This window comes from Sciurus vulgaris, assembly GCF_902686455.1.
Source record: "Sciurus vulgaris genome assembly, chromosome: 6".
Lineage (NCBI taxonomy): Eukaryota > Metazoa > Chordata > Mammalia > Rodentia > Sciuridae > Sciurus > Sciurus vulgaris.
The window spans coordinates 9203333-9491690 of record NC_136466.1 but is presented as its reverse complement, the minus strand read 5'-3'; the positions used below and the strand labels follow the sequence as shown (position 1 = coordinate 9491690).

At 49.7% G+C, this 288358-nt stretch overlaps 1 protein-coding gene and 1 long non-coding RNA gene across 7 annotated transcripts; one reads left to right on the top strand and one right to left on the bottom strand.

The window, feature by feature from the left end:
* Positions 1-161529: 161529 nt before the first annotated feature.
* Positions 161530-277566, bottom strand: FBXW11 (F-box and WD repeat domain containing 11). Of its 6 annotated transcripts, none has more exons than XM_079145409.1 (14): positions 277383-277566; positions 237916-238017; positions 203241-203303; positions 199660-199885; positions 191284-191470; positions 190458-190548; positions 182652-182789; positions 179850-179968; positions 178006-178255; positions 175414-175532; positions 173463-173573; positions 172282-172360; positions 170667-170853; positions 161530-163932 (listed from the first exon to the last, which is right to left on the bottom strand). In XM_079145409.1, the coding sequence occupies exons 1-13, from the start codon at positions 277425-277427 to the stop codon at positions 170692-170694; spliced, it is 1692 nt and encodes a 563-aa protein (XP_079001535.1). In that variant the 5' UTR covers positions 277428-277566; the 3' UTR covers positions 161530-163932; positions 170667-170691. The 6 variants fall into 6 exon arrangements, with proteins under 6 accessions (XP_079001535.1, XP_079001533.1, XP_079001531.1 ...); XM_079145407.1 differs by lacking the exon at positions 237916-238017 and adding an exon at positions 268306-268467 and having other exon boundaries at positions 277383-277531; XM_079145405.1 differs by lacking the exon at positions 203241-203303.
* Positions 277567-282107: 4541 nt separating this feature from the next.
* On the top strand, positions 282108-283795 carry LOC306664836. The gene is made up of 2 exons (XR_013764809.1): positions 282108-282238; positions 282994-283795. It is a non-coding gene; the product is annotated as an uncharacterized lncRNA (long non-coding RNA).
* The last annotated feature ends 4563 nt before the right edge of the window (positions 283796-288358 follow it).

The window sequence follows — 288358 nt, the reverse complement described above, 5'->3', positions numbered from 1 at the left end:
AATGAGGCTCTTAAAAGTGACTAGTTTTTTTGTTTGTTTGTTTGTTTGTTTTTGATTCTCCTTTTTAATCCTAACTTGACAACCGTGGTCTTCTAATGGAAGGACTTAGCTCATTGCCCTGCAGTGGGATCCCCAGGCCTTCCTCCTGTAATCTGTTTTCCATGAGTCCCAGTCCTCCATGTTCTTCTTTCTGGCCTTCTTCACAGTGAATAGTTTGTCTATTGTCGACGTGTTATCTTGCAAGTTTACCTTTTTGTGCTGTTGCTTTAAGAATTGTCTTTGCAGGGCTGGGTTGTGGCTCAGTGGCAGAGCACTTCCCAGCATGTGTGAGGCACCGGGTTCCACCCTCAGCACCACGTAAAAGTAAATGAAATAAAGGTCTAAAGACAAATAAAGAGCTGTCTTTGCATCTCCAACGGGCACCCCAGCTCATTAAGGCCTAGCAGGGGTCAAGGTCACCCCCACTTATGGGTGATAGAACCAAGCCCGTTAAGCTGTTTCGGTGAGACCTGATTACGGTAGCCTCTTTGAACGTATATGCTGTTGCTCTCAAACACGGTGACGCTTTGCGTGACTCTGCGCACATCTGCGGCCCGCACGATGTGACCACTGCCACTGTGCAGGAGGCAGGCTTCGCCGCCCTCACCCACGTTTCTGCCCTCCCTGCTTCTCCAGCCTTCCCGCCCCTCCTTGTATCTTTCTGGGTGAGATTTGTTTTCTCTGAAGAGGTTCCTTTAGGGTTGATTGTAGGACAAGTCTTCTGACAGCAAATTCTCTGTGTGCTTGGTTGTCCCTGGGCCTTATTTCTGAAGGACATTCTCCCTGGTTATAAACTCTCACTTTCTCTTGAGCCACTTTTCCTTTTTCTTCTGGTTTGCCTCATTTCAGTTTCTGAGTCCTAGTCTGCTTCTTGGAGGGTAAAGCATCATCTTCAGTCTGGCTGATTTTTTGGTGCGGGAGAGAGGAGGCCGTGGTACTAGGGACTGAACCCAGAGTCTCATGCTTACTAGACGAGCCCTCTACATCCCGAGCCCCAGTCTGGCTACTTTTAAATCTCCTCCTCGTCCAGGTGCGATAGTACACACCTGTAATCCCAGTGGCTTTGGAAGCTGAGGCAGGAGGATCACAAGTTGAAAGCCAGCCTCAGCAACTTAGTGAAGCCCGAAGCAATTTAGCAAGAACTTGTCTTAAAATTAAAAAAAAAAAATTTTTTTTTTTTTTTTAAAGCTGGGGATGTGGCTCAGTGGGTAAGCACATTAGTGGTTCAATCTCAGGTACCAAAAGCAAAACAAAACTGGGGGATCCATTAGATAAGCACAGGCACATGACTCGGCACGCTTAATAGCACCAAACTGGGCACCGAGCCTTTGACATATGGATCTTTTGGGGACATTGCAGATCCAGACTCTAGTAAGGAGTTTTGCACAGGGCAAATTAGGAGAGCTGTCTAGCGCCAGCCAGAACTCTGGGTGCCCAACTCCTCCACCAGTCGTTAGCATGAGTGGCTTTCCACCGAATCCCAGGGCTCCCGGGAGAGCCACCATGGCTGCCGTGGGGATCCAAGTGCTGGACTGTAACTGAGCCTCGTTAGGGTCTTTTCCCCATCCTCTTTGGGGGACTAGACCGTCTCTTGGGACTGAGTTTCTCCATCCCCAGTAGGATGGCTCATGACTCCTGATCAGGGTGGACAGGCACCAAGGGCAGTGTGGTCTTCGTGTGACCGGAAGTGGTGTTCCGGGCAATGGAGCGCATGATGCTTCTGCCTCCGGAAGACTCAGGCCTCCAACCTCTTCGGGAACGGGAAAACTGCCGGGGCAGGGTGCTGGGCGTGGAGTGGGATTCGGTCACTGTCCTACCCTGAGCCATTCCTTGCGTCTGCGTTTGAAGGTTGACAGCTTACACACGCATCTGGCCCTGGCCAGGGCGAGCGGGGCTGCGCCCTGCTCCTTGGAGGGCGTCTTCCGCGTATATTGGAAACAGGCAGAGCCAAGGCACTGTGCAGTGTTTAACACGTGGGAGGTTAGTGCGATGCGCGCGGGCCCTGTGATGTATTAAATACCAAGGACTTGAACGTAATAGAACTGTAAACCTCAAATCAGAGCTAATCACACTAATTTGCTGAACTCCGAAACCAAACCGAAACGTTCATTTCTTCTTAAATTGAACCACAAATCCAAGTTGTTTTGATCTACAAATCTATCTAACAAAAGATTTGAGGTGGCTTACAAGAAATACATGCAATAAAGCAAAAATCTAACTAGATAAAAACCAGGATCGGGGGGAAAATCAAAACCAGAGAGAACATTACAACATCGATATGCAAGACCTACGCGGTAATTTAAGTTGAACCAGTGAGTTCCTGAGCCCCCTGGCAGCCAAAGCAATATGGAAGACACATTGCTCACATGACATACGTTATCCATAAAGAGAAAGAATGGTTAAACAGAAGTTAACCAGCTTGAAACCAAACTCAATCTCTTCTGATGGTGAGGGGAAAAAGTAACAAAATCTCCTCCAAATCACTTTCGAGTACTTCATTTGGTTCAAGGTCCTGTTCCTACATGTAATGGTTTCCAAACACCAATTTCTTTATCATTCCATTTTCATTTTCTACTGACTCTCAAATCCTGCTCAAGCATTGTACTTTCCACAAACCCAGTGGGTCCAGATTTTCCTTTTTTTTTTTTTTTGCATTCTTGTCTAAACTATTTTGAGCGCTTGCTGCACTGGCTTTGTGCACGACCTCTTGTTTTAGCAATTAAGGAATAAAACTGGTGCTCAGGTCTCCGGGGAACGGAGAGCTCAAGAGGTTAAGTGCTGGCCTTGTGCGGCAGCGTGGTTCCTAATCCCCAGAGAGCTCCCTAAATTGTTTGGATAAACTGAGGAAATGTCAGGGGGAGTTCTGACGCTGAGCATGACATTAATCTTCCTAACCATTCCTCCAGATGTGCACCGACGTTCTGAGGATTCCGAACGTCCAAGTTCCAGTCCGGGGTGGTCAGACGAGGGGGGAGGGTGGGCGGCCAGTTTCGTTCTCTTTCCTAAGTATTTTCCCATCTTAAGACCCGTGAGCTTATGCTCCCAAGGGACAATCAGCTCGGCCTCTTGAAATAACATTAAAAACCACGAGGAAACGTTCAGTACCTAGTGTCACATGCAGAAGCAACTTAGGAAATAATGCACATGTACAGATACGGCAGGTACAGCGGTGCCTAGAGACATTGGGTGTGTACACTCAAATGGTAACAATATTTGGAAATGTTTATTTAAAATAACACCTGTTCTCCTGGGTGGAGGGGGAATTTTTATTGTGCACACTCTTCCAAGTTTTTTATAACAAACGCGTACCGTTTCACAATGTCCAAGAAGTCTACAGTGGTTCCTCTTTTGCACTTTAAACGTCATTGTAGAATATTCAGAGAATCTCACGTTTATTTGTGGCAGGAAACTCTTAGTCTATCCATGACATAACTAGTGACCATAATGAGGCTGTGGCCCATATCCACTTGGGAACATATGCGTGCAGGCAAGGCCTGCTTTAAAGATCTTTGGGGAGCCTTGTCCTTAGGGAGCTGGGAATTGGTTCTTGGATTGTACCTTTTCTCTTATTGTTTCTTGGGGGCTCCGGTCAGTTTGTAAATATTGCTGAACTTTGAAAGGAGTTTCAATACCCACTGCAGTGTGAACTCACCGCCACTGTCCACTGCAGAAACAAACCAGCTTCTCTCCGTGTGGCTCTGTCCCTGCCCCGCTGTCTCCCCCTCCTGGGGCCTCAGCAGCAGCCCCCTTCCAGGGGTCCAAGACTGGGAAGAGCCGAGTACAAAAGAGAATTTTCTTGCCAAGACACTAAGCAGCACGGGCAGCAGGTGTGTGCATCCGTGTGCGTGTCTGTGTGCTCATCCACAGGTGTCTGAAAGGGTCTGAGTGTGGACATTCATGTAGGGAGCCAACACCCACTTCTGCAGCTCAAGGTACAGAACGGAGTCCCCTTTCTCTTAGTGGCCATTCCCCGTGTCTCCTGTTTATTATGAGAAAGTCCTTCCTTGAGTGGCCTTTTGCTATGGTTTGGACAAATGTCCCCCAGGATCCCTGTGTTGCAAGCTTGCTGCTCAGGGTGGGAGGTGGTGGAATCTTCAGGAGGTAGAGTCTTGTGGGACGTCCTTAGGCCATGGTGGCGTGCCCTCACAAAGGATTATGAGACCCCTTCCTCTTGGGCTTTGCCTCCTGGCTCATGAGGTGAGCAGTCAGCACCTGCTGTGACGCGCTGCCTTGTCAGAGACCAAAAGCAGCCAAGTTGCTTGACCTTAGACTGGAATCTCCAAGACCGAGAGCCCCCACCCCCTTTTCTCTTTTTAAGTGAACTGCGTTGGGTATTTTGTTACACACCTTTCTGTGAAGGTCAGGTGGTCGGGTGAGGCCTGCCTGGGTCAGGAGATGAGCCCTGCTTACTACCTTCTGGAAGATCCTTACTACCTTCTGGGAGATCCGACCACAGCTTCAGTGGGGGCTGTCACTATGTGGTGTTTCTGCAGAGAACAGAGCCCAGTGGCCTTTACTCCGCTCAGCATGGAAGAGCGGCAGCCCGCCTGGGACAGCAAGCAGCAGGTGGGCTGCCTGCTGTGCTCAGGCCCTCAGCCTCAGCCGTCAGGTCAGCACCTCTCGGGGTGGGATACAGAAGGCCCGGCCCCTCTAGTGTTGCGCTCAGCTACGGGTCTTCTTCCCAAGGGGTGAAGTCAGGGTGGCTGGACCAGGGGGCTGTGCCCAGAAACGGCACAGGGCCACCCCGCTTGCCCACAGTGTGGAGCCAGGGACTCTGGGCCAGACCCCCTCCTAGATGGAAAGCTCCCGACCATCAGGAGTCTTCTCGGAACTTTGAACCACAAAAGGAGAGTGAGGCGCCTCCATGCCCTGTCTTACCCAAGTCCCTGGAGCTCCCTGCAGGTGACCTTCCGGCCCAGGGGATGTGAGGAAGGGAAGCGGCTGAGAAGCTAGTCCACGGAACAGCAAGGGCTGACGCCGGGCCTGCAGCACCAGAGAGACAGCTCAGGCGCTTTTGACTCAGACGCAAAAGCCCTCTTTTTTTTTTTTTTTTTTTTTCCTAAGAACAGAAACACCTGACGGTTTTGAGATGAATGTTTTAGCTTTTAAAAAGTAATAGAATAAAACAATAAAGAACAACCCTGCTTTGGTGCTGACCCAGCACAGCTGTCCACGAGCAGGCGTGATTCCCCTCTCGCAATAGGGCGCGGCAGACGCAGCGGGCCTTTGCCAAGCACTTCGTAAGCAGAGCATTCCTTAATTACCCAGACATCCCCGCCAGTTGAACACTGTTCTGAGTCTGGTGTTGCAAATGATGAAACAGAGGCATAATGAGGTTAAGACAATTTGCCCAAGGTCAAGGTCGCATAGTCCAAAGATGTTTTAAAGTCAAAATGCAAACCCAAGTTATCGGACTTCGAAGTCCTCATCGTGTGTGAGGGTTGCTTTTTAAATTAAAAGAATTCATTTAATTAATAACCTTTATTTTTAGAATAGTTATAAATTTACAGAAAAAGTGAACCAAGAGCACAGAACCCTCCTGTGCCAGCCCCACGCCAGCCTGCACACTTCCCCCTGCGGACATCTCTCATTACTCTGGTTCTTTGGCTATAGTTAGTGACCGCGCCGCTGCCACCTTGTCCAAGTCTGGAGCTCAGCCAGATTCACTTGGGTTTTACCAAGTGGCCTTTTCTGTTCCAGGGTCCTACCTGGACATCACGCAGTGCTTGGTGCTGGTGTTTACTTAGGCTCCTCGTGTCTGTGACAGCTTCTGAGGCTTCCTTGGGTTTGGGTGGCCTTCGGCAGTTTGGTGACTCTCTGGTCTGGCATTGATAGAATGCCTCTCTACTGGAATTTGTCTGACATTTTCCTCCTGGTGAGACTGGAGTTGTGGGGTTCTGGGAGACCCATCGGGTGAAGGGCTGTTTCCACCACATCCTATCAGAAGTTCATACCATCTACATAATTTGCAACTAACAATTTGCGTGGTGCCTTGGTGTGAAATTCAGGTTGGAAGAACTCAGGCCTCGGGGGTGGGTGGACTGGTTTTTGCTCAGGATCCTACAAAGCCTCTGGCCAGCCTCGGGTTGGACCTCTCCTACACCCCCTGTGCCACAGGCTACGACACTACTGCGTCTCCACAGCCCCAGGCAGCGGGCAGGTCCCCTATTTCCATACTGGATTTAGGATTGTCCCCACTCATCCCAGGTGTCCCTTTTGATTTTTTTCTTCCTCAATTACCAGGGACATGCCAGGCTAGACACTCAAGGTTCAAGCAGGCAGCGAGGAGGGCTTCAGCTATGATAGTCCATTGTCTGGACGACCACAGTTCATTAATTCATTCGCCGATTAAAGAGCATCTTGGCTGCTTCCAAATCCAGGCAATGATGCATGAAACTGCTGGAAACGTTCCTGGGTAGGTTTTTGTGGGGGTGGTGCTTTGACTTCATTTGGGTGAACACCAAGCATGATGACTAGGTCGTACGGCAAAGGTATGTTTAATTTTGTAAAATATTGGCAAACTATCTTCCAGAGCAGCTACTGGTTAGCATTTCCACCAGCAGTGAATGAGAGCGTTCCTGCTGCTCCACAGCCTCGCCAGCGCTGGGTGTCGGTAGCACATTCTGGATCTGCAGCGTTCTGACAGGTTTGGATATGAGCAGATACAACAAGATTCGTTGGGAGGTAACTGAGGTCTGAGGCAGTTCTTCATAATAACACTCACGTGCTGTTCATTAGTTCCTCCAGAAAAATGCATTTAGGCCCCGCGGGGTCAGGCCTGCGGCAGGGGCTGTATTGTGTGCTGCCAAGAGCAGGCAGCTGAAGCTCTTTGCTGAGGGTGTCCACTCTGGAGCAGGTCCCTCTTCCCTCTCTGGAGCTCCACTTCTCCCTCTAAAATCAGGGGACAAGCCCAGATGATCCAAGGACCCTTTCTTTCTAACAACTAAGGCAGATCCCTATGGGTAGAGTTCATTGGAAACCAAATCCTACCAAGTGTTCAATTTCCCCATCTGTGAAATGGGTTTCTCACTGACAGCATGGACTTCACTGGGTCCTTGTGATAATTAAATAAAGAATGTGTGCAAATCGCGAGTCCTCTCCTGGTACCGCCAGTGCTCATTATTCAATAGCCTCGTCCTCATTTCTACTGTTACTCTGACACCTGCCATGAACGCTTCTCGTGCCAGACTGAACCAGACATCCTGGAAAGAAGCATAAGAGGCCATTGAGGCTCCAACCTCCACTGGGGCACAGTGGGGTGGGCGGAGGGAAGGAATCCCACCCCAGAGTGGGAGAGTGAGCCTGGAGGCCTGCCCGACCCGCAGGGAGAGAGGAGGAGGGACGCACCTGGCGGCGGGGCGGGGCTGTGCGCTTCCCTCCCAGCCGCAAGGTGGCTGTGCCTAAGTCCTTCCAGCTGCGGCCAGGCAATCCCCGGCCTTGGTGCAGGAGAGATGATCCCCAGGAGCGCCAGGCCTGGTCCCGCTCAGGATGCTCGCTCTGGGAAAGCGCTCAGCGGCCCTCGCCTTCCGAGTGCCCCGGTCCAGCATGAATCACTCCTTTTTGAACTTGTCTAAATGTGTTTATAAAATAAAGCTGCGGCCCAGGGCTGCTCGGCCGAGCGGGAAGGTAATATGTTTTTAATTGGAGAGACGGGGGAAGGAGGCAGCGGTCCAGGGTGAGCTCACCCCGCATGCATGCGGCCAGGGAGGGAACAATGCACATTCAAATTCCTTGATTACCACGCGGCCAGGCCGCAGGACCAGCTCGGGGCCATCCCCGCTCCTGCGCCCGCTCGGAGGGCAGTGGAGGGTAGCAGAGGGTCCTGGGAGTGGGCCGGAAACCTCAATCCGCAGAGCAGAGTAGGTCAGAGCAGGGCCCAAACCCAAGTGCACCCAGGAGCCAGGCAGGACCTGGAACCTGGCACACTAGGGTAGACCTGGTGGAGGGAGGTGCGCAAAGGGGACAGTCACCACTAAGTTCCACCCACCCCGTCATCAATTTCAAGAGACCCCAGAAGTCAGAGTCCTGATGTGAATTCTTCAGATTTTAAAAGTTGGCTCTATTTGATTTTGTCCTATTTTCTTCCTTTTTTTGGGTATTTGGTTCAAGTAAAGCCCACATGCAGACCACATTTGGCCCATCTTTATTCCCTCTTTTAGACCCCTGCGGACCTCACTTGGTCATTCAAGGCAAGTGTCTTCGCTTCCAGGAGCTTTGTCCTCAGCTAAAAATCTGGAAGCTCAATGCTACTTTTCCTGACTTTTGAGTGGTGTACAGGGTGAGGATAGAGAGCCCCAGAAGTCATTGCCATAGTCACCCAGCTGCTGCCGGGCTCCAGCTCCAGCACTTAGAGTACATGTTTTTGTTCTTTGTTTTGTCAATCATGATGATTGACAAGATTCTGGAAGCTAGATGTCATTCTCATTTTACAGACAGGAAACAGAGGCTGAAACTAGAACAAGCTTCCTGAACTTGAGGAAGTTGAAAGAATCCTCTGAATTTAAGGAACACCCATTGGTCAGAAGTGTGGGGGGAGGGGTCGGTCAAGAGAAAGTGATGACTCCCATTTGCAGCCCGTGCCTGGGAAAGATGCTCTGTGTCTTGGGTCCTAAGTCAGTAATAGCACATGCAACCACTCAATGAGCAATTGCTTTTGTTTATTTGTTTTTGCAAAGTAAAATAGGCAGAGTTGTCAATGGCGTGGTGAAGTGGGCCCCCTCCGTCTCCACCCTTTCCAGGATAATGCGGCAAGACGTATTAAAATCTTTACAACCTCTAAAAGATTCATACTCTCCCACCCAGTAGCTCTTCTTGAAGGAATCAATCCTAAAATAATAAGGGGGCTGTGGGCAAAGATTTTCAAAAAAGAATTTGCAAAAAGTCCAATGTTCACCATAAAGGAAATAGTTAAAACAAGTTACATAATATCCATACCAAGACTATTACGTAGCCTTGAAAGAACGCACAGTAACCGGAGGAAATACTTATGATATAATTTTAAGACAAGAAAGCAAAGTACAAAATTAGGTAAAAAAATAGATCTCATACTTACAGAAATACAGAGAAAGACAGGAAGCAAAGTCACCCCAATATTAATTCCCTGCATGGTGGGATTTTAATTTAATTTTAATTTGGTTTTCTTCATTCTTCTGTTGACATTTGATTTCCTCTCGTGAGCATATTACATTTTATAATCAGAAGCGTGTATATTTGCTTGATGTGATGGACCTCATCATCTGAGAAGCGGACAGGTCTGGAGCCAGCTAGCACATTTTGCTTTCTTTTAAGAACCAAAACCCTAAGAGAAAATAGAGGAGAAAATACCACAATGTGAAGTGGTTATTATTGACTGATAGGATCAGGGTGAGTTTTTGTGCTACTTCTTTATACTTTTATGGGTTTTTCAGACTTTTAAAATAGAGATTTCTTTTAAATTGGCAAACGAACAGACAAACCTTAAAACACTCTCTGTACTGACCGCCATCCCAGGTGGGGAATGTCTGCATGGGTTCTTCTCACTCACGGCTCTGTCTGCATTCTGGCCTTTGTATCTGTCCACCCTCGGTCACCTTGACGACAGATGCTGAAGATTGTTCATACTTAATCAGTTGGCCCCTTCAGAAACATGAAATCAGGATTCTTTCGTAGCTTATAGAACGACTGGGCTCAGTCCGTTAAGACCTGTTTTCTACCACGATGCCAAGTTAAAACTGCCTGTCGTCGGTTACGTTCAGTTGAGGCAAACACGTCTGAGACCAGAGCGTGGCTGAGTTAGCAGGAGCTCCCAACAGTTCTCCCTGGTCTGAGCTGGCCTGTCACTTCCCATGCCTACCGACCCTTTTGCGGCTCACCCTGCTGACTTAGAAGATGTCTCTGAGCATCCTTGCCAAGAGAGAGGACCCTCTCGTCCTCCAAGTAGAGCTACCTGGGTCCCCGCCTCGCCAGTCCTCCGAGACCCCTCCCCCAGCGTGTGGACGAGAAGACTTGCACCTGCAGCCTCTTGAACTCGAGCTCGTTGCTGCCTTCCCTCAGCTGTCCTTCCCTCACCCATAGAAGGGGACTGGAATGCCAACTGGACCCAGTTGCTGGGAGGATGCAGAAAGACAGCTTGTGCGCCACCTTGAGCACAGCTGGATGGTCTTGGCCCTTCTCCACCGGCACCTTCGTCGTTGCTGACTCAGGAGCTTTTTCTCGTCTGCTTCCCACATGCACTTTGGCCAATGTGAGCATGTCCCCAAATGCACATGGGGCTGCCACTCCTTGGTAGCTTCAGGATGGGGGCTGGTCTCCAGAAAGCCGACGGCAGGATTGGCCCCGCTGCTGACCTCTGGGGAAGAGAGGAAGACTGTAGGCGTGGGGTCAGACATGCCTTTGAGATGGCCTTCGTGAAGTCCCAGAAGGAGAGCTGAGCAGGGCCCTGGAGGGCGTGTGCACGCTCCGGCCCCTTCTCCTCTACCTCCCTTTCCGCTCCTCTGCACCTGCAGCCTCTGTAATATCCTTTATGATCAACCAGAAAACACAAGCATTTGCCTGAGACTTGTGAGCTCGAGCAAATTAAGGGAACTTGAAGAGGAGGATGGGGAATGCTGATTTGCAGCTGGTCGGTCAGAAGCACAGGGAAGGTCACCTGGGGCTTGCAACTGGCCTCTGAAGTGGGGGGCAGTCTTGGCGACCTAACCTCAGCCCATGGGATCTGGCACCATCTCCAGACTCTGCGGCAGAGCTGAAGTGCCACAGGGGACAGCAGCTGGTGTCCTCAGCAGGACTGCTTGCTGGCTTGCTTGGTGCGTGGAGAAAGCCACCCCCACATCTGGTGTCAGAAATGTGCTGTGAGGGGCAGGAGCCGTGCTGAGTTTGGGTTTTTCCTCTATCCCAGAAGGGGTCCAAATCATTAACCCCAATTTACAGGAAGCTGAGGCACAGGGAGGCGATGTGTCTGGCCGGGTTTTCAGACCTCGTTTCTGCTCAGTCCTCCTTCACTCATGAGTCCTCCAAGTTCACAGAAACGAAGATCATCCTTGACTTTTCTCTCGTGCTTTTCTCTCCCCCGACTCACTCTCTCTACCCTCCTGGCTTTCACACTTGCTTGCGTGCACCCTTTCTCGTTCCTTTCTTCTCCTCTCATTTTCTCTCTTACCCTGCAGGGAGACACTCTGCTTGCTTAATAAACTCCCTTATGTGATTTCCCGTGTCCGGCGTGGTTTTCGTGGGGTCCCCTACATTGGTGCCGTGACTTGGGATGGGATCTTCCACTGTCTCTTAAGCTAGTGGAACCCCATCTGAGCCCCAGGACCCCCCCGGACACAGCCCTACCTTCCATTCGCCAGGACGCTCTGCTCTGCATCCATCACCGGACTTCAGGTTGGTGAGTCCTCTAGGCTGGTTCCCCTAGGCCGATTTATCCGGGACCCTCGAGGCGGCTGAGGGGTGGGGGTACCCCAGTCACAACTTTTATAGTTATGGCTGGCCCCTATCTTATCTGCCGGGTGGATTCCTGATTTTATGGTGGAGATTCTCTCTCAGGGTTGAGGCTCATCTCGCGCTTGCGCACTCGTCCGCGAAAACCCTGATATCAGGTCCTCAACCCTTCCCGTCTTTTGCCTGGCCCCACATTGATGTTTGTGTGACAACACCATCTATGTGCTGCCTTGTCGTCTCCAGTCGACTACTCTGGCCTCGGGACGCCGGGGCACAGACTCGGCTGTATCAGTCTCCACCATGGGATCTGGGTCCTCCATTCTGGCAGATTCAACCCTGGGAACCCCTCACCTGACTCCCGGCTGATATTTGGCCACAGTGCCCTTTAGATAATCAATCCAAAATGGCCACGTACGTCCTGGTCACAGACTCGGCTGTATCAGTCCCCACCATGGGACCTGGGTCCTCCAATCTGGCAGATTCAACCCTGGGAACCCCTTGCCTGACTCCCGGCTTAAAGCCATCGAAATTTCTTTGTGTAATGACACACAGCTTCCGTGAGCAAGCAGGCAGATGGGAAGGGATTCCTTATCTTCAAGTCTCTTCTTTCTTACTTCTTGGCTCTTCCCGCAGGCTCAGGCGCCTCTGACCCCTGCTTCTCCATCTCCCCCTGCTTCTCCATCTGCTTTACCCCGTTCTGTTTCTGCTTCCATTCCCCTGCCCAGCCCACCTAGTCCTCCGGCCACGAGGTCCCACATATGCCAGTGTGGAGGGAGTAACCAGCCCAACCATCAGTGGCATGTCCCACGAAGGAGTATGATAGAGCAGCCCCATTCCCCACAAGTAGTGGGAGATACTGTTTCACAATTTTCTGCGTCCAAACCTGAACTGATTACTAACCAGGAAAAAGGGTTAAAATGCCCTAGGGGTCAAGTTTCTGCTAGAACCTGTTAGCTCCTTTCAGATCCAGATCTCAGTCAAGGCTTACATTGAAATATAAATGGAGGAAGCCAGAATGCTTGGTGAGAGACCAGTTTTAAACCCAAGGAAAAAAGTGTCCATTTTAAATTTCTCCTGGGCTGCAACTCAAAATACTTTTTCTCTCTTCTTTCACCTCTTTCACCTCTTCTCTCTTTCTCATTTTCTCATGCTATAATTAATGACCATTATCATTTTTCTTCTAGGACTTTTGTTTTTCTTAAATGCTATATTTTTGAGCTCACAATTTGATCCTACATACCTAGATTAATGATTTTCGATCAGTTCTTTTTATCCAACTCAAGAGTTATTTTTGAACATCTGTTACATTGCAATGGAGATAAGCATTACAAGGCCTTTGCTTTTGTGTTAAATATAAGCACACATAAAAATTAAAATTTTAAAAATGGATCCAAATATTTTAATTCACGTGATTTAAAAAGGTTCAATTTAAATTGGGTAAACTAATAGAAGTAAAATGTCTTTCAAATTAACTCACAAGTCTCTAGGTGGTCAAACTAATAAAATGTTGATGTTTATAAAATGTCTAACATCAATTTTTCTAGGACTTTTCTTCAACAGGAAAGAGATGGCAAATACTGTTTACACTTGTCTGACATCTTGTTTTTTTTTTTTACACTTGTCTGATACCTTGGTTTTTTTACAATAAGATGAGTGAATTAATTTACAAAGTTATTCCATGGGGTAACGTACTTAAACATTATTATTTGTATATTAAATGTGTTCATCTTTTCCAGGTATACAAGCCTTTAAAGCAGAAAATTTATCAAGCTGCTATTCTTCAAATTAAACTGGTCAGTAATGGTAAACCTATCATTTAATGTTCTATATAGGACCTGTCATCAATAGGGTATATGTAAAATTTGTTAAATGTATTTCTAAAAGTTATTGAGAGCCTGATTTGTTTAACTCATTTAAAATTGTGTTCAGAAGTTTGACATTTGTTGTAAAGATTACTGTGATCTCAAACAGGGGATATAATGAATAACTCAGCCAAAATTCAAGATAGCTATTGCACAAACTGAATGTTTTACTGTTGGTGATTCCATTTTGTATTTTCCTTGTAAACTCTAATTGTTGCCTGGATCAATATTTTGCAGAAGAACTGCTTCAAGAGCGAACACCATAAATTAACTTGGAATAGTAAGCCATCACCTATAGGACAGATAATGTAAACCCCAATTAGATAAAAGGGGTAAATAACTGTAAAGTTATAGACATTGAAGCTAAAGCCCAGTACTCTTACTTTATGACTGGGAGACTGACTTGCTTGATGGTTTAGATCAAACTTAGAGATTAAATACAGACGTCAAGAAAAGTCCATATTTGGGTCTTGCCCTCAAAGTCAGCCTGAACCCAGGGAACAAGAGGACTTCTCTAAGGAGGTTTGCCACTCTGGGTCACACAACCTCCTGATCAAGGAGATTGATGAGGCCACTAGAGGAAAAGCCACTCAGTGCACCTGCTGCAGAGGAGGGTCAAGGAAAAAGGGAGACATCCCTGGTGCTTTCAAAGGAAGCCACCTCATCGAGGAGACCCTGCCTAACCAATGGCACTAATGGAGCTAAGAAGCTGCTCTCAAGTTCTGTAAGAGTGACCCTGTGGGAACTCAGCTGACTCTTTAACACACAGAAACAGGTCACTTTGACCAGCTTGATCTTAAACACCTAGCAAAACAGTTAAAACCAAAATATAGCCATTCTTGGGCATTTAAAAGAAATAATACTTAAATGTAACTTAAGATGTACACTTGTGTTAGCACACTAGAATAAAGACTAAAAGCTACAAAAGAGAGATTCTTAGGCAAATGTGCCTGATAACTGTCAAGAGAAACTGCCAGAGTCTGAAGTTTTAGTCAGTTTAAGGCCTACAGACACAGGTAGGCTTAATCTATGTTTGCTAGTAACAGAAGTATAGAGATCTCTACTAAATGTTGTGTTTACATTCCTGATAACCTGGACAATGTTAAAGTTCCCAAATAAAGGCCTTGTCCTCTCCAGCCTTTGCTAGGCCTTGTTATGGGAACAATTTCTCAGTTCTTCACCCCCTGCTGAGGAGTTATTGACTTCTGTCATCTTTATGATATTCATTGGCATGTTCCAGATTCTGCAACATTTATATTGTATCAATCTCATTTCAGTACTCATGTCTTTTTGTTCTTCTCTCATAGAAGCACCCATCCCCAGATGTCTTCATGACCTGCTCTTCCCAACCAGACTTCTACCATGGACCCCTCGATTAACCCGATTTCTAAAAAGGGAACTCCAAACTGCTTGCCCCACGCTGCCCCCTTCCAGCTCGAAGAAGCCAGATTGGTAATCACCCCCTTTCCCTACAGCAGTGAATGAGTTCCTAGAATTAGAGGGTGAATGAAGTCAGGATTGGGGACAGGCAGTTAGTGTAGAAACGGGATCAGTCAAATCGCGGAAATGAAGTCCATGAAAACCATCTGCCTTTGGAAGTCTGGAAGGAGAATGGACTTTTTACATCTCACCTGCAAAACCAGCCCCAGTCACTTAGGCAGGAAGGAGAGAGAAGGCAGGAAAGAACTGGAGAGCAAACGATTTTCTTATAAAAACAGAAATGGGGGAATGTCATGTACAAAGCTGCTCTCCCCGCCCTTTCCGGTGCAGCCATTTCCCCGCCTCCCAACTACTGTCCGTCTGTGAACATCCTAGCCAGCTATTGGTTCATCGGTCAGCTTGCAAGTATCCTTCTCCATTATTGGTCCCTGTTAGCCCTGCGGGATTCTTAAAGATGGCTTCACCGCCATCCTCTCTCTTGCTTTCTCTCCCCCGACTCACTTTCTTTCTCCTCCTGGCTTTCCACTCTCTCCAGCATGCGCCCTTTCTCTTCCTTTCTCTTTCCTCTCGTTTTCTCTCTTACCCTGCAGGGAGACACTGTTTGCTTAATAAACTCCCTTACGTGAAAAAAAAGAAATCGTCCTTGAACAGGGAGGCGGACACACGAGGGCCCATCCTGGCCGCTCTCGCTTCCCTGGGCTCACGTGCTCCTGATTGGGCTCCAGAGCCGGCCCTGGAAGAGTCGCCCAGGCGCCTTTCATGTTTCCAAGGCAACGATGGTTGGTGGCCCATGGCATGGGGTGAGGGTCTTTTGGGGGTAGAGCCTCTTTAGTACCTTCTACTTTGGAGACTCAAACATTTCAACATCGCTTAAAAAAAAAAGGCAAATTTGGGTAAGATCGTTCATTCTGCCCTTCAATTTCAAGAAAACAAGCACATGTCTGGTTGGTGACTAGAAGGAAAGGTCCTGAGTAACCATAGGAAGTGGGGCTCGGGATGAAAAAACTAACGCACCCCACGTGTGACCTTGGGCATTACTTCAGCCTCAGTCTTCCTCATCTGTAAAATAGGGGCCTTAATTTCCGTCTCCTAGGATGCTTGATGGTTAACTGCTCTGACACAATTTCAGCAAAGCAGAGGACGCTAGTCCATGCCGAGTGTTTGAGTATGTGCAGCAACAATAATGTCTCTAATTAGGGGCAGAGGTCCCAACCTCGTGTGCGCTTCAGTCACTTACTCTGCCTTTGCTTTGGGCTGGGCTGGGCTGGACGGGGAAGGGGAACTTGGAAGTGTGAACGAGGCCCTCTTCTCACAAGCTCTAAACCTGCTGTGAGACCCTTCCGCACTGAAATGCATTCCAGATGCACCCAAGAACTGAATATTTTAAAAAACCAAACCATGCAGGGGAAAAGACTTGAATATTTATCAGACCTCTGGGGAGGAAAGGTTGGTCAAACTTAGACGCATCAGAAAAGATCACAAAGAAAGAGATGGATAGAGTTGACGGCAGAAAAATTCAGCACATCTGCACATTAAGAAGACAGGGAAATGTATGCGGCCTAAAGAGAGGCAAAGGCATGAAGTGTTGTCTTCATTGTGTGCCCTGCATGTCTGAGCGGGGGTCACAGACACCTGACGAGGTTTCCTGCCCTCCTCGATAAACCAACAGGTACTCAGACGGACAGTTTGCAAATGAGCACATGCCTTTGAGGAGCGAGGAGAAAAAGCATCTCATTAGCAATCGAAGGGATGAATCGCCACCTTCCTACCCCTGAGTAGCACTGGTTTTAAAAATAATAATGCATCGCCTTCAGGAGAGGGAAATGGAAGGATTCCTCTGCAGTAGGAAGGGACGTTGTTTTAACCCTTTTGAAAAAGAATTCAAACATTGGGTGTCATGAAAAAACTTATCAAGTATCTGGTTTGGGGACAAATAGAACTAGATCCCCACTCCTGTAAAGGTGGACCCCAGGGGATCCAGCGCCTAAATGTGAAGGGAAAACGGAAACTCGGTGCAGAGAACCAAGCAGTGCTTCGCTCTGACGCTCTGGGCTGTGACGCTCTGGGCAGGACAGCCACCTCCAAGCCTTGGTGTTCTCATCTGTAAAATGGGAAACGTGAAGCTCACTTCTCCAGCTCGTGTATATAAAGCACCCGGTGTAGGCGGATGTCTTTGACAGCGAGGGTGGTGATTCCCGGGTACGTGGCTAGGCCCCCTGTCCTGCCTCCCCTATGTTGGTGTGGCCCTGCTAGTGAGTCCCGCCCACTGGGGAGGGAGTTAGGTGGTCTCCACACTTTCAGGGCCAACCCCACGGGCTTCCCACGTGTAGGCCCATGCTCTCTTCCCTGGTCACTGGTTGATGGAGATGACAGGGGTTTTATAGGAACGTGGTGTATCCGGATGGAGGGAGTCTTGGTCCCTGAATCCCCACCTGGAGAGCTCCTAATTGGACTTTATGGGATAAGATAGAAACTTATTGATTAAGCCACTGTGATTTGGAGACTGTTGTAGCAGCGAGTAATCCCTACCCTAACTAACACAGTGCCCGGGAATTATTATGTAGTTTGGCCAACAATTTCCACTTGTGGGAATCATGGAGTACGGTACTGGTTGTAGCCCCTGGTGGGTGGCAGAGAGTTTCTCCATCCAGTCACTAAGCAGAACCGCACATTGGAAGATTTCCAGAGAAGTGGCTTGATTGATAGAAAAACAGATTCTGTTGGTTGACTTAAGGCTTCGCTCTAAATGGGTAATGTCGGGTCTCGCACTTCTGAGGTTGGGACCGGGAGGGTTTTGACTAGACCACACTACACTAGGACTCGAAACAGTATTCAGGGATAAGCCAGGATAAAAGCAGAGAGGGAGGAATATGGAAGTAATCAGATTGTCCACATCAGCTGATAATGGTCTGTCCCTGGGCACACAGCCAGAGACTGATAACCCTGCCGCTGCGGCATGCACGCCGGGTGATCTGCAAAACCAGAAAACTGCACGGCTAGCCTAGGGGTCACAGGGCACGGCTTACAGGGCCATAGGACAGAGGTCCTTCCTCTGACCACACAGAAGAACACTCTGCAGGGCAGTATGAGACCTGAGAAGCAACTCCAGCCCTGTGACAGAAACTGGCTGTCTTGGGATGGATATTACTTTCTTGTGGGATGTTTAGCCACACCCCTGACCTCTGTCCACTAGAATCCAGTAGCATCTGCCTGTTGTGACAATAAAACATGCCCCTAGATATTGCCAGTGTCCTGGGGGCAGAGGCAGGATCACCCTTGATGGAGAAATCCTGTTCTAACTGGAGAATTTTGCATTTAAAATATCAAATCACTGGTGGCCCATGCCTGTAATCCCAGTGGCTTGGGAGGCTGAGGCAGGAGGATCACAAGTTCAAAACCAGCCTCAGCAATTTAGTGAGGCCCTAAGCAACTCAGTAAGACCCTATCTCTAAATAAAATATTAAGGGATGGCTGGGGATGTGGCTCAGTGGTTAAGTACCTCTGGTTTCAATTCCCAGTACCAAAAAAATAATCTAAAAAAATCTAGATTTCCAGCCTCTCTGGAAAACTCTGCAGATTAGTAAAAATGAGCCAGTGTTTCCACCTGGCCATACTTGGTCATTGCAGGGTGCCAGCTGCCCCCGTTGTAGGTACATTGGTTATCCACCGCTGCATAACAAGTCGCCCCCGAACCCGATGGCTTAGCACAACGCTTTCATCTCCCAGTTCCTGCGGCTCAGGGATCTGGGCACAGATCAGCAGGACTTTCTGGCTTCCGGTCTCTGCAGGCGTCAGGTGGGAGCTGGCCGTGGTCCTCAGAGGCTTGCTGGGGAGGGCTCTGCTTCCAAGATCATCCCAGTGTTCCGTGGTCATCAGATGGAGGGCCTCAGCACCCACGGGCTGCTGGGAAGGCCACCCTCAGTTCCTTATCACGGGCCTCTCCTGGGACAGCTCAGAATGTGGCAACTTGCTTCCTCAGCGCAATCAAGAAAAAAGCAAGAGGATAAGAGAGAGAGGGCGCCAGGATTGGTCTTTCAGAGCCTGATCTTGGAAGTGACCTCTGTCCCTTTGCTGTATTCTGTTCCTGAGCAGCAGGTCTTTGGGTCCAGCCACACGAGAGGGTGTGTGTGTGAACCCGGGCTCCCAGGGGTGGGGTCGTCCTGGTCGTGAGCGGCCGTGGAAGCTGCCGATTGTTTCCCGGGGCCGGTGGCCTAGGAGAGCCGGGTACCACCTCGTGGTTCTGGAGGCCGGGATTCTGAAATCGAGGCCGAGTTCTCTCCGGAGGCTCCAGGGAAGAGTCCTTCCTACACCTCCAGCGATGGGTGGCTGCCGGCAGTCCTGGTGCGGAGCGCCACCACTCCAGTCTCGGCCTCCGTTGCTGCACAGTGTTTTCCCTGTGTGTCTGTGTCCAGGTGTCTTCCATCTCCCAGGGACACTGGTGACTGAATTGGGGGGCACTCGAATCCAGGATGGCTGTGCCTTATCCTGATCACATCTGTGAAGACCTGTTTCCACCCAGGGCCGCAGTCATAGGCCCAGGGGCCAGGACTTCAGCCTCTCGTTTTAGGGAACACTGTACCCAGAGCACGGCCTCCCAGAGACGGGCGTGTGCGTCTCTGCTGAAGGACGCCACTGCACCACGGGACGGGCTCCCGCCAGCTTGGCAATGGCGCCCTTTCAATGCAATTTCAAGGGCTCCTTGAGAGAGGACTGTCCTTCTGCCTGAGGACAAAGCCTGACCAAAGGAGCCTGTGCTCCATCCCGAGTGCCCGGCCTTCCCGGCACCCGCTCTCCTTCCTGGGCCTCCCTCGGCTGTGGCTTTTAGACCTCTGCTCTCGGGGTCTGTGCCTTGCACTCTTCTGAGCCCTGAGAAGTCGGGGACCTCACCAGCTACTGAAGCAAGTGCCTCGGGGCTCCTGCCACGTGGAGCCCGCGCTGCCTCCTGTTGGCCCGTCCTTGATCTGCTGTGTAGACGCCGTGGGTCAGGATCAGCCGGAAGACACCTGGTCATGTCATCTTGGCTCATGGCGAAGAGCTGGTGCCTCCACTGACCTGGTTAAAATGGGCATCATGAGCCCTGGGGGTGAGTCCGCGAGGTGGCACCCCCCTCTCCATCTGTTCTGCTCTGGAGGGAGGGCAGGGGCAGAGGGGACTGCGGCCAGCTGGGGAGGACGCGGGCGAGTGACGCCTTGACCCCGCCACCAGCAGAGAAGCCACGGAGAACCGCTGGCTCCCAGGGAAGCAGCGCCTCAGGGTCCTCGGTGGACAGTGGAGGGCGGGCCGCCCCGCACCTGTCACCTCAGGGAGGGGGACTGAGGCCCACGGGTGAGAGCGGCGTGCCCAGGGACGCCTGGAGCCCAGGCCTGCCTCGGCCCTGCGGGTGCCCAGCGCCTGACAGCCTGCCTCCCTTCACGCGGAGGTGCTCGACTGGTGGAAGGGCTGTCAGGAGAGACCCGCCGCCCGTGACGTCGCCGTGACACGCTTGCTCTGGTCTCACAGGAGCCACAGTGTCGGGGGTAGTCAGGAGCCAGCCCAGCACCAAGGGAGGAAGGCGGCCACGGGCCGGGCGGGACAGGAGTCGGCGCTGATGGCGCTGATGGCCCTGCTGGCCCTGCGATGGCGCACGGCCTGGCTTTCCCCGCGGGCTCTCGGGAGCCGTGTGGGCGGAGCGTCCCCACGCACCGCAGGTGTGACCTGAGTGTGTCCCAGGAGCCTCGCTAGGAGCGCCACTTTGCTCTTACGAGAAGGACGCTCTGCACTGGTGCCCCGTGCGCCCCACACACTCCCCGTGCGCCGCCGGCAGGAGCCCTGGGTGCGCGGGACCTTCCCTCTGCAGGAAGCGGAGCCTGGTCCCATCCCGCCCGGCCACGTCCTGGCCCTGCAGCTGGCAAGCGCGGGCCCCAGGGGCGGCCCAGGGGCAACCAGGCTCGAAGGCAGGCAGCCGGCGCTCCGCACTGCACCACAGCGTCCTGGGCCGTGGCGCAGGGTCTCCTTGTTCTGGAGGCCATGCTCCTGCCACAGCCTGGGGCCAGGACAGCAGGGCTTGGAGTCCCTCGCAGATCCATGCTGATCTTTGGGTAGAGCAGTCGCCATTTGTCAGCACTGATCTGAGCACCTAAACTGGATCACCTCATTTTTCTTCAAAAAACCTCATTTTGGAGATGAGGAAGCTCTGGTTCTGAGAGGGTAAGTAACCGGACTAGAGACAAACAGCTTGGAAAGTGGGGAGCCAGGTCGCAACTGAAGTCCAACTGTCCCAGCATCCGAGCTCCTAGCCACGCGCGTCCCGCATGAAGGGCCCCAGGCCTGAGTCTGGAGGGAGCCCGGAGGCTGCCCAGGCCTTAGGGAAGGAGCCGCCCTCTCTGGCCTCCTCTGCCCGCACTCCCAGCTGCTCCCACCCTGGGGAGCACGGGCCTCAGGGGCAGGTGGAAGGAGCTGACTGTTCCCTCCACGCTCCAGCTCCTTCCAGCCCGGCTCCAGCGTCCCAGTGTCCGGGAATAGCGTTGCCGCCCTTCGCGGGAACTGTGGCTGTGGTGTGAGAACGTCCCCACGGTGGACGCCGCCCAGGCCTCCCGGGCAGGGCTGACTGCTCCAGAACAGCAGGCAGCGGACACCTGCTGCCGTTCTCACGTGCCAGGGCAGGCCAGGCCCTGGCCGTGACCTCGCTCTTTCTTTATAAAGCGCGTTCAGGACGTGGAATCTCCAGCAGGAAGGGGGTGCCACTCAGCCAAGGCTACGCAGGCGGCAGGGGCAGACCCAGATCGGGGTCCAATCCACTTCAAAGCCCGTGACTTCAATGCCAGTTTGAAGCTGCCAAGGCGACAGAGTTCGAGAAGCCTCGGGCCTCGCTCGCGGGGGGCTGGGAGTCACGCGAGAGAGATGTGTGAATGAGCAAACTCAGCTGCACAGGATTACAGGACATAAGGAGCCACCAGGTCCTGAGGTCACGCAGAGGAGGGGCGTATCAACTTGGTGGTGTGTCTTCATGACGCTCCACACAAGTGACAGAGTCTGACCTGAATTGGTCAAAGAGGAAATGTGGCAGAGATTGCTTGGCTCATGTTTCTGAAAAGTTCAGGGAATGGGTTTCAAGTGTGGCTCGATCCAGGAACTCAAGACTTCCCCCAGCCTCGACCAGTACTTTCAGTCACTCTGACTTTAATCGTTAAGAATCCCCTCTCTGAGGGTCCGTATCGACCAGAGGCACCTGGTCGGCACCCAGAAGATCACATGGTAAGCAAATCCTGAAAGGTAGGTCCCTTTTTACTTCTAATCTGTCCAATTCCCAGGACACCATTGTTGGATTTGCTCAGATCCCTCCCTCAATCGATCACAGTGGTCTCCCGAGACGGAGCATTGCTTGGCTACCCGCCAGGTCTCGGTCATCAGCTCGCTCCTGAAATGGGCGGAGGGAGCCAGCCCCCTGCACACAGGAGAAGGGAATGCTGAGCAGGCAAGGAGACGGGCCCCCAGGTGAGGAGGCTCCCCAGGAGAGGGGCCGGCGCCTGCCCCGAAGGACCCACTGACGAGGGCCAGGCAGAGCTGGGTGAGGAGCAGGCGGTCCTGCCGGAGGAACCGCCCGTGCCAGGCATGGAAGCTGAACTCATAGTTGGCCTCGCTGGAGGCCAGAGTGTGGGAGGAGGAGCGAGACGCAGCCAGGGGGACAGGCGAGGGCCTGCAGGCCGGGCTCTCAGGCACTGGCGCTCCTCCCGGGGTGGGGAGCCAGGCGGCCAGGGCCCCAGCTCCACCCAGCCACTGAGTCCCAGCCTCCCATCTGGGACACAGAGGAGGTGTGGGGACCTTGAGGGACGTCCCCAGGGAGGACCAAGGCCCCATGCAAACACCCCCTGGGCTCTCAGAGCACCTGGGGAGGGCGGCAGGGCGGGGCCGGGAAGGTGGGAAGAGGCGGGGTTGGTTCAGGTCGGGGAGATGGGGAAGCCCTGGCGGGACGGCGAGAGAAAATTCCAAGGCACTTGGCAAGGGATGGGATGTGGGCAGAGGGAAGAATCCAGAAAGAAAATAAGCAGGAAGACGAAACTCTCCCCGTACCCTTGGAGCCCTTCGCGCGTCACTTTTGAACAAACAAATTTTCTCCAAAAGGAAAAAATATTCAGCCCGTTTCCCCCGGTGTTTTCCCTCCCCCTCTCCGAAGTCCTCAAAATCGTCCCCCGACCGTTGATTCCCAGCGTGGAGATCTGTGTCTTCTGTTTCGTTTTGTGTTCTCTGTTTAGCCTGAGCACAGCGCAGGGACACGCTCTGAATGTCCAGCTCCTTGACCTTCCTGGGGTCCTGTGCCTCGCCCGCAGGTTCCTCCCGTTCCCTGGGCCTTCCGGGCTTCGATGTCTCTAGAGGCAATGTCACTGGCTAGGATGTGCCAAGGACGCCCTCAGGACTCCACTCGTCCTTCCAGAAACAGAAGAGGGAAGGGAGGAAAGAGAGCGCCCATCCCGAAGTCGAAAGAAAACGACATTTTGACCAGAAAACCCACTCAGTACCTAAAAAAAATATCTCACAAGAGCTACTTGATGTCTTCAGTATAAATAGTAATGATTCGGAGACTCTGGACAGAACTTTGTCATTTCAAAGCCATTTTTACCGTCATGAGTCAATCAGCAAATGGATCAGAGACATGGACGTGTTTCACCGGAGTCCCATGATCCCAAGTGCAAGGAAGAGCCCGCCAGGGCCGCCAGCAGCGAGGGCGCCGTCTAGGTTTTCGTTTGGTTCCGCCTGGAGCCGGGTAACCGGATGGAATGACGTGGGACTAAGAGAGGCAGGCGGCTCCGTGCGGAGTGAGGATGTCGGCCTCCGCCTCCGTGACCTCCGCCTCCCTGGAGGCAGCGCCAGAGACGCGGGAGGCGCCCGCCGTGGACCCACCTGTCCCTGTGCGGAATAAAGTCCGGGGAGAACTTTCCCTAGGGAACCAGCCGCGGGCGACACCCAGGCTCAGCCAGCGGACGCGGCCCTTCGGGAAGAAGGACGGAGAGGCTCCCGGGCGTCTGTGCGTCGCTCCCTGCTGGTGGCACGGTGGCGATTTCCCAGACACCCTTGTTAAGGATGACCGCTGGCGCTGTCACCGTGTGACCCTTGGACGGTCACGGTGTGCCTGCCACTGTCCCAGGAGCTGGCCGCTCGTGAGCTGGCTCGGCCAGACGCTGCCCCCGGGCTACCGGCCCTGCACGCGGAGTTTGGGAGGCGGAGATCCAGCAGCGCCTGAGCCGCCCGGTCTGCGGTGGCCTGGCTGAGAGGACCTGCGGCCGGCAGCTGGCTCCCGCGCGCTGGACGGCCGCCCGGCTCCTTGCCCCTCACCGCCAGCACAGGTGTCCCTGTCGTTACAGTTTGTTGAATGAAAATCAAGTGGAAAGAAATCCGTGAGCTCATTGCGGGATTCCAGGCCAGCGGCCATCGGGGACCAGGCAGGACGGCCGAGCGGGCTGGCGAGGGAGCAGATCTGCTCTGCGCGGAAACAGAAAGAGGCGGCTTCCCGGCCGGGCTGGTCCCCAGAAGCCATCGCCCCGGCCCGCGCCCTGCCCGCGCCTGCTGGCTGCTCAGACTCTCTGAAGGAGCTGCGTCCTCCACATCCTGACCTCGTGGGCCACTGGCAAGTCCCCTGGAGGGCACGGCTGCTTCCTGCTCCCGGTCGGTTTCTGGAAGACCCGGAGCGTCAAGGCCTTTCCCTGTTCGTCAAGGCAAAGCCGCCTCCTCTACCCACGTGTGCCTCTGGGGTTCCCAGGCCAGCGGGCACACGGTGGGCCGCAGCACTGACCCCCAGCTCGGGGGTGCAGGCAGGGCCCCAGGAGCCGAGAGCCGCTTCTCTGCTCTCGCGTCAGAGCCAAGAGGAAAAATTTAATTTTCGAAAACATGAGCAGCCAGACCACAGGTGGAAAGTGGGAAGCCCCTCTAAGCTCCTCTGTTCTACCTCAGCCCTCCAAGTGCAGAGCACGGCGCAGCTCCCTCCGAGGGGCACTGTCCCAGCTGAGGAAGTGACAGTCAGGTCCCCGCCTGGGCGGCGACCCTTGACCTCTGCCCAGCTTGGAACGCTCCAGCTCTGTGGATTCTTGGCCTCTTGGAACCTCAGTTTCCTCCTCTGCTAAGAAGGAGTGTTAAGGCAACGTTTCTTAGAGGTGTGGGGAGCGGGGACCACGGGGCCACCCCGGAGCCTTGGGGTCTGTCGTGTGTCAGGTGGAATGGGAAACAGTCTGCACGGCTCTCGGTTATGAGCTGAGTCAAGTCTTTTTATTTAGAGGAGCAAACGTTACATCATCAGCAACAATAGCCACCCCTGCCTTTGCTTCCTCCCCTCTCCAGCCAGGTCAGTGGAGACCTTGAGAAGAGTGGGCAACTGTGTGACCTTTAGAAAGTCACTGAACCTCTCTGGACTTGACTTTATTCATCTGTAAAAATAGAAGCAGTAGGTCCCAACCTTGGGCTGCAGATTCAGGCAAGGGAGGGAGTTACCGTTTATCATCTGCAGATGCTCAAGTTCCTTATATAAACAGCACAGTATTTGCATACAACCTTCATGCATCCCCCATATATTTCAGACCCTCTAGATGATGCATAGTACCTAATACAACGTGAGAGCTGAGCATGGGGCCCTGGGCAGTGCACAGGTTGGACACCCGTGAAGCTACCCTGTCTCACTTCAGCCTCAGAAGATGTATTAGCTTTCTGTCACTATAATAAAACAACAGAGATAATCAGCTTATAAAGAGGAAAGGTTTATTTTGGCGTACAGTCCATGATTGATTGGCTTCTTCATTTTACACCTTGACAAAGTGGCACGTCATGGCAGGTGAGGGTGGTGGAGCAAAACCTGTCATCTCATGGCCAGGAATTGAAAGAGAAGAAGAGTCTCACATGCAAGCATGTGTCCCTAATGACATAAAGACCTGTCACCAGGTCCCACCTCCCAACAGTGCCAAGACGGGGACCAAACCTACGACCACGGGCCTTCAGGGGATACTTGTCCAGACCCTGGCAGGAGACCATGATGGCACCGTGCCCAGACAGACCCCAGGGGAGTGCTTCCATCTGAGCAGCCCCTGCACTCCAGACACCCTGGGACCTTGACGCCTGAGGAAGATCCATCTGTGTCAGGTTCCCAGAATTCTTGACGAGCTGAGAGAAAGAGCCACCTCCCACCCCCATCCCTAAAGGACTGAGGCCGAATGTGCTGGCCAGGTTCAACATGACCCAGACAAAGGGAGCAACGTGACCATCCTCAAGCCTGAGCACCAGGCGGCAAAGGCCTTTGGACGTTCAGTCCCTGTGTGCTGGTCGGTTTTCCCTCACTGTAACAACGTACCTGAGGTAGGAACTTCAAAGATGGAAGGTTCATTTTGGCTCAGTTTCAGACATGTCAGTCCATGACAGCCCCTTACTCTGGGTCTGGGGCAAGGTGGTATGTCATGGCAGGAGAACATGGCAGAGGAAACTGCCACCTCAGGGTGGCCAGGAAGCAAAGAGGGACAGGAAGGGATCAGGGTGCCCACATCCCTTCAAGGGCATGTCCCCCGACCCAACTCCCTCCCACTAGGCTCCCTGCTGAAGGTTTGCACCTCTGATTGCACCAAGGCAGGGACCATGCCTTTAACAGGTGGACTTGGGGACACTCCTCTGAGCCCAAGCCGCCTATGGCTCCCTACTCCTCAGGACGGCCCGCGGCCCTGAGCATGGTGGTCTTTCCAAGATGCCTGGCAGCCTCTTGGGTCTCGAGCCTCACCAGCTGCTCCAAGGCATGCCTGGCCTGGCTCTGTCACCATCCAGGTGCTCTGGCAGCCGGAATCAGGGCATTGGGCTCAGGCGTGGAAGTACCAGGCTGGAAGGCAGCACGAGGCCCTCCGGGCTCAGAGTCAGACCGCAGGAGGGACTGCCCCAGGACGAGCTCCTTCAGGAAATACAGGGATGCAGGGAGGCCAGGGACGTGGCAGGGATGGGAAGATGGCGCTACCTCCACCCGACATGACCAACTTGAAAAGAAGACCGTCACAGCAGGCGTGATGGCGGTAGCAATGTCCAGCGCCTGGACACAGGGTGGTCACTTTTCCCTTCCTCTAAGTCTGGCTCTTAGAGGACGGGTTCAGCTCTTTTGGGCTGGGGTGGGGCAGCGACTCTCTGCTGGTGGCCTCCATCTGCCTGGTGTCCCCTGGCCACAGAACTGTCACGGGCCTTCCACGTTGGCTCCTTGGCTCTGCCTGGGGTGTGGCCTCAGAGCTGCTGCCGTCAGCCATGCCCGGAGGAGGGGCAGCAGGGAGCTGGTCAGGGTTCTCCAGGGGGGCAGACCGCAGCGTGTCTGTGTCACACGTGTGCCACATGGGGAGTCCCGTCCCCACTTTCGAGGCCTTGACCTGGGTTTTTGATTGTGGCTGGGATTCCGGGGGCATTAAGTGCACGTCTGTCTTGCCGTGGTTTATGGGGGTCCAGCCCACAGTTCATCAAAGAGCCTGAGCGTGTGCGTGTGTCAACAGGCAGATTGGAAGGCATGGCTCAAAGCCTGGCAAGGCCCAGGCCTGCAGGCGGCCCGCAGGCCGGAGATCCGGGAGCCGGTACCACGGTGGAGCCTGACGGCGTCTGGGGCAGGATCTGCCTCTGCCGGGGAGGCCCATCTCTCTATTCCACGTCCTATCGGGACTTCACCTGATAGGACAAGGCTCACCACAGCAGGGAGGGGCTGCTTCTCTCACAGCCCATCCATTCAAAAGCTATTCTCATCCAAAAATGCCCTCACAGAAGCATCTAGAATAACGTTTGGCCAAGGATCTGGGCCTGGTGACCCGGCGAGTTGATGCATATAACCAACCCCCACGTGAGGTACGCTGACCTGGCAGGCGACAGGGCTCAGGCCTGACTCAGGAGGCCAAGCCGCAGGGCACTGGCCATCCTGCAGCCTCTCTCCAGCCGTGCCCGGATGGGCGAGCTGGCCGTCCCTGCTGAGAGGTTCATATTTGTTGGGGAGAGTAATGCATGCAGCTTGCCAACCTCATGGATTCTGGACGCCATTTCCCAGGAAGAGGCTCAAGAGAACAAATGAATCTATTTTATGATTTTAAAGCAAGATATGAAGCGAAGATCTCGCTTGTACCATGTGACATTGCCATTGTTACAGGCGACAATGATCAAATGCCAAGTCCGCGTGTCTCGAGCTGTGGGAGTTCAGTTTCTCATCTCCGCCTCCTGTTCAACGCACCAGGAGCCGCTCTCCAACGTCTCCTCCCAGCCACCACCATGAGCCCAGACTCTAGGGTTCAGGTCCAAGGTCCGGGGCCACCGTACACTCGGTGGCAAGCTGGAATTCATCCACGTGGGGACCAGGATGAAAGTGCCGGCAGGCTGGCGGAGCACAGCAACAGGCTGTCTTGTGATCGGCAGCCATGACCATCAGAGAGGCCATAGGCTTGGCAAAGACTCAGACCTAGAATCCAGTACCAGTACTGTGTGACCTGGCTGGAGTGTCTTAACATCTCTGTGTCTCCTTTCTCTCCATGAGTACAACAGGGATTTGAAATCAGGAAAAAAACAGTCTGCCTCATGAACTTCTAGACTAAACCAGGCACATATCCACTTTCCCTTTCTGGCTCAGTCAATTAGAGAGCACAGAGCTCACACTCCAGTTTACGTCCACAGAGTCCATTACACCTCACGCTGCCTTGGTCCCCCTCCACGCTCCACTACTGGGGACGCGCACCCTTCACCTGCGTCCCGTGGCCCCAGGGCCTGACCTGCAGCAAGCCCGTTGATTCAGAGCCACGTTCCCGTTCTAGCTGGCGCTGTGCTGGCTGCCTCACTCAGGTGGCGCCCGCAACCAGGAGCTAGTGGGGAGCACGGCCGTCCCCGCATTTCACAGATGACGTCAGGTGATTTCTGTGGTCCAGGAGCGCGTAAGGGGTGCACGGAGGACGGATCCTGCCTCCCCGCCCCACCCTGCTGCAGGACTTGTCCTCGGGCCTCGGGATCCAGCTGGCTCCTCCTCCCCAGCCGCCCTCATCTTTGCTCCGCCCTCATCTTTGCTCCGCATTCCGGCATCTGTCACTCAAATGCTCCCGCTGAGTGTCAAATCCTCTGGGCGAGTTGATGGAGCATGGCCGCCAGCCTTGCCTGGTCCCAGCCTGGCTTGCCTGGCGCCAAAGCCCTTGCTTAGAACTTAGAACCCCCTGCTGCTGGGGGGGCTGCGTCCCATTTCACACGTTTGAAAACGGAGGCTCTGAGAGGAGAAGTCACTCCGTCAAAGTCGTTCACGTATTGACCCCAGGTCTGGGTGACCCCAGAGGCAAACAAGCAGAAGACAGGGTGCATCTTCTGCAGCAGTGAGTTAAAGCAGGAAAAGACCTGGACCTTTCCACCTCAGGGGATGTGCGGTTCTGACATCGACCCTACAAGGTGGGACGATTCCTTCCTCCTCTGGCCTCAGCTTCTCCATCTGTAAAATGGGAAGCATTAACTCCACCATGTGCAAGAGCGTGTCCCCCATTGTCCGACTCCCCACTCCAAATCCCAGCACCGTTGCCCGCAGGACATTGGCTTATCCAACCTGTCTGCGCCCCCATCTCCTCCTCTTGGAGTTGTGGAGTTAGGTGAGATGAAAGCTGTCCTCCCAGGGCCTGGCGCACAGTAGGCATTGAGCAAATGTCAGATGCTCTTGCGAAAGTGAAATATTGGCTGAGATCTTGTCCAGCTATAGCGCAAGAACCAGCGGGCTGTGCCCAGCCCCCGCAGCCTTGGGCAGAAGCCCAGGGGAGCCCGTGCTCCTGGCCCTCTCGGCTCCAGAGCCAGCCAGACGCCCAGAGCGATCCCTGGCATGATGGAGCTGCCCATCATCTGGCTGGGGCAAAGCCCGTGTGGCCAACAAGGGCCCTGCCCAGGGGCAGCCTAGGCAGGTTCCAACAGCAGGAGGCCTGAAGCTGCCTGAGACAAGCAGGCAGCAGATCAGCCTTCCAGCAAGTGGGGCTGGAGCCCAACAATTTGAGGGCCCCCTAAGCAAGTACCCAGCTCAGGGGAGCCCATCTCCCCCGCACCAGGAAAGGAGAAATGCAGATCGAATCAGGTCAGAATCAATGAGTGAGTCTGCTTTCTCATCAGGCTGGTTGGCCAGGGATCAGACTGCACTGCACACTTGAGGTTCCCGAGGTGATTGGCCTTGAGCCTGAATTACCAAGTGCTCCAGGCCTAGAGGTGAGACAGACCTTGGAAGGTGCATCACTGCTCTTATGATTTGGGGAGCACAGGAATTGGAGCAGCAAAAGGCAGGAAAAATCAGGGAAGGCTCTCAGAGGAGGTGACCCCTGAGCCGGTCTTAAGGTAGAGGAGGAGGTCAGGCAGTTTGGTGGAAGCAAAGGCAGGCATTAAATAGCACCGATCTTCCCAGTATCCACAGGTACCAGACAGTAAAGGGCACAGCAGGTAAGAGATGGGCGACCAGGCTGGCAAGGTGGTTGGGGACCACAGAGCTGTTGTTTTCTGGAAGATTTCTAGGAAATACAGGTGTCATCTCATTTCCTGTGCCCTTTTCAGATGAGCAAGCTGAGTCTTGGGAAGGTAAAGCTGTTGTTCTGAGGTCAATTAATAGTAATGCATCCGGGAATGGAACCAGCCCACCAGCTCCAGAGCCGAAGGTCTTAACTGCCTGCTCCACCAACCCTGGGCATCTTGAAAGCCAAGTAGGGATTTGGGGCTTCCCCCAAGGAGAACTGGGGGTCTCTAGAGGATTTAAGCAGAAGAAGATGGCAACATTCACAACTAACAGACTTACCACCAGGCAGAGCAGAGAATGAGCAAGGATTTAGAAAACAGTGAGGTCAGAAAACCATGCAAGGCTGGTGACACAAGCCCCGGCGTCGACCCTGCCCCGAGGGTCACAGTCCCCACCTCGAGGCCCTCGCTGTCTGTCCTGCCCCTTCATCTCCAGATGCTCCAAGCACACAAAACCACTCCCTGCATGCCAGCTCCTCGTGCTTGGCTGTACCTCGGCCTCAGCGTTCTCTCTGCTGCGGGTCACCTCCTGTCCAGTCCACCTTCCGGCTCCAGCTTAAAGTGGTTTCCTTCAGAAAGCGTTCCGGGCCCCCTTCCCTCTCTCCGCAGGGCCTGACGGCTGTGGCCCACGTCTCCCAGTTCCCCTTGAAGCTCCTTCACTGGCTTCCCACCTTAAAAAGGGCAGATCCTGTCCCCCAGGCCACCCTGACCACCCGGGGCCCAACACACAGAGCCGTCCCCGGCACCCAGGTGAAGGGGGCCCTGAGGTGCAAGGCCTCCGTGCAGGACCCTCTCACAGTCCCCTCCCTCGAAGGCACCCTCACCCTGGACTTCCCGCCCACCCTGGTCACAGCGCCGCTCCTGCCTTGGAGACTTGTGTTGTGAACCAGGCACCGTTCCCCATCCCTGGGCCCAGGCGCTGGCGTCACCTGGAGACCTGGGCGCACGTGCCAGCTCAGGGGTCTCCTAGTCTGAGGAGACGGCAGGTCCCCTCCCACCCCGCTCAGCTAGGCTGCTCCAGCTCCTGAGGGTCCCTTTGGGGTGCGTGCCTCTCTCCCACTAGGTGGATCCCCTAGAGCTCTGTGTCCACAGCCCACGTGACACAGCTGGCGCGAGGGCGAAAGGGCGACGCGTGACCGAATGACCTAGTAAGCCCAGGACTCTGCAGCCACGCCCTGTGCTTGCCCAGGGTCAGAGCCACACATAAGAGCCACGTGTCCCTCTGCTCAGGAACAGGGAGGGCGATGCCTGTGGATGGCAGAGACGCGCTTGGTACAAAGCTGGGCCCTCGCCTCCTGGGGTCCCCCACTGGTCACTTCTATCCCCGATTCCCGCCCTCCCCCTGGGAAGTGAGGGAGCCGGACGCCAGCGCTGCCCGTTCCTGGAGACGCTGGGGGCGGGCCGGGCAGGACGGGCTCTCCGGGTCTCCACATCAGGACGGAGATGGGGCTCTTGGACGCCCCCCTGTGCTGCGCACTTTGCCCCTTGTCCCCGAGCCCGCGGGCGCCACAGGAATGGCTTTGCACGTGTGGTGCTCAGATGCCCAGGTGCATCAGGGACGAGGAGCTCAGGCTGCAGGGCAGAGGGGCGGCGCTGCCAGGCTGGCGGGGAGCTGGGCGGGCCCTCCGCTGCTGGACCTCCACGTCCAGTGCTCCGACCCTCTCCTGTCACTGACCCGCCCTGCGCTCACCCCACTGGGTGCTATGGCGGCCGGTGCTCGGAATGGATCTGCCCCGGCTCTCCGCAGCAACCTCACGGGGGCTTTTATTGGAAAGCCCCCGGGTTCCAGGGCGCAGTGAGGCGGGACTGTGCCACGCCAGAGCAGAACCGTCCCCCGGGAGCAAGCAGGACTCTGACCCGCCCTCCTCCCCCACCTCTTCTTCTTCAGATCCTGGCCTCACGGGGGACGGGCCTTCCTGACCCTGAGGGACAGACCCTGGGCCAGAGCAGTTGCTGGGCTTTGGTAAACTAAGGAAGCAAGAAGTGCCAGGAGCCATCTGCCCTCCTGAGACCACAGTCGTCTCAGGGAGAAGCCACCTGCGGCCCTGCCCTTGCCCTGCCTACATGTGGTGGCCTTGGCCTTTCCAGAACGTGACATAAGTGACCTGTACAACCAGCTTGGTTCCAACTGATGGCCGGAGATGAGAGGAACTAACTGGAAACATGCACACTCGAGAACAATCTCTGCAGAAATCACACACAACTGGCACACAGCTCTGTCCCCAGCAGCCCTGTAAGGGGATGAGGAGCAGCACCCAGGCCCCACCTGGGACCCTGCACTCCAGACGCAGTACGTGTGTGTTTGCGTGAGTGCAGTCGTGCGTGCACGTGCAGGTGGCGGACGAGAGTGTGCCCTGGGGTGTGCGCCTGGTCCGGGTGTGTGAGTGTGTCTGTGTGTGTCTGTGCGAGGCCGGCAGGACACAGCCCTGCAAATGTCGCCTCCGGGCCTCCCTTGTTTCTGCACAGGACTGGGGCACCTGGGCCATCGGAGACGCTAGGACCAAGTCAGGGGGACAACAGGAGAGCACCAAGGAAGGGGAAAGAGGGGCCTCGGCGTGGACGGCCGGAAGCCGGCTCTGAACGCGTCAGTCCTGCAGTGGCCTCCTCCCCCCATGTCCTGACAGCGAGGACTTGGGCAAGTGGCTCTCTCCAGGCTCCCGGTCCCCGACCTGGAGACGGGCTGAGGGAGCTTCCCCCATTTGTGGAAGGACTCGAGCGGGCACAAGAGCAGGGCCACCGTGCCCGCTGCCCCGGGCAGTCTGAGCTCTTCCTGCCGTTGGAACCTTCTGCGTGGCTGGACCCCGGGAGGAGAGCATCATGTTCCCACCGTGTTCCCACACCAGAGGTGAGCGAAAGGGGCCAGCGGTCTCAGGACCACAGAGCGAGAGAGTCGGCCAGACTCCAGAGCTTCAAAGCCACCACGTCACCTCTTCTGCTGCGGCTCTGGCTTCCAAGGATGGAGCTGGGCCTGGGCCAGCCCTGGGTGGCCGAGCAGTGCTTTCTGGTGGGACGACACCGTGGCTGCGGACACGAAGACGGGAAGTAGCCTCCAGTGAAGGTCTGCTGTTTCCTGGGAGCAAGGAGAGTAAGTCCCCCGTCTGCGAGGGCCAGGAAATGCCTGTGGGCTGAGGCGGCCCCGACGCAGCCTGGACGTGTGACACCCCGTTCCCTCCCGTATGGCCCTCCTGACCTGTGACCCATGACCACTCAATGGCAGCTCTGGGTCCCTTCCCAGGGAGAGAGGCTCTGGCACAGCACCAGGAGTCTCTGCCCCCTCCAGGCCCTCGGGAGGTGCAGAGGGCCCTCGCCTGCTGGGAGCTGCTCTCTGCCTCTCTGGGCCGTTTATCCAGCTTTCTCCATTTGTTTTAGCTGTGCACAAAGTTTGGTGGCCGCAGTGTGAGCTCTCTAAGCAGGTGTATTGAACATTTGGTATTTATTATTCTTTTTTAAAAAAAATGTCTTTAAGAAGCCATTTGGGTCGTTTCTACAAGGACTAGGCTTGGGCCTGCCTTTCCTCCAGAGCACGGCTTCTCGGAGTCAGCGCTGGTGACCAGGTTGTGGGGACTGTCCGACATTGCGTGCATCCCTGACCCCTGTTCACAGGATGCTCATGATGCTCCTTCTCCCACGGTGACAAGCAAGTCACCTCCAGAAAGTGCCAGTGCCGTCTGAGGGACAAGATGGTCCCAGTTGAGGACAGCTCTTCTAAAGGGTTCTCTCTACTTCCGTGAGGCCCCCAGGTGGGAGAAAGGTGTGTGGAGGAACTGCAGGCTCCCTACACCCGAACCACTCGGATCCGGGATGCTACCAAAGTAACCACGTGGAAAATAAGGTACGGCGAGGACCGCAGTGCCCTGGGCCCCCAGCCCGGTGCTGCTGGAGAGGAGGGCCTGGTGGTCAGGCACAGAGAACCACACCGGGCTGTGAGGAGCCAGGTAAACCCCAGCTGGTCCATGGACCCACGTTGGCGTCCAGTAGCACACTTCCCTTCCTGTCTCCAGCTCAGGGGCCACTTCTGACTCTGGGACCCACTGCTGCAAGTCAGCAGCCTCACTGCCTGGCTTCACGGTTCAGGTGGCAAGGTGACAGATGGTGTCCCCTTGGAACTCCAGCAGAGAAGCCTGAGTCTCCGAGTCGGGGACCTCCTGGGTCTGGAACAAATGCATGGCCCTTCCTGGCTGCCCACCTTGCATCCTGCTCACAGGTCAGTTCTCAGGTGAGTGCGAGGCAGGGAGAGGGAGAGAGCCCAGCGTCCCAAGCAGACGCTGGAAGCAGAGAGTCAGCTGCAGAGCCTCTGAGCCCCAGCTAGCGTGTGATCCGGCAAACGTCTGGTGCCATTTGCGTTCACTTAGAACAGCTCTTGGCGGGGTCCTGGGGAACCTGGTGAGCCGTGATTTGGGGTTTCATTAGTCACCCGTCGCTAGACACGCAGGCAGGGCGCACGCGGAGCACCGTGGTCCGGGAGCAGCTGAAAACCTCAAGCGCAAGAGGACTCTGCCTGCCAAATTTTAGGGCAGGGGAAAAAGTAGAAATCTGGAATGTGTTTCTACTTACTGTCCATTCCAGTAAAATGAAACCGTCGCTCCTCCAAACATGTGTTACTGCTTAGGCCAGAAACTGTATATATTGGTCTAAATCCAGAATGGTCTCTGTGACATATTACTCTGTGTGACAAAATTGCTACAACCTGCATTCTCTGTAGAAGCGCCTGTTGCAACAGGACAGGATGATAATTTGTTGTACAACAAAAGTACATAATGGCTTCATGTCAGCGTGGGCCAGGCCTTGGGATTTTCAAAAGAAAACGTGCCAGGCATGTGGCCCGTGCCCCAGCTGGCCGCTCCACCCCACCCCCACCCGTCTGGTGTGCGATCGGCATGGGAGGAAGATGGCTTTGTTTGTAACGGTGCATATTCCACTGGAAAGTGACGAGGACACACACGCACACACACTCACACTCACACACACACTCAAACAACTAAAAGTGAAGCACATGGAAATCTGGTGTTCTCATGCACCAGTGGCCAGAGCGGGCTCACCTACCCACAGGAAGATTAGAAGCCAAAAGACAGGAATGTTCGTCTTTCAGCACCAAGCGGAGCCGCGTGCGTGCCTCAGGCCCCCAAACCGCAGCCCCCCCTTGGCCTTGCCTGGGCTAAGGTTTCAGGCGAAGCCCGGGCCGGCGTCCAGCCCCTCTGCTGTCCCTCTGAGCGGCTCCCACAGATCACTCCACGGCGCGCAGATTCTCCTTGGGATCACGCCTTGGAGAGGAGCGACCCTAAACCTGACCCAGTCCAAGCGTGGTGATGGTGGAGGTGGAGCGTCTCTGGATGACGCCCTTCTCCCCGCAAGGTCGCGAGCCGGGGAACAGGCCCAGGAAGACCAAAGGCAGGGCCGAGGCGGCCGGACCGCCAGGCCACCTTGGGTGCTAGGAAAGCTCGGGCCAGGCCTCTTCCCGCCTTTGGTTGCTTCGTTCTTTCTCCCTTTTCCTCCCTGAACTCTTTGCTTCTTTTCTGTCCCACGGATAGTTTCCAAGGTGGGAAGAAGGGTTTCCCTGGGGAACTTTATCCCCAGAGGCGAGGACAACCGAACACCACTGACCCCCCGAATCTCATCTTCCAAACTTCAAATCCACCGTCTAGAAGAGGAGCGGGGCTCTCCTCAGACGCACTTAAAATGTCCCTGTAAAGGAAAAGGCCCCCGAGCCCTTAGGTCCCAACTGCCCTGAGATCCAACTTCACTCGTGCCAGCTCTCAAGAACAGGGCTGGCGTGGCTGTGACCTGGGGACCCCAGGCCCCCCGCGGTCTCTCTGGGCAGCTGGACCTGTGTTCTGGGTTCAGTGACCATCAAAATCTGTCCTCTTGGAGATTTTTTGGTTCGGTAAAATCTGAAACGTCTAGCCTGGCATTTCCCCTCAGGATTTTTAAGCCGTGTGTACTTTACGGCAAATGGGCTCCATATGTCCCTGATTCATTGATACCCGAGCCATGAGGATGCTGTTTTGTAAGAGGACTTTGATGTCCTGGCCGTCCAGCCGTTTGTAAGGCTGTTTTCTCTTCACAAACAGGAAGTTTTCCCTTCGCAAGGAGCACAGAGCAGCGGCCAGCACCCCCAGGCTGGCTCGCCTGTCAGGATGCGTTTGTCCTGCTGGGCCACAGGGCCCGACCCTGCCCTGGTGGGGTGGGAGGGTCTCGTGTGGGGAGCCCGGAGCCGCTGGCCCTGGCGCCGGGGACCTTCATGTCCTGCCGCACCCTGGAGACTCAGACCCTCGCCCAGAGCTGGACATGCCAGGGGTGTCATTCTTTTTGTGGGACATTAAAATAACAAGGGACAAAACAAAGAGCAGATCCGTGGCTGGGAAGAGGGGTGGGGATGTCATCTGTCCTTCTCTCTTCAAGCTGCCGCAGGGACTTTCTCCAGCGAGGGACCAGCCCTGGCAGACGCCATTCCCAGGGGCATCTGAAGGCTGCGGTTTGAGTACAGTGACTCAAGTCCAGGGACCAGTCTGTGCCTTCCGAGGCCCAGGTGGACCCCCCCCCCCCCGGGAAGGGCAGGACAGGGCCTGGCTCGGACACGGGCAGTCCTGGCTCAGAACCCGGCTCTGCCACCACTGGAGATGAGTTTCCTCTCTGGAGCAGACAGACCGGACCCACAGGACAGCTGCAGGGACGCACCAGAAGCACCCCCTCATCCCGACCCGCACGCCACCCGTGACCAGCACTGCCACCTCTCTGGCCTTCCAGCATCCCGCTGGGCTCCCGTCTGCCCACTTTGTCCTGGGTGTTCCTGGGTGGGAGGTGTGGGCTCCTCTCCTCTCCCAAGAGGCCAGCCCTGGACCGAGGCCAAGGCAGGCCCACCACAGGTGGTCTTGATCATGCACCTGAGCCCGGAGAGTGGCAGGGGACCATGCAGGGCAGCAGCAGGGGCACTGGGGGCCAGCTGGCTTCTGCCCTGTGTTCCTGCCTCCCTGATTCTGGGACAACCTTGGCGCCCATTCACGGTCCAGTCCTCAGTCTCCAGCCTCTATCAGTTCTGGGAGTGACCAGAAGACCCTTCTAATGAGAATCTGTTTGCTTGGGACAAAGGACATTTTTGTTCTTGCAGCCAAAAACTCTGGGTCCACAGCCTCAAGCCCTGCCCTACAGAGGCTCCGGCACCTGCTCCCAGGAGTCTCCTGCTCCACACAAGTTCCTCCTCTGAACCACACTCGGCCAGCCTCTGTTCCCAGCTCCTGACACACACCTTACCTGCTCCCCACCCTTCTCCTATGCCCTCCTCCTCCGAGACTCTGTGCACCTGATCGTCTGGGTCTCAAATAAAGCTGACTCCGGGTGAGGTCAGACAGCCCAGACCTGGGCAATGAAAGAATCTCGTTCTAGAACATGGAAATGAGTTCGGGACTAGACATGTGATCTGAGTTAGTCTAATACGAAAGCAGAGCCCAGAAATAAAAATGCTGTCTCAATGACATTGTCTGAATGCCTGGATCCAGCCACGCCTGAAACCATCACAACCCTGCACTTGCTGGATGTGTAAGCCAATCGGCTCAGATGAAAAGAGATCTGATTCATTTGCCATTTTAAACCAGATTATCGCAAACATGAACCAATCTTTACGGACATACGTAGGCCCCTGGGTTCTGCTGTCCAGCTCCTGCCGCTTAGCAAACCCTCTACCTAGCGCGCCACAAGGACAGACCTCCCAGGCTGCAGAGAGCGGCAGACACACCGGTATCCCTTACACCCTGTCATCTCCAAACTCGGTCCAGCCCTCTCGGGGTCCCCTGCTGAGCTTCCTTGAGGTAGCTCCCGAGCATCCAGCTCCTCCTTTAAACCCCCAGCCTTGACAGTGCGCTCCTGCCCTCAGCCAGTGTCCCCACTTCCTGCCTCTATGAGAAAAGCAGCGCCCCTCAGCCTCGGCCCCTCTGCCTGCCCTCCCCACTGTGCCCGTCCATACACTGAGGTCCTCGTCAGAAGCAGGCCCCTCCCGCCCAAGGCTGAATCTTCCCTCCCCTTTCGACTTTGGAATCGGACGGAGCTGAGCTCATCCTTAGTCCTGATGCAAAACCAGCCTGTGTGGTCCGGTCACCACCAGCCCTGTGTGGCCACGGTCACCGTGACGTGGTTCCCTGGGATAAGGTCCAGGGCTTGGGGCGTGGCAGAGGACGGCCTCTGATTGTTCATAAGCAACGCCAGTCGTTATTATCCGCCCCGTAGACCGTGCAGAAACGCGGGCCGCGGGAACGGGAATCGAGGACGCCTGCATCCGATTCTTATGACGACACAAAGTGCCGGCGTTCCTAGGGAATGGGCTCGTTTTAGTCGGCTTTGCCTTGCTGTGACCAAAAGACCAGAAGAGAACAACTTAGAGGAGGAAAAGTATTTTGGCTCATGTTTCAGGGGTTCGGTCCTCAGTTGGCCGACGCATGGCTCTGGGCCTGAGGGGAAGCAGAGCATCATGGGGGAAGAGCCTGCGAAGGAAAGCAGCCCAGGACCTGGCTCACAGGAAGCAGAGACGGCTCTGCTCCCCAGGGACGAAACATACCCCAAAGGCAGACCCTCAGGGGCCCACTTCCTCCAGCCGCATCCTGCCTACAGTTACCACCCTGTTAATCCACATCAGTGGATTAATCCACTGATGAGGTTACACCTCTCCTAATCTAATCTTTTCATCTCTGAAAAGTCTTACATTGTCTCACACGTGAGCCAATGGGGACGCCTTGTGTGTAAAGCATAGCAGGCCGGGAGCAGGACGGGGAGCAAGGGCCTGACAGGTACCCACTGCAGCTTCCCACCCCGGAGCAGCACGCGGCAACACCTGCCAGGTGCAGACTGCCCCCACCCCAGGGCCCCCGCTGGAGCTGGGCCAGACCTGAGTGGGCCCTGCCCTCACCCACCGAGCACTGCGCTCACTGCAGGGGCGACACCAGGGAGCCGTGTGTGCCTGAGCATCTGTCCTGGAGCCAGGGTCCCCAGCCCTCAAATGCAACCTCAAAGGGAGATCTCACTGCGAGACCCTGCGGGCCTTCTGCCTCGGTTGCGTCTTCTGCAGGAGGACGTTCCTGCAACCCGCCCCCTGGGGCTGCCAGGGGAGACACGCAGGCGGCCATCAGCCGTGTTCAGGGCTCACTGTGGCTCACCTGTGCCCCTGCCCCCGGAGGTGCAGCCCCTCTGTCCTATTAAGTCCTCCTCCTCGTCCCATAAATCCATCCTACCTTCTCACCTCTTCACTCACGGAAACAAAACCTCTCTGCACCCCACCCACTGCCACTCCCCTGCCAGTTCTCCCGGCCTGAAGCCATGTTCCTGGACGGTTCCTAACCGTGGAGACCACTCAGACCTGAAGCCCACGGGTTTCACGTCCACCCAATCCAGCAGGTGCTCCTCGGGTTTACAAAGGGCCCTGGCCAGGCCTTCAGTATGTCCCTTAAGAGCAAGAAAAGAAGGTGGCAGGAGGCACGGTCGCCTTGGGACCATGGAAGAGTCCCGGAAGTGCTCTCTCGGGGGAGCGTGAGGCCCAGCACCTCCCTGGCCCTACCTTGGCCCTGGCCCTGCTTCTCAAAAGAACCCCAAGTTTGGTTTACGCCCAATCCCAAAAGGGTGGGACAGTCCCTTGTAGTGTAGAAAGCCACCGTCACTGAAAGGAGAGAGGTGGCTTGCTTCCTGCGGTTCTGAGGCGGCTGCCCCCGCTGTTGCCATGGCCACAGAGGCCCAGGGCTGCGGTCCTGGCCAACGCCTCAAGATAAGTGGGAAACGTGTCTCTGCGCGAAGCACGAGACCCTGGAAACTGCTCAGAAGGTAGATCTTAAGCATTTTCCCTTACAAAGTGATAAGAATGTGAGATGACGATGTCACTCGCCCTGCCTTAGTCTTTGCAGGACGCATGCAGATACTGAAATGTCCTGAGGTGCGCCATGCACACACACAGGTGACCCTCAATTTCTTGTGACCTGCCTAGTCATAGTTTGACTTCGTAGTGCAAAAGCTTCCACACCAGCACCGGCTCCTCCTGGTAAGTGCGGTGCTCAGGGAACGACAGGAGACCTTCAGCACTTCTTCGTGAACTAGGCTGCGTGCCCCACGACTCTGCCCACCTGTGGGCTGATGTCAGCTTCCTGAGCACCCGTGACGCACACTCAGGGGGGCGCTGCTCTCAGTAGGCGAGTCGCAGCAAACACATTTTAATTTACAGCATTTTCAACTTACGGTGGGCTGATCGCAATGGAAGCCCGTACCAAGTAGCATTGGTAGAATTTTTATTTACAAATTCAAATAGAATTTTTTAAGAAACTAAAAAGAGAGAGAAGATTCATCGCTTTAAGTCAAACGTTGACATTGAAGTCAGATTGCAAACCAAACACTGCCGTTTAAAACACAGAATTAAGCCAGACCCGCCCTGCGCGCCAGCTAAAGAGAGCAGTCAGGCCAGGCAGTGTAGGTGTGCGTCAGGGCTGCAGGGAGGAGCAAGGGGGCCCGGAGGAGGCAAGGGACAGCTCTGGGTCAGGGGACTGAGACCCAGCCTCGCCCCACAGTAGTGACCTAAGGGTTGGCAGGACCCCAGAGGAGACTGTGTGGTGTGACCCTACATCGTGGGGTTCCCGCTCTGCATGGAGCTGAGGAGACCTTGCTGCCGGACAACCGGGTGAACTGGGGCGACGGATGAGCAGAAGAGGCTCCCTGGCATAACCGGGGGTGGGGGAGCCCTGAAAGGCCACAGTGGTTTCCTGCCAGGAAGGAGCTTTCAGGACGGGACCTCAGAAGACTCAAAGGTGGGCAAAAGAAAATCAGGGACGGTGACTTCTTACCCCTGAGGTCCACGCCTCCTGTGCCCCCAGTTCTGCCAACAGTTAGCCTTTGAGGAACCCTTGTTTTCAGAGCTGTGCCCAGTCTTCAGAACGCCGTTCCCACGTCTGATCTCCCCACTGGCTCCGCGGAGCCTGGCCCCGCACCGTCCAATGGAAACAGAACCCAGCCAGCCACATAGGAAACGCTGAATTTCTTAGCGGCCACATTTAAAGAGTAAAAATAAACAAATAAAATTAATTTTAATAACATGTCTTATTTAACCCAGTACATCAAAAGGAAGTCATTACAACATGTGATCAGCATAAAAATTAATGAGATATTTCACATTCTTCGGTCTGTGCCGTCTCCCAAGTCCATAGTGGGTCTTAGACAACGCAGAGGTCCCGCGTGGGCCCCCACGCTGCAGGGGCTCGGCCTCGCACAGGCCTGGGGCCATGGGAGCGTCCTGTCAACACACAACTTGGGGGCCAGGAAGTGGCTGAAGCTCACGCAGCCTCCGGGCCTCACCAGGGACGGCAGGCTAGCCTGAGGGTCACAAGGAGTATTGAAGTCCCAGGTCCTCAGGAGATGCGGGCACAAAGTGAGCTCCCCGCGGGCTCCCAGTGCTGGTGAGCAGCAGGCACCATGTGCGCACAAACATCAGTGATGGTGCCGTTAGGCGGGGCCGCAGCCGCCACGCTGAAACACTTCCCCTGCGGCAGACCTGTTGCAGATCTGGTCAACACTGTGCACCCTCCTCCCCACAAAAATTATCCAGACTCAAAATATTGGGATAAAATTTCACATTTATAGAGTCTCCATAAACCATCCACAGACTTCCTGGTATATGGACCCAAGTAACAAATTTGTGGTTTAAAAAATTATTTCTAGTTCCATCAAGTGCTTATCAAGTTTATTTTTCTTTTTTGTAGATTATTCTTTAAGATGGGAAAAGAGTTAATATCCTTTCCAGTGGAGTGAGGTGGGATGGTCTTGCCAATGAGGAGAAGATCAGGTCAGTTCCTGAAAAATGTACTTTTGCCATTGAACTTGATTTTTTTTCTCTTTTCTTTTTCTGAAGCATCCAAATCCTATATCTGCATTTTATCACCAAACATGAATTTGGTGACCACAAACCACCAAAATTTATTGCCTGACTTATTCGAGTAACATATACTCATTAAAAGAAAATACGATGAACTCAGCACCATGGCACATGCCTGCAATCCCAGCAACTGGGGAGGCTGAGGCAGGAGGATCACAAGTTTGAGGCCAGCCCCAATAACTTAGTGAGGCCCTAAGCAACTTAGTGAGACCTTCTCTCAAAATAAAAAATCAAAAGAACTGAGGATGTGGCTCAGGAGTTAAGCACCCATGAGTTCAATTTTCAGCACCAAAAAGAAAGAAAACTTGTTGAATAGAAGAGAAAAAAAAAAAAAAAAGGAAAAAATACAACTGATGGTGCTTACCACTCAGACATCTGCTCACACTTGAATGCATTTCTCCAGTGTCTCTTTCTGTGTATGGCTTCCTGGTAATAAATATGTTTACTTATTGGGGTGTGTGTGTGTGTGTGTGTGTGTGTGTGTGTGTGTGTGTGCACATGTAGCATGAGAGATCGAGCCCAGAGGGGCTCTGCCACTGAGCCATGTCCTGAGTTCTTTCTATTTTTTATGAGACAGTCTCATTAAGATCCCAAGGCTGGCCTTGAACTTGGACTCCTTCTGCCTCAGCCTCCTGAATTTTTTCTTTTATGTATTTGTCTTTTGTATTCACTCATGTTTGCCTGTCCTGTGTCTATTCTATGCCTCTTCAATCATGGATTTATCTTACGCATTGGTGGACCTCTGTGGAGGTACCTGACCTCATGCATGTTCACACACGCAGGTAGACATTTCCACAGACACACACACATATTCAGCCTGCCATTTCTTAGGCGTTCCCTGGCTCCTCTTCAGCGCTCGGAGGCACCACTGACTGACTGTACACCACGCCGACGCCGTTCCTCTACCATAGAATCCTAGTTGTTTCCCATCTGTTGTTGTCACAGTTGCGCCAAAATGAAGATCTTTCCATACACAGGTTCCGCCTCGTTGGGGTGAAGGGTCTGGACATCTGAACTACTCGACACTTTCCAGTTCTTACTCTTTGCCCGGTTAGATTCCTGAGAACAGGAGCGCCACCAGGCCCGCTCCACCTGGCCCTCGAGGCCCTGGCCAGCACGGTGAGTGTGGAGGGGGCCTAGCCTGCGCTGCTCTGGCTGGTTTGCACTTCTGACCGACCCCTGGGCAACCAGGCACCCTGGGGGCCGTGACAAGCATCTCGCAGGTGGCCCTGGGAGCCCAGGGGAGGGAAGCAGCACCACACAGCTAGGACACCTCTTCCCTTGGGGCAGATGTGTGCTGCACAGCTCCAGGAGCTGGTCGGAGGACAGAGTGACACGGACACGCCTGCCAACTGGAGACAGTATGAGAGAGGCGAGTGTGAACCAGAGGAGTCACAGAAACACACAGCCACGCACACTGCGGGCAGTGAGGGGCATGCACAGACCCAGAGGCCCAGCGGCCCCTCTGGGGTCTCAGGCCGAGGTCCTGGTGCACCCACGTGGAGAGGAGCCGTCGGGAGCTGCCAGGTCATCGACACACCAGGCTTGCTTGCAATCCGTTCACAGGCTGCCCCACCGCCCTCAGGGGCAGTTCACTGATTACGTGTGGGTCACCTAGTGGTCAGACACTGGGCAAACACAGGCTCCTCATTCCAATCTTAATGTCTAATGCCTGTAACGCTCCAGCCGCACGTACTTCACACAGTGACATAAACAGGTCACCAAGAGACTAAGGAAGGGTTGGAGCCGCCTCGGGGTCACAGGACGCTGTGCCAGGGACACAGGCACAGGGAGACGCAGAGTCAGGTCACTGGAGGGTCTGATAGGATTTTAACAGACCAGTTCTGCAGAGTCGTCACAGCAGCGGCTCCGGACAGAGACGGCAGCGTCAGTGATAGAGTCAGCCCAGGTGTCCGCCTGCAGCAGGCCGCGCCTGGTCATCACAGGCAGGAGAAGCCACGCTTGGTCGAAGCCCTGTGGGGACAGAAAATCAGGGGCTTGTTGCTGTGGCAAATTTCCTGGGCAAGGCCTGTGATGAGTGACCAGGTGACAGGTCAAGGTGCCACTGTGGTCTGACCAGGGGTTGGGGAATCCTCTTCTTATGGGGCTCGAGGGAGGGTTGCCCACCTCGTGGGGTTGATGAGCTCCTGTGTCTGGGGTTCCTGATGTGATCTGGGGCGTCCCTGCTTCCAGGTGCTCCTTGATTTAGTTTGGTGAGTTATCATGTGAAAGTTCTTCCTCAGTCTGTGCCTGGTGGTGGCACTGGGCAGACGGTGGCGGCACAGCCTGAAGCTGCTCTTCTCCACCGTGAAGAGTGACTCAGAGCAGGGCAGGGCCTGCTCGCCATGGAGCTCAGACCGGAGAGGGCAGCAGGGCAGGGCCCCGGGCTGGACTCGGCCCAGGAACAAGGAGAACCAGTGGCTTTGTGCACAGCATGGTTTGACTCTGAGATACTCGCTTCGGCCAGGCTGCCTGCCTGTGGCAAATGCTTTGGTGCAGACCAGACAGAGGCCCAGGGCACCCTTGGGAGCCTCGGGGTCAAAAGACGGTCGACTCTGAGGTGCCGGCTACTGTCTACAGGCAGGAGTTTTTCTTCAAGAAAACCTCAGTTCTGCTCTTAGAGTCTTTCAACTGATCGATTCAGGCCCACCCTGAAAGTCAACTGATTATGGACATTAATTGCTTCCAGGAGACACTCTCAGAGTGGCACTGTTGATAACAGACTTGTAGCCTAGCTGCGTGGACACATCACGAGACCCTCCGAGACATTAAATGACATCTTTGCTTCAAAACGGAGAGACAACAGAGAGAAACCAAAAGAGATGAGCTTCGGACTCGGGGAGAACTAGATCACTTCTGCTGTTTCTAGCCGAGACCCCAGTGTGACCCAGACGGTCTGGTCTTCAGCAAAGCCACCTCCTCTTCCCGCACCAGCGGGACTGCACCCCTGCTCCTCGCAGTCCGACCGGCCACGGGACCGCGGCCCATTTTTCTCTCACGTGAGCCCAACCAGGTGGACTTCTGCTCCATGGGGCCAGATCCAGTCCCTCCTCTCCTACTCTGGGATCCTTGAGGAACGGCTCTGCCCACGGGGGCCAGGGTGGTCACCCTGTTGGCCTCGGCCTGCCTGTCGGAGGAAAGCCCACACCTCCTGCGGAAGGAGGTACTGAAGCTGCGCGAGCGGCCCGGGAACCCGACTGTGGTCCAGCCCAGCCACGGGAGGGCTGGAGTGCTGCCTTTGCTCTGGACAGTGACGTGCTCCACCTAAAATCAGGGTTCGGATCCTGCAAGAAAGAAGGGAGAGTGGAGAGAAGACTCGCGCGGGCGCCACACATAAACGCGTCTGGCACAAGGCCTGGCGGGCAGAAGGCCGGGCAAACGCCTGATGGCTGCCAGCGCCCGGGCCCCGCGGTCTCTGAGGCGCCTCCTGTTTCCTCCCGACACCCGGTTACCGTAACCTCCAGACTGGACAGAAGCCTGGTCCCCGGTTCCCACACAGATGCTTGGTGGGCTCCACTGACAGCCGAGCCCCCAGCGGGCTGGGCCCCAGCTGGGTGATCGCCGCACAACGGAGCCCAGCTGTCAGCCACGTGGAGCCTGGCGGTCTGCGGCTGGCCCTGGGGCATCTGTGACTCCCAGAGACCCATGTCGGAGAGATGACAGTTACCCCAGAACCGCTACCCGCCAGAGCGAGCCGGCCCGGGTGCGGAGGGCCGGTCCCTGCCTGGCTCTGCCGCGCAGACTGAGCCAGGCAGTGTGCTCGCCTCTGGAGGGCGACAGGCCAGGCTCCGTGCCGACGCGCCTGTGTCCTCACGTCAAGGACCTGGCGGCACCCAGAGCTGCCAAATGGCCCATCCCGATGCTGGGGTTGGGGTACGAGTCCCCCAAACGTCCCTGAGTTAAAGGCCCGGTCAGCAGGTGGCGCTACTGGGAGGCGGTGGACCCTCCAGGAGATGGGGCCCAGAGGGAGGCCCCAGGTCACCCTGCCCCACCCTAAGGGGACTGGGCCCCGCGGGTCCTGGTCCCTTTGCTTCTTTCCTCTTTGTTGGTCGATCACCTCGGGCGTCTGGCTCCAGGGCCAGCCAGCTACCACGTCTGCTTTCTGAGACATCCCGAGTGGGAGTCTGGAGCAAGGGCGGGGGCTTCTGTCCTGGGTGTCCCCAGCCCCGGCGGCCTTTTCTTTTGCGCATACATGGGAGGGGAGGACCCAGTTCACGGCCCACGTGGTCCAGGCCTGGCTCCGCACCCACCCAGGAAGGAGGCCCAGCCAGGCTGAGCTAGCGGCCACCTCGATGGGTTAGGAGTTGGTTTGTGACCCAGCTGGGGGGACCCTGGCTGTGAAGGTGACTCTGAGGAAAGCTACTGAGGCTGGGCGGCCAGCAGGAGCAGCCCAAAGGACGGAGGCCTGTGTGTGAGCGACACGGAAAGGCGGGGGACGGAGATTCTGGGACAGTGGTGTCCCCTCAGGACTCAGCCCCTGCCCAAGCCGGGACCAGTGGGCTCAAGGACGCGAGCTCAAGGTCGCACCTCAATGGTGTGGCCAAGGTGGGACCAGAAGCCACTCTGGAGACTTTCCCACATTTTGGAAGCAAGGGCAGATATGGCCACCCACCACCCGCGAGTGTGGGCCCGCTGTCCTGACCCGGCGCCTCCATCCCCAGCCTCACCTGCAGGCCCGCAGTCCAGCCTATTCCCGTCTGGCCCTGTGATCGGGCCAAGCACGAAATCCCTTCAAATGTTCACAGCAAAGCACACAAGAAGGGGGAGACAGGCCCTGCCTAGCCGGGCACCCGCAGGACCTGTGGGCTCACCCGGGGACGCTGGGGCACAGGAGGCCAGCACAGGACTCGATTCCCCCAGCTCTGCTCTGCCCACAGCGGCTGTGAGGTGCAGAGGAAGCAGGGAAGGTCTTCCCGACCTGGGCTGAGCAAAGGCGTCTCAGAACAGAGCGTGAGCCTTGAGAGACCCCAGGGAGCACCCAAGGCCGCCCCAGGCCAGGAGGGGTGTGCTCCACGTGGCTACCCGGCCCAGGGCTTCACCAGAACCTCAGAGGAGTCCTGTGACTCCACGGAAGACAGAGGACTCAGGTGCACTCCACGGAAAAGACCTGGCCCCTCAGGAGTGTGCAGGGTCTCCACCCAGCCCCGGGGGGACGCGCAGCTCGCTGGTGTCAGGCAGATACAGAGCAAGCCACCGGAGATGCCCCCTCACGCCTGCCAGAACAGCGGAGCCCAAAAACCCAAGCAAGGCCGGTGCTGGGAGGCTGCAGGGCGACCCACCCACTCAGCCCCACTGACAGGGAGAAAGGAAGGCTGGCTCGGGACGGGGCCTCCTGGCAGGGCCTCCTGACAAGGCCACCCCACCGCCACTTTAAAAACCAAGCCTATGATCAGATTGGTCTGCTCCTGGGCATTCATCCGAGAGAAATGGAACCGTGTCCTCAGAGGGCGTCCACAGGGGTTCAGAAGAGCTCGGTCCCCACACCCCCACCCTAAGACAAGCCAAGCAGCACCCAGAGGAAGGGAGAGGGCAACTGCGGACAGTCCCACCTCTGGAAGAAAGAGGCCGCCACAGTTGGAGGCTGGGAGCTCGGAACCCAGAGAGGAGCATGAAGCCAGACGCAGGCGAGTGTCTCCAGGGACCCTGTTTCACCTCCCCCAACAGGCAAAGGTGACTTCTCGGGTGGCGGAGGTCGGAGCGGTGTCCTGGGGGTGGGTCAAGACCCCTGGCCGAGCCCAGGCTGCCACATGAGGCCCAGCTCGCTGAGGCTCCCCCGCGGTTATCCCAGGACACGGGGCACAACGCGGGCATCCTCTCAGAGGTCCCGTCTCCCCGGCCCATCAGGAGCCCCTGAACCTGCTGCCACCTCTGCAGCCCTGAAGAGACCCTGGCTGGGGATCACGGCTGTGCCGCTGCTGGAGACGAGGGCCACTCCCTCTGCTCCGCCCCCACAGCCACCCATCAAGCCCGTGGACGCCTCCCCTCCATGTCCACTTCTGTCCCAGGCGCCCTCAGATGCGGCTCCTTCCTACCCTCGCCACCTCCTGTCTTGCTCTCGGTCCACAGCTTCTAATTCTCTGCCACCCCTCTGACTGAAGTAGCTCACTGCGTACTCCTTGGGGAAAACAGCCCTCGATTTTGTAGGATCAGGAGTGGATTCAACTGAGAAAATACACTTCCAACCCCTTTCAGATATGGGTCCATGGTACGGAGTCACTGGGAAGGGCTTCCAGGAAAGCACATTTCTAAAGGGATTGTCTCAGCCGGGAGGCTTTTTAATACCTCCTCCGTGTGCATTCTTCTTTCTTCCTGATTGGAATGCTCATGTGATGGCTGGAGCGGCAGGAGTCATCTAGGGCCATGAAGAGATTTTGAGCTTGAAACATACTCAGGATGCTTAGAACTGGAAGGTGGAAAAGGTATGGGAGGCTCAGGCCATGTTGGCTATCAGTTAACTTGTGAATTGCTCGCCTCTGGGTGCTTTTGTGAGAAAAACAAATCTGGCCTAAGTCAGGGTTATTGGTATCTCTTGCTGGGGGCTGAAAGTAATTCCTACCTGTCAGAGTCTGTGCTGTCCCCACGTGAAGTCTGGGATTCCTTAACTCAGCTTACAAGCTCTGTATGCTACGGACTGCCACATTTCCAGGGGTGAACAGTGGTGGGCTCATGGATCTTAGGTGACACGGCCAGGGAGTGGGTACACCTTCCCTACCAGGGGAGGAGCAGCTGTCCCAGACTCCTTGGAGGTACCTGTGGCCCCGTAGACAGGGGCTCTCCCCTGTGTGTCAACCCCAGGCAGCATCCTGACCCTACCGTCCATCACACCTGGAGAAGCCCATCCTGAGCTCCCAGGTGCTCTGCAAACTGTGGACTCGGGTAGATGAAGGGAGAGTCTGAGAAGCCGTTTGGAAAGGAGCGAATGCTCCTGGGTCTGAGTTCAAAGCCAGCCTCAGCAAAAGCGAGGTGCTAAGCAACTCGGTGAGACCCAGTCTCCAAATAAAATACAGAATAGGGCTAGGGAGGTGGCTCGGTGGTTGAGTGCTCCTGAGTTCAATTCCTGGCACCCCTCAGGCCCCCCAAAAATAGAAATGATAAAAGTAAAGGTAGAAACCACGATAATGACCCGCAGGCATCTCGTGATGGGTAGAGCGGAGCACTCCGGACTTTGGGCTCTCTCCCCAAACCAGGGAGACACTTTGGGATCCCCACTCAGAGAAAGGGATCGGATGAACCCCCACCCACCGCCCAGTAGATTTCAGAAATCAAACTCCCGTCTCCAAGCCGCCGCCTCACTCGGAGCCGTCTACGGAGAGCGCTCCGCTCTGCGCCTTGTGACTGTCACTTCAGAGCAGGCACCGCCCTCGCTGTCCCGACGGCCACCAGGCCCTGCAGGAAATCTGGGACGCCTTCCTCGCTCGTCTGACCGCGCAGTTTCCAAGGTGCAGACGCGCTGAGCTCGCAGCGCACACAAACGCCGCGGCTCCCGTGCGACAGTGGACGCTCCTTCTTCTTCTTTTTTTTTTTTTCTTTTTTTCCGGGCTCTTGTTGAGGAAGGAGCCGTCCTCCAGGCACTGCGGGCTGACTTATCGGATCGCTGGGAAAAACTCAGAAAGCTCAAGGCGGCCGGCCGACGCGGGCGGGGTGCGCAGGGCCAGCCTCCTCCTGAGGCCACCGGGGCGAGGAGCGTGGCTTTGGGACGGTTACACTTGACCTTGAAATCGGCCCGTCTCGCGGCCCTCGCGTGCGCGCGCACCTTTCCCGGGCAGCCGGAGGGGCGGGGAGCGGGAGGGACGCGGTGCCCTAGCCAGCCAGGGGCAGTGGTGAGGGGCAGCCGGGTGGCGTCCCGCCCCGTAGGAGGAACAGGCGTCGGGGGCGGGGCCGAGGGCGGGGCCGAGCGCAGGCACCTCCCCTCCCCACCCTCCCCATCTTCCCACTTCCTCATCCTCCCACCTCCCACCCCCCCCACTCTCTCCACTCTCGCCATCTTCCCACCCTCTCCATCCCCCACCCTCTCCACCCTCCCCACCCTCCCCATCTTCCCACCCTCCCCCCTTCCACCTCTCCGCCTCCCCATCTTCCCACTTCCCCACCCTCCACCCTCCCGCCGGCTGGCCCAGGGCTGGCCCTGGCTCCTCCAGGCCCCGGGGGCCACTCCACCGGAGACTCCACGCCGGGAGAACGGTCCAGATGAGCGCTGCTCCCCTGCACCCAGGCAGCCTCTGGGGCCAGGAAAACCCGACCATGGGTGGGTGGGGGACCACACGCTTCGGGAAGAGGTCTGGAGAGGGTCGCCCGCAGGCAGCAGACAACGTTTCCAGTTCGGGTGTGACTCTTCAGCACCCAATGTCATCTGACCTCAGACTGTCACGGCCGAGGTTAGGGCTTGTTTTCCAAAACCAGCGGGAGGAGCCCTCCTGACTTGCTGCGGCCCAGAAACCCACGCTGGGAAAGGCACCGGCCAGGGCCTACTGGGTGCCAAGAGGCACCTTCGGCCTTTGCCACCCTGGGGGAGACGCCCTAGGCGACTTGAGGCCCAGAGGCCGGGTGGGCAGTGGGTGGAGTTAGGTCCCCACCAGGCACCTGCGGACCACCGTCCTGCCCCAGCGCTGGGTCCTCCGCGGCTACAAGTCTGTTCCCTCCCTCTGACGTCCCGGGACCGTTCCACTTCCAGGTTCCTTAGGGCGACTGCTGCCTCCTCCCCCACAGGCTGCCGGCTCCTGAAGTCAGAGCTCACATCCGATCTGACCAGCGTTTATGGAAGTCACCCCAGGCCGATGCCCGCGGGTCCTCTCGTGCCCAGTCCTTGCCCATGCGGTCAGATTCTGTTCTGGCTTCAGCCTCTCCTCGGAGTGAGCCCAGGAGTCCTCCTAGTCTAGCCACCAGCCTGGTCGACTGGGAAGACCGACTGAGGGACAGTTTCCCCAACGAAATAGGAAGATGGAAGCCAGCAGAGGAACCCGGGAAAGCTGCTCTGCTGTTAAAAGCAGAATCTTTTAACAGGAGACCTCCGCTGTCATCACCAGTTCTGCGCGGGACCCTGGACTGCAGTTACCGACCAGAGACAGAAAAGCTGGCCGTGGAGAACAGCTGTCAGGAGCGAGGGAGGGAGGGAAAGACCATCAGGAAGAAGTGAGAGCAGAGTGACATTTGTGTATTCATCCTGCTGTTTTTTATTGAATGACTAAATATTGGGCAACGGGAACGTGAGAGTGACCGGAATCTAGAGAGTCCCTGCGCGTGGGCTCTCCCTCCCAAGGAAGGCAGCCACTGCAACAGACGGATTGATGTGAGATGGCAGGAGAGGTATTAGTTATTACTTCAAATAATTAATTACTAGTCACTACTTAAATTAGTAATTACCCAGTAATTCCAAACTTCCAGTAGTGATAAAGTAACTCATAGTGTAACGGCCCTCCTAGAAGTGACAGTGAGCCCTCAGGACTGAACAACTTTGAAGGCAGTGGTCACCTTGCTAACCACACCAGACAAACTGGGGAGAAGTTGACAGTTTTTCCCCTTAGCGCACCCCACTCTCTGTGGGCCCCAGAGGGGCTGGACCTTAAACCAAAAGCCTCCATGATACTGGCTTGCAGAGCCAGCGGATGGAGCTCAAGGCTGCCAGAAGAATAGAACGTGAATGGAAAATGCTGGAAAAGAAGGGCTCACAGATGTGCAGCCTCAAAAATCTGCATAAAAATTGCTTCGGATTCTTGTTGACTCTTAAACCACGCACACTGATGGAAGATTCCAAAGTTCTCAGCAAAAAGCAACAACTTAGTAAGTTGGATGAATTGAGTGGTTCCGTTGTTATCAACCACAGGGGAAATTGACTCTGGAATTTGAATTCAACCCAATTAACTGCTCACTGGAACAAGACAACTGAGTCCAAAGGCTCTACATATTTCAAAACCGTGCATATACAATAAAATATTACCAGGTGTGAAAATATATAGAAATGCTCCTATTGGAGAGCACTCGCCTAGCAAGCACAGGGTCAGCAGTTCGAATCCCTGGCACCTCAGAGGAAGGGAAAAATAACTCTTTGGAGCTGAAGGAAAATAAATAGAAAAGTGTGACCCTTAGTCAAGAAAAAATAAGTCATTAGAAACCAGCCCTGAGGCAATCTGAAAGTTTGAACTCACAGAAAAGCATTTCAAAACATGTATTACAAATATTTTCAAGGATTTAAAGGAAAATATTACCACAATGATGGAACAGATGAGGAATCTCAGGCAGGAAACTGAAACTATGTTTTTAAAAAGCAAATTGAAATTCAAGAACTAATAAATAAAATATATGAAATGAAAAATTCACTGGATGGCTTTAACAGAAGATTGGAGATGAAAATATAAAGGATCAGTGAACTTGAAAATACATAACAGATATCATCTAATCTGTAGATTAGAGATGAAAAAGCTGAGAAAATGAACAGAATTTCAATGACCTGTAAAAACATATCTAGTGGTGTAACATACATTTACCTACCAATTTAGTGAAGAATAAAACAAAAAGCTCCTCAAGATCCATAGATGGATTGGAAGTAAGATCCAGCTATATGCTGTCAACAAGAACTCTTTGAAGACCAGATATCTTGAAAGAAAAAGAATAGAAATAGATACACCTGCAAAAAGTGGGTCAAGAAAGCTGGGCTCGCTAGGTTGCTCACAGGCACTCTAAACTTCAGGAGGAGGAGAATTACCAGAGAAAAGCATTTATAACGCTACCAGAGTCGACTCATCAGGAAGACAAAGAACCACAAATGTGTATCAGCCTATTAGAGTTAACAGTGTTTCAAAACACATGAAACAAATGTCACAGAACTAATGGGTGAAATAAGTAAATTCAAAATTATGTGGGACATTTTAACATTCCTTTCTCAGTAACCGATAGGACTAGACATAAAACATAAGAATACAGGAGACCTAAACAAGAGTATCAGCCACACTGATCTAAGAGAGATTCATAGAACACTGTATCCAACTACTGTAGACTAAGTGCAGAACCATGAAACACATCCGGCTGATTCAGAAGACTGAACTTCTACTTGGCATGTAGAATTAATCTAGAGTTAAGCTAGATATCAAGAACATTAATATAGTCAGGAAAACTCCAAGTAATTAAACAACATATTTATAACACATTATATTTAAAGAAGAAATCATAAGTCAAATCAAATGATACATTGAACTGAGTAAAAATAGAACTACAATATATCAAAATCTATAAGAGTTAGCCACCAGGAAAAAGAAGAGATTTATATGCTTATATGGAAAAAGAGGAAAGTTTACAGTTGATTATCAATGTTTTCTACCTTAAAATGCTAAAGAAAGACAAGCTAATTAAATAAAAATCAAATGGAAGGTAAAATATAAGCAAATTTCAATGAAATAACAAAGTAACAGAACCAACAACTGGTTCTTTGAACAGATTAAATAAACTGATTAACTCCTAATAACTTTCACTAAAAGAGTGAATACAAATTGCCAATATCAGCAAGAAAAGAACGTATTACTATAAACCTAAACTGCATTAAAAGGTTAATACAATAATATTTTAAAACTATATTAAATTAATTCCACAGCTGAGATGAAATGGACAAAATCCTTAGAAAAACTCAAGTCCCCAAACTTTTTCCAGGATAAAATAGACTTTCTTGAAAAACACATATATATGCATATATATATTATTTAATATCTCAATATATTCAAGATATTCTATTTTCTAAATATAGTATTTGAAAAATGTTAATCATTAATCATTATCAAAACCCTTCCCAAAAGGAAAACTTGAATTACAGATGGTTTCACTGGTATGTTAGCATCATTAAAGGAAAAGTAATATTAATCTTTTATAAATTCTTATTTGATAAAGCCTGTAGAACCCTGATACCAAAATCCAACAAAAATATTAAAAGAAAAGAATATTATATAGATCAATATCTCTCATGAACAAAGACAAAAAATATTTATAAAAATATTAACAAATTGAATTCAGCAATAAAGAGGATATTACATAATAACTAACTGAGAACTATCCTGGAAATATAAGATTGGTTTAACATTCCAAAGTCAATGAACATAATTAACTATATTAACAGAATGGAGAAAATTATGCAATTGATGAAGAAAAACACATTGGCAGAACAAAACACCCATCCATTGTAAAAGTTCTCTGTAATTTAGGAATAGAAAAAAATGTCCTCATTTAATGAAAGTTATGAAAAATTTGCAAGTAACATTATGGTTAATAGTGAAATATTACACATTTTCTCCTTAAGATCAGAAACAAGGCAAAAAGTCTCTCTAAGATTTATATTTACTGTTGTTATTAGACATTTTCACCAGTGCCATTAAGGCAGCAAAAAGACACAAAGATGGTAAGGAAACAAAGTAATTCCTATTCAGAGACACATAATCATTTATTTTAAAAACCCTAAAAAAATACATAAATGACTATGAGAACTTTACATGAATTTAGTAAGATCAGAGGATACAAAAACTCAAAAATCAATTGTATTCTTTTCATTATTGGCCCACATCAGAAAACAAAATTTTTTTAAAAAATTTTAAATACTTAGACAAAGTGAGTAGAGTATGTATTAGACCTTTTCACTGAAGACAGCAAAACATGACTGAGAGAAACATTCTTTAAATAAATAATGGAGAGATATACCATGTTCATGGATGGAAAACTCAGGATTATTAAGATATCCATTCAGGATGCATTGATTTAATGTAATCTAAATCATAATTTCATCAGGTCTCTTTTCATATTGCATTAGTTCACTTGTTGCCAAAAAGCTATCTATAAACACAATAAAGGCATAAAAGTTTACTATAATTTTTTGATCTTTTTATTTGGCAATAATTCCAATTTTAGCAAAAATAGTCATGTATGCTTTACATATATGCACCCCCTTTTACCTATCATTTCTTCTCTCTCTCCAGTATGCACAAGCATGCGCGCACACATGCGTGCGCGCGCGCACACACACACACACACACACACTTTCCCCCTGAACCATTTAAGGATAGATTGCACACGTGCATACATCACAGCTCTTTATCTCTAAATATTTCAGTGTGTATTTCCTAAATAACTCGGTTCTCAATTTTGGTACATTTAAATTGACATAGTAGTTTTTAATTTGATTTTTATCTACTTTAACATTGATCTAAAACTTTTTTTGACCGTGGGTTTGCAGTGGACTCACTCAGGTGCTCTGAAGCATCCTTTGCTCTCCACTTTGGAGCCTGCCTGGGGTCAGGGATGGTGTTGCGTTTCCTCATCTCTGGTTTCTTTAAGCGTGGAATGTGTCCACAGGCTTTCGTCTGCTGTGACTTTGATGTTTTAAAATGATTCGGTTCCTTCTTTCCAGAAGCTCAGTGCACGTTGCCATCTTTCTCCAGCACCCCTCCTACTCAGCTTCCGGCTGCCTCTTCCGGCTCAGGGTCACTGCTTCGGAAGGCAAACATGGCCTGCCAGCCCCAGCGTGCCATTCCTTTGATCAGAGACAGTGCCACCCCAGTTCTCAACTGTACGATCTACTGGTTTTGCTTCCAATTAATGCTCAAATTTATTTGCGTGTGTGTGTGTTTTAATTTGGTGCTGAGGATTGAACCCAGGGCCTCACCCGTGCTAGGTAAGCCCTCTACTACTAAGCCACAACCCCAGCCCCAGGAGATATTTTTGAAACAGACATTAGCATTATATAATATAATCCCAAAATCCAAATACAGCAATTCTATTTCCCCTGTGAGACACAGCAACAGACCCAGAACTAGTGATGGTACAATATCAACAAGTCTATGCTCAGTATAATCCATGTGTCTGTCACTTTCCTGGTCCTATTGATCAGGACCCTGGTAAAAACCTTTTAGGTTAAAAAAAAAAAAAAAAAAAAAGACAGAAAACCCAATTTAGAATGGGCCACACAAAATTATATGCACTTGAGTAGTTCAGGATAAGATGGCTTCAGGTACAACTTGATTCAGCACCATAAACAAGGAATACGCTCTCCGTCTCTGCGTTCCTTCCTGCTCCTGTGGGTCGACAGCTCCTCGCCATGGCGAGATGGCTGAGATGGCTGCCGTAGTTCTGCATGCCTCTTGCCTAGAGCCAAAACGCAGCAGGAGGGAGTGAGGGCCTCCCAGGACGGCTTGAGTAACAGCCTAAGGTTGTCTTCACTCCAGTTCTGCTCGGTTGGAAGCCATTCCAGAACCAAGAAATCTGATTAGGAACATAATATGCACTGACCAGCTTGGGCCAAAATTAAGTGTGCTCAGGGCTGCTAGGGACCCACACCAAGTCTAAGGGGTGACCATTGTTCAGGTAAAACTGGAACTGCCTAAAGAGTAGACCACGCAGGACGTGGTGATGTCGTCCTGCCCTGGCAACTGTGGCTGGAAGGAGCACACCTCTGTCAGCTGGGCCTTCCCTACTCCTCTTGCAGACACAGCCAAACCCCAGTCCACTGAGCCCCTGAGCCAAGGGGAGCTGGTCGACAGCCTGGCTGAGAGCCAATCAGATTCTTTCTGGGACTGAGTCATGGCACCAGTGACCCTGATTCTCCAATTCCTTCGCCAGGGGGCTCTGGTTCTCAGACTGGGGCGCGAGAGGGCTGAGTGCTTCCACTTCTTCTCTCTCCTGCTTCCCTGCTCCTCTGAGGAAAGGGCTGAACCAGCCCCATGGGAGAGTGATGTACATAGAGTAGCACCGAGCCAGCCCACGTGCCCCAGATGAGGTCAAGGCACGAGAGAGCCATGATGCAGGATGCCAACCAGTGAACCCAAAGCTGACCTCAGACACACACGCAAGTTCTGCCAGTCTCAACTCAGCCCAGCTAACTGTCTAGCAACCCATGGACGAGTGTGCAGAAGTAACTATCACTGTGTGTCACTGTGGGTTAGGTTTGTTATGCAGCATTATCGTACTGATTGATAACTGAACATTCTCCCCGCAAAATTAGTGTCTCAGCAAACGTGAGGGATGGCACTAAACTTGTTCAGTCTTATGGAGATGGGGTTAGAAGTTGCGCAAAATCTTGGTCCAGCCAGAATTGTGGAGAAATCCCATGGAGGCAGGGAGTTTGGCTCACTGTCTCTCAGAGAGGTGCCAGATAGTCCCCCAGAGGGAGAGGCGGGAAGCCTGGCTTCCAGCTGCCTCTAGTTCTCGGGCAGACCTTACTCCGTCCGACCTTTTCAAGAGAGCTCCCTCTCTGAATCCCCAATTAACCCCCCTTTTCCCTGAGCTGCTGTGAGTGAGTTTCTGTGCTTTGCAGTCATTCTCTGTGACAGGTCTCAATACGCACATCACATTTTTTTTAAATAGTGCAATTTCACACAAATACAGCCCAGAGCACAGCGCCGGGGCCGGAAATACCAGGGTACAGCCCCAGGACCACACCACCTCCTGATCAAGGTCACTGGGTGCTCTGCATAGGCACCATCCTTGTCCTGCCCCTGCAGGTCCTCTGAACACTCAGCTACACGTAAGGTTCAGGCCTCTGACCACCAGCCCTGTCCCCAGGCCTGCGCAGCAGGGGCAGGTGGTTGCTGTGCATCTGGATTTCTGCATTTCCGTTGACAAGAGAACACATGATTTGGTCTCTTTCTCCTGTAGTCTCAACTATCAATTTATCCAGATGTCTTTTCACTTCATTAAAATGTATAATCCTGAGGAGCCACTGGGGGGGGCAGGGGGTGGGGATCCAACCAGCCAGGCCTCTCAGAGACCCTGAAATCTTGGATTGGAGGAATTCCCAAGTTTCCCCCAGGAAACTGAAGGCAGAAGAACGGCTTCCTCTTACGCAGCTCCAACTTCTTCCAACACCGGCACCCTGACAAGAGAAGAGCTCCAAGACGCAAGAGCAATGCTGAGGACTTCTTCCTCCCTCTCCTACCTGGAGCTCACGGACCAGGCCTTACCAAGGGCCAAGGGACGAAGGGAGAGATGGGGGCTTCCTTCCCAACTCACGGAAAGGGTTAAAGCCATTCCCTGCAGGTGCCCCCTCTGGGGCAAGTGAACTCAGCTTTTCCATGTTTAGACCGAACGCCTCGAATTCCTTCCTGGCAGGTGTTCATGAACGTGAGCGAATGAGACTTTCAAAGTATTTTCTGCCGCACTTCCCAGGAGGCAGTGCAGGCTGCGTGTCAGTCCCAGGCTAGGCAACACCCCCTTTCTGAGGCGCTGCGACCCCGAACAGATGAAAGGAGGAGAAGAAAGCGTGGCGTTCAGAATCGGAAGGCCCCGGGTTCGAGTCCGGCGCTCCCTTGGCTGCAGGCCACAGTGGGCACACTACCACCGCTGCCTGAACCTCCGCATCCTCATTTAGAAAGTAGGTAACAACAACACTCGCCTCACCAGGGTGTCTGGCGGTCCAACAAGATGTCACATGTCAAGTGTCTGGCTCCTTCTCAGGGTCTAATAAGTGGCTGTGTGTTAGTCAGGGTTCTTGATTGCAAGCTGTGTGGTAATCAAATGGAATTTACTGGAAGGCCATCAGGGGCTCGTGGAATTGGCAGACATCAGCAATGAATCCTGGAAAATGGCCAGAAACCGGGGGATTGCTGGAGGGCTCAGCAGCACGGGCCTCCACAAGGTCATGGGATTGGGTGGCCGGCAGCCACTGCTGCCGCTGGCTTGGAGAGCCTCCAGCCCGTCCTCCAGGGCCCACGCCGCTCACCCCAGGTTCCAGATCTGAGAGGGAACATCTGGTGGCCTGGCCTGGACCGTACACCCACCCTCTGGTGGCACCTGGAGCCGAGAGGAAAACCACTCCCCATGGCCAGCACGACGGCAGAGGGGGGTCCCCGGGGAGCAGTGAGGTGCAGTTAAGAGGCCGTGCTGGCTGCCGAGTCCCCACCCACACATGCCGGCTGCAGATGTTACTGTTTAAATCCAGGAGAGAAGACAGATGCTTCTTGATTAGCTGGGGCAGTTACATGGCACAGAGGAAAAGGGTGGGCTTGGGTGTCTGGAAAGCTCCCTCTGCAGAGGTCTGATCAGCCAAGGTGCGCAAGGCTGGGAAGGGCAGTGCCCAGGCCCCCGCTCACCCTGGCTGGCGACCTCAGCAGGCGGCCCACCTCTCTCAGCTTCGATTCCAGTGAGGACGCACCTAGGATACACCTGGGGCCAGAACGGCTCTTGCAGAAGCCAGGAGAGTCGGCACTGGCCGTGGCAGTGTCCTCTGCACTAGAGGAGGCTTCTTCTGCAGTAGCCTGGGACCCCGAAGCAAGGTGCAGAGCGAGGGACAGAGGGGTGGCCTGACGTGGCCGGAGAAGCCAGTGGTTTCTGAGAGGCTCAGCGTCTGGTGGGGGGCCGCCTCCGGGCTCCTCGGGGCTGCCAGCAATAACGCCCTGCGGTGTGTCCCTCTCCTAACCGAGGACGATGCCGCCCGACATCCTCCCCCACCACAGCTCCGTCCTCCGAGGCTCTCCAGGGGTCGAGCCGCCTGCCTCCTCGCAGCCCAGCGCTCCCAGCTCGCCGGCCGTGCTGCTGAACCGTCAGGGCGCTCCAGCCCCGCTTCCCGGAGCCCGAGCTGCCAAGGGCGCCCCCGCCGAAGGAGGGTGCGCTTCAGGAAGGACGTTGGAGACCAGGGCCCGGCCCAAGGCGCTTTGTCTTTCTTCTGGAAGACGATTTTCCACAGTGAGCCGCAAGACCCATTTTCCAAATGAGAAAATAATGGCTGGTACACAGCAGTCGGGAAGCAGAGCGTCTATCATTTACTACTGCACAGCATTTATTAGGCACCTAGTCCACAGGGGCGCCGGGTTACCTGCCTTGCAGGGATGACGGGGAACCGGGCAGATGGGGTCGGGCCTGCCTGCACTCGCCCGGCTATGGGTTTCCCACCTCCTCGGCTCCTTCCAGGGGACACGGTGCTGACCGTCACACCCTCGCTCCTTTGAAACCTTTATTGACTTTCCGTTACTTCTGGAGCCTCTGTGCCACACACAATGGCTTGCAGGCCTGGCTCTGCAGCCCTGCCAGCCTCCTTCTCCCCACCCAGCCTCCTTCTCCCTACCCCAGCCTCCTTCCCATCCCAGCCTCCTTCTCCCCACCCCAGCCTCCTCCCCATCCCAGCCTCCTCCCCCGACCCCAGCCTCCTCCCCCCACCCAGCCTCCTTCTTCCGTCCTGCAGACCTCCTTCCCTCCAGGCAACAGAGTCCATCCCCGGTGGACATTCACTTGTCCACTCCCACGTGCATCTTGGGCGCCACTCCAAATCAGACACGGTGACGGCCGCTGGGGGTGCAGCAAGTGGCTCTAGGGCAGGGGGTCCCCACCCCTGAGAGGACCTTCCAAGGGGTGCAGATAACAGAGGAAGGAAGACCTAGGAGTCTGCGCAGAGCTCCTCAGGGGAAATGGGTCAGGCGATGGGGTGGACGACCCAGGGAGGGGCCGGGCATCTTTACCTGGGGGTCAGGGGGTGAGGACACACCAAATGGCCTGCTCTTCTTCAGTGACCTGCAGCTGGGTCTACCCTCTGTGCACAGGCCCTGAAGTGCCGCTCCACCCCCGACCCCTCCACTCTTCACCTGCCCGTGAGCCTGACCTAGTGTCCCCTCCACAAGGGAGCCACTACTGGGCTGCAAGGGCAGCTGGCACACCGTCTCTGTGCTCCCCAGAGGTCAGAGGTTTTCCCTAGCTGAACCCATACCCCACACCTCCCCATCGGGAGAGGGGGCCCGGAGGTCGCCCCTGCTTCCTGGGAAGAAACAGGGAAGGAGGGAAAAGCTTCAGGGGACTGGGGGACCCAGTGGGGTCTGAGCTTACAGAACAGCATCAGTTTTTCCAGCATTTTTTTGTTTGATTAAATCCCAAAGGACGTTTTCCCTCCGACTTCTTTCCTTCAGCTTCTTAAGCCATATGGTTCTGATTCCTTTAGACTTGACTAATTACAACACTGGTTTTGTAAGAGCTATTTGATGTCCGTGAGTCTTCTGAGCCCTTTCATACAATTTTCTAACCCTTTTTACTGTGAAACCCAAAGCGGTCTTTTGCCAGCTGTAAACAGCGTCCAGAGCCAAGAGGTTACGGTTTGGTCTTGGTTTGGTCACCCAGACCAGGCCTTGTGGTTACAAGGCCTCCCAGTTTGGCCAAGTGTGTTTCTTGACTCCGGGTGATGTTCTTAAAAGGTTCTCAGAAGAGGAAAGAGAGGAAGATGCGTAAATACGTCAAAAAGCCTCAAAAAGCAGGGCCTCCCCGGGGGGCTGCCCTGTGGCCTTGGTTCTCCAGCCATCCCCAGGAGCTGCGGCCGGAGTGTGGAGTGCTGCAGCTCGTTCACTCCGCATCCAGCCCCGTCTCTGGGGACCTCAGAAAGTGGCATTTTTGTAAACAGGTACACTTTATGGGGATGCCCGTGTTCCAGCCAACTTGGCAGGAAGCGGTTCTGTTTTTGTTACAGGAGATGAAAGGAACGAAGACCAGCCCAGGGTCTGAGGCGTGCCAGGCCGTCCACAGGGCCAGGGTGCACAGAGGAGCAAACGCCATCCTGGCTCCCAGGGGCTCGGGGTCCAGGTTCCGATAATGAGCACCTGGAACGTCTTTCACAGACACTTAGAATGCCAGGATCCACACCCAGTCCTCCCGGGACATCGCAGGGGTTGGCTCGGGGTCTCTCACGGTGTGAGGAAAGGGTGTCTCGGGGGCCCAGCGCCGTCAATAAGCAGAAGGGGTGGGAAGCCTGTCAGTCAAGCCTGCTGGGGCCGGCTTTGCGGTTTGAGGTTGTGTCTGAAGCTTGGTCCCCAGAGCAATGGTGCCTTGAAGAGGTGGGGCCTGGGACGTGTCGTGCTGGGGCCTGGGTCCCAGGAGGGAGTCACGCTGCCTCCCACAGTGGGGCGTTCTCCTGAGAGCAGGGCGCGCGCTCTTTTCTGCAAGTGGGATTGTGAGCTCAACCTCTTTTCTTTACTAAGTACCCAACCTCAGTATCTCTCATGGTAGCACGAAATAGAAGGAGACAAACCCCAAAGAACATGGCCAAGGAGCTGGGAAAGAAGCTTATGAGGAGGCCCCAGATGGCAGAGGCACATGCTGGAATTGAGCAGAGGCCGTGTAACGGGACAAGGAGACAATAGGGATTGCCACAGTTGTGTGTTATGCAGTAATAAGAAGCTGCATTTGGTATTTGCCTGGACTTGTAAAACTAAAATCATAAAGGCGCCTGGTGACAAACTTGCTGTGAGGCAGGATGACACTCCTGAACAATGCCGTATGAGCCTTTATCTATGATTTGAGTGGGGGCTCCTGGTCTAGTCGTGTTCTGGGCTTTATCAGTGAAGACCAGCGCATGGCTGGGCTGAAAATCTCTACTTAAAGTTTGCTCCTGGACACTAGGAGCAAACTGTCAGCAGCACCATGACAAGAGGACTCCACATTGCTCTGTCTCTTGACTGCCCCGGCTGCTGTCCACTCCATCGCTGATTGCTGATCGACCGTTGTCACCGAGGCCAGATGACTGACCACCTGTCCTGTGACTGACTGCCACCCAGCCTCCGGCTTATCAGACACCCGAGGACATCCGAAGACAGGGAGGAGCTGAGAGAGCGATGGCTGAGAGGCGTCCCCTGAGTCTTGCTGACTGGCTTCCTGGATGGGACACTAGGTGAACAAGGGAGTGAGTCTTCAGACTTGCTGTCATCAGGAATGTCGAGCTGCGTGTGCGTTGCATGAGTGAAATCCACTTGTTGGGACCAAACTTGATTCCTCTCTTACTCACTGCTTGCCACCTGTCGTCAGAGGTCGAAGAGCAAGGCCGGGGGTGGGGGGAAGAGAAGGCCTCACAGGCAGAATCACAACTAGTATTCCCGAACACCTACTATGTGCCGTGCACCAACAGCCCATGAGAACAGCCCTGTTCATCTCTCCATCTTGTAGATGGGTGAGGGCACACGCCCATGGCCTGACTGCCAGGACAGAGCCACTTGAGGGTCTGACCCTGCTCTGTGTGGCCCCAGGGTTCTCTCCAGTGTAGCCCAAGAGGTACCATCTTCTGCCCCAGGGGAGGACAGTAAGATCGTGGACCCCCTCGTTCAGGGACAAGCTGAGTGCAGGGGAGCGGTCCAGATGGAGCGGGTGCGGCCTGTGGGGACAGTGGGTCAGTGCTGAGCAGAGGGGTCGAGGTACTCAAAATGCCTTCTCCCGTTTTCGTCCTGCCTCTGAGTCAGCCTCTTAGGCGGGCTTTCCCACGCTGAGGGCCCAGCAGCCCGACTCATCTTTCCCAGTTCTACAGAAGTCCCAGAATGGTGGCTCACTAGACACCTAGAGCTTTTGACCTTGAACTTCAGCCAGATGGAAGGAACACTCTGGTCAATACCAGAGCAGGCAGGAAATGAGGGCAGAGGGGCGAGTCCATCTCCCCAGCTCGTGGACTAAGAGTGGAGTTGAGGTCATTCCCCTAAACAAAAAGTGAGGTGCTGTCACCAAAAGGGGGTGGACACAGCAGGCAGACTGCAGGTGTCCCCATGCGGAATACAACCCACTTGGGACAGAGGCCACTGACCGTCTCCTCTGGAAAGGAGGCTCCTAGCAACTTGCCTGGCACAAAGTTTCCTGGGCGGGTCCCCAGGTTGCAGCTTTGCCACGGGGCGTGTTTATCTGAGGGACAGAGCTCCTTGGGAAAGCGTCAGGAGGACGGAGTGGCTTCCGAAGAAGGCGACATCTGGGCTGGACCTTCTGGCCTCTACTCCAGCTGACTGGGTGGCTGCAGCAAGTCCTCTCCCCTCTCTGAGCCCAAGTCTCCTGCTCTGTGAGAGGTCGGGAATGCAGCCTACCGCGCAGGCGTGCCCAGGGTTCAGGGAGGACCCAGGACAGCTGCCTGGAGGACCCAGGACACACTCCAGAGGAGGCGACGGTGATCGCGGTGGACGGGAGGAAGATGGGGGAGGAAAGGGGTGCTGCCGCCAGCAGATCCAGCCTCTGGAACCAGGAAGTCCCTTGGCCAACGCCTGTGAGCCACACGGAGACCCCCAGGGCTAGGACTTGACTTTGCCCAAGTTGGGGAACCTGAGGCTCAGGAGGAAGAGCCAGCTGAAGGTCTCAGCAAAGGGAGGTAACAGGGACGGGCGTGAACCCCAAACCAGGCAGCTGAAGCCTGAGTCTTCTCAGCTGCCACCCAGGACACTGATGACCCCACGTCCAGCAACCCGCACCTCGGGACTCCTAGCAAGCGCGTCCGTGACTCCTGACCTTGCACCTGTGCACAGGGGGACGTTGCTCCAGAGGACCCGCACCTCTTCTCTGGACTCTCTTTCTCCCCTCAGTGAGTGCCAGACGCAAGAAAATCTTCTACTTAAAAAGGAAAAAAGAACGGAGACGCTACAGCCCGCCCCCCACCTCCCAAAACAACCTCACATCTGCACTGAAACGCCTCCCGTTGCAAACATCCAGATAAGAACAAAGCTCTGCACAGAGAGCAGGCCGGCTGCCTGCCCCCCAGACGGCACAGAGCAGCCACGCGTCCGTCACGCGCGTCCGCTGGAGGCTTGGCCATCCGACGCTCATTAGTGCTGGCCCACAAGCTGTTTAAAGCAGCGTCTTCTTACCATGAAAAGAAGAAAGTCAAAGTGAAAACATCTTTGGATACATTTTCGAAGAGCTGAAAGGAACCAAGTAGAGCTAGAATCAAGGCCAGCACATGCCTGGTTCTCGGGGAAACTCGGCACACAGACGTGGGGCTCATGCAGAACACGAGACGCTACCAAGTTCAGCCCCTAGGACAGTGTGTTTGTGCACGGATGATTTCTGAACGTCTGTGAGCACAACCGCACTGAGCAGCCCTTAAGCAACAACGAAGGGCACTGTCTAGAGGTGACCCCATGCCTCCACTTTCTCCTTTCTGGTGACATCCCTATCCAATAATAGAAGTTGAAGACAGCAGATACTTTCAGATTCCCATGCATATATGGTTCTGACTGATAAACAATCTCTAACAGATTTCTCAATAAAAGTCATCCATGCAGGAGAAAAGGCCTTTAGTTCCTGGTTTGGATAGTATCCTATGAAGACAGGATGGCTGGAGCTGATGCAGCTATTTTGCAACCACAAAGTGACAAACCTAAAGACAGAAAGCAACAGTCTAAGGATGACTGAGCTGCAGGATAGAAAGACCCTGGCTGCTCAATGACACGATTAAGCCAGGAGAACCCATCCAGCCCACTTACTTCCAGGTTTCTCATCATATAAGAGAATAAAAGAATTTGCTAGTGACACCACTATTACTTGAGTATTCTGCTACTTACACCTGAGAATACCCTGAATAACACACCCAAGAGGCCATTCTGTGTAGACAGGAACTGAGACACAGAGAGGCGAGTCCAGCCATGTCCCCCTGACTGCCTTGATGGACAGCCCCATCCACTGCCACAGGCCCTGGCAGCTACATCGGTACCCCATGACCTTACCTGCTGGCCACAGCTATGGGACCAACAATGGACTTCTCGTGTACTCTGGGTCCACTGAGATTCTCTTCTGGGAGCTGGACTGGGGTTCAGATGGCATGGGCGTGTAAATCTGCAGGAGGATGTGTGGGAAGCACAGGGGGCAGACTCGGTGGCTCTGGCAAAGGAGGGCCAGGCGGGGCGAGAGGTTGCCTGGTGAACCGGCCTTCCATTTCCTGTTCAGGCTCTTGAAATTTTCCACCTTTGTTGGTTTCGCCCTTGGACCCAACTTCATAGATGAAACGAGATCTGCTGTGTCGCACCGTCTTGCCAAGACCCCAGTGTGCTGGTGGCCAAGCAGGGGTCAACTCACCTCCCGGGCTTGTGTTGCCCAGGCTCTGCTGTCTGCAAACGCCATTGCTGATGCTCGGCCTGTGCTCCTCCCATAACCATCCTACGAAGCGGTCCTATTCAGAACCCCGTTTTCCAGAAGAGGAAATGGAGGCTCAGAGATTTAAGCAACTGCTTAAAACCACACAGCTGGCGTGTCGCTGAGCCAGAAGCTTAACTCCATGGCTCACTTTGCTCGATGTCTCCCCCTGCCCTGCCTCTCGCTCCTTATCACCAGGAGGATGACCACGTATTCGGGGAGGACATTTGAACAGTATGTCTCGCTCTGGCCCTAGAACGTCTCGTGTGCACCCAGGAGCCCGAAGCTTCCGGGGCAGACTCCCGCTGTGACAAAGTGCCAGAGGCCAGGTGGCTAACAAACAACAGAAGCTCATCCTCAGAGTCAAGGGGGCTGGGGATTCCAAGGTCGAGGTCCTGCAGAGTGTGGGTCTCATGAGGACCCACTTCCAGGCTCACAGATGGCCATTTTCCCACCGTCTTCAGACAGCAGAGCAGCCCGGGAGCCCCTGGAGTCTCTCATGAGGACACGAGGCCCATTCACGAGGGCTCTGCTGCCGCACCCAGATTGCCTCCCAAGCACAACCCCACCGGGCCTTAGGGTTCACGCACAGGGGTGTGTGGGCAGCACAAAGGCTGGGCTGGGCGCAGTGTCTGTCAGAGCCCGTGGTCGCGAGGAAAGCATCCGCTGAAGGTGCTGGGAGCTCAGATGCCTGCGGGGGGCTGCGGAACGCTTCCCACAAGGCAGCCCAGCGCTGCCACAGAGCCAGGCCAGGGAGGACAGCAAGGACACCTTGGCTCCCACCCCAGCCCCAGAGGGGTCTCTCCAGGTCCCCACTGCTCTGCTTCAGCGACTGCCAACCTCAGGGCCAGGCCCAGGGCACCTGATTGTCAGGGTCTGGGACCTGCCTCGCCCTGGTCACAGGGAGGCTGGGAAGTGGGCCTCTGAGCTGCACTAGGGAAGGGGTTCTGTACCCCGGGGCTCCTCACCAGGGCAGTCAGATGCCACATGCCCAGTGCAGGGGCATTTAAGGCAGAGGGGACAGAGCTGCAAAGGCACAGGAGGCAGGTGCTCCTCCCGGGTCTGTACCGCACCGTTCCGTGTTCCCAGAGTGTGACATGGCACCTTGGCAGCTCACCTGGGCACTGGGGCATCTCCTGTCTACAAGGGCAGACGCTGCTCCTGACGGCCCCGGGCGGGCTGGCGGGTGCCAGGCTTCCAGAAAGACTCACTGCTGTGGAGGAGGAGAGCGATCAGGTGTCTGGGCAGCCATGTGGACCAGAGGAGGTAGGGGACTGCCCACGCCTAAAGCCGTCCTCCGTCCACCTCCAGCCCAAGTCCTGGCCGGGGCCACGCGGCAGCCTCTCCAGGCCCATCCCCCCAGGGGACCTGGCCTTCACGGAGTCATCCTCCAGCTGCAAACCAGCAAGTCTGCTGAGAAGGGTCCTTACAGGACCAGCAGCCAGTGTGTCCTCCACTAGCATGAAGACCAGGAGTGGCAACATCTTTCCCAGCTCCCTGGCCCACCCCCATGGAGACCGAGGACCTTCGAATCCTGGCTGGACACCCAACTCCGGCTGGGGACTTGGAGCTGAGCTGAACTCGCATCAGACAGAAGCAAAGGCCAGGCCAGCCAGGGACAGAGGCGCAGGTGCTCTGGCCAGGAAGGCGACCCGGCTGTCTTCACTCACGCTCCCTGGCCGGGAAAAGGGCAGCCGTGGGAGCCGGTCCTCAGAGATGCAGAGGGGACAGAGTTCAGGCAGGCCTGGAGGGCAGGAGCTTCAGGACAGAGACCTGCACTTGGATGCACCTTCCCCTTCCTCTCACCCAGCCAAGCCACGCTGTGCGGTGCCCCTGCCCATCCCACACAGGGCCCAGCCGCGCACCCATGCTGCCCTGGGGGCTCCTGCGCCCTCTGCCTGTACCCAAACCCGCAGACCCGCCACCCTCCCTCGGCCACCAGCCCTCTGTGCACACCCTGCAGGCCCAGGGCCGCCTGCCCTCAGGCGTCCCTAGAATGTCACCCTGGGTCCGCATGGCAGCGACCATGTTTCTGTGGTCCGAGCAGGACGCTCTTGCCCAAGACAGGTCCAGGGTGCCCCTTGGCCACCTTGAGGCTGTGGCTCTCAACCTGGGGCTATTGGACAGTCCCAGAGGACACATGGAAGCATCTGCAGAGTCCTTCGGTGGTCACAGGAAGGTGCTGCTGGCACGGAGAGTGTGGCGGGCCGGCTGCTGCTGAGAGGCCCCGGGCCCGGGAAGCACCACCATCGAGACTCATGCCCAGGAGCCAGCAGTGCCCAGGGTGAGAGACACTGCTGGATGCATCCTAGAGGCCCCCCGCAGGCCTCCCCACCTTCATCGAGGTCCCTGCAGTGTGTCCCCCTGGGCTGTCACCACCTCCTAGGCCTGGGCAGCCCCTGGAGGCTGAGCAGAATCACCCCAGCCGCAGGCCCACGTCCTGCACCCATGGTCTGCCTGAAAGACCCTCCGCCCCTCTGCCCCTCCGGCAGCTGGTCTTCCTCCAAAGAGCCTGGAAAGCCACCCGGCTGGTGCTGAGAGATGACCAGCAAGGCCACGCCCTGGCAGTCACCCCGCTTCAGCAACCAGGCCAGTTGTCCCCTCGGTCCCCAAGGCCCAAGGTCACGCTCACAACCTGGGAGCTGCCAAGGCTGGGCCTCAGTGGCTGGGGTTGAGTGCAAGGCCCAGGACACACTGACCCGGCTCTTCTGGCCGTCCCCACCTCTGCCCACCCAGTGGGCACCTGGTCCGCCTCCTGCCTCCCTGGCCCTGCTCAGCTGGCCTCCCCTTGGAGGAGCGTCCCCCGCTCCACACCCAGGCCCAGCCTATGGGTGCTGTCGGGACGCCCTTCAACCCGTTAGAAGGCGACACAGTGCACATCTCAGGAGAAGAGAGACAGATGGCCGACCAACACAGGAGAAAAGGGACGTCGCCACCAGCAAGGAGGGAACCTCTGCAGGCCCACACGGAGGTCGCACCTCACACGGTCTGAACGGCGGTCACCCAGAGCACAAAGAGGACGTGGGCTGGGGGTCAGCAGCAGGCTCTCGGAAGACCAGGCGAGGCACCTCCACGCGGCCCAGCACCCCGCGGCCCGCACGCCCCTGTCTACAGCAGCACGGTCCACAGAAGCCGGAGCATCAGCCAGCCCGGCTGTCCACCCGTGCACCGGGGACAGAGGACCGTGCTGTGAACACAGTGGAGCTTTGTCAGCCATAAAGAAGGAAAATGAACTTGAGAACGTCGTGTTTAGCCAAGTGAGTCAAACTCAGAAGGTCAAGGGTCACGTGTCCTCTCCCCTGTGGAAGCCAGAGCGGGAAAAGGAAGAGGGGGTCTCACAGAACCGAAGGGAGAGCAGTGGAATGGAGGAGCGGGAGCAGGGGAGGACGGGGGACGGGCTGTCCTGGCATCACGGTGGCCAGGCTGCATCGTTAGGCGTGGCCACCCCAACGAGGAACCCCGTCGCGCACGACGAGATGCGCAGAGGAAGACGGGTAGCGGCCTTTCGAGGGCACATTTCCCTGTTGGTTTCCAGTCATGGACGTTCACTGGACATGCTGCCTAATGACAGTGACTTTCCAGGGTGGGGAGTTGTCCCCTTCCACTGGCAGCCCTCAGGGCCTCAGGCGGTGGACGGCGGGGACACGGACCTCCTGCCTCCTCTAGGCCTCCCCCTGCCTGGACACTCCCACTCCCTCCGCCATGGCCATGGCCCCTGGCCCCACACGGGTTCGCAGGGTTCTTCCCGGGGAGGCCTCCCAACACCCTGCCTGCCGGTGACCCGGTGACAACGGTGCTTCTCCCTCACAGCCCCTGCTGGCCAGCTCCGGGGACCAGGAAGCTCCCCGTGCCTCCCCTATGAAACACGCCCTGCGTCCAGGGCGCGGGATGCAGGCCACAGCCTTCACGCGGCTGCCTGCCTCGCACGGGGCAGACCCACACGCCTGTGCAGAGGATTCTGGGCACAGACTGCGCGACCTGCCCAGGAGGGCCTGAGAAATGGCTGAGGGCCGAGCCGGGGACCGAGCCTGGACAGCGAGTCCTGAGGAGAAGGGACTGGGGGCTGCCGGGAAGGCGGTCCCCTCTTTCTCCTCTGCTGGGTGCCGGCGTGTCTGCATGGGGCTCCTGTTTAAGGGGGAGCCACTTTGCACCCCGAGGGGAGACAGCCCTGATGCTCCCAGGATGGCGGAGGAAACCTTTGGACAACACGTGGCCGGAAGGGGCCGGGCTGAGGCTCACAGCTTTCCTGTCCCCGGACGGCCTCCTGTGGGTGAGAAGAGCCATCTTCCCGTTTAAGCCCGTGCTGCCCACCTCCGGGGGTGCACCCCACTCACGGGGCACGAGGCCACATCGGCAGGTCCCCGCCGGCACGTGGAGAATAGCATAGAAAGGCTGGGCTGGAAGCCACCAGGCCGCCTGTACAGAGCCCGCAGGTGCTCTGCCAAAGCAGTTCCAGTTCATGCTGCGCCGTGCGCCCTGCGCCTGAGCTGACCAGGGACATGCATGTCTTAGGAGCACGGAGCGCTCTGGGGAGGGCTGGAGAGTTCATTTGCGTGACAGAGGGTTACTTGTGGCCACGGGCTTTGGATCCCATGCGACCAGCCATTAGCTGCCCATAAGCTGCTCTGCCACAGGGGGTCCCAGCCAAGAGACCACTGCACGTGCTGTCCCAGTTGTTCACAGCCTGGGTACTCGGAATCATGACCACACAGCTGAATGAAATACCATGCAGATGGTTGATACGCGAGCCTTAGAGGGAAATTTCTGTTTCTAAGTTGACGGCTTCAGAAACACTCCAGAAATGTGAGTCCCAGAAACACATCACCTAGTGGATGGAGGTAAAGAGAAGGCTCCAACTAGTGAGGCAGCCCATGAAATTCTGGAAGAATTAGGCAGTTGCACTAGTTCATAAATATCTTGTGTGCCATGTAAGAAAAACATATGCAAAAATTCACTCCACAAACTCAGACCCCAAGAAATACTTTCTTACATCAAAATATTGATGAGTTGGTGCAAATGTGAATGTTTGGCGTTAATATGTTTCAGGTGTATAAGTATCATTACCACCGTTTTTTATTGTAACCAAGTACTTTTTAAAAAAATTTTTACATACTGCATTTTGATTCATTGTACAGAAATGGGGTACATCCTTTCATTTCTATGGTTGTGCACGATGTAGATTCACACCATTCGTGTGATCATACATGCACACAGGGTAATGATGTCTGTCTCACTCCACCATCTTTCATACCTGCCTCCCTCTCATTTCCCTCTACGTAATCTAAAGTGCCTCCATTCTTCTCTCACCCCCAACCTCCCCACCCCCATTATATATCATCCTCCATTTCCATCCAGGGAAAACGTTCGTCCTTTGGTTTTTTTGGGCTTGGCCTATTTCACTTAGCATGATATTCTCCAACTCCATCCATTTACCTGCAAATGCCATAATTTTATTCTTCTTTATGACTAATATTCCATTGTTTATATACAACATCATCAGTTGAAGGGCATCTCGGTTGGTTCCACAATTGGAATTGAATACCAAGTACCTTTTTAATTGGGTGCCTCCGATTCCTTGTCACAGTATCTAGGGAGCTTGGAGCATAACAGTTTGATATCTGTAACCTGCAGTTGAAGGTCAATACCATGGGCGCTGTAAACGTTGCTCACCACTATATCCTTCTGTGAGAAGCAGGTGCACGGGGGTATTTAATAGACCGCTGGTGCAGAGATTGCTGAAGCAGTGGACAAGCAGTGGACAAGCAGTGGACAAGCTGACAGTATTATGTCAGCTTTTCCTCACGAAAGCCTTGTAGGAGGGACGGGGCTTTCATATTTCTATCCTGATATTGGAAATGAATGAATCGGGGTTCAGGAAAACACACTGACTGGTCAGCTGGGGCCCTCAGCACCTGAGGCTTAGCACGGGGGTCTCAGCACTCCCCATAGACTCCTCATGTGTCCTCACTTCTGGTGCCCCGTTCTGGGGTCTGTTTGGAATGCCGCAGAGAACTCAGACCTGTGTGTCCTGTTAACATGTTGAGGGTTACTGATGAGGTTTTAGCAGGAAATTGTGCTTTTCAAGTGTGAGCCAACAGCCAGGGGCCCAGATCTGTTCTCCCAGACAGAAGGCGTTCCCGGTTTTATAACAGGAGCTGACGGGCAGAGATCAGTGACAGAAGTCACCTGAGAGTGGACTGTTGGGTCACATTCTCTTCAACTGCGTGAGTTTCCCAACCCTGGATCCTTGGTCAGTCCAGAGCTCAAAGCCCACTGGCGCCAGGCAGGCATGTCCCCTGTCCTCTCCTTCAGCCCCCCCGTTTCATGATTCTGAACCATTAATGGCCCCTTGTAAAAGAAAATATATGACAGAAATGTAAAGTCCTTTTATTCATGTTATTCATGTGTATGTTCAAAGAAAGTGTCAGGAAGGGGGCGTGAGGAGTCTTCCAGGGTGTGGGACAAGTTCTGTGTCTTGATCTGATCCGCGGTTAGCCAACACGTGCAAGCAAAAGGCCACGAGTCACCTCCACCCTGTTCCTTCGTGGTACGGGAGACATACCTAAATAAAAAGGTTTTTGAACCTACGTCTGGCTTTAATCTCACAGAGGACCAGGACTTGGGAACAGAGCTAGCACACGCTAGAGTGAAGGCCTCCACCTGCGGACACTGATCAGGTGCTTTGTGCCTGCCAAGCACCGTGCTAGACCCTGTAGTGATTATACGAAGTTGTCCTGCACACAGATGGACCCTCAGGAGATGCTTGTGGAATAAGTGAATGAGTCCATCAATCAACAGCACAGCTGGAGACGCTGGGATCCTTTCTAAAGAGGAGCAGAGAGGCACTGTCCCCTGGTACTGGGAAAGGAGGAGAAAGACGTGAAGTAGGCTGGCCATTCCCTTGGGTCCCAGGACACGACAAACCCCACATGACTGGTCTCATCTCTGACACGTCAGCATGTCGTCATCTGTGTGAAGGTCATCTCGAGACTGCCCCGTCACAGATCCAGTCTGACGGTGCGGGCGGCAGACAGCGAGCCCCGCGTGCAGGGCGGTGGCTGCAGAGGGCAGGACCCCAGGGGGCAGCGAGGAAGCCATGGATGGCCTGGGGCCAGCAGGGACCGGAGGCAGAGGGTGAGCAGGAAGCGGGCCGGTCAGGCCGGACGACGCTGTCCCTGTGTTGAACTTGTGCGTGAGCAGCGGAGGCGAAGGCTGGACAGCGCCAAGAGCGTGGGCTAACCAAGGGCCACGTCATGAGGTCCCTGCTCCACAGGAGGCTGGCCAGCAGGGACAGCGGGGAAGGAAGAGAAGGGCTGAGGGCGCCACTGCAGCAAGAGCTAGGGGGGTCTGCCTGGCCACAGGCTGTGGAGGGCCGCCCCGGCGGGAAGGCGCGGAGCGCTCGAGGGGCCCGGCCACGAGGGCCTGACCTCCTCAGGGGACTGACCTACTGAGAGCCCAGTGGACTCCTGGAGGTGGGGAGACTGGACAGCAGAAGAGAGGTCACTGGGGTGAGCCCAGAGGGATGTCTGCCCTGGCTGCTGCCTTCCTCCTCCTCCTCCTCCTCCTCCTCCTCCTCCTCCTCCTCCTCTTCTCCTCCTCCTGCTCCTCTTACGCTTCTTCTTCTCCCTCCCCCCCTCTCCCTCTCCCTCTCTCCTCTCTCCCTCCTCCCTCTCCTTCCTCTCTCCCTCCCTCCTCTCTCCCTCTCTCCCCCTCCCTCCCTCTCTCCCCTCCCCCCTCCCTCTCCCCCTCTCCCCCTCCCTCCCTCTCTCCCTCCCCCCCTCCCTCTCCCTCTCTCCCCCTCCTTCTTCCTCTCCCTCCTCCTCCGTCCCCCCTCTCCCTCCCTCCCTCCTAGCTGCCACGGAGTAAGCAGCCTCCCTGCACCACGTCCACCACCATGACGCTCTGCCTTGCCTCTGTCCCAAAGCAATGACCCAGCTGATCATGGACTGACATCTCTGAAACTTTGAGACAAGATGAATCTTTCCTCCAAGTTCATTTTCTCAGGCATTTGTCGCAGTGACCCAAAGCTGACCACCACGGCGCTGGGTTGAAAGGAAGAAGGAGCCTTTCTCCACGGCTCATACCGCCTCTCACCAGGTGATTCCGCCCATCCTGACTGGCCTCCCCACGGCCACTCCTCTCCCCGCAGTCCATGCTTCCCAAGCAGTCGCGGCAATTCTTCCTGAAATGCAAATCTAATCATGTCACATTTCTGCTTTAAAAACGCAGACACTGAATCAACCCATGTCATATGAAACCAAAATTCCTTGCCATCAACTTCAGAGTCTGGTTAGCTGGCCCCAGGCCTCCTTCCCCAGCCTCCTCTCTCTCCATCTTCTCTTCCACTCACGCTGGCCTGACCTCGGTTTCTGAAATGGGCCACCGTCCCTCCTGTTCAGGGCCCATGTGAAACAGCTGTTGCACTGAATGTAAGTGGACTAGAAGAAGCACGTCTGCAATAAGGAAGTAAGGACCTCCAAAGATCATCTACTCTGGGAACAAGAACACCGGCGCAAATCATCAAGACCAATTGTATGTGGACCTTCGAAGTCAACCAGAGGCTTGGTGACGTTGGAAGAGAGCATGTGGAAAGCAGCAAGAAACAAGAGGCTCCTCCCGCACAAGGGAGCCTGGACAGGCCCGCTGGTTGGTTTTTCTTTGGAATGCATACGCTCGGAAGCCACGAGAGACTGGGTGACACAGTTAAAGTGCCGAAACTCAGAATCACCAACTAGAACGTCTCCACACAGCCAACTGTCCTGCAACGTGAAGGACAAAAACCAAAGCTCCCCAGGTAAAGAAAGGTGGAGGGACTTCCTAACCCAACACACTGTCCTACAAAGGGCTGGGAGGACGCTGAAGTGAAGGACGCCGGGCAGGGGCTCGCAGTTCCGTGAAGAAGACGAGGTCTCACTGAGGGGGCACCCTTGCTCTGGAGGTCCGGGAGCACCAGCTTCTGGTGACAGCTGTGGCAGATGGCACCTCGTGGCCAGAGCGCTGGTGCACAAGAAGGTCACCCGGTGAGAGAGGAAGCAAGAGGCCCAAATCTTCTCTGCAAAAACCCCTTCTTGGGGAAACTCACCCAGCCGGCGAGACCTGACACGCTCTGGAGAGAAGGGCATCGATCCTTTCCGAGCGCAGCGGCCCCAGGACCTGATGACCGGCCGCGGGCCCACCTCCCGTGGCTCCGCCCCCTCGCAGCACCACCCTACTGCGGAGCAGCTGCGCCCGTGAGCCCCGGGGCCAGCCTCATCCACACCACGCAACGAGGGCCAGGGGACTTTTTTGACAAAGGGGCCAAGTTCATTCAAAGGGAAAAGACTGCTGTCGACAAACGTGTGGAGTCAAATGAATGCTCACGTTGGGAAGAATGAACCTGGGCCTCTTCCTCAGTGATATGCAACGTTAACTCAAGATGAACCAGAGACCTAACTGTGAGACTAGGATCATAAAACTCTTCAAAGGGAGCATGGGGGTCAACCTCCGTGAACTTGGACTTGAGGTAAATTCTGATAAATGTGAAACAGAAGGAAAAAACAGATAAATTGGACTTTGTTAAAATTTAAAGCATTTGAGTATCAAAGGACATTACAAAGAAGCGGAAGATGATCTACAGAAAGAGGCAAGGTGATTGCAAATTATATGTCTAAAAAGGATTTAATAATATCCAAAATACATGAAGAATCCATACAACTCAACCACAACGATCAAACAATCCAACTTACACATAGGCAGAGGACCTAAGAGACATCTCTCCATGGAAGACAAGATGCTCAAGATCTCTACTCACCCGAGAAGCCATCACAGGATGGCCTTTCACACCTACCACCTACTAGCATGGCCATCACCAATTTTAAAAAACACCATAGCGAGGCTGTGAAGAGACTAGAACCCTCGCATGGTACGGCCGCTGCGGAGAATGGCCTGACAGTTTCCCACAAAGCTAACTGCAGACGTGTTTCTATTTGACTCAGCAATCCCACACCTCAGTATCTACACAATAGAACTGAGAATGGAGACTCAAACAGACACTTGAGCATCCTCTTCTCAACAGCCAAAAGGTGGAAACAACCCAAATGTTTATCATCAGCTGAGCAGGCAGATAAAACATGGAAAGCACCTAATCTGGAATATTATTCAGCCATGAAAAAGAATGAAGTCTGGGACAGGCGGCAGCATGGAGGAACCCTGAAAACACACACCAAGTGAAAGAAATCACACGCCAAAGGACAAGTATTGCATGATTCGACTTGTATGGGATTTGTAGGATTCAAAATCTCCTAGAGACAGAAAGTAGAAAACGGAGGCTTACCCCGCATGGGTACGTTCTGGGGTGATGGAAATGAATCATGGTGATGTGTGTAGCACACCTGAATGTGATCATCAGTGCTGAACTTCACACTTAAGAAGGTCACAATGGCAAGTGTATGTCCTAGATTTTTGACACAATAAAAAATACTTGAGAATATGTGTGTTCACACACACGTTTATTGGGTGTAGGACCCACACACACCCACTCACACACGCACACCAGGTCTCAGCTAGCGTTGCCTCTCAGGAGCTCAGTGTCTCTGCCTCCTTCCGCGTCCAGGGCTGTCTTCCCGCCATTGCTGCCCTATGGCCAGGTGCAGACACCATTCCTCACCGCCCATGTTCCGGCAGCTTCCTGACTAAAGGCCTCTCCTTCCTCTCCTTCCTCCACGTGCCAAGAAGATGAAACTTCTGCACTTTAATTGTGGCTTGTTGTACTCGAGCATCTTTGAGAATGCTTCCTGAAGGTCCGGAAGCCGGCACCCGGCCTCTGCTCCGGAGGGCCCACCTATCCTTCCAGCCTCGAGTTTGATTGTCTCTACGTGAATCTTAACGTACTTCTTTGAACTGGAAGAAAATTCGGTTGAGACGAGATGATTTCTTATTTGTGCCCTGCTGCTTTTGCTTTATTCAAGCTATTTCGTCAACTAGAGGCTGAGGCCTCTGCTAACCTCACCTACAGGCATACTGAACCCACAAACACCCATCTCTAAAAACTTATCTGCCAAGAAACCTCCCCAGAATTAGCCTTCCTCCCTTAAAGTGTACAACTAATCCTGTTTCCTCTCTGATGTTTTTATGTGCTCCTTGAGAGTTCATCTCTTTTTTTTTTTTCCAAAATCTTTATAATTCTAAGATTTCCTGATAAACAATTCCTGAGATACTTGTCTCAGAACAAATTAATAAATTTTTATTGCTGGACAATTAAATATACCTGGATCCTTTGAGACAGGACAGTGACAACTGGAATGTGGCTAAACAAGAGGGGTCACTAGCAGAGTTTAAGACAGTGACATACTGCATACTTGGCAACTTCAGAATTTACATAAGTACATAAGACCTTTGGTTTTAGCTCTCCAAAACTGTGAGCTAAATGAACCTATTTTCTCCATAAAGTGCCCAGCTTGGGGTATTTTGTTATAGGAATAGAATAAAAAACTAATAAAGAGGATAGCTGTAGATTGTGCCTGTCTATCATCTATTCCCCTTTTTTCTCAAAAAATAACACCTTCATCTTTTCTATGGAGAAACACTCCTCCTTCTTCCTCACAGAAGGATCCTATGAGGTTGATCCCACTCAGACTCTATGATGGACAGCAGACCAGGCCTTTAAAAAATTATCATATTTTATTCTCCTGCCACTGTGATTGGGTCATGGTGGGCTTATGATTCAGACCAGGCCAATGAGAGCCTTTCCTTGGGTTTTTGTTGAATCTATTGAGAGGAAGCCTTTCTCTCTCTGCCAAGATGGCTAATCTGCTACAGTATAAGCCTGATGCTGCTAGAGCTCTTCCTTGCAAGATCAAGGGCAAGGCTGTATGAGAAGGAAGTCTGTGGAGAGCGAGGCAGATCTCAGAAAGAGAACACCTGGATGTAGTTGATCCTGTCCTTTCTGATGCTGTCAATCAGATGCTTCTGTTTCCGGGCACACGGGGTAGACTGCAGCAGATGGGAGCTCCCTCCGAGAACCACTGGAAAGCTGCTCAGGCTACCAGAACCAGCGGGACACCTCTCAGCAGGAGTGGTGGAGAGGGGAGTTGGCATTCTGAAGCCACTTTTTCCTCAGGGACTTTGCTAATTCCAAGTGCAAGAAAAGAGGATGAAAATCCAGACGTTTCCTGGGCAGTGTTCACTAGTGAGGACCAGAGAAACCAACAGAACTGCCAAACTCTGAGGCTAAACAGAAAGCCTTTTGAGAGCAGAGTGGCATCTTCAGCAATTTCACAGTGCTAGGGAGACGAGGAGTGGTGTGGCAGGCCCTGACGGGGGAGGGGTCACACTGAGTGCGCCAGTCTCCCAGCTGGACGTCATGGAGCACCAAGAGCCAGGCAGAGCAGCTCAAGTCAGCAGGTGTGTGAGGCTAAGGGGACAGCCCCCACACTAGCCAGCTGCCCGACACAGGAAAAGACTAATGAGCTCTCTCTGGAAGAAGATCCCATCATCTGGAGAGGCTATAGTTTTTATATGCAATGTCTCATATTTAATCAAGAATTACTAGGCATGCCAAGAAATAAGACCATATGACTAAAAACCAAGTGAAATAATAAGCAAGAGAAACAGTCGTGTGAGGAATAAGTTCCTCCTCTTTGGCTCAAGTCTTCTGAAGGTGGGTTTCTATCACTCATGATAGAAAGGTTCCTAACTAATACACTCAGAACTGTCACATACACCACAGCAGGACCTGGACCACGGCTTCCCCTCACACTTCACCCAGGTTTGAACCAATCGTGTGCTAACTGTTGACCAAGGTACTACTGAGTCTCTCTAACAAAGGTGCCACAGAACTGCCTTCCCTGTGGTCTCAGCCATTTGGGCTGTTATTGCAAATGCCTGAGACGAGGCAGCTTACGAACAGTAGGAGGTCCAAGATCAAGGCATCTGGAGACCCCAGGTCTGGTGAGGGCTGCTCTCTGCCTCACAGGCTGCATCCCCACATAGGAGAAGGACAAATAAGAGCCCTCCAGCCTCTTTTATAAGGGCACTGAGCCCCTTTGCTCTGCCCTTATGACCTAGCCACCCCCCAAAGTCTCCATCCCTTAATACCAGTACATGGAGGAGTGAGTTTTGAAGGGACACTCAGACCTAGAACATGGTTCCTGTCTTTCAGCAGCAATAGCAATGACAGCTGGCAACTGTATGGAACTTGGTGAGCTGATTCACACAGGTTACCAACGGCCAAAGTCCTATGGAAGTCTTGGGGTACATCAGTATCTCACATCACACATGAGTAGATCTGTGTGTGATGTGTCTTGACACAGGTGAAGAAGCTGAGCATCGAAAGCAGGCCGTGTGCACTAAGCGACTGCCCAAGCAAGCGCAGAGGAGGCAGCGTGGGGTCTGGAACCCAGGCTTCCGGTCCCGAGTTCTGGAGCTGGTGCCTACATTCGCTGGCTCTGGAGCCCTGAGACAGTCACTTCAGCTCTCATGCCCCACAGTATTCATCTGCCCTCCAGGTCTGGGCTTATTGCCCGTGACCCTTCTTGACTTCCTTCAAAATGTATCCAGGCTATATGTTCCAAGCCTTCAGAGCCAGTGTCTCGACAGGTGGCGTCCGGATTCCCATTTCTGTGGATCCACGCACACTGGATTGACGTAAACTTCATGTCAGTGAAGTCATCAGCACACAGTCACACGGGTTCTGTGACCCCCCAAGTTTAAGAGTCCTGCCTTGGAGCCAGGCTAGCGCAGCAGCTACTCTGACCTGCCTCGGCAGGCTTCCTTTTGGTAGGATTTGCATTTGAACGTGAACCTTCAATGCCTAACCCGAGGCAGAGACAAGTGCCAGAAATTTCAGACAGCAAGGCTGGGCCAATGCAGAGGACAGCTTGAAAGGCAAAGTTTTTGCTTCCTTTAATAAAATAATATCAGTCCTGATAAAGCCTGGAGCTTTTATAACCAACGATTCCCCACTGCACGGTCCTGACAGGTGAAGCCTCGTTTGGGTTCTGCAGTCAGTGCCTGGTCCCTTCTCTCTCTCCGAGGCGGAGCCAAGACTTCAAGCTGGGAGTCCACGTGCATCTGCTCTTCCTCCTGGGGGAGGAGTCAGTGCGGTGAGGGCGGGGCCGCGTCCTGGCCACACCCCTTTCTTCTTCCCACCACTGTCTTTCAGAGCCTGCGCCCCACCTGCAGACCCCGGAGGGCCGCTCCCGAGACTCCGTCCTGAGACACGGGAGGGTGGCAGGGTGGCAGAGAGCACAGCTGGGTGCTGACAAGCCCCACCTCCTGCTCTGGCCACCCCGCGGGCACATGCGCGGAGCTCACTAATCAAGTGCAGCTGGCCAGAGCGGCCCGCCAGGACACACGCGTGCGCACACACCTTCGCACACATCCCCGTGTTTGCAGGACGCCTGCTGCCAATTTCTTGCCTGGCCAGCCAGAAACATTTTAGTGGTTTATAAATACGGCCCCAGTTCGTCCCGGGACGCTGCTCAGCTCCAAGCCCCCGTCAGGTGCTCCCAGGGCTGTGGGTCCACACCCGCTCCCCCCGGGCCAGCCTCCGGCGCCCCAGGATGCACGCAGAGCCTCGGCCCCAAACATCTGAGCTGGGCAGCCCCACAGGCTGCGTCAGTCATGTCTTGATCTGTCCTTTTTTCTCTCGTGTTATTGAAATGTTATTTTTTCCACTCCTACACCACCGCCCCTCGCCCCTCCCAAATCAGCCTGTTGGAAAAGATGTTTATTTTGCTCTTTCTTGGCAACGCTTAATATCAGACAAGTGCATCCTTGAAGCAGACAGTGTATTCTTGGGGCATACATTTGAGATCCTGGTTGATTAGAATCACAAATTTGTCACGCAGTCCTGGCCAACTTGGAATTTGGCACCCTGACATCATGTCCTGGCCTTGCCAGCGGCTGCTAGGATCTTCGAAGGATGGGGGCTTTTTTCAGCAATAAGTTAGGATTTCATAAATAGTTGGCCCTGCCTTCAAAGGCGCCTGCTCTTTAACATGAGATAATGTATGTTTTCTTTCTACTTATTTGGAGTAGGTCACATTGGGAACCACCCAAGCTCCCTTTTAAATCATTTCTCCGCATGCCAGACGTGGCTTTTGAAGTCGTCCGCACCAACCCGCAAGGAAGTCAGCGCCCCGGTCCCTGCCCGTGGCCCCACTGTGTGCCCGCCGCCCATAACAGGAAGCGTGGCGGGGCCGGGTGGGCGCGGGCGGGTGGGGCAGGACCACGAGCCCGCCGGGCGGAAAATCATCTGACGCGTCCTCGGTGGGCGTGACTGGAGCAACGGCAGGTCAGATGTCACCCTGGCCTCCAAGTCTCAACACGCCTTTCTGGTCTGCCCCGTCGGCCTTCAGACGCCGCACATGGCCTAGCAGCAGGCTCCTTCAAAGTGCAGGCCACAGGAAATCACAGTTGAAGTGCCTGGCACCCGGGGTATTTTTATACCGTTCACTTTTTCCCTTTTCTTTTCATCTGTTTTCTGCATTTTTTCAGTTTGCTTTTTCTTCTTGATTTATTGTTGTATTATTCTATTTTTAAAACAAGACATACTTTCCCATCAGACTCTTTAATATAACTCATATGAAAATTAGGGATGGGTGGACCTCAGCTGGGGCAGGGGCTGGATGCAGTAGGAATCGGCTTCCCGAGGCACAGATGCAGCTGAGTCTGCACCAGAAGCTGCAGCCCAGAGGCAGAGCAAGGAGAGGTCGCCCCTCCTGCCCCCCCTCACAGTGGGGGCCCCGGCCACACTACTGAACTTCCCTGCCCCTCTGGCGTCTGGGAGGCCACTGTCAGTCTGGGTGCACAAGTTCTCCAGTAAAGATCCTGGGGTGCCCAAGACAGGAAGGAGGAAAATCTGGCCCAGCCCAACTTGCCTGCCTGGTTCCTGGTCCCGTCTGAGCCAGATTTCCAAGCAGGACAGGCTGAGGAGCCGGGCCCGTGGGCTCTCTCTGCAGCTCTTCTGTATTTCAGGGAGGCCAGCTTGACTTTGAAGCCAGAAAGGCTTTAGCTAAAATCCCTGGTGACCCTGTGACCTGGGTGAGCCTCTTTCATTCCCTGTGCCTCAGGTTTCTGTGAAATCTGAATGAGAGTCAGTCCACCCACTATCTGCAGGTTCCACCAACCTGGGATCAAAACGATTCAGGAAAAAAAAAAATTGTATCTGTGCCAATCAAATACAGACTTTTTCTCCTGGTCGTGATTCCCCATGTCATACAGTATGACAGCTGTTGACACAGCATTTATCCTGCATTAGGCATTGTAAGCCATCTACAGATGACCTCAGGTCTACAGATTCCCTGCAGACACAAGGTCATTTCAATAGAAGGGACTTGAGCATCGGTGGATTTCTGGTATGTGTCCAGGTTCTGGACTCAACCTTCCCTGGATCCCAAGGGATGACTACTTTTGTTCTAGAGTTGAAAAACTTCAAGACACAGGCCTGACTGTGTTCAGTGGCGGAGCACTTACTTGGCTTGTGCGAGGCTCTGGGGTTTTGTCTCCAAAACCAAAACAAAACAATCCAGAAGGTTAGGGAAGTTATTTGCGTAGTAAAGTGGTAGCTAATCACGCAGTCCCAAGAGTCAGCCTCGTTCCTCCTTTCCATCTGCGTTTATCTCCTCTTCCCCCAGCTTTCGGCCGAGGACTTACCGCAGTCTCCCTTCCTTTCCTTTTTATTGTGTGCCTGTGTCTGCGTGCTGCCCAAGTTGGGGAAATCACAAAGGCTCTGCCACATGACCTGGCAGCTGAAATCCCAGACTCTGGAGACCAAGATCTGATCTCATCTACCCTTTGCACAAAGCACTGAGGCCCCTCGCTGCTAGAGGGTCTGCAGAGAGTGGGACCCACGTGGCTCCTGCAGCAGGTCCTTCTGCCCTCGGTTCAGCCCCGGGTGGGAGGCATGTCCACGCCATCTCACACACATCTCAAGCTTACAGGATCCACCTACCAGGTACATGGTGCTTCCTACCCCAAGAGACTGTCTGACCTCAGAAGAGCCTGTATGCAGAGTAGAGGTGTGGAGCTCACCCCAGGGGCTCCCCTCCACCAGCAGGGGCAGGGGGCAGGAAAGACGCTTGGACAACCCTCCAGCCGCCTGTCCTTCATGTAGACAAACAAGGGGACTCACAGCAGTCCCTCTTAACCTGTCTTGCCCTCCAAAGTTTCAATCACCCCAGGTCAACAGTAGAAATATTAAATGGAAAACTGCAGAAATAATCAGTACGTAAGTTTTCCATTGTGCATCTTTCTGAGCAGCTGGATGAAGCCTGGCACCTCCTCACCAAGGGCACAGCACATCCTTTGTTCTGCATGCCCATCAGGGGTGTTCAACTGAAGAACTGTAACTATATTTTTAAAACCTGATTTGTTGCTTTTAATGGATGGTGGGGATCCAGTTTATTTGCCCAGTTTGCAAGGCAGGAGAAATAAAAGTAAAGATCAAGCATGTATTATGTCTTTCCTAAAGATACTTACATATAAGGAATCAGAGAGCAGGTTAGGGCAAGCCTGTCCCTGAGAATCTCTCCAGCCGGCACCTGGGACAGCATGGGGGCACTTGGCCATCACCATTTTTCCAGTCCCCAGTGAGTCCACAGATTGGGCGGTAAGCAGCAATCGCTGCCAACGTCACAAAAATGTTAAAAACCCAAAATGAAATACTGTGCGTCCTGATGAGAGGCAGACAGTCCCGGCTCCGTCCTGCCAAAGGGATTGGACTTGAATCTGATCAAGCCTCTGACAGCTGCCAATTCGCAGGAAATGTAAGGAAGAGAGGCGCGTGTTACACCGTGCCAAGAGAGCACAAGGGAAATCCGAGTGTGGCAGAAGAGACGGGTCAACTGATACAGGTCCCTGTACACTAAATTATACGACAAAGAAAAAGAGGATGGGAAGCCCCTGCAGATTAAAAGAGACCTAGATATCAAGGAGCTGGAGGTGCGGCTCAGTGGTGGAGCGCTTGCCTACCATGCGTGAGGCACTGGGTTCGATTCTCAGCACCATGTATAAATAAAAGAATTAAAATAAAGGCCTAGCAACATCTAAAAAATATTTTTTTTAAAAAAATCATAAAAGAAATATCAAGTTTTTAATGAACGAAACCAAACTAGAGCATCTAGCTAGCTTAGTCTATTTTCTGTTGCTCTAACACACCACCTGAGGCAGGCTCATTTATAAAGAATAGAAGTTGACGGGGCTCACAGTTCTGGACTCAGAAACACGGTGCAGGCATCTGCTAGGCGTCTGCTGGGCCTTGTGCTATGTCCTATCACGCCAGAGGCAGTGCATGGTGAGGCAGAGCCAGCAGGCTCCGGGGGCAGGAGGAGGCAGGTGGCAGGACCTCTGCGGGCTGGAAGAGTACGGTGTATGCCTGGGAGGGGTTTGCCAGGGCGTCCACGTAACATCCCTCACTAGCGCATACCTTTGTTCTGTGCCTGTGTGTGCATGCGCGGGTGCCTTTTTCCATTCCATTTTGCAACTAAAAGTTTTTTAAAGAAAATGTTAAGCAAGTGTCTGGGGGCAGAGCAGTACTCAAATGTGGACCTTGTTGGCTGAAAGGATGACCAACGGACCCATCCAGTACCTGGAATGAAAGTCAGTTTCTCAATCAAAGACCTGCTCTGTGTTCATGCACCTTGATTCTGCAGCATGAGTCAGGCTTGGCCTGTAGTAGTTGCTCAGTAAAAATGAGCTGAAGAGACAGGCAAAGCCCCCTATGATTGGGAAAACCTTGGGCAGCTCCTGGCACATGGTGGTTACTTGGAAAAAGATTTGTAGGAGGAAACAGAGGGAGGGAAGGAGGAGAGGCATTATGGGTGAAGATGGATGCTGAGCAGCCTGGCTTCTTAGTATTATTCATGAAGTTTTCAAGGAACACCGAGATGAGCAGCTCGGGGTGACAGATATGATTTACCTTCCTTTTCCACGGAGCCAACTGTCTATTCCAACCTCATCTATTTATTTCAGAAGCTGAAAAATCAAACTTGCTTATCCTGAAGTGAAAACGTATGCAAAAATGCCCTTCTTTCATACACACACACGTGCACACACAAAACACACACATATGTGCACACACTCACATACGCACACACGCACACTCTTCTCCCCTTCGGTTGTATAGACTCTGACTTTCAGAAAAATAGGCATTCCTTTCTGCTTGGAAGACTGCATCATCTATTCAGGGAATACTAGCCCTTTCCTTGGACTCCAAAAAGTATTTTATCCATTAAAATCTAACCAGGGTGTAGTAACCATAAAACCCAGCCACTCCGTTAGGAAGACGGATATCCTCAAAGATTTATGTCTGGCGGTCTCAAAGAAAATGTGTAAGATAGAGTTTTCTCAGAGACTTCCTGGCTGCGCTCCACCCCGCACAGAATTTCTGTTTGTACAAACCTCAGATCAGAATTGAGGAAGGGTTAAGGGAAGCCTTTCTGAACCGCGGGTTGTCTGCTCACCACCGTTTGTCTGGACCGTTTGGACTGAATTAACCAGTCCCTCACCGGCCCACAGCCATCCTCGCGGGAACGAGCCCACCTCTCTGCAAAGGAGCCAACCTTTCAGGGTCTCGGTTCCATCCAGACAGGGGCGAGGGTTTAGGTGAGAAATGACATTCCAGGTCATTTGCCTGTCCCCATAAACGTGGCGCTTGGTGATAACACACCACGTCTCCAGGATATGGTGGAGACCGTTGGAAACATCAGACTTCGGGAAGGGGTGGAGAAGGAGGTGCGACTGTTTTGAATGAACCTGAAAGAAAATACTTCCCGAACCTTCCTTCAGAAGATTTCGGTTCCAATTTTTCTTAAGGTTGGAAAAAGTTAAGCAAACGAGAACTATAGACACTTGTTTATAGAAGGTTTTTCCCTTTAATTACTGTTTTTGTTTCATGAAAGAAAAATCTCATAAAATAAGAGCTCATGTGGGATCCAATGAGGAGGGACGCCTGAGAGTCGCACGGAGGCCTGGCCAGCCCGGGAGCCCCGCAGGCGCGCGGCTGTTTCCACGGCAGGGGCTGCGCCTTTCCCACCCTCCGCCCTGACGGCCTGCACTCGCTGGAGACGGCTTGAAACATCTGCACTTGGGACCTTCTGGGGCTGGCGAGCATTCCAGACAAGTGGTTTTCTAGGAAGCCAACTTCTGGTCTGAGTCTTTGATTGGAAAAGTATCTATTTCACGCCCGGCGATAGGCCCTGGATGCATTCTCACCCGAAAGCCATAAGCCCATGCTTCAAATGCCAGCCGCGAGCAGGGAATTCTTTTGGTTTGCCTTCAAGGACTCAAAACATCGCAAAGGTCTTCTCTTTGGCAGAGAGCGGCCTGGCTGGAGAGTTGGCCCAGGGCGTGTGTGGGAAGAGGCAGACTTAGGAACCGAGGGACCTGGGTTCGAATCCTGGCTCTGCGATCAGCAAGCTAGCCCTGACCTCAGGGAGGCCACTTCTCCTAGGTGTCACTTCCCATTTCTGGAATGGGGGTCTTGGCCTCAGCTCCCCTGCCTAGCACACAGCAAGGGCTTACTCAGCAATAGTTCCAATCCACCACCCCACCAGGATCTTGGTGTGACGGAGACGCAACCTCTCTGAGGTCACACGATCCCTTCCCAGACCCCTTTTTGGGACTGTCTGGTCAGCAGAATATTATGGGCCCTGGAACCCACACAGCCCCAGACAGAAGGGATCAGAAAGATGTAGAAGGCCTTTCCCTTGCACAGGAGGGGTGCCCTGTGGGGACAGACCCAAAACTGCACGGGCAGTGCCCACTAGTATCCAAGGCATGACGGCCAGGGAACTAAAGAGGGAGCAGGATCCAAGGGTAGGGATCACGAGCCAGAGGCCTCCAAGGCCAGGCAGGTGGCATGCCACGGCCTGTGACCCGCAGGACCAGGACCCATCAAAGAAAGAAGGTGTACTCAGCAGCCAGCAGGCCACACGAGCACATCCATGCAGCCAGGTACTCGTCCTTCGGGAAAGCCAGGAAGCTGGATTTGAGTGGAAAGCTCCGGTCTTAAAATATTTATAACTTAAAAAAATACACACGCGTGCACACACACACCTGCGTGTACACGCACGAACACACACATGCACACGTGCACACCTCGCTGTGGTCCAAATGGGTATGGAGGGATCCCGCGGCTGGAGGACTAAGCCAAGGAGGAGGGGCCCCTGCCAGGCCAGAATTCCATTCTGGCTGGTGGAATTCAGAGTGACCCAGTGTGTGTTCACCATGTGTGTGCGTTTCCCAGGGGACGGGGTGGCTCTGTAGTCAGGGACTTGGTGACTGATTCCTCTTCTGCTAAGCAGAAAGAAGACTGGCATCTGCCCAGAGGGTAAGGACTGAGATGACCACGCGTGGGAGACGTGGTGCCGTGGGGAGTTTGTCAACTGCTGTCATCTGACCGTCGTGGCCGCTGCCATTAGTATTGGTATGGAGAGCAGAGACCAATGGCATGCGTGGCTCTAGTGCCCTCTTCTCCAAGTCACCGGCCTTTGACACGGTGCTTGTGGTGTGGATAATAACACTGTTATGCCTATTTTACAGATGGGGAAACCGAGGCAGCACAGAACCACGAGAGAACCAACAAGGGTCACACAAAGAATCCAACAGCACTGGGACCCAGGAGTCCTCGGCTACGCAGCCACCGTCCACTGTCCAGGGCGGGCAAGGCGCCTGGGCTTCAGGCATCCAGCCCTGGAGGCTCCTCCCACACAGGCCAGGGCCGCCACCCTTCCCCACAATGCCCGTCCCACAATTCCCTCAAGGGCTCCTTTGAATTTGGTCACAAGGCTCATCCCCAAAGCCCAGGAAACACCGTGGCCACAGGAGAGGGTTCCACGCGTCCCTTCTGAACCCCAACCCGACACACAGCTGCTGTGTTGATGATCACTAGTTCCCAATTGCCAGGAACCCACAACAGCTTCAAACAAAGAGAACCTGGCCACAGCCCCTGGGAGCCGAGATCCAGGCTGCATCCACACACCCACTGCGTCTTTATGAACCTGGCCGCAGCTTCTGACCCCGGGTCTGGGGCAGGGGTTCCACATGCAGACCCAGGTGTCCTCCTCCTCGGGGAAGAAGACCCAGGGTGTGGTCCAGGTGCAGAAGTCAGAACCGGGGCAGCACTGAGCCCACAAACATCCCAGACGAGGACATTTTGATCTGTCTTGAAGCCATTTCAGCCCCAGAGCCCTAGAGGCCAGGCGGGATTGACAGATGCCCTGAGCGCTCAGGCTCTGCTGGGAATGCCCAGGATAGTGTCTGTGGCCCTGACAGGGCCTGCCCATCCATGGGTCCTGGGCCGTCTGTACTCAGATTCACACGTGCACACCTGGAGAGGGACAGAACCCTCTGGAACACAGAAGCAGTGCAGCTCCCCCAGCACCAACGAGCGTGTGGTCCCCTCCTCCTGGGCTCTGCTGTCAGACGTCCCTCCTGGCGTGGGCATCTCATGCTTCCGAGGGAAACTACCGTTTAAAGGATCTGTTTTGTCCAATATGTTCCTGTTACAACTGGACCTCGTGCCCAGTGGGAGACACAGCCGTCTGGCGGGGCCCAGGAAGGGAGCGGGCTGGGCTGGTCAGGAGACATCCCTCCCCGCGCCCAGACACCAAGCGGTTCCCTGGAGGGGCGGTCTGCACGGCAGGCAGGGGTGGAGGACTCAGGGCTGGGGTCTCGGGTGAAGCCCTCCACCCCTCAGCCCCAGCCTCCCATCTGGACGCGGGGAGTCTGAGTTTCCACCTCACCAGGTGCCGTGGCTGGGATGGAGGCAGGCCGCTCTGTGCGTCCTCACCTAGTGGAGGAGGACACCAGGGCCTGGCTGGGTACCGTGTGCAGTCCCAGCGCACAGCACAGCAGGGACGCCCACCACAGGGAGCCTGGGCCGTGGCCAGCCTGGCTCCGAGCACACGTTGCTTGGCGACTGCTTTGAACTCCTCTCCTCCAACGCCTGGAGTTCACCAGGGCTTCCAGGACAGCGAAGTCACCACCAGGCTCTCACCACCAGGACGCTGCACAAAGGAACCCCGCCCTTCAGGCCTCCGAAGGCCACTTCTGTGCCGTCGGCAGCCCGACGCTCCTGGCACCCTGCAGCTCCGGAGAGCAGGGCGTCTGGCAGACGTCTGAGCCCCATTCCTAGGCGGACTTTCCACGAAAAGTCTTGGATTCGGGATCAAGTGGCCTCAGGCATTCAACAAGCCCCTGGGATTTGTCCCTCACCCTTCAACCCAAGAGCTGAGTTAACAGGCTCAACTCATTGAAGGCCCGCTCGCCGACGCCTCCATCTTTTCCACTTCTGCTCCGGCAGGTGGAGGCTGAAGTCATGCGCTGCAGGACCCAGGTGTCTGAGGCCTTCTCGGCCCGGCAGTTGATTCATTTGCCTGCAGACATTCTGGACTCCATGTCTCCAAGACAGGCCAGGACAGAGTGCACGAGGAGGTGAGCCTGCCGGCTTCTCCCTCCAGCTGGCCCCCCCGCCCCCTTTTTTTTTCCTTCTTGGCCTCGAGACCCAAAGTGTTCTGGACATATTTTTCATTTTTCCAAATATCAATTGCTCTTTTCTTCTCTCTCTGAAACAGTGAGTAATAAGAGTTGTGTCTGCTCCTGAAATTCCGACTGAAATAAATGAGCCCGATGACCAACAGGAGGTGCCTAGAACAATAACGGCGGAATATTTGGCATGTTACAAAAGAGTCCCTGGATGTGGAAGTACAGTAAGTCGAGAAGCACTTACGCAGCCACATTGCCAGACCCGGGGTGCAATGAGCCATCCAGGCAGCAGAACGCCTCATAAATTAATCCCGCTTTCCCCGCTTTGGTCCACCGTTCACAGTCCTTTCAGCCTTCTGATTAATGGGGCATGCAGAAGGGTATTTTTGGTGTGGCCTGTGTCCCCAGCAGGCAGGCATATGCCAAGGCTGGGTGTCGATGTATACATTTGTCCCTGGCATCCCAGGACCTGCTTGCTGTAGGGCCAGGCAGAGAAAACAGACCTGGAAGGCAGCAAAATGTGAACACGTGTTGAGCACCTACTAAGTGCCAGGCATTTTACTAAGCTCCTCAGGACGAGAGGGAGATGCTTCCTGACCTTGTAGAGCCAAAGCTGAGGTGTCCCCCTGCCTCTCAAAGCTGTCTCTGTGCAGATGGGAGGAGGGGCAGCGAGCCAGGGTCTGCTCAGCACCCAGTCCCTCTCTCCCTGGACATACCCACCCGTTGCCTGGGCCTGGGTGGGCAGCACTGCCCTGCCTCACTGTGCAGAAGCAGCTGAAGCCCCACCTTCTGCTGCACCTCCTGGCCTCAAGGGGGTAGGTCTGTGACTGGTTCGGCCGAGAGGCTGTGCATCTGTAATGACTACCCCAACTCACAGTGGTAGGCTGGGAAAGGTCCCCAGAGGTGCCCACGTCCTACTCCCTGGAACCTGTAAATATTATCTTCTATTGCAAAATCAGACTTTAGAGATGTCATTGAATTAAAAACGGTGAGATGTGGCAGTTTTCCTGGATTATCTGGTGGGCCCAGTGACGGGGAGATCTCACATGCACAGGGCGTGACCCCAGAGCCACGTGGCCAGAAGCCCAGGATTGCCAGGAGCCACCCGAAGCTGGAAGGGCTGGGGAGGAAGGATCTTCCCCTAGAACCTCCGCAGGGGATGCACTGGCTGACTCCAGGGATACCGACCCCGAACTTGTGGTCTGCAGAACCAGAAGAAAATCAATCCTTTGTTGTTTTAAGCCATTTGGTTTATGGGAATTTGTTCCAGAAACCATAGGCAACTAATACAGATGCCATGAGAGTTTAGAATTGTTGTGTGCTGTGGGACTCTGACCACCTACTGTATACACTTGCCCCAGTGTGCACTTCTGGGCTTCAGCGGTGCCCAGGAAGTGCCCTCACCAGTGCTGGGGGCAGCCACTCCTCCCCGGGCCTCAGGCTCCCCGGCAGTTCCTGCAGAATTCACCTTTTGGGGCCTGCTGAGGACAGTGACGCCCCGGCAGGGCTACCTGGGCCAGCACGGGGCGGTCACTTGGCAGATGGTGACGCATGGGCCTTCACATCCCACCAGCATTTAGTCCATAGCGTGCTTCCCTAAAGTTGGATTGCTTTGCCCACCTGTATGGGGTCAGGAGACTTCACACCACAGGCTGAATCTCTAACTTCTCTTGATAAACGCAGATGCAGCGATACGGAACCCCCATTCCCATGGCGACCATTGGCTGCTGTCCCCAACACTTGTGCTGCGACCCGCCACGGTCCCGGCCAGGCTGGCTTGTTCCCACAGTCTGATCCTCATCTTACTGACTGCTCCATACCTGCGTGCACCTGAGCTTGCAATCCCTGTTCACCATGACTTTCTTGGGCTGGAGACTTAGCTCAGTGGTACCGCACTTGCCCAGCATGCATGAAGCCCCGGGTCCCATCTCCAGTACTGCGAAAGAAAACAGAAAGGTCTTCATCCCACAGATTAACAGGGGGCCTCAGACCAGCCAAGACTGGCTTCTGCCCACGCCGCAGGTTGTGAGGTCTCAGGCCCCCATGCAGACATCCACAGATCCTCCTCCTCCATCCAAATAACTCCTCCCTGTGAAGCCTGGACCCTCTGTCCACAGCCTGTCGGGCACACTCACTCCTGGCCAGGCTGGCCAGTTACCCCACCTATCAGCAGTAGGGACAGACTTTGTGCAAAGTCCTTGCATTCTTATACTTCTTAGGAGGATTAGGTTGAATTGACACAGGAGCAGCCAGCCAATAAATATTTGGAAAAATGAGGAGGATGGAAGGGGAAGAGAATGGGGAGAGAGGAAGGCTGGAAGGCGCCGGACAGGAGAGGACCAAGAGGGACTCTCCAGTCGCTTCCTCCCAGTTAGCCATCCCAGTAACCCAAAGTCATGCCTGATCACTGGCCTCATTTTTCAGATAATGGAGATTCAGAGACATGGTGTCACTTTCCCAAGTGGCATATGACAGGGCCACCAGGATTTGAGCCAGGCGTGTTTGGGAGACAGGACTCAGGCACGGAGCGCTACTTGGTCTCCCCTTGCTGAGAACAGGGCCGATTTCTCCCTCGACAGAGTTCTGAAGCTGACTTCTTCGCCGGGATCCCTTTGTGCATCCTCACATCTTCCTCTCTGTCTTCTCCCCACTTGGCTCAGAAGGCCGCCTGCCCCCAGCTCCCCCAGTTCCCAGCTCCCAGCCCCTCCCTCCTTTCCCACCCCTCCCTCTTCCTTGACCAGGAAGTGGGAGGAGCCCTGCGCAGCGCCAACCGCATCAGCCCTCCACTCCACCAGCTGTGGGCACAGCTTCCTCCCTCTCCTCCCTGTCCTGAGGCCAAGTCCCCAGGAAGTGACCCTCAAAGCAAATCCCGGAAGCTCTGCTCTTCAGGGGGGTTTTCTGAAAGAACTCATTAGGTTTCCCAGGAAACGTTTCAGGTGGTCTTTCTGTGACTAAGCACGACCTTCAGTGAGCTCTTATTGACTTAATGGCAGTCCTTGCATATGGGCATCTGACATTGGAAACTTCTTTAGGGCATAAAGGCCAGCAGCTGTGTGTGCATGGTCATCAAAATTATGCAAATGGCCTCTCCAAGGGCCCCTGGGTGGGAGGCAGGAGACTTGAATTAGGTCCCTCTCCTCCTACAGGCTTGGTCTCATTCTTCTTCTGGACTTGGGTTTTCCCCAGGAAGGAGCAATATAGGCAGGATGCTGTGATCAGATTGGTGGAGTTTAGATCTCAGCCCGCCTCTCATGAGTTGTATAATCTCAAAAAGGTGACTTCATCTTCCAAGCCTCAGTGTCCCCATCTGTAAAATGGGGATAATATCATTTATCATCTAGAGCCACCACATAGTAAGCACTTTTCACATTACTGAGTACTTAGAAACTTCTTGAACTATCTCAGTTGCAGATGATGATAATAGTAACACACAGGAGGAGGAAGGAGTGGAGAGTGTGTAAAATACCTGGGGCCAAGCTGAAGTAGGCACAGGATTGGGGGAAGGAGGAAACATGATGACATTTGACACTTTAAAAGGCATAATGGAAATCTCCCATCTACTTACCCACCATCAAGTCACAAAGGATGACAAGAATGGCAACTCTCTTTGATTTTAGCTGAAATTACATTAATAACTTGTGGTAAACAAAAAGACTTTGGAATTAAGTAGAACTGTACTCAAGAAGGGTGTGTGACTTTGAGGAAGGATAGTAATGCTGCCAACAGGAAGACCAGTAGCACCAGCTTTTCAGGGGAGCTACAGAGATTAAACAAGATATGTAGGAAAGAACTTGAGTTTAGCACATAGTAGGTACTCAGTACATGACATACTTCCTTGGCCTCCCTAGGCCTCAGCTTTTTCCCTGGCCAAATAAAAATCATACCACCCACTTTTCTCATTCATTCCACAAATATTTACTGAGCCAAGTACTGTGAATACAAAAATGTACTCACCAGACATGGTCAGGGCCTCTCAAAGTTACACTTGAAGACTATTCATTATTCATTCTTTCAACAAATATTTTACCATTCACTGCATAACAGGCTGCATATGGACATTAGAGATACAATGGTTAGTAAAATAGATTCCATCCCCAACCACCTACTCAGAAGCTCTGTATGTGTAACTTTGGAAAATTAATTCATAAAAATTATGGAAATTAATGATTTCTTAACATTTTAAATATGAGGGAAATCCAAAGAAAATTAAATATCTAGTTATAGACTTAAAAAATACATATGAGATCTATATGCCGAAGATTATAAAATGCTGGTAAACAGAAAAAAAAAAAACTCTATATAAATGGAAAGGCATACCATGTTCATGGACTAAAGACACACCACAGTAAATTCTTCCCTGGGAAATCTATAGGTTAATGCAATTCCTATCACAATTCTAGCCAGTAAAATGTTTTTGAAGAGAAAGATAAGCTTATTCTAAAGTTTACATGCTAGTCATAGGCCTTAGAAGACCTGAAGCAATTTTGGAAAAGAAAAAAGGTAGGAACACCCCTATACTGGATATGAAGCCTTACCATATAGCTATTGCAATCAAGACCATGTGGTACTAGTGCAGGGTTAGCAGCACAGATCAATGAAAGGGAATAGAGCATATAACTCATACCACACAAATATGCTCAACTGACTTTTTAAAAATGTACAAAAATGATTCAAAGAGGAAGGAGACCTTTTTGACAAATGGTACTGGAGCAACTGGGCAGCCATAGACAACAACAGAAGTGGAGCTTGATCTAACCTTACACCTTACACCAAAGTTAATGCCTGGATTAGAACGTAAGGCATAGCACTATGAAAAAATTTTAATAGGAGAAAATCTTTGGGAGCTGGGGCTCCATAGAGACCTTAACATAAAAGAAATGATAACGTGAACCTCATCAAAAGTTCAAACTTTTTCTCTGCAAAAGTCTACAGGAAAGGGATAAAAACACAAGCTACAGACCAGGAGAAAATACTAGCAAACCCTATTTCCAAAGAAGGACAGGTAGCTATAATATACAAGGAACTCTCAATGCTCGACTGTGGAGAAACCAATCAGATTAGAAAAAGGGTAAAGGTCATGAATAGATACTTCATGGAAGAGGACACAGAGATGGCAAATATGCACAAATCATTAGTTAGCAGGGAAATGCACATTCAGACCTCAATGAGCTCTCACTATCCACCTGTCATCGTGGCTAAAGTGAAACAGTCTAAACAATAAACATTGGTGAAGACGAGGAGAAACGGAGTCCTGCCTCCATTGCCGACGGCAAGGTACTGTGGCACAGCCTTCCAAGAACCAGCTTGGCAGTTTTCTAATAAAACTCTCGTGCAATTACTACATGACCCATTTATCGTACTCAGGCGTTTACCCCAGAAAAAACATACATCCACACAAAAACCTAAGAAAATTGTCCATATCAACTTTATCCATAGGCGTTCAAAACTGGAAACAGTCAGGTATTGGACAAGTCTTGTTAAAACACGTCCTTCTGTGAGCAAATACTGAAACAAGGTGGGTGCACAGTATCACGAGATACTATTTACCAGTAAAAAGGAATAAACCACTATGTGTGGAACAACCTGGAAGGCTCTCCTGGGGATTACGTGGCTTTGCCCTGCATATACACAGGTTCTGTGGATCAAAACCAACCATGAGTGTTGGAAAACAACTTTGTCTGTACTGAACAGGTGCACACTCTACCTAGTCAATCCCTAAAGAATACAGTGTAACCACTATTTGCTCAGCAACTACATTGTTAGGAATGGCATGTCACTGGGGCTGGTTTGAAATGTAGAGAGGATGCACACGGGTTCTGCAGCACTGTGCACCTTATCTATCAGGCTTGAGCATTCTGGGTTGTGGTACCTCCTGGGGCACTGGGACCAACCTGCTGTGAATACTGAGAAGTGACTGTATGTGGCCATGGTGGGGAGGGGGGCAATCCCCAAAGATTACATGCTGCTTGGTTGCATTTACGTGATATTTTGAAATGACAAGTTGTTAGAGATGGAGAATGTGTTTGTGGTTTTCAGGAGTTAGGGACACGGGTTGGGCTGTGAGGGCAGAAGGCATTGAAGGGCACTGAAGGGAAATCAGAGCTCCTTGTGCCTTTGGAATTCTGCTGCATCTTGATGGTTATGGGCATGAGAACTTGCACCCATGACGCACTGTCCAAAGTTGTTACACACACACACACACACACACACACACAAGTACAAGTAAAGCTGGGCTGGTCTGAAAAGACTGGTAGAGTACATCGACGTCCTGGCTGGGATATCATTCCCAGGTGATGCAAGTCCTCCCTCCTGGGGAAACTGGGTTAAGGGTGCACAGACATCTCTGCTATTTCTTAGAACTTCAGGTGACTCAACAATGATCTCCACATAATTTTCAATTAAAAATAGCTTTTACTAGGTTTGCATTTTAAAATTTGCATTTTAATAAAACTTGCAAATACAGAAGAAAATAGACCAGGAAAAAAAAATCATATTGAAATGTAATGCATTTCTTTCTGGTCTTTGTTTTCTGCATTCGTGTGGATAAGAAAAAAGGCAAGGAAAGGGGCTAAAGCTCAGGGTGGTGGCAGGGGGGGGCTTGGCTGTCCCCTACCTTCTGTGACATCAGAACTCATGCCTGAGAGATGCCTGGTGACCAGAGGTGGGGGAGGGGCACCCACCTGCCTGTCCTGGGTCCATCCAGACAAGCCTGAGCTGGGGACATGGCAACCCAACAGATGGGGAGCAGGGGGCAGGTGGCTGCCGAGCTGCTGGAAGGGAGAAGGGGCAGCCACAGTGAGGACAAGAAGCAGGTGAGGCAGGCCAGGGTGTGCGGTGGCCTCCTGCCCAGCACCCTCTGCCGGACGGCAGGGCCCCAAGAAGGAAGGTCTTGGCCACCTCGCCCTCCCACACCCAGGAGCCCACAGAGGGGCTGAGGCGCTTCTTCCCCAGGCTCCGCTCTTCCTTAATCCTCAGCAAGAGCAGCCGGAGGCACGAATGTTCCGGGAGGGCGGGCTTCCTGTCCCGTTTCCTAGAAGGTTCCATAGTTCCTAGAAAGGCACTGCTGCGTCTTGATCGAGCCATGGCGCTAAGAGAGTAGCCCACTGCTGTCCAGCGGCTCCTGGACGCTGCTCTCAGGGCAGAAACCAAACTCCTGGGGGGTCGTGTCAGAATGGAGGGCCGCCTGCTGTGCGCAGCCTGGTGCTCCTCCCCCTCTGCATCCCAAGACCTCGACACTCCGGAGAGGTGCAGCCACCAGGCTCAGTCGGTGGGTAAACTGCGGTTCGGCAAGGCCCAAAGGCCACACGGCTGGGATGCATCAGCGCTTGCAACCAGGTCCCTCTGATTCCAGAGCCCTGGGCAAGAGGGGCCCTGCCTGCACTGCCTCCTGGGGGGGATGGGGCCGGGGTGCGGCACTCGAGGTCAGCTGGGGTTGCGTGGTGGGAGCTGGGTCTGCCTGGGGCAGTAAGAGGCCCCTGAGAGGCTCTGCGCAGAGCAGCGAACCACTGCCCTACAAGCTGTCAGAAGACCTGTTCCTCAGCCACTCACTGCACGTGCACCAAATGCCTCCCGCGCGCTGCCCCTGAAGCCCCTGCTGGACACTGGCTGGCTCCCAGCACGCGACGGCTTCTCCTAGAGGGTCCCTAAGTTCCAGGCCCCAGGAAGTTCCTTTTAGGAGAGTCACAGGCACTTCTGCGGCAGGGGACCGCTGTGTCCCCTCCTCCCTTCTGGGAGGTTTTCATGGCCATTCCCGTTGGGAAGACCCTGAGAAGTCCCACAGTGAAGAAATCCACTAAATGCTGTTTCCCTGTCCACTTTCCAAGTCGATTCCCCCCTACCAGGGGCCCTCTTTTCTAATAGGAAGACCATGAGCAGATTTATATTTCAAAATCCAGTTTTACGGATGAAGTAACAGGCTTAAAGAGAAGAAATGTTTCAGCTCGTTCCCCAAGACAGCACAAGGAAAATGACCTCAGACAAATTCCGGGCCATATGGGCTCCTGCTTTTCCCTCCTGTTAGCACCGAATAGAACCTAGCAGAAGCAAAGCATGCTGGGAAAGAAATTGACCCGGAAAGCGCTTTGACAGAGGAGGGTGGGACGGGGAGAGAGCACCCAGACCGCAGAACCACAGAAGTGTTGCACAGGATGGGACAGGACCGCTGCAGGCGTCTTCTGTGCAGACTCCGAGGAGAGGAAAATCACCCTCACCCTCAGTGCAGGGGCTCAGCTTCTGTGCTGAGCGCACATACCAGGCCACCGCCATCCAAGTCAGGCTGCGGGACTTTCCCAGCACCCCCAAGGCACCCTCAGTCTCCCTCACACCCACACCAGGATTCTAACTTCTGCCATCATAGGCGAGTTGTGTATAGTCTCATTTTCATGCAGATGATTCCAGAACAGGTGCGTCTTTGTACCTGGCTTCTTTTCTTCAATGGGACAGAGGTCCTGAAACCAGTGCCCCATGGACGCTAGGGAACCGCTGTACCTAAAAGGGCTAATGCCTCCTGAGCAAGTGGAGTTGACTGAAGGAAGTCAAGGTTGGTTCGATATTCAGACGTCAAGTGATGCAATTTACTGCGGTAAGGGAATAGTTACATAATGTCTCAATATGTTTTGACTATCCTACATCCTTTGGATGGTTGAATGCTTTTAGAGTAGGTAAGAAACATTTTTCTAACACAGTGCTTGTTCAAGTTCCCAGAGGACTAGGAAGGGAAGGGATCTCCTCCCCGATCCAAGACGCAATGGGGAACCAACAGCACACTTGATGGTGAAGACTTGCACTTGTCTTCCTCCTCTCCTCGTTCCTCCATAGGGAACAAGATGAAGATGTTGAGCTTCACCACTTCTACTTAATATTTTATTGGTGGTTCTAGTCAAGGGGAGGGGAGGTTGGCAACCCTTTTAAGGCTAGAAAAGGAAACTTGCTTCATAGATAACTCAATTTTCCATCTGCAAAATACTAAACTCTACAAGAAAAGAACTATTTGAAGTAAGTCACAAGTTACAAACTCAATTTCTGTAGACCAACAACTGGAAAGTTAACTTTTTAAGAATTCATTTGTAAGACCATCCAAAACCATGCAATACTTTGGAAAGGTGTACAAGACCACTACACTTGAAGGTAACAAAACACAGTTCGGAGAAATTGAAGAAAATCTGGGAGGATGGGAGCTCCTAGCAGAGGAGGGGAACCATTTTCAGCACTCTGCTGGTGACCATCAATCACATCACGCTCATGGAATTCTGTGTCTAAAAGTCCCTTCAGTGTTGGTGACAACCAAGCAAGTTCTGCCACAGGTTTTTGGGAACAGAATAAGTTGTGTTGCACATCGGCCAATAGAGAAGTTGAAATCAGAACTTTTCTACTTGGAAATGACCTTTGGTCTGGACAGTTGGTGAATGCTCAGTGATGAAGAAAAAATATGTACTAGCAGTGCTTTCCCCCCTAACATCATAATAACTGGCTGCTGGGTCTGCTTCTCAGTGATTCTTTTATGTCTGGCTGTACTTGTTAAAAGACCTGAAGCTCCAAGTTTAGGTGTAAAGATGGAGTGGAGTGCTTACAAGAAAGACGATGTGGCAACCCTGTGAGTGTCGGCAAGCAGCACCCTGGGGAGGACCAGTCATCAGTGCTTGGAAAGGTGATCATGGGAAGGCTTCACATGGACATTCCTGCATTTGTGTCATCCGGTCACCGAGGATTAAGAACCACACACATTTTTTGTTATCCTGAGTTGGCCTAGAGTGCCATGGTTGCAAAGCAGTGTCCACAGGGGAACGCAGGCCCATGGCTTCTCACCTGCATCCGGCTCTGTGCTCGGAGGCCACCACCGGATCAGGGTCACACCAAGTAGGGCTATTACCATGTGCATCCTTGGTGTGGAAGCCTCTGGGGTAGAACTGGAAATGTCACTATTTGGCCCATCAGCAAAAGAACTCCGTCCTGCTTGCACACATCGATCGCTTTGTACTGTATTCAAGCCTTTCCAGCCCATGGCTGAAAACCCAGCTTTTCAGCCTGGGGATCCCAGAGACCCACAGGCACCCTTTTGCAGTCTTGGGTGTGGAGAGCTGAACCAAAAAGTGCATTTCCACCTTGTGGCTGGTGTGTATTTACACAAATTTAATCTTAACTTTGAAAATGCTATCTTTAGTTTACATTGCTTGCTGGTGAACAGAATTTTTACCCTTATGGAAATGATAATTCCATACTTGTGGAGTGGTTACTAATATTTATTTTAAAGGTACTAGATTCAATTTTGTTAGAAAATTGAAATGTTAGCACAGCACTGATTCTTTTACTTTTCAACAATCTGTACTTAATGTGATATAACTAATGAAGGACACTGTAACTATTTGACCAAAGGATTTTGTTGGTAACCTTATAACACTGAACCATTAAAATGTTCATTATACTTTGGCCTGGGGTTGTAGCTCAGTGGTAGAGCACTTGCCTAGCATGTATGAGGCACTGAGTTCAATTTTCAGCGCCACATATAAATAAATGAATAAAAGGAAGGTCTATCAACATCTAAAATATATTTTTTTAAATGTGCATTATTCTGGGCTGTCAATTAAAATTAAAACAAAAACCCAAAAAAAAAAAAAAAAAACTTATGGCAATATATACCATGTTCATGGATTACAAGATTAAATATTTTTAAGACATCTGTGTTTACCAAATCTATAGATTCAATGTAGTATCAATCAAAATCCCAGAAGTTTTTTTAAAATAGAAATTGTAAAAGATGACTCTAAAATGTGTACAACAATGCAAAGGATGTAGGTTAGCCAAAAATTGTTTAAAAAAATAACAAAGTCAAAAAACTAACAGTGTCTGATTTCAAATCATACTATAAATCAATAGTAATCTAGATTGTGTGTATTATATAAGACAAGATATAAGTCAATGGAACAAAATAGTGATAATGCAGTCATTACGGACAGAACTGTGTCCCCAAAATTCATATGTTGAAGCCCTGACTTCAAAGTGTTTATATTTGTAGAAGGACTTTTAAGGATTAATTAAGGAAGGGAACCTAATCCCATAGGACTGGCATCATTATAAGAAGACATTTTTACCATTATTACCCAGAGGAGGAAATCCTGTGAATATACAATGAGAAGGGACAGCAAGAAAGTCAAGGAGAGGGGACTCCCGACCCTGCCGACACCTTGACCTTGGACTTGCAGCCTCCGGAACTGTGATAAAATGCACTTCCAGTCATCTCAGCCATCCCCTGTGTGGTATTCTCTTAAGGCATCACCACCAGATGCAGACTTATGCTGATTTAGCTCTAACATCAAGCACTGTTGACCAGTGAAACAGAACAGAAGTGGGAAGTGGATGCACATAATATGTGGATAGGTTTTTGACAAAGATGCCAATGTAATGCAAGGAGCAAAAATTAGTCTCTCCAAAGAAATAGTTCTAGGACAACTTGGTATCTATATGAAAAAAACCTCAATCCCCATTTCACATTACATACCAAAATTAATTCAAATGGATCAGATGCCTAAGTGAAAAACTAAAACAATAAAAGTGTCTAGAAGAAAACAGGGGGAAATCATGACCTTGAAGTAGGCAAAGTATTTGACTTCACACTAAAAGCATACCCACAAAAGGAAAACATTTGATGACTTGGACTTCATCAAAACTGAAACCTTTTGATCTAAAAAAGACACTGGTAAGAAAATAAAAAGACAAACCACAGACTTGGAAAAAATATTCACAAGACAAATACCTATCAAATGACTAATATCCAAAATACATAAAAAGACTATTGCAGGAACACAAATAGTCCAATAAAATAAATGGGCTGGAGACTTTACTAGACACATTGCAAAGAGGTAGATAAATTAAGAATCAACCAATATAGAAAATAGATTGAGATGTTTCTATACAGCAACAGAAAGCCTAAAATTATGATTGACAATAGCAAGGGTTGATGTGGATATGGAGCAACTAGAACTCTCATGAATTGCTGGAAGGAATATAAAAATGGAAGAAACTCCTACAAAACAGTTTAGTGGGTTCTTATAAAATTAAGTATAAATGTACCACAATACCCTTTATTTCCCTGTCTGGATATTAACCCAAGATAAATGAGAACATGCCCACACAAAGATGTGTACCCGAATGTTCATAGCATTTTATTTATGATAGACCCACACCAGAAGCAACCAATAGCCCATCAAGCAGTGGAGAGATTACTTGTGCTATATTCATATAATAAAATTATTCATCAATAAAACTGAATACATGAAAACATGGAAGCTCCTCAGAAACATGTCGAGCAAAAGAAACTAAACACAAAGCCATATGCCTTGCGATTCCACTTCTATGAAATTCAGAACAGACAAAATGACTCTTCGATGGGAGGGAACACGTTAGTGACTCCCTCCAGCAGAGCCAGGGAGGGAGGGAGCTGTCTTCAAGGGAGCAGAGGGACCTTTCTAGGGTGATGGACAGGTTTCAGATCTTTGGGGTGATATTTGTCAAAACTCATCTAACTGTACATTGAAAATAAATATATATAAGTATATAAATGATACTGCAATAAAGTTAATTCCTTTTTATTTTTTCCTTTGTGGTACTAGGGACTGAAACCAGGGGTGCTCTGCTATTGAGTTACATCCCCAGACTTTTTTTTTTTAAATTTTGAGGGAGGGTCTCACTAAATTGCCAAGGTCGGCCACAAACTCACAATCCTCCTGCCTCAGCTCTCGAGTGGCTGGGATTACAGCAGTCAGCTAAAGTAGATTTCTTTTAAGGCTCAATTAGGGTAAATAAGTCAACTCTGACTCGAGGAGAGAGAGCAGAGGCGGCCCTCCCTCTCAGCGACTTCAGTTCTAAACCCCGTCTCATGGTGAATCCCGTGCCTGGCCCTCTGCCTGCAGGAATTCACCGTCCTGTTCGCCTGTCTCCTCTTCTCTTTGCCCCCAGACGCTGTTGGCATTGCTGGTCTTGGTGCTGTACCTGACCACGGGCATCTCGGGTGAGTGCGTCTGGAACCGGAGGAAGAGGGGCTAGAGGGATTTCTGGAGACGCATGTCTGCCCTGGGGCGGCCTCTGCTTCTTCCTACCTTCCCTTCCCCTGGGAAGAATAATCGTCTTTACTTCAACCACCACTTATTTGCCCTTATTAAGAGGTGGCATTTGCGCCGGTTACAGGAAGAAGCTGGGAGGTGCCCAGAAGGATCAGGGAATGTCACTACCCGCAGAATCCCGTGGCTCCCCAGGTAACATCTTCAGGAACGTACGAAGGGACCGTGAGGTGCCGGGAAGCCAGGGAGGCTTCCAGGGGGAGGTGTCATGGGCAAGCTGGGTGGGGAAGGGGACAACAGCACTGGCCAGTGGAGCAGGTCGGGAGGGGGCACGTGCAGGGCCCAGGGACTGGGTGAAATCAGAAACCCGCGGGGGGATCTCAGGATGCAAACCCGGTCCTTCCAGGGGTTCGAGCATCACAGGAGCGACCCTGCTGAGGAGCCGGTAAGGGTGCTCAGGAACTGGGTGAAGAAGAACCTGCGCGTCTTCCTGGAGAAGCTGGAGGACGAAGTGCGGGAGCTGGAGCAGCTGGTGCGGGACGTGGAGTCCTGGCTGGACGTGGTCCTGGGGGAGCCGCAGCCGCACCCCGAGGAACCCTGCTCCACCCACAAGGCTCACCTGTGAGGGCCAGGCCCAGCCGGGCGCCACCCACAAGGCTCACCTGTGAGGGCCAGGCCCAGGAGAAGCGGGGATGGGGCTGGACTCTGACTCAGGATCACGGGGCACGAAAATAAAGTGGTTGGGAAGCCAGGCCCGCTGCTGCATGCTCGCCCACGCGGATGGAAGCCGCCCGGGGGGACAGCAGGGCTCGCCGGGGGTCTTCCCTGGCACCAGGACTGTGGCCCCCTGGAACCAACTTGGGCTTCAGAGCCAGGCATGGGTCCAAGACACCCCCACTTCCTTGAGAGGATGGATGAACCTCTTAACCTCCCTGAGACTCGGTTTCCTTATTTGCAAACTGTTGCCGGGAAGGTGGCAGAGGACATCCAGGGTGCGCAGAGGGCAGGCCTGGAGCCTGCTCACCATGCCTCTCGTCCCTTCGCTTCCCCCGGAAACGTAGCAGGAGGACTCTGTTCTGGGCACACAGATGTCCCTGGTGCTCCAACCTCTGACTCTGCTGGAAAACACTGGAAGGGCCAGAACCGCAGTGCGGGGCAGCCGGTGATGCTCTCGAGCTTCCTCCTGCCCAGCTTCAGGGAAAGTGCCCCACGACTCTTGCACAGGTGTGAGTTTCATGTGTACGAGATTCGGTTTTTGTTTTGTTTGGGGTTGTGTTTTGTTTTGTTTTTTTTAGGTACCTGGGATTGAACCCAGGGGCACTTAACCTGTGAGCCACATCGCGGCCCTTTTTGTATTTTATGTAGAGAGGGCCTCTCGCCGAGTTGCTTAGGGCCTTGCTAAGTTGCTGAGGCTGGCTTCAAACTCACGATCCTCTGGGCCGCCGCACCTGGCTGTATAAGCTCATTCACTCAAACTTGGTTTACAATTGCCTTAAAATAATGGAAGCAACCCAAATGATCTCAGTAGGGTGCTGGGTAAAGCAATTAGAATAAACCAGACCATGAGGTCTCAGGAGGAGCACAAGGCAGCTTCCTGCCATGTCCCAGTGCTGGTGTTCCCCAAAAATGCACCAATGTGATGTGACTCAGAGGGGGGCCTTCAGGAGGTGATCAGGTCTCGCCTGAGAGAGCCTGGTTGTTCCTGCAGCCAAGCAAGGAACACATGGGAGGCCATCAGCTGGCCCTCAGCAGACCCTGAATCTGCCAGTGCCCGGATCTTGGACATCCCAGCCTCCAGAAGTGTTGGCGATACATTCTCACAGTCTGAAATACCAGGACTGTAGTGCTTTATCCCAGCAGCCCAAGCAAGCTGCGCCTCCAGCTACCGATCTGGAAAGCCTGCAAGTTATGTTATTAAATCAAACACAGTGCAAAAAGCAGGTCGCAGTGGGGGTACAGCACTACTGCTGGGGACAATGATGATGTCTCAGAAGATGCACAGAAACCCCAGGAGGACACACAACGGACACAACATGGCTATTTTGCCTACAGATGAGGACCAGAATGGAGAGCGCACAGCAAAAACAACAGGCTGGCAATGAGGAAATCATGAGTGACAGTGCTTTTAAATAGGCCCAGGAGCAAAGGCCTGCCTCTCAATGACCGCGTGTGGCTGAACAGCCATCCTTCCTGTCCGGCTCTTCCTTTGTTCCCGTCGCCTCCAGGAAACTTAAGGGTTGGTTGTTCCTCATGGGAATTATGTCGCTTCACTGTTCAGGTTGTTTACTGTCCCCTTTCTGTGACTGTTTTGTTTCCTGTTTTAGTGGAGCTATTATGCATGTGCCAATTATTAACTACTGAACTCTTTGGAAAACCACGAGGGTTCCAATTAAACTAATCTCAGAAGGTATCTGCCTTGCAGGGAATGGCGCAGAGACTTCTCTGCCCAGACGAATTAATCAATTGCCATTTGGGGTGGAAAAAGTCATGCAAATCATGATCACAATTTTTCCACTTGGAGTATTTGGCAGGGATGGGACCAGAATCTGTGTTTTCTCATTTGCACCTCTTTAGTAAGCGCTCTGGGAAGATATTGATATTCATGTGCATTTATAATCACATTCTCCCACACAGGGTCGTGATGGGGACACGGTATCAAAACCATGAGTGTAGGTTCCATAGGTACTTGGAAGGTTCTCAGGGAAAATTCTGACTACTCATAAGTTTTTTTTTTTTTTTTTTGAACCAGGGATTGAATCCAGGTGCTTAACCACTGAGCCATATCTCCAGCGTTTTCTATTTTTTATTTTGAAACAGGGTCTCTCTAAGTTGCTCAGGACCTTGCTAAGTTTTGCTGAGGCTGGCTTCAAACTGGATCCTCCTGCTTCACCCTTCTGAGTCACTGGGATTACAGGCAGGCGCCTCTACTCGAGATGACTAGTCACAATTTTACCCAGACTTTAGACATTAGCCCCCATCTAAATCTGTATAAAATTACCTCCAGGCTACATGCATTAGCTCTCACGTGTGCAACAATGTTCACAGGTTAAGTGATTAGGCAGGTAGGGTATGGCTGGAGGAGGTAGGTCACTGGGGCTGTGCCTTTGGGCTTTACACTTTGTCCTTGGTGAGTGGATCTCTGTTTCCTGGTTGCCATGTCCTGAGCTTCTTTCCTCCACCATGTCCTTCCTTCACGATGTCCTGCCTCACCTCTGACCAGGAGCAATGGAGTCAGCTGACTATGGACTGAATCTCTGAAGCCGTGAGCCAAAATAAACTTTTCCTCCTCTACATTATTCATGGTCAGGTATATTGGTCACAATGATGCAAAAGCCGAATGAGTCAATCCCTAAGATAGCTCATTATGAAATATTTGAAAATCCAAAAAAATCCAAAATCCCAAACACTTCTGGTCCCAAGCATTTCAGGTAATGGATACTCAATCTATGCATAAAATATTTATCATAATATTTATCATATGTGTATATATAATATATAAATAATATACATACATATTTTATATATATAAAATAATTAGGCATGCTTTTTTTTTTTTTTAAGGCAAGAGAGCCAAGATTCTTGAGGCGCTGAAGTCCCACTGTGAACACAGAGCCCATGAGCAGAGGCGCTAACGTCTCAGAACTGACCCAGGCACCCCTACACACACAGGGCCCAATAGGGCAGCCTTGCTGGCATGGGCCCCAGTGGATACTTCTGTCATGTTGGCTGTGAGCCCCTACACAATGGCAAGCCACTTATGGTGTCTCAGGCAGTGAGGGAGTAATACAATCAGAAAGGATCAGAACCCCTGACATCCAGGAAGATGCCGTGCCCTGTGGTCATACAGCTTGGGACACGAGGGTTTTCGAGAATTCAAGATGGCACCAGGCTCCAGCTGCAGGAGCTCTGAGGACTTCCCTCCAGCACACCTCCTCCCTGACATGGCCACTCTCTAGTGCCAGCTGCCCTGTGGCTTCAGTCCCATCTCAGGCTTTCAAACTTCTGTCTGCTCCTCTGCTTCCTCGTAACCCTGATGTGGCTTATGGCCCCATGCAGCCCCTCCTCTTTAGTCAGCTTTTTTATTGTTATGACCAAAATTCCTGATAAGACCAACTTAAAGGAGGAAAAGTTTATTTGGGGCTCGTGGTTTCAGAAATCTCAGTCCATAGACAGATGACTCCTTTGCTTTGGGCCTGAGGTGAGACCGCACATCATGGGGAAAGGGCCCAGCAGAGGGAAGCTGCTCCTCCCCATTTGGCAGCAAAGAAGGAGAGAGGAGGCAGGGGAGAAGGAGAAGCACTGCAGGAACAACAATCCTTCCAGGGCACGCTCCCAGTGACCTCCATCCTCTGTCCACCAGCCTACAGTTAACACCCAGTCATTCTAGTGAGGATGGGCCAACTAGGTTACAGCTCTCAGAATCTAATCATTTACCTCTGAATATTCTTTCATTAACAGGAGCTTTGGGGATACACCTCATACCCAAATCATAACATTCTGTTTCTGGTTCCCAAAAGCTCATGTCTATCTCACAATACAAAATGCATTTAGTTCCCTTCCAAGAGTCAATAGTCTTAAGAGTTTTAGCATTGTCCAAAAGGCCAGTCAAGTTCAAAGTCTCCTCTGAGACTCAAGGCAAACACGAGACTATGAGCCCCTGTAAAAATCAAAAGCAAGGTACGTATATCTGGCACACAATGGCACAGAGTAAACATCCCCATTCCAAAAGGAAGGAATGGGGCACAGAAAGAAGGAATGGGATCAAAGCAAACTTGAAACTCAGATGGGCAAACAGTTCTGGTAACTTCACATACAGCATCCAGGACACGTGGAAAGAGATTTCCAGAGAACTCGGGCAGCGCTGCAGCTTGCACGGCCTCTCTTTGAGCTCTCTCCACAGCCAGTAGCTTTCTTGGCAGGCAGTCCACGTTACTGGCATCTCTTAGTTTCTGGAGTCTTCCTTCCATTTTTGGTTTTGCCTTCACGGGTGCATGTGTCACTTTCTCAGAAGCAACCCACAGTGCCTCTGATGATGCTATACCTTGTCTGGCTTCCCAGGCCTTCCTTTGAAATCTTGGTGGACAACTCCATGACCCTTAACTTTAGTATCCTGAATTTCTGCAGGACCAATGCCACATGAATGATACCTAGGTCTGCTGCCAGCTCACACAATAGCTAAGCTCCCAGAGATCATGGTTGCAGTGGCCTCTGAGTGTACCTGTGTATCTCAGCATAGTGAAACAACTTCCTTACCCCCTATTCAAGCAGGGTCCCCCCCACATGACTCAAAGGAATTTTTACTTTTACACCCTTAAGCTTGTGGTAAGCGTGGTCTTGCCATCTACTGAGATGCCCTCAAGCCATCTTTACTATTGTCTTTATGTAAAGTACTTAGCATCTCTTTAGTGACTGTAATCTCTTCAACAACCACCCCTTCCTTGGCTCCAGTTTTACATGCACTTTTCGGGCCAAACTGCAAGTTTTTAAAAATCTTTCTACTCCTGATTATCACAGTAAAGTTGGCTAAAACCTGCCAGTAATATCTATGCTACCTCCTGAATGCTGTGCTGCCTTAAAATTTCTCCCACCAGACTGAAGAGTTCATTGCCTTTAAATACAGCCTCACTGAAAGTCTCAGGACATGGGCACAATGTAGACAAATTTCTTTGCCATAATATAACATGAGTGGCCTCTAGATCATCTCCTAATAGAGTCAATTTCCTCTGAAACTTCATGAGCACAGTCTGTTTTCCTGTTGGCATTCTGATCTTCTGAATACCCACTAGAATCACCCACTAAGCTCTAATTACAATATTCTAAATACTTTTCAAAATTCTTCCTGCCAACCAGCTCCAAAGGCTTCCAAACCACACGATCAGGTTAATCCAAATGACAACCCCACTCTCAATACCAATTTCTGTTTTAGTTAGCTTTCCCGTCACTGTGATCAATACACCCAACGAGAACAACTCTGAAGAGGAAAGGTTCATTTGGGGTTCACAGTTTCAGAGAACTCAGTCCATAGACAGAAGACTCCATTGCTCTGGGCCTGAGTGGCGGACACAGAACATCAAGGAAGAAAGGGGCCCAGCAGGGGGAAGCCGCTCCCCCCACAGCAGTAAAGAAGCAGAAGGGGGTGGACGTGGGAAGGGGTTGCAGGCAAAGCAGTCCTCCGGAACACACCCCAGTGGCCCTCTTCCTCCAGCCTCGTCCCCCACCTAAAGTTACTTCATTCAAACTAGGACGCGCTTGTTAGTTGGCAGCTCTCCTATCTAGTCATCTCACCTCTGAATATTCTTTCATTTCCGGTAAACCTCACGTCCAGGCCATAACGACTCCCTTTCTCTCACCTTCCAGTTCCTACTTACAGAGTGATTCTATCTATGTCCCCAAGGTCAAATTGCAGGGGGACTGGGCAGGACAGGACTGACTCATCTCCTTGACAGGAGCTCCCTGTGCCACGCCAGGTCTACCCTGGCATGACTTTGGGGTGGCCTTGGAGTGACCACCCTCCATCTGTTCAGCTGTGGCAGGAGGAAGAGGCCCTCCACATGCAGGGAACCGTGGTCCAGGGAGAAAGATGTTCAGGAAAATAAACTGCCTCTTTACTGAACACGTGTAGACTTTTTGATCATCGTTATCCCCTGAACGAGACGGCGTGGCGTGATACCTGGTGGCGTGCACTTGCTTTGTCATAGGTGTTATGACCACCTGGAGACGATCAAGAGCAGATGGAGATGTGTGGGCTGCACACAGACACTGTGCCACTTCATATGGGACTTGAGCAGCCTCTCTCTGGTCGGGGGTCTCCATCCAGACTCTCCTGTGGTTCTGAGGGAGGACTGCACTCCAGAAAAGAGCTACGTCAGAGGGCAGCAGCGGGCCGTTTCCCTTCCCGGAGCCCTGGATGGTGCTCGTCCGCCTGACCTCTGTTACCTGAGGCAGGCGTGGACTTTAGCCCCTGGAGTCACTGCCTGGGTACCCGACTTGCATGAGCCACTTTCAGAGGAAGGTGGGAGCCCGGGAGATTCCAGACCACAGAGGAGGAAGACAGCCGGGGGCACCTGGGGAGGGCGAGGCGGAGGGCGCTGGACCACCAGGGCCATCCAGGCGAGGGGACTGGCCTGCCTCAGACATCCTCAGTTAGCCCCGTAACAATCGGGACATTTCGCCCTCTGCCTGCCAACCCTAGGCGTGCAGAATATCCACTGCACACGCGAGAAGCACAGGACGACCTCCTACAGCAGCAAATCTGCTGCGGGGTGAGGGTCGCCAAAGTCACCCGGGAGACCTGTCAAGGAACTCGGCTTCCTAGGGACCCCGCCAGTGTGCCTTAGGGCAAAGGGAAGGGGCTTTTCTGTGGAAGTCACCACCACATCGCCTTCCATCCGCCTGGAAGGCCGGGGGCCGTGCCGGAGCCAGCCACGGGCAAACAAGAAGGTTGCAGGCTAGCGACAGATGCTTGGAGCGGAAAGGCCGAGAGCAGGCATTTCAGAGTCCAGCGAAACTGGAAGGCCACTGAGCCCTGCTCTGCAGCGTCCAGCTGAGCAGCAGAGGCTGGAGGCCGGGTGAAGAGAAGCAGAGTTTGCAAGCGTGGTCACCAGGACGTGCTGAGAGGGACGGAGGGAGACGGGCCAGACAGCTCTTCCCCGGCCTCCGTACTTCCCCTCTTTCCAGCAGGGAAGAAACTGAGCCATGATTTCTGGTCCTGACCAGGGTACCACAGGGAACCTCAGGGGACAGGGGAAGGGGCCGGCTCTGTCTTGTGGAGGCGAAAGCTGTCAGCAGGAAATGGTATCACCACTCAGTTATCCGCGCCTCCGTTCTTTGTTCCAGGAAACAATTCACTTTAATTGCTGGCCTTCTCCTCTATCTTTCTTTCCCCCATAGATCCATGAGGCAGCCCTCCTGCCAGCCCCTCGGGCCCTTCCCCTCGGTCCCTGGTTCATTCAGGTTTTTCTTTTGTTTGTTTTCTTGGTTTGGGTCAGTTTCCTTTTTATTCCTTGGACTTGTGTGATGAGGGGAAAACACAATCATTTAGATAACTCACACTTTAAAAAAAAAAATCTGACATTCTAAACAAAAACTGAGTGAGGTAGTGCATTTATGGATGAGCACCTGCATTTCTCAAGAACGTAAGGTTTCAGGGAAGAATGACACACTGCGGTAGCTGAGGGGACATTCCTGTGTACCACTGCTGATACAGGTAGCCGGGTGTTATTGCCAACTCCAGCTTAAGAGGCAGAAACTGAACCACAACTACATCACTGTTAACCTTTTCTTCTCAAGTGGGATGCCAAAGCCAGGAGGTGACACATGCCTGTAATCCCAGCAACTCGGGAGGCTGAGGCAGGAGGATCACATATTTGAGGCCAGCCTGGGCAACTTAGTGAGACCCTATTTCAAAATAAAATAAAAAGGGCTGGAGATGTGGCTTAGAGGTAGGGTGCTTGCCTAGCATGCACAAGGCCCTGGGTTTTGTCCCCTATACTGCTAAATAAACAAATGCCCTCACTTGATCAGTGTTCTTCATGGCCTCCCTTCCATTAAGCCCAGGTAAGATCATCTCTTTTCTCTCTTAAAAATTTCTCACTTTATTGTAAACTGATCATAAGTCAGTTAAACTTAGAAGAACATCAATTTTCATCACAGGCTACTACATGTAGGACACATATATAGAGGAGCAGAGGTCACACCACCTGCCCACTAATAGCTTGTCTCTGCAAGAAAGCCAAAAAACAAACATGAGGGAAATACAAATATCTACCCTGATTAATAAGCCACCAGATGCAGTGCCAAGGGGACCTGATTAGTTATCAACTAGCTATATCAACACTCCTTGGCCTAAGAGTTCACAGAAGGGCTGAGGCCTGCAGTGGCACGAGAGACCACATTCATGGGTCCAGCTACAGAACCTGGCCAGCTGAGAGCCACCGGGAACTTGGGGACCCAGAGAAGGGGATGACAGATGGGTGTAGAGAGGGGCCACTTTCAGGTACCAATGCTGAGGCTCAGCCGACCTGAGGCCACATCGTGGGTCTCAGGAAAGATCTGGAGTCAGGCTTCCGGGGTCAGAATGCCCCTGGGGGAATCTGGGAAACAGGATTCGGGAAGCCCTGGCTCCTCCCGGCCCAGGGAGGCCCGTTTCCAGGCCACGTGGCGTGTGGCTGAAGATGCCAAATAAAATGTGGATTTAATTTGTTCCCTTAATCCACAAATTTGTTCAACAAAATTGTGAAATGCACTAAATCCAATTTGGTTCCAATCCGGCTGTCAGGAAGACAATTGAGGGTGATGAAGGTCGGAGCCCAAGAAGATGCCTTCCTGGGCGCTGGAAGCCCTTCTGTGGGGACGTTTCCATGAGGAGACAGCCTCCGCCTGAAGGCGGGGAGGACGGGAGGCAGGAGCCTGGTCCAGACGCAGAGGCTGGCTGAGCAGCGCGGCTGTGTCCTGGGCACTGCAGGGCCTGGGTCGCCGTGTGCTCTGACCTCGGAGTCCCAGTTCCTCTGTCGTGTGGGCTCCTGTGTCCCTCCTGCCGCTGGGGTGAAAAGAGGACATGATGTCTGAAACCCAGCAGCTGCCTTCACTGTCCTCGTCCCTGTGGTCGTAGAGGGCACGCCTGCTCAGGACGGCAGCCAGGGAAGGGTTGACGGGGGTCCAGGTGTGTGTGCGGGCTGGTGCTCCAGCCGACTCGGGACCCGCACGCTGCTCAGCCTGTGTCCACCACCGGGCGACAGGCGACTGCTCTGTTAAGGTGTCCACGGTAAGTACTCTGACCTGTCCTGCAGGTCCTGGCAGGGTATAAAGTGCTCCCTCCGCGACACTACCCGACCTGGACCAGAGCTTGACTGGACAAGCGACCTGGCCGTGCCCGGGAGCACGGCCATGGACAGAGAGCCTCTCCTCTGAGAGCGGCAGAGTGCCAGGGAGGGGGCACCGGGACCGGAAGGACAGGGTTTGGGGCTAAGCCAGCCTGGCCCCAGCCCTGCTGTCCCGCTCCTCCACCAGGCGTCCTCAGGCAGGCCAGCTTCCCTCTGAGCCGCCGGCTGCCCACAGAGCAGGGTACGTCCACACACCTCCCGGGCTCACCCAGCGGAGCGAGGACCGAGAGCCCACTTCTATGGGGGTTCACTGTGCTCCGGGTCCCCTCTGAGTGCCTCACGGGGTCGCCCGAGGTCATCACCCAGCAAAGCCACGCCCCGCTGCGATCAGGGCCTCCATTGCCCCGTGCAGAACGTGGGCTCGGCCTCCACCGTCCAGGGCGCCCAGCTAGCCAGCGGGAGCCGCGCACGCGCACGGGCCAAGGCCGGGGCCACGCGCCTGACCCCCGCCCCGCGCCCCTTCCGGATGGATGAGGTCCTGGGCATGCGAGAGCCGTGCAAGCGTCACACGCCACATAAATGTCACCGGCATTACTTCGCTCCTCCCGCCCCGTCACTAAAGCCCCCAGAGTCCTAATGAGTCTCCCGTTCAGACGTTTTCCTGGGGCCCTAGACGGGTCGGAGCCCGCCCTTCCTCCTCGTCCGCCTCGCACTCGGCCGACGCCCGCGCCCTCCGACCCTCCCTGCTCCGGGCTGGCTGCGCGCGCGACCCAGGAGCTCCGCCGGGACTGGTGGCCCGGATCGCCGGCTGCGGGGACTTCCGTGAGACGTCCCTCCGTGTCCTGGTTTCCACTTTATTTTATATCGAAATATGTGCTCCTTAGCAAAATCCAAAAGGAAATACAGTCCGCATACTTCAAATCTCTTCATTATATACAAATCACACCTCGATAACATTAAGAACAGTAAAATTACAGGCCGACTCTATCATCCGAAAACTTCACTCCTATTTACCCAAGAAAAAAGCATCGCCTCCCCCAACAGACCTTGTATAAAAATAGCCTTTGAAACTTTATTCATAAGAACCAAAGGGACTAAATAATTCAAACAGAAAGCTTATTGATTCAGATTTTTTAAAAAATGTTTGTTGCTTACAACAGAATACCCAGAAAAGTTGAAAGTGGGAAAAAATAAATATAAAAACATTAAAAATAAATAGAAATAGAAGATGATGATAGATATTTTTAAAAGCAGGGATAGCGCTCCTAATACCAGATCAAATAGACATTAAAACAGAAGTATTAATATAGAGAATCACATTCATAATTATATAGGGATCAATTCAATAGGAATATGTAACGATCCTAAATTAAAATGATCTTAATAGTGTGACCCCAATCCCAGTAAGAGCTCGTGTGACATCCACGGTCAAATGGAATGTTTTGAAACAGGTCTTGTGGTATCTGAGAACACAAATATATATGACCAAGGACGGAAAGGTCTAGATGGAATGAGGGGCAAACGCGATCAGCTCCAGACCTGCACCACCCCACCCTGTACGGGCCAAAGTCACAGGACAGGTCAGCAGGGAAAGAACGGAGCTGTCCATTACTGATGAGAGGCCAATTCTGCCACCGAATCAGACTGATTTCCACTACAGAATACCTTCTCATCAAAGGGCACCTCCGCGAGAGTAAGAAGGCAAACGGAACAGGAGGAGATGGTGGTGACTGGGGCATCCAACAAGGAGCTGGCCCAGTAAACGTAAAGAACTCCTGTCAATCAGTAGGAAAGAAAGACATCCCCTGCAAAACCTGCCAAAATCGGAACAGGTGGATCATAAAAGGGCATGAGGAACCGGCAGTCACTTGCTCAGGAAAGGCTGATTAAATGTACACGCTGCCACCTGGAAGGAAGGCGTCTGTCTTTCTAAACCAACAGCAGCTTCTGCAGGGGCGCAGACTCCCGCAGCTCCCCCACACCGTGTGGGCACGCAAGTTGGGATGGTGACCCAGCGGAGCTGGACAGACACACTGTATGACCTTCAGACTTCACTCCCAACGTCTCCTCCCAGAAATGCAGAAGCAGTAAGCCTTCTGCTCCATTAGTTCCACATTTCTGAATTCAACCAACTATGGATGGAAAATATCATATTCATGATGGATGTTGCCAATGTACTTTTGGGTGAAATTATACGACTTCCCGCCAGCAGTACGTAAGAACTTGGTCCCGACCAACCCTCCAGCACGCGGAGCCCGATCCTTTCGGAGACGTTCTCTGGCTTTATCTTCGCTTGATTCCATGCAATCAGCCAGCTACAAGGGATTCAGACCAAACTCTTTCTGCTTGCTGCCTCCCTGCTCCCAGGCAGTGAAGGAGGACCACTGCGCAGCGCTGTGCTGGGGAGAGCCAGGAGCCGCAGTGGGGAGCACGCCTAGTGCTCCTGAAAGCTACGGGGGGGCCCAGCGACACGTGGCCTGGGGCAGGGGTCTTAGCCCAGCCCCACCAACTCCTCACAGTGACCCTGGGCAAGTCCTTTCTCCTCTCTGGGCATCTGTTTCCTGCAAAGTGACATGGTTGATTAGTAGGTCTCCAAGCTGTTTTCAGTGTGAACTGGCTCTGCTCACCTCTGAGACAGGACCCTCTTGTGGGAGAAGAGAAGCAACTTTGCTTATGTCTTCAGAGAGGGGAGGAGGTGGAGGAAGAAGTCGAGAGGGAGCCCCGGGTTGCAGAAGGTGGGAGGCTATAACACGACAGTTTCGTGTGCTCACCAATCATCAGTGAGGTCCTGCAACTGGGGGCAAGCATGGGGACAGATTTTCTTGGGGGAGCTGGCAAAGGGGCCAAGCCTCCTGCCCAGCTGTGAGCCTGGCCCAGGGCGCCTCCTGAGAACACAGGGAAGGCGCCCACCCAGCACCTGGGAGGATGGACAGCACTCGATGTCCTCACCAGGGCACAGGAGAGCCGGAGGTGACAAAGCCATCAGGTTTGCTCTGCTGCCCACTGCCCTCCCTCGACCCCAGGGAATAAACTTCCGGAGCAAAGCCCGTCCCTTCCTCCCACCTAGCTGGGACCCTCCATGGCTCTCTGTCTGAGGCACCCTCGCTCCAGGGAGGCTGGTAGAGGGTGCTTGGTGAACACTTCAGAGTCCAATGTGGCCTTCCCCACCCATCCCCCAGGCTTTGCACCCTGGAAACCACTTCCCCTCCCTTGATTGAAAACAAAGTTGAATTCATAATTTCGCCATTTTTTAAAACTACCTAACTCCAAGTCTGGGAAAAGGAGCTTTTGGTAACCCCTGTTCAGTAGCCAAGAATTAGCAAGGAAAACACTGCGCCCCGCTCTCTAATTGACGCCTCTGCCAGGGGCTCCAGGTATGTCGGATCCTGCGTGCATCCTTGGGGAATTAGCCTCAGCAAACACATCCTCCTAGGCCACGTGTGCTCCCTGAAACCAGCAGGGCCCCGCCACCCTCTCCACGCTAATTTTCTTAGCACAAACCCATCCCTTCTTTTGAAATGAAAAATGACTTGCTAAGCTCCTCCTTGGTTGCGTTTTCTTTTTCTCCCAGAGAAACACATTAAAGTAAACAAACCTGAGATGTAAAATGAAAACAGGGACCTCGGCAGCACCTGCAGGGCTTCACCAGCTCACATTACAAAGCCCCATCTGAAGTGGCCGAGAACTGTTTCCATTACAAATAGCCAGTTCTCCTGAAAGTCAAGGCAAAAGCCAAATTAGTCAGATTACATCAGGATAGTTTTCCTGTAGCATAAGGTCTTTGGAAACACCTGCCTGACGTACTCAGACATGTGCCCAGGCGAGCCGGCCCTCTGTGGTTTCCAGGACTCGTCAAAGTCTCAACAAAAACGGTGTTTGGGTTTTACTGACTCAGAGCGCGTGGGACGCCTGCGTGGAATTTGAGTTGCTGCAGACTGACTTTCTGGCACCTCTTAGTTGACGAGGTTTAACCAGCTCTCGTCTTGGTGCCAAGAGGGCCCTGTGACTCGGGCAACCTGCAACCCAACCTCCCCGCATGGCAGGGGAGAGAGGCACTGAGGCCCTGTGGTCTGCGGTCTCCAAGGGCCCAGCTGGAAGTGTTAAAGTCAGGGAGGCCAGCAGGGTGGACATCCAGGAGGGCAGGAGACCAACACCTTGATGGGGCGGACACTGTGGCAGGTGCTGCTGCGGAGAAAGCGCGGGGACACCCCATGGCCTCCTTTCCTGGAGCCTACTTAACGCTCTGTCCTTGATGGCCTTCCCTGGTTTCGACGTTAGTACTTATTTTATTAGACTCGATAAGCATGGGTAATTTGCTGTTTCAAATGATCTGTGTGACTGAGAAAGTGCCCGGCTGAGGGGATTAAATAGATGGTGGCGGATCCATTCTCCAGAATGCTGTGTGACCAGACGGCCAGTGGAGAGAACAGTCCCTCAAGCAGGGTGACTTCCAAGATCTACTGAGTGGAAGAACATTGAATTGCAGAGCAGTACAGATGAGGGGGTCCCGGTCAGTAAAAGGGGAGAGGGGAGCCAGCATGGGCACGGACGAGGGGCACGCGGGTCAGAAAGCGCACAGAAAACAGGCTGGAGAAGGTGGCAAACCAGCAGAGTGACGACATGGGGGTGGCCGGCAGGAGCGGCTTCGGGTCCTCATTGGAGCTTGAAGCATTCACGATACAGGTGGAGTCCTGCAGACGGGGGTCGCCCGCCCCTGGGGGCAGTGCATGCTGGGAGACGGCTGTTCTGGGTTGGGATCCTCTGTTCTGAAGCCGCAGAATCCCCGGCTCTGAGCACATGGCCTGGGACCTGGCCAGGCTGAGTCGCTGGACTGTCCTGCACCCTGATTGCTCCAGAGGACAGCCCACCGTGCACAGTGGTGAGAGCGAGGGCATGGAGGGCTTCCACCAGCAAGGCTGCTGGTATTGGCGAGGCTGGTGGAGCGGCGGAAAGGACAAGCCGAAGGCCGCGCCACCTGGATCCAGAGCCCAGCTCACGAGCGGCAATGCCTTCCGTGGCCCCTCGGAGCCGTCAAGAGAAGCTGATGAGGTGGTGGTGACGGTCCAAATAGTCCAATCAAGTGACAGCACCTGGCACAGAGCCTGGCATGAGGCGAGGCTCGTCACCACACGGGACACAGGGAAAGTGTTCCCATCTTACACTCGTACGTTCTAACAGGACCTGGTAGGGTCCAGTTCACTGGGTGTCACAGATGACCATTTCTCCCTCAATCAGGACACGTTTGGTCCACTGGCAGAACGGAAGCACACCGACAGCCCACGTGTGGGTGGAGCAGGACTAGGTTCTACCACAGGGAGGCCCAAGTGCACACAAGACTCCAGCCCTCAGCAGAAGGTCCCCAGAGGCCACCAGCAGACAGCCAAGCCAGAGGGAGGTGCGGACTCAGCTCCAAGGCCCAGGGAGCAGGGCACCTGCAGCCAGGCCAGAGGCCTCCGCGTTCGCAGGCAGGAGGCGGGAGGCAGGGCTGCTGGGCCAGCTGCAGGCCTCGCAGGGCACACCAGCTGTATAACAGGCCAGGGCTGCAGCACTCAGCCAGGCTGCGTCAGCACAGGAAATGAGTGACCCGGGGAGCGACCCCAGAGGATCCTCAGACGCAGCGCCTGGCCTGCCTGCCTGGCGGCAGGGCGACTGCGCACACGCCCGGGCCGACTCCGTGGTCTCGCACACCAGGGCCAGGACGTCAGCACGGTGCCCCGTGGGGGTTTTACGACTGGTGATGTAAGAAGGCAGAGAAAACACAGCTGGTCTGCGCGCCGTCTACCAAGAGGCGCTGGAGAACATGTGCCTGTCCCCAGCCACCAGCCCTTTACGGCCGCTCCGCTGCTCCCGGGGCTGAAGTCCCCGTCACTTGCAGGGAAGGAAACACATGGTGCAGAGCAGCGAGACGTTTCTTTAATAAAAACAAGCCAAACGTAGACGGTTTTTAAGCAGCGAGGTGCTTGGGGTCCTCCTTCCCGCCCCCACCCTGGCCAACCTCAGGGATTAGCCAGCCGCAAATCCAAGGCTTCCACGTCCTCAGACTCAACCAATCCCGGACTGGAATGTTCCGGGAAAGAACTCTGTGCTCATTGAGCATGTGCAGGTTTTTTCCTGGCGACCCAGGGTGGCGACTGTTTGTGCGACAGTTCCCTTGTCTTAGGTCAAGAGTCACCTAGAAAGGACTTAGGGTGGACGGGAGGCTGCCTGCCAGCCCTGTGCAGAGGCTACGCCGCTTTATGACAGGACTTGAAGGTCCTCGGATCTCGGTCCCCATGGTCCTGCAGGGGTGCTGAGGGGCACTGCCTGACCTCCTCAGATGCACCCCCTTCTCCTCCCCGGGGTCACGGGGGCTGGGTCCACTACCTCCCACAAGCATTCTGTGACGACCTCTGACCTTCTGCCTTCCGTCTTGGCTCCTCCCAGCCAGCCCCAGAGGGATAGTCAAATCCACGGCTCTCCTGTGAGAACCCTGGAAGGTCCCTGGGACCCCGGGTGCGGTCAATCCCCCGCCCCGCCCGTTCCCCACCGTGGTCGCGTCCTACACAGTCAGCCCCCCAGCACTGGCTTGAGGAGCCAGCCCATGGCTTCCAGGGGAAACGGGTGTGTCCTGCAAGCCCCTGGTCACAGAGCTTCCTTTCTTTCCTCTTATTTTTCAACTGATGCATGGGAACGCAGCGATCGCACCGTCCCTGGGGCACCCTGTGATGTCGCGATTCCTCTGTACGCTCTGTAATGCTTAAATCAGGTTGAAAGCATCTGTCTCTAGACATTTCTTAATGGTGAGAACCCCAGACCCTTTCCTGTCGCTTGGTGAAGTGTACGTACGCGGTGGTGCCACGGTCTGCCTGCTGTGGGCAGCACGCCAGGCTCTTGCTCTGTCCACCTGTGATTAGTTCCCACTGGTCACAGCCCCACCCCCACACTCCCGCCCCAGGAGCCAGTCGGACCCTTTTGGGACGACGGCTCTGGAGGGCACATCTCAGTGAGTCCTGTGGTCCTTGTCCCCCTGGGCCAGGCTTGTTCCCTGCAAATGGGGAGCTTGCGTTCCATCCCCGCTGCTGTGAGTCACAGGATTCATTCTGAGCGTGGCTGAGTGACCCTCCATCGTGTGTGAGTGGCACTGTCTTCATCCCCACTTGATGGACATGTAGGCCATTCCAGGCTCACCGCTGTGAGCAGTGCGTGGCCCCAACAGGTCCCACCGACAGACGCGCAGCCTTGTCTGCTCCTGTTCAGATGTGACGCGGACGTTCAGCAGCTGTGGCCGGCTCACCAGCACTGGACCTCGGGGGCCGTGGCTTGTGCCAGGATGAAGCTCTTCCAACGGGCGCGTTTTCTCCATGAGGCTGGCACACCCTCCTGCCCTCGGCGTCTGAGATGGCGTCCAGCAAACAGTGAAATCGCCAACAAAGGGCAACGCTGCGACTCCCAAGTAAGCCTGGAGAAGAGGCTATGTTCTGGGGTGGAGGAGAGGGCAGAGCTCCCTCGCTGACCTCAGTGGAGGGGCCGTGCACCACCAGCTCGGGTGACTCCACGCTCCCTGCCTCTGGAGGCTGCGGATGACCTTAGAAGCACTGCGCCAACTCCAACAGGTAAACACTAGAGTCTGTGAATCCACACAAGGGTCAGCAAATACTGAGGGTCGACCACGCGTGTCCTCTGATACCCACGCGGGATGGGCCCAGGGCCCCTGAAGGAACCAAAGCCCAAGTCACTCACGGAACATGGTGCAGGATTTTCCTGAGTCTGCCACATCTGCCCGTTGCCTTTAAATCAGTTCCAGGGGACACCAGACGACTCACACTACCTTACACCACATGGATGCTGTGTAAACCGCCATTGTGTTGTCCTAGGACTCAGGACTGGAGAGCGGGCTGTGTGCTCAGCACAGGTGTGACCACCATGCATGTACCACCACGGCCCACCCAGTGCCTTTCTCCAGTCCCCCCAGGAGCAGAATGAACATAGGACTCAGAGTCAGTCCAGATGTCCCCTCCCCTCGACTGCAGGGACGGGTCCAGAGACTGTCCCCACACAGTCCACGGGAGGCCTCTCAGGACTTCCCACCAGGAACTAGGAGAAGAGTCTAAGGTCAGGGGGAGACACTGGGGACGAGGTGGCCCTGCTCCTGGCCACTCTGGCCCCCTGCAATGGGGAAGCATGCCCCAGGTAGGGGAAGAGTGAGCTGGACAGGGACCAGACACTGCACCCTTTCCCCCACTCTCCAGCTCCCCTGGGGTCTCTCAGCAGAGCCCCGTTGCCTAGCCTTCCTCCGTGCCTCTCACAATCAAAAGTCCAGCTGCCAAGGCTGGGACATCCCCAGACCCTGCCGGAACTCCTGGCGGGGTTTAATTCCCGGCAGGAGGGTATTGAGAGCCGGCAGGACAGTGGAGAGGTCTTAAGAGGAACGGCCGCTTTCTCCAGGGAGCAAGTCCATCCTGGGGCAGCCCTGCGGAGCCAGCCGGGCCTGGTGCTCCGCCTCCCCTCTGCTGTGAGTCCAGTGTCACAAAGTCCTCACCAGGTATGGCCACCCAATCTTGGACTCTCCAACCTCCAAAACCACGAGCCAAGAAAAACCTCCGTTCTTTCTAAATTGCCCAGCCTCGGGTATTCTGCTGGGGCAACCGGAAACAGCCCAAGAGACAACTACCACTGCCCCAGCCTCGTGCTCTGCCCCAGCCACCGACCTTCTACCACGGCACCCGGCACCCAGGGCTCCTCGCACACGCCGCAGCTCTGGCTTCCACCTCTGCTCAGCCCGTGCTGCTTCTGACACCTGCCTCCTTCGCTCCTCAGGGCCCCGGGCTGGGCTCTCTGCCTCTGCCGTGCAGCTTCTGAGGCATCCAGGCCAGAAGTGCTCAAGCCACGGCCCGATGTTGACCTTAGAGTCCCTGGGGGCCTTACGGGCAGAACCAGTTCACAGGCCTTGCGGTGGGGGCTGCAGCACTGGGGCCACCCCTTGGCAGGACCTGCAGGACCAGGCCCCACAGAAACACTTTGCACCTGGACGAGGTCTCGCGGCTTGAAACACACCTCCTGCTGAGGTCCCCGAGAGTCCCATGGTGACATCTCACTGTCTCCCTTTGAGGAAACCGAGTCTCACAGAAGTAAAGTGCTCCTGTCCCAGTCATGTGACTCGGTGCCAGCTTCGAGGCCAGCGGCTCTGGACTGGATGAGAAGCGAGGCTTCTTAGCCTGTTCCTGAAGCTCGGGAGCCCATGGACTTCCCTGCCCCCATGTGGGGAGTGGCCAGTCCCGTGCCTCAGGAGCTCGGGGTCCTGTTGTCCTGGCCTGGCCAGCGGTCGCAGGCTTGTCCGAGGGCATCCCACTGAACCTCAGTGACATGCTCCCGTGTCTCGACCTCCCAGGCCCCCTTCACTCGACCCTTGCAACCAGGCAACCACCATCCTCCCGGGAACGTCTCAGTTCTGAGGCCGAGAGCCTCACACCCCAGGAGCCCCCACCCAGGCCAACAGGACAGCTGGCCCCCACACCTGGCAGCACTGGTGAGGCAGGCATAAGGAGGGCTGACCCCAAAGCTCACACAAGCAACTGGTGGCCAGGCCAAGCACAGTGTCCCTCTGACTCGAGAGTCCTAAGGCTCCTCAACAAAGTCCCTGCTGTCACCACACCATCTGTTGGCCATGCAGGAGGCTCAGCAAGTTGAGGCCTCTTGCAGGGACAGTGTCAGGCCACTGGCATGGCCCGGTCCTGGGGACACGTCCAGCCCTGCTGTTCACAGGGCCTGTTTCTCATCAGGCCTTAGCCACGGCTGTGCCTGCCCGGGCTTCTGATCAGCCAGTGGAGCAACACGCCCACCCCTGTCCTTCCCACGACTGGCCAGTGCCCCAACTGTAGCGGAGTCCATGGCCGGTGCTGAAGCGACAGGCCAGGTCACCCAGTTCCACTAGCCGCTGCTGTGGCCAGAGATAAACAGCCCGCCATCTGGGAGTGCTGACCAGCTGAGCGCTGACCCCAGTGGGGCACTCACTGCTGGGCAGTAAACTCAGTCCCTGGTAGTCCAGGCTAAAGTGGCCAAGTGGCCTGTCACCTCGTGGGCCAGGGCTAGATGTGGCCCCGCCTCCAAAAAACTAAATCGAATTAAGGCAGGACCTGCGTCGTCCACGTCTCCTGACAGTAGTCCTGCTAAGTGCCGGCTGGGAATCATTATTTCCAAGGCCTCTGAGCTGCGTTATGTAAGAGGCGCTGGTCAGGCCTTAGGAGCAGACAGGGCAAAAATGACATTTAGGGATTGCACAAGTTGTAAAACTAGTGAGTCTACAAATAAACAGCGATTTTTAAAAGAAAGGGGAAAAAAGAATTTATAAACCCAATAAAGATGTGACAGGGCTGAGCAAGATGAAAGAAGTTGTTTAAAGCTGCAGCCAGCCTCCTCCTGGAGCCCCAGAGCATCTCCGCACGCAGGGCAGGGCAGATCCCCAAAATCAACCACCAGCAACCCGCTCGCCTGCCCTACCCGCCTCCACCACTGAATTGTGCAGGTTCACTGTGGGAGGAGGAGGCAGCCAGCAGGTGGGTCTGCCCCTGCTCTGCTGGACTGATGGACAGCCCGGGGGCCTAGGGGCCTGCAGCTCCCCTGGGAATGGAGGCGGGCAGACCACACCAACTAGCCCTGCACAACAGCCAAGGGCGGGTTGTATTCATTAAGCACTTACTGTATGCTAACCTGGTTAACCACCTCGTGCAGCCCTCTGTATCTGCAGGGCCCGCATCGCTGAGTCCATCAACCGTGAATCAAAAATATCCAAGAAAAAGAAATTGTGTCTGTACTGAGCAGGTACAGGTTTATCCTTGTCATATTCCCTAAACAATAGAATCTGACAATTGAGTACATTTACACTGCATTAGGAAGAAGCCCCCAGAGATGATTTAAAGCAACAGAAGAATCGCAGAGCTTATAGGAACATGCATGCATTACCTCACTTAGTCCTCAAAAGCTTTGTGATAGATGCTATGGCCAAACCCAGTTTAAACCGAAGGCCCAGGAAAGTGAACCGCCTTGCCCTGCCCCCAGAAGGACCTCGTCCCCCCCGCCCCAAGGACCCCGGAAGGACCGGAAGGACGCTGGAACCAAGACCGATGGGCCCTGTTCTCAACCCGGGAACTCGCCAGCCACTGATGCTCACTCTGCTTCTCCCTAACAGCCTCGGGCTCTCCGTGTTTGTGGGGAACCCTAAGCTAAGCCTGAGCTGAGGCTCGATGTGCGAGGGGGTCCCGGGAAGATCGCCGAGGGCCTGGCCTAGGGAGAGCAGGGGTGTTTGCCAGTAGCAAAGAACCAAGTCTTGAGAATATGCATCTGAATCCTTTGGGGAGAGGAGCTAAAGGCAGAAGAGCTAACTAGGGTCCGAACCCTTCAACTAACCGTGGAAAGAGCACCTGCCCCAATGTGGCTAGAGAGGGCCAGCGTGTCTGTTCAGAGAGCGAGTCTTGTGGGCGATGGTGGGGACACTTCAGAATTTATCCATCTGGGGCCTCAGTCACGTCATGAAGAATCTGGGGAGCTTTCTGTCTTCCCACCCCTTGTCCAGTGTCCGCTTCACCTGAGGCAGCAGGTTGGCCATCCACAGTAACTGCAGCCCTTGTGTCCTGGCTCCCCCAAAGCATGGGAAAGCTGCCGTTGGCAGCAGGCGCCTCCCAACCTGCCCGGAACCATCCGGGGCCCTGCACAGGTTGCTCTGGGACACTGGACAGTGATGGACCTGAGGCCACCTGCGAGACCAAGGACTGGCTCCCGGCACCTGACAACGGGTCGCGGCTGAGACCTGTCCTAGAAGCTGCTCTTGCAAAGACTCCCTCCTTGAACAAGCTCCAGGCGCCTCTGAGCCCTCTTCTGGCGCATCAGCTGGGACCTGCCCTCCGTCCTTGCCAGGAATCCAGGTTAGCGAGGATTCCTGCACCTCCAGTAGCGGGTCGCCTTGACGTCCCCTCAGCTCTTCATCTCACACCTTTGACTTCTAAGTCCTTGGCCTCTTCTGCAAGAATCCTCTTAAGCCAGCTGAGCAAGCGTCCCGAACCCTCTCATTCCCTCTCACCAATTTCCCCTCCACCCGCCCTTCCCTGGCTCTTTGGCTGTGCAAATCCACACCTGTCCTCGCCGTATTAGAGCCAAGGCTGATCCTCTCTCCCCTGGTGCAGTAGTCCGCCATAAGGTCTTTCTCAAAAACAACCAGCAACTCCGTCTCCATCGGCCCCACCCGGCTGCCAGCGCTGACAAGTCAAGAGGAGGGAGCATGAGGCGTTTCAGTCGGCTGTTTTGCTGCCACGACTAAAAGACAAGAACAATTTTAGAGGAGGAAAAGTTTACTGGGGGCTCACGGTTTCAGAGTCTCAGTCCATAGACAGCAGGCTCCATTCCCCGGGCTTTGAGGTGAGGCCGAACATCATGGAGGAAGAGCGAGGCAGAAGGAAGCAGCTCCCGTGATGATCAGGAAGCAGAGACTCCGCTCGCCAGGTACAGAATACATACCCCAATGCCGCGCCCTGGGGCCCCCCTCCTCCAGCCACACCCAGCTGCCTTCAGTCACCACTCAGATCCGGGGATTCATTCAGTGAGAGGCAAAGCTCTCACGACCCAGGAGTTTCTCTGCAAACCTTCTTGCCTTGCTCACACATGAGCTCTTGGGGGACGTCTCGCATCCAAACCACACCACGAGGTGAAGGGACTAGTTCTATACGAGGGGCCCACTGTGCTGACCCCCATTCCAAGAAGCAATTTCCCTGCAGCCCTGCCTGGCCTAAGTGGACAGGATATGTCACTTTCCTCAGCAACTACCTTTATCTGCAGGAGAATTACAGGCCCCCAATAATGACCATAGGAGGAACCCAAGTTACCCTGTAAGAAGGTGTGGTTAAGAATCCAATTAGAACTGGCCAGTATGGGCCCAGGTGAGCTGGAGTTGCCCTGACAGTGGGGACTTGAAAGTCTGATGTCACCCTGCCATCAGTCAAAAGTCCAGAGGTGGACCTGGGTGGGACTCTCTGGAAACTTCTCTGGGATTTCCAGTAAAATGGGAGTGCAGGTGAGGCAGGCTGTCCCTCTCCTCTCTGAGAGGACCCTCTCTCTCCCTTAAGAGAGTCCCTCACCTTTCCTATCCCTTCAGTAAACTCATTCCTATTACTCTGAGTGACTTCTCAGACTGGATCACAAGAATCAGGGTTTGAGGGGGCCTTCACGCTGCCTCGGTTTCCTGGCAGGCCCCAGCCCTGTAACATCATGGGGTCCTCTGCTCACTCTTTCCTTTCATTGTTGTCTGTGGACTTCATTCTTCAGATTTGTGAGAAAAGAACCCAGAGGGAATCGGCAAGGCCGCAGCCTGCACAGAAACCCCTGCCAGCAGAAGCAGGGAATCTGATTTCATCTCCAAACTCCAGTTCCATTAACAACGACTGACGTCATTTTCCCTTTACCCCTCAGAGAAAGGATGCTGCCTGATCCCAGCCAGGGTCTCCCACAGCAGCCCGCATCCAACGGCTGGCCAGGGAAACAGAGGACACCTCTACATCTCGATTCAGGACGTCTCCACGGGGCCATGTCCACTGAGCTCTCAAAAGGCTGGAGGGAACTCGCCAAGGTGAGCCTCCCCTCCTCCCAGGCTTGCGTCCCCTCTTTGTGCCGCCGACTGGCCTGCAGAGCTGCCTCAGGGCCTCTTCCCTGGGACCCAGCCAGAGGAGACGGGGCAGCAGCAGACTCCAAGCCGGCACTTTAGGGTTGGAGTCCTGCTGGCCGGTGGGCCGTGGGCAGTCCCTTAGCTGTGGTGGGTGGGGTGTGGCAGCCACGTGTGAAGCATGCAGCTTGGTGTGGCTGGCATGTGGGCACGCTGCGTGCCTGGGCTTCGGAGAGGGTTGGGGACAATGGAGCAGGTGGCCGTTGCTGGGAACTGCCCGTACCTTGAGAACAGCAAAAGCTACCGCATCTCCTTGGCAGAGAGCAGAAACTCTCATTCCTGCAGGGGGTCAGAAGCTGAGGACTGGGTCAGGACCACCCGCGGAGCAGAACTCCAGAACAGGCAGCTGCACCGGGCAGGGGCGTAGGGCCTGCAGCCGGGGGATGCAGATGCTATGGGTCGATGTGGTTAAAATCCTGACACCCCAGGCCCCCTGACATCTCGGGGCCTGCAGGAGTGGCCACGTGTCCCCATGAGAGGCTGCCTGAGCACAGGTCCTCACCGCCCTTCTGGCCACTAGACCAATAGCTAGGACTGAGATACAACATGATCCTCCTGAGGCCAGGAAGAGGCTCAGCCCTGGAGGACAGGGCGCTGTGCTGCACCGAGGAGCAGATATGAAAGAAACAGGCGCGTCTCGACGTGAGCACTCTACGACACGACGGTTAACCTCCAGCAAGGGCCCTCAGACACCGAGCAGCGTGCTCCCGGGCGCTTTTAGAATGGCCGGCACTAAGTGAGGCAGACACGTCTGAGCCCCTGTCACAGATGATTGAGCCAAAGGGACCAAAGGGCTCAGAGACACAAGCGTGCTCGAGGAGATGTGCTTCCAGCTGTGTCCCCCAACTCTGCTGTGCAGGAGGACCCAGAGCACGTGGAGAGGGACCCAGGTGCCACTCAGGTTCAGGGTGGCTGCTCTCCTGAGCCAAGGCTGTTGGAAGGAGACGCTGTTACAGGAACAGCCTCCAAGAGAGATGCCAGGTCTCAGAGTAATCGCAGAAGGTGGGACTGCGTGACGGCCCGAAGCCAGCAGCCGCCAGTGACAGGATGGAGCTCTGCAGGAATGGGGAGGGACACAGCGCCCCAGGGGTAAGGCTGAGGGATGCCCCCTACAGGGCTGTCAGACTACACAGTGAAAGGAATTTGGAGGATGGTTGGGGGGAGGGGGGAGACTACCTGGTGAGCAGCCATGATCCCTGGAAGCTGCCAGCTGAGAAGGACCTGGAGCGCCACAGTGAGGACACCCAGCGACGGTTCCTCCATCAGCCCCAGAGGAATCAGGAGCCCCTAACACACCCCACTGTCCAGGACTGCTGGGCGCCGTATCCGAGTGACAGCACCGTTCCCCGTAGGAGCCAGGAGCTAATGGAGGCCTGGCCCCTGTGGGGCTCACCATGGACACCCGTGGTCATCTCCCGGTGCTCAGTGTGCATGTGGAAGGAATGCCCAACGTGCTTAGGTGGCTGGTCCCCTTCGGCCTGGATAGTAGATCCAAAACAGATCAAGCCGCAGGGAGAAAGACGGAGACCGGCGCCACCTTCAAAGACACAGGCGGGGGTCCTCTCACAGCCCATGCAGTGCCCCCTCCCGGCCCTGCCAGGCCTGGCAGATTCCAGAGGGTGAGCAGAGATCTCCATGAGACCCCCAGAGATGCCTGCTGAGGGCGAGAGTAGCAGAGGAGGGCAACGGCCGCTGGGGCAGGAACCCTCCAGGCTGGCTGCACGAAGCTGTCCTCCAGCGCTGGCCTATCTGGTCCCAAAGCGCAAGAGGCTGCGTGGAGGATGAGCCAGCAGAACCGACCTCAGGACCTCAGGACACTCACTGCCAGGTGCTGAGAGTGTCCCCTGCTGGTGGCCCGCAGCTGAGTCCCCTCCCCACAGCATCCTGCCACCGAGTCCTCCTGGGTGCTCAAAGACCCAGCCTCCCTGCCTCAATTCAGGACGGTCCTGAAGGGCCACCAGCTCTGGAGCTCCAGGACAGACCCACCGAGGGACAGGCCCTCTGCTGTGACGCACAAAGGCAGCTCAGCTTGTCGCCGTCCAGCCTGCCACCCTCTCCCTCTCAGGTGCCCTTTCCGAGCGAACCGCAGCACCCATCCCCGGCAGGCCCCTCCCAGCGCACACCTGCGTCCCACCAAAACCAGCCTGAGGCAGGGCCTCCTGGGGAGCCCGAGCTCACCTGGGGCGGAGACGGGCGGATGGACACTCCTGGAACAGAGACGCATCCCTGGGACTCTGCATGACGCAGGAGAAACGAGAACCGGCCGTGTTGAGCACCACCGCGGCCAGACCTGGCACGAGAGGAGTCGCCTGATTTAAAAGGCACCATTTGCATCTTGCCACCCCCTCTCCTGGTCCAGCGAGGTAGCTGTCCTTATGCTATTTCACAGAAGGGGAAACTGAGGCTCGGAGAAATTAAGTCTCACCGAGGGAGGCGACGGCAGAGCCAGTGTTCAAGCCCACAGACGTCAGCTTCAGGCTGGACGCGCCGTCTACTCCGTCACCCATGCAGAACATCCCTGAGGCCCAAGGCAGGGGGCAACGGCCAAGGCCCAGGGAGCAGAACCCACCGGAGCCTGGACGAGGGAGGGCTGAGCAGGGCTCCTTGGTCCACGCCAGCTCGGGCACCACGCAAGACCAAGATGGAGCCTCAGGCACCGAGCTGTCAACCCAGGACAAGACGAATGGTGCTGCAGAGCGATTTGTGGAGGATCACAGTCACCCCAGCACACACGATGAACGAGATGTCAGGGTTTCTGTGACTCCTCGTCCTGACCCGGCCCACACCTCAGTGCACACCTGAGCAGAGAGCAGAGAAGCCACTGCGCTCACAGCCCGAGGTCGGCGATCCTTCCATTGCTGAGATAATGTCACAGGAGGCAGAGCAGGTGAGCAACGCCGAGGTGAGTCGGGAGAGGCCGGGCCAGGGTGAGCAAGGACGAGGTGACTCGGGAGAGGCCGGGCCAGGGTGAGCAAGGACGAGGTGACTCGGGAGAGACCGGGCCAGGGTGAGCAAGGACGAGGTGACTCGGGAGAGACCGGGCCAGGGTGAGCAAGGACGAGGTGACTCGGGAGAGACCGGGCCAGGGTGAGCAAGGATGAGGTGACTCGGGAGAGGCCAGATCAGGGTGAGCAAGGACGAGGTGACTCGGGAGAGGCCGGACCAGGGTGAGCAAGGACGAGGTGACTTGGGAGAGGCCGGACCAGGGTGAGCAAGGACGAGGTGACTCGGGAGAGACCCGGCCAGGGTGAGCAAGGATGAGGTGACTCGGGAGAGATCCAGCTGGGATTCGAACCGCAGTTCCAGGATAACGGATGGTGTGGCCTTAGGAGCGTCTCTTCACCCTTCCGAGACGGGTCACCATGCCTGTGTCACTGGAGTGACGCTGCAGGCTGGGTGGCCCTTACCCGAGCTGCTGGGGACCAGAGCTGCTTCACATTGTTTCTGGACTTCTCGATGTTTGCATTTACCTAAGAGGAAGCCTCGGGCAGGGACCTGAGAGCAGGCTGCCATTTCTGCCCCACACACAGCCTGATCACAGAGTCCAAGGTGACCTCTCACGGTGCTTTCAGTGCACCTGGGTCTTGACTTGGACCCATCGCAAGGCAGGTGTCAAACAAGTGTTGGATTTTGGAGCATTTCCGGTTTTGAATTTCAGATTAGGGGTGCCCACCCTGCACTCCCCTCTCAGGGTCGTCCTGGGATCTGGCCTGTGGTCTTGGGGTCTCCAGCAAGGAAATCAAGGCAGCATTTTATTAAAAGGAAAGTAAGGTCACGATGGACAGAGCGGCCACCGGGAGGCGTGGGCGGCAGTGTTGGAATCCCACCCCCTCAGTCCCCTCCTCCTTCCTAAGTCCCTGCAGATGTCTTCTCCACAAATTCTGCCCAGGGACCATGGTGGATGCTCAGTCAACATCCAGGCTGCCTTGAAGGAAAGAGGGCCTCCTGGGGGACGTGTACACTCGTCAGGAGAGCCCAGGAGGTCAGACTGCGGGGCTCTTGTCCTGGATTTCTGGTCTGCGGTGTGCACATGCCCCATCCCCCCAGAACACCTGGCCCTGAGGGCTCTCGCCCCGCCACCCTGAGTCCTGCTCAGTGGCCACTGAGACAGCAGACGTCCCTCCGTGGTATACTTCCAGCATTACCCAGCAAGCTCTCTGGCACCAGCTCATGCTCTTCCAGGTTTCATTGGGGACAGAGGCTGAAAATCGGCCTCTCGAAGTTCCCTTGGCTGAACTGAGTCATTTCAAGAAGAAAAAAACAGAAAGTGGAGTAACAGCTCCAAAAAGTCCCCTGCTGGGCTGCGGTGGTAGCCCTCGTTGACCCTCTCTGGAGCAGGGTGACCCTCTCCACAGCAAGGGCACTCCACCTGGCGTCACAGCATGCAGCATGTCCCAAGCCCACCCCTGTATGGCCGCCAGCTATCCACGCAGTCTCTCGGACCTCGGTCTCCACATCTGCAAAAGGGGTCCTGAGTGACCCCTCCTGAGTAACCCCTCAGTGGTCCCGGGAGCACACGAGTGGGGTGCTTGCTTCCACAGCCGAGACCGTCAGGGCTGGCAAGAGCCAGAGGGAGTGTCTTCCAGCTTTCAGTCCAGTCCTCAGTGCAGCTGCCTGATGGCTGACCTCACCCAAAACCAGAGCGAGGACTCGAGAAGGGAACCAGGGCGACATTCTATGAAAAAGAAAAATAGCAGAAGGTATTCCCCACCTTGCCGTCATCTGGCTGCTGGGCTGGCCTGATATATGGACCATGACAGGGGAGCAGAGGGGAGGCTGGTCCTTGGCGGTTACGCAGGAATCCGTGACCTCCTCGCATGTCCCCGAGCCCAGCGCAGGGGTATAACCAGGGACCGCCTCTGGAAGATGGGCTGGACGTGCTTCCAAAGAGAACACGGCAGAGGGAATCGTTCTCTAAATCACTGAGGAACAGCCCGTCCCAGTAACAGGAGCTGGTGAATTACGAGAGCTTGTTTGGCTTCTGCAACTGAGTGGCCCAGAGGAGAGTCGGTTCCAGCAAAGCTTCGTGGCGTCTCAGCAAAGTCTCTCAGCGAAGTCTCTCTAAATAAAGTCTCTCAGTGAAGCCTCTCTAAATGAAGTTTCTCAGTGAAGTCTCTAAGAACCTTTTCTTTCCATTTTTCCATTCTACCTTCTGCCCAAGTCTGCCTCTCCTCTTGGCTACAAAATGGCTGCCAGTAGCAAGGAGGGCTCCCTAGTCCAGTGGGAAAAGAGAGTTCCCACAACTTAGCTTCTACAAAGGAACAAAAACAAACAAAACAAAAACCCCCACCTTCCCTCTCAGAAGTTCCCAGAAAATACTTCCCTGGGAGCTTGCCAATCCCTGAGGCCAGGGAATGAAGCCGTAAACTCAAGCGCAAGCTCAGTTGGCCAGCTCTGCCTCCTGGAGCCAGGGTGTGGACGGGTTTCCTCCTGAGGCACCAGGGCTGCGGCAGAGGCTCTGGGATGAGGACGGGGTGCGGGCGCCCAGTCACGGGAGGGTGGATGCCGGGCCTGGCGGCAGCACAGCATCAACACCTCACCATCCAAGACGGGAACAGACACGATCCCTGCTCTGCACCCGCTGCTGGCTGTCCCCACGAAGGCAGGCGCCCGAGCAGCCATCAGTCACTGGCCAGCTCGCCGCTCTCCAGGGTAGCCAGCCCTCGACTGGCTCATCAGTCCGTGGCCGAGACCCAGGGATGCCCAACTCCATGAGCTCACTGGTTCCCAAACTTTGTCCAACAAGAATTCTCCCAGGGAGTGGTCTCGGGCGCTGGGGTGCGGCAGGAAGTGGGTGCTTGGGGACAGAGAAGGCTGGGCAGGTGGGTCTCTGTGTGCCCGCCAGCTTGACACAGGAGCCTCAGGCCCGCCTGCAGCCTCGGCCCTGGGTTGTGACCCGGCTTGCATCGTCCAGCACCAAATCCTGGCAGCCTGCACGGACCATGCCCTCCAGGGAGTGACCGTGGGCCGCGGGCCACTGCCCCAGGGGTAGCTTCCTGGGTGCCCAGGGCTGACCCTCGGCTTCTGCAGCACGGGGCATGGGTGGCAGTATCACTGGGCCAACCTGCAACTTGCCTGCCCAGGCCCCTTCCCACCTGGGTGACCCTGGGGACAGCACTTCGCCTCTCCGCCTGTTTTCTTCTGTGCTGAATTGCAAGAAGCCACAGTGAGATCGACAGAAACGCGGCCTGGTGGCTCTGAGCCACTGGTTCACTGTCAGGTTCGCAGAATTTCTCTTTTTATTACCCGTCGTGGCTGGGTCTGCTCTGACCTGTTGGGCATTGACAAAATGTTTTGAAAATTAAAAATAAAGGGGCAGGGTCTGTGGCTCGGTGGTGGAGCACCTGCCTAGTACATGCGAGGCGCTGCGTTCTGTCCTCGGCACCACAGCTACAACTAAAAAAAGATTTAAATGTTTTTAAAAAATTAAAAACGAAGTTCTCTATAAAGGGAACCCGAGACCCCTGAGATAGTGCTTGTGCCGAGTGGGTTGCGGGTGGCCTGAAGCTGGCTCCCCAGAGTCCCGTGGCTTTCTAGAACCTCTGCAGATGCAACGCCCAGAGCTCAGCCGCCACGCCAAAGCTGCGTCTGCCTTACAAAGGGCTAGCGGCCCCTCGGAGGTGTCCCATCTCTGCTGGGGGGCCGTGCAGGTCCAGCCTGGTGCCGCTGCTGAGCCTGTGGAGGACCTGTGCCCACCAGCCCCTCCCGCTCACTCTCCTGGAACGCGCTGGAAGCTCCTCTGCAGCCCGTGGCCTGCCTGAGGTCCAGGGGGCAGGGGCTGTGCCAGGTGTCACCACCCACGTGGCCCAGGGGTGCCTGAACCCCACCTTTAACCCTGCACCGCCTTCCCCACACTAGGACAGCGGCAAAGCAAGGAGAGAGGCACCCTGGTCCAAGGTCAAGGTCAAAGCCAGGCTGCAGGCTGTCTGCCAGATCTTAATGTTCCATGCTGAGAACAAGGGCAAGAGACGGGGACAGCAAGGGGGACGATGCTCAGGAGAAAGAACCACGCTCCAAGAGGGCCCCGTTCACCCACAACATGGAGGAAAAAGAAGACAAACGAGAACGTGCCCCCGACCTGTGAGTCAGTCCTTGATTAGACAGGGACGGTGGCAGCGTTTACCAGACGGATGAGACAAGAAAGGACATTCTAGGGCCATGGCTGACGTGTGTGAGGTAGGGAGTGTGAAAGATGGTGGCCTGCCCAGCATCGTGGTGCACGCCTGTGATCCCAGCAGCTGGGCAGGCTGAGGCAGGAGGATCCCGAGTTCAAAGCCGGCCTCAGCAACTTAGCAAGACGCTGTCTCTGAATAAAATATATTAGATAAAAGGGCTGGGGATGTAACTCAGTGGTTAAGCACCCCTGGATTCAATCCCCAGTACCACAAAAAAGAAAGGAAGATAATGGCGTAGCCAGGGGACACAGGTGGTCATGTGTGGTCACAGCAGAGGGGCTGGAAAGAAGGAAGGGAGGGCAGGTAGGTCTGCGGGCAGGATGCACAGGCCGCATCAGGCACCCCACCTTTGCCAGGGCGGCAGAGGACACATTCCCGTCCCTGAGCTGGGCACAGCTGCCGGCCTGGAACTCAGGGGTGCCAGCCGACATGGACAGTAAAGGCTGGACCCGCCTCTTGCACGCCTGTGCCCACCCATGAGGACAGCTCGCATCAGCAATCCCTGGTCCAGGAGGAACAGAGCCCCGGGCAGGGACTGGGCACGTCCCCGCCAACCCACATGGCACGGGACAGGCCAGACGGCGGTGCTGACCGGGGTGTGCACGGATGGCCGAGGTCATCACAGAGCAAATGCTAACCGATTCTGCCCAGAGTTTCCCGGGAGACGGCTGGCCCATCCCAGGAGGGAAGACGATGGTCTAACAGTGTCACACGCACGGCGCCCTGGGGACCCTCCCTGCTAAAATCGAGGGTATGAACGTCCCTCTCGCTCAGGCCCGGAGAGGGAGCAGGACCTGCGGAAGATGCCCAGCCCTCGCTGGGCTGACAGTCCCCTGCCTGAGCCCGAGCTGCTCTGTCCTCGGGAAAGCCCCACCTCGGCCGCCTCCCGTGCATGGCACCGGGCTCAGAACCGGAACCTGGGACGCTGGGCGCCATCAGAACTCGGCCTGGGGGCAGAGGCTCTGCTCCTCCTCTTCTGGGTGTGAGCCCCTGAGCGCCGGGCATGTCCCTCTTCTCCTGTCCCCAGCGTCCTAGGACCCCTGGCATGGAGGAGGTGCCAGTGAGCGTCTGCCGGGGAACAGGCAGGCGTAGCCCTACAGCTCAGCCATGGCCGTGCAGACAAGGCCCTGCGCTGCCCTCAGGCGCTAGGGGCATCCTCCCCATCCCGGTGGACAAGAGCGTGGCCCTGTGAGTGGCCCTCGGGCCAGCATGTGTCCTAACGAATCTCGCTCCTGGCCTCTTTCCTCTCCCACTTAGAGTCACCAACTCTCCCAGCGCGGCTCAGCCTCCGCCCGGTGACCTCTTTATTCCACTTTAATAACACCTGGACTATGGACAGAGAGACATAAAGGAAACCCGTGAGTCGAACATCTGTAGGAAAAATACAGGTGACCTGCGGCGCGCCTGACCAGCCTTCCTGAAGACGCCACACTTGGGCCTTAAAAATCCCAGTGCCTGTCCCCTGTCCCCCGGGCCGGCCTCGCGGCGGCGAGCTGCCCCTCATGGCTCCTTGATGCAGCGGATTCACAGAATCCCCACATCAATCCTGGTGTAGAAAGGCAGGCGACGTCACTCAGTGAGACAGTGTCCTCTGTAGAGTCGCCTGGATGGAGCCCCGCCCGCCTGTCTGCGCAGGGCGGTGGGGATCCGAGACCAGCGCTGGCTGTGCTGTGAAACTCACCCAGGGCCATCGCCCTTCCAGGAACCGGTCCCCAGAAACCAGTGGGAGAGGCACAGGGACCCGAGCTCATGGCGGGTTCCTGGAGCATCTCTAGGAAAGGAGGAAATCAGGCACCCCCTTCACATGGCCACGAGCTGGTGGCCAAGCTAGCTGTCCTCCCGAGACCCGGCGTTTTGCAGCTATTAGAAGCAATCCTTCCATTTGTTCCCTTCCCAACAAATTCTAGTCAGACCCTCGTGCGCTGGAGGCCACCCCACGAATGGAGGTGGGAAGCAGCGGACATGAGCAGTGGCTGGTTACCTGCAGGAGCACTGAGACAAAGCGGGGCAGCTCTTCTGGGTTTCTAGCGTCTGGGAATGCTTCAACCGCGAAGGCAGGCAGCTGGAAGTCCGCGTGGAGTCCCGGAGACAGAGGACTAGACCAGGAGTGCTGCAGTGCACATCTGGAGTGTCCCCAGTGTCTCACGGGTTAAGTGCTGGGTCACCAGTCAGTGGCACTGCTGCGAGGAGATGGCCCAGCGGGAGGAAGTGAGATCCGAGGGGCACGTCCTCAAAGGGGACATCGGGAGCCTGGCTCCTTCCTCCCTGTCTCCGCCACATGCTGCCTCGCCACACAACGGAGCCAGTTGACTGTGGCCTGAGACCGGGAGCCAAAATCAACCTTTCCCTCCATAAGTTGTTTATTCAGGCATTTGGTCACAGCGACAGGAAGCTGCCTCAGAGAGAGAGATGGCAGGACGAAGCGGGCCGAGTGCAGACGTGCTCCCCACCTCTGATCGCGGACAGCGCCTGGGAGCACGAGGGCTCCTAACGAGGAGCACCTCAAGGAGTAGCTCTTGGCTTCCAAGTTCCACTCCCTGCGACGGAACCAGAAGTTCCTGGAGAGGGGGCTGCTGGAAGAAGCAAACTATGGGGCCAAGCATGCCTCTACCTTCTTGCTTAGTGTGCCAGGGATAGAAGGGTCTGACCTTCTCTCCTTCCTGTCTCAGGTTGCAGGGAGCAACTCTGCGGAATGAGGACTGTCTCCTTGCAGGGGGAAGAGCAGGCTTGCTCAGGGTCTGCCACCAGAGCAGTGGGTCCCCCGAGCCCAGCTCTTCAGCTCTCGGCTAACACTGCCCGCACAGGGTCCATCCGGGTCACACCAGCGTGCTCCCGCTGGGTGGGGCGGGGGCAGGAAAACCAATGAATTAATGCTCAATGTTATGTCCTACGTTGGAAAAGAAAGTCTTTTGTCTCTGACCCAGGAGTCTTGTATCTTCTGCCAACATCTATGGAAAGTAACTGTCTCTTAATCAGCTTGTAGGTAGGGTAAAATCAAACACCAGAACCAGGGTGACTGATTCCAGGCTTGGGCCAGGAAATGTATGAGATAAATATTTTTATCACAAAATAAGTGCTCAGAGAAAGATAGGAACATATCAAAAGGGTACCAAATGCTGCTTGAAGGGGCTCTGACTGTCCAAATCTGGGACAAATCAATCATCAAAAGAAAGTTGACAGTAACAAGATTATAACCTAAAGAATACGACCAGAACCCAAGACTTCATACTGATAGAAACGAAAACATCCAATCAACCAGTGATTCTTCTTGTGCTAAGAAAAGAAAATGTTCAGAAGAGGTTTTAGAAGACCTGCACAAAGCAATCCAAGGACGGAAGACAGGAACTCTTCTTGATTCATTTGTTCATTAGAATTCATTCCCCACTTGCCGATTCTCATTCCGATTCCCCCCTCCCCTCTCGGGCTCTGAGCTCTGGATGGAAGTCTCTGTCTCAGGTGTGGAACATAGGACCCAGGCCTGGCCCGGCCAGGTAGGACAAGCTTTTGGCCACAGGAACTGTTGGGGGCTGGAGACTTGACCTAGCTTGTCCAACCAGAGTGGCTCCCAGAGTTTTGTAGAGGAAAAACCCTCTTACTCTTTTTCTTCAGGCTTAAGCTTGAGAGGATATGAGGATGGAGTTACTCAGCCACCTGCTCACCTGGGAAAGAGCCTGGGACTCTGGGGACCCCAGGCAGAACATGCAGATGCAGCTCGTGTGACTGCTGACCATCTCTGACATGGGCATGGAATCTCTGCTGTGCACCCGTCTTTCCTAAGGTAGAACTGTCCCCATTGCACAAAGCCACAAGCCCGTATCCCAGGTGGCACCGCACCTGGGTACTCAGGCAGACTTTGAAGACAAAGTAAGCCAGACAGGGAAAGAGGCCTGGGAAGGACTGTGCTGGACCCAGGCTGCGGCTGAGGTGGCAGCAGAGATGCCTGGTTCTCAGGGGCTGGGGGTCACTGAGGAGTCCAGTGGTTGGCACAGAAACGGCATTGGTGCTGGCAGGGTGACTTGCACTGAAGTTGAGAACCTGATTCTTCTACAATTCTATATTACCCAATATCCTTTTAATTAATCTCCTTATTAATCCCTTTATTAAGCCAGAGTCCCTTTCCACTGCATACAACTAAAAGTCCTCTCTGATTTTTAAAAAAAAAAATTAAATATTGGTACCAGAAATCAGGGTAATGAAAGTAACAGAAACTAAAATATGGAGGAAAAAAAAAAAGATCTGATCGTTACTGACTGAGTCTGATGATCCTTTTTATGCGATGGCAAATACTTGGTCAAATTACTGTTCTGCCTTAAAACTTCATGCCTGTTGAAGTTATGGCATCCAGAGAAATTACTAGAAAATTCCATACTATTTAATCCACACTGGCCACCTCTGGTCATTTTTAACACATCTTACAGGACAGCGATGATCCCAGACGAGAGCAGGGGTCTGCAGGCCAAGGGAAGCCCTGCGCAGGAGGCGCTGACGGCAGCCTCTGCTCTAACTTCGCTCAGAATCCCATCATCTGAAGTCTCATGTGTGGAAAAGGCTCAGATACCAGAACAAGCAAGGACGATAAACCTGCAGGGTTGGCAGGAAATTAGACCAGTGCCCAGGTGTCTCAATCCTTCCCTTAAGATCCTGGAGCACCAACACGCAGAGATCAAACGGGAAGTGGGAAGAGGGAGGAGAGATCCAGCAACCTGAAGGAACTGTCTCTCCACGCAGGGCAACTCTGCTGCATTGCCCCCAAAGAATCAGTCAGCGAACCAAGGGCTAGAGGGTGGGCAGAGTCCAGAGGAAGACAGTGAGTTAAAAAAACGATACTATTGGCCAGGTACAGTGGTGCACGCCTGTGATTCCAGAGACTCAGGAGGCTGAGACAGGAGGATCACAGAGGTCAAAGCCAGCCTCAGGCTAAGCAACTTGATGAGACCCCGTCTCTAAATATAATACAAAATAGGGCTATAGGGCTGAGGATGTGGCTCAGTGGTCAAGTGCCCCGAGTTCAATTCCTGGTACCCAAAAAAAAAATACTATTCACCAGGTGTGGTGGCACACACCTGTAATCCAGCAACTCAGGAGGCTGAGGCAGGAGGATTGCAAGTTCAAAACCAGCCTCAGAGACTTAGGGAGGCCCTAAGCAACTTAGCAAGACCCTGTCTTTAAATAAGATATAAAAAGGGCCGGGAATGTGGCTCAATGGTTAAGTGCCCCTGGGTTCAATCCCCAGTACCAAAAACAAAACAAAACAAAAAGATACTATTCCATGGGATGCAGTGGCACCACGCAATCCCAGCTACTCTGGGGGCTGAGGAGGGAGGATGGTGAGTGTGAGGCCAGGCTGGGCGATTTAGTGAAACTGTGCATCAAAAACAAAGTCACAAAGGAGAGAGAGAGAGAGAGAGAGAGAGAGAGAGAGAGAAACAACTCGGGCTTACCTGCTGTATCAAGATGAACAGTGTACTGTGGCTACTGACATGAAAGTCTCTGCCATCAAAGATCGGATCTCAATTACTTTTGAGGGACATAGATTTCCAGAACAACCCAAGCCTGGCCTATGACAACCAATGACTGTTAAACTCTAAAAATAATCCTGGGGGGGTCAACCTTGTAACAAGAAGAAATGGGCCAGGCTCTGTGGTACACGCCTGCCATCCCAGCAACTCAGGAGGGCTTGGGGGGCTGAGGGAGGAGGATCACAACTTTAAGGCCAGCCTCAGCAACTTGGCAAGGCCCAAACAATTTAGCGAGACCCTGTCTTAAAATAAAAAATTAAAAAGGACTGGGGATGGAGCTCAGTGGCCAGGTGCCCCTGGAGGAGGAGAAATGGGCTTCTGAAGCGTGCAGCCCCCAGAGAAGGTCCCATGCCAGCATCTTTTGAATGTCCCTGAAAGTGAGCTGCAGCAGCATCCTCCCACCTCTGCACCCAAGGGTGAACTGCACATCCCCACTAAGGGCCCAGGCCTCAGGAGGTCGTGGTGACTGCCTTTGACCTGTGAGCCACATGGAAGCATGTGCGCAGGAGACTTTTCTAGTCGACCACCAAAAACCCACTTGCCTCCCAGAGTCCTCTGCAGCCGAGGGTGGCCAGGAGACCCAGCTCTGTCCAGTACAGTGTAAGGGACATCACTACGTGGGCTTCCAGGAGAGACAGGCTCAGCTGACACGTGTAAGGTAATGTATCGGTCAGTCTGCTTCATCCCCAGAATCCCCTCCCAGGCCAGCACCCCTGACCTATTGTGCTCCCAGGAAGCCCACTCCTAAAGGTTCCAGCACCTTCCCACCAGCACCCTGCAGGCCAAGTTCCAGTGTGGGGACCTTGGTGGCAAACCACATCCACACACAGCAGGCAAGCAACTTGTGATGTTTAAAATATTCAGTGCAGAGCTAAAGTCTCCCTTCCACTCTATCTTCTTAACTCCCCTCCTCTGTGGTCAGCTTGGTATGTGCCCTTTCCAGAACTTTCCTAGGCATCTGAATACACACACACACACACACACACACAATGTGTAATGCGGGGTTAGTTAAGTGATACCTGACTGAAGGTATCATTCTGCATCCTGGTTTTCTTGTTGGCTGTACGTGATGACCGCCTTGGCTCTTTACTGGCTACACGTCTTGGACGCCCGCATCTGGCTGGCCATCTTTAATAGGAGGACAGACGCTCCTACCATGTGCCATTTCCATTTACTCCAGGAAAAGTACAGCAGCGAAAACCTCCGCACAGCTCCTCCAGCACGCAGGCGAGGATTTCTCTAGGGTGGACATGCGACCGTGTGATTTTGGGGTCACGGGCAATGAACGTTATTTCATTTTTATGGCCTTTTAAAATTTTTAATAGATCCTGCCATATTTCCCTCCAAAGTGGCAGTTCGAGTTTATAGCCTCTCCGCAGCGCGTGACAGTTCCCCGCGCGCTCACCAACTGAAATCTCGTTTTCTGACCTGATGGGTCAGCCATGCCTTCTTGGGTTCATTCGCGATCTCCTGACGTGCCACGAGGCAGCCTTGTTCTTCTGCCCACTCCTCAGTGGGGCCGTCTGGGGCCTAGAAACCCAGCGGGTTTCAGTCGGGGATCGTCACCACAGACTGGGCGGCTCTCCAGAGTGGGCACCACTGGAGTTGGGTCCCCGTCGCTCTGCAGTGAGCCAGGACGTTAACAAGAGTGCCATGAGGACTGAATGAGACAGAGCAGAGGAGGGGTTCATCCAGGGCCTGGCAGCAAACTACCCACCAATGCCCGCTATCCCCACCACCTTCTCCACCTCCCCGATGTGCAACGGCGGCTGCCCACGTGCTTTCCAGTCATCCCTGCCCTCTGGTATCTGTGTCCCTTTGTCACCCCTCCCCTGGAGTATGGGCTGGACCACGTGGCTTGTTTCTTATGAATAGAACTTAACAGAAGTGATGAGATGTCACCCCACAGTCAGCTTACGGAGGACAGTGTCTTCCATCTTGCTCACATACACCTGTACCTCTTCCTTTGTCAGCAGGCAATCATGTTGAGATGCCCCCTGGCAAGGAACTGCGGGTAACCCTCCAGCCATCAGCCAACAAGGAACTGAACCCTGCCAACAGCTGTGCGATTGAGCACAGAAGGTCCCTCCCAGGCCAGCCTTCTGATGATGGCAGCCCAGGATGACACTTCAATGTGCCCTGTGAGGGACCCTGATACTAGAAGACCTGACTAAGCCCACCAGATTCCTCACCTGCAGACACTGTGAAATAATGAATGCTATCTCGAGACACTGGGTTTGGGGTGACTTGTTACACAGCACCAGCTGACTAACACATGACATAAGTTTCCCCCAAACTTATGGCAGGAAGACTCTTCCCCCAAAACATGGCAGGAAGTATATTTTACTGAAAATAAAACTGTTGAGTAGTTTCCAATGACAGGAGGATGTTGTGAATTCGTGGAAGAAAAGTGCTTCTGGCTACTTTCGTAACCCTTTGCTCAATTTATCACCCATGCTTATCAAGGGAGAGGCACAATCACGTGGTAGCTGAGCAGCGGTCAGATGGCCAGACGGACTTGACGTCCACATTTGACTCTGCTGCTTCCTAGCTGTGCCATCTTGGCCTGTCTCTTCTCCCTGAGCCTCTAGCTTTGAAAACATCACAAGAGGATTTAAAAAGAAAATGACCTCATGATTTTCCTGTGGGGACGAAGAGATAACCTGCATCTTCAAACGCTGACCCCGTGGCACGCACAGAAATCTGACTTGCCTGTTCCAAAACTGTTTTGGCCTTGCACTTTCTGTCCTTTGGGGTTTTCTGTATATAAGATCACATTCTCTGTGAATGGGAACAACTTGACGTCCTCCTTCCAATCTGGACGCCCCCTCTCTCTTCCTCTTGCCTGACGACTGTGGCTAGGACTTCCAGGGCTGTGCTAAATGGAAGTGGACCTCCCATCTTCTGAACCTGAGGGCTTTCCTCTTCAGAATCCTGTTAGCTGTGGGTTTGTTACATATGGCATTTATTACATTGAAAACTATTCCTGCCACACACACACACACACACACACACACACACACACATATATAAATTAGTAGTAGTTTTGATCATTAAGAGATGTTGGATTCTACCAAATGCTTTTTCTGCCTCTGTCAAAAGGACCACGTGGTTCTGTCCATTCGGTTAATGGGCGACAGGTTATTGGTATGCTCACGTTGAATCGCTGTCCCATCCCTGGAAGGCATCCATCGTGGTGGGTGATCTTTAAACAGACACAGCACATCATACGCCATAAGTCTGCACAATTATGTCCCCATTAAAAATATAATAGCAAGGAATTGCTGGCCCCCCATAACCAGGTGGACACGGGACACCACGCCTCTGAAATGGTAGGGCAGTACCAGTGTGCTGGCTTGGGAGGAGAGGGGAGGCCCAGGCCTCCTCAAGGGGCCAGAGTGCGGGCAGGTGCGGGCAGGACCCCCAGGAATGGTGGCCCGCAGCAGACATTGGGAATCGTGCTGAACAGGGGACCCTCTTGGTCCCAGGAGGAGCGAGTCGGAGGGCAGATTGATTGATTTGGCGCTCTCCCAGAAGGACGAGGGCTGGTTTTCCTTTCGGTTTCTTGAGTCATCTTTTCAGTCACCTTCTCAGCAATTACGGGCTGAAGGGGGAAGGTCTGCTGACTTTGGAGGGACCTTATCTGGGGCACTCCTCCCCCTGGCTTCCAAAAGAAATACTCCCTCTAAACCACAGGCCTGCACCTGTTTCCCTTGATTTAAAGTGATGTTTTCAATTAGTAGATGTCTTTCTTTTCTGAAACCGACCTCAAGACAAAGTTTCATGGCTGACATTAATTTTCTGTCCCTGTCCTCCCGCACAGAGGGGAGACAGAGGCAGCGGCGACCCGAGCGTTGGTTACATTTTCTGCTGTGGAAAGTCAAGCTTCTCCTTCGGCAGCAGCGTGACGCCTTTGAAATTGGGCAAGGGGGACCCCAGGTCGGCTCTGGCTGCAGCCCAGCAGGCCGGCTGCTCTGAGAATGCTCGGGCACTTGGGTTTCCGCGCTGGCCGGAGCCGCGCCTGCCCTCCTCCCCGCGCAGGCCGGGCCCCGTCTAGACAGTCAGCCCCGGGTTTATTTCCTCTCCGCTCGCTCCTCACTTCACCTGCTCCGGAGCGGAGAGCCCTCTTCGCCGAGGAGATCTGGAACCTCTGTCTCCGGGGCGACTGGCACAGGCGTGGGGAGGTTTCTTTGGTGTTGTAGGCAGTGGGCACAGGAACAGCCGCGACCATGTGGTCACTTCCAGGTCCCGCCCCAGGGGCCCTTCTGGGGTGAAGGCAGCCTTAACAACCTATCAGGCAGGTGACTTTTTAAAAAAGTGGGGGGCTGGTTAAGCCACTGCAGTTGGCGCAGACAGTCCCCGACTTGGGGTTCGACGAGACTCTTTTTCAACTTTACGATGGTACTAAAACAATATGCGTTCAACAGAAACCAAGCTTGGATCTGGAGTTTGGCTCCTTCTGGGACAATGACATGTGGTGCTGTGGTTTGGATCCTGAGTGTCCCCAAAGATCCAGGTGCCAAAGGCTTGTTCCCCAGCATAGTGCTGTTGGGAGGTGGTGGAAGCTTCAGGAGGTAGGGTCTCCTGAGAGGTTGTGGGTCATGGGGGTTATGCCCTTGAAGGGGACACTGGGACCCCAGCCCCTCCCCTTCCTCTCTCTCCTTGCTTCCTGCCTGCCATGAGTGAGTCACACCCTGCCATGGTGTGCTGCCTCGCCACATCCCAAAAGCAAGGGACCAACCAACCATGGCCAGAAACCTCAAAAACTGTGAGCAAAACAAACCTTTCATCTTTAAGCTTATTATCTCAGGTATTTTGTTACAGTAACAGAGAACTGACGAATACCTGTGGTATGATTCTCCCTCCCAATACTGGTCAGTCTCAGCAAGCTGGGACGGGGAAACAGTGCTGAGCTGAGAAGTTCAGAAGGGCAGGTGGGCTTAATGCAGCTTTAACTTACGATACTTACCACTTATGATGGGGACATAGCCCCATCTTAAGTCCAGGAACATCTGTATTTGGTTTTTTCCCTGTTTCGCCTGCAAACAATGGTATCGTCCAAATGTCCATGATTGGCGTTCTAACCACAGAAGTGGAGGAACAGAAATTCCTCCCACCAACCATGAAACCACTTCTCAGGTGGACACGGGCAGCCCTGCTCACCCTTCTACAGAGTCCCAGCCATGCAGAGAAAGGGGGTCTTAGTGCGATTTGGTGCTGCTGTCCCAATGCCAGCTGCACTTCATTTGCTTGGAGGCCAGGTGGCAGGGGCAGAAGTGGCTTCTGTACGACATTCCCCTCCAGTGAAGGTCCCCTGGCTCAGCCGAGAGTCCATTGAGCCTCTTGGTTCAGCAGGAGTCAAGCAGGGAGCCAGGCGGCCAGGCACAGCCCTTGCCACACACAAAGGGCCTCGACCTTTGAGGTGTCCTCTGAAGGCCCCTCCACAACCAGCCCAGGGTCCAAGATGGCTGTTGTCGCTACAGCAAGGACATCAAGACACAGATGCACCAAGAGGAGAGCATGCAAGGACGCTGGAAGCCACATCCACCTGTCAGCCAAGGAGGCAGCCCAGGAAGACACCAGCCCACGGCCACCGAGCCCTCCCTCCTGGACTCCAGCCTCCACAGCAGTGGGAAATTGAGTTCTGTGGAGTCAGCCACCCGCAGCCCAAGGAGACCCATACAGCTTCCTCCTCAGGTGGGCTGCTCCCACATCGGGCCGCGTGGTGGCCTCCTTTTCCCCAGCAGGTCTGGCAAAAATCTCAGAACGGAGACTCGTTAGCTGCTTCGGGTCACATGCACACTGCCCAGCCAATGCCTGCCAGTGGGGCCAGACAGGAGCCCTCAGATCTAGGGTGGGGTCCGCACTGTCAAACCACAGGACCAGGGAGCGCGGAGGGCTCGTGCCCCAGGAAGGTCGGGGAAGGGGGTCACGGCGCCAAAGGTGAAAGTGGCAGATGTCCACTCTCCTGTCCAACCTACGCCACCTGGCGCCCATCCTCCACTGAGCTGCCCGAGGCCTTCGTTTAAAATGCCGGTCTCACCCGACTCTCTGCAGTCCAGTCTCGCCCTGACTGTCCCCTCCAGGCGCCCCGCCCCGCGCACTGGGTGGCGTCTCCGTGTGTCCTGCTGCTGTGAGGACTGGGTCAGGAACGGCAGAGGTCTCTGTGCTCACGTTTCCAGAGGCAGGAAGCAAGGGCCAGGGCCTTCGCACTGGATGGGGCACGGCCAAGGGCAACTAGCACCCAGGAGAGAGGAAAGCAGGCCTGGTTCCTCCCTCTGTCAGAGCAGGAGCCGCTGCCCAGACGGCGCGCCCGCCCTGACAGCGGCCCAGCCGTGAGGGCTCAGCGCTCAGCACCCGCATTTTGCTCCCGTTTCAACAGCACAACGTGGGTCTGGGAGGGGACGCTGAGACCTTAGCAGCACGTACAGACGCCCGGTTACTAGGACCTCTTGCTGATGCTTCCTCTGCCTCACAATCCTGGCTCCCGCATCCTCCAGGCCGGATCCTGCCTTTCTGGGAAGCCTTTCCGTCTGAGGCCAACCCACCACTTCCTTTCCAAAGTGCACTGGGCAGCAGGGTGGTAAAGCGCTGGACAGACACCTGGGTGCTGTGTGACCTTGGGTAAGGTCCTCACACCTCTGGGCCTCCATGTCCCCAGTGCCTAGTTCCCACCGACAGTCTGGTATGTGGAAAATCCCAGCAAGTGTTGCCCGTCGTCACCTGGTGCTGTCTGAATGCGCCCCAAGTGCGAATCACCTCCTGGCCTCCGGGAGTCTGGGTCTCCCTGAAGGAGGCATCTGAACCTTCTGGGCTGCTGTAGCTAAGCACCATCGACTGGGTGGCATACGCACATTTCCTTCTCAGAGTCCCAGAGACGGAAGTCCAGGTCAGGGAGCACGGGGGCTCGGGTGTCCCCCCATGGCAGAGTGAGGGCAGGGAGCGCTCTGGGTCCCTCCTCTCAGGCGCTCGACTGGTCTCCCGGGCCAGGACTCCACTCCCAGGCCTGGTGGCCTTGCAGAGACCCCTCTCCACGTACCATGGCTTTGTCATGGGGGACATGGGCCTCCAGGCCTGCAGAGGGGGTGCCTGCTCATCCTCTGGGGCTCCGCGGCTGTGTGCTGTCCCCCGTCTCGGGAAGATGCTCAGGACCTCGAGCTGTGCCGCCAGCTGAGTGACCGCAGAGAACTGGAGGAGGCAGAGGAGGAGGAGGCTGGCGGGCGGAGGCCAGGCCCACCCTTGCCCCTTGGAGCCCTCTCCCTCCTTTCTCCTCCTCCTCCCTCACTCAGCCCGAGTTCAAGTGCAAACCACCAGGAAAACCCAAAGAATGTTCATGGGATAAATCACGCGATTACTCATCGGCCCTTCGTCCACCATCAAAACCACTGTTTCCCCTGTGAAATGGAAACTCGCCTCCTCCGGCACCGGCAGCCAGGGCCTCACCCAGGAAGGGTGCGTCCTGGGCAGCCCAGGAGCGACAGCAGGACAGTACACAGTCTGTGACTCAGTGGTCGTGGCTGTGGAGAGCCAAATGTCCAGCCTCGAGCACCTGCCCCTCCCCCGGTCCCTTCTGAGATGGGGGGACACCTGCCCAGACACCTGCCAGGCCGACTTGGGCCCCCGGGAAGCCTGTCAGATCCGCCTCCTCTGGCCGGCCTGGCTGGAGGAGCCCGGAGCCTGGGACCCCATGAGGGGACGGAAGGGCGCCCGGGCGGCGCGTGGGACCCTGGGCGCACAGGCCCCAGCCCGGGCGGCCCTCTGGCTCGGGCTTCCGGCAGCCTGGGCAAAAGGGACACAGGTCAGTCGGCTGCCCGGCTTTCTCTTCTCCAACAACAGCATGTTCGGATCTCGGCAGGGACATGGGTGTTGGAACCAGGCTCGGGGAGGCAGGCACAGGCTGCAGGATGACAGGCACGGTGACGTGGGGACGCTTCCTGCAGCCACAGCTTCACCTGCCCTCTCGCTGCTCACTCAGCAAACCGCTGCTGGTCCCGAGACGGTGGCCGTCCCGGGCAGGGGCCGGGGCCCAGAGCAGGCAGGACTCCGTCCCTACCACCCAAGGCTGCCAGCACCCCCGTCCCCACTCTCAGGGTGACACTCCCGCCCATCAGTGACACCACAGCAGGGCCGCCCGACTCTGGGTCACGCCTGCTTCTAGAACAGAACTGTTTGGGGAGGAAGCAGGGTCCCTCCCCCAGGTAGCCAGACTCCTGCTTCCTCTTTGCTGACGGAACCCCAGTCATGGCTGGTGTGCCCAGTGCCAGGGGGCTCACCACTGATCTAAGACAGTCGGGCATTTGCATGCTCCTTTGTTGGATGTGCCCTTCCCCTTCCCTGTCACTATAGTGGGCTGAGGATTCAGCCAGCACTGGCCACAGAGATGTCTGCAAAGTTCCCTGGGAAAGACCTTTCCTTGATAAAGGGAAAGCCTCTACTTTCTGCCTTGAACACAGTGACTGAAGATGTGATCTCCTGAGCTGTGGCAACCATCTTAGGACTATGAGGTGGTAAATCTGGATTTTTAAAAGAAACACATTAAAGATGGCAGAGTCACTGGACCAACCTGGGACTGTGGGCCATGGACACCACATTGTTGATGTCCTGATGGATCATGCTACTGCTGGTTACTGTGCCAATCGGCTTCGGGAACTCACAGGAGGAAAGGTTTGTGTTGGACATGTCTCAGAGGTTTGAGTCCACGGTGGGCTGGCTCCACTGCTCTAGGCTGGGGGAGAGGCTGCGCACCATGGTGGGGAGCATGTAGGGAGCAGAGCTGCCCACCCCATGCCAGCCAGGAAGCAGGGAGACAACAAGGACGGACAGGGACCGGGGACAAGACACAGTCCCCAGGGCACACCCGGGGACCTTTCTCCAACTAGGCCCCACCTCCCGAGTTTCTTCCACCTTCTAGTCGCCCATGGGGCTAGAAACCCACAGGTGGATTAATCCACTGATGAGGTCAGAGTCCTCATGACCCAACCAGCCCCCACTACCCCACCTCTGGCCACGGCAGCACTGGGGACCAAGCCTCCAGCACATGGGCTTCTGGGTCCCTCGGGATCCACACCATGACAGCTGTCCTGTCCGCAGCCCCTGCACCCTGCCAGACACTAGGGTACACACGGCAGGAGGACCTGGGTGGAGAGCAGGCTTCAGAGGAAACCACTCTGGCCTTCGCTGCGGCTCCCGAGGTTGCATGTTCTTGGAAACCCGAGTTTACCGTCGACGCCCTTGTCACCAGCTCAGAGGGAGAGGGGCAGAGGCACAGGATGTGGAAGTGCTGTCCACACCACCTGGCCGCCCGTGTTGTTCACCACTGTCCCCAGCATCTTCGGCACGGTGAACGCTGATGCTTTGGGGAACAAAAGACCACCTTCCTTTCCTTCCCCACCCGTGAGGAAACAAGAGCTGGCAGAGGTCAACTGGCTGGCCCAAGGTTGCTGGCTGATGGGAGGTGGCCCCAGGGGACATGTGGTCAGGGGTGACTGATGCGGGGCCCTGGCCTCTCACTGTGCCTGCTGGGTGGGGCGGGGGGAGGTGATGCCCAAGGTGGCCTGGACAGTGGCACGAGCCACACCCCCGCTGGAGCCTCTCGCCCACCTCTGCGTCCTCAGGGCCCCGCGGGCCAGAGGGACTGGCGGAGCGCACTGCTCAGTGAACAGCGGCACCCACCCGGCCCAACCCCGAGCCACGGGGGGGAGGGAGCGTCCCTGGGCCCGCAACTCCCAGCCAGCAAAGGGACCTGGGCGGAGGCCGGCGGGGGCAGTGCGGGGAGAGGAAGGCGCCATGGTCACGGGTGTCCGGCGGGGGATTCAGCTCACATGTGGACCTTCCCCACCCCGGGGAAACAGGAAGCCCACTTCCCTCCTGTCTTTGGTCCAAACAGAGAAGCAGCCCGCACCTGGGCTGCCGTCCGCAATCTCCTTGCCCCAGGAAGGGGAAAGTCCACTTACTGCCCAGGGAAGACTAGCTCGCCTTTGGTGGAGAAATAATGACATCCAGTGGACATCAGTGTCATCCCCAGACTCCAGGATGGCTTCTCCAGCCACAGCTTTCTAGGGCTGGGACCACAGAGCACAGTGGATGGAGCCTGGGAAAGCTGGGTTCAAATCCTGACTTTGCCTCTCAGCTGTGTGACCTTGGGTAAGTCACTGTCCCTCCCTGGGCCTCTGCTGCCTCCGCTGACATGGACAGACCCTAAAGTGTTTTCCTATGGACTGTGCGTGGGTTTCCTGCGAAGCCCACAGAGTGTGAAGGAGAGGAGGCAAGCAGCGGATCAGACAGACACGGGTCAGACAGACACGGGTCCAGCGCTGCCCGCCCGGCTGAGCATGAAGCCTGCCTGCGACCTTCACCCCAAGCAGGCAGCCTCTTGGCCGTTCCAGCCTGGAGAGCTCTCGCCGGACTTGTCCTCTCACAGGACGAGACCCTCTGGGGGTGCACGGGGCTCCGTGTTTCTGGAAGGTGGGAGGACAGAGGTGTCCCCGCCCTGGGAGCAGAGGGGGCTATGTGGATGGACACAGGGGGTCAGCCCCGGACACTGGAAGACCCCAAGCCCCCCATTTCCCAAGTGGGCTCAGGCAGACCTCTGGCCACATCCGAGGGAGGGGCTCTGGGGCCAGTGCCAGGCGGCGGCCCAGGCCCCCCTGTCTGGGGGAACAGTCACCCAGGCCCAGGCTGCGAGGCGGGAGGGGCGTTGGTAAGAGCCGGGGAAGGAGGACCCCCTGCCACCCTCAGAGGGAGGCAGAAGCCAGGCTGGGCCGTAAGCAGGTCAGCAGGGCCAGCCAGCCAGCGGCTGAGTGGGCCGTACCGCGCAGCTCAGCGGCCAGCCTCCCTGGCGCTCTAGAAAGGAGGCTGGGCAGGCCGAGCACCTGCACATAGTGGGCCCTCAGGAGGGCGCCTGCCTGTCCACTGCCCTCTCCCCTTGAGCCCGCGGCTTCCCAGGGCAGCGTGTGAGAAGCCCCCAGCAGAGCCTCCGGCCCCCAGGCTTCCTGGAAGAAAGGAGGGCCACGCGTGACCCTGGCCCCTTGGAGGCAAGTCCCTTTGGGCCTTGGGACAAGTTCTCAGTGTGGCTGTGCACCCACTGTGTGCTGAGCACTTCACAGGCCGTGTGGCAAAGGCCACGCCTGCCAGGAGGCCCCAGCCCCCTCACGCACGAGGACTCGGGTCCTCTGAGGGCCACGATGTGCCCAGGGCACGTGGGCAGGACCCTGTGGGCTGGTGGAGCCTGGCGCCGGGCACCGCCTCTCGAGGACCTGGGGTTCAGTGGTGGTGGCCAGGCCTGAGAGCCGGGCCTCATGGAGGCTCCGGCGTGAGCCAGAGCTCGGCCCTCGTGCACCACGCCCGCGCCGTGGGCTGTTCTGCTTCCTCCTCACACAGTTCCCAAAACTCCCATGACCCCCTTCCCACCGAGTCCGGCCAACGAGGAACCGAGGCCGGGGAGGGTGGCCACACATCTGAAGTCGCCCCATGGCGGGGCCGGGCCGGCTCGCCCGTGCTGAGCCAGCGTCCTCGCTCCTGGCCTTCTGCAGTCCCGGGGAGGAGGCCGGGCTCTGGAGAACCCCGGCGGCAGCCGCCAACCTCGACCACCGAGCTGAGGCAGCAGGACGGTCAGGCCAAGGCCAGCCACAGCCATCGAGCAAGACCCGTCTCTGAACAAAAGACTGAAAGGCAGGGAGGTAGTTCGGTGGTCAAAGAAGCAGGCAGTGCCCCGGGGGAGGGCCACGTCCACACTGCAGGAGGCCGTCAGGCCACCTCTTCGCCCACGCCCACCATTGCCCGTGTCCACGCCTGGCTATCCATACCAGTGGCCTCGTGCCTGGGCTCTGACCTGTGCGCTTGGACGCTGCCACCCTTCTGAGCCTCGCTGTCCTCTGCCCCCCTCCCCTTCCTCCCCAGCAGGCCCCGGGCCCTCCAGCCTGGCTTCCAGCCTGCACCCCTGCAGGGGTCCAGAGCACCTGCCTGGGGGCCCCGTGGAACCCCACCCCAGCACAGGTCCTGCCAGCGAAAGTTTAAACAAACAGCACTGGGCAGAAACGAAACGGCCGTTGGTTGTAAAGGTGGCGCCTCGTGCGTGCTCGCGGGCTCGGGTTTCAGGATAATCCAAGTGAGGGTTCTCCTGGGGAGGATTAGGAGGAACATGGCAGGGCCCCAGGCGGCGGGAGAAAGTGGTTTGTGCCCAAGACAAACACTGCCACGGAAGTGGCCTCCGATGGCCCATAAACCCACATTTGGTGGCGGGAGGGGGACGGGGGCTGAAGGGAGGGGGGACGGGGCTCTTTCCAACCTGTGCCCAGTCAGACCCTCACAGCAGGAGGCCGTTCTCCTGGACCTGCGGAGTCACCAGCAGTGGCCAGGAGCTGGGACACCCTTGCTGGGGTGGGGGTGCAGCATGCGCACTGCCCCAGGGCCGGGCGTGGAACTCAGAGCCGGCATGAGTGGATCACACTCGGAGCCAGGGCAGATGGCCCTGGCCTCGGGCTGGCAAGGCGACAGGGAGCCCACGCAGCCTGCCAAGGACACACCGGGACTGAGCAGCCACCTCCAGCCCATCTCTGCCAGGCAGGACCGTGTGCCCAGGGGCTGCCAAGCTTCTGACTTTTTATTTCCCAAGAGAAAACAGGAGGAATCGCCTTGAATTTTTAGCGTACAGGTGTGCGACTTCCAAGCATTGGCCACTAGTTGGAATGTCTTCCGAGTCGCCGTGCAGGCCCAAAAACCTACCAGTGAGCCGGACGTGGCTCTGAGAGCAGGGTGTGCAGCTTCTGAAGGTGGCGTGCGGTGGCACAGACCAGATCTGCCTGGACCCCACCCCGGCTCTCCCATCCGCTGACCTGGGGACCTCACCGATTCCCACGCCTCTCCAGGAAGCAGGTGCTCTGTCTGGACAATGGGGAGAGGAGGGGCATCTGCTGGGCGGTATCGAGAGTTCAGTGAGACGATGTCATGCAAGTCCTCGGCGCGAAGCCCAGCACACGGCAGCTACCAGCAGGGGCGCGGCCTGGTCACCCGGGCAGCAGAACAGCAGCGGCAGGCAGACAGAGCCGGAAAACAAGGCGGGCCGGCAAAGGGGCCAAGTTGGCGCAGCCAGGGAGCATCCCTGTCCTCTGGGCCAGACTGACCCTTCAGGAGTCATTGTCACAAACTGGCGCAAATCAGCGACATGATGTTGAAAAGGCTGGACAGTGGCCTGAAGCATGGCCGGCTACGATTCCCACACATCTTCCAAAACATCTTCGGAGTGACCCTGTGAAACCTGGATTGCTGTGGAAGAAGATGTCCTCTTACAGAGATGAAGGATGCCCGGGTCCACGGCTCAGCCACAGCACGTCGCCCATCTCTGAGACACCATTTACCCTGCTGTCGAATGGGCTGGCCACAGTGACCTCCGAGAAGCCACCTGGTGGAAGTTCTGGTAGCCAGCTGGCGTCTGAAAGCAGTGGCCATCCCAAGGACGTCGACACCAACGAGCGGGGAGGCGCCACCCGGCCAGCATCCCTGGGACCCAGTCTTCCTCTGGAGGACCACAGCCCTTCCATCCCACCCCGCGGTTCTGTTGGTGCTGGTTCTGCCAGGCACACGTGTCAGGCCTAGCTCATGAGAGCAGCTGGTCTCCTGGGCTCAGGCCAGGACTTCCCTCCACACATTCCCACTGGGTGGTGAGAGCAGGCCGGAGCTTCAAGAGCTGGCTCCCCCAGCACACAGGGGGCCTGTCTGAGAATGGAGCCGGTATCCAGGAACTCAGAGCAAAACCAGGACGAATTTCAATTCCTGGTAACACTGGTTAAGCAGCTGGGGCCAGCTGTACCTGAAGCTAGCAGCCTGCTGGACTATTCACTTACATAAGCCAAGATGCTTAGACTGCTGTGGTTTGGTTTTCCTGTAACTTGGTCCCGAGAAACTCAACAAAGAGTTAGGAAGACTTAGGAAAATGTTCAGAGAACAGGTTTGGCTGGCAGGTCTTATGGGCTCTCAGGCCCTGCTGAGTGAGACAGTGCTACACAGCGCCTTGTGAGAAGAGGCTAAAATACTCTGGTAGCCTCTCGTGATTCTTGGGCAAGTTTCCTTTAAAGCAGCGGTTTGCAGTGGGGGGGGGCACGTGTCCCCTAGAGGACGTTGGACAATGTCAACAGATCATCTTCATTGTCCCAATGGGGAGGCAGGGAGGATGGCATATGCTACTGACATGTAGTGGGTGGAGGCCAGGACTGAGGCCAAACACCCTACCAGCATGGGACTTGGCACACAACATAGAGGATCCCTGCTAATTGTCCACACAGGAGACCAGGCCCACCATCTGGCGTGTGATTCCTACCAGTCCCTTCAGACTTGAGGACAACCACCAGGCCAGCTAGGGACACTGGGGAGTGTCACACCTTCGTGGTGTTTGCTTGGGAGCATGTGATGCTGGAACTCAAGCCCAGGGCTAAGAAATGGTCCCCAGTTCACGCACAGCCTTTCTCCCATCACCATAACAACCAAAGCTCCTAACTGGGGACCAGTGGGAAGGCCAAGCAACCTCTGAAGGTGGACACTCCCTGGGGACACAGGCCTGCCCTCCCACTCCTGCATCCCACATCCAGCCACTCGGCAAGTTCTTTCCTGTCTACAGTGGCATTGCTCAGAGCTTTTCTCCTCGTGACACTGGTCCCCTGAGACTAGTGAGGCTTCCTAGGGAGGAGAAATAAGATCCCAGGTCAGCGGAGCAGCAGAAGCCCAGACCCTCCGCCGCCTTTGCGGATGGTGACAAAGCGCATTAGCACAGGAGGTACAGCTGCTCGGCCCTCGTGAAGCTGGCAGTTCCTGCCGCAGAATCTTTTCACTTATCCTCATACCCTCGGGAAACGCGTCCTGCGGAGCACACGAGGGCCTCAGGACCACATGGAACAAGGTGTCGAGAGGCGTGCGGGCCCATCCGGGGAATCGTGACGACCGACAGACCGAAGCCCGGGCTGAGCACCCGCCTGCCGCTCCTCCGCCTCGCCCGTCCCGACTTCGACCGAGCAGCCCTGAAGGTCTTCGGCTACTCCGAAAAGTAGGTTTAAGGCATCTGCTAGATGCTGGGGTGTAGAGAGGAGTGGGGCTGCCGTGGTAGGTGGGCTGGGAGCGCCTCCTGCAGACCCGCGAGGCTGCTGTGTGGGCGCAGGTGGTCCTGGCAGTCTACCCACCTGGTAGCCGCGCAGAGGCGCGCTCTTCCTGCGCATCACAGGACCTCCAGGTAATTTCAGGACCCCACCGTTCCTACACGTCAGTCAGTGGTACTGACCTGTCGGAAGAGTACCAAGGAGCTGGGGGTGGAGCACGGTCCTCCCGGGAGGTCTGTGCCAGACCTGCGAATGGCGGGGTCAGGGTCTGCAAGCCTTAGTGCCCCCGCCCGGTTAGCGGGTCACCCGAGCAGCAACGGGCTACGCCCCGGAACAAGGGGTGGCCGCTGATTGGGCAGAAATGAGCACCTGACTCAAGGGCTGCCCACCATTGGCGGGTCAGTGACCTATCGGGAGGCTGGGGCTTGCCTGGCTCGCCAGTGCTTTAAAGCAGGGTCCCCCAGGCTCCGCCTGCAGCCGACAGCACGTGCCCTGTGCGCTACGCTGCGCTCACGTTTTAAGGCGCTTCCAAGAGTTGCGGCCTCCGTGACTTAACAACTGAATCCGAGCGCCATGAGAGGGCAGACCCCGTGGCACCCCGAGAGCTCTGGAACCTACAGGCTTGTTCGCTCAGCACACCTGGATGGGGCTGGGGATCCCGGTGTGCAAGAAGTCCACGAATCCAAGCCAGGTCACGTCAGCGCAGTGTGCCCAGGGGAAGGACGTCCGAAAGCAGAAGTAACTGTCCCCGCTTCCGCCTGCAGGTCCTCTAACGTGCACACGAAAGGCTGCCTACCAAAGAGAAAGGGACAGGGCCCTGGAGGAGTTTGGGAGGCTGGGATGTAGCCCCTGACCTGAGATGGGGAGGAAGTGGCTTTGAGTCAAGCTTCAAAGAACATGCCAAATTCGCCGCTTCCCTGGGGAAAGGCGTGCCTCCAGCACAGCAGCAGACCCTGGGTTTTCCCGGCCAGCCCCCAGGCCCCCTTCCTTTTGGGCTTCATGACCATGATCTTCTTTTGAGGCCTACATCCCTTCTGTTCTCAGCCCAGAGGGTTTGTGTGGGACGAGCTTCAAGCCCTGACTCCAGGCCTGGCTGATCAGAATGTGGCATCCTTTTAACTACAGCGATGGGTTTTGAGGGTGGACCCAGCTGAGCCAAGGAGACTTAATTCCAAGACTTTTTGATCCTGCTGCAAAGAGAGATTTTGCTCTAAAAGGTAGGATGTGCTTTGGGGACTGCTGGAACCACCTGCCTACCACGTGGAAAGAGCCTGCCTTGGAACAAGACCATGAGAAAGGAGAGCAAGAAAGAGACAGATTGAGACCCAAGCGTTACCAGATCCAGCCAGATCTGAAGTCAGACCACTCCTGGGCTTACCTGTGATATGAGCCAATAAATGCCCTTCTTTGCATAAGCCACTCTGAATTGGCCTTCTGTCCCTGGATCAACAGAGTGGCAGAGTGGAGGGCTATTCCAGTCCTCTGAGTTAACAGACAACAATGCATTGGACATACTCTTCAGCTGGGGACATAGAAATCAAAACTGTTTTTAAATCCCTATTGAACACTATTTACAACTTAATCAGCATCTTAAGAGCTTTGGTGGATCTGCTGGTGATTCAGTTTCTCCTTTTGATGAGAAATCTGGGCTCAGAGAGCCAAAGGATGTCGCTAGAAGTGATGCGGAGAGCTTGTCGCCTGACTGAAGACAGGATGCTGAGGAGACTCCCTGGCTGGGTCAGCTTGGAGCGGGGAGCAGGGAACCCGGATACCAGGCGGGGGAGAAGGAAGCAACGGGGAAGGCCCCAGCAAGAGGCCTGGGCCAGATGGTAGCCCGATGGCCAGCTTCAGAGCCTGGCAGAACTAGGCCCAGGTCCTCGCTCTGAGACCTCAACGGCGAGCGAGTTTGAAAGTCACCTCCTCCTGTCCTCCATGCACATGCGCTATCAAGTGTGGGCTCAATCACAGTCCAGCGTGGCCTCCAGACAGGACGAGGAAGGTCCTGGCCCTCAGGAGGTCAGAAAACATGTAGGGCTGGCCTCCAGAGCCCCAGGTTCCGAGTCCATGGATTCAACCACCCAGCCACTGGGGGAGCTGTGAACAGACCCTTCCCCTGGGAGTCCCCGGACACCACCAGACGGCCATTTACATGGCGTTGGCGTCGAGTGGCCTGAGGGTTGCCTGGAGATGCTGGAAAGCACCGGAGGAGGCAGCAGGTGCTGTGGGAACACCGGTCCTTTGTGGCTCTGGTCCCTGGGTCTTGGAGCCACACTTCTGCAGGGGACGGGGACGGCTGTGTCTGCCGCCTGTGTCCTCCTGCAGGCTCCATGGAGGCAGTGGCCTGTTCTGTCTCTGCCTGGCTGGGTCCTCGGCACGTGGTCCTCCTGAGCAAAGACTGGTAAATGCAGTGCTGGGAGGTTCTGTAGAGTGGGCAGAAACAGGGCGTGGCACGGGGACATGGGCACATCAGATTACCCGCCCAGAGTGGCCTCCTCTCAGGAGAGGCTCCTTGAGTTGAGACCTGGATGAGGGAAGGGGCTGTGCAAATAACTGAAGGACGTACGTGCCAGGGTCCTGAGGCAGGAACGAAGAACAGGGAGAGAGCTCCCATGGCTGCAGGGGGAGGACAGAGGGAAGCAGGATTTGTTGGCAAGGCGATCCCTGCAGACCAGGGCATGGGGCTCATCCTTGGTCCTGAGGCCACTGGCAGCCACCAGTGCACTGAGCAGGGGTTGACATGACCTGTCTTGAGGATAGTCTGCCCACTGGGTGGCAGATGGACTTCAGCAGGACAGACGACTGTGTATGTTGCAGCCAGCATCTGGCACATAGTAGGTGCTCCATGAAGAAGGCACCCTCACTTCCCGGAGGCTGCATCCGCAAAAGGCTATGGTCAGGTCCTGCGGTCACCTTGCAGTCCAAGCTCTCTCTAGCCCCCTCTGTCTTCAGGATGGTCCCGGAGGGCCTGCAGGGCCCAGAGTGGGGGAACCCTCTCTTCTGGGCAGGGGCGCCAGCCCAGGGGAGACGGGCGGCGGGCCGGCCGGCCGTGGGCCCTTCTGCTCTGCGCAGAGCGGCTCCCTCATCCTTTCAAACACCCGTCTGCTCCTGCCCAGCCGCCTCCGCAGGAGACTTGCTTTCGGATGTGTTTTGAAAAATATTCCATATGCTAATGGAATGTCACCATCTGCCCAAGAAGGCAGAGCTGTTTTTAAAGGAAAAACTATTACAGAAATGAGGTATTCGCAGAGGGGCTCCCAAGGGCGCGCGTCGCTGACCTGGGGCCGACCTGGGCCGCCAGTGTGCCCAGCGTGGAAAGGGGAGCCCGAGTGTGCCTGGCTCCCGCGCGCCCACGCCGGCCGCTCCCCGTCGGCCCCTCCGGCCCTCCCCCGCCCCTCCCCTCCCCTTCCTGGAGACATGATGAAATTTCCTGAAACAAAAACTCGCAGCCCGTTCTATAAAACGCTTTCGCCTTTGGTGGAAAAAGTCCCGATGGTCCCTTTTATCTCCGCATTCCTGAGGCGCAGCCCTGGCCCCGTCTGTTTGCGCAGATGGGCTGCGGGGAAGGCTCCCAGGGAGGAGTGCAGAGGCTGTTCTGGCACCTGCGCGCCCTTGCTGCCAGCCCTGGCCATTGCGGACGCGGTGCTGGGCTGGGGTGCGGAGCGGGTCGGTGCCCGGCGCGGAGCGGGCCAGGAATGGTTCCCAGGAGGCCCCGATGGCTTCGTGAGAGAGGGTCTTCCAGGCTCTGGGAGGATCGCGGGTCCGGGTCACCTGCTCCTGCCTTTCCAGGCCTCCTCACCTGGCTTTGTCATGGCTGGTCCTCTGGGCCCTTTGTGCTCAAGTCAGGTGCTCCTCTGGACTCCTCCTCGGAGGCCACGGCCTGCCTCTCTTCCGAGCAACCCCTGTCAGCCTCTCTGAGACACCCTCATGGTCCAAGTCCAAATGTAGCAGCAGCCCACCCTCAAGTGGACCCCCTCTGAGAGGCTGGCCCTTCTGTCCAGGGGTTCCCACCTCAGGGCCTTTGCGCCTCGCCCCTTACCTGGGACTGCTTTCCTCCTCACGGCGCGGCTGGCTCCTGTGACCATGGAGGTCTTGGTTTGAATGAGCCACGGCGCGCCAGCGGCTGCCCGGGGTCTTCCCTCACCGCTCCTCTCTTGGTGCCAACTCCCCTGCTGGTCCCCGTGCCTGGGGCTCCCTCTGGAATGGAAGCGCCCCAGGGCAGGGTCGCAGTTTCCCCACAGCCCCACCTAGTTGCGCAGAGGAGACGCACACCAAGTCCGCGCCCCTGCCGCCTCCATCCCCTGCACACCCTCCACGCCTGCCTGCCTCGCCTGCGCGTGTTCAGCCTCCGTCCGGCCTCCAGCCCACCAGCCTGGGAAGGGGCCCGCTTCCTCGCAGTTCCCGGCTGCGGAAGGCTCAGCACGCGGTGATGACCCGAGAGCCGTCGCCAGGGACACCCAGGGGAGGAACAGAAGATGGGCAGAGGGACAGCACAGCCTGGGCCTGGCTCCTTGGGGGGCTCTGCTGGCATCACTGAGCCCAGGGAGCACAGAGAGGGAGACAGCAGGGTGGCCTGCAGAGAGGCCAGCCGTGGTCACCAAGACTAGGAGGCCGGGCCTCGGTTCAGCCATAAGACCACAGTGGAGGACACGCGGGTCGCCGGGGCCTAGATGCGAAGGCTTTCCCTGCAGGCCCTGGCTGGGTGGCCTTACTCCTGCTGCCACTGGTTGGTGGTAAACCCCTCTTCCCTGGTCACTGTCACTGCCCGCGCCTGCATCTGCTCCCCACACACCTCCGCCCTTCCACTCGGAGGGGATGTGATTGGCTGAGGAGAGCAGCGTGCTTAGGTTGCCTTGCCTTCCCTTCCCAGAAACACCCTGGGGAAATGACAGGTGGGCCGCCTTTGTGGGCAAATCACCTGCGTGGAAACCCTCTCCTCCATCCTCACAGCCCAGCCCTGGTGGCAGACTCAGTCCTCACTGGGGTCCTGCTGGCTCGTCCCCAAGAAGTGGGGAGAAGTGCTTGTGTTTCCTGAAAGGCACAGACTGGCCTTGGGCTCACAGAGCAGGTGACTCCGTCCAGTATACCAGCACCCCAGCTCCACCAAGCCCGACCTGCACCTTCTCTGGCCTGAGCCCCCAGTTGTTTAAATGGTACCAGTGAGGCCAGCAGGCACCGTGCCAGCCAGACCCTGTGCCCGGCACACCGTCCATCTTTACACCGTCTCTAGATGATGTCAGTTTCGAGTTTTGTCACTTAATCGTTAGGGTCATCCTAAAGTACTGTCTCTGTGTCCTAGTCCTGAAAGCCCAGGTTCCGTGTAGCCAATGCCTGTGCCCACGGGGCCTGCTGCCAGTGCGTGCGCAGCTCCAGCCTGGGCGAGGTCCACACCACAGAGCTCCTGCTCCTGCTCCTGCTGCCGCCAGCGGATCCACGGAGAGCCTTGCAGAATGGTCTCCACCAAGTCCTCAGGGCACTCGTGGCCGTCGGGACTGGGGAGTCCTGGGATCCTGAAAGAGCAGAAGCCTCTGAGGACTAGAGGATGGAGGGGAAGGGCGGGCGGAGCCCAGGCTGAGCTCACTGAGACCTCCGCACAGCCAGCTCGACGGCTGCTGAGGCCTGTCCCCAGTTCCACCCCAGATTCAGCCCTCGGCCTCGTGACTGGGGGTCTCAAGCCCACGGGGAACTAGAATACTCTGAGCAATAAATCCAGGCAACTCCCAGAGACGGGACAAGAGATGACCACGAGGTCGGAGCAGTGGACGAAGCAGTTCCTCCTGAAGGCTGAAGGCTGCCAGGCCTGCACTAGGTGATTTAAGATGTGCCCAGCTGTCCCCTCACAGGGCCACACCATGCCAGTACCTTCCTAGAGCACTGAATTAGAATTTCAGGGGCCTGTCATCCTCAGGCACGGAAGCACCTCACCGTGGCCACATACCCAGTCATTCCACATTCCTGTCCAGTGCCTACCAGGTACTGGACCAGCTCAGGCCATGGCCACCAAGGGGCCCAGAGACCTCGGAGCACTTGAGAGAGAAGCTCCTGGTCGGATGGAAGCCAGCAGACTCCCGGCCTTGCTTTACGGTGAACTCAACCCTGCACTAAAGCAGTCTGCTGACCACTGACCAGGTGACTGAAGGCAATGGCTGCCCGCTCTTTGCCCCTTCGTCACTACTCAAACATGTACTCGGTGAGACCTGAGTGCTGGCTACTTTGCCCCATGGCATATCATTTAATCTGTCCCTTTTCTCTGGGATGTCTTCAGTTCTTTGAACCTGGGACACAATGCTTCACTTTGTCACTGACAAAAATACTTCAAATCACACTAGCTCAGAGGTGGCAAAGAGGTGTCGCAGGGATTTATTTTTTAAGAAGTTTTTGCCAACTGTGATAAGTTGGGCGTTGACAGGATCTAGATTTCCAGCTTTCCTTGAGCACTCGGCACTCACAGAACTGGGTCGGCATTCCTGCAGGATCACCCGGAGCCAGGACACGTGCCCTCCAGGACTCGGCTAGTCCACAGAGAAGCAAAGGTCCAAACGGGGCACTGCCAGAGAGCTAATTAGGCAGAGGATCGCCGGCCAGATGGCCCAGCTTCCCAGCCCCCTACCTCCTTATTAAACAGAGAAAACGACCGGAGAGCACTCTGTGGCTGACACATGCCGAGGGGTCTCCCAGAGGCACTTCACCTCTGAAAGAAGAGACTGGCAGCCACTGAACACCAGCTCCCGGAGGAATGGGAGGAGACAGCCTGGAGAGGGTGGGCTCCAGCCAACACCTGTGGCCATGCTTGGGTTCCAACTCTGCTGTCATCCCAAGTCACCACTAAGTCTGTTTAATACTGCCAGGTACAGAAAGCCCTGTGAAAAAGGGCAGTCACTGTGGAAAAAGGTAAGAAAGGAAGCCTCACCTTCGCCTGGAGCGAGCTGAATTATGGTCTGTCCTTAGAACCCAATACCATGTGGCCACTAACAAGAATGGGGTGGAGTCACACAGACAACAGGACAGCAGAGGAGCAAGCTGCGCCCCGCCCCCCTGCAGGTACCACAGTACAGGCAGCCTGGGGCCGGGGCCGGGCGCAGTGGTGCTTGTCAAGTACCAGGCCTTGGGCACAAGCCCCACACGGGTAGAAAAAGCACACACAAGAAAAAGGTCTGTGTGTCCATCCCTCTGCCCAGAGTAATGAGGACTCTGCAAGAAGCCGGCCGGCAACCTGAGGGCTGGGGAGGCGGCGCGCCTTCCCTCATGATGGTTTACAGACGGCTGTCCTGAGCACATGCACATCACACATCGAGACCCGCCGGGCGAGGACGATTGCCTCACAGGGCTCCAACTCCGTCCCGAAAGTCTACTTTACCCATTTGGTTGACTAATGGGGAAAACCCAGCCACCCAGTAAACACAGCTGCTCCTGGGGACCATTTCTGCCGCCCGCCCGCAGCCCGCAGCCCCGTCTCTCGCCTCCTCCACCCTTTCTTCGGCCAGGGGAGGGCGCACTCACCTGGGAGCCACCTGAACTCACAGGAGGCCTTTGTCCTATTTTCACGGGCACGTGTGAGGGAACGTGGGGGCAGCGGGGTGCTGCAAAGACGGCTCCCAGGAGCCCCGACGGCTGCAGCAAGGCCGGCTTCAGCACAAGCACCAAGACGAGGACTCCCCCGACGTGTGCACGGCTCTCACAGGCCAGCTCTGGGCCCTCAACTTCACTTTACACAGCAGGTCATTTTTAAAATCTATAAACTTTAATGACATGTCACTGAATCCTGATAGCACGTAACAGTTTTTCCGAAAAATTTCTTAACAGAACATCAGAGTATTGCAACACTTTATTAAGAGTATTGGCTTTCAATTAGTAGCTGAAGTAACAATTGCATAAAGCCAGATTAGGTGTACTGCAGAATACTCATACTTGATTTATTGACATTACTTAGCAATTTATTGGACAGAGGTCAAACTTTGTTTTTTATTAAGCACATTCCACAGTACAAAGCTGTCATGAATAATATCTGTACAATTTGTTTCAATAGCTGTTCAGACACAAATTTATTTCCAACAGATAATTGGCAAACATAATTAATTACAAGTTAGAATTAGACTATCCCAGTGCTTTCAAACATTAATATAGCAGTAATTTACAGTTGCTCAATTATGTTAGCAAAATAAAGTCCAAAGTACAGCTGGTGTTACTACAGTAACCCCAGGGCCAGGACTCCTTGGGTGCCAAAGTCCCCTGCTATCATTTAGTAGGCACAGTTCAAAGGTTGTGTGCATATTCAAAGGCCATGATTTCCCAAGGAATGAGAGGAACTTCTCTATTAAACATGCAAAAACAAAAACGAAAAATATCCATTCATTCAGAAGACTTGCCTCCCCTCCTTGGGCTTCCCTAGCCAGTCGGACAGTCGAGCTGAGAGAGGAAGAGCTGGTCAGGGAACCCTGCCCACCACTGCCAAGCTCCACTTCCGCCTGATGAATGGAGGGTTCTTTTTTACACTTTGAGACTCAACTTTTCAAAAACAAATTAATTTAGTAAAATGTGGGAAGGCTATATTAAAAATATAAAAAAGGAAAAAGCAAAACTAAAATGCAAAGCCAACCCGATAAGCTAATCACAGACACATTGATCCCCACACCGTTCTCCGTGCAAAGGACAGAGCCCAGGGGCCCTCCCTTGGGAGGAGGCTGCACTCACAGAAGTGGCTTATTGGTCCTTTCAAATGGTATGGACATTCCTTGATCTTTGGAAATAAATGGCAAGGGGTAAATCAAAATCTAATATTGAGGAGGGAAGGGGAGTGCCGGATGTCCATGTCCACTCCCTGGTGGCCAGTGACGGTGCTGTTCTCACAGTGGGCTCAGGGCACTCGGGAGCTCTGAGAACCCACTGAGCCACAGCAGCAGGTGCCACCGGAGCCGACAGTGGGACTCGCAGGCCTGAGGCTGTCGCTCGGGAGTGCCCTGCCCTCAAGGTGGGCCTCTGGGCCAGCCCGCCTGCCCCGCAGGTTGCAGCACACCACGGCCCCGACACCCTGCCGGTGCCAGGGGTGAGCATCTGGAGCCCAGAGCCCCAGACCACCAGCTTACCGGCCTTCCCTTCTCAGGGCTACTACCGCACAGGAGGATGGCGCTGACCGTGAAGCCAATGAACGCCATGGGAAGTGGCCACGAGGACTCAGGAGCACTCGTAAGGAAAATGGCGACGAGAAATGTTAAGGTACCTCTCTATTGCATATCTGCACAACGGATAAAACATCTCTGCGTTGAGCTTCAGAAGTTACGTCTTAAAACAAGTTCCCATTAAAACCAGGCAGCACACACACCATGACAACGACAGAATGAGAACAGCGCGTGAATACTGCAGGAAGGTCTGGGCGTCCTCCCACCCTGGCCTCAGGCTCCCCAGCTGCTGCAGCATGCGCCCACGTCAGTGTCCCGGGTGCAGGGCCAGCTCCAGCGACGCGAGGCGAAGCTGTCACGTACGTCGTATCTACATGCGGACACAGCGTCTTAACTTAGGAGGCAAGCACATGGACGAAGGCGTCACGCTACCAGATAGCAGGGGATGCTGGGGACAGAACAGCTAACCAAAGGACAGAGTTCTACTACCTGTGGCGAGATAATATAACCGGCTTAGCAGTTCTTTAAATTAAAAGAAACTGGTACAGAAAGGAAGTATAATCCAAAACAATGACTAAAACAATCCAGAGAGACTTTTCCATTGTCCCAACATTGTCCCTAACACAAGTCGGAACTCACGACTTGGTCAGTCACAAGGAGAAAGCTAACTTCTGAAAGGAAAGCCCTGGACCTTCTGGGTAGGTGTTTGGCACCCAAAACTTCACGGAAGAATGTTGTTTCTTAATCTCAGACCAAAGTGCAAAGCAGTATAAATTAGAGCCAAGTCTTCTCTTGACGGCCGATTTACTTCTGTAAAACAGACTGCGTGTTCCTCTTATATGAACAATTTACATTTGAAGCGTAGGGTTTTCACTGGTGGGGCAGGGAATGGGCTTCTGTTCTACTGGAAGTCGGTGAAGTGAAGGAATCCTTCTCAAAGCAGAGCCGGGACCGGAGGTGGGAAATGTCGGTACTTGGAGAGTGAGGCTGCTTGCGTCCACCCGGCGTCTAGAACCACTCCAGCCTCGTGACACTGAACGAACGCCCTCAGGCATCTGGTAGCCATGTAGCCAGTAGTTCAAGACTAGGAAACCCTGGGGAAGAAAAACAGGGCGTGGGCGCCTCTTCTGGTCAGACCAGGAGGAGCCACAGCGCACCCCAGGCGCACCCTCCACCCACAACTGCTTCCCAAACCCCCAGTGGCGCACACGGAGCTGCACACTGGGGAGGGAACCGCGGCCAGGGCCCACGTGCACTCACACCTCCACCCCAGGGAGAAGCTCACCTGCTTCACTAGTAGGAGAATTACAGGCTCAGAAGGGCTGGGAGTAGTCCAGAGAGTTAGCCATTAAGTGGCAGAGGGATTCAGAGAGAGGGTCAACCCTGCGACCTATCGCCCTTCACTGCTGCTAACCGTATGCAGTGACGAGCATGCTGGGTTCTCATCTAGGGCACCTCCACGACACTCAAAGCCTGCGAGGGCCGTGGAACACCCTGCAGAGGCTCTCCACTCTCACTGTGACGACAGCAGGCAGAAGGAAGATCCTTCCTAAAGGGAGTGCTGACCACCAAAGGCCGCTCACTTTTAAAGAATTCGTTTGTCAAGTGTGGTGCGGCGTCGGGGAAAACCTTGGGATTTTCCGTATTTCGTTGACCATGGCCTCGAGTTAGAAAGACATTTTAGTCACAATCTCTACATTCATTCACATATGTAAATAAGAACACACACACCCCTAAAACAAAACATTCCGGAGACGGTGCTTACCATCACTATGTACAATGCAAGCTGAGATTTTCTGTTCTCAAAGTCAAACTCCATTCCAATTTATTCACAATCACATATGGGTCACAACCCATTCCCAACACCCACTAAGCCAGTGGCCTGCAAGAGCTAAGTCACCTGAGGTCTAAAATTCTATGGCCAAAGGGGGGAAAACACTAAACAGCATGTATGCCCTTTCCAAGGTGGTTTCCTTCCAAGTGCTGTTGGTTTTCACAAGGGTCGGGATCCCAGTAAGCCTCCTCAACTGAAAGGCTGGACTGGATCCACCACTGCCTCCCACTGGAACTAGCGATCAGAAGCGGGCCCTCGCAGGTGCTGCTGGGTGCGTGGAGCTGAGGACACTCGTGGAGGGCAACATGACCCGACCCATTAGAAGTCTTGACAAGCAATCAGGAATCCCATCCAAAGGTGACAAAGGTCTGGGCAAAGATGAGGCCACAGAATGACTGCATCACTGTTTCTAAAACAGCCAGAGGAGGAGAAAGGCACGAGCACCTGATGTGGGCTTACCCACACACGCTGGCACTGCCCGGAGATCTGGCATGATGGCTTAGGCCACTACTAACACTGCCAACCCATAGCGACCTCCAGATAAAGAGAACAAAAAGCATTTTTAAAGCACGTGGTTATAAACCCTGACCTTTAAAGGTCTGAAATGATACCCACCAAAGAATGGACATCACTTAACCTCAAGAAGGCCGTTTATCTAATAATAAACTCGGCTTATCTAATTTTCTAATAATCATCTTATATTGTCTTGTAATATGAAAAGAGAGAATAAACTTTGTGCTACTGTATATTGAACTGTTAGGACTCATTATTTGTCTTTAAACGGTTTCACAAATAAAACTATTGCTACATTTCCTAACAGACATTTTAGGGGTGAACAGTTTACTGCAAGGGACATCATCATTAGGGTAGTATTTCTTATTATTCATAAATTTTATGGTATCACCTGGTAATAATTTTTCATGTTAAAATAAAAGAAAAGAATTTGGAAAAGAGAAATAAAATCTGTAATGCTGACTGCCAAGGCTGTCAACAGCAATTCCCTTTGAAGAGACCAGCACATTTGGGTCTCAGTGCTAGCTAGCACTGTGACAGAAAGAGGAGTATCCACCTTATAAAGCATGTTTTGAAGCTTTGAAAAGGATCAAAACATAACAAGGCAATTGTTCTTAGGTTCCAAAAAATAAAGTGAGAACGGTCAGGAAGGAAAAATAAAAGAAAGAAAAAAAACCCATAAGTCTCCTCTCCAGCGCCACGACCCATCTCCCAACCAAAGGAACTTTTTGTTCAGAGCACGTAGTAACATGCGAAAGCTGTCCCCTGTGAAATCTGACTATGTTCTGCTACCTACAACGGGAAAACAAGGGTCTGGAAGTCTTAGATTTTATCACATGCCTCTTTAATACACAAACACATATTAAAAATACAAAAGAGGTATCCTGCACGGTACCACGAGCCACCTGCCCCAAGTGGATTCATTCCAGAAGCCCGGCTGCAGCTGGGAGTGTCCACACTCTACTGTTCATGTTTCTCCTACAGCCTATGTTCTTATGGCCTCCTCTGTTCTCCCCCACCCGGCTCCCTGGTATGGGGATTGAACCCAGGACCACCTAACACTGAGCTACATCCCCAGCCTTTTTCATTTTCTATTTTGAGACAGGCTAGCCTTGAACTTGTGCTTCTCTTGCTCAGCCTCCCCAGTGGCTGGGATCACAGGTGTGTGCCACTGCCCACAAACTGTTCTCCTGTGCTCTGCTTTATGTGGGAAGTGAAGCTGGGGCGCCCACAGCTCGAGCAGTGCCCAGCAGGAAATGCTGTTTTGAGAGTTCCTACTAGACACGGGAAAGAAGGGACTAAATCTAGCAAAAGATACACAACACTTCTACATCAAGGGCTGCGGAACACTGCCTGAGATGTGAATACCTGAATATGAGACACACCATGTTTACGGACTGAATACCACGTTCATGGATTAGAAGACTCAGTATTTGTTAAAATGGAAATTCTCTCCCAAATGATCTTTAGATTCAATGGGAACCTAATCATAATCCCAATAACCATCTTCTTAGAATAGGACAATTTAAAAAAATGAATTAAAAAACCTAAAGGATCTATAATAGTGAAAACAAATTCAAAAATATGGATGATTTATTACAAAGATAGAATGCAATTGGCAAAAGGACAGTCACATGGATCACGGACTAGAATGTAGACAAAACACCTACAATTAAGTGGTTGATTTTTTTTTTTTTTTTTTTTTTTTGAAAAAGGTGCTAAGGCAATTCAATTCATAAAGGAAAAAATTTAAATAAATAATGACAGAACTAAATTATCTGTATAAAAAAGAACAATGGCATTCTTATATCACACATAAAAATTAAATCTAAATGGATCAAAGTCCTAAATGCAAAAGCCAAAAATATAAAATTTCTAAAACTACACTAGTCCAAACACAGCAGTCACTAGCCATATGTCACTACTGGAATTTAAGTTTAAATAAAATATAATTAAATACAAATTGAGAATTCAGTTTCTGTTGGGTATGGTGATACATGCCTATAATCCCAGGTCCTGGGAGTCTGAGGCAGGAGGATAGCAAATTCCAGGCCAGCCTAGACAACAGTGAGACCCCATGGCCTCCCCTCAAAAAAATTTTTAAAAAATCAGTTCCTAAAGTTGCTCTGACTACCTTTCAAGAGCGCAATAGTCACATGTGGCTAACCACTCCTCCAGTCAAATGGAAAATGAGTGACCTGACAGAAGGCATGTCAGCAGGTCGATGTTTGCCAGGATGGCAGGGAAGGTGGGCTGACTATAAAGGGATACAGGGACTTTTGGGGTACAGAAATACTCTCATCTTGATCATGGAGGCAATGACGGGTATGAACTTTGTAAAACCTCAAACAGTACATTTTAAATGCATACAACCTATTTATACAATCATACCTCCATATCATTCTTTAAAATTTTAAAAACACAGGCACAGCACAAGTGAGGGGACAAAGCAAAGGAAGACAAATACCTCTGGTGGCTGTCTAAGAACATATCTATCGAGTGTCCATGCTGGTTTAGATAATTAATTTCAGTGTTTTACTGAATTAAGATCTGTATTTGTTGAAGGTGACTGCATATGTACACTGTGGTTTCACGTGCATTTACTGATTTATGGCCAAATTCTTGTGTGGCCCAGAAGGAAAAACACAAACACATTATACTGGCTTTCGATGCCACTTGTTCAACAAACACCAATGACAGCTTCGCACAGTGCACTGGGTGCTGGAGCTCTGTGACAAAGGGACTCCAGAGTCTCGTTCCAAGGTCGACAGGCACATAAACCATGTCAATGTCAAGTACCGGATGAGCCAAGGCAAGTCTGCCCTGCCCTAACGAGCCGAGCAGAGGTGGCAGCGGGGAAGGTGTCTGTGCTGCGGAAGGTGCTCCGGGCGCGCACCACAGCTCAGGGTGGCAGCAGCCCTGGATTTGGGGGAGGGAGTCATGAGAGACGGGGGAGGGAGGAGGTGCGGCCAGAAGTCCAAACTCCTGTCAGCTGACCTAGGCGTTCGCGTTTGACCCTGAAGATAAGAGGAAACCAGCATAGGAGAGGCACGGCAGAGTGGGAGCACCCTTGTCACCCAGGGGAGGCAGGACGGAGGGCAAGCAAATGAGGGGCAGAACAGAGCAGGAAGAAGACGAAGAGGCCGGTTCACCTGGACCACCTTTGGCCTGGCTTTCTTGGCGGGGGAGGCTGGGCGGGAGCCATCACTCCAGAGACCCTGGCCTTTCCCCTCTGCCACCCGCGGGCCTGCTTCCAGACTCCATTCGATAAAGACGCTCATTCTGCAGCGCGTATTTTTCAGTGGATTCGGGAAAGCAGCCGTGGACCAGAGAAAGTGATAGGGATAAGGTCACTATCATAGGGTCAGTATCAACACACAGGAGGCCAGGATCAGCAAATACACCTTGGCTTACAGGTCACTCCCAATTGCCTCCCCCACACCCAAGGCAGACATCACCAACCTGTTGTAACCCTCAGTCCTTTGGGGCCCCAGTATCCTTCCAAAAGCAACACCTGGCCACTCACGACTAATCAAACTGGCAGGGCATCAGGGCATCAGGGCATCAGGGCATCAGGGCATCAGGGCATGAGGGCATGAGGGCCATCCCTGATTAGGCCCTGGCTTACTACCCTCAAATAGCACTGCTAAGACCAGAGGTTGGCCGAGTTTTCTTAAAGGGCCATGTGGCAAATATCTTAGATGCCACAGGTCATAAGGTTTCTGTTACAAGTACTCAGTTCTGCCACTGAAGCACAGAAACAGTCACAGACCATTATGTAAAGGATAAGGATAAGGATAAGGATAAGGATAAGGATGGCTTTATTTATGAGCAATAAAATTTGAATTTCATATGATTTTTCACGTCATGAGAAATTCTTCTTCCTTTAGTTTTTTGTAAGCACTTAAAAGTACAAACTATTCTTAGCCTGCAGTGCAGGAACAAAATCAGGGCAAGAGGGCAAATTTGGGGCTTGGCTACTCCATGAGAATTCCCTGAGGAGATCTGGTAACGTCCCTTAAGTCACAAGGAGGATCTGAGAAGACGGCAACTTGGTGACCACGTACCAGAGGCTCCCCATCTTTTTTCTCCCCCCAAAGTTCACAGCTCTCCACATGTCTGTCCTTTCTTTTGGAGGGAGAGGTGGGAAGTGCCGGAAAGGCCCTCCGTGGGGACAGGAGACGGAGGAAGGCAGGTGGGGAAAGGGCGAGTGTTGTGGGGGTGGCGCTGAGTGGCATGGAGAGAGGGTGGAGGAAGGTAGCACTGGCAGAGGAAGGGGCCAGGGGCAAGTGGAAAGGAGACCGTGTGGATTTGAAGTGGGTAAGAAGAGGGCACAGGCTGGAAGCAGAGTGGCTGCCAGGAAGGGGTGGGCTGAGTTGGGGGGCAGCATCTGTGGACGGGCCGGAGGCAGAGGGCCTGGGTTTGGACTGAGTGTGTGGACCAGGCCAGGGCCAAGCCCACAATGTGAAGAGGGCGCAGATCGGGGCAGGGCGAGGCCTGAGGCCCATAAGGAAGTGCGGGGCAGGGCCCTACAGAGACCCATAGCAGCATCTGGAAAGCCTGAGACAGGGCGGGCTGGGCTGCCACTGCCTGAGAGCCAGGAAGTTGCAGGCCAGGCCAGAGTGGACACCAGCACTCACCGCTGGCCACTGCCTCCCACTGCTGCGCCATGCACATCCTGCACTTACAATAGTCAGTGAGCGTAAGAAAAGACGTGATCCTAAAAACAAAAAGCTACTAAGAATTAAGTCGTGTTTTTAACTAAATAGGAATGTTATTAACCACAAGTCTTTATACAGTAGTATGAACAGGTGCGAACGTGTGCTCAATCTACAAAGTTCCATGTATGCAGAATTCGCAGGCCCCTGTGAAGTCCTGAGAGTTGGAAATACTGCTGAGACGGCCACGAGTGCCTAGGATCTACAGCAAGGCTTCCCGTCGCAGATGCACAGCCTTGGCCAGCAGATGCTGCATCACCACTGGTGGCAATGGCTCTGGGTCGTCTGTAAGCAGAGTCAAGGCCTGCTTGCCAGAGCACCTGCTTGCAGAGCTCCCCTTAGCAAACACCCTCCTGAGTCATTCCTGAGGGATTGAGTGTTTGCTGATGGTGGTTGTTTTCGTTTTTTTGGTTTTGTTTTGTCTTAAAATAACAGAACTGAAGGACAGAAAAGAAAAAAGAGTTCATGAACCCCTAAAAAAAATTTAAGGAACTTCACTGGTGCTCAATTGATACAACTGGAGAAATCACTAGAAAAAATGATTTTTAAAAAATAGGAACCACATTCATCATCTGTCAATATGAAAATCCATCATAGCAGGATGCCAATTTCAGACCTTGTTTTGATGTGACTCTAATCTGGCCTTACACTAGAATTCCGCAAAAGTTGGCACTTTCAGATCTACCTTGGTTCATACCACCAAGGGACCCGAATCCAATCAGCAAATTGAAAGGTGCTGGGGGCGAGGGGCGTGGAGACTCACCTGAAGGGGGTGAAGGTGCAGACTGTTATCTGGAGATGTACGTGTAGGTTCTGGAGGGAGAACGGGTCTCATTCTGGGCACTGGGAGGCACGTTTAAGAAATCCCAAATCAAAATAGTGTCATCATGGGAGCTGCTGATGATCTGAAACTCATCAAACTGTAGCCGAAACACACGTCCAGAATGTTCCTACAAAATACAGCAGCTGAATGAAGCAGGAGGATCTGGAAAGCCCCTGGCATCTCAAGGAGAGTCAGCCTGAGCTGAGGGCAGCTGCTCACCAGGCTTTCTACTTCACCTCCCAGGGCTGTAAGCTGAGTTTTGCCCTAAGAACAAACCCTTTCCTTTTCCTTCTAGGTCTTTTCTTTCATTAAATTTTTTATCCCAGATCCTGGCCCATTAATATTTCAAAGAAGAAAAATTATGCAATCAACTCATAAAGGGCCTTAAAAAGGTACCCACATTAACAGCCATTGTTGATACACTTAAAAACCAGAACCCAAAGGATAAGGGTTTGGTTTGGTTTTAGTTTTAAACCATGACTAAGAACACCTATCTCAAGCCTCGGCTGACATCAAAATGGGTGGTGAACATCAAAAGCGTTCTCAGGAACATCAAGAAGAAAGTAAGAATGGCCCTCACTGCCGTTCCGCATGTTCTCCTCAATGCAGAAGTGAAGACGGGGAAATAAAAGGCAACGCTATGGAAAATAGGGAGGAGCTATCGATATTTTCAGATTTCTATCTCCTCAAAAATACAACAGAATCAACTAGACCATTAGAAATAACCAGCTTAGTAAAGTTGCTCAAATAAGATGAACATATAAAAATATTTTTCTGCTCAGCCTTAAACAAGAAATTCTGTCATTCGCATTGACACAGATGTATGTGGAGACTATGCTAAGTGAACTAAGCCAGACACGGTAAGGCAAATACTGTGTAATCTTATACTGTGTATTCTTAGTTATATGTGGACTTTAAAGAAGTCAATCTCAGAGAAACAGGGAGTAGAAAGGCAGGGGATAGAGAAGGGGAAATGGGGAAACAGCATAAAGTTTCAGTTAGACTGAAGGAACAAGTTCTAATCATCCATTGAACTGCACGGTGACCACTGATAATAATAATGTAGATTTTTAATGTTCTCACCAAGGGGGAAAATAAGATAAACTGGTGAGGTAATGGACATGCTAATTAGCTTGATGAATCTTTCTACAAGGTACACACAGATTAAAACATCACATAAATATAACCCATAAATATAATTATTATTTGTCAATTAAAAATAAAATTAAAAAATAAAAAAATAAAGTCTTCCTATATGCCAAGAAGAATAATCCACAGAATTCTACCTAACAGCACATAATGTGAAAGCATGACATCGCCACAGCCGAGCCCGCAGGAAGGCAGGCTCCGAGCTCCACACAGGAGGTCACGAGTCCACCCTCAAAGGAGAGAGCCTGCCTTCCTATTCAGAGCTCACAGCCACAAGGTGTCAAGACTCTGATTCTGGCTAACCAAAGTCAGAGAATTCCCCTGACGGCAGGCTTCCTGATGTTGCCCAGAGAGGGCCATCTGCCAAGGGCACAGGGACCAATTCCTGCATCAGCGCATCACGTACCACCAATGTGCGCAGACACAGTGTGCTTGCTGGGGCTCGAGGGTCAAGAGCAGCTTGCAAGTCCCAAACTTTAATTTTCCTGGAAAGAAAATGAGGCTGTGATTAGTGGACAGTTAACTTGAACTGCCTGTTATAAAACCTAGTGGGCAACATGCTTGCATTTCTACAAATATCTGAACCAATCACACTTGATTTTGGGAAAAAAAATAAAAGTGTAAACATGCTCAGACTTGCTGATATTATAAAGAAATATCTGAAGGGAGATAAGAAAACTTCAGGTTATCTAAATTCAATTCCCAGCTTAATGATCCATGCTACCAAATTCATTAATCGGGATTCACTGGAGCTCAGTAGGTGCTGCTGACAGAAGCTACAGCTCAGTGTGAAATTCCAGCAAATGCGGAAGTTAGTAATGCGAGTGTAACTAGACCAACTAACCCAGAAGCAAAATGTATACATGTTTATGGTCATCTTGAAAAGTCACTTTTGCCATTTGCTCACTTAAAACATCGTGAGGTGGGGTTTTGTTTTTGGTTTGGGGTGTTTTTTTTTTTTTGGTACCAGGGATTGAACCCAGGGGCGCTTAACTACTAAACCATGTTCCCAGCCCTTTTTTATATATATGATTTAGAGACAGGGTCTCGCTGAGTTGTTTAGGGCCTTGCTAAGTTGCTGAGGCTGGCTTTGAACTCTCAATCCTCCTGAGCTACTGGGATTACAGGTGCACCACCACGCCAACATCGTGAGGTGTTTTTAAAAACATGTTCATTTCACCAAAAAGGAGACAAAAATTTATTAATCACTCATCAGAAGGGGGAGGGGAAAAAAAAGGTCTGTTTTATTTAGGACAAAGGTCAAGAATCGAATCCCCCACTTCTTTTTTTTTTTAATATATTTTTTATTGTTGATGGACCTTCATTACCCTTATTTATTTATACGCGGTGCTGAGAACCCAACCCAGGGCCTAAGGCCTGCTAGGCTGCGCCCTACCACTGAGCCACAGCCCAGCCCAGGACACGAGGATGGCTGAAAGCTTAACCTTAGGAGCTAGCGACCAGTAACAGTGCCTGCCCCCCACCTTCCCACAGGAAGTCCCCAGCATGGCCCCCACACAGCTGTGCAGCCCTCCTTCACCTCCTGGCATGGAGACAGCGGTGTGTCCGAAGACCTCGAACACCTACCCGTCGTAAGCGCCACTGACAATCCTCTTGTTATCAAACCGGATGCACCGGACCAGTTCTTCGTGGCCCTCCAGGACTCTTAAACAGGCGCCACATTCGATATCCCACAGCCTTGAAAGAGAAAGAGCCCCCATGTGAGACGCTGCACGCGCTGCCTCCGGCTCTTCTCCGCCCCATCCGTTCGCGGCCTCCCTACCTCGAGTTCCTCATTGCCTCCCTCGGCTCCTTAGTCCAGACTGCACGCTTAAGCACGCTTCCACCGTGTGTTCTAGCACGGCTTAGGAGAAGCCTCACCGTCTCTCCTATTCGTCTCTTAAGATATGTGTGTTTTCACTTGTGTATTCCCAGGTGGCGCTGCGACCCTCCCCCAGAGCCTCCCGTGTGCTGGCCAGGGCTCTCCCACAGCTCCCAGCCCAGCCCTCACAGCTGTTCCCACGCACTCTAAGTCAAGTACATTCCCTGTTTATGTCCAAGCACCCCCAGAAGCTCCAGTTACACCGAGTTCCTACACATCCACTTGATGTCTAAGTTGAAGGAACCATGTAGTTAAATGTTCTCAGAAGGACGTTCCTGGAGGAATAGAGACTGCAGGTAATAGAAGAGGAAAGTGCAGACAGGAGCTAACTCCACATGGGACTGCCACCAGGGTCCAGGTCCACTGAGGTCAGGACTGGCAGATCAGCGTGGCCACCTCCCATCCTCAAGAGGCCTGGGGACGCCTCTCGCCTGACGTACACCGCAGACCAGGGCTGCCCTGCTTATGAGGCCTGAGTGGGAGGCACACTGGGCATGTGCAGTTGACTTGGAAATGTAAACCCACTCCATTCAAGCCTTTTCCTCTGCATATGATTTACATAATAATTCTAGTGTTCGATATTTGTTTTTTTCTACTGTGACTGATTTTTGTATATTACTTGCAAAAACAAACTGCAGCAAATTAGCATGTGCGAAGCAAAGTGAGCAGACTAGTGCACTATGCCTTTTCTCAGAGGGTCACCAGCAACCATCACAATCCCATATATACCCGACAACGGCACCTCGGCAAATCTGCTTCAGAAAGTAGAAGGATTCCTATAAACTAGTGGCTCCTTTCTAGCAACTGCAAACCAATACACACTATTATTTTATAAAACCGTAAAGATTGTAATGAGGACGTAAAGGACTTTTTATTGATAAAACATAAAAGCAATATTATAAAGCATAATGAAGAAAACCACAATAGAAGCTCTAAACTTTATTATAAACTATCTTAAAGTAACAAAGACCTAAATTTTAGATGCATTATATACCACAAATGTGCACAATTACTACATCAATTAAAAACAAAATAAGACTTAAAAAAAGAAAACTTGTGGCATTTACAGTCTTTTTGTTGTTATCATCTGCTCGTTTCCTTTCCTTTTCTTTTCAATAATCTTTATTTTGCCCAAATATTAGGCAACTTGGTTATAAGCACCATTGACAGTCACTTCTGTAAAGCTACTAATATGTGCTGGGATAGTGGAAAAAATGACTTGGGGTAATTGCACAGATAATAAGGGATGGTCTTAAGATGCAAAATGTCTACGGCTAGCCATATTAAAAAGGAAGGAGGTAGGGTGTGGGAAAGAGAAAAGGGAAGGAAGAGAACCAGCCAGCAGGAGCAGGTGGTTCTGCAATGCATTCTGGGAGGGAGAGACCAAGCACACTGCTATCTGCATGGAGAGAGGTGGGTCTGCCGGCGAGGGGAATCAGGGTGCCAGGTGGGAGCATCCCAGTCCGTTCTGAGGCTCTGATAGATAGTAAGTGATCCCAGTGGAGTTGAGGGTGTAACCCTGTGTGCTGGGGGACTCTCGGAAGAACCCCAGCCCAGGGCCTACAGTTTTCCCACTCAGAGTCAAACAGGACTGAGAGATGAATCAACACTATGGCAAAAACAAGACTACCTGCTAGCACGCCGACTCCTACTCACCTAATGGTATTATCTGATGATCCACTAACAACCAGCCGATCCCTGTACTGCAGACAGGCAATGCCTCGCTTGTGCCCATTCAGAGTACGGACAAACTCACAGGTGCTCGTGCTCCAGACCTGCAGGACAAACAGCCATGGTTAATAATGAACACAAGAAAGTCCTCCCACAATACACCTCCTAAAAAGAGGAAAGGTAGAGCTTCTGAGAGTGACTCAAATGCAGGATTACAAAGTAGTCCCTTCTAACTCAAATTAGGAAGCTGGGGGACAGACTGGACAGCAGAAAATTTTCTTGGCTACAGAGTGCAAAAACTGGAATGAAAAACAGAGGGAAGCTGTGCAGTCTCTGAACTCTGAGACCTTCACAAAGAAAGCATCTCCCAGAGGGTGCAGACCTGCATTCCCTGGAGGCTTTTACATCAGATTTTGTCTTTAGGCCAATCAACACGTCACACCTAATGTAACTAATATAAAAAGCTTCACCTTTCCTCCTCTTTCCTAGCAACTTCTAGAACATCTACATTTATTTTGACATATCACTGAATATTACATATGCAAGGTGAATAATCTCCCTTGTGTGAAATCATCTGCAACACTTCAATGTTCAGAGACACACTGACCAGGAGGTACAACTGCAGTACCCTGATTACTGTGCCAGCTGCAGTTAATGGGGGAGATATTTACATGGGGAAAAAAAAAGGAGTCAAAACCCTATCTCACACCACATACAAAATGTTAATTCAAAACTGGTCAAAGACCTAAATGAAAGAGCTGAAGCTATGCAATTCTTAGAAGAAAACAGAAGAGTAAGCCCCGTGACCTGGGATTCGACAATGGATTCTTAGATAAAAAAACAAGAGCATAAACAAGAAAAGGTTAAAAAAAAAAAAAATTGATCAACTGGACATCATCAAAATTAAAATCATCTGTGCTTCAAAGGACACAAGCAAGAAAGTAAAAAGATACCCCTTAAAGAATGGGAGAAAATATCTGTAAACCATATATCTGGATAAGGGTCTCATATCCAGAATATGTATTTTTAAAAAATCTTTCACAACTCAATTATAAGAAGACAAACCACCAAGCTTTTGTAGTGTGAAAAAGAATTAAATAGACATTTCTTCAAAGAAGGTATACAAGTGGTCAATAAGCATAGGAAAAGATGCTCAATTTTATTAGTCACTAGGGAATGCAAAACAGAACCACAGGGACAGTCTTGCACACACACCAGGACAACTGTGATAAAAACAGATAATAACAAGCACTGGCCTAGGTGTGGAGAAACCCTGCGCTGACACCGAGGAGGAGCTGCTGTAATCAGGCCCACATGCTCCTGAAGGCAGGCACCAGGCCTATACCAACAGTGTGAGCGTGGAGTGAGGAGGGTAACACACTCAAACCCTGGCCACTCAGCTTCCAAACCACCTGAAACCTAAAGTTTGACACAACTCAGTCCAAGATCTGTAGGGCTCCTGAATACGGAATGCTACTTAGTGCTGGTCATTAACAGAAGGTTCTTAGAGCAAGTTCAAACTCGTACTGTAGAAACTCTGGAACACAATCTGGCGGTTCCCCAAAAGGTTACACAGAGTTGCCATCCCAAGAGGACTGAAAATAAATGAACATGCAATCACTTATACACAAATGTTTACAGCACTATGAAAACTAGCCAAACAATGGGAAAAAACAAAACGTACATCCACTGATACCTGGACAAAAAAAATGAGGTGCATGCACACAATGGCATTCTTACTTGGCCCTGGGAGACATGAAGTACTGGTTCATGCAGCCATGCATGTGGATGAGCCTTGAAATGACACCCAGTGAAAGGGCCACACAGAAGGCACCTTCTGTAAGATCCCATTTACACAAAGTGTCTAAACAGACAACTCCCCAGAAACAGAGGCAGACTGATGACTGCCAGGCCGAGTGCTCATGGGCAGGAGACACTTCAGATACAAACGTGATAAAAGCACTCTGTGCTAGACAGAGAGGACGTCATGCTACACTGTAAGTGTGCGAAGGGCCTCTGGACTGCACATTCAAACACACTGACTCTAATAGTATGGAAAACACACCCCAGTAAAGCTGTAATAAAAATGTAAGAAAGCTAAAATTTACAAAGGTAATTTGGATACTGGAATCAGAACCACATCCTCCACACCTGTGTGTCCCCTAGACTGCACCTGCCTGTCACCCCCGCTGAGCTTCTTGAAGTGAAGCTCCGGCACGTCATGTTCATCCAACACAGGGCCTGTGGCATGGCGAGCTCTCAAAATTATGAGAATAAATCAACTCCGAGACCACCACACGGCTGCAGGGAGTCCAGAGGGGTGGCCGAGTGAAGCGCCTCACACAGCACATGCTCACAGTGAGTTCTCCAGCCCTAAAGGCTCTCGGCAACACCCTCTCCTGAAGCTGAGAACTGCTCTCCACGCCGGACCCACAACTCTTCCTTCTGACGTGTCTGTGGCTCCCGAAGCGCGTGACCGGGAAGGCTGCAGGGCTCGTGAGCACAGACAGAGGAGAACAACTGCTCGCTGACGGACGGGTCGGGAACAGGCAGGACTATGACTGCAGGGACACTTACTTTGATGGTCCTGTCACCGGAGGCAGACACAATGTACTTATCATCGAAGTCTACCACGTTGACTGCAGCACGGTGGCCAACCAAGACACGGCGTAAAGTGATATCAGTGGCAGAAGCCATGTCCCACACGGCAATAGAGCGGTCCTTGGAACACGTCACCATCAGTCCATTGCTGAAGCGTAAGTGCAGTACCGCTTCATTGTGATGGATCAATGTGTTAAGAACTTCACCTGTGTTCACGTCCCAGACTCTGGAGAACAGAAACCATGGTGCTTCATCACTGGGACAGCCGAGCAACGACGGCTGAGCACTAGGCCCATTTAAACCCCTAAGAACATGCTAACGGGGGACCCCAGCTGCAATGTGCTTGCTGAGAAGTGCTGAAATGGCTTCAGAGAGGCAGCTAATTCTGGCTCTACTGGGGGTTACCTGATGCTTGGGTACCCAGGGATGACACCTGAAGCTTGTGCCAGGGCAAAGATGGTCCCTGAAGGAAGTGGGCTTCCAGTGGGCCTGGGAGGACAAGCGGGAGGAGGAGACAGCTGAGCTGGAGGGTCTTGCTGCCCTCTGGCCAGCCTCAAAGCTTCCGGCTCACTCAGCACACTCTAAGTGGCCCCCATTCTAGTCTCATCACTGACTCACCGACTGCTTTACCTGACTACATCAGGGACAAGCCAGGGTCTCCTAGTGGCTCCAGGCTTGAGACATGAGGTTCTTAGGGGCAGCCCTTCCAAAGTCAGAGGTTTTCTGTAGCCTCAATCCTCTAAGGGGACAAGTTCACACAGAACAGAGGAGAAAACTCAATCCTCCAAGGCTGAGATGCCATCCGCGGCAAAAATCACAGCCTGGAGGTGGTGAGCCAGGGAAAGAACAATGGCCATGCTGAGGGCAGGCGTGGGGAGAGCCCAGAGGGAGGGGGCAGGAGACCAGAGAGCAGCTCGACCTCGATACCTCGAGGAGAAGACAGGAAAGGGGGAGGCCTGAGAATCCAGGGTCAGCTGCCTGGAAATCAACCCTCTGCAATACGGAGCTGCCCAGAAGAGGACGCCCCTCGCTCTCCACCCTCAAAGCCCCGCAGCCCAGTGGGGCGTGGCTTCGAGTCCTCGACTCTCTACTGGACGCATCACTTCCCATGCCAAAGCCCACCAGGAGTGGGGAGACACGCTGGTCACAGTAGGGTGGGAGGCCTCAGAAAGTTCCCAGCCAGCCCTCGACACCCAACTAGCAGCCACTGCTTCACTTCTGCTATGGGACATGCCATGTTCACCTTTATCACTGTGCCCTGAGTAGCAAATGAAATGTCAAGTCTCCACTACAAGAAAAGCTGCAGTTTTGATCAGTATAAATTCAAAGTTCAAAATGTAGTAACTGTGTGTTCTGAAGAAATTATTTAACTTCTCTGGATTTGGTTTCCTAGTATCTCCAGTAAAATGAAGACACCATCTGCCTGCTTGCCGAGTCTGAGGTGAGAACTCAACAACGTGACATTATACAGACACCTAGCACACTCTTGGCTCTCAGATGTGACTTTCCCTAAGTCCCTCAAAAGAGTCTGAGAACTGCCTCTGGTCCCCCAGTACTTGCAGGTTGGCACCAAGAGAAGAATGCAGGCCTAGTACCAGGCCACATGATTTCATAGGAAAGCACGCTGCTATCTCTGTAACATTTGGCAAGAGGAAGAGGTCACACTTAGAAATGAGCTCTCCTGCCTGCATGGCTCAGACTCACCTGCATCACACATGGGTCTGAAACACAGCGAGCGAAAACATGCAAAGCACATGTGTTGACCCCCGGAGACAGGAAGCCTTTGGCCTCCTCACGGAGCAATGAAGCTACTCACTCACCTGACTGTGGAATCCGAAGAGCCAGTTACAATGACACGCTCGTCATACTGGAGACAGAGGACAGAGCCTGTGTGTCCTGTTAACACTTTCAAACATTCAAGGCTGGTTTTATCCCAAATCTATTGAAACAAGACAACGATTTAGCAGATCACATTTTTATAAATGCTACGGTCACACCTAGTGTTCTGAATCATAAAACAAACCCGTGTTATAGTGAAAATGGTTAAAAAGGTGGAAAAAGACAAGAAAGAACAGAGCAGCACTAATTAACTTCCAAAATCAATGTGCTATTTTGTTTAATTTGTACTGTACTCCTTAAACTTATCAAATGCATTGTAAGAGGAATTTTTTAAATAAAATCTGTGAAAAGTCTGCTCACCCTCTGGAAAACAATGTGACAACATCAAGGCCCTTTACAAATGCATAGTCCCTACTTTGTTTACAAAAATAAAAATGAAAAGTTCAACATTTCAGAAAAATCCCAGGGTAACCTATAAAAGAGTTCCTTTTTGTTGTTGTTGTTGCAGTACTGGGGATGGAACTCAGGGCCTTGTGCTTGCAAGGCAAGCACTTTACCAGCTGAGCTATCTCCCCCACCCTATAAAAGAATTCTTAATGAGAAAATACCATCCTTTGTTACAGAGTTAAACACTTAAGAATCTGAATAAAAATGGTCTATAGAGTAACATAATGTCTACGTACTTTTTAAAAAGATCAAAAGAAATAAAACATGAGAAATAGTCATTTTTATACTGAACGTTCTTCCTCTCCCTTCTTTTACTGTCCACACAGTTTCGTCTTCTGCAGAATGTTCCACAGTGGGAATCTACCCCAGCCTTTTCAGATTACTTCATCGACTCAGTAAAATGCATTTAAGGTTCCTCCCTGGCCTTCCATGGCCTGATCAACCAATTTCTTTTTAGTGCTAAACACGGCTTCATTTTCTGGTTGTACCACAGTCTATTTACCCATTCCCCTACTGAATGACAAACTGTTCCAGGTCCTGGCAGTCATGAACAAAGTTGCAACAAACATCTGCATGTGGGTTTCTGGGTGGACAAAGTTTTCAACTCCTTTGCTGAACCAAATGGCAAGACTATGTTTGATTTTGTCAGAACTGCCAAATTACCTTCCAAAGTAGCTGTCCCATTTTACATTTCCACCAGAATGAGGAGTGCTGTTCCTGTTGCTCCACATCCTTGCTACCACTTGGTGTTGTTAGAGTTCGGGATTTTAGCCACATTACTGGATATGCTGTGGGAGCTCACTATTGTTTTCATCTGCATTTTATTGATGACAGGTGATGTGGCACAGATCTTTGCAAATGCTGGTTTGCCACATGTATATCTTCTTAGTGAGTTCTCTTATTAAGATCTTTGCCCATTTTTAAACTGTTGTTTATATTTTTTTATTGTCAAAAATAAGTCTAGGGCTGGGGTTGTGGCTCAGTGGTAGAGGACTTGCCTCTCTCTCACGTGTGAGGCACTGGGTTCGATCCTCAGCACCACATAAAAATAAATAAAGGTATAAAAAAATTAACATTTAAAAAAAGTCTAAAATCATTTTTAAAACTTAAAAGTTCTTTGCACATTTGAATAATGCTCCTTCATCAAATATATCTTTGATAAATCTTTTTTCCCAGACCAGCTTATTTTTCTCATGCTCTTGATAATGCATCTCAGAGCAGAAATCTTTAATTCTAATGACATCAAGTTTATCAGTGTTTTCTTTTGTTACTATATTTAAAATGTTATCACTAAACCCAGGGTCATCTTACCATCCCAGCCAGGAAGCCCACTCCCAGGTTTCACTCGGGTTAAATGAAAACTTCCATTTTCACAAAAATCTACATGCATGAACTTATAGAGGTTTTATTCACACTGTGAGAAACTGCAAATAATACAAATGTCCTTCAACAACTCAATGGGCAAACACACTGTGATGTGTACGATAAAATGGGAAACTGCTCAGCAATAAAAAGGAGTGAACTACTGCTAGTTACAACCACACAGGCGGGCGGTCTCCAGCGCACTCAGCTACGTACACAGTCAGACTTAAAAGGACACACACTATACAAGTCGACTGAGAAAACGTTCTGGAAAAGGCAGAAATCTGTAGCGATGGTAAAAAAGACCACTGATTTCCAGGGCATGGGGCAGGTGGGAGGAGGTGATTCCAAAGGAGTAGTGTGAGGGAATCTGAAGGAACAATAAAACTGTGAGACACCTCTGTGGGTTTGCTTTACAACCGAAACTGCAAATTTTATTGAATGCAAATTATACCTCAAAAAAAAAAAAAAAAGCTAAAAAAAGACCTCAATGTTTTCTTAAATACAAGAAAATAAGCTATAACCAATGTAAACCAAACTGCCAGATAAGGCCAAAGAGATCAAACACTGAAAAATAATGCAGTTTATCTGCTACTGAAGTGAATGAAAGCAACCTAAGCTGTTCTTATCACTTTTCATATTATCATCTAAGCCCTTCTCAGAAGCTATAAATGGCAATGACCTTTACAGGCAAACCAGCCAGCAAAGCAACCTAGAACCCTGTGACATTGGGACACCCTCTATGTGCACCTGAACAGAGAAGACAGCCTCTGAGGGTACCCAGAGGAGGACAAGGAGACAATCCAGGGTCACATCATTAGTCACAGGGAAATGTTCTTCAGAACCATGCTGGGGTTGCCAAGGTTGAGTGGAACTTCTAAAACCCAATCTGCAACCAATGGAAAGAGCATCACTTCTAGTATCTAACACAACCACAATTCTAAAAATAGCACATAAAGAATGCAGTCATTCACCTTAATAGAATTATCTCGTAAGCCACTGATGATTTTCTCATCATCGTACTGTAAACAGTAGACACCTTTACTGTTTTCAGAGCGGCACTGAATCCTCTGCAAGTTGTGTCGTCCACACCGCCAGTTGGATTCTATAGTCTGGGGGGAAAGGAGGCAAGAGATGAGCTTGTATGAATCAATTAGTCTGTGAGGTTTCAGAATTTGGTGCTGCATCCAGAAGCAGCACACCACTGATACCCCAATCTTGGTTTGCATAACTGTCTGTGGATAGGAATCACACTCTTTTCCAAGTAAGACATTAGCCCAACAATGTTTTTTCTCAAACTTTCCCTGCCCGTCTGGCAACTATCATAGGATTTCCAATGAGTTTTGGGTTAGGTCTAAAATGGACTAGACAGAATTCAATATGTTTAAAGAATGTCATTTGTACCCAAAACACACAAATAAATAATAACTCGTTGGGTCACTCCCTATTGCCAATTAAAATACTGGTCAAAAGACTGCTGGCATCATTAAGCATGCATTGACAATCCAGGGAGCCAACCAAAGCACTGTCTGGATCATCGAGAATAGACGCTATGCTACTAGAACACACCCAATCACAGAGTCTGTACTTCTTTACAAGTTGCCTTAGAGTGAGAACGGCACGTTTCAACCCTGGAGTCTCATTCTTTCATCATCCACACAACACTTACTGAGATGTTTGTTATGTTGCAGGTACTGCGCTAGGAAGTGGGGATAAAAAGATCAATAGGAAGTATCTGCGTTCAGAGCAGATCCAAGCGCAGGGTGTGGAACTGGACATACAGACAGTGCCCCACCTGCAATGGTTTGACGGATGGTGCTTTGGCTTTGTGGTGCCAAAGCAACCTACATGCAGTAGAAATGTATCCAGTAGACACTGCACTCTGATTTTTGATCTTTTCCCTGGCTAGCCACTGCAACGCTGGGCAGGATCAGCAAGACGCAACTCCCAGTCACTCGGCCACAAGGGAAACAACCAAATCTCTGTAGTGCCCTCACTATATTGCTAAGCTCCATGTTTGGTGGGTTAAAAATAAAAAACATTTTCAATTTACAGTGGGTTTATCTGGATGTTAACTCCATTGCAAACTAAGAAGCATCTATTGTTTAAATTAAGCTTACTTGGCTAAAGGATCAACACAATCACCTTGGAAGGTCTCATTATTTCCCTTTGACAAACAAGAAAAGACTGTGACTTGGCCAAGGTCATACAGACCAGTAGCCCGAATAGTTGGAAATCAGGCTCAGTTCTTTCTGACCCAGCCCAGGCTTTTGCTACTAACATATTTCATGCCTCTCAAGGAGGATGGTCTGAGTTCTAGAAGCATAAGACCAGCAACAATTCAAATACAATACCAGTGCCAAACAAGTGACAAAAACGCTTATGTGCCGGAGGACTTGAGGGAGACCACTGCAAAACTCAATGAAGAAGGAGTAGCCTCTTTAGTACCTATGAGGGATTTTTCTGGATCGAAAGGTAGCATGTTTCTACAGAGCACGATCAAAGTCTGAGTTCCTGGTCCTTGCAATTAGGAGACAAAGGATGTCACAAACTGATTAAAAATAACACAAATTTTAAAAAATAAAATAAAAAAGAACTGGTTACACCAAGAGTCTAGGATATAGTTTTAAGTTCATGGGCGTAGCTAAAAGCTTAATTACTTACTTTGTTGAGGAAAGGAGGTAACTCTCATCTGCAGTTCCAGGGAGCACCTAACTGCGGGCTCTGTCGACATCTAATACCACCACCTTTGGGCTTATTTTGAAGGCAGTGTGCTTCTGGACTCTGCAATGCTAAACTTCCCTGCATGCTCTGAGCAGGCTCTTGCTTTCCTAACATTCTGCTATGTGTTTCATACAGTCATCCCTCAGCACCCATAGAAATTGGTTCCACAATGCACCACAGAGTCCAAAATCTGTAGATGCTCAAGTCATTACGTAAAGTAGTGTAAAAGTACATGTCACCTATGTGCATTCCTTAGAGACTTTAAATCAGCTCTAGAAACCTTATAATCCCTGATGCAAGGTGAATGCCATGTAAATGGTTGTTTGTACTATTTAGGGAATAATGGCCAAAAGGAAAAGTCTGTACCTGCTCAACACAATTTATTTTCAAATATTTGTGATCTGCAGTTGACTGAATTTGTGGCCGCGGAACCCACACATTGGGAGGCTGACTGGAGTTTGTAGCTATAAAAAATAATCGCTCTGAAATGGGAATTATTGTTTGCATTTTATACAAAAAGAAATATACGGTTGAGATACTGATGCACATATACTTAAAATGAAACTGATTCTACCATTTGTGGCCCTGTGGTTTTGCAAGGGTCCTAGAAAGAGGATCCACACAATGAAAGATCTTCCACACACAGCCTAGAGGAAGGTGCTGACACCAGGATGCAGAAAGCACCACGGAAATGCCCGGAGCAAGGAGATGTTTACTTACTCAACTGCTACCAAGTCAGGACTCCTCAGCCTGGGTCATCATCTCTTGGGAGTCAGAAAAATGTCAGGCATATAAAACCAGAAAAAAAAATCATTCACCCCAACTCTTCCACCTCTACCAAGACAGACAACAGATCTGGCTATATAAGCAACTTTAAAAAGGGGATCCAGAATGTAATTTCTTTAACTGAACTTAATGCTTGGACTCATTTAAAGAAATGATGTGTCTTTCCATAGAGACTTAGCTCCCTCAGCAAGCTGGCATTCAGAAAAATGCTGACAGAGAAGGTGAGATGTGCTGACCCCAAGTCTTTTTCCTAGCCACTGACTCTGGTACGGAGTTCCCACGTTCACGCGACACTCTGGGAATCACCGGAATTGATACAGAATCTATGACTCCATGTGAACCCAAACTATTACAAAGATGAATACGTACATGTCTTACAGATATAGCAGGTACCTGAAAATTCATATGGCTGTTCTTAGGTTTAAAGAATACACAATGGCTTATAACATTATTGCATCAGTAAGTAGTTTAGCCTGTATTTCAATGAAGAGAAAGCACATCTACTATGACATGGGAGTTTTGGGATTAAAAAAAATACTTTTTTCATGTAAAAAGAGGGGATAGGGGATCCTACAGGTTCCCCCACTACTCCAAGGTGTTTCCTAGAATTGGGTGACTTGGTCACAATCTTTTACTAATGACACAACAGGCAGGACCAGGGAGAAGATCAGGGCTAAGGCCACACAGACTGAGGTGCTTCAGTCCCCGAGGTGTTTAGACAGAAACATCCCCACCCCCACCCCCAAAATGAAAGGCTGAGTCACACCATCGACCCCACCTGCACACAAGAACAGAGGACAGGGCCTGTCAGAAGCTGTCCTCGACACCACTCCTTCATTATAGGTTGAATGGGAGTCAAAGACCCAACTGCTGGAAAACTATTTCTGATTTTTAAAATAAGAACTTTGCAAATGATCTTTGGTGGGCCATTTTAGGAAGCCCCAGTTGAAAAGTCATCTGATTCCTGAATCCCAAGACAAGGGAGCCCAGATGGCCACCCACACGAGCAGGCAGTGCCCCGCTGACTGCCTGACCGAGACACCACCAGGTCTCACGACCTCAGCTCCTACTGGAATGCCTCCAAAACAGGCCTCTTCCAGGAGAACTAGACCTTGAAAACCGGCAGGCAGCCCACTGCGGTAGAAAATTCCCAGGTCAAGTAGCAGCTCTGGCAAACGACTCAGACGTCTAAGCGGCAGCTTCCTCCTCTGTAAAAACGGGAGTAGTAATACCCACTCCCTTGAAACTGCCGTAAGGATCCAGGACGGTCACGTATGAGAAGTGCTTTTTGAGTGCCTGCTGAGAACACTGACCAAAAATAGCGGGCTATGACAATAAATGTATTTATTTATTTGTAAATATCTACAAGACACATACATATATGTGTATATATCTTAACAAATTGCCAGGATCGTGTCTGGTCTAGGCTGGTATTCAATGCCAAGGGCTTCGGCACCCCCAACTCAGCCGGCAGCAGGAGAGTGCGCGTGCTCGGCCTTCACATGGAATTCAACTCATGTTCACGCGGCCGCAGGAACTGGGCCATACAGGTGTGTCTCTCTAATTATGTGGATACCTGCCATTTCACTTAGCCATCCTGTGGCACTGCTACCGTAGAGGAATATTTTGTATCTTTGAGAACTTGTAAAATCCCCTTACCCTGTGCAAATTTTCAAAATACTGGGAAGGTAGCCATGATACACAGAATATACAGCGGCATTTAAATTGGCAATAGAGTGAAAACAGATGTCTGAGGAGGGAGGAATAACATTATTTTTAGAAGCCTAAACACACTGGGTGGGTGGGCAAGTTTCAACATTTTCTGGTCAGGACAATGTTAATATCAAGTCTGCAAACCACAAAAAAGCGCCTCACTTTCCTCCACATAATGTGGCTTATTGAAAGGTGCAGTACAACACACTGTCGTTTTCCCAATGGTCTCTTCCAAGCGGAGCGCTCCAAAACCTTTAATCCAGCGGGTCAAGAGAGGAAAAGGGTCTATCCCATGAAGGAGTGTCACCACTCTGCAACGGCAGGCGAGGAAAATCCAAGTGCAGGAACTCTGACCAAATCTGGTGTGAGGACCCACCTCTCTGCAGATCTGGTGTGAGGACCCCACCTCTCTGTGGATGGGCCCTGAAGGCACGGTGGAGGCGTGCAGGAGCAGTTTTGACAATCTGAGGGGAATTACTCACTACAGAGACATGCCCCGCAGTAAGCCACCACTAATGATAAAAACCGCTACAGCAAAGCAGGACGCAGCTCCCACTTTGAGCAGTGAGTCTCAGGTCTTCCAGGCTCCTCAGTGCAGAGGCCCCGTAAACCCTCTCCAGGTGCCACAAAAACACCCGGGAGAAATGAGCCTTTGCAGAAGCTTATGCTCTTCACCTTCATTTCTCACACCCTCATTTTCTACACAATAGGAGCCAGCCACGCTCCGCCAGGTTTGTCTATTTTCTCCTTAAAATTTAGTCACAATTTCTGGTGGGTCAACGTAGAAGGACAAAGTTCAGAGGTGAACATTTTCCTTATGCTCATTAGAGCTAATCTGGGAATGGAGGGATTACAGGAGCCAGCACACGAAGCGAGCTGTGCAGTGGAGGAAGGAGGAGAGAGGGGACGGTGTTGTGAACTGGCACAAGGGAGCAGACAAGAAGACTCGGAAGGTGGAGAGGTAGGACCCGAACGTCCGTCGGACCTTGCCTGTTGATTCACCTTTCAGCATTGTGCTTAAAGCCCTTTCGAGCACCTTTCCCAAACCTGAACCAAAACAAGGCCAACTGCTCTTATCTTAACTCACAATCTTTTTTCAAGTCAAGGATGCCAAGTATTCACACACCTGGAGGAGGATGAGAAGACCAAGTTGAAACGCTGCAGGCATAAAACACATGCCTCTCTCTCCCTCACTTCTTGGGGTTTCCAGTTTGAAAATACAACTATAAATGCTAACAACGGTCAGCTTAAAGCCAGACAGAGCTCAGTGAAAAAATCCCATCTCTTAACTATGCAGCAAATTCTAAGACTTCTTTTAGTCTCAGTTTCCCCTTAAAACAGACAGGAACAATGACATGTACCTTGTTGTAAGAAATGAAGCAATAATTTATATAAATCACCCAACAGTTCATGGAGTACAGCAGGGGCTCTAAAGAGGTCATTATTAGAATCTGCTTATTAGGGTTTCAGACCAGCTGCAAGGGCAACACCAGGCTTGTGAGAGCTTCTCGTTTGTTTGAGCCGAAAGCTGAAAGAACATTCTACCCTGGACAAAAGAAGGCACACTCCCCACACAGAGAAGAACATCCGATTTGCGGCAATGTCCGTCTGTCGTCACTGGCCCCGGCTCCGGTGATCTCCTTGACCAACACTGGGAGGAAGGCAGAGGAGTGCGAGATCGGCCCTAGGCCACTCCCTCCTCAGCTCCAGGACCGAGAGGAAGCCGCTGAGCCTTTCTGAGCTCGAGTCTTCAACTTCAAATAAGAACTTGATCTACCTGCCAGGTTTGGTCCAGAATATTCAATGAGAAAATGTATTCTAAGTGCTAAACAAGTATCTGGCACAAGTACGTGCTCCATTAGTGGTACACTATTTTTGTCACTAGTGAATATACCAAAATATAAACATCACCCCTGATTGAGAGATTTTGCCCACAAAAATCTGGAGGAGATTTTGTGGTCCACCACTGAGTTTTCTCAAAGCCACTGACAGAACCACGGGGAAGACACCGTGATGCTGAGGTTTTGTGCCCGACAGGGTTCCCCACGGCTCTGCTCCCCTCACATCTGCCTCTATTAACCCTAAAAACGACTGCGCCTGAGGAAATGGTTATGTAGCTGATGTCAGACACAGTCGTGCCACAGAACGACGAGTGCACACTGTCAATAATCATAGTCACGAGAATTAAATAATGTATGTCATCTATTCTTCAACCTGATCAAAGTTCTTCCAAAGTCCCTAGATGTAAACATCATCCTTCTCCAAATAAATTACCTGATAAAATCATTCAAAGACATTTGGAGGTAATCTGTAAATACTTCAACCCTCCCCAAAGAAAAAAGGTGATGTAGTTTCTAAGATGTGTATACAGCAACTTCTTAGTACAGCCACTCCTCTGAACTGTGCAAGCACCAACCGGAGATTAACATCGACACGAGGCTCACCCACCGACACTGCAAGGGTGGCTAGCTCCATGTTCTGGACTGCCACCAGATCAATTGATTCCCCAATGTTGCGATTTATCTGGCAGAAGTTTTCAATTATTTAGTCCTCCGTAAATGGTTACTTTCTAGGTCACTTTAGAGAGCAGAATACTTAAGACAAGAGCTTGTGTTTTAAATCATGATATTCCAGGCACATTCAGACTTACCATTAACGGAATGATTCCATTAGTTCACATCTGACTGAAGGGGGGGTACTCCAAAAGAGCACATGTTTCTCCGTTAATGAATTTTGGCACAATAACTTTTATGTCTATCACCTGGGGGGAGGATTACTTCACGTTTGGGAAACCGAGTGTAACTTTATGGGAGATACAATGCTGCCTAGTGAAGGCTCAATTTTTCTGCCAAGGAGGAAATAGTGAAGTAACCAGGACCAGCCAAGAACACATGGGAAAGAGTTAATGAGAAATGCCTGTGCACGTCTTTCCTGGTTCAAGGAAAAGGGCTAAATAATAAAACTGAACTAATTAGAACCCATGAACAATATCAAACATCTCTAATGTTTCTCATCAAGTTTACAGAGTTTTACTGGTCTGGTGAAGTTACGCTCAAATCCAAAATGGTCCAGAAGCATAATTTGCTCTATAAAACTCATTTAACTATTGCTTAGAATAATTTGAGTCATTTTTATGAAAAACTATGAATGATTTACAGAGGAAACTGAGAATGTACTTTCTCTACTTCTCAATAAACATGGCTCAAAAATGCAAAACTGCATGTACTGAAAAATCTGGGCCTTGGATTTTGGAAAATCCATCAAATTAGAATAAAAACTGATTTTGGATTAAGGTTTTAATTAACCAGCAGCCCTACAGAAATATTTCAAGATTTAGAAAGTTAGTTTTTGCAAAAGGACATGATCTACTCTGAAGAATAACTGCAGCCTATATATTGTGACTTTTAGTCCAGAAGTTCAACTCTTCAAAAAAAAATTACCAGCTCCATGACTGTGAAACAACAACAACAACAACAATGAAAAGACACTTTAAGGCAACACAAAAAGTTGAGAACAAGATACAAAGAGCACATAAAACAGATACATCACAAAGTTACCTCTATATCCTGGATAATCTTTGGGTATAATGATCTGTAAAATGAATTGGGAGGGCCATCTGTGGGTCTGTTTTTAAACAGGTACTGATCCCTGGCAAATAAAAACAAACAGATGTCACATTCTGCACACAGAGGTGGATTTTACTTAACATGGTGCTTATAAAGATATCTTACTTTCCTGTCTTTTAAACTGCACTGAGCTTTACCAGTTTAGAGCAGGATTTCTGACAAGTAAACTTCCACGATAGAGAAAGCTCACAATACCCAGTCTTTCACTCTGGAGAGCCTAACAAGTGCTAATGTGGCTTTGTGAGAAATTTAACTTCCTCCTGACCCTTCTTCTTTCACTACGCTGCCTCTCTGAAGCTCTTTCTGGGGAACAGTTAGGCCAGGCCACTGACATGTACAGAGGTGCAGAGCTGCATATAAGTTCATGGGTTTTCTAGGGAAAATGCTGTCCCTGTGTCTCACTATCCTCAACCAGAAGTAATAACATTGCTAAATGGCATTACTCGGCTTTCTCAGATTTTTTTTTTCTTGTTTTATGTATCTTCCAGTTATGTTATCATTGCCTAAGAAAAAAGAATAAACACATAGCTTTGAAAAACCAAATCACCCATCCAAGCTCCTCAATAACTTCCTTATAGTTAATAAATAAAGGAAACACATTTCCAGAGGAGAAATTCTAACAACTTTAACTTTCCCCTCTACTCCCCTCATCTTCTCCTCTTCCTTAAAACAGGCCAACACACTTGTACATATAACTGCTTTTCAGAGCAATCAAGCAGATTCTGTGTCAGAGAAACTTTTCAACTGGGGTACTTACCACCCTCTTCTTTCTGAAAGTCCCTTCCACAGAGGATCAGTGCGTACCATTCGCTCAATCAGCTTCTTCCAGAGCATTCCTTCTGAGATCACTCGCTGCCATTCTTTACAGACCAGCTCTGCTGCACACAGAGACCTGGCATCCAGGTAGGAAAGAATGTTTTCTGCTATGTGATCTAGGCCTTGCTCTACAAAACAGAAAAGGGAATGAAGGGATGGGCAGGGAGGTGGAACAGTAGCAGCCATCAATTCCTTAAAGATAAGAGAACGGAAGAAATCCTGGTCCAGGTAAAATACCTGAGTAACATAAAAAGCACATAAACATATGCACTGATTTATTTAAAACAAATGATGGCAATTGTTCTCTGTAAGAGCTGACAGTTCTATATTTGCAGATATTATGATAAAAGACTTGTTTTTGTTTCACATAACTTTTACAAAACCCCTGCGGAGTAATGACTCCCCAAATTTCACAGATGAGACACACTTAAGGCTTTATTCAATGTGAAGCCAAGACTGGAACTCAGATCACATGCTCTGAAACTTGTGTTCACTCCCCCTACTCACGGTCTCTCATGACAAATCACATCCTGTCAACCCATGTGAACCCCTGGGAGTTAAGGAGACCAAAAGGGCAGAACTGCCTCATCTTTAAAAGTTAAATGGCAGACCAAGAGTTAAAGTCAGCTCTGCGTAGGTGTAATTCTGTCGATATTTTCGTTCCCCTCTTGTGGATACCCGCTTTCTGTGACTTAACGCAGGGTAACGCCCTCAAAGGCCACAGCCACATGTTCACCAATTTCAGAACCTGGGAGAGAAATGGGTTCAAGGGGCCACATAATGCAAGGTCCCTGCACAGACAGTCACTCAAGGTAGAGGCCTCTGCCTGACACTGAGCACAGGCAGAGGGTGACAAGGGCAGCGCTGCTGCTGACCTCACCTCCCCACAGTGCCTGCAAGAACCAGAACAGCCAGGACGGTCCAGCTTCATGTCCTCCTGAGGCAGCTGCTTACCAGTTCCTACTGGTTCTAAGGACAGCAAACAAACACCAAAACACTCCCTGTCTGGCTTTCTACCCTACGAGGTGGTCACCACCAGTCAACCAGCCTTGCTCAAACTCTCTGTACACATTTAAACAAACCAGTGGGAAGACATTAAGGACAATAAAGGACCCTACAAGGCTAGTGCTCCCTCCTCAGTACAGCAGCACTAAGATCAGTGCTAGCGGCCAGGGCAGTGGTGACCGAGATTCCTCTTCTGTACAAAATAGGGGCAATAATCTCTGCTTTATTTTGAAAATATCACAATGAAATGATACCTAAGAAATGCTTTATGAACCAAGGTTTCCTTCAACTCTCAGAAAGATTAAGGTCACGCTGCTGATTATGGTTTCCAGGCCCTTCATATACACAAACTCCCCGACCCTAGACTAGACCTAACACCCAAGTCATGGTGTGATAAGGGACTACAATGGGGCCATGGTCCTTTTTTATACTCATCATTATATGCTAGTTAATAGACAAAGACTGAACTGCCCCCAGCTAACAGTCATATCACAGCAGACTCCCACGATGGCAGCAAGTTAAAATAAAATCCTTGGTCTCTCCCCTAAAACAGCTATTAAAACAATCGCCCTAATGTTGTATTTACACAAGCAGCTGGGAGCGGGGGCGGTTTTATGTAGCAGTTTCTATTTATTCTTACCAGAATGCACCCTTAAAGCCCTATCTAACCCAGCCATTTCCGTCTCTAGAATTCTGATTTTCATCATCCTGAAGAATGGGTACCGTGCACCAGATCTGCATGGTGGGCGAACAATTCTATCTCAAATGTAGACAAACAGGTTAAATGGGTCAGAACCAAGGACAGCACTCATGACAGTAACTATTTCCTTCCAGGACATCACTGATGTCACCATTAACACTCAAGGCTGAGCCACCAGCTCTGTAACCATGTGGATATACTATCCAGCCCTCAGCCCTCTCCTCTGTCCTCAGGGACATCTGGAGAAGATGCCCCATGAAGACACACCCCTCACTCTTCTGGCCTGTGCTTCTAGTCTGGTAACCTTACAGTAGTCCTTAACAAGGACTGAGGTGAACTTGGCAGGGTTGCTCTCTGGGTTCTTTTGCTAATACCTACTGTGTTTGCACAGTTGGCACCAGCTATTCTATATTCCTTTTTAATATTATAGAAAATAATAACAAAATGTAGGTAAACAAAACCTTTTAAATCCCTAAACACCACCCTCAAGAGACACCAGCTTTTCACGTTCTGTGTGCATCCTTCTGGGTTTACAGAGCCCTAGGTAATCTTTTCAGATGTTGTTTCACTTTTGAAATTAAGAATTCTGCTAGAATATCACATCAAATTTTATAGCTAATATCCCCCAAATAGACCTTCTCCAATTCCCAGACCCAGGAACCTGCTGACCTGTACCTGTGGGTCTATGGTGCAGACGACCAAAGGCAGCGGCACCAGCTGCACAGGGCACCTTGTCCCTTGGAGCTCCACATGCTGGTTTTCAGTTGGCTCTCAAAGTGCCTCGATTCTGAAAATCGCAACCAAAGGTCTGTAGCTCTCCTGGCAAACTAGGTATTTAGGCATGCTTGTTTCCAGGATTCCGAGTCACATCTTTTTTGACTACAATTTTCCTATCCTTCCTTGTTTTAAAGCCATTATTATTACTAGGAAAACTAAGAAGTTAAATGACAGTGAAAATATGCTCTTTCTTTCTACTGTCATATAACCCTGTCCCAAGCAGGCCATCCCTTATATTATATTCTTTATAATTTCCCTCTAAATACATGTTTTGTTTCCAATTTCCTTGTATTAAACATTTTGACTAGTTTTACATTATTTGGGGTTTAGTCTTCTTGATACCATGCACGAAGGTTCAGGCCACCTTTTGTGAAGCTCCATGATCACGTGCTGCTTTCATCTCATTTTATGTTTATAAAAGTAACAGGTATCTCTACATCACTATGGTTGACAAATCTATTCATCAGATTTTCAAATTTCAGAATATGTCAGCCCTGGTTAATCCTATTTTCTTTTAGAGTCTCTGGCCACAGGCTAACAGACTTTTAGTTCTTTAAATTTTTCTAGTTTTGGAGTACTTATCTATCTTCCTTTTCTAGTTTCTAAACTGATATTAGAACACGTCACTTTGTCAAGTTTATCTTCCTTGTACATCACTAACCATATCCTCCTAGATGGTTATTAACACATCCCTAACCAATTCCCTCTGGAATCCTCTGCTGAAAGATTTAAAAAATACAGCCAAACAAGAGTGAATCAGGAATCTGCTTTGTCAGGTCTCACCGGCTGCAATGCCCACATCATCTGTGTGAACCGGGAAAGCAGCAGCCAAACGTCTGTGACCATTAACTGGTGGGCCTGCGTGACTGTATCTAAATCATTTAGGGTTACTGATTTTCAAAACTACAGCAACAAAAACAGACCCCCCGTATCCCCCAGATCTTCTCCCACCTACTCAATCAGAATCTCTAGATGACGAGGCCCCAAGAACTTATATTTTTAAGAGTTGATGCCAGCTAATTCTGACATGTTAGGAACTACAAGTTTATAGCAATGACATCTTTCGGTCATCTTTGATCACCAACCCCATACAACTCAACTCTCAAGGCTCACAACTAAGCCATCAATGACTTTTTTACACAAATAAATGCCTTATTAATGCATAATTTCCTCTTCTTTCAAACACCATCAGTCCAAATAAAGGCCATCTCAGTGACACATATGAGGTCAGCTTTGCTCCCTTTGGTCAATATTTTAAACTCTCTTCATCCTTTGTGGAGGCAGCACATTTTGGTCTTGTGGAAAATGCACTGGTTGTCAAGTCAGATAACCTGGTTTGAATCTTGATTTTGTCCACTGCTGGTTGAGTGTCCTTAAGCAAATTCATTTTCATTTTTGGATCTCAGGCTGTTTAAACATAGGAATATGAAGTGCCTGAAACAGATTGTCTCACATCATCTGCACAATAACCCTCCAAGGTAGAACTCTCAATAACCTCATCCTACAAGGAAAGGACTTTCCCAATGTTGTTGGGAGGTTAGTAAGATAACAAACAAAAAGAAACAGATACATAATAAATGTCTTTGTTCTCCTTCCTTTCCCAAATCTCCTTAGCTAATACTGATGATCGAGGAGGCTGAATATCATTCTTCCATTATTTATTGCAGAGAAGTATTGCACATCTCTTTTAGGACAGAGCCATGCCCTTCTCTTACCATGGCCTAAGTCTGGTGTCCCCTGAACATTTTGTCAAGAGTAAGAATGGCACTCACTGTTGGGGGAATGTGAGCGCAGCCCCCACAGGTGCCAGGCCTTTCTGGTTTCAAGCCCACTGAGGACAAATGGGTCACTGAACAAGGTGGTATCTCTGCCCGGGCTAAACAGTGCTTTGAGGTGTTAGAACTAAGCCTTTCCCTGTCACCTCTGTCTGGCTCCCGATGCTTTCACGCCCAGCCTCCCATCTCCCACCACCACCCGCTTCCCAGGGCCTCATGAGGACACATGCCAGCCTCAGAGAGGCGAGGCCAAAACCCGCACACATGCTGTGGACCAGCGCTGCTGGTGCTGATCACAGCACCACGGAAGGTCTGGAAATGTCCCCGTAATAAATTAGAACAATTAGAAGGCACAGATTCCAAAGCTCAGCACGTAAACCACACTACACTGCAAGGCAACTCAAATGCACGACGTGGTTCAACGCCTTGACGGCGGCCAGCTCGCACACACTGCCCACAGCATGCCGCGCAAACCTCCATCATTTCAGAAACAGTTCAAAGAGCAGCTGCAAAACAACTTCCTGTCCCACGCACCTCTGCTGTCCCTTTCCTCCCCAGTCACAGATCTAGCTGTAAAACTGAAGTCACGAACCTTTTCTAAGAAAGGTTACTGTGGAGAGCGGCACTGAGGGTTCGGGCACAAGAGAAAAAGCGGTGCAGGTGCAAAGTCCAACAGCCTCTTCCTCAAGAGTCCCAGGAAACAAGAGGGGGTCCCGGAACTCTGTGCTGTCAGGATGAATCAATGTGGAGACAGGCAGACAATCGCAGCTTCCCGGCAGTAAACTGCAGTGCCTCTGGAGAAGCAGCTCCCCAGCTCTCCAGGCATCTCTTCAGCTGCCACTCTCCAAACACCCACCCAATGCTGAGACACTGTACAAACTGCCTTTAAGCCTGAGGCCATCCTACCAAGTATTGCTGTTCCTACCCAGAGGAGAAATAGGAGGCTCCAAAACACAAGGCAGCACGGCTCCGGAGCACAGGGCCCCGATCCAGCCCAGGGCTGTCTGAATCACGGCTGCAGCCCTTCCCACACCGTCATGCGGGGTCTCAGCCGCACGCAGCCTGAAGCCTTGTCCATGCTCTGGTCCTTCCCGTCTCCCAAGTTCGTAGATCGAGTCTCTGTCACATTCAGTCTATAATGATTTTTCACTCTTACTTGAGAGCAAGACAAATGAACAACCCATGGCCAGGAAGCTAAGTGTTTCAAATTTCTTAATTGCTTAGACACCTCACCAATGGATCACCACTGCTTATCATCCTGTTTGAAGTACAATCTGCGCCTCTTTCAAATGGTATAAACTTTCCCTTTAACAACAGTTCTTACAAACCACAAACTTAGCCTGCAGAAATTGACATTGCAGACTAAACATTCACATGATTTTTAGAAAAGCATATCGTAATTATCACTTTTTCCACTGAACCAAAAGGAGCCAGAGACCACAAACATTTTCCATTTTTCCTATACTGACAGGTACAATATTCATAGTAAGCATTAAAAAGGCAAAATCATAGACAATTTTTTATAGAACTAATGGTTTTCAAAATCCAAAGAAGTTTAAGATGACTGTCAATTTTAATAGAGTAAAAATCCAAATTCCAAGATCATTACGGAATAAGTTAAACACCAAACTAGTACAATGATTAGTAAGTTGCACACATATTATTAAATCTAAGTACAGACATATACATGGACCTGTTTCTCCCACAATGCTCTGAAGGCAGAGTTTGTACTACGGAACTAATGCCAGCTTTAATCCAAGTCTACTAGACACTAACACAATCAACTTGGCCAGCTTGTACCCAGCCATTAACTTCATATGTATGAAATATACTGACATATGTATATATGTTCAGATCAAATCCTGTTAAAACAAACAGCATTTTAACAAAAATATTTCCATGTCCCAGCCAATTGTCCATTCATTTCATATAATATTCAATACCACAAAATTCCACTGAAACAGAGATACGGACAATGGCTTAAAATTCTCCGTAATGAAAACTGAATTGTATGCAATCATGCTAACCATACTTATATACATAGCACATGTTCCTCTGTTCTGCCTCTTCTCCAAGGCGTACCCTCCCTGAGAGAAAAGAAGGGTGCCCTGGAACGACACTCCGCAAATCAAGAGAACTTCAACAGTGCCACCTAGTGGCAGCTATTCTGTAAACCTAAGGAGAGCTCCAGGTACGCAACCATTTGGTTTCAGGGAAGAAAATAAAACCAAAACAGTAGAAAACAAACAATAAGCAGATGTGCTGAGAAAAATGGAGGTACAGCCTCATTTAATTAAAAGCACTTAAGAGGAACAATATAATCATCACTGAGAACCTCCCTGACTTTGCTCAATGAGGTACAGCCTGATCCCATGGGCACTGCAGAGGGGCACGCACCCTCAGCTCACTTCCACTCAGTTCTAACTCTTTCTTCTACAATCAAAGTGCCCCCCTCTTCTTCCCTCCCTCTCCCTGACCCTTCCAACTCTCCCTTCACCCACAGAAGTGAAATTTACTGAATTGGGTTATAATCCATATATTTAATATTTAGTGTCAATTAAAGAACTTTTTCAGGATAATCTTAGAGTGATTTCAGGTTTCGTACTAACTCTTGAACCACTGCCTACCTTCACCTGCACTACCACAGAATAACCAAGACACAGAATCCTGGGCACTTCACCCATTCCTCTGGTCCTCAGCTTCCTGATCTATACAACAAGAAACAGCCCTAAGAGATGGCCCAGATTCCCTTCGGCAATTAAGAATTATGATAATAAAAAGGGAGGGCTCAGATCTTGCTTTTCCATAGATACTAATGGAAAAAAAAAACAAAAAACAAAAACAGACAAGTCACGCCACATTTCAGTATTAAAAGAATACTGAGTCGAAATTTTCTAAGCTACTTTTCAAGTTAAGTACCCTTTAAAACTGCCAAACTTACAAGTTTGGAAGAGAGATCAGAAACCAGATGCTGGCCTGACAGTTTGCAGCCCCCGGTTTCAGGCTGAGCCCTAAGTGCAGGGCCTGCTGTTCCCCATAAACCACAGGTGGGTTGAGGGAGGAGTCCAGCAGCTGGATGAGACACAGTCTGGTAGCACTGGTTCATCCCTGGCTTTTCCCAGGCCCACCTGGGAATGGCAGGAGTAACCAGAAGGCTACGCTGACCATGCTGGAGGGAAGTGCTCGGGTCGGAACTCTCTTCAGGTATGAAACCTCTGTATCTTACCCAGCCAGATTTAAAATGGAAAATTAAGAAAGAAGAAAAAGACCAAAAAGAATCCAAAGGAAGGGGACGATTCTGCTTGGCAGATACCGTGATGGTGGAGAATGCGTCCAAACCCACGAGACACACGACCAGGAGTGAAAACGGACAAGGACTATGGCTCTGGGGAATGAAGGCACCAGCATAGGTTCCTGGGGGTGCCAGGTGCGCTGCTCTGTGGCGGGGCACTGGTAGCGGGGCAGGCTGGTCTGGGAGGGACTGGGGGCCGAGCAGGAGGCGGGAGTTCTTTCACTCCTAGCGTAGAACTGCTCCAAAACACAGGCTGCACTGTTAAAGGCCAAAGTGAACTGAGCCGAGAAGGGTGGTGTGCACAAGTGCCCGCCTGCATCTGAGAGGGCGAGGGCAGGGCAGGCAGTGAGGCAGAGGACACAGGGCAAGCTTCAGGGCATGCCACCCATTGCTCAGATTGCCTCTGCCAAGCCCGAGGTGTCACTTCAGATGCCAAGGGACATCCTAGACTTTGGGACACCTCTCAAGGAGACACGCTGAAAAAAGAAGTCCTATATGTTTAAAAATCACATTTGAAGGGAAAGTACAGATCGAATACAGATCACATCAAAACATAATATCATTTTAAAGATAAACCTATTAAATGAACTAGAGGAAGCGACAGCACTGACCAGCGATCACACTGTGGATGACAGAGGCCTCCTCAGCGCCGTACATCAGGACCACAGCGCGCATCTCGAAGACCCCGGCCCCCCGCAGCAGCGCCGTGCGACCCCCCTGGGCGCCCCCTCCTTCCCTGGCCGAGCTGCTTTCGGGCAGGTGGGTTACCTGGTAAAGCGGTGACGAAGTCCCGCTGCAACATGGGCTTCAGGTAGGAGTTGATGTGCCCATGCTGGTAGTGGCACATCCGTGAGATGAGGTGTTCCACGAACTCCAGCTGGTCCGACTCAGACCACTGGTCGAAGTACTTGATGCACAAGTCCTTCTCTTCCTGATAGTTTCCTTCCGACGGCCGCTTTCTGGAGACAATCACAGACGATGTCCCATTACTTATCTATTGAAAAGATCAAAAAGATGGTTTGACAAGAGGAAGAACCTAGATGACATCTCATTAGACATTATTCACCCTGTGCATTTACTCTTAAAATGCCAATTTCACCCGAAAGTCAGACTCATTTTTTTTTATTATGAGTCACTAAAAATAGACATAGGGTTTGTGTCCTCAGACCAGTCAGACAGTAAATGCTGAAGTTGTAGCTATTTTTAAAGCTAAACGGCATCTTAAATCATCATGCTCCAATGTTTATTCCCAAATCATGTCATTGTTACACAACTAATTTTGGAGATGATCATCTCAGAGGAACTGCTCAACCTGGCAAGGGGGAAACTGACCATTGCTCATTGGTAGTGCTCCTCGAAGCTGAGAATCAGTGCTACACCTGGCAGCCCCTCTGTCCTCAAGAGGCATGCTTCAAGATGCCCAAAATCAGGGCTAGCACTGAGCCCTATGTATACTATGGGTTTTTCTCCTGTACCTCCTTATCTATGATAAAGTGCATTTTGTAAGTTAGGCATGGTAAGAGATTAATAACAATAAGAAAATAGAATAATTAAGTTATGTGAATGCAGTCTCGGTCCCCCTCCCCTCAAATTTTCCATTTCATATTTTCAGAATGCAGGAAACTGAAACTGGATTTGGGGGGTGAACTACTGCACAGCTGTGGCAACAGGATAGAAGGCTCTGACACACGGCTCAGCAGGCCCGCCCCCAGGCTCTGAATCTGCCCGTCCGGAGTGGAGTCTGAGAATCTACTTCTAATGATGCTGACGCTACTCGTCCAGGCTGCACTTCAGGGACCACACTCTGAGAACTCCTGGCCCATCAAGTTAAGAAGATACACAGTTACATATTGAAACCTAAAAGCAATTCAATCTAAAAGGCTTCATTTTATCAATAGTTCCAATACCATCCATACTATTTCCCAAGAACTTCTAAAGAAACTGCTGCAAAACGATTTTCGACTCCCCCACCTCTCTGATCACCTTCTCAGAAAGCAACCCAAGGTAAACCATGTATATCTGAAGAGTCCCTCATCTCACACAGCTGATTTATGGATAAACAAGAGACTCATACAACAGTATGTTTCTCATCAAACCTGTCTACATGTCTATGCGTAATATCAGTGTATCCTTTCCTTTTTATCGAAACTCTCTCACTGGGAGAGCACGAGCTTAGCATGCACAAGGCCATGGGTTCAATCCCCAGCATCAAAAAAGGAAAGGAAAAAAAAAAAAAAATACACTGCACTTGTACAATAATATCAAAAAATGATCTGACTCCCTCGACTCAATTCACAGCTACTACTGAAACTATGAGGCCTCACAACTTTCCTGTTTAAAACTAAATAATCTCAATACTTTTGTTAACATCAGCCAAGCCATCTATCACTCCTCTAACAGCTTCCTCATGTGTGATACCAAAAGGAATGACACAAGAGAATCTGGAGAAGTAAAGAGGTGGACTACCAACGTCCACTAATTCAGTTAGGAACTTATCTCAGCAGCCTCACACAGAAAGAACAAAGAGCTTTCACTACTGTATGTTCCTCACTAGACAACCCATCCCACAAAGAAGGTACCCTTTGTAAATGTCCATAGGGGTCTTTGACCTTCCTTGATAAAATCTTGTAATTTTCATGTCTTAAGTAGTTCTTATGTCCACATTTAGAGGTAAAGTCAGAAGGCACTGATCTCCCACCCAATTTATCTTCCCACCCCATTATCCAGAATTTTTCCCCCTGTAACTTGAGGGAGGGAAGATTCATTGCCACCAGGTAACACCAGGGGGCAGCATTGAACAAGGATTTTTAGATTTTGGTTGCACACATATATTCAGCAGATCTCAAAAATAGAATTCAAAAGAGGTAAAGTGAAAATTTTTTGCTGTAACTAATATCAGCAGGCATAAAGGCATAAAGGTTGCTTTGAAGCGTAATGATAGCCACCAAATTTATAACAGAAAATACTTTAATATCAAAATATTAGAAAAACTAGGGAAAAATTAGAACTAATTATAAGCAACTGGTAAAGACAAATTCTAATACATCTACAAAGAAGAGCTATAATGTAGTCACTAAAATTAAGCTCATAAAGTTAGACTATGGTAACAAGAGAACACGCTTATGAAATAAATATTAAGGACCAAAAGGCAAGCTCTAGAATTTCAAACAGCACTCTGATCACACTTATCTTGTGAGAAGGGAGCATACCAACCAAAGTAAAGGGTATATAATCAAGATGTCAGGAGCGCCTAATGCTGAGAAAGGGATACACATTTTCTTTCCCTGTTTATTTCTGTTTTTTTTTTTTTTTTTGGGGGGGGGGCGATAACTTGCCAAGATAATCGCTTTTATAACAGGTCAAATATAAAGATGGTAATAAATCGCACTTGTATACTGCTTTATAATTTGACAAGTATTTTCACACCCTTTATCTCACTGGATAAGCAGAGGGTTGTTATTTCCTGCAGAAGGGCTCCTAACCAGCCAGCCTCCCTCGAGTGTTTATGGACCATTAACCAGCTGACTGGACATCTGAAAGCTGAAGTGTTAAGAACCACTACAAACTGAAAAAATCAATAGTAAATGAAGAGGATCCTATTGCAAAATAATAAACAGGCAGGCGGGGCGGGCTTGGGGGCACGCAGGGCGCTGTCGTCACATGGCGCGCTGCCACCTTGCTGCCAGCCACCACGCAGCCCAGCGGCAGCCTCCTGGCGTGCTGTGCTTTCTTCCATTTCTTCTTAAATTTGTTGGGCACACGTTACTGTTGCTCATTTATCTACCTCTTTAGTTTCAAATCAACTGACCCAGAAAAAAAAATGTTTTATTTATTCTCTTCGGATCTATTTGCCTTTAATCGTGTCCTCACACACCATGTGGCTGAGGAACACTGTGCAGTGAAACTTACATGCCCCCCAAACCCCCACACAAAACCTGGTGCATTAGGACGAAAACTGGGAAAACCAAAAGAGAGCCAAGAAAGGAGACAGATTAAGAGGAAAAGCAAACCAACAGGAAACAGGAGAGAAGGGGGGGATTGTGGGTAAAAGGAGGGAAAAAAATCTGTGGTGCCTGGTGCCATTCTGGTGACAAAGGAGATCACCGTTTCCCATCTTGGGTCACAGATAAAACATTAAAGCTACAGTCACTTCAGAATCTTTGTGAAAACTCCCAACTCTTTTACTATTTGTAATGATACTTCCCTAAGAAATAGATGGTAAATTAGGGTGGATTCCGAAACTACCAAACTGTACAAAACAAAACAGCTTGGCTCCTGGTTTCAGTGAGGACATTAACTGAGGGAGCATCTTATCTACAGTAAGTCAATTGCTATCTTCTCATTCCTACCTGCCAAAGAGTATTTTTCTTTGGGGACTCATCTTCATTTTGATCTTCCATAACTGAAGTGTTCTAAGGGGGGAAAAACAGGTTATTTGAATCATGCCGAGTTTTGCAAATCCTAAATAACTACAAGACATAATTTTGAAAACCCAACTAAAATGGATCGACACAAATCCAAGAACTCACTGGCTTGTGGCTAACACATGCCATTTTGGGTCAAGGGAGCCATGCTCATGTTTCATAAATCAACAGAGGCTGGCCAAGAGCAAGCGTAAAGTCTCCATTTATGGAGGTTGGGCAGGCCTAGAAAACAGGCTAGCCTACAGGAGTGGCGCTCAAACAACACCTTGTCATCACTGTTATTCTTTTACTTGAGGTAAGAAACCCCAGAGATCCACAAAGTTCCCCCGTGAGTGTATAAAACATTTACTAGGATGCCTGCTATTCAGTAAGTCACCCCAACAAGCAGCAATCAGAAGTAACAAAGCCTTGGAAGTGCCCCTGCCTTTCTTCTTCTTCCCTTGATGGCCTTGTTTTTGGGGGAATAGCCTTGCAATCTCCCCTAGCAAGCATGGTGGGTGCCCCAATCTTTTCCCTAAAGAGAAGGATGCTGTTAGCCACTAACAATCTGGCTTGCCTTGGGAATGCATTATCTTTTGATTTTTGTGTTTACTGCACAAAGAGGCACTGTGTAATTATTCTTCCTGGTGACCCAGTCGCTCAATAGATGCCCATTAACTGGAGATTATATGTGATTGGATTTTCCCTTTTGAAGCTCCAGCCTAATGGCTAAATGGAACCTTAATGAGAAGGGGAAGTAGGAGTCTGCTGGAAAGGAAGAGCAGCTCATTTATGGACAGCAGTCTTTCTAAGATTCCTTTCCAAACCTAAAATCCTAAGACTGGAGTACAAAATTCAGACTATAACATTTATTCCACAGCATTATTCAAAAAGGACACCACAGCTCTGTTTAAGTTATCAATGTTTACAAGACTCTGCTATTACCTTCGGGGAATAAGCCCACCTCTCAAGTTGTCCCTATTTTTCCTGAAGTCCTAAAGTGTTGGGAAAATTCACTTGAAAACACCTAGCACAGCCAAGGGCAGGGTCGACAATGAACACTACTGCTCTCCAGGTCACACACCGGCTCCTATCAGGGCTGCAGCACAATCAAGTCGGAAAACCAAAGGCTTTACTGTAGCAAGAGGACTCAGGATCCTGATGTGGGCACTGGCTCACTGTGGGAGGGCCCCTGGGCAACACCCAGAGCCTCGAGTTGTGGGATGGAGACCACCCAGCACGTTAGCGAGCATTCAAGGAAGGACTGCCTCCTCCTGCTGCCTTTAAGACGCGCCTCAACTCTTCAAACTTCAGAGGCTCGGGCAGAATGGCCAGATGGCCGCTACCGGGAAACCCATGCTTTCACTAGAAAATCTCCTAAGCCCCACCGTGCTGAGGCATGCAGGGGAAGGCGGCCAGGAGGGAGACTGTGCACGAAGGCCATCGCAAGCGAGAGGAAGAGGGTGTGGCCCAGTGCCCAAAACGGGGCTAGCGTGTAGGCAGAATAAATAGTTCTGAATGGAAAGAAGGAGCTGGAAAAGTGGAAACGAGTTGCATTTACGACAGTCTCCCCATAACCCCTTTACTGCTATCTGAAAGGGACCTTGGGGTTGATTATGCCTGCAGGTTCCTTAGAAATGGACAAAGTAGGGATAGTGGCTATCCCTTGATGGCTTCAAAGTCACCTGGAGGGTCACCAGGTCTGAGCTGCAAGGAGAAAGCAGCATGCCTGCAGGCATGGAAGGGTATGCCCTCGGGGGACAGAGGGCAGTGAGGCTGCCCCACATGCGCATGCACCCAAGGAGGAGCTGAGGGTGCAGATGTGCTCTGGGGACACAGGAGCCAGAATTCCCCGGAGCCATTCTGATCTGAGCTGTCTTCATACTTTCTTCACCCCAAAATGCCAGAAGTCAGAAAAGTCATCTTTAATGGTGAGAAAACTTAACTCTTCTTTTCACCTGTTCCCAAGCAGTGAAATGGTGTTCACTCGCAGCTGAGAAGGAAACAGCCCCTCTAAAGGAGGAGCAACCATTCTCTCAAGGCTTGATAAGAAGACAAAGGTAGACAGCTTAATAAAATTATGTCTAATAAACCCTGCAGGGGGGAGAAATAGCCTCCCCAGCCTACCCTCAGAGTCAGATTTAAGAAATTCTGTATTGCTGATCACAAATGTCTAATTAAAGAGGATAAAAGAATAATAAAAAAAAACTTTAACAGTTTTGTTTTTTGCAATCCTGGGGACTGAACCCAGGAACGCTCTACCACTGAGCCACGTCCCAGGCTTTTTCATTTTGAGACAGTCTTACTAAGTTGCCCAGGCTGAACTTAAACTTGCAATCCTCTTGCGGCCTGCTGAATAACTGGGATGGATTACAGGTGTGTTCCGTCACACCCAGCTAAACACTGTCGTTGTAAAAACTAACTGAAAGTACATGTAGTATAGTCCAAATACGAAACACAGTCTAGCAAAAGCAATTTTTCATTTTGTCTGTGCATTTTAATTAACATTGCTGCCCCAGGCTGGTACTGGTGAGAAATCCTCACTTGCTAACCACGTACTCTAGGGAGCCCAGATGGAAAGTGCATTTCTTAAGCTGAATTCTTTATAAAACCCAACATGCACACCACTGCACACGCTTGCATGCGCGCACACACAGACACACACACACACACACACAACTTCCTGATACTATGAATTGAAACTTGTCAAGAAAGACAGAAACGAGCTAATGTTTTCATCAGTTGGACAGTTAAGTGTCCCAGCTACCAGCTCGAATTCTTCCTTCTTTGTAGCTTTTCACTAATCCCAGAATCTCTGTACATCTGCCCCCTCACAATGCCATGCCAATGGACAGATGTCCCAGGATGGTTCCGGTGACCTCACCTCCGTTTTCTTTTAGTTTGTGTTTAGGAACAACGGGCTCTGAGCAATGATATATCTTAGCCAGTAGGTGCCACCAACTAACACAGAATATATTTCCATGGAAAATTCCTTACTTAGGGAGTTATATAAGAGGAACCTATTTCCTACTTTTAAAATGCTGCAAATTCTACATTAAGTTAAAGGTCAAGAGTCACATAACTTAGTGAATGAGAGATGCGGGACTCAGGCCCAAGTCTGCTCTACCCAGAAGTCAATGTACTTTCCACACAGAAAAACACATCTCAGTATTTTACAATTGCTGTTTGCGGCCCATGAATCAACTTAATGGGCTGCAACTAGCATTTTTTAGTAAAATGAAGCAGAATCCTACCCACAAGGGCAAGCATAATACCAAAATCCCACAAAAAGTCTAAAAAGAATGGGGTGTGAGTTCAAATTAAAAAGACAGCAAGGCTGTTACTGCAAGGAGAGCAATGTGCAATCAAAACCACTGAGTAACAAAGAATTTTTTTGATCTTGAAAAAGCAAAACTTACAGAGGATAAACTGTGCTTGTAAATACTAAACAAAATTCCACAAGTACATCAAAGAAAAGGTTGGAAACATTATGTTTTTATTTTTTAAACAGTTCTGCATGTTTGATGGAATGCTGACCAAAAAAAGAGACAAAGACAGAGAGGGAAGGAGGGAGGGAGGAAGGGAGGGAGAGGCTGTAAGGGAGGGAGGGAGGAGGCTGAATGACTAAATAAGTTTCTGACCTTCCCCCCTGCCCCCTCCTTACCAGGGACTGAACCCAGGAGTGCTTAACCACTAAGCCACATCCCCATCCCTTTTTGTAAATTGGAGACAGGGTCTCCCTAAATTGCTTAGGGCCTCGCTAAGACTGGCTTTGAACTCGCAATCCTCCTGCCTCAGCCTCCCAAGCCACTGGGATGACAGGTGCGGCCCTGCGCCGTCTCCAGCTTTCCGTTCCGTTCCCTAGGAGTAGCCGCCCTCATCTGCACTCACCTTCCATGGCTTCAGCCTGGTCTGACAAGAGTAAATGGAAAATTTCAGAGAGTGAGGATACAGAGTCACGTAACTTGATTATAGTTTATTACTATAATTATTCTATTTTACTATTAGTTATTGTTAATCTCTTACGACTTCTAAGTTGTGAATCAAATTTATCACAGGTGTGTCTGTGGATATCGTGTGCGTGCACGATATGCATGGGGAACACACAGCATAGTGAGTTGGTAGTATTCCTGATTTCAGGCATCCATGGGGGTGTTGACGCATATTCCCCACGGATAATGGGAGACTACTAAACGATATTTTCAATTTTCCAAGGAACATTTTGAAAAACTGATCCTAGGTTACAAAAGAAATCTCAAAGACAGTTAGAAATCTAATGAGATTTGTTATGTTTAAGATTAAGCTAAGCAGAAAAATCTATTCCATAGATCACTACTTGCCATATACTCCCAAGGATTAAATGCACAGAAGAGAATGGCAAAAGCAAGCCAAACCCTTTTTTGTTGTTACTGTTAACTACAGCAAGACCCCTAAATCCTGACTCTCCAAACCTTACTCTTACCAACTCGCTGCTGGGAAATAAGATCATGGGAAAGTCAGAAGCATTCGTCCTGAACAAGGACAGATAAACTCGTCCAAATGGCAGCCTCTCCCCTACACCAACCTGGCCACTCGGAAAGACAGGGGTACGTGCACACACACTGACCCTGACCATTGCTAACCACATCCTCAGGGAAAACCTTTCCCTCTTCAAACAATGCTAAAACACAGAAACAAAAAAGTTGTTTTCTTTCTACAATGAAAATATAAATTACTAATAAGTCTTAAATTCATTGGAAGTTTTGCTGGAATTGCTGTTACATGGATTTTTATAATGCAGTTTTCTTCTAAACAACCTAAATTTCTAACAGATGTTTTGTTGTAACTGACACTACCTGACAGGAGGAGGTACTAAACACATCTGGAAGAATGTATAGGAGAACAATTATTCTTCCTTTTATAACCACCATTTTTAAAAGAAAGGAACGCATATTTTGCTAAATGTTAACATTTTTCTTAAAAGTTACGATAATTAAAGCAGTTTGATCCTAGCAAAGCAATAAAACAAATAAATCCCATAAACAAATTTATTTATACTCATGAAATTGTGTGTATGATAAAGTTAAAAATTCAAGCTGATGAGAAATGAATAAATCAGTAAAGAGTTTTAAGAAATAAGTTATATGCTACCTCATATCACATACCAAAATAAACTACAGATAAAAATAATCAAGTGTCACAAAATAAAATGCTAAAAACAAACCTAGAAGGATACAAATTCATCAAATACGAGAAAGGTCGCCTCAGCATGACACCAATGAAACAGACTTAGATTTGACTAGACAAAACAAATTTAAACTTCAAAATGTTCAAAATCAGCAACTTTTTAAAGATATATGTTGGGGGAAATATCACAACATATGATAAATAATTTATGTCTCGAAAAATAGAAAACCAAAATTAACATCCTCATAGGCAAATAAGTCAAAAGTTAATTGCAGATATTTAAAAAAATAGATTCAAAAGGACAATAAAAATGAACATGAACAGTATTCAAAAAAAAGCAATGTTTCACCTATCAAATTAGCAATTTCTGTTCATCCTATAGGAAGTGGGTTCTCTAGTAGGGCTACAAACTTATTTCTCAGAAACTATCTTACTAATCTCTATAAAGAATATCACACAACACTGAACATAAATGTAACACAACAACTTATCCTAAGGAATTACAGACCTATACAAACTGTACACACAGCAATTTGGGAAACATAAACAATGTAAAATGCCCAACAATAGGGTATCCTTTAAAAATATGGTACAGAGAGTGCAGAGGATTTTTAAGGCGGTGAAGCACCTTGAGAGATACTGTAATGATGGGCGCACATCATTACTCAGTCCTCACACAATGAACACCACCAAGAATGAACCCCAATGTGAACTATGGACTTTCGTGAGACGCAAGTCAGTGTAGGTTCCAATGTCACAAAGGTTTTCAGGTAGGGCTGAGAATATGAATATATGGGAGGAGGGATCTCTAACTTTTCATTCTGTGAACTAAAACTGCTCTTTAAAAATCTATAGAAATAAACAAAAATATGGTACACACACAGGAGAAAACATCACTTTGGGGCTAGGGACTGAGTGCAGGGCCTCCCCTGAGCCTCACCCCAAGCTCTCTAACTTGGGTGCTTTTCTTGAAAATTTTTTTTAAATTTTATTTTCAAACTACAATAGTAAAAAGCAAAACTCTCAAGGGTAACTAGTACAAATATTAACATACACTGCTGATGCCCCACACATCTCCCTCATGTTATCTCCCAGTCATTAATCCCTAAAGGTGTCACTAGTTTTTAAAGCTTACCATAAACTCACTTTGCCTGTTTTTTTTAAAATTGTGTTAAGTACAATTAACATGAAATCTACCAGATTTTAAAATCTAACAGATTCTGAACTGTACAATACAGTATTGTCATCTATGGGCACAACTTTATATAACAAATCTCTATTAAATCAACAGGTACAAAATTCAGATTTTACACCTGCTCACTGGGAACCTGGCTTTGTCGCCTCCTCTCCGCTCCTTACAGCCACCATGCTGTTCTTGGCTTTCATGATTCTAACTACTTGGGACACCTTTCACATAAGGGAAATCATGCAGTGTTTTTCAGCCTACAACTGACTTATTTCACCACATTGTCCTCAAGCGTCATCCAAGCTGTGCCACAATGCAGAATATTCCATTTTGTGTATATGCCAGTTTTTATGAGCCACTCATCTGTCACTGGATATTTAAGTTGTTTGCACACATGTCTTTTGTGAATAATGCTGCAGTGAATATGGAAGTCCTGATATCCCTTCAAGATCTGCTTTCAATTTTTGTGGATAATTGGAAGTGCTGGACCTACTTCTGACTCCAATTCTATTTTTAATTTTTAAGGCACTTCCATGCATGTTCTCATAGTTCTTCACCATTCTACATTCCCAAGTGTCTGAAGGCTCCAATTTCTCCACAACTGGCCAACACGTCTTGTCTAATGAGTGAGGTGGAACCTCACTGTGGTTTCGATTTGCTTTCCCTGATGATCAGTAATGATACCATTTGCCTGTTTTTGAACTTCATATCAACTCTTTTGGGTCTGGCTTCATTTGCTTAACATGTCTTTTTGAGATTTAAATAGACTTGTAGTCAATTCTCCTTTACGGATGTATGCTATTTCAAAAATTATTTGTTGCAGGGGGCAGATCACAGCGACAGAGCTCCTGCCTAGCATGCATGAGGACCGGGATTTGATCCCCAGAAACACAAGCACGAACGTTTCTCATTCGACGGTTGAAGACGGTGAGTCACTTCCACTTTGAGCATTTAAAATTAATTCTGCCACATCTTTTTGTATACAACCATGCAATTCTGTCAGGCTGTCAACACAGTATATGCTGACACTTTTCCAAAGAGCTCTATTCCATAATCACTCCCACCAGTGTGTAAGAGAGTTTCAGCTGATCCTCCACAGGTGTGAACTTATTTTTTGGTTTTTATTTTTAATTATAATTTTCTGGTTAGGTGTATAGTAGTATCTCTGTGGTTTGCATTCCTAAAAACTAATGATTTTGAGTACCTGTTGGTAAAATTACTAGCCAGTTTGGACACTGAAGTTTCTAACCAATTTTTTTGACTTTTTATTTTATTAACCAGTTTTTAGAGGATTTTTGTTTTGTTTCTGACTTCAAGAAATCCTTCATATAGTTGAGAATGGAGTTTTTTTGGGGGGACCAGGAATTGAACCCAGGGGTGCTTAACCACTGAGCCACACCCCCAGCCCACTGTATTTCTCTGTTTTTTACTTTCTCTTTTCAGACAGGGTTGTTGCTGAGACTGGCCTTGACCTTCCCATCCTCCTACCCCAGTTGAGTCGTGGACCTCTTTTTCAAGTATATTTACTACAAAGGACTTCTCCCAACATGTGGCTTAACTTTTCATTCTCTTAATAGTGACTTTTGATAAACAGAAGTGACTGATTTTTATTGTTTTATTTATCAGTTGCTTCCTTATTGTGTTTTCTGGGTCTTGCTCAAGAAATCTTTCTTCTAAGAACACAAAGATATTCTCCCATGTAATAGTCTAGCTGCTTATTTTATCTTGCAATTTCCATCTAAAATTCATCTATACTGATTTTTATGTAAAGTGGGAGTCAGGATTCATATTTTTATATTTTAAGTTCATTCAAAGTGGAAGGTTACAATCCACTATGATTCACAATATCAATTTAAAAGATCTACCAGCATTTTTTTTTTTTAAACTGAAAAAGGGGCTGAGGGCTCAGTGGTAGAGTGCTTGCCTAGCACATGTGGCACTCGGCTTGATCCCCAGCACCATGTGAAAGAAATAAACAAAATAAAGCTATTATGTCCATCTACAACTAAAAATATTTTTAAAAACTGAAAAAGAATAGAACAGAGTATATCCCTATTTCAACTATAAGATAATATTTTCTCATATTTTAACATTTCTGAAATAAGATATTTCTTACAATGGCATCTAACAATTAAAAAGGGCAGTGCTTTTCATGAATGGATACGTATGCATAACATAACATATACACGTAAAAATAAATCAATGTACATAAATAAACCGTATGCTCACGTAAACTTTCATTTTCTGAAAACCCCTGGTTAAGGTATTAGAAAATGAACCCCACAATGCAGAAACTGTCTTTGCAGTTGTCTTTCAGTTTTGTAATTCTATCAAAAAATTACGTTCGCACTTTTCTATTTTTTCACAATTTGTTTATAACAAAAAGGCTTGCCCCTGTTTAGTGTTCTGGGGGGAAAACAGTATCTGGCCAGCGTTTCGGATGGGTTGTTGATATGGTGCTTTATTCACAGTAACCTATGCCAGCAGCACCACGGGTTTCCCAGTCATGTACAATGCTATTTTCTGGTTAAGAAAGCATATTTTTAACATATGTGAAATAAGCACATGAAAAAAAATGGTATAAACACACAATCGTCCCTCAGTATCCACATGGGACTGTTTTTAGGACCTCCCTCAGCTGTCCACATCCAAGTGTGCTCAAGACCCTTACTTGAAAGATGCAGCACTGGCAGGGAACCCCCTCCCTCCGCACACCCTCCAGACGACTCCCCACCCCACTGCAATGCAAATGCTATGTGAGTAGATATCGTACTGCTTAGGGACTAGCACAGAGGAAAGGTCTGTGCGTGCTCAGTACAGATAGAATTCCTTTATTAACTTCAGTATTTTCCATTTGAGGTGGACTGAGTCTGTGGATGCAGGCAGAGGGTCACCTTTATGTAAAACACTGTGAAAGCCTGACTCAGCTACTCAAACGTTAGAGAAGCACTGTTTCAGGAAAACAATGACAGTTGTTTAGACAGGAAAATGTCTAAGCTTTACTCAAGGGGGAAAAAGCAAGCAGTACGATCCCATCTTTACAAACGGAACCTAATTTTTAAGTACATATTTAAGAAAGCAACTGTGTTACAACACTCACAATATTATCCAGGCTTTCTTTCTGTTTACATACCCTATCTAAATTTTCCTTAGGGCAGACATTTCTATTTTTAATAACAAGGAAAAGTGATTTTTCGAATTAAACTTGATTTCTTCCTGTTCTCAGTGGTGTGGTACAGGGGTTCATAATCGTGTGATCTGCTGTATCTGTGCATGCACACAATAACTATTAAATTTGGCCAATATCATTCCCTAGTATTTCTCCTTCCCCTCCCCCTAGCCCCTTCATCACGTTAAACTTTAAAAAGTAAAAAATTCACACCAAAACCCCACAGAGAGACATCACTCTAGCCTCGGGAAACAGAAACTAGTTACGGAAAGTTCCACTCAGGTGCAGTAATGCTGCCTGTCATCTGATGTCTTCATGCCTGTGTCCTCCTAAATAAAACTGAGGTGGATGGAGGTGGAAAAAGGGACTTGCCGGCAGCCTTTTCTAGAGGAAAAAAAAGAAAGCTACTGGCAGCACTCAGGGGTGCCCTCTGCAGCTGAAACACTTAGGATCTCTGGGGACAAGTACAATAAATACTTGATGATCAGTGTTTCAGCTAGTTATGATCCTCATATTAACTATAGTGACAAAAACAGTAATTTTGTTTCTCTGTACTCTTTTCCTATAGTTTTCAGATTATTTACAATGAGCAAGGATTCAAAAATCTAGGAGACAAAAACCATGCAAACCATTCAAAACAGTGTCTACTTTCAGACAGGCAGTGACCCTTCTCTCCCACACAGTATTGGGTTACCCAGATAAAGGAAGACTCATTAATTATTTGAATGTTTAAAATGATCTGAAAGAAGGGCAGAGAGGAGTGTGCTGGAGTCCCCTGAGAAGGCAGACCAGGGCAGAGCGCACGCAGCCTGCTTTCGGGGCTTCACTCCGAGGTCAGCTTTAAAAGTGAAACCTGAAGAACTCCATGTTCACTACAAGGGGGTGGAGGATTAGAAGCCTAACAGAAAAATGGCCAAAAGACCCTTGGTCATCAAGAATGGTGACATGGAAAAGTCTGTCTGTTGAAGTACAAAGAAGAGGACTGTGGAGCCAGGCGTTCCCAGACAAGTCCTGAGCCCAACAATTGCAAGCTGTGGCTCTGGGCAGGGTACTGGCCTGTTCTCTCTTGGGTTCATTTTCCTCCTGTTATCAAATAGGGATAACCCTGCCTATGGTGTTGGAATAGAAATAACATGCAAAGCACACACAATATAACATAGCTTACCAAGGAAAATAACAAAACAGAAAAATATTTTCATCCTTTTGCTTCCACTATAGGTCATTTTAAAATATGAAATCCCCTATTAATGACGTCAGCCAAAGCCAGAGAAATGCCATGCCACCACTTTTCATATTATTGTGTTTGAGTACAACTTGGCAGACTCATCTATGCATCAACCATAAAACCTACCCAAGGAATTACAAATTACACTATAATAAATTATATTTATAATCATAGCAGCATCACTTATTAAGTACCTGTTAGGTTATATCATTTGATAAAAACTAGGAAAAGAAAACTAAACCCACCTACAGCTTAACTTAAACACCAAGAGATAATGAATTCAACACAACACCAAACACCCAGCAGGCTCCACCCTTCAACACCTCCCTCCACAAAAACAACAAAAAATGAACAGATTCTAAAATTCATATGGAAAATAAGAGTCAAAGCAATGGGAAAGAACCAAGCCAAACAATCTACATTATAAGATCTCGAGTACTACTATACAGCTATAGAGACTAAGCCAGGCAAGCAGCTGGAGACAAACTTCAATAGAAAATGGCTTCCAAACTCAGGTCAGGTCTGCACGACCCAACACCAAGTGCCCATTATCTTCTTATCATATTGTACGCCCTGCCACCAACCCCACACCTCCCTCCCTCCCTCTCCCTGACACACACACACACACCACCACCACCACCACCACCACTACCACCACCAGTTCTAGTTACATTAACCATCTAAATGTAAGTTAAAACAATCAAACAATTATTAGAAGAAACCACAAAACACTGTCATGACCTTGGAATGGGCAGTTTTCTTAATATAAACAACTGCTAAGCATCAAGATAAGTTTGAATATGTGGACTATTAAATCAAAACCACTCCTATTCATTGAAAGCACAGTTAAAGAGAGTGAAAAGACAGCCATATATGGGGCAATAAAAATTTCGTAAAACTGACAAGTGCTGGTTCATCATTGTAATGCATACATGAAACAGGTGAACTTGTGACATGCAAAATACGCCTCAATTTTTTTAAAAAAGAATCAAGTTTAAAACAAAAAAGGAACACACTGCGTAAGGAAAGGTCGAGAACACATCCAGAATATTCTTTTTTAAAAACTCACTTCAAATCAAGGAAAAATCCATCACACATATGCAGATTTTAAAAAATGGACAAGAGACTTACAGAGGCATTTTACACACACACACACACGCACGCACGCACACACAAATATATATATATTTGGGTTTTTTTGTGGTCCTGGGGATCGAACCCAGGGCCTTGTGCTTGTAAGGCAAGCACTCTAGCAACTGAGCTATCTCCCCAGTCCCAAGAAACAAATAATTTTTAAAAAGAAAAATCAATAAAAATACCGCCACCCAAGGATAACAACTACACCATTTTGGTACACAGATTGAAGACTGCAGACGTACGCAGCTGAAAACTGTTAGAATGTGCTTGCTCTTCAGTAACTGCTTTTTCCTGTTTTTCTGTGTATCAAGCCCATGGCTCCCTGTCACTATAGATCTACATTTTTTAGTGGCAGTTTACTTCATCCCATAATTTGCTTAATCAACATAGCTAGTAAAAGCAATACATTTTTTATTATTAAACACAACCCCACAATGAACGCTAATGTCTACAATTCCCTCTTATTCAAATTCCGAGAAACCCAAAAAATCCAAGCGAATGTGAATTTAATAAATGGATAGGTGAACTGATTTAATTTCCTTCGGCTAATCACATCTTTCCATCAGAACAACGTTCGCATTGCAAGGTACTGGACTCAGCGGTCACCTCGCATTCCCTGAGCTATCTGACCGGGCCCGGGCAGCCCCTTCCTGCTGTCCTTCCCTCCAAGCCCCAGGCTCCCCTGCCCTGGGTCTGAGCTCCACTGTGAGAAATGCTAACGTGCTTCAGACAGAGGCCAAACAAACCAGGAGGAAGTGGCTGCCAGGGGAGGAATGAAGAAATGACTGAAGAGAATTAAGAGAAAAACAGTACAAATCAGAATACCTATACAGCAACCTTAAGTGAAAAGTACAGAATTTTGCTGAAAGAAATTAAAGACACAAAGCCATCTCGTGACCATGGATTCTAAGACTTAAAGGTCAGTAGCACTCAAAACAATCTACAGATTTATTCAAACCCCAACAGTGTTTTTTGCAGAAAGAAAAATCCATCCTAAAATCCATATGAATCTCAGGAGACCCTGAATAATCTTGAAAAACAAGAATGAGGTCAGGTTTCAAAGAAGAAACTCACTACAAAATTATAGTAATCCAAACTGTAGTACCGGCATGAAGACACACAACCAACAGAATACAACAGATGACTTCAACGGAAGCATTCAGAACATTCGACAATGTTCAAAACCCTCTCATTATTAAAAAGTATCAGGTAGGTTCCCCAATGACAGAGGGCTGAGGAAGGAGCTCAGTGGGAGAGTGCTTTGCTTGGTATGCACACGGCCCTGGGTTCCACCCCAGTTCCACAAAAACAGAACACCTACACTGTACTTCCAAAGTAGAACCCTTTCCCCCCACACCCAAGAACAGAGCTAGAATGTCCACTCACACATTCCTATTGAAGTTCACTAGTCACAGCCAGCACGACAAAGCAAAATAAGGAAATAGAAAAAGCAAAATTTTAAAACCATTAAAAACACAAATATCACAGAAAGGATGCTGATAGTATGACACAGAAAATCCTAACAAATCTACCAAAACAATAAAATATGTAATATGAACACAGCCACAGGACACAAATAATGACAGGTGAAGTTACAAAACCTAACCCACTAGCAAAACCAGAAGGAACAGACAAAAGTAGAAAACTAAAGCAATCCTGGCATTTCCTATGCCCCTGCCTTAAGTTTCCAGTAAAAGCAAGGACAGTCCAAGACAAGTTGTGCAGAACAAAAAAGAGGGCCTCTGAGGGGCACTGACATACAATCACATCATGTGTGCGAACACTGACAGCGAGCCCCTGGATCGGGGTATGACAGACACGCAGGTTGTAAAAGGACACAAGGTGCAAAGAGGCAGTATTTGAAAGACCACACTACGGCAAGAAGGCAGAAACATGAAAGCTATTTAGACAAAACATAGAACATCTACCAAAAGTCAACGGGAAACATCATGCTTAATGGTGAAAAGTCAAAGCCTCCCACTAAGGTCAGGAATAATGCTGTTCATCATCATACGGGAAATTTTCGCTAATGTAGATCCAACTGGGAAAAAAGAAATTACACTGTTTTTATTCACAGATGACTTGCTTGTCCACACAGAAAACCTCCTGGAACCAGTAAGCAATCATAGCAAAGATAAAAAATGCAAGGTTAGTATACAAAAATAAAACACTTTCCAATATACCAGCAATGAAAAAGTAAAACGCGATATTAAAAAAACACATTAGTATTTATATTAGCATCTTAAAAATTAAAAACTTACGTACGAATCTAACAAAATATGCCTAAGATCTAGTTGAGAAAAACTACAAAACTCTGATAAAAGACATCAAAGAAATAAATAAATGGAGAAATATTTCATGTTCATGGACAGGAAGACTCAACACTGCCAAGGAGTCAGTTCTTCTCAACTTCACCTACAGATTCAGTGCAATCCCAACCAAAATCCACCAAGATTACCTTGTAGACACCGAACAAACTGAAGCTTACACGCACCAGCAAAATAGCCAGAAGAGCCAACACAACATCAAAGGAGAAAAACAAAATTGGAGGACTTCGGGACTGTTTTAGAACTATAGAAACCAACACAGTGTGGTACTGGCAAAGAAGAGACCGCTAAATCCACTTGGCAAAAGAGGGGAGCCCAGAAACAGATCCCCAAAATACAGTCAACTGATCTGACAAAGAAGCCAAGGAAGTAAGTGAAGAAAGGCCTCTTCAATAAATGGTGCTGGAACAACCAAAGTACTATATGCAAAAGAAATCAATCCTGACACAAGCCTTACACACTTCACAAAAATTAATTCCAAATACAGATCTAACTAACAGTAACATGCACAACTATAACACTGAAGACAACACAGGAGAAAGCCTAGGCAGGACTGATGAAAGAACTGATGAAGAAGACTTCACCACTCTTCCAAATTTTGGCTCTATGGGACACACCATCACAAGAATTAACAATCAAGTTATACACGGGGAATACATTTGAGAAAGATGTATCTAACAAATGACTGTTTCCAAAACATACAGAACTGTTAAAACTCAGTAAGAAAACCCAATAAAAATAATGGACCAAAGATCTTAATAGATACTTCAACAAAGATACACAGCCGCGCACAATGCTGCACACCTATAATCCCAGCGGCTCAGGAGGCTGAGGCAGGAGGACAGAGCTCAAAGCCAGCCTCAGTTGCTACTGAGTGAGACCCTGTCTCTAAATAAAATATAAAATAGGGCTCAGTGGTCGAGTGCCCCTGAGTTCAATCCCTGGTACCAAAAACAAAAAAAAAGGAGGAGGAGGAGGAGGAACACAGATGGCAAACAAAACAAGAAAAGGTATTTAATACCATAAGTAAATAGGGAAAAGCAAATTAAAAGAAATATACTATGTAACTATTAGAAAAGTCAAAATCCAAAACACAAGACACCAAATGCCTGAGACAATCTGGAGCAACAGGAACTCTCATTCATTGACAACGCTACTTTGGAAGACAAGTTGGCTGTTCATTACAAAATTAAAACATACTCAGCATACTATCCAGCAATCATGCTTTTTTGTATTTGCCAAAATTAATTAAAAAGTTATACCCCAAGAAAAAAGTACTATGGATGTTTAGAACACCTTTATTCACAGCTGTTGAAACTTGGAAATAAAGAGTCCTTCAATAGGTGAATGAATAAGCAACCTGTGCTACATCCAAACAATGACACATTATTCAGCACTAAAAAGAAGTACTGCTGGGCATGGTGCTGCACACCCGCAATCCCAGCAGCTCAGGGGACCAAGGCCAAAGGATCATGAGTTCAAAGCCAGCCTTGGCAATTTAGCCAGACCCTGTCTCAAAATAAAAACATAAAAGGGGCTGGGGATATAGCTCAGTGAATAAGCACCCCTGGGCTCAATTCCTGGTACCAAAAAGAAAATGAAGGAAAAGAAATAAACTATCAAGCCATAAAATGATATAGATGGAAAACTTTTAAAATGCACACTAAGTGAAAGAAGCCAATCTGGAAAGGCTACATGCTGCATGATTCAACACACGACATTCTGGAAAAGGCAGCACTATTAAAGACAAAAAAAGATCAGCGACAGGCAAGGAGTCAGGAGAGAGAACTGAGTAAACAGAGCCTGTAGGGTTCTTGAGGCAGTAAAACTTTTCTGTATCACACCACCACTGTGGACACACACACAGTGATAGGAAGACTCGTCACCAACGCAGTTCACCTAGAAGGTGTGGATACCTTGGTTTTGAACTGAAGGAAGAAAAAACGATTGTGGACACATGTCATTAATCATTTGTCCAAATCCACAGAATGTCCACCAAGAGTGAACCCTAATGCAAACTACGGACTTTGGGGAATAAAGAAGTGTCTGCACAGGTTCGTCTATTGTATCACATGCCCCCTCTGCGGCAAGGGATTTCCATGGTACACAAGGCTGTGCACGTGTGGGGACAAAAGATACCTGAGAACCCTTAGTTCTTTCTGCTCAACTTGCTGTGAATGTCAAATGGCTCTAAGAAATAAAGTTTATTGATGATTTTTTTTTAAAGGAAAGGTAAGGAATCTTTTCAAGACTATACAACTAAGAAAAAGAGAAGTGGCAAGGAGAGTATTTTAGGATCCTGGAAGAAAAATAATTCTTAGGAACACTGAAAGGATGCAAACCCCTCCCACCATCTCCTGCTTTTGGGGGCCGGGGTGGGGGATGGTGTCATGCAGGAAAGAAACTATACTTTAGCAAATGATTCTTTTAAACTAGGAATCTTATGAAATTAAACTACCTCCCAAGAGAATTCATGATGCTAAGTACTCTTTAAAAAAAAAAAAAAAGAATAAATTAAGCTAATGAAACCCCACAAATGGAAATAAGTAAAACATAGAAAATAACAGTAGGAAAAAACTAAAACACTCCAAATAAGACTTTCTTATCTGGGGTTCCATGACATCATTAAGCCCTGATGAGTGATCTGGTGATTTTTTAATTTTCCAAAAGATGGTATATAGACAGTACTTTCCAGTTTGTAGGAAAGAAGTTAATTCATCACATACAATGTATGCCCTCGTGTGTTGCAGTAACAACATTTATGGAACCTGATTAAAAATAATTTAAAGCTTAAAAGGTTTTGATATTATTTTTAAAACACCTTCAATCAGAAATTCAAAATTTAAGAACAGAAATGTCCAAAAACAGAAAGAAATGAGATGAAAATGACTGATTTAACTCAGAAAATAAAAGTGAGATTATAACAGATTATATTACAATGCCCAAAAACTTATAAATCAAATGAAAATTATAATAAGAGGCGCTGAAGTAAAGCAAGAAAATTCAAGAGACTAAAAAATGAGATAGAGAAAGTAGTTGAAATGGAAGACAAAGGAGATCCAATGTATATACAACTGGAGTTTCTTTAAAAAAAAAAAAAAAAAAAAGCACACAAAATAAAATAATGGAGGGCTGGGGTTGTAGCTCAGTGACAGAGCACTTGCCCATCATGTGTGAGACACTGGGTTCGATTCTCAACACCACACTTAAATAAATTAAGGTCCATCGACAACTAAAAAGATATTTAGATATTAAAAGATATTTTAAAATAAATATTTTAAAATAAATATTTTAAAAGATATTTAAAATAATGAGACCAAAAAGATCTAAAACTATAATCCAAGTAGTTGCCTAGAGCTGGGTAGGTGAAGAATATAAAGAATGACAACTTAAACGTACAGCATCTCTTTTTGGGGTGATGGATATGTTCTAAATTGATTATAGTGATGATCACACAACTTTAAAGTACTAAATATCACAGAATAGTACACTTTAGATGAGTAAATGGTATAATATGTAAATCATGTTTCGATAAACCTATAATTCAAAACCCCTTTCAGAAATAAAAGGAAACCTGAATTGTATGTTACAAAGTTCTCCAAGAATTACAGAAAATTGGCCCACAGCAATAAACTCCAAGAGATACCCTAAGAAAATTATTACACATTAAAGATAAATATTTTTCAGTCCCCAGCTCTAAAGTATTTCTCGAGGTTTATCTTTTTCTTTGTTTTTTAGAACAACTTACAAGAGAAAGAGCATTAATTAGATTGGCATCAAACTTCTCAAGAACAGCACACCGTGCACGGCATCAGAGGAGCAGTGTCCTCCAAACTGCAGAAAATGAAACGCAACCAATGAAGAACATTCTTGAGTAATCGAGAGATGACTTGGAAAACTTCAGCAAAGAGATTAATGGTAAATATTTAAAACGATTGTGGATTAAGGATCAATCAAAGAAAAATACAAGGATACAAGAATAACATGTCAATGCTGACAAAGGAAAAATAACACAACTTAATAAATGGAAGAGGAAGAGATAAGGAAGAGGGAGGAAGAGTAAGCTCTACCTGCTATACAGGCAATGGGTAGGAGTTAAGCAATATCATTAAAAATGGATCAATTTATTAACAAAATGTTAAAATTGCTGGGTGCAGTGGTGCAAGCCTATACTCATGGCGGCTCAGGGAGGCTGAGGCAGGAGGCTCTCAAGTTCAAAGTCAGCCTCCCCAACAGTAAGGTGCTAAGCAACTCAGTGAGACCCTGTCTCTAAATAAAATACAAAAAAGGACTGGGGATGTGGCTTAGTGGTTGAGTGGTCCTGAGTTCAATCCATGGTCCCCAGAGCTGCCCAAAAAAATTAAAATTAAAAAGCCAGGTATGGTGGTTGAGGCAGAAGGATTTCAAGTTAGCCTCAATTTAGCAAGATTCTGTCTCAAAATAAAAAATAAAAAGAGCTGGGGATGTGACTCAGTGATAGGATACCCTGGGTTCAGTCCCCAGTACTGGAAAAGAGAGAAAAGGAGGGAAGGAGGGAGTCCATGGGAGGGTGGGTAATAGAAGTATTTAAATATTGTAAGTAACAGGAATAAAAATACAAACCTCTCTAACATTAAAAAAGAAATTTCGAATATAAAAAGCAAAGAAAATACATCCTGAAAAGAAACAAAAAGAAATGCAAAGAGACACGCACTGAAAATATACTACACAAACTTCTCTCTGTACAAGAGAGCACAAGAGGACCAAGAAAATATTCAGGAGAACAAACATAATTGGCAAATTAGGCAGATCTTAGAAGGAAATATCTATGCACATATACACATATACACATATACACATATATTAACAGACTATGCTTTTCAAGCAACACAAAAATGATAATGCAGATCACGAAGAAATAAGCCCAATAAAAGAGAAAGATTAGAAAATAATAGTTTCTGACCAAAAGATGATAAAGTTAGAAATAATTCCTATAAAAAAGAAATTCTCCTTCAAATTCAATGCTATTCAATAACTGGTGGTACTTTTGGCCTATTCTTTGAAGATCTGACGGAATTCCACTGTGAAACCATGATAGTCTGATGTATCTTTGTGGATTAGTTCTCTGATAGATTCCTCTATTCTTTTCTTTACAATTTGTTGTTGAAAAAGACAACTAAAGATGACAATACTCCCTAATTCCTAAGTTTAACATACCTACAACAATCCACAAAAAGCTTCTTCATGGAGCCAGACAAGCTGGTACTCAAGCTTATATGGAAAACAAACTTGTAAAGTATTCATTTACAAAAATAAACAAAGAAAAAGGAAAGCCACAGGAGGAATTAATCCTACCAGACATTAAAATACAGGATAAAGGCCCCCTAATTAAAAGTGAGGTACTTTATGGCATGTGAACACGAAATTACTCCAGTCTAGGGATCAGCAAGACTGTTTCAACTGTTTTAACCCTGCAGGCCTCACAGCCTCTGCCCAGCTCTGGAGCAGCGGGAGGCAGCCAAGGAGGCTGGGCAAGCAAGGCGGTGCTCCAACAGGACCTCAAGGCAACCGGACCTAGGCTGCTGGGGCCTAGGACCACAGCTCCCCAATTCTGGTCTAATAGAGTACAAAGTCCAGAAATAGACCGGAGTACATATAAAAATTTAGTCATGATAAAAGCAGCACCTCAAATGGCTGGGGAACTTTTTAATAAGTAGGGCTGGAACAACTGGTTAGTAATTTGGAAAAAGATAAAATTAGATCCATATTTCAAAGAGTGCACATGAATAGACTCCAAACAGATCACAGATGTAAACTCTAAGTACTGGAAGAAAGTATAATGAAGTCCTTTAACACCTAGGAACAGGGCCTGGGAGGTAGCGGGGTGCAGTGGTGGAACCTCGGCTAGCATCCCCAGCACTGCGAAGCTACACAAACCCAGAGTAAGGGAAGGTCACTATGTCTCAAAACCCAGGTGCAAAAACAGAACAGAGGAAAACTTAGCTAGCTATAAATGTTAAAATTTGCAAAGTGTTTTAAAAACATAAACTAAGTCAAAAGGAAAATGACAGTGGAAAAAAATGTTTGTGACACATGTCACCGATAAAAAGACTAATATCCCCCAAATTAATTTTAAACTGAGGGGAGGGGGACAAAGAATAGAAAAGCGGGAAAAATTTGAAGAGACACTTCAAAAATACAAACACGACTCTCAAATGGGAAAAAAGATGCTCACCCTTCCTCATCATCGGACAGATGCAAATTACAGCTATGCGTTTCTCAGGTCACTTACTGGCAAATATTTAGCAAGATGACAACACGTTCAGTGGATGAGGCCATGAGGAAGCAGGCAGGTACACCCATCTATTTCTGGTAGGAAGGCAACTGTGCCCAACCCTTTTGAAGGAAATTTTGGTAACATTTAACAAAATGAATTACATATATCCTTTTTGATCTTGCAACCCTACTTCTAGAAATTTTTCTTGAAGACACACTAATTCAAAAATAATATGAAAATATGTACACACAGTTATTCACAGAAGCATTGTTTGTAATGTACCTGTCTATCAGTGCAAAAGAAAGCAGAGAGGATAAATTGGAAAAAAAAAAAACAGACTGACTATCCAGTGGAAATAGGACAGGAGAATGGGAACAACACAGAGAAGAACAAGTACTCACATTTCTGAGTTTACTTTCTGTGTTGCTTTGGTTCTTAGAATTATGCTAAATGCTTTGTATGCTCAAATAAAAAAACAAAATCAACAATGAATGAGGGAGAGAGGTGGACTATCTGAAGGAATAAAATGATCCTAAGTATATTTCAAATGAAGAGCAAAACCACACTTAACCCATTAAGTCCCGAATGTTCAATTCTGTGATCATTTCAACAAAACTGACGTAAGTGCATTAAAATAGATTGGAAATCATAACCTAGAACTTTGTGTTAATTAATCATTGTGTTAATTAACATATTTATAGTGTCATTATAATTAAATGTTACATAATTCTAGTATATGTTGCATACTACATTTAAGTTTTTATAGGTATTTCACATCTGGGATGATGGGACAAAATGGGTTAATGGTGGGGGAAGAAAAGAAACAACCTAGGGACTCTTGAACTCAGCAGTTGTACCATACAGCCACAAACAAAAGACCTCCGAAAAATCGTAGAGATGGGCTGTCGGAGCTCGGAGGTAGAGCACTCACCTGTGACACACAAGGCCCAGCACCATCAAAAAAGGAAGGGAGGGGAGGGGAAGGAAATACTCAGGCTGGTAGGCAAATTTACTTTTAAGTAACACAAATAAGGAAGTCTATTGTAGAAATTAGGAGCAGGTCTCCCTGTTAGAGAAGGGAATAATAAATATGGAAATGGCTACCTTACAGAAGGCTGGAAGGAAACTTGTGGGACTGGATGAGAACTGAACATATCAGTATGAATTCAGGGATTTCGTCTTGTTTTGTTGTTATTAAATACACAGAAAAGGAGGGAAAGTTTTTTGTTTGTTAGTTGGGGGCTGGGAGGTGGTACTGGAGATTGAACCAGTGCTTTACCACTGAGCTAAGTCCCCTTTTATTTTTTCTTTTGACACAGGGTCTCTAAATTGCTTAGGGCCTAAGTTGCTGAGACCGGCCTCAAAATTGTGATCCTCCTGCTTCAGTCTCCTGAGCTTACAGGCGTGGGCCGGCATGCCCTGCAGGAGGGAGCTTTTAAGAAAGAGTGAGACAAAAATTATTTATATATTTACTTCCTAACCGAGTTGGCGGACAGGGCCCAGAAGCAATAACATTTCAAGAATTCTGCTATAAAAGAGATTTTGGGGACCATTCTTGGTATTTAAATAGGGAGTGAGGATATAATGCCAGTACTGTATCAGTGCTAATTTACCAATTTGACTCTTAGATTATGATCATGAGGAACACCTCCTTTGTAGGAAATAAACACTAAAATATTACAGCATGATGGCAGTCAGCTTTGTTTTCAAATTGTTGGAAAAATAGTTCTTTGTACGGTACTTACAACTTTTCTATAAGATAAAAAGCAATTTTTCAATGGTTTGTTTACATTAATTAAATATCCCTAAGAACAAATGTGCTGAAACATTTTGTGCCCTTTCTTTAACCATTACTGTCAGATGTCCTTGATGAGCTTCTAAAACTAGTGCTGACTGGGGACACTACAGATTAATGTGTATTCCCCAAGTCATCACTATCAGTCAGAAATAAGGGGTACAATTATAGCCCTTTCCTGTGAATTCTACCCACTGGGCAATGTTCTTTTTGCCAAGGTCTTTTTCTTTGAAATTAATGACATGATAGTTTCTCCTACCTACCACCACGGCTACCATGACTTTAATCCCTAGTTTTTCATTTCCTTCTTAAAGATGAAGGCGTTAACGTTTGTCTTATACTAAGTAATTAAGAATCATCCTATAAGAGACTTCACAGTCTTCAACAGGTGACCCCTTGCCTTCTCAAGGGAAGAGCTTCCTTAGATTAGGGCAAGGGGTATATGCAACCAATCTGGAGGCCTGGAGCTCGTTCTTTGCATCACAGGGCACAGCACAGTCCATGGGACACAGTGGGCAGGTCCTGGGTAAATACGTGCAAGATGTATAAGTGAATCTATGCTTTAGAAGCATTCCATGAATCGCCCCATTCTAACCAGGTGACATCAACACTGAATTCCAGACATGGTGCCCAGGCAACTCAACAGGAAGGCATGGACTAGGGCAGTCACAGTTATGTTTGAAAGCTTCTCCCCAGTTCCTTTTCTTGGCCAAGTATATCTAGTCTCAGGATCTTCTTTCCGTAAGCCACGTCTCAGCTGACTCAACATATACTCAAATTGCTCTGGGTGCAGGGCTGCCACTTGTAATGAGGTTTGTCAATTTAGAATATGCCACTAGTGCCAGAGGAACACTAGGCTTGCTAGAAGTTCTCAAAATAATAACGTCCACTCTTTATGAAGGTGCCATAAGATACCAACTCTCTGGAAAACAATCTGACAGAATATGTACTGTATAGCTCCCAGGAAATATACCCTGAGTCGTTCAAACCGAAGGCAAAGACTTATGTACAAAGTTCATTTGTTTTTTCAGTAATAGAAATGAAGATTCTAAATAGTCACAGAAATGACAAATTATGGGATGTTCAAGAAAGATACTATATATGCCATTTCAAATTAAGAGAAATTACAGGAAAAAAGTATAATCATCTGAATAAGCACGAAGCATAGAGTAAAATAAAGCAGGTAAAATTACATATGTATTTATTTACATATATATGTAATATTTCCAACTATGTAAAACACATATAAATACAACACAGTCCTGACCAAGCATGGAGAAAGCTTTTCCTTCTTATTCCAGGTTATTATGCCTATTCTTCATTCAATAAATAATTACTGAGCAACTACTACATGCCAGCAACTCCTCTAGAAACAGTGCCTTTACCAGCAGGGAACAGGCAGACCTGACCTTTTAGCTCTAAGATTGACCAGTGTCAACCTACCTCCCTACTTCCACCTTTCCCTTCTATTGTCTACACGGCCGCCAGTGTGATCCCGTTAAAAGGTCAGACTGATGAATTATGGTAAAAATTCTTTGGCGCCTTCCCACTTCAAGGCAGGAAAGAAGGAAAAAAAAAAATCCCAGCAAGGCCTGGAAGCCTTTCAGATCTGTCCTGCCTTCTCCGTTTCCACACTGAATCCACCTCCCACAGGTGCCCTCACTGTACTCAGCCGGCCTGGCAGCAGAAGCACAGACACGCCCACGGCTGGCCTGCCGCCTTGCTGTCCCCTCCACCTGGGGTCCCTGTTCCTAGATATCTATCTGCACACTTGCTCCCTTGTTTCCTTCACATCTTTGCCCAAATGTCATCTTCTCAAGGAGGCTTTCCCTCGTTGCCCTTTCCCAAACCTTAGGGTAACCTACCCCCACGTCTCTACACCACTTATTAACATTTAACGCAGCATGTTTTCTTCATTTTATCTCCTTCACCACTAAAATGTAAGTTCCTGGCTGCTGGCAGAGCTCAGTGATTAAGTGAGTGCCTGCTAGCAGGCTTGAGGCCCTGGGTTCCATCCCCGGCCACTTAAAAATAAACAAAAATAAAATGTAGGTAACAAGACAGCCTGGCCCTCTGTCTGTGATGTGTATTCCTGTATTCTCGGGCCCTAAGACAATGACTGGCACATAGTAGCATCAGAAATGCTTGTGGCTGGAGGAAAAAAAAAAACCAAATGAACAAAGGGTGATTTTTAACTCACTCCTGCTGCTTTCTATTCCTTGTTTCTTACATTGGGCTTTGTTTCTATTGCAATCACACACTGCTGTGTGATGTGGTGAAAAGTAAGTTCACCTTTTGGTTGAAAGTTCTAAAAGCCTTATAAAAGTACATATCCTGACTCAATTTTACTAATAAATAATGTATCTTAAGGAATTAATCACTGAGATTCACTGTCGTTTAAAGACCTTCATGTCCAGCAGTAAGAGGCAGGTGGAATTACTGCATATTCAATCAAAGTGCAATTATTAAGAACGCAGACCTAAGTTTACTAATGAGAATTGTTCAATTAACAATATAAAATATTGGGTTATAACCTGTATAGTATATGGAGCATGAGTCTATATAAAAACAAGTATACATATACATATATAGAAATAAAATGTCCAGAGGGAAAAAGAAAAGAATGCATGCTAAAATGAAGAGAGATTATAAATAGATGTTAACCTCTTTTTTTTAAATACCAGGGATTGAACCCAGGGCATGTGATCACTGAGCCTCCTTCCCAGATTTTTTTTTTTGAGACTGGGTCTCACTAAGTTGCTTAGGGCCTCACCAAGTTGCTGAAGCTGGCTTTGAACTGTGACCCTACTGCCCCAGCCTCCAGAGCCACTGGGATTGCAGGTGTGCACCACCGTGCCCAGCAGTCAACCTCTTCTTTTTACTTGTCTACTGTTTAAATTTTGCAATGAAACTGTTAGCTTCATCAAGAGACTAAACAAATAATAAATAAAACCAGCATTTTTATAAGCAACGTAACAAGCGTCTGCAGTATGACATGACTTGTATTCCAAAAATAAAAAGATATTTCTAATGGGGTCTGAATCCCATTTACTTGCGTCCTTAATCCTCAAATATACTGTGAAACATCAGTCGCCATGCGCTTGGTTTGCAAACCACGAACTGCAGCTGTTGGAAGAGCAAGGTGCAGCTTCAGCATTCCAACAGCAGAGGCTCTCTGCTGGCAAACCGTGTGACTTCCTGAATGCTAGAGCTATATGCCAGGCACTGTGTGTAATTAAAACTTTCTCCAATTTGCTACTTCAAATTCTTAGACCGCCTAGTCACCCCATGGTTTTCAGAAAATGACATGGAAATGTTCGAAAGCAATTTTAATCCACAGCAAGAACAGAGCATGCTTACCTAGCATGCATGAGCCCTGGGTCTGATCCCAGCACTGCCTAGAGGAAGGAGAGGAAGGAGAGGAAGGAGAGGGAGGGAGGGAGGGAGGGAAGGGAGGAAGGAAGGAAGGAAGGAAGGAAGGAAGGAAGGAAGGAAGGAAGGAAGGAAGGAAGGAAGGAAGGAAGGAAGGGAGGGAGGGAGGGAGGAGGGAGGGAGGGAGGGAGGGAGGATGATAGAAAGAAATATAATGACCAACATAGAACCAAGAACCATAAGAACGCAAAAAAACAGCAAAACAGAAAGAAAGAGAACGAAAGCACCACAATAAAGAAAGGAAAGAGAGAGACGGAAAGAGACGAAAGAAAAGAGGGGGAAAGAAAGAAAGAAGAACGAAGACACAGAGCAAGTCACTCTTTTAGAAAAATGTTAAAATCAGTTTTTTCTGTTTTGGCAGTGAACTTTCAAAATCCATATCACCATTAACAAGATGCCATCAAACTAGCACTCCTTGTACAGGTCAACAAGATGCAGCCATGGACCAGGAGGTACAGAGGCCTGGGTGAGGGGCAGAATGGGGCGCAGGAAGGGAAGCATGAGCACGGCCTCGCATCACGGGTAGACAGAAAAGGACAGGCTGTTTAAAAAAAAAAATGTGGACCCTTGATTCTCAGCATGTAGCAAACATGACAGAGAAACTGAAAGGTTTAAATACAAAGCATAGTGCCACAAAACAGAAGGATACTAAAGGAAAGGAATAAGTATGACTTGTACAGAAAATGCAAACACTTCTTTCAAAATGTTCATCATGGCCAAAAGCCTTATAAAAAATTTAAAAAAAAGAAAGAAAAATTTCAAATTGGGGGAAATATATGCAATAAATGAATTACTATATTTAATATATAAAGAGTTCCTACAAATTTTTAAATGAATCTATCAACTAAAAAATGAAGAAAGAACATAAAGAAATAACTCAAAACAAGAAACAGAAGTGGCCAATAAATTTTTAAATTCTATCTCATTAGCAATCAAACACCAAATACAGGGGTGGTACGCACACCCACAGCAACTCTGGGCTGAGGCAGAAGGATTGCAAATTCGAGGCCAGACTCTATGACTTAGTGAGGACTTAAGCAATTTAGCAAGACCCCGTCTCAGAATAAAAAAATAAATAGGGCTGGGAATGTGGCTCAGTGGTAGAGCACCTCTGGGTTCAATCCCCAGTACACCCAGCCCCTGCCACCAAATTAATGGTAACAACAATTTTTTTTTCATTTTCATCCAAGAAAATGGCAAAGAAATATAAAATCTAAATATCCAATGTCATCCAGGCTGTATAAAAAGGGAATATCTCAGACAATGCTTCCACAAGCTTCTCAAAAATATAATGTACATTTGCAGCCAGGCAGGATGGCACATGCCCGTAAATCCTAGCTACCTGGAAGTCTAAGAGGATCCAAAGTTCAAGGCCAGCCTGGGTAACTTGGCTAGACCCTGTCTCAAAATAAAAAATTAAAATGACTGGGAACAAAATTCAGTTGTAGACAGTCCCTGAGTTCAATCCCTAGCACTGAATCCCACCATAAAAAGTTCAATTTAGCAATCTAAAAAATTTTAATGTGCATGCTTTTTTACCCAAGATCTAGTAACAATGATGTTCCACTCAATGTGGCTTAAAATGCCACAAAAACGGGAAGCAATCTTAATACAAACCATTTCTTAAAATCAGTAATACAACTATTAAATGAAATATCATGCAGTAAATTTAAATGATGGTAGAAAATCTGAATTCATCATGTTACTATTGGCATCAGATCTGCTATTTTGCTGCCGCCATTATTCTCCCTCCCCCCACAACACTTTACAACCTAGACTGTGAGCCCCAACTTCCTAGCCAGTCACTGGTCCAGATTGTTAGCCCACGAACCTAGCCCACGAAATTCCACTACTTAAGAATGGCTCCCCCGCCTTTGCCTTTCTCTCTCTCTCTCTCTCTGCTTAATAAAATCTATTGCGTGAGTTCCCGCATCTGGAATGGTTTCTGGGTCCTTTCAGTTACTATTTGTGATTTTTTATTTACTCGTTTATTTTTTTTAAATGTATATTATTTCTAATAATATTTTGAAGTAAACATTAAGCATTCTTAATGATATTCAGAGCTTATGGCAATGACTGGAAAATAAACTGGTATCCCCTCCATGACACCTGCCTGTCAAAATAGAGCACTGTCAGCTCTGGGATCAATCACCGAGCTATACCCTTGAAGGGTCATGGAAAACGACATGCCTATAATATAGCTCCCCAAGAAGCAGGCTTGGGAGGTGGGAGGGGAAACCGACCAAACATGAGACCTCCCCCAGTGCATCCTAATAACAATGGGTCCTAAAGGAAAGGGGCTGATGCTGAATGCCAGGCCATAAACCTTGACCTTCCCGCATGGCAAATTAGTCCTGAATGACAATGGCAAAGATCTGGGTGCTCATCCCTTGGGGTCTGATTTTAACCTGTACAACTAACCCCTGCCAGTCAAAACTCCACGTGTGTGGCTTCCAATGATTCCCTCCTCCTCACTGTACCCTATAAAACCAAAACCCCCTCTGTAACTGACTGGCCATTTTCCCATCCAGAAAGTGGCCGCCCAAAGCCGCAAGGAATAAAGGTTTCTCTGAATCCCTGGAAGTCTGCTTCCGGTCCTTTTGGGCTGACAACCCTGAAAATTGCTGCAGGACACGAAGGTGTCACTCAGCAGTGAGCTTACACTTCCCCAGCACAAGGTCCTTGGTACGATCCCCAGCACCCCCCAAACAATGTTTTTCACTTTTTAAAAAGTATTTCAGGAAAAAAATTAAAAACACTCAGGGTTGCCTCCTACAGTCTAGGGATGACACTGAAATCAGCGAGAGTTCGACGCCACCAATTCAGGGCCAGGTCTACAACACAGCAGCAAGCAAACAGAGCGAACCAAAGTGGCACTGAGGTTTCCTGAGGAGAGGCCATTTTTACTATTCCAAAAAGGGGGAACCCCCACAGTTACAGGGGTGCATATTCTCCTACAAAGAGCACATGCTGTGACAGACAAAGGTCGGCATTTGTTTCTTGGAGAAGTGGGCTGACAGGGAGAGGCCACTGCACCTCCACTGGACAGGTGGCTGCTGGCCTGTGAAGAAGCACTGCACTCAGGGTGCACTGACAGATGCAGCCGTGCAATCTATAGGGACATGTGCAATAAAGTTTCTCAAGTACTTTTGATATTTTAAAAAATTATACCCTAAAGTTCCTTCAAGAGACGGAATTGGTTATTTTTGAAACAAAATAATTACAAAGTCATATATTTTAATACTGCAGCTATGAAAGTAGAATTTTATTTGGTTTTATATACTGATATGGAAAGAGGCCAATGTCTGCTAATCGAAAAAATGTTAACTGAAAAATAAAAAGTGTATATTATGGATCTACTGATGTTTTTCAAAACTTTAGTCAAAAATGACCATGAGAAACTGAACTTTACTTACATTTTTTTAAATGCTGACTGGAGTGATATGTCAGACTTTTTTTTTTTTTCCCAATTAAACTATCATAGATTTGCTTTAAGATCCCCACGGGGGGTGGGGGGTGGAAAAAACTGAACAACATAATTTTGAAATCTGTTCAGGTTAAATTGAACAATTCTTTTTATTTTTGTGTATGTTTGGAAATTTCCATAGTAGAAAGGTCTTTAAATAAAATCTCCCTTGGAGTTCCACCATATAAAACAGACAAATTCAGAGCTATTCTGGGAGACACAGAAGTGGGAGGAGCCACAAAGCTAGGCCCCAGCTTTGTCCCTCTCAGACTACAGTTCCGGACAATGAAAACACCACTCTTGGAGTCATCCACACCAACTCCTAACACAGAGCCTGCACAACTTGATGACTTCCTCCCTGCCCCCCACACAGGAAGAGGAACGCTCCTGAAATAGCAAGGAATACTCTCCGGGTGGTAATGGTGGGGAGGTTACCAACAGACGGGGGTGCTATATTTGTAAACTTTCTTATGAAGAGGGGAAAACGTGCTATTTTAGTGTTCATAAAGTATTATAGGCTCTCCCACTCAGCAATCCAAAAGGTTATTCCAAGCCTTCACATTTTCAGACACAGAGTGCAACAGGATAATCAGGAAGGAATTACAAAGTCCCAAATGCTCATAAGAAAGAAACAAAAGCAAAGTGTGGGAAGAGCCACTTGACCTAAGCCCTGCACAAAATGAGCACACCCCCAGCAGCCAGAGGAAGGGGCCCTGACAGTTTCTCCTTAACCCACCCTGGAATCTAAGTCTCTTAAGACTGGAACTCTACCTCTTGAATACAGACCTGGAGCAAGCAAAGAGAAATGCAGCTTCATCACCCCAAAAGGAGGCAGCAATGACCTTCTTCTACCTGGCAAAAGCGGTGAGTGTGGATACAACCACCTTCACTTTTAGAGATAAGGAAACTGAGGTTCGGGTAAGGAAAGTAACTTGTCAGGCATTCCAGAATCACTAAGTAGAAGGAGCAGGACTAGAATCTAGATTTGTTGGCTCCAAAACCAAGGTTCTTTCTACCAAGCTACTACCTCCATCCTCCAAAAAACAACATCTTAGGTCAGCAGCTAAGGTAAGTGACAGTCATAATGTTCTCAGACCACTGTGGCTCCCTGAATGTACTTGAAGATAAGAAAAGCAAGGCGCAAGACAGGTGTGGAGACTGCACTCATCACTGCCCAGGAATATACGCCCTGGAGCCAGGAAGGAGGGCTACAACCTGATCCTCGACCAGATCACAGGATCCTCGCTGTCATCCCCAGCAATTAGTCCTACCCATGAAAAGTTTGTCTCTAACACCCATCTCCAAGAGAGGCTGCCAACAGCATTCCTAAGAAAACGTGTTAGTCTACAACAACGAACCTCTACTTTCCACGTGTAAACTTTAAACATCTGACACTGACCAGCATGGTGGCACACACCTACACTCCCAGTGATTTGGGAGATTGAGACCAGAGGATGGCAAGTTTGAGGCTAGATTCAGCAACTTAGTGAGATCCTGTCTCAAAATAAAAAATACAAAGGGCTGGGGATGTAGCTTGGTGGTGCAGCAATCCTGAGTTCAATCACCAGTACCAATAAATAAACAAAGACACAAACTTATGACACTAAAAATTAAGGGGAATTTGTTTCTACCTAAAAATGACAGCTGCCAAGTTTGAAGATGGCAGCTGTCAGTCACTTCAACGTGGTGACTACCAAACAGGTTTTGCATTTGTCCAGATCTCGGCCTATTACCTAGTTCTGTCACCTAAATAAATGTGTAGCCTCAGGCAAATCGATTCAATTCTATAACTTCATATACAAAAAAGCAGCACAGAAACTTCCCTCAAAAGGATCAAATGGGATAACCTAGGGCCAAGAGTCCAATACAGAGAAAGAAGGTAGAAAATAAAAGATACTATCATTAACATCGGTACTAATCTCATGCCAGAGTCTTGGGCAAATCAATACTCTACAGGGCCTGAACTCTCGATTTTCGAGATGAAACAATCAACTGGTCAAAATCGGATATACGGGGCGAATGAAATATCAACTAGCTCAGCTTGGTTCAGCGGTCTGAACCAATATTCCAATTCGACTGAGGGTTGTTGAGGGTTGGTCCTAGTTTAAACTGGGTCACATTGCTTTAAAGGAAGATACAGGTTGGCCGATTTCAGTTCTCTCTCTCTCTCTCTCTCTCTCTCTCTCTCTCTCACACACGCACGCACACACACACACACACACACACACACACACACACGCACACACACACACGCGCGCAGGCTTCTTCTTTTGTAGTTCAATCTGCATCTTCATTCACAGCTCTGCTTGAGGGCTCCTTGAGAGCAGGAAACAGCCCCCTGTGGTTGGCTCACAGGCCCAGCACTAGCAGAAGCCCCAGCACATCCCCACTGCTCAGCAAATGGTCAGGGGATTGGATTAGCGGAGACTACATTCAGGACCGCCCTCGTTTTAGGATCCGGGAAGGCTCATTTTGCCAAAGGAAATGCCATTTTTTTTCCTCCTATAAAATTTGACAGGATTTTCTTCTTTTTTTTTTTTCTTTTCAAATAATGACTGATAGAACCATACGTAAGATATTGATAATGAAGTTTTCACAAACAAAACTAAGAGAAAACTATAGAAAGGTGGCATTCCAGCATAGAGGAAGCTACATCTCTGTTCAAGCCCGTTTGTGACTCAGGCAAGCGTGGGGCTCAAACGCCGGCCACCACTCCGCACCTTTGTAAATATGAATCTGAGTCAAATAGGGCACATCAGGCCAGGCTCAGTTTTCACATCAGAAAAATGGGGTGCCAACTTCTGCCAGGAGCGCAGGGTTGTCACACCACGAACCTTACATTGACTGAAGCTCAAGGACAGTCGGTAGAGAGTGAGTGTCGTTTTGTTAAGTCTCTGCTATTCCTTTTCCCCTCTCAGGCATGGCAAGAGCTGGAGTGGCTGACCGGGTGCCTCAAGTAACTAGTCTCCCACTCAGATCTTCCAACGGACCACCGAACCAATAAATTAAGGACAGGCTAAACGGACCATCAGTGGGCCCAGAGTGGCCATTTTAAGGGGAACTCTTTCATGAAACTCTATAGCCCAAGCCATGCGAACTAGGTTCTGTCCTCTTCAGGGATGCTGTCCCTTCTCTTCTCTGGCCTGCCTGAAGTGACTCTGCCAAGAGGCATGCAGTGTCAAGGAAGTCAACTTCCCATGAACCAGAGATGTACCATATACACAACTGACAGTCTCTGAAAACTCAAGCTCAGGTTAAGGCGCTACCCTTTCACACTGTTTGGAGAGTAGGGGAAACACTGGTGTCGCAAAATGCGTAAAACCCAAAGTCAGTCCCAGGGCCTGGCAGAGCTCAGTGTAAAGTGCCTGCCTCGCACGCAAGCACCACAAAAAGAAGACAGACAATAAACAGACTAAATTTAAAAGGAAAACATAAGAATTAAAAATTCATGTGTGAGTTTTTATTTAAAATAGTAATAATACACAAAACAAGTGGAGAGGAAGGAGGTCTCCGGGTTGGCTCACACACAGTCACCTTCCGTGCACATGCGGGACAAGGCAGAAGGGTGAGGGGCTCGTTTCAGCCAGCTAAGTGCCCCAGTCATTTTAGTGTGCTGCACACCCTCAATTACATACAAATGAAAATTAAGACTTAATAAAATTCCTCACACACTTCTAAAGACAATATTATCGTTCCATTCACTAAAATTCGGTTCAATGAAGGCAATGTTTCAATTTTTTTCTCTTAAATGGCTTTCACGGGAGAGATGAGTCAAAGAACTTTAGTGGCATTTTCCCACATTCAACAAAGTAGGAACCCAATTCCTCCCACTCCACCTCTGGAGAATTCACAAGACTCTGACTAAAATATATTAAACGGTGCTTTCCATTGGTCAATTACTTTTAACTGCAACAGAAAGAAACTGCTTCAAGACAGTGAACAATTCTTCCCCTACTTAAATGTCCAACTCTAGAGAAAACTGGGTCAGTCCATTAAAAGCAAATGTAACATTCAAGTAATCATTTTCAGAAAAACAGAGAAAACATACACACTCTTACTACAATGCAAATCTCCATTACACAGAACCAAGGAGAGCACATGCAATCCGTCTGCCTTTGCAACATTTTTTAAAAATTACACTACATGCAAGGAAGATGCTTTTCCAAAGATAAGCACACATTACACTGTAGTCTCAACGAAACACCCAATTCCAGTGTCCTACCTCCTGGAAACCTACCTTCTTAAAAACAATCTAAAGACAACCGCCAGGTGTTGTATTGAATTCACTCCTCAGCTAATTGTGTTAGTGAGATTCCAGTGCTTTCTAAGGAAAGCACTCTGAAGCAATAACCATGCTAATGCTACAGAAAACATTTGTTAATAGATAAAAAAAATGCCCAACCCTAATACCAAGGACACTTTCCTCCTTCCTAGCCCCCCAGTTTCATTTAAAGACTGTGAACATGACAAGATAACCTTGTGAACAGTGAAGTCACTCATGCCATCAATAATATCCCTCTAACACATTTACTAATTTTACACTGTTCCTAAAACAGATCAGTCTCAACCAGAAGTCAGGAATTTAATGCTGCTTTTTTTTTAAAGAAAGATATATCAATGTTTAGAATATGCAATGAAGAAAATTGAATATTACTACCGATACCAATTTAATTTAAACACATGCTTTCTCCAAACAGAGCTTCACAAAGCCACTATGGGTTTGGCCTTGGCTCTCTTCGAAGTCACCCAATAAAGGTCACCAGCTACACTTCCACTAACACAGTTTTATCCTCAGCAACCCCATGCCACCCCCCACCCACACCATCCCCCAAAAGTATTTACTTTAATCTGTGGAATTCTCTGCCGGCCTCGGCCTGGAAAGCTGGGTGGACCCTGAGGACAGGTATCAGGTCTGGCCCTTGGGAGGTGGCCCAAACCAACAGTTACTGGCAGCATAGCATAAAGCTGTGATCTCTGCAAACTTCAATTTGGGGCTTTATAACATCAGGGATTCCCTCCCTCCCCCACTCCTGTTTTGAATGGGGGAGAGAAAGCAAACCAAAAGGATGAGTTTCAAAATAGAAAAATCACTTTAATTATAAAACCCTCCCAACTCAACGAAAATAAGTCAGAATTTTTTTGTTTGTTTTAGTTTGTTTCTTTTTGGCACGTGCACAACTATTAAACATGAGAATCACAACTTCAAGGTGAGGGGGGAAAAGTAAAAAGCAGGAGCGGAAAAAGGGGAGCAGAGCAGGGCCCAGCCAAAGACCCGCCCGCTCAGAAGGGTCCCTCGTGGTACTAACTCCTCCTCCTTGTGGGGCACCCAGGCTGGAGGAAAGCAGAGGGTTACACAGAACATTTAGCAGACTTAACATTGGATTAAACACACTACTGCAAGTTTCAACAAATGTTCATGGCATACGTAAAAACACATTTACAACAAGAAAGAAGAGAGGCACCTGGAGACATCTGACACTGGGCATGCTCTGCAGGCAACTCAGTGCGCACATGCTCTCTACCAGGTTGGCGCAGCCTAGCCACAAAGACCTTGGCACAGAACACTGCAGGATGACAAAAAGGAAGGAAGAGAAGAAGCAGTTAGAGGCCGCAACAAATCACTCAGGCAACTTGAATGTTAGTTGGGGCAGGGGTGCACCCGAGGCAGCTCACTGAACCCTTGGGAGAGGGCCCACGTTCTGTCCCAGGGACAGGTTTCAATGGCCAACCACTGATTTCTCAGGATACAGTGAACAGAATCAAGAGGGAGAGAGAATGTTTAAATGAAAACCCACTAAAGGGAGTAGGAGTTTGAGTACAAAACAAGATTAGTGGTGAGACTGTGACTATTATTTCATAAAAGTAACAGTTTCTGCCTAAATCATATAATCATAACTGCCATCATTGCTTAAGAACCTACTACATGCCAGGCACCTTACACATGCACCCTAACCCCCACACCACGGTGCAAGGAAACTGAGGCTCAGAGGGTGATTTGCAAGAGCACACAGGAAAGGAGGGGAGGGCCAGGATTCCGAACTTCCGTTGTCTGCTCCCAAATCCCACATTCTCCCCCTATGACCAGGCTGCCTCCAGTGTAGAAACCGTGATCACCCCAACTTTGATCCCGAATTTGGCTTGTTCTTCCCTAAGGTAAAATCACAGCAGACCTAGAGAGTAAGGCAAAAGGAACACGGAAGAGGAGTGGCAGACTGATAGACAACCAAAAGGGCTGCTTAAAACCTCCGCTTTTTAGCGCCACCTACATCTCTGTATCCTCAAAGGGAAAACCTCGGAATACAATGAGGTCCATTTCAGACTCCTCATGCAAAGTTCACTTGACACTCTTAAGAATTAAAACCTTAACTGAGTTATCATTTCACATCCTTTTTTTTAGAAGCATGCTGGTTTTAAAGGAATTAAGGAAAAAAGTAAATTAAAAATGAGCATATATGGCTGGCATTTAATAACCATCAGACTATGGCATTCAATAAATGTCCCAGATCTAAGACCAATTAATTTAGTATGCCAAAAATCAATAATCATGCAAAAAAAAAAAAAAAAGAAGGTGGGTGCCTGGATTCCACCAAAATACTGCAGAAATCTTAGACTGACACTCATAAATTTGCTCATTTGAGCTGTCATTAGGATGGCCAAATATCCTCATTTGTTTGAGACATTCCTGGTTTACACTAATTGTCCAAGCGTAAATCTCACTCTCAGAGAGTTCTGCTTGGGGGATAACTTCTATCGTCACTCCAACTATAATATAAGCAAAGATGGTTTTGCTTCAAATCAGACCTGGGTTCCTATCTAACATCTGTCACTTACTAGTTAGTTCACCCTAAATATAAAGAATATTGAGACTGTTTTAAAAAGGCACTTGAGAATACAAAATCAGAAGAATCGAATGGAATAAAAAAATTGAGCGGTTCTCTGGTCACAATGAAAACACACACATTTCCAATGTGAGCATTTACTCTGCAGCTTACAGCAGCCAGATTCCCAGCAGTGACGCAGCAGCTGTGCCCACTGACCCTCCAGGCACTCCTACTGTGCTATCCCAGCAGTTCCTCACCATAGAGCGCCAACCACAGAGAAGATGCTGAGTGCATTTGTGCATAATATGGTGAAAGTAGCTGCCGCTTATTAAGCTCCTGTTATTTGTTAGACAGCTGACACCACAGTAAACCCTCAAAATAACCCCTGAAAGATAGATATTCATTTTACAGATGAAGAAACCAAGAATCAGGAGAGGAGAGCCTGATTTGTTGAACAGTAACCTGCCCAAGGAAACGAGGGCTAAATGATGGCAGACTTAGAATTAGAGATTAATCCTGTCTGATTCCACTACAATAAAGTCTCTACCCAGAGGTATCCCAGCACATTCTTATTAAAAGAATATTTATGTCAGCATGCACTGGAAGCAGATGAGCACAGAAAAGGACCAGACAGGTTACACTTTCTTTTTTTTTTTTTTTTGTACCAGGGATTGAACCCAGGGATACTTAACCACTGAGCCACATCCCCAACCCTTCTTATATTTTATTTAGAGACAGAGTTTTGCTAAGTTAATGTTTAGGACCTCGCTAAGTTGCTGAGGTTGGCTTTGAACTTGAGATCCTCCTGTCTCAGTCTCCTGAGTCTCTGGGATTACAGGCATGCATCACGCCCGGCTACACATTTATATGACCTATTTCATTTAAATAAATTTCCAATAGATTGTAGTTTATTTTAGGTTTCCTTTTAGGAATCTTTATCAGATTCACTCAGACCTCAGGATAGAGCTTAAGGATTACACCTGCATTCAGCAAAGAACATCAAATGAACACTTAAGCTCCCTGGCAAACTGATTTCATTTATTCAGGAAGAACAGCCGAGTTCCCTCTGCAAGGTTTACCATGATTGTTCTGCAAATAACTTGGAATCTAGAACTTTTTTAAGGCAATTTTTCACATTCAATTTCTTAAAACATCATAGAGTATGAGAACTGGAAGAAACTCTTAAAGATCATTTGGTCTCACCTCCCACCCCTGTTTTCAGATTAGCAATCAAAGAACTAAACTAAAGTCAAAGAAGAAAAATGATCTTCCCACGACCCTGATCCTCGCCATCACTCAACCTGGTGTTGTGCTGCAACTGCCAAAACCCACTCAGCAGGTCTCCACTCTGATCCCGACCAGGACCTTCCCACTTCAGGACAGTGTTACTACCCATCTGGTAAAGATGGGGGCAGTTAAAACACATTAGAAATGCCCTAGTTTCACACCAATTACCTTACAGTTAAGTGATCAATTACCCTGATGGAAAAAAGCCGTCATTACTCAACAGAAAATGCCATTCTAGGAAACCTACCCATCTTTTAATTCAAAAAAGCCCAAACTCAGTGCTCAGAAAAGGTTCCTCTTGTCTAGTGGACCAGGAAGACACTGATCCAATTTTAAAATAATGGATAAAAATAAAAGTACCACATTCATCAACCTAAAGAGCATTAAGATGCATCTAGGATCATAACATTAATCTAGGACCACAACATTAATTGATTCTTGAAGCTTCTAATTTTAAATTTAGGGACTTGGTTAGAAACCCATGTTGAGGGGCTGGGGAGATAACTCAGTCGGTAGAGTGCTTGCCTTGTAAGCACAAGGCCCTGGGTTCGATCCCCAGCACCCAAAAAAAAAGAAAACCATGTTGATCATTCTAGAATAACTTTTTCTTTATCCAAATAATGAAAAAGATGTTTTCATCTCAGATGTATTCACAATGCAGACTATTATCTTTTTCTTTGCCTTTTTAAGCAAACAGAGGTCTAACTTTAAACTTCTGGACTACTATCTTACGGCTAAAATACGTCTAAGGAACTTAACCCTGATGCTGTGGATATTTACCAGTTTTAACAAACACTTATTGACCTACTTATCAAGCTAACAACAATACAAAACTAAGCCTCCTTCCTTCTGAGACTTCAGTCTCAAATTCAAAAGAAACCCAGGAGGATTGTGGAAGGGCATAGAAAAGCTTCAAAATGTTTGTTATAATTTCATATTTAGTTGCTTGTAATGACCAGTAGTTTTAATTTAGGACTGTTCATAGAAAACAGGAAAAAATTTATTTGGGATTCTGGTAGAAGCAGCAAATACCCAATTAAATTGATTATATTTGCAGGTTCTAGAGGAAGTAACAGTAGCCAAGGAAGCTGACAGTGTTTGTTAATTTTGCCATATCCACTGTACAACCAAAAATATCAGGGTCAGTCTGCAGAAAAAACGCTTTAAGTCAGTGAAGGCAAGAATAATAGCGTTTGACATTTTTCAGAAGCTAAAAGTTCATTAAAAGAGGTAGGAGAGAAATGTCCTAGGCTCTCTTTCTATTGCCATAGGAACCACAAATCAAAAGGAAAAGGTGGTTGCAACCACCTTGTCTTCTGATTGGCTGGCATGAAGAAATGTTCACAAAAGCTTAACTTTGGTCTGTTTCTAGATGGGATTGTTTTGAATCTCCTGCCCTGATTCCTTCTCAAAGAGGCAATTCTTTTAAAAGCTGCCCACAGAGGTATTTTATGTTAATCATCTCTCTAATGTTACTCTGATTTAGAAATCTGCCTCTCTCTAGATTTTCTACACCCCCTCCCAAATCTTTTTCGATAAACCGCTTCCCACAGAATCATTATCAGCTTCTTCTGACTTCTATCATCTTGCCTGAAATAACCATTTTGAGTGTCTTAAACACACTTTTATTCAACAAAAAATTTATCTTATATCTATGTGCACCAAAAAAGCAATTAATGTATTCTCTCTTTCCTCCAGTAGTTCACAGGAGGAAATCTCAAGAGTGTTTACTATGAACACACACACACTCTCCCCACAAACAGACAACCCACCCAAAGAAAGAGAATGCCTGAACTAAGCCATCACCGGTAAGCAGGCAGTCAGGGAAAGAGAGAGAGAAATTCGAGGCAGAACAGATACACAAGCAAAGCCAAAGAACTGAGAGACGATATGTCCTGTGCAAGACCGCAGCCCATTCAGCTCTGAAGCCTTGAAGGAGATGAGGAAAGCTTAGAGGAACAGAAGAGGCCCGGCCACACCAGACTCGGCTATTTCATCCTAGCCAAAGTGGGATGTCAACCTGTAAGATGACATCTCCAACTATGTGACAGCCACCAATGAGTGGCCAATCCTTCCAAGTATGGTCCCATTTTACATCAATGAGTACAGATTCTTTTTCCAACTCCACATACATGCTGTTCAACAATATTTGTCAGAGAGAAACAAAGGGAGCCACATAACACAGGAATAGGGTGAATGACTGCAAGGCTCTCAGACCAGGAGTAAGAGGAAAAGAATACAAAGCCAAAGCCACAACCAAGCCAATTCAAGCCAGCATTCAATAAAGCCCATGTTTTCTAGAATATGCAGGGAACAAACAAGCAAACAGAAACCTGACAACAGTACCCAATGACAAAGTATGGAAGTAAACAAGATCAAAACCATGGATGTTGGAATATTACTCAGCCTTAAAGAAGAATTAAATTATGGCATTTGCAGGTAAATGGATGGAATTGGAGAATATCATGCTAAGTGAAAGAAGCCAATCCCAAAAAACCAAAGGCTGAAAGTTTTATCCAATAAGCAAATGCAGATCCACAGTGGAGGCGGGGGCGTAGAAAGAAGGAACTCTGGATTGTGGCGAGGGGAGTGAGGGGAGGAGTGGGGCAGGGCGGTGGGGATGGGAAGGACCATAGAATGAGACAGACATTATCATGTATGATTACACTACCGGTGTGACTCAGCACCACATACAGCCAGAGGAATGAGAAGTTATGCTCCATTTGTGTACAATTTGACAAAATGCCTTCTGTCCTGTATAACCAATTAGAACAAATAAAAGATGGGAGGAAAAAACAGATGTTTTTATAGATACTGTCAATTTTTTAAAGACTGATAAATCTTAATAGTGCTTTGTACCTTGTAATTCCTTAAAGTGAGACATCAGAATTTTTATTACTCAAGTCACTGCCAGATGCAGTGATGAGACAGCTATTAAACCACTTTAAGCAGAGGAACGGGCCACGAGGGCTACTGCAGAGCATGCTGAAGAAGAGCGAACAGGGCAGGCAGCTTATTCTCAGAGATCCTACAACACAGGGTTTGAGTTTTGGTTGACAACTAACTTCCTTCCAACTGAGCTACAAAGAGAAGAAATAAGGGCTAATACTTACAACTTTCAAAGTCCTTTTTTTCCCATAAAATTTCTACCATGTCTTCCTTGTAAGACATATATGTTTAAAAAAAAAAAAAGTGTCAGGAGAATGACACAGGGCCACCAGACAGAGAGGAGTAAGATTCACTTCCCGGTAGCCACTTGGCAGTAACACTTTCTCCACTGAGAACCTCTAGCCAGGAGTTACTGGGTACTGGGTCCTGAAGAATCATACATAAAGAAAATGGGCTCGAGGGGCATGAGCCACCTGGGTTTGAGGGCTAGAGTTCTCATGCAGCTTCCCCTCAAGACTGTCCTCACCTCAAGGCAAAAGAGGGTCAGCATTACAGTTAATCCAAATAAGGAACTCTTAAGTTTTATTTCTGAAACTGTTGCTTTTCAAGGAACGACAGTGTCTATAATGAAAACAAGGTCACAAAGTTTTGAGAACAGTCTCCTAAGAATCAGAACCTAGGCTTCTAGAGTTAAACGGTCAAGGGTAGCCTAACCTATAAGAATTAGCCAACTCTCACCAAAAATAACTACTGCTTTTGCTTTTAAAACCAAGAATCCTAATACAGTACTCAGGTGGTAGGGTAAAAGTTAATTCCTAATTTAAAGGCATTTTCTATAGCCTTTTAAAGAAATTAATACTGGCCCATGGTCATCATGTGTAACATACTTTCTTTTGCATATAATGTCATTTTATTATAGCAGAATTTGACAATAAACATGACACATAACCAGGACAGTTAACATTTTAATTCTCAGCAACTATATTTTAGAATTACATACTTATGTGCCACAGATATTACATCACAGGATATTTGGGGGCTGGGATATATAGTAAGGGAAGAAAATGGCATGGGGCCAGATGTGGTGCCAGTTCCTTACTCCAGGGGGCAAAGCAGGAGGAGCCCATGTTCAAAGCCAGTTGGGCAATGCAAGACCCTGCCTCAAAAACAGCATTTGCTTATTACCACATGAGAGGCTCTGGGTTCAATTCTCAGTACTGAGAAAAAGGGAGGGGAGGAGGAATAGTATGGGCAGACAGACAGAAGGAAGAGCCGAAACTCACACTGGTCAAGTTTTAGTCATCCAAACACTGAGAACAGCTGTGGAATCAGGGCTCAAAGCCAAAGCCGAATCTATACTTAAACACTACATTTTTAAAAAATTATTTTAATATTCAATTAGCTCATCTTGAGTGATTATCTCAGATGAGATACCCAAAGCCAAACACTAACAAAACTACAATGGATCTTTGAGGTCATCTTTAGTAAAGAGACAAAGGATGATTTTCCTTTATTTATTTTCACTGTTGAGGACTGCTGAGGATTGAACCCCAGGGTTTCTCTCACACACCAAGCAAGAATTCTACCATAAGTTACATAAATTATATCCCAGCCCATCTTTATAAATTTTTACTCATGCACATTTTCTGATTTCTCCAATGACCACCTAGTACTTACGTGCTACTTTTGTTGTTGTTTGTTTGTTTGCAGTTCTGGGGATCAAAAACAGGGCCTGACACCTGGCACACCAGGCAGATGCCCTACCACTGAGCTGCATCCCCCGCCTACCTTGTGTCATTGGAAGGGATGCTTTATTTTAAACTAACAGTAACTTGACAGTTTAAATAAACAAATGAATGTTGAGTCCATGTTGAACATCTGTCATTTTAAAAATGTTTAAAAATGCTAGGTGCTATAAAAATATTTTACCTGGTGATCCCTGGTGATCCCTGCAACAGTAAACATCACAATCATACTGGCTTATTCCTGAGGAAATCCACAGGGAAAAAAATCTTCCTTATCCACTTCACAACTACCACCCATCACCAAAAACTGCCACCAAGTTTTTCAGAGCTGGAGAGGGAAGGATGAGCTGTACAAAGCGGGAAGCGGAAACTCTATTCCAAGCAGCAGAACAGAACAGGATGTAACATAATAATCTATTTCCGGCTTAGCCACACAGGTCCTCCACAGCTCCAGACGGGATCAGCTGCAAAGGAGGAACAGATTCCCTCAGCAACTTCCAGGTCAGAGCAGTCTTAACCCAATCCCAATGGGTTTCTTCAAGCCCCCAGCCCTGAGACTGGAGAGAACTGAAATTCAGCTTGTTAAATTGAATACGATTGTTAAGTCAGTACATCTGGCTTTTGTCAGTTTGCATCTGTGGTCCAACTGGGAAAGCTGTTCAGGACGAAGAGACAGCGCTTCACTGAGAGCGCATGCTCAATTCCAATGAAAACGCTAGACGATTCCAAAGTTTACAAAGAAGGACAAACTGGGACTGGAGGCAAACTGAGTACTGTACGACTCTTCCGGAGTCAACTCTCGCCACCTCGGGCTAGATGGGTACCCGAGTTTACCAGAGGAAAAAGCTGAGAACCAGGAATATCAAATAACTTGTCAGACGTCAGAAGAGGCAGAATTGCAATTCTGACTCCAAAATCCTGCCTCATCTATACGGCCTGTCACTTCCTTTGCCTGACATTAAACTCCCTAAAGCGGCAAGATCCCCCGGCTTATTTTTTTAAATTTTATCTGCTTGTCACTCATCTACACTGCTGATGGGAGTGTAAGAGGCACAATTTCTGGTGAGCAACTCTGCAATACATATTCAAGACTTCAAAAACTTGCATGTCATTTGACTCAGCAATTTCACGGGGAAAAAAATAAAATATAGCTAAGAAGATATCCCTCACAGCGCTGCTCACGACAGCGAAGGAAATTGTCAACAATAGGAAGCATTTCCATAAGTTAGAAATTGCCCCCAAACTGAATATTATGTCTCCAAAACAGAAATCATGTTGAAGGAGAGGGAAGTTTACAATATGTAGGAAGAAAGCCCCAATACACTGACGTGAGTAAAATGGGTACAAATACAGGCTAAGTGAATAAAGGCAATAAATTAGGACTCACGATCTCATTTTTATTTAATATAAAATACATTAAATATCCAGAATTAAATAAAGGGGATTTTGATTTTATTCTTCTTGCCTATGGTACTTTTTCAGATGCAGTTAATAACTGGCAAGGCAGACCTCTCCGTCCTGTCTCCCAGGCCACCTTAAAAGAGACTGTGGCATTCTCACATCACTTGGGGATCTGGCAAGAGCGACTCGCCCCTTATCCCAGGTCATCCTTCAATGAGGGTGGAGGGCAGGCGGGGATAAATAGCTGTCAGAGTTTGGTTTCACCGAGTTGAAAAAGACACCACTCTAAATTCATTTCAATGCCGGTGACTTCGGGATACCTCCGAGTCTCCGTCAGAAAATTCTTAAGTAATGAGTGATGTTCCAGCTTATGAGGCTACCACTTCTAAAACTGTGACAATCCATGCTCCATGCTGCTTGACACCTGAGAGGACTTCCAGGTGAGAGGACCCAAAAAGCTACCTGGTTTTTTCGACACTGTCCTGCAACTGAGACATCTGACCTCGTTATCTCTACCAGTGCTCCTGTCCTTTCCCTGCGGTCTGGATGTGGTTTGTCCCCTGAGAGTTCATGTGTTGGAGGTTTGATCCCTAATTCACAGTACGGCGGGCTGGTGAAAGTGGCTGGCTCACTGCCATACTGGAAATCACACAGTTCTCACGGAACCCCAGAGGGCTCCTGGGGGAGTGCACCGTTACTCGATGAACAAGTCCCTGGCTCCCGTCTCACCATGTGACCTCTTCCACACAAGCTCCTGCCACTGCAATGCCATTCACCATGAAGCCCTCATCAGAGACCAAACAAAAGGCATCACCTGATCACAGACTTCCTGCCTCTAAAACTAATCTCCATAAATATCTTTTTTTTTTGGTACCAGGGACTGAACTCAGGGGTACTCAACCACTGAGCAACCTCCCCAGCCCTATTTTGTATTTTATTTAGAGACAGGGTCTCACTGAGTTGCTTAGCACCTCACTTTTGCTGAGGCTGGCTTTGAACTCGCAATCCTCCTACCTCAGCCTCTGCACCCAGCTAAACCTCTTTTCTTCGTAAGTGCCCAGGCTTTGGGTATTTTGTCACAAGAACAGAAAATGGAACAAGAAAGCGTCCCATATACAGGTGCTGGTGCATCCCTCCAAGATCCTTCTACCTACCTTCACAAGTCAAAAAAAATTTTTTATAGAATTTGTGAAAATGTCTGCATAACAAAAGTCTAATTTTCTTCCAACATACGAACCTAAAACCCTTACCCTACTTTCATATAAGAGAGGACAAAGTTGGCCATGTTCTAAAAAGAACATCAGAACAAACTCAAACTTTATTCTCCCAACATAACAAATGTTCTCATTTTTTCCAGGAAGAGATATCACTTTCAAGATGATGATGTGAGGACTATTATTACATCTACTCTCAAAGTTTGACTCAATTATAGTCAGACTACATTGTAATTTCTATTTTAGTTTTTTCATTCTAAACTGCTTATTCATTCAAAAATGTATATGGGCCAGTAACGAAATGCTTCAACACACAACAAAGAAATTCTCAAAACCAAATTTTCAAAAGTTATTTTTGCACACATTATTCATTATTTTATTTCCCAGTTCACTAAAGACAGCAACATAGCTAAAGTCCAACCCTACAAATTATTTTAAGGCAGAGCAGTTGGGCATAGTGGTGCACAACTGTAACTCCTAGCAACTTGGGAGGCTGAGGAAAGAGGATTGTTAGTCACAGGACGGCCTCAGCAACTTAACAAGACCCTGCCTCCGAATAAAAAATAAAAAGGACTGGGGGTGTCATTCAGCAGAATGTCCTTGGGCTCAATCCCAAGTACCACAAAAATCAAATTGTATTAATCTTTTGTAGATTTATCCCTTCCAAAGACTCAAAGCTTCTACCACTAACATGGTCCCCGTCTGTGAGTTCTAAATAAGCACCTACAGAAGGAAAGTGGTCCTGCTAAAAAAAGTGTGAACACAAACCTTACAACACTTAAACAGCCTTCTATTTCCTAAACACTGCTCACTTCCTGAATGGGGGTTTATTTCTGGAGACCTAACCGGTCCCTACTCCAAATAAACACATATTCCAAGTTGATAGTCTCATGTTTAATTTTATACACACACACACACACACACACACATTTAGAAAACAGTGGTGATCAAAATGTTGCCCTTTTAGCCAGAAGTAGCATGAAAAGTGTTGTCAAACTAATAAAAAAGGGGCCCATGTTATCCGCCCAGTTTATTTCACAGCAAACTTTAGCTTGCTCTCCTTTCACAGAGGAGGAAGGCCGCGTGCCTTCCAGTCCACCGGGTCCTTGGAACAAATGAACCTGCCCTGAGCAGTGGGGCTCCTGCTGCTCCCCGGCACAGCCGGGCACAGCCGGGCATCACCGGGCTCTTTGATTCCTCGCATCTCTTTCCTGCAGGAAGAGGGTAAAGGGCGTTCCCGCTGTGAGAAGCCAGGGCTCCCCTGAATCCGGGCGCCTCTCAGGCTGCGTGGCCATCCTGTTCGCGTCCTTAGAACGCTTCTCCAGCGGCCCTCTGCATCTGCCCTGTGCTGTTGGTGTGCACCGCGTGCAGGCAGAGAGCCCGAAGAGGAGATGAGGACTGCTACGACAGTCAGGAGAGTCGGCCGCAGGCTGACAGGCTGTGTGGCATAGGTACGTGTGAATATGGGTAGGCAGGACACTCCGGAGCTTCGCCCCAAGGAACTGATGAAGTCACGATGGAACCCCACAGAATCTCAGAGACACTGGACTGCTTATCGACTGGCAAAAGAGCCCGACTCGACTCCCTGTTTTAATAACGGCTCGGGTGACTTGGCTCTAAGCAACCAGTCACGATGCGCTATAAAGCATAAAACTGATGTCACCATTACAATAAATTTTTGACTAACTCTGAAAGAATAGAGAATTAAGAGATCGGCTGACAAATCTTGTGGAGACATTTTCAGCTGCACTTATGTGAAAAAAAATCTGTAATTCACCCATATTCTAATTGATGATATAAAAGTCTCAGACAAACAAGCCGGACATCGTGGCACACACCTGCAATCCCAGCACCTCAGGAGACTGAGGCAGGAGAACGGCAAGTTCAAAGCCACCTCAGCAACTTAGTGAGACCCTGTCCCAAAACTACAAAAAAAAAAAAAAAATCAACGGGGCGGTGGGAGGGGGTGGTGTGGAAGGCTGGGGTGTGGCTCAGTGGTTAAGTGCCCCTGGGTTCAATCCCGGGTGCCAAAAAAAAAAAAAGTCTATAGAGAAACAAATTTGTAAGTGAGAGAAACAGAGAGTAAAACTACTTTGAAAATATTCAAATTAGAAAAGCAAACACTGATCTATAAACAAGAGAAATAAAGTAATAACTTTTCTTATAAAAAAAAGTACTATACTTACTTTGTTATAACTTACCACAAAATAATAAGAATAAAACAATTTACAAGTAACTGAGTAAGACAGTTTGCCAGTGTACAGCCTAATGCTTTCAGGTCCTTACAGCGTTTGTACACAGCAGAAACTCAAAAAATACTGGTCATGGAATAATCAACACACGAAGTCCAGGAAAGCACACGTGGAAGAACCTAACTAGGAGGCTGGAGAAGAACACCACATAGAAAGCTGGCGGGACTGAGGGTGGACACACCAGCTTTCTGGCCGAATCCCCTGTCACAGTGACTGCCGCCATGATGAGCACACACTGTCAAATCCCAGGACTTCCAAGGGAGCCAGAGGAAAGGAAACTTCCTCCCCGCTGAGCTTGACAACAGTGAGGGCTAGCACCAGAGCACCAAGGCCATCAGGCTGCCCTCTTGAGGGAAAGCCTGGCACTGCTACTGGGAGGCCGGGGGAGTCTGAGAAGGACCTGAGTCCACACCCAGCCAGGCCCGCCTTTTGGTTCAGGCTAGTTTTGTTTGCACTGGGTTTTCTATGACTTTCAAGTGGATAATAGCAACAAATCTTAAATACTTAGTCTAAACAAAAAAAGAAAACCCCAAAGAGGAATCCTGCATGGTCATGGTCATAAAGAGGCAGCACTATTCCGTTGAAAATTCTTTTTTTTAATCTTTATTTTTTATAACTTTATTTTATGCGGTGCTGAGGATGGAACCCAGTGCCTCCCACATGCCAGGCAAGCTCTACCACTGAGCCAAAATCCAGCCCCCACTGGAACGTTCTTAACCTTGTATTTACTCTCATTTTATTCTTCTGATAAACAAGTGCTCAAAACTAACGGTACCACAAATATATACATATTCCACTCATGTTAGATCACAGATACTAGAGAAAGAAAAAAATAAAATAAACGAATAAAAGGACTGCAGAAAGAAAAGCACAACAGACAAAACGAGCCTGGATTTTCCAAAGAACTGTGAAGTGCAACACTGAGAAACCTGACCTACATCTCCATGGGCACCCTATTCCAACACCAGAGAGAGGGGTGCACTTATCATCTCCGAAGCAAAGGCCCTGCAAAGCACTGGAGGTACAGAGCGCTGCTCTTAAGGGGGCCGGCTCTGCACCCCTCCCCTACCCGCCAGCCTTCTCCTGTGCACTTCTTGTCTTCATCTTCCAGTGCAGCTTCACCTCAGAAAAATGCACACGCAAAGTCTGGTTTCACCAAGGATCACAGTTGGAAAGAACACAGAGCATCATAATTTACAAAGCACAAGGGCACATTGGAAAGAGCACAGGTTTTGCGGGGGTTTTTTGTTTTGTACTGGTTTGGAGGTTTTTTTCTGTTTTTTAATTGAGACAGAAATACACTGAACCCCAAATGAATCCCTAGTTCCTAGGTCTAGCTACGATCTACAAGAAATACAAAAAGGAACAGCCTCTATAGATCAACGAGAACATAATCAGCAAATGCCCCAAATGTGGAGTGTTATACAGAACAAATAACCAAACCAGTTTCTTCAATAAATAAATGCCAAAAAAAAAAAAAAGATGGGAGAGGTAAGTTTCACAAAGAGATTTAACAGACTACTAATTATATGCACTGTGTGAACCAAGTCTGGATCCTGAATTAAAAAAAAAAAGAAACTATAAAAGAAGACTTGTGAGAAAAATGGCAGACGAATTCCAATAGAAAGCATCCTAATTGCAGCTGACCACGACTCCTGAAATCCGATGAGGTTACTGAAAATGAGGAAAGTCTAAGACACTGTCACAGCCAAGGAAAGCTTAAGGGCACACCGACAACTAAGCCTAAGGACATTTGGGATCCTATAACAGAAAAAGGACATTAGGGGAAAACTAGGGAAATGTGAATAAACTTTGGATTTCAGTTAGTAAAAATGCACCAATACTAGCTCATAGTTCTAACAAATGTAACATACTATCATAAATGTTAAAAATAAAGGAAACCGTGTGGGTGGGAAGGGAATGCATAGAAATTCTACAATATCTAATACTGTTCTACAAAATTAAGCCAATTAATTTTTTAAAACTATGAGGTAACAGGCAAATATGGAAAGAGTTGATACTTTTAAGAAAGTGTTCACTTTTTAGGGGCAAATGGAATTGTGTGTTTGTCTTGTCTTTCAGTCTTATCATTTACAGACACATACTGAATTATTCATGGATGGATGGATGGAGAGATGAATGAATGGATTAGGACAATGTGTTCCAGGGTTGGTGCTCAAGGTGACTTTCGTTGGTACATGAAGAGTTTTAGTGTTTAATAGCTATAAGTCTAATTTAAATCTATCGAAAAACATACATTAGCACAACACCATGATTTCATAGATTTTAATTGTTAGGTCTAAGTTTCCCTTGTGAACACATTTACTTAAGTTTAAAAAGAACAGGCGGAGGTAGGTTAAAGGGTCCAACACTGTGACCTCAGGCAAGTTCTGTAACCTGAGTGGGGATACCAAAGCAGACACCCAAGCAGCACCAGCTGTGACCGCACTGATAAAGCCAGCCTTGATGCCGACCAAGCAGTGCACACCAGAAGAACACCAGGATGGGAGAAAGAGGGAGGAAGGAATCAAAGAGCTACATGGGAAGCTTGGGCAGGGACAGTCAAGGCTGTCTGTCCCCTTTTCTTCTCAATGTTCCCAAACACCAAGAACCTGCTGCTGCTGCTGCTGCTGCTATCTACCCAGAGTCTAGAGATCCTGCCTGCCCTGGGTCTCTGGCCCTCTTAGGAGCCCCAAGCCAGCTGGGCAGAAGGCTAAGGCAGGAGGACCACAAGTTCAAGGCCAGCCTGGGTAACTTCGGGATACCCTGTCTCAAAATAAAATTTAAAATGTTGGGGGTGTAATTCAGTCGTAGAGCATCCCTCTGCTCAATTCCCAGTACAAAAAAAGAGAGAGACAGAGACACACAGAGAGAGAGAGAGAGAGAGAGAGTCCCAAGCTGCTACCTAAAGCTCCTCATACTAAGGTGATGGAGAGAGGTGCAGCCTCTAAAGTAATCTATAGTTTCTCTTATTTTTTACCCTAGACTGTGGAGGAAAAAAGCAGACTTTATAGTGAAATAAATAAAGATAACACTAAAATTAATAAATAAAATCTATCACTTTGCTAGCTATGTGACCTTGAGCAAAAAGTAATTCCCTTCTTCAGTCCACATTTCTTCACAAGATAAAATATGCAAAAGGTCATAGCAAAGGATAAAAAGTATAGTTAATATAAATCTGGCAAACAGTAGGCATTTAACAAAAAAACACTTCCTTCCCTCCTCATGCTGCTAAGGTGATAGAGAAACTCTTGGCGAACAAAAGGAGTTGAGATGAATGCACAAAATCATGAAGTAAAGCACTGCCAAAAGCATGTCCCTGGGATTACACAGGTTTCAGCCAAAATAAAGAGAGATTTCTGGGGTCAGAAAGTTTGGAAAATGTTGGTAAACACATTATTAAAATGATTTCCAAGAGGAGATGACATGCAGCGTTTACTAAACTTATTTGACCACAGGAAGCAACTCACAGAAATAGTAATTCTATTAATCCCTGGTTACAGACACACAGGGAAGAGGGAGGACAGGAGAGAGGGAAGAAGGAAGGACAGATGGACAGCAGTTAAGGCCACTGATAACTCCTTCAAAAAGAAAAAACAAAAACAAAAGACAAGTAAGTTACGATGAAACTACCTGGACAATTGACAAGTCAACGACAGTCTATAGAATTAGTCTGGAGGCAAAGAGGGAAAGCAGGCACGCTTTCTCAATTTTTTGAAAGGCACTTATGTTGATTTTAGGATCAAGGAGAGATCCAAGATGGCAGACTAGAGGGAGGCTGTGTTCCTTGTCGCTCTGCAAGGCCAGATTCAAGCAGAGGATATCTGTTTCTTGGTGAGGCAGTTTTTGCTGCTTATCGATCCCCTGCTCCTTAAATCATAAGCAGGATCAAACTGCTTATGATTTAAAAACACCAAGAATTTAGGGAATGAATTAATTTACTTTAAAAGCCCAGACTTGGTAAAAGACAGTGATTCTCATTTGCCCTCCCAAGTGTATTCTTTCATTCAAGTGGACAACTCTTTGGCCAGTACTATGACAGATGCTGGGAATAAACAAAATGTGACATGGCAGACATGATCCTTGTCGCCTTGGAGATTACTTTCTAGCAAAAGAGTTGCCTGTCTAGCAGGGGATTACACAGTATGTTTATCAACTACAATTTTGTTAACAGCTGTAAAGAAAAAAGGGGTGACAGCTGCCGAGCTCTACAAGGGAGCCCAGCCTGTAGAGGTACCTGGGGACCCAGACCGTGCCTGGGGAACTGAGCTCACCTGGAAAGGACAAGCACAGGCTAACTGGGCCCGGAGGAAGGGAAGTGGGGCCTCCCAAGAGTGACAGATGACAATCTGACAAATGGCAATACTTGCAAGTACCCTCGAGCAAGAAGCTGATACACGGGAACAGAAAACAAACAAACAAAAAAAAAAAAAAAAAAAAATCACTGGGAGTAAAGTACAGGGAGTGAGTATGAAAAAGCAAAAGCAGACAAAAGGTAGGAGGAAAGGGGGTGTCTGAGGTCGGGTTTCCAACTACATCTACTGACCACAACCAAAATCATCAAAATAAAAGACAACCCGCCCTGGCACTGGACACCTGGCTGGGGTGCCTTCCACACAGGTAAGATCTTTCAAGGAATTTCTATAAAACATAATACAGCCCAGTGCAGTGGCACACATCTGTAACCCCTGCGACATGGGAGGCTGAAGCAGGAGGATTGCAAGTTCTAGGCCAGCCCAGGTAACTCATCCAAACCTGTCTCAAAATAAAAAAAAAAATGTTTTAAAAAGCCGGGGATGTGCTCAGTGCTCGCCTAGCATGCATGAAGCCCTGGAGTGAACAACCAGTAACCCCCCCCCCCCCCCACACACACACACACCAGAAAAGACTGGACTGGGAATGGTGTTCAGGGCACATAAGAAGTGAAGGATCTCCTGGCAAAACCCTACCTTCTGACTGACAGCAGAAATGGCTGCAAAGGAAGGAAGTATCCTAGAGGCTGTGGAGAATTCTGCAGCTGGCTTCAAAACAAAGATGGCCCTTTCAATCACCAAAGGGAGCACCACCCAGCCACACCAAACTCCCAAGCTCCTCACCCCCAGACTTTCTTCCACCACACTCCCCACCACCTGGATCCAGGGCAGAGCTGCAGCAGGACATTTCCCTTTCTTCACAGAAGACTATAAATCCAATGTCACTAGTAATTAAAAAACAAATTTTAAAATTCTTTAATCAAATTAGGATTTTTTTTATTTGAAAATTCTAAAATAGGGGATTAGGGATAAGATGCATGAGGCTTGGGTTTGAACCCCAGCATGGCAAAAACAAAAATTCTAAAGTAGCATAAACCTGGAGTAAAAAATGTTTGCGCACAGAGAATATGGTCTGTCATGTCACGTTCACAAAGATAAGAAGGAAAGCGGGTACAATCTCTGGTTACATAAAACACATGCTCTTCAACAGGTACAGGAGGTACATATGAAAAAGACATGCATGATTGAGAACCAGGCCATACTGTTTAGTTTTTAGATAATTCTATTTGCAAAGCAAAATAATTATATATATGTGCAAAACGTACATGGAAAAAAATATGTATGTATAAGAAGAAAAAGAATACATAGGTCAGGCGCGGTGACACAGACCTATAACTGACCAGCAGCTCAGGAGGCTGAGGCAGGAGAACGGCAAGTTCAAAGTCAGCCTCAGCAACTTAGCAAGACCCTGTCTCAAAATAAAAAATAAAAAAGGGCTGGGGATATGGCCTAGTGGTTAAGCACTCCTGGGAGGGAAGGAAGGAAGGAAGAAAAGAAGGGAGGGAGGGAGGGACAGATGGAGGGAAGAAGAAAAAGAAGAAGAGAACATAGCAAAAAAATAAATAATAGTAGTTATCAGAAACTTTTTAGTTTTGTTTCTTATTTTATATTATTTTTATTTTTCCTATAATAAATAATAAACTATATCTGTAAAAAGAAAATATAAATTCTGTTACATAAAAATGATAGGAGGCCATTGTTTTGGACTAAGCTCCTATACTAGGCCTCAACAGATCAGACTAAAAATCAAAATGGGAGTCACCCTGCTAAAGGTCCACATCACCTAACCAAAAGTAAGTTGTTACATGACCTTACTAGGTATCAAGAGAGTGAGAGAAATTTCCCAAACAGGCTAATCAGCATGACAGTGAAGTTCCCTCTGCCTTAATCTTTAATCCTTTAATCCATAAGGTAACCTGAAGTAACCTGGTTTAGCCAATAGGTTAATTTTATATTATTCTGCTCCCTGTCCCCCACCTAACAAAGAAAGTAAGTTTAAAACGACCAATCCACTTGCTTGCTTTTTGTTGTGTTTCTGCTTCGTTCAACCCTTCTCTATATATGAAACCAATCTCTGCTCAGCTCTGCTCAGCTGATGCCTCTGCTCAGCTCATCAGAACAATTATTCTACTTTAAAAAGTAGAGAGGCTGGGGTTGTGGCTCAGTGGTGGAGCACTTGCCTAGCATGTGTGAGGCACTGGGTTCAATTTTCAGCACCACATATAAATAAATGAATAAACTAAAGGTCCATTAACAACTAAATATATATATATATAAATTTTAAAAAGTAGAATAAGTGGTCCTAGACTCACAAAATAAAGTCAATCAAGATTTGTAAACTAAATCTATTGTGATTTTGGTTTTGGGCAGATTTTACTTCATAATTCTGCATTTTCCCCCATGTCAGGGATGGAATCCTGGGCCTCCACACGTGCAAGACACACACTCTACCTCTGAGTACATTCCCTGCTCTGCAATTGTTTTTTAGTGTTCATGTAAATTACAATGCTGAATTAACTGAATAACTACACGGGGAGAAAACGAGCCTTGATCCCACCTCGACTATGAGAAACAATTATTTTGAGATAGTAAAACTATAAAACTTCTCGAAGAAAACCAACTATCCTCAAGTGCTCAAGAACAGGCCAAGGTTCATAAATAGGACACAAAAAACCAGGTTCTATGAAGAAACTTGATTAAACGGACTTAATTTTAAAACCTCTGTCCACCAAAGTGCATGATTAAGGCGGTAGAAAGGCCAGCACAGAACAGATCTTCAACACCTACATCTGACAGGACTCCTTTTCAGACTCCCACACAAAAAAACAACTGTTCAATAAAAACTACAGCTCATTATTTTGCTACTAAGTTCCTAAGCGAGGCTCCAAAAGACCATGCAAAATACCAAAGCAAAGTCACTGACACTAAAGTTACTCACACTAAAGTTCCATCTCACCAAACTGAACTGTTCCTCTGACCTGCTGAGAAAGCAGGATTCAAGAGAGAACTGCCAAACATCCCCAACAGGCCAGCTTCAAGTGGCATGATAATTTAGTTCCCTCTCCCACAATCCCTACACAGAAAAGGTAAACTGCGGCACGCAGATGCCAACCAACAGTTCTGTTTCTATCCTGCCTTCCTGCCACCACCTTACAAGGAAGGAAACTCTGAAATGGCCACTCTGCTTTTTGCTCTGCTTCCGCTTCCTTCAGTCCTTTCCTGTCTATATAACCAACCTCCTCTGCTTGGCTCATTTCAACACTTACTCCATTTTATGGAATGAGGTGTTGCCGGATTCCTACTGAGATCTTTTTGCCCTTTGATATAACCTGATTTTTTAAAAAGATTAAAGATTTGAAGAGAGCAGAGCACAGTGGCTCAAGCCGATAATCCCAACTACTTGGGAGGCTGAGGCAGGAGGACTGCAAGTTTGGGACCAGTCTGGGCAACTTACCAAGACCCTGTCTCAAATAAAATTTTTTAAAAGGCTGGGATGTAGCTTATTAGAACACTTGCAAAGGCACTTCTCTAAAAACTATATTTGAGTGGCCAATAGACGACCAACGTCATTAGTCAGGAGGGAAATATAAGTTAAAACCATAATGAGATACCACTTCACATCTACCAGGATGGCTGAAATTAAAAAGGCTGACAATGCCAAGTGCTCTCACAAGGATGCAGAGCAACTCCAACTCTCTTATGCTGTCAGAAGAAGGTAAGAATGCACAATCACTGTGGGGAAAGATACACTGTTTTCAAAAACTAAACATTTATAAATATATGTTTCCTCTCTGCTGCCCTGCTGTGCCTGCCCTCCACCCCCACCTCTTGGTACAAGGACTTCCAAAATCCTTGGAATTCCCTGAATTACAGGGGTGAGCAGATCATCACTTATTATTCAAAACAAGTTTCAGCAGAAATCAACCTCACTGATACCTCCTAATCTGATTAATTATGTGTCCTTTATAATATTCTTTGATCAAAGTAACATAAATGTTTTCCCGAATTCTGTGGGTCATTACAACAAACTACTTGAACATGAAGGAGTCATGGGAACCCCCAATTGATAGTTAATCAATCAAAATATAGGTGGCATCCTGACGTTTGCAACCGATGCCTAAACGTGGCGGAAGTATTGTGGGATCTAACTTTAAGGATCCAGGGTTAATTCAGGAAAGGTCAAACAGAATTGAATAGGACACCAGGTCAGTGCATGCAAAGAACTGGAGAGCTGCTTGGTATGGAAAAAAACAAACACTTGGTGTCAGAATTATTGTTAAGAGTTTTGTTTTGTTCTGTTTTTTTGTTAGCGTGTAGAAAAACAGCATTTTCCTTTACACCTACACTATTCCAGCAAATCCACCCCTAGGTATATCCAGGAGAAAATAAATATCCTCACAAAAGTCTCATTAAAATGTTCACACTAGCTTTAGTCACAATAATCAAACACTAGAAACAACCTAAACACCAATCAGGAGAATTAATAAACAAACTATTATGTAATCATCTAATGTAATGCCACTAAGCAATAAAAAGGAATGTATAACTAATAAGAATGAATCTCAAAAATATGCTGAGCATGGGCTGGGGAGGTACCTCCATTGGTAGAGTGCTTGCCTTGAATGACAATGCCCTGGGTTCAATTCCCAGCATCACACACACAAAAAATGATGAGCAAAATGAATCAAACACGACCGAGTACATGGTATATGACCCTCCATGTGAAATTCCAGAACACACTGAACTAGTCTGCAGCTGCAGAAGGCAGGTTACTTGGGGTAGGGGTGGAAGTGGTCAAATGACTGCAAGGGAAAGGAGGGAAGTGTTGAGGGATGGAAATGTTCCCTTCCCTACTTTGACTGTGTTAATGATTACCTGAGTGTACATATTTCTTAAAACTGAAAACAGCATGTTTACAATGAGTACATTTTATTAAATGTCAACCATAAAAAAAGTTATTAAATAAAAAGCGAACAAAAACTACAATGTAAATGCCACTTCAGACCCATTAGGATGGCTAAAACAAAAACAATCACCTACCTAGTGACAACTGAGACAGGAGTGCAAACAGCACCGGCCCTGGAGCGGCGGCTGAGCAGCTCTACTGAGGTAAACACATGCCCACCCTAGTACCTGGGACTTGTAATCCTGCGTTTTTAATAACCAGCAGAAACGAGCGCCTCTGTCCACCTTTGAAGTGTGATCCATAATAGCAGCCAAAAATTGGAAGCAATCCAAAAACTCATCAATAACAGTCAAGTATTGACCAACCCAATTATTCAAGCAACCAAAAAAAAAAAAAAAGAGAACGAACAGTGGACTATACACACAGTGGGACACACAGGAAGAGACCACAGACAACAGAACAAAGTGGGTGAACCTGACAACACATGACAATGAGCCGGGGGACAAAAACGAGCATGTGCTGCAGGATTCAACACTGACAGCGAGGGAGGTCAGGATAGACTGGGGGTGTCCAGCGACAGGGTACGGTGCAGAACAAAGGAAGCCGTCAAGGACTGCAGTGGTCTACATCTGGACCGGGGTCAGTGGTCACACTGTGTGCTACATTCTTACACAGAAGTTCACTGTGCTGCATACTTCTTTACTGTATGTTATACACAATAAAAATATACTTGTAAAATGCTCTTTTAACCAGTCTTTGCTCACATCCTGACGCCGTGCTTCACGTCCATCTCACTGAGTGTCGACGGGGTGTCAGGGGGATGATACAAATATCCAGAGTAAAGGCACTGGCAACAGGGAAGCCAGGCTCCAACCTGATGGGGATTTATAGCAAAATATTTATACTGTAGATGGACATAATATGCTGCAGTTTTAAGTACACAGGGCAGAGTCTTGTAGACTCACTACCTTTTCGATTAACTTATTGCAGATTGTGAGAAAATTAAATATATTTTATATAAATATAAAAATTAAAAATATTTGAAAATTATCTCCATAAAATAAGAAAAGTGACAGAAGAAACCATAACTATATTTACTTCATATACAAATTTTAAATATATAGCCAGGTTAAAGTTGACATTGTTTGTCAAATATGTTATTTGCATATCACAAAACTAAACTATATGGTGACAACAATGCATGAAACTATTACTACTGTCTTCCAAGTTAACCAACAGATTATAACAAGTGCTTAACTTCCAGAAGACTGACAATGCAAAGCTGCTTAGGATCAGGACTCCTCTCTGAGCTTCTGTTACGTAGTGCAGAGGCCTTGCGCACACCGGGCCACTGCTCTGCCACTGAGCTACCCAGGCCCAGCACCCCATGTGTTAAGAGGGATCTGCACTCTTGTCCATACATACAACCTGCTTCCGCGTGTCAATACCATCTAGCTACTCCACACCTCCTCCTCTGCATACCATTGGCGACTAGCTTGTCATTTCTTTCCTGGAATATTCCAACAGTCTCCCTGCTCCAATTTATCCTGTTCTAATCCAGCCTCCAAACTCACTGCCAAAGTGACCTCTTAGAGCACAGATCAGTTCAAACTTCCATAATCAGCTCCCCTCTCAAGCCACATGCAGCAGCCCCACACCTCCTCTGATCTATGTCCACGTAAATGCAGTGAGGACAGTCTTAGGGGACAGCGGTAAACAGGAAAGCACAAGCTCCAAAAGGACAATTACACGCTCCAGTTTTGAAGCAAAACCAGAAGGTAAGTGTTTTGACATGAAATGTCCCAAATTTAAAAATCTGTGCAGACCAAATAAAATGTTTGTGGATTTCTTTTATCCACAGGCTACCTACCAGCCTGTAATTTATGACCTAAAAGAAAAAGTCCAAGATGTGGTCATCACCTACCATTCCAAATGCATCTGACTCGGTCCCTTCACACAGGCTACAGTCCAGTTCACAGAACTATGTCCTTGCTCCTCCTGATACAAACTGTCTAACAGAGACTGTCTACATGGCTATCGTTGCTATGACAGCATCCCCGCACTGGCATCCCAATACATCCATATCCATGTCTAATTTCTGTCCAGGCCTCAAAGGGTAACTTCAAAAAAAGGTCCCTCATGAGGGACTGGAGCCATAGCTCAGTGGTACAGCACTTGCCTAGCATATGTGAGGCACTGGGTTCCAGCCCTGGGATATATTATTTATTTATATAAATTAAAAAATTAAATAAATAAATAAATAAAATAAAGGTTTTAAAAAAAAAAATGCCTCTTGAAATTTCCTTTTTTCTAACTCCCATAACCTGTATGACTACTTCTCATGATTCTTACCAGTTTTCACATCATGCTATAATTTTTTATATAAAAGACTGCAAAACTACTGGAAGCAAAGTACGCATCTACTTCTATCCTGTATTCCTGTATTACCAGAGTGCCTAGAACAGAGATGTGCTTAATAACGAACAGACGAAACTGACAATTCACGTTAGCAGTGTGCACTGCGATTTGGTGGCCGCTGTACCAACAAGGTCCCTTCCATCTTCACAATCCCTCTAAGACTTGAACTTGAAGTCAAAACAGCGTGAACTCATGGCTCTTGTTAAACCTTTTCCAGGTTCTGTCTACCAAAAGGGCTTCAAAGCACTGACAAGTCACCACAATGACTTGCTTCCTAATACCATTCCCAACTGAAAAGAACAAGAAGCTCTTGGAGAAATAGCTGATCCAGCTCTGCAAGAAAGCACAAGGTGAGCCTGTGACATCTTACAACAAAAAGCCAGGAAACACAAAGACTGAGTGATCATGTAAAAAGGAAGCAGGAATTCTATCCCCAGTAACTGACAAAATAAATAAAGGAACAAGAGTTACCTAGACGGGGCCCTCACTAGCCAAATCTGGGACAGTGTGAAGATCGTAACTGACTGCTAACACACTGACTCAACAAAAAACCCACAGACACACAGACAAGGAAAGTGGAGAAACTCTGAATGCTAGTTGATAAATGTGGAAGGCAGGACAACAAGAAAACCACCATCGTGGAACTCATATCGTGATAATGGGTTTCAGGGTTAGGATGCTGGCACTGCTGAGTGAAAAGGTGTGAATGAAAAGGACAGGCATGAGGTGCCACAACAGAGTCCCATAGATTCCTCTCCACTACGACAGATCTGTACATCTGTGTGAAGAGACGCAGCTATTGTCACCTCAGCAGTGGGATCAGTTTAGCACAGCTCCTGAAGAGACAGCCTGTCCGTAAGTGCCTCCTGAAGCGACTCAGCCTCAGGCCTTCACCTGTGCTGAAGCAGTCCCGCCCAATGCTCAACCTGCACGATCTTACCAAAGACCCAGCTTATAGGAAGAATGGGAGCTAGAGAAACAAGTTAGATGACATCGTGAAGAAAGACTCAAATGTCTAACACAGAAGGCGCACATCCTGTACGACTAACTGAACTGGGTTCTTCAAAGAAGTTAATGCCAGGAGAAAAGGAAAAAGGTAAGAAACTATTCTGAATTAAAGGCAATAAACAGACACAACCAAATACACTTTGGTGGATCCTGCACTCTGTATGGATCCTGGTTTGTTGGTTTATGTTTTAGAGGAAGGAGGTGCTACAGAAGACATTCATGGGACATGCCGCAGATGGAGCCCAGGGCCTTGCACATGCTGGGACAATGCTCTACCGCTGAGCTATCCAAGCCCAATGACAAAGACCTCAAAGCATCTACTCAGGATGCCTCCTCCTAGAATCTGCCCTGAAGGTATCTGTCCTGTCTCCTTCGCATGTGAGATGACATACACATAAACTTGTTCTTTATAGCATTGTATGTAATAGCAAAAGACAGGAAATAACCCACATACGCATCAATACAGAATGGTTACACAAATCATGGTATACATGGACAATAAATCAACATACACCTTTTAAATGATCCCCTCAACAAAACACAGAGCTCTTTGGAACTGATACAGAAGATGACCAAGTCATGTTTTACATTAAAAAGGGGGGGGGGGGGGGTGCTGGGGAGATAGCTCAGTCGGTAGAGTGCTTGCCTTACAAGCTCAAGGCCCTGGGTTCGATCCCCAGCACCGCAAAAAAAAGGGGGTGGGGGGCTGGGATAGTTGTTCAGCGGTAGAGCACTTGCCTAGCACAAGTGAGGCACTGGGTTTGATCCTCAGCACCACATAAAAATAAATAAATAAAATGAAGTCATTATGTTCACCTACAACTATAAATAAATAAATAAGAACCAAGGTACAGATCAGTGTACAGATATATATAGAGGAAGGTTACACAGGAAAATAGGAGACTTTTTTTCATTTGAACTACGTACTCCCTATTTGTATTGAATTTTTTGTCACAGATATAATTCATTCAAAAAATTTTTCCAGTATCGATTGATGACAGCTGTAATGAACTCCGGTCTCCACTGGAGTCTGAAGCGAATACATATAATGAAAACAGAATATAATAAAAATCTGCTTGAAAACCCCTGCCACACTGGAGACCAGCACAGCATCTCAATAATTCCAACAGAGTTAATTTTCACTCCATTCACTGTTTCCTCAACTGACAAGCAGGTAGAATTGCTTGTACTTAGGCCTCAGGTTGTGATATTTAAAAAATGTTTCCTGACAGGTGCCTTGGTGCATGCTGTAATCCTAGCTACTCAGGAAGGCGAGGCAAGAGGATCCCAAGTTTGAGGCCAGTCTGGGCAACTTAGCAAGATCCTGTCTCAAAAAATTAAAAATAAAGGGCTGGGGAGGAGAGCACTTACCTAGCATGCATGAGGTCACGGGTTCAATCATGGGGAGAAAAGAGAAAAAGAGAGACCAAAATACCATCATCAGTCTCATCACTGCTAAATAAAAAGTATTCAGGAATTGAGAAGGGCAGTTTTCTATTTCCCAACTCTGATTAGGCACTTTTTCTCTTGTTTTTGTAATCACAGGCACAGAATTAAATTTCTGTAAATGCACACAAGTTGTGTGCAATGACAACACTGAGTATTTTTCTTTTTTTAACTTTACTTTCTTTTTAAATTTTTTTTATTTTTACAGACTGCATTTTGATTCATTGTACACAAACAGCGTACATCTTTTCGTTTCTATGGTTGTGCATGATGTAGATTCATACCATCTGTCTCATTCCACCATTTTTCACACACCCCCGCCCGTCATTTCCCTCTATGTTATCTAAAGTTCCTCTATTCTTCTTTCACCCTCCCAAACCCCATTATATATCATCATCCACTTATCAGGGAAAACATTCAGCCTTTGGTTGTTTAGGGTAGGCTTATTTCACTTAGCATGATATTCTCCAATTCCATCCATTTATCTGCAAATGCCACAATATTATTATTCTTTATGGCTGAATAATATTCCATTGTGTATAAATACCACAGTGTCTTTATCCATTCATCTGTTGAAGGGCATCTAGGTTGGTTCTGCAATCTAGCTATTGTGAATTGAGCTTCTATAAACATTGATGTGTCTGTGTTACTGTAGTATGCTTTTAAGTCCTTTGGGTATAAACAGAGAAGAGGGATAACTGGGTCAAAAGGTGGGTCCATTTCAAGTTTTCTGAGGATTCTCCACACTGCTTTCCAGAGTGGCTAAACACTAAGTGTTTAAAAACACATTTCAAAAATTGTGCTTCTAATAATTAAATGGAAGGGAAAAAAAAATCACAACCCAAATACACAGGGCTAATCTGATGAGTGGGAATGGGCAGTAGATGGTTCGAAGGGAATCCCAGGTCAGGATGCAAAGGAGAGGTCAGTGAGGAGACCTCCTGGCGAACACCAGGTATGCTCTCAGGTTCTGGTCCGCAGCTGGAGCCACTCCTTTGCATTGATGTGCACAGCTAATGCACACATTCTCCAAGCTGCATCTGAACAATCGTGTTAACTGTACTAGGTAAAAGTCGGCTACCACTGAGGCCACAAACTCCCAATATTTCTCACCCTGCCCTCTACGGTGCACTCCAAACCAATATTCCTACTGGATACTCTGCTTAAACTACTCACCCACAAGCAACTCAAGTTCATTGCAACCAAAGTAAACTCATTTCTTCTTCTCTCCCAGTTTCTTCCTCTAGTATTTTCTACCCAGGTGCCCAAGCCCAAAACAGAAGAGTCAGACTATTGTTCCTAATCTCTCCTTCTACTACATCGCCTTCGACCCCACCCACCCCACCCTCCTGACTGAGTGCTCTGGTTCACCTTCATCACCGCTCATGTAGGCCCACCGTCTTCCTGCCTTCAATCTCCTCAATCCATCTTCTGCATACACCTGCCAAAGTTAACTTTCTTAAATACAAAGTTGGTTATGTTACTCTTTCTACCTCAAGAACAGAAAGAAAATAACAAGCCCCATTCAGTAACATGCCCCTATTCTACAAGGCACCGTATGACCACATTAAATAAGCTCATAGTGTGTGTAGTAGAAAGAGGCCACAGGAAAGCAAGGAAAGCTCAACTGCTGTCTTAGAGTTGAAAGGAGACACAATATGAATCACAGTGATGATGACGAAACCTTAAGGAAAACAAAAGGCCTCTCAGGCCTGTGAGTGAAGAGTGCATTCAAGCTGAATGGACCCGCCTGTCTAAAAACGAACGGCCTTACTCAGAGAAGGATCTGGGAAGCAAAAGCACGCTCAGAAGTCAAAGAGATTTCGCCATCAAGAAAAACCATCCATGCCTAGAGTAAACTGAATGAGGTGGTCTCAGTCCCACCCAGCAGATATCTCCCTCCCCAGCTGAGTCCATAACATGACCTGCTAGGCAAAGGCTGCCTACACTGGGACAGTGATGCAGTCCTTGGGCTTGAGTCTGCAGGTTCCTCTGCTACTAGATCTGCTACCATATAAGAAGAGCAAGCAAACCTGTCCATCAAAAAGAGAATATACTCATCATGCCAACACTCACACATCACTGCCAATTCACAAATTAGAATTCTGGTTTCCCACATCATCTTGTAAGGATGGTTAGTATATTAGTACAGGATGCTAAACCTAGGATGATAGTAAATTCTAAAATTTAATTAAGTAAAATGTAGGATTCAGGTATTCAGTTACAGAGCCCCATTTCAAAAATTACCACACAAGACTAGTGACTACCACACTGAAGAGTACAAATTTTGAAATTTTGAAGATTTTTTTCTTTCTTTCTTTTCTTTTCTTTTTTTTTTTTTTTTTTTTTGTGTGTGGGTGTGGTGTAGGGGATCAAACCCATAGTCTCACGCATGCTAGGCAAGTGCTCTACCACCGAGCCACATCCCCAGCCCAATGCTAAATATTTGATCACAAAGGAAAGAAAGTTCTGTTGCACAGCACTATTTTGAAAGAGAACCTCAAGCTAACTTCTTCTGAATTCTCTTGGGAAACAGTGTAATTTAGCTATATGCTGACACAGAACCTGAGTCCTAGACTGTTTTCTAGATAAGGCAAGAAATACATATTCAACTGTTTCCTTTTCTTGGCAATGACTGCTTAGTCAGAAAATCACATACAGTTTTAGTCTTCAGGATCTCAATTCCTCTATCTGCTACTGGACAACCCCCAACTTAGAGGCAGAGAGGCTGGAAGTACATTCCCTGAAGCCAGACTGCTAGAGTCCATATCTCATCTTTGTTTCTTACAAAATGGGTGACCTAAGCATGCTGTTTAACTACTCTATTCTTCGGTTTCCTCATCAGTTAAATAGAACTAATAGTACCAACCTTATTCGGTTACCAAAAGGACAAAATGAATTTATAAAGTGCATAAATCATGCTCCATACAGAGGAAGTACCCAGTGATTGCCATCTACCACTATTTCTACTAGTACTATTGCCACCACCACCACCCCTCCAACCAGCCCTTCAGGTGACAAGTGTGAAAAAAGTCACCAAGAAGAAATATTAGCAAATACAAAGAAATTAAACTAAAACAAGGATCACGAAGTCAGAATGTTCGTCAAAAAGAACATTTTTTAAGATTATAGGGTACAGGGTAATCTGGAGAGAATATTAAATACTGAAAAAAGTCACATTTTCAAGACAGCTGCCTGACAAACCACATGGCAAAACTGAGCTAATGAGCTATTTAGATCACCAATAAACACCACAGAGGAACTGAGAAGATACAGGTTTGAGTTCACTGGACCAAATGACCCTCTCTTTATAAAGCACTTTTTTGACCATAAGCACACTGCCTCTCTTACCCTCCCTAAATTGCATTTATGTTCATGAGATGAAGGAATGGGAGAACTTGTGATTTTTCAGGAAACAAGCAGACCTCCAAGTACGATTAAAATACCACACCAAGCAAAGCCCTGAAAACTCACTGCTGAAAACCACACTGGAAATCCAGAAGTTTGCTTCAGTATGAACTTCAGCAAAAAGATAGTAAGAGCCAAAGTGTTGGGGACACAAAGGCCTGGGTCTGCCATGTGCTAGCTGTGTGACCCTGAGCAACTTGCCCTTACCTCTTGCTCACAAGTTTCACTCACCATCTCTACAGTGCAGGTGAAGCCCTAGGCTAATTCAGTAATAAATACCTAAGGAAGCCCATAACTGGCCTCCGCTTAGCACATCTCTCAATAACAACTGCTACAGTAGAAAGCCTTCCTCTAAGACCCCCCAAGAGCTTTAAGGACAAAAGACACTATTACAAGTAACTACGGAAAGGAGTTTTATCAGGAATTGCCTCTAAATTTTGTGTGATGCCTCAAAATGACCATTTGTTTTCCATATTTTATGGGCTATCCTCCCATCCAAAAAATTCATTTATAGCTCTCCCTGTCAAAACTAAAGCTACTTAGGCCTATAACTGCGTGTCTTACGCTGAAACGGTTTCTACTAGCGGTCTCAGCACTGATCCCCATCCAAACACACACTAAGCACAAACATAGAGTATTTCTTCCTTCCCCTAGTAATAGAAAAAAGAAAGAAAAAGACTTTTTAAAAGTTTCTTTCAGTGATGTGAGTTCCACAAAACAAAACAATACAGGGTAATGGCTTACCTGGAAAATATTTTGTACTTCAGATCCACCAATCCAGAATGAATGGGGGTATTCCCTTTCAGACTAGTCTGAGAAAAGACAGCAGTCAAGCATCTTCCAAGATTCTTTCCGTTTACTGTTTCCAGCTTTCTTCAACAAAATCCCAAACATGCACTTCGGTAACTGTTGAAAGACAGAAAGCAATCCATACACCCACCATGGCACCAGCGGCAAAGGACAGCCACCAAGAAATGGAAGGAAGGGTCAATGGAATGGAGGATCTGAGGTACAGAAAGAAGTTGCAGCCCGAGTAGCTACTGGCATAAAAGGCCTGAAGCAGTGCTCCTCCTCGTGTCGCCAGGGTAAGACACTCCACGGCAAATCACGAACCCGCACTAACAATAGTATTCACGTGTGATAAATAGCATGCGATTTCCAAACGAAAGCAGGTAAAAACTGACCCTGTCATCCACATAAAGTGTCCCAGGTCATTCGGTTACAATGAACTCCCCTATCTGTTTCCTAAGACAGCTCCTCCACCACTGCAAAAAGCCTGTCAATCAAAACGAATGCTATGGGAGGGCTCCACTACCTCTCCATAAAGATACTTACTTAAGCACCTCTCAAAGCAATCTTTTGGTCTGCTACACAGAAGACATCAAATCTTCATATATTACCCAAATCCTCAACCCTCAGCTGCAATGTAAAATATTTTAGAACAATTTAAGAATAAACTTCTATTCAATAAAGGCCAATACCCAATAATGGCCAGTCATCAAGTAAACAAGTGAAGATCAAGAAGGACAATAAAAAACAATTCACTAGGGCACACCTTTAAATATTAAGTCCAGTCCACATTACATGAATTGTTTTTTCCCTATCATACCAACTCTTCCCTTAGACTAAACTGTAAATGAACTATAAGGGAGAAAGAAAGGCATTCAAAAAGATGACAGAGAAAATTTAAAAGATTGAACTTACTCTCGTAGATCTGCTCCTTCCTCGACTGCAGCACTACTGTCAAAATGCTCTTGCAGTAATTATAATAATGCCTGCCTTTACTGAAGGGTGCTAATGGGCTGGGCCCTCCATATTAATTACCCATATTTAATTCTCAAAGAAGAGCATAAAGAAACAACTTGCCCAGACCCCAGGCTACTAGGTGGTAGAGCTGATGTCCTTCTTCACAGAACACCACTGCCCCCCAAGCCCAAGGGACAGACAGGTTGGGGACTCCTGGGACCTAAGCTTTACTCTTAAAGGTTCTAAGTTAATGAACATGGCAACTGAGAACTACAAAAACACGCGGGAGTAAAAACTTCAGCCTAGCTGAACCGGTTGAGCCATCCCGAGAGGCAAACTCTTCAGATCTTGCCACTTACAAAAAAGCATTTCATAATCAAAGAGCCACGGAGTTCTAAGGCCCATAATAGTAATGCTAAAACAGAACACATTATGATGGTGCAGTCCTTGTGCTGAGCAGCAAAGTCTGTCTGTGACAAAGACTCTGAAATCCAGTTGACCCCAAGTAACTTTTCAAACTCCAAGATTTGTTAACAATCCACAGGCAATGACTAAAAATCTGATTTTTCACACTGTGGGGAAAGCAACTGAAGTCACTGAAATACCAGTCTATGATTAATCTCACCATAACAATCAAATGGAAATATCTTAATACAACTTAAATGAGTTCACGTAAGTAAAAGTCCAGGTCAAAAAAAAAAAAAAAAAAAAAAAAAAAAACCGAGTGTTAAAGTTTTTCCCATGATATTACTCTTGAGTCAAGAATAAACTGGAAACCCTATTTTGATAAAAGTAGCTAATAAGCTATGGGTAGTAGTTAGCTGTTAACGCAATATGCTTTCTCAGAGTCTCATTTACTGTTATATTCAAAATGCAGAACAAGTGATAGCCAAGCACTATCACAATTTGACTGACAGACTAGTTTCTGAACCTGACTACTCAGGCCTTTTCCTATATCAAGTTAGTTTATCCCCCTTACCATCAATTAAAAAAAAGAAGAAGAAACACACACACACACACACACACACACACACACACACACACACGTATTTCTTCAAGGCCTCATGCCAAAGATACCAAGATCAACAGATGCCAGACAGGAGTGCCAGGACTGAGTTCTTCCTCTTCTCTGGCCCTTTTTCTTCATCTCTCTCAAGTAGGCATTTTAGAGAACCAAAGTATATTCCATGACTAGTTCTAAAAACTGGTTAAATGTTCTCAATTTAACTCTTACATAAAGTAAAAAGTACTCAGGTTCCTTGTCCTCAGCAGTAGAGCCCCCACTGAGTCTTCCTGCTCCTTCTGGGGAAGCAAGGCTCTCCACCAGGACTCCTGGTCCTCGGCCCTCGCGCTGCTGTGTGACACTCCCCGCCTGTGGGCAGCCTGCTCCCCGCTGCTTCTCAGGCTGGCATCCCTCTGCTCCTACCTCTGTTCCTACCTCCAGACGGGGAAGGCCTGCACTGTTGACTAACCACGGCTGGGAATTTCCTAAAAATGCTTCCTGCTGACATCACAGAAATCTACAATCTTTGAGTCCTGTTTAAACATAAGACCAGGGTTAGAAATAAACTACTGGACGGTCAGGTCTCCCGAGTTGTCTCTCATTTGCTTACAAAGACAAACTTCCTATTAAGCAATTGCGATCAAGCAGAAACTTAAAGAGTGTAACAAGCTCTTTCCTGACCAACTGGTTTTCCCCCCAACTGTTAACTAATTCAATGAACAATGATAAAACTCAGAAGGAAATCTTGCTTATTCTGTCAAAGGTAAAACACCAGTTTTGCTACGATAAGAGAAGAATTCAAAAATCATATGGGGTGCAGGGGCACACACCTGTAATCCCAGCAACTTGGGAGGCTGAGGCAGGAGGATGGCAAGTTTGAAGCCACCCTCAGCAACTCAGCAAGGCCTTAAGCAACTTAGCAAGACCCTGTCTTAAAATAAAAAATAAAAAGGGCAGGGGATGTGGCTCCACAGTTAAGCACCTCTGGGTTCAATCCCCAGCATCAAAAAGAAAAAAATCAAAAATCCATAATTTCCCAATGTATTAAATATTAAATCAGAATATTTAATGTGCACATAATCTAATCACCAACTTCTTTCTACCATGAAACCTAAAACAGAGCTCAGTGGGTTCTGACTATAGTTACAGCAGAGATCTAACCAGGCCAAATTGGTACTTCTCAGTAACTGTAACAATACCCCCCAGATTTTCCAACTAGCACTGATACCCTGTGATTTCATCGTTTCCCCCAAAGATGGCTCATTAAATGTATGGGCTAAAAACAAGGAAATGTTAGGCCTCTGTAAAGCTTTACAAATAAATACATGCTCAACTCAAGGGAAAAAATTAAATCCTTTCCATACCATCTGTCTTGATTTTGTTTTACAAAACATGGTCCCTGTACTTGGGAGTCAAGTTAGAAAGGCAGCCCTGCTAAAAGCAAGCCTCGGCAAAGTCCTTCCCCGACATCTCTCCCAACAACCCAGAGCACCACCAAAGTCTCCTTATGTTTACACACAGTTAAATGCACCACAGAAAGGTTTCCTGGAAGGCCACGCAGCTGGCAGTGATGAAGTGGGACACACACTCAGGCGTCACTCTGCAGCCCAGGCCCTTTCTGCTACTAAAGTATGCCTTTAAGGTCAGAGAACCCTTAGGGTTATCGGCTGTTTGACAAATTCACAGACATAAAAGCAACTTGGTTTCCTCAATTCTTTGCTAGCAGTCACTATGGGAGATATGTAAATCAATCTGCATATGTGTAAATCTGCAAATTATGTTTAAAATGTGCCTGAACATCCTGTGTAGGGCACAAGACCTGCCACTTTCCTCTGTCTTTCTTCTCTATTCATCTCTACCTTTATCTTAAATTTATCAAAAGGAAATCTTGAAAGGTTTCATAGCATGAAAAAAAAGCCTAACATTAATTTAAATCAATGAATACCTAACTGAGCACCCACAAGCGTGCTCAGCATTGGGAAAAAGTAAGGATCATCAGATACAGCCTTAGGAAGGCAGTGTAGACCCAACCACAAACTTCCATAATATTCGGTATGATGAATTCCATAAAAAATTAAGATTACTGTGATTACTATGAGAAATCAGTAACACAGGTGAAAACTTCCCAAAGAAAAGAGAACTAAGATAAAGGCAGAAGGCAATAATGTGTGGAAACAATTGCCAGGAAACTCAGTACAACATTCGCTGAACGCCTCTAAGAATGCAGTGTGTATGAAGATGAATGAAGCCCAATTCCTCAGTCCAGAGTGTGCTAAGTACTACAAGCCAAACGCAAAGTGCCAGAATTCATTCATTGCACTTAAGAATGTTTACTAGGCACACATTGTTACAGATGTAAAGCAAGATGGTATCAGTCACTGTAATGTAACTGACATCAAAAGAGGTGGTGTTTTTGTGAGTTGGATAGGACTTTATCAGCATAAGTGTAAGAGAAGATTGCTGAGATGTGACCTCAGCCAATTTGGCCAGAGAGCCACCTTTAAAATAAGTTCATACTACTGCTGATGCAGGAAACAGCATGAACAGAATTTGGAGGATCATAGTCCTCCGAACTTTAGCTGGAATACAGGATTAAGTGAAGAAAGTCAGAGAGAAAGCCAAAAGGGAGACCAAGAGCTGAAGGGAGACTTGAAGTGGAATCCCTGGAAATGCTTTCTTACCCCAAAGGGCAAATATCATAAGGAAGACCCACGATCCCAGAGCTCACAAAGGACCTAAACACTGTTTCTAGAACACACTACTCAGGAGTACACACGCTGTGAGATGGGCTGGTAATTCCTCTGGGGTCTGCAGGATACAGACCGTAGCAGTAAGAGACAAGTGGACCACCAACACCTGTGTGCAGGAACATGTTATCCTCATCAAATCTAAAAGGACATCTAACCTACTGCAAAATCACAAATATATCAGTATTTTAGCTACAGTTTCTTCAGGCAGGTCAATGAGGTCTCTAAATAAATATATTTGCGGTTTATTTCATTTGAACCCCACTGAAATCTGTGTCTATTTAATCTGCATTTGAGAAATTAGCACGCCACTGGAAGTATATGAAGACAAGTGATGGTAACAAAAATCCAGTTTCTTAATAAAGTCACTACACAATCCACTTTCATCACTTAGAAAGTCAACAACAGGGAGGGAAAAAAGGATCCAAAGAGAAAAAAAGAAGAACTTTTCCAATAACTTCTCTTATCAGTTTCTTTCATCCCCTTGGTCCTGTAAGCTGCCTGTACTTCAGCACCTCTAATAATAGCATTTATATCACACTTTAATAAGGACCAATGTATTTTAATCTATATTATTTCATTCAATAATTCAGTCACTCTTTAAGAGATAAGACAGAAAGGAAATGATTCATGTAAGGTCACTTAACATAGGGGAATCATTCAACAGCTAATAATGGAGTATAACCTGTCCATAATTGTGTAAAGGGGAAGAGATCTGCTCACACCCATAAAGAAAGCAGGATTACAGTTCCTAAACCTTTAACATCAATCTCTGGTATCTTTAAATGGAAAAGACTAACTGTTTTTCTCTCCCAGTCAGCAGTTCTTGGAGTGCTTTCTTACTGATGAGTGACTGAACATCAAATCACATTCCTAACTCAAGAGTTAATAAATACATGATACATAATGCACAGTCTGCAGCCTTTCCAGCAAAGCCCATTGGAACTTTCTGTACTTCCAAAATGGATTACCACTCTTCTACTTCACTCATAATACAGCTGATGGTACCAAAGTCAGAAGTTTAAAAAACAGGCCCACAAAGCAGGTAAAGCACTGGGCCAATATAAGGCCATGAAAGTCATGTGGTGGTTAAATTATTCACTATCAGCAACTGAAAATTTAATTGTCTCAATCAAAAGCTTATAGTCTATTAAAGCCTGACTCCTATGCCAAAGGTCAAGGGGAGAAGCATCTTTAGTGGACCTAGGTCTCAGGCAGGGATAAAGTCATAAAGGGATAGATGAAATCTGAGATTTAATTATTCTATTATATAAACATATAAAAATAACATATATAAAATATATAATTAATATGTGTTCATATGTGTGTATATATTATTATGTATATCTATTTATATATATTTTTTACCATGCGGGAATCAAACTCGGGGACTCTTGAATGCATTCTCTACTATCAAAGACCCCATCCTCAACCATAACTAGCTTTATTTCCTAGTAATCCAGCAATAAATGAGCTGGGGGCATAGATCAGTGGTAAAGTGCTTCCCTAGCATGTGAGAGGCCTGGGGTTGGATCGCCAGGCCTAGGTTCCATCCTCAGCACTCAAAAGCAACCAACGACAAAAAAAGTAGCATCTTCTCAAAAGTACAAAAAAGAATAATCAAGAAAGAAAAAGTAAAGGAATGAAATTAAGAAATGGAGAACTAGAAGTATATTTCCTTTTTTAAATATAGCACGGTCTAGAATATCACATGAAAATGATCTTGTTAACCACTGAGTACTATACTGGTACAGGCAGCATAATCACAAATATTTGACTAATAAAATTATTATGAAGCTAACTAATAAAAATCTAAAATAGTTCATGCTCTGGGCTTTCAAAATACCATCAGTTTAACTCTTCCCCTTCTTCAATCGAGTTATTTTTAAGTCAATATAAAAAAAATAGTTTTAATCTATTTCTGGAAACTATAATTTAAATGTGAATACAGAAAGCCACATGCAATTGGATTGTAAGGCATTATCATACTGCATTTGATCCTGGATTTACTCAATCAGTGGGTTAAGCACCTGTGCCATCTATTACACTAAACAAACACATACATGTTTATGAAAAGGGTTATCAAAGAGTCTTAACTAATATCCCTTTCGGGAAATATCAAAATACTTAAGAGAAAGGCATTTTAAAATTGATCAAACTACTAAACTATTTGTTAAATTTTCTAAGAATCTTAGTTTAAATCCCAGTTTACAATATGCTTAGATGGTTGAAATCTCTTTTCATACTAGAAACAATTACTATTAGACAAAAATTTTTTTTAAAAAATTTTTGGAGGGGAGGAGGCAGTGCAGGGGACTGAACCCAGGGCCTCATGCATGCTACATACATGCTCTATCACTGAGCTGTTCCCTCAGTCCTGAAATCAAACTTTTTAAAGTTATGAGCATAGAAAGTCAGTAAATTTAAAAACCGATTTTAAAAAATAGTCTTTTTTCCCCCTGAACCATATACTCAAAGGCACTGGCATGGGTTACACTGTATTTATTCTAATTCTTTTGAAAATAAAGACATTTTAGTTACTTTTTAATTGACTGGAAATGGAAAGAGTGCAGAACATCCTAATTCAGAGGTAACAAGTTACAGCTTTCCAATATGAAGTACTCCTGGTTAAAGTACAAACATTCTACATCCTTAAAAATATGTACATGTCACTCCAATTAAGATATTTTGCCAAAATAATCCACTGCAAAAGGTGCAAAATATCAAACTCTTGACTACAGTTTGATAAATGATGCCGAAAAGGAAAAGTTACTCAATTAATGAAGATCAAATAAAAACCCACAAGTGACATTATCCCTTTGAAACAACCACACCTACATGCAGGCACACACACGCACAAATCAAATACTACCAAAGGTTTTTTTCCCCTCTAGTTTTCAAGAATGCTGGATTAGTCTAGTTCTGCGAATTATGCAAATGATAGCAAATATTAAACTCCCTCTGTATTTATGCTATTCTACTTCCATTTTTAAAACGTGCATCTCAAATCCCCAGATACCATCACCCACAAAAACCATGCAACTATCCAACAGACTTTCAGTGTCACCATTTATTATTTATAGCATTAAATGGGGGAAGTGGCTCTGATGTCACCAACCCTACCCGTGGAATCACTGACTCAAACACTTTCACACTGGAGAAGACTGGCTAGGAAAACATTTTGCTAGGTTAAGTAGATTCTTTCACCTTTCCTTTCAACACCGGGGTAGAAATTGTTACTGTGTTAGCAGAGATACAAAGAAACTGTCAAGATTTCCACAGGAAGAAACGCTGTGCAAGTCAATTTGCTAAGGGAAAGACTTCCTCCCCACTCTCCAGAGTCCAGTCTGATTTCCCTGATGTTCAAATTGTCAGGTAATACCTACCATATTTTCCTCCTTCCACTATATCACCTACTAATTAGCAAATACCTCACTTTTACTAGCCACCGTGTGTGTCCTGTTTCTAAAAACCCTTTCTGACTCCAAGTCCTAAGGCAAAAAAAAAAAAAAAGGTTAGGGGTGTCACTGGACCAGGGAGACTAGCCTGCAGGCTACTAAGAGTTTCTAACAGAAAAGGGATCGCGTCCCCAGAGGGCCAAGGGTTCCCTCCCCCGTTTTTAAGAAGACCCGGTGGCAGCGCTAATTCCCACCCCACCGCCGTTTCCCTAAGCAGCTCGGAAACGTGAAGTTACGGTCTCCCTTTCCTGGGGGATGGGATCGCAGTACCTGGGGCCTCGCTGTGCAAACACCCGCACCGCCGGGTAGGAAGCCCTTTGTCCGAGCGGCCTGACACCACGGGGGCCGGGAGGGAGGCCCCGTCTCCGCCCCGGCCCGGGCCCCGGGCCGCCGGCCCCGGCCCCGTGGGGCCTACCTCGGCATCCGCGCGGCCGCGGGCTGGGGCAGGGGCGCCGGGGCCGAGGGCGCGGACCCTCTCCTCCGCCCCCTCCCACCATCTCCCCTGGCCTGACGGGGCTCGGAGCGCCGTGCGGGCCGGGCCGGGGACACCCGGGAGCCCCCTCCGCCGAGGGAGAGTGCGCGGCCGGCGCGCGTGCGACCACGGGCACGGCGCAAGCGAGCGAGGGCCGTCCGGGGGTGGGCCGGGCCGGCCGGGAGGGGGCGAGCCGCGGGCACCGGGGGGCCGGGCCGGGCGGGCGGCGGGCTCCAGGCGCCGGAGGCCGGCGCCGGGCCGCGGCGCAGGAAGGCGGGGGCGCCGCCTGGGCCGCGGCGGCCGGGCCGGGCCGGGCCGGGCTCGCGCCGGACGTTGGGTGGGCAGGCCCGCCCGGGCCGGACGGAAGAGCGGACGGTCCTGCGGGCCGCACTCACCATGAGCTCGATGGTCTTGTCCTCAATCACCGAGTCGGGCTCCATGGCGGCCCCGGCGGCCCCGCCTCGCTCTCCCCGCGCAGCAGCGAACGGCCCGGGCGGAGGAGGCGGCGGCGGAGGCGGCGATCGCACCCACTCTAGCTGCCAGCCCGCCCGGGCCGCCGGCAGCTCCGCCCTCCCCTCGGCGGACGCAGCACGCAGAGCGAGGACTACGGCTCCCAGCAGGCGCCGCGGGCGCGGGGCGCGGAGGGGACGCAGCCGGCCCGGGGCCTCTCCCGCGGCCCGAGGCCGCCCGAGGCCGCAAGCTGTGCCGGGCCGCGAGCGCGGGCCGGGCGCACCTCGAGCACCGAGGGCCGGCTCGGGGCAGGCCTCGGCGCGCCGCGACTACATGTCCCAGCAGGCGCCGCGCGCGGCTCTGCTTCCGGCCGGGCTCTCCCGACTTCCTGCCGGCAGGGGCAGCCGCACCGGGACGGAAACCCGGAGGCCGCTCCTCGTTCGTCAGAGGTCCTGCGTGCGCCCGGCTTCCGCACATGCGCGGTGGCTGCCTACGGCCCCGGCGCCGGGCGGCCGCCGGGCCAGCGCTCTATCTGGTGGTGGGGTGGACGGTGGGGCTGGTGCGTACTGGGCGCCTCGAAGGTGGAGGCCTGGGGCTCGGGCGTGGGAGGCGGCCCCGAGCGCGAGGAGCTTGGCCGGGGCTCGCTGAGGGCGGCGTGCAGCGAAGCGGGGAACGGCGATTCCGTCGGGGAGAGGTGGCTGGAGCTGTGCGGCGCTGAGATGAGAGGGCCCGCGTGGACGGAGCCCGCCTACTCCCGCGTCCTGAAAGCGTTTTTAAGCCTCCATCCTCCGCCGGGCCCTGCGCTAAGCCCTGGGGATCGGCTCAGCACGACCGACGGCCCGGCTGTCGTGGGGACGCAGACTTTAGCCACGAGTAAGCGGTGCCCAGAGGGGACACAGCTGCAGACCCCTCTGGGGAGCTCTGCCGCCACCGCACCAGGACTGCCCGCGCCCTCCCCAAGCCACCCGCAGCGCCGGTGGTCGCGTGAGCCAGAATCTCGGGGCAGCCCGGGAGCTGTTAGGTGCTGTGGAAGAGGGAGAGGGAGCGCGGGCGTGGCGCTGGAGTGGGTGCTGTCAGGAAGTGGAGTCCTAGGACGGGACGACTGCATCGATCTCATCTGGATTGACGCCAAAGCTGTAACTGGTCAAGAAGTGGCAGCCCCTGGAAGTAGCCCGACCAGAGTCTCTAGTCATTGTTTGTGGTTTGGAAAATGTTCACACATGATTTTGAAGCGGTCTCGCTTTTGCCCTGATCTGTAATGATCACAGAATGGCCCTATCTGAGGTTGATGTTCTGTTCCATAGGAGAACCTAAGTCCTCTCTGAGGATTAGGCTCTTGTCTGGCAACATTACAACCCCACGGATTGTACCGGGCCAGCTCCCAAATGTCAAACTGCTTTTCTCTTTATCAAGTGTTTCTAGATGACCTGTCTGGACCTTGGGACATTAAAATAGTAAAACAAGGAGGTTAAGATAAACGGTCTTTGTTTCAGTTACCTACTGCAACGTAACAAACCACCCAGGACTCAGTAGCTTAGGGTAGCACTGGTTTATTTTTTACAACTGTGGGCTGACCAGGCCCAGCTGGGCCCACATGTTGTCAGCTGAGGTTACACATGGGCTGCAGTCAGCTGGGATCTCGTTCAAAATGACTTCTTACCCTCTGGAGCTCTCTTTTCCACAAGGCTTCTTATCACTCAATCCTTTGGAGGCTCGAAAGAGGATAAACCCCAGTGAACAAATGCTTATCAAGCCTCTGGTTGCACCACACTTACTGATGACCCATTGGCCAAAGCAAGTCATGAGACCAAGTCCACAGACAGTGTGGGACGCTTCCACACAGAACGTGAGTGCGAGAGGCGGAGAGGCGTGGCTCATGGGGCTCCGCCAGCGTGACAGCCAACCCACTGCAAAGGAGAGCGCAGCAGCGGGCAGGAGGCACGTGCTGGATGTGCGCCCCCTCCCCCACGGATGTTTATCTTAGGCCATCTTATTTTAAAATTTGACAGTTTCACATTTTCTTAGTTGTGTATGGACACAGTGCCTTTATTTATTTATGTGGTGCTAAGGATGAACCCAGTGCCCCACACATGCTGGCAAGCGCTCTCCCACTGAGCCACAACCCAGCCCCAGACAGTTTCACATTTCAAAATCCACATTCCCAGCTTCTCTTCCAGAATTAGAATATCTGACTATTGGTGTGTTTTTGCAGTGCTAGGGACTGTACCAGGCAAGTGTCCCACCACTGAGCCACGCCCCAGCCCTGCCACTGTCTTCTTGACATGAGCTCCGTACTCCGTGGTTTTCCGAAGTTGCCACCCCTCCCTGTTGTCCTGTACCTGTGTCTTAGTCTTCTCTGTTGCTGTAACAATATCTGAGCCAGGGTGACCTATAAAGAAAAGAGGTGCGTTTAACTTATGGTTCTGAAGTCCAAGAGACCAGCACCAGCATCTACTTGGCATCTGACAAAGGCCTTTCATGAAGGTCATGACATGACAGAGGGCATCACGTGGCACGACAGCATAAGCCAGCCATGTGGCTTCCAACAAAGCCACTCCCTTGTCACCCATTATCCCACTAATCCATTGGTGAGGGCACAGCCCTCGTCACCAAGTCCCCTCTTAGCAATGGGGATTAAATTTCAACATGGATTTTGGTGGGAACTTTCAAACAATAGCAATCCATATGCTTCTCTTACTTTAGTTTTGTTCCAAATCAATATAGATATTTGTGTTTGCCACCCTGGCATTAGAACTATAATGGAGCTTGACTCAAGGTTTCTGTCCTTTTATTAAAATCACATCCCCTGCACTAAAAAGAAAAATAATGCTAATATTAGGCCCAATTCCCGAGCTCCGTGGGATTAATGGCAACAGTCTACACTAGCCCAGCCCAGCCCATCTCCTCGCCCTTGCCTCTTCTGCAACAAAAACTCATGCACATAGATATTCTTGGTGCCTCAGACTTGACACCAGCTGGCGATGGATTGGGTCCTGGAGAAAGCAGAAGCCCGGGAGGCAGGGTTCCCCCAGGGTTCCACACAGCTCTGCGCCAGGGTCTGCAAAACATGCCAACGGTGCAGGGGTACAAGTCCCTGACCCTGAACCGAAACCCTGAGAGTCAGCGGTCACAGGATTCAAAATTATTTGTACAGCTTGGATTGTACAGAGGCAGAGTGATGTGTGTGCACTACGTCCAAGGTACCACTCCCGGGGGTCAAGGACAGCACTCCAGAATCAAATACAGAATGTTCTGCAGCAGCTCGTGTGCCATCCTGTTAGCTGTTTATAGCCTCAGCTCCAAGCCCTCCTTTCTCCCCACTTTGAGATTGGGAGCAGAACCCCGGGAGTATGTCTCCTCCACCAGCCAACATGTGGTTCACCGTCAGAAGAGGGCCGGGGAGGAACGCAGCAGAATGACCAGGCTTCTGGTCCTGTGTCTGGCACTTTCTTTTCCTTCTTGCTTTTTTGGCCCATGGCAGCAGACCACTTGCAGAACTGTCCCTGTCACGTGCATGCACTCACGTGTGCAAGCTCCCTCTCTCTCACACACGTGACTGGGACATTCAAAATGAGCTTCCAGGCGAATTCCTGACACCTCAGCAGCGGTTTCCTGCTTACCAGCCCCAGCCTGTAGCACCTCAGCAAACTTCCACGTGCGGGGAGCCACGCCACCTTCTTTCCATAAAGGCAAGCGAGCTTGATATTCTAGGACCATCAAGCAGCCCCGTGGAGAGGTCCACGGGGTAAGGAACTGGGACCACCTGCCGACAGCCAGCACTAACTTGCCAGACCTGCTAACAGGTCAGCTCTCCCTAGCCCACAGCCTCCAGATGACCACAGCCCCCTCAGCAACAGTTAACCAGCTTCCCATTACCATAGACAAGCGCCTGGGGTATGAACTTATGGTGAGAAACGGGTTCGGGAGTTTGAGTCCACAGTCGCTGGTCCCATTGCTTTTGAGTACATCTCAGTGGTGAGCACTTGGTGGAGCAAACCGCTTACCTCAGGGCAGCTAAGAAACAAAGAAGAGACCAGGGTACCACCGTCCCCTCCAGGGACGTGCCTCTATTGACCTAAGGCCTCCCACGAGGTCTCACCTCAAAGATCCTACCACCTCCCAGTAGCTAGGGACCAAGCCTTCAAAACATGGGCCTTTGGAGACATTCCAGATTCAAATCATAGCAACACTCTTGACTTCTGGGAGACCCTGAGCCAGAACCAGCCTTTCCTGCATTCCTGACCCATGGAGATAGGCGAGATAACGTATGTTATTTTAAGCTGTGTGGACAAGCATTACGCAGCAATAGATAACTAATAGCACACCAGAAAAAGAACTAGTTATTCAAAATATTGAACTCAATGCTATCTCTCCTAATCAAAGCGCCATGAACCTTGGCAGGGTTCTGTCTTTCCCTTTCCTATGAATACTGCCAAAGGCATTGATAAGGACGTCACTCAAAAATAGTACATTCTGACCTGTGATGCATTTTCTGAACGCAGATACAGTATGAAAAGGGAGGATGAGGGAGTGAGGTTTCATTTCTAGCTAAGATCAAGGAATGGAATTCTCTTGGGGAATTTGTGAACTCATAGTACGAATATTAGTGAGAAGTACTGAAGGTAGCAGCACCTTACCTCATCCATGTGACAAGGGTCCATGCTTTTATCCCTCTATCTGTAGAATCCAGAGATAAGACAGTTGTCATAAAATACAGGTTTATTTGGCTTTTTCTGGTGGGAGGTAATTTGGCTGCCTGGTGTGTGCAGTGAGGACCAGCCTCACCAATAATGGACACTAGGTGAGTTACATCTTTAGTTTTACAATTTTTTAGGAAAATATATTTAGACCACATTGGTAAAAACGTCATCAATTTATTGGCAAACATTTTAAAATTAATGCTTGTAATTTCCTAGTTCTTTCTGCGCTTGGGTTAAAAAAGCTACCTTCAGGGGCTGGAGCTGGGGCTTAGTGGTAGAGCACTTGCCTCGCATGTGTGAGGCACTGGGTTCGATCCTCAGCACCACACAAGTAAATAAAGTAAAGGTTAAAAAAGGATACCTTCAAACGGAAGAACAAAGGAAGGCACGTTGGGATAGAATATGCTGTGCCGCAGAGTGGGTTCTTGTTTTGTGGTACTGAGGATCAAAGCTGGGTGATTTTCCACAGAGCTACATCCCCAGGCCTTTTTATTTGTAATTTTGAGACAGGGTTTCACTAAGGTGCCCAGGCTAACCTTGAACTTGAGATCCTCTTGCCTCAGCCTCCCCAGTAGCTGAGATTACAGGTGGGTGCTACTACGCCAGGCAGGGTTTGGGGTTTTGGTTTACAAGTAGTTGAACTTACCTGTCAAATATCACGAATTGGTCTCTCTGAGGCTGCCATCTCATAACCAGTGCTGGATCTTGCAGCCAGATGGCCAGGTAGGGAAGAGATGGCTATGAAGAGGGGACAGCAAGCATCAGCAAGAACTGAGGCCCAGCAGGACAGACTGAAGGAAACCTGGGTCTGTTCTCATTGCCACTGACCTGGGTGAGGTAGGGGCCTTATCTCTAGGCTGGAGCCCCTTGTGGCAGAGCTAAACATGCACGCATGGCCCGGGAGTCAGAAGCTGAAGGAGGCTCTCCAGGAAGCGAAGGAACTCAGTCCAGCTACAGCCCATCAGTAACAAAGGACACGGGATGCAGAACGGAAGCTTCACCTCCCAGTTCCAGATCCTGCCCACGAGTCTCTCGTGCCCCCCTCCAAGAGAAGAGGAACAGAATCCAGAGAAATGTCATCCAGGGAAGGCGAGCTGGCATGTAACTAATTTCTACCCTCTGGAAACAGAACAGCTAAGCACGTGTCTTACGCCAAGTGCAATCTAGGTCTGCTAACCCTTACCTTAGAGCCACACCACCTGGGTTTGGTGGTCTTTAATGTTGCTGGGGGGAACACATTCAGGGAAAGCTTGCTAGTTACTAATGACCTTCTTTCAGAAGCACTTTGTTCCTGCTCACCATTCACTGGTTATTACTCAGTCACTTACACAAGGCATTCTTCTAGTGTGCTAGAAAAAGGCAAATGTAGCCAGGTATAGTGGTGCACACCTGTAATCCCAGCTACTAAGGAGGCTGAGGCAGGAGGATCACCAGTTCAAGGCCAGCCTCAGCAAATTACCAAGACCCTGTCTCAAAATAAATTTAAAAAATAAATGAAAAGGGCTGGAGATGTGGTTCATTGACAGAGCAGCCCTGGGTTCAATTCCTGGACTGCAAAAAGAAAAAAAGGGAAATGCAAGGCCCTGGGTTCTATTCCCAGCATTGCAAAAAAATAAGACAACAAGATAAAAAAAAAAAAAAAGAAAGAAAGAAAGAAATAGAGTTTGGTGAACACATAGGAATGTCTCTGCTATACAAGTATAATTCATTGTCATTTAATGACTCTTTTGGACCAGGGGTTGAACCCAGGGCACAGAACCACTGAGCCCACCCCGACTTTAAAAAAAAAAAAAAGGATCACTAAGTTGCCAAGTTGCTTAGAGCCTTGCTAAGTTGCTGAGGCTGGCCTTGAATTTGGAATCCTCTTACCTCAGCCTCCCTAGCCACTGGGTTTACAGGCATTCACCATCACACCCAGCTAATGAATCTTGATACCCAGGGTTGCTCTACCACTAACCTATATCCCCAACCCTTTTTAAACAATTTTTATGTTTTTAGTTATACATGACAGTGGAATGTATTTTGACATATACATACATGGAGTATAACTTCCCATTTTTGTGGTTGTACATGATGTGGAGATACGCTGGTCATGCATTCATATATGAACATAGGGAAGTGATGTCCCATTCATCCTACTGTCAATCCCCAATGCTTTTTATTTTTTATTTTGAGACAAGGTCTGGCTGAGTTACCCAGGCTGGCCTAGAACTTCTGATTTTCCTGCCTCAGCCTCCCAAGTAGCTGAAAGTTGAAGCATGTGTCATACTGTACCGGCAAACCATTGTTCTTCTATGAACAAGCTTTCTCACTACTAACATCTGTAAAAAGAAAACCTAAAAATGAATTTGATGCAGAATTCTGTCTTTAGCAACAAGCAAACATTCATGTACAGAAATATGCAAGTGATTTTTAATGATCCATCTCTTAAAAGAAGATGTAGTTCTGATAAAATTCTGTGCTTATGTTTAATCATTATCATGAAATTAATATACTTATTGTTTGACTAATTGTGTTTAACAGTAATTATAATGATAACAGTCCAGTTAATGTGTAGAGCCCATTATCACAGAAAATAAACTTATAACAACATTCAGAAGAGAAATATGATAGTGTGATAATAAAAGGTTTCCAAATATCAACAACAAATATGTCCTAAGTTTGTCTCAATTTCCTTCATTAAAGCAAGCTGAAAAAATAGAATAAAATTCTTTGGTGAAAAGCGAAATGGAAATGGGCGTTCAGGGAGAAAAAATAATATAAAATTGGCACCTCTGAGAAAGAGCTTTCCATGGGCATGTTAAAGAACGATGGCTGCTGCAACTAAAAGACCCAACCAGAACAACTGTAGAGAAGAAAAGTTTTCGGGGGAGCTCACAGTTTCAAAGGTCTCAATCCATAAACTGCAGGCTCCATTCCTCAGGGCTCAAGGTGAGGCAGGACATCATGGCAGAAGAGTGTGGTGGAGGGAAGCCGCTCACGTGATCAGACAGCAGAGAGACTCCACTCGCCAGATACAAAACAGATACCCCAGAAACGCGCTCCCAGTGACCCACCTCCTCCAGCCACACCCCACCTGCCTTCAGTCACCACTCCGTGAATCCCGTCAGGGCTCAGTTCACTGACTGGAAGGAGGTTCTCCTAACCCAACCATTTCTCCTCTAAACCTTCCTGTGTTGTCTCACACACGGGCTTTGGGGAGACATCTGACACCCGGAGCACCTAAGCAGGTGCAAGGCCGTGGACTCCATCTCCAACGTTGGAAGGAGGGGAGGGGAGGCAGGGAGGGAGGGAGGAGGAAGGACATCCCACAAATTACTTTGTAACTTTATAGCTCCCTCTAAATTTTCTGGAATATAGCAACCTAAAAACAAGACCTCGATAGAAAGAGACAGCTGACCTCATGACCCTAGAGGCTAACATTTGATTAGACACCCCCCACCCGCAGTCGACCACCCAGGCAACCAGCTGGCACCACAGACCCTGATGCAGGCCAAAACCCACAGCCAGACCAGGCCCCCTGACGGAAACGGGCTCTTGCTACTTCCCAGCCCAAGGAAGTGCAGCCCCTGGATCATCACGCGCCACGTGATCACGCGCCTACTAAGAAGCCGCCCTTCAGCCCCAGCCCACTCCGCCTGAGCGCCCGCGCTCTTCCTCTCTCCGCCTAAACCTGATGCAGCCTTAAATTCTCTCCTGTGACCTGTCGAGAGCCTGGAAGTCCCAAGCAGAGGCCTCTCTGCCTCTGCAGAGGGCTCCTTGGACCCTCACACAGGCGACAAGCCTGATCACCAGCAGGGGACCAAACAAATGGCCACTGAGAACACCGCGGGGACTTGGGTGCACTGTAAGAAAGACCCGCCGGGGGACCACACTCACTGCCTGGCCTCCCAGGCCACGTACTCCAAGGCTGGGTCTCTGAGGTACCCTGGTGGCGGACCTCTGGGTCCCCTCCTCGGCCCTCAGTCCTGATCGTCCCAGCACATCTTCCCAACGCGCGCATCATTTCCTTCCATCTAAACTCTCCCTTACCAGAGACCAGCTTTGAGGCCCTAGTTGGTGTGCTCACACTGCCTAGAAGAGTCGTTTAACCGCGGAACATTCCAGCACCCCGCCCCTGGTCCAGCATCCTCAACCCACACTGCAAGCAGGGGCTCCGGGTCCTTTCCAGAAGACAAGAGTCTTGTCCTGCAGCTCCTCTGGTGAACGATCCTGTTCGGCCCACAGCAGACTGGCACTTCCCCAAGTGGACCATGCGAGACTTAACCCCGATATTGGTCTAGTGCTCAGAAGGGGCTGCAGAAGACTCTTTTACAGTCTTTCTGCATTGCCCAGGTTAGTCTTGAATGCATGGGCTCAGGAGACCCTCCTGCCTCGGCCTCCCCTCGGAAGATCCTGGGAGAGGCAGGGATTGTTGGCAGGTGATGTGCCTCAGACTGGGGCCCTGCATTTGCAAAGAGGGGCTGCTATCGCCCTTAGCAAGGGGAGACCAACTCACTTCTGCCTGCTTGGAATGTTCAAGGGGTCTAGGGCTAAATGTTTGGTTTGGGTTTTCTCTACTGGGACTGAACCCAGGAATGCTCCACCATGAAGCTACGCCCCCCTCCCCACTTTTTATTTTTTGAGACAAGGTCTCACTAAGTTGCCCAGGCTGGCCTTGAACTCGTGATCCTCCTGCCCCAGCCTCCCCTGCTGCTGGGATTACAGGTGAGTGCTGCTGCCTGGCTGCATCTGTCTCTACACCTCCTATTTCACTTGCACCGTGTCCTCCTATTCCGTTTAGGTTGTCACAATTGAAAGGGTTTCCTTCTTGTTTAAGGCTGAAGAGCTGTCCGTGGTGTCCATGAACTGCACCCCTTCGCCCATCCACCTGCTGATGGACACCCAGCTCGATTCCACAGTGGGCTGCTAAGAACATGAGCGTGGACGTCTTTGGCAAACCGATTTCTGGGCAGTTGGAAATACCCAGAAGTGGATTATTAGTTCAATGGCAGTCTTTTTATTTTATTTATTTGCAGTACTAGGGATTGAACCCAGGGTACTCTCCCACTGAGCTACACCCCCGATCCTTTTATTTTTTTCAATTTTGAGACAGTCTAGCCGAGTTGCCCAGGCTGGCCTTCAACTTGTGATCCTCCTGCCTCAGCCTCCCAAGACGCTGGGATCACAGGTGTCAGCGTCCTTCGAACTACGGGTGCTGCTGTGCGCACGAGCCAGGGCGACGCTCCTCAACTGTGCACTTCTGACCGACCGCAAAGCAGATGTGAGTGAGGCCTGCTACGCATACCAGGTGCTAGTGACAGGACGCTCACCACCATCAGTGACAGGGTCCTTATTTGCCGTCTGAATTCCAGTCTCATCCTCAGAGTGTTTTTCTTAAGAGCATCACCGGTTCCAAGCGTCTTAAGTAGAGCTCCCTAACGGCAGCCTGTGACCCAGGCGTCTCCGTGCCAGCGATCTGCTAAGCCCGGCCCCAGGGGAAACTGGGGAGGGAAAGGAGAGCGGGTGGGGCACGCAAAGGGAGGGCACCCTCTCAGGCAGGTCCTCGGGAGGGGCTCCGCGGGGGCCACGGGTGGCTCAGAGTCCACCCTGACTGGCTGCCAGGGCTCTTAGCTCCCACTCCTGGGCCCAGGCTGGCCCAGACCCCCTGGGGTGGGCAGAGGCACAGTCCCTAGTACTTCAGCCTCTGTGCCTGTGGCTAAGCGGCTGGAAGCCCAGGAGCAGGCCCGGGAAGGGAGGCCCAGCCACAGACTGGAAAGCAGAGGCCAGCAGAGGCCGCCAGAGCGAGGAGTAGGGTGAAGAGCCGTGGGAGAGGAGCCCGGCTGGGGGGCAGCTCAGTGCTGAGCACACACAAGGCCGGGGTTCAGTCCCCATCAGCCCTCGGCACCCACCAGTCCTCCTTCCTTCCTTCCCTGGGGCCCTTTCCAGACCTCCAACCCTGGTGGGGGGAGCCCGATGCCACCCAGCTGGTGGGAGGAGACACTCACGTGGAGAAGGGGTACACGGAGACCGCAAGCCAGCCGAACCCGACCGGCAGTCCTGAGGCCTGGCGGCTGGTGGAGTCCAGGGTGGGAGGCCGGGGCCTCTGCTGCATCTTGGACACGAAGCCTCCACAGCTGCTTTCACAGTGAGGGAGGGGGTCTGCAGCACCGGGCCGCGCGTGGGCTCACAATCAGCTTCAGCACAGGTGTGACAGTCACACGTCACTGGGCAGAACCCGT

What these genes read in the sequence shown, in the direction of transcription:
- FBXW11 (XM_079145409.1), bottom strand. Translation starts at nt 277,427, where the DNA reads ATGGAGCCCGACTCGGTGATTGAGGACAAGACCATCGAGCTCATG. An exon ending in AGAAAAATACTCTTTGGCAG is followed by an intron (nt 199,886 to 203,240) that starts GTAGGAATGAGA and finishes TCTTTTCAATAG; the next exon opens with ATAAGTAATGGGACATCGTC. An exon ending in CCGGTGACAGGACCATCAAA is followed by an intron (nt 175,533 to 178,005) that starts GTAAGTGTCCCT and finishes TTTGTCCTGCAG; the next exon opens with GTCTGGAGCACGAGCACCTG.